The sequence below is a fragment of the Parambassis ranga genome, chromosome 20 (assembly GCF_900634625.1).
Source record: "Parambassis ranga chromosome 20, fParRan2.1, whole genome shotgun sequence".
In the NCBI taxonomy this organism is placed as follows: domain Eukaryota; kingdom Metazoa; phylum Chordata; class Actinopteri; family Ambassidae; genus Parambassis; species Parambassis ranga.
Window position 1 is genome coordinate 8,617,824 of NC_041040.1, and position 288,358 is coordinate 8,906,181.

A 288,358-nucleotide genomic window follows, 5' to 3' on the forward strand; every position below is an offset into this window, starting at 1 on the left:
TCACAGCAGCTACTTACAGATTGGGCTTTAGCACTATGTCAGTGATTATTCTCAAAGTGTGCCAAGTGCTGTGGAATAGACTGCAGTCAGAGTTTGCTGGCTTCCCTTCCAAAGCACTGTGGGTGGACGTAGCACAGGATTTCTGGAGAACTTGGAACAATTTCTAGCCAGGAGTTTAACGCCATCTGTGTGCTCTAATGATGAATTCTAAAAAGGTGTAGAGAATGGGGGAATCTCCTCCTCAACCATCGCTTGTCTTTTCCGGTCACATGTGCAATCTGTTAGGATCCTATGTAAGAGTGTACGAGTAAAATCTCTCAACAATGTGATTCTGCTTTTGGCAGGTTGTGAAGATTTTACTGCAACATGTAAGGTGTGGAGTTCATTTACATGCACATGCACACATCTGTTACTGGGTGTTAAGGGAGTATACAGAAGTTATCTGACTGCTATGTTGCCTGTTTTGTAGTCTCTAAACTTGCAAAGTCATTAGTAATAGTAAAACTTCAACCTAGTGATGTGCATTGTGATGTGATGTGGAGTTTTTCTTTTCTCTGTTTACACTTTGTTCTCCAAGAAACTGCACCAAAGGCTGGGTCCTTCTTCTTCGCTGTCAAAAACAGAGGCTTTGTCTGAGCTTTTCATGTGTTATCCAGGCCTGAACCAAATGAAATGTCAGGCCATCACCCCCCCCCCCCCACCCTCAGTTCAAAGGGAAGCTGCATACAACTCAAATCAGCCAGAATGCGTTGCAATTAAATGCGTCCCCAGAGCTACAAAAGCTGCCTGTAAGCTTGAGGTTCCTGTTACATTGTATCCTGCAGGATGTAACACATCTTTTCAATAGCAGCTCAGCTGTGCCTGCTGACAATAGCAGGAGAAAAATATTGGGGTGGCGGAGTATTGTGACATTTAATGGCAAATGTGTTGGAGCTGGGATTATCTCTGCAGCAGCCAATATACAGTGAGCCAATTTTGCAATTGTCTGAACGCGGCACATGCTGGACACCAATCACAAAGAGTCTCTGCCCCCTCTATACACGATCACTGGCAGACTATAATTGGTTCACAATGATGTGTATTGTTGTATTCAGTGCTGCCACTGTTGTACCCCCCCCCCCCCCTCGGCAATTCAGGTGAATCAGTCTTACAAAAAAAAGCACTTACAGTAATTCAATTCTGTCTTTGCTTTCATAATGTAATTGCTTGTATATGTCAGTCTCTTAAATATTGTGAGTATTGTATCAAAAAGCAGTGGTATAAGGAGGATTATGTGAGCTGTGTAATAAGGCACTATTCATCTCTGTCAGCACGACCATAATGAGTCCTTCCTCTTCATTTATTCAGGTTTAAACCGCGTAGACTTACAATAAAGGACACAGCCGTGGGTACAGACATTATTACTTGTCATAACAGGTGTAAGTAATAACAGCTGTATTTCATTTCTTGTGCCAGAGCGTTGTTATTATGCAGGCTGCTGGTGTACTGGTTTGACTTACTGGCAGAGCTGAATGGAATAAAGCCATACTAATAATAATGTTATTAGTCCCACCTGTGATTTTCCTGCCATGAAAAATAGACTATTGTGCCCATTTTGAAAATACAGTAGGCTTTAGTGTGACAGCCGTAACTGAATATAAACCAATGCAGCACAGAAGAAATGGCAGGCGTCCCCTTGTCAAATGATTTAGGGGGCACTTGTTCATAGGTTCATTCTGCTGTGGCAGTTCAGGTCTCCAGTTCAATGCCAGAGGTGTTTACTCAATAAAAACAACTGCGAGGGGTCCGCGAAGCAGACGAGGTGAGTCTTTCCTCTGCCCACTGATTTGCACGTTTGGCAGTCTCATTCAAGAGAAATGCGGCAGACAGCCAGCGCCTGTAATATGGTCTTTGCTGGGGTTCTAGTTGCTCAGGAGCCAAAGTCTGGTGACTCATCTTCACTCAGGAGGGGAGATGCCAGACACAGAAGTGGTGTTTGTCAGTGAGAGTGAAAATTACCATCTGCAGGCCATCTCACTAGCATCTTTTATTTACCGACACCACACTGTCTAGCCTGCTGTCTGTCTGCTGGCTTGCAGACTGGCTGATAGACTGACTGGATGTTTGAGTTGCAGACTGTCTGGATCCTCACTGACTCTCTGTCTGCGTGGCTTGTCTGGTGCTAATGGCTCACTTACAGTCAAAGCCTGCCTGATCAGCTCCCTCACACATACACATGACTGTAAATATTTGGTCTCATAAAACTGCTTAAAATTGTTTGTCTGTGCTGCAGAAGTGTGTGCGAAACGTTGAAAGTGAAGGAACGGAACTGGCAGCAGATTGTAAAGTAAGGCACTGTGATCAAACCCCCCCCTCCACACTCACTCAGTTCATTATTTAGTCTCTTACTGAAGTCGAGGCTTCTGTATTGACAAATCCTGGTCCCTGTGGTCTGCTCTCTCTAAATCTTGCAGCTAATTTCCTGATTTCTTTGGCTCTTAGGCTATTCTTGTCTCTCCCTCTGCATTCATAGCTCAGACAAGAAAGCAGGACAGATGTTGAAAAGAATGAAGAACATTTCTTAATATTGACATTTTCCTTCCATTTATTTAAACGGCTCGAACATTTCACTAACCTGCGCCCTTTGTATCGTACTCTTCATGGTTGCTGGGGGGCTGAAGTCTGTCACAGCTGTCAATGGGCGAAAGGGCGCCGTGCACTCTGGACAGACCGCCGGTCTATCACAGTGCATCAATTCAAGGAACATTAAATCACAAAATGACTCTAAAATGACTGAACAGTTGTTAGTCAGCTCTTCAGTTCTCTTTTTTTTTTGTAAAATAAAAGAAATGATCTGGGCATGAAGCAGAACATATAATTCTAGCAGCATGTCAGTGTTGCAGGATGGCAGTGTTTATAGCACTTTAAATATTGCTGCCTGCGGTGAACCATATTATAGATGGCTTAATTTAGAAGTGTCAAATGATGCATCTATTATCACTCCCCACACATCCGCACTGTATGATGAAGTGCAGCAAAAGGAAAAAGACAGATCTGATCTCCGTGCAGGGCTGGTGTTGTTTAATTTGTTACAGTTGGCAAGGTGGTATTTAATGAAGGTCAAAAACCTGAACCTTTTTTTTTCACCATAACAATTCATCTCTTTGGAACAACCTGTCAGTTCCAGACATCCATCACTTTCCTACAGTCAGTGATTAAAACTGCGATAAGTGGGGCATTACATTTTAACAAGTCTACTAGGACCTTTGTTTGTGTGGTAACATACAGCACTAGCAGAGGCACAGATGACAAAAGTAACGGTGTGTGTGTGTGTGTTGCAGACGAATTACTTTTTGTGAAAGAAAAATATATTAGGCACAGATTTTAGTATTCATGCCTGTGCCTGAGGTGATCCATGTGTCATCATATTCTGCATACTGTATTTCACCTGCTGCCTTTCATTCTCAGCTTAATCCCAATCAGGTTTGTGTCATTATGGGACAACTTTACTGCAGTTATTGCATGGTGTTGTGGTTATGTAGCTGGCTTTAAATGTAGTTACAGTCCTTATATCTTTAAATAAATTCTCATTTTTATGCTCTATGATCAGTCATTTTGTTAGGTTAAATTAGAAAGTCATGGCGTAGTTTCTTTGTTTTCTTCTTCTCTTGCCCAGCTCTGCCACCCATGTTTTGTAACACAGTATGATGAATGCTGTAATTTGCATCTAAATGTTGTATTGATGAATGAAATGTTGACTTTGAAATTCATGTTTTTTTCATACCAGAGGGGCAATCACTGAAGGAGTACACTTCTGTTTCCCTGATTGGAACTGATCATGTAAAGATGAGAGAGGTCACCTCCTTCCAAACACAGCCTAACAACCATGTTTTTTTCTCCCCCCCTCCCTCCTTATGTTAATATTAGCAATGCCAGTGCCGGAGCAGCCTGCAGAGCAGGAGAAGGGGGCCATGGTCCCTCCTGTGATGCCAGCCTCCAATGGAGACAGATCTGAGACGGAGACCACCTCCTCCATCCTTGCCTCTGTCAAAGAGCAGGTAGGAAGTCTCCTGTGTGTGTGTGTGTGTGTGTGTGTGTGTGTCTGTATCACTGCTGTTTTGGCTTTCTGTAAAAGAGGGACCTTTTTGTTTTAGATACCTCTTTCTCATGGTCCTATCTTTGCTTGTCTCATAGTCACTGAACAGTCTGTCATAATAAGGCAGGTCAGGAGGTTGTGCCTGGCATTCGCAGATAGAGGCAGTCTGCTGCTTTAAAGTGTAGGAGCAGAGATTGATTGGTGCCATGGGAAAGAGAGATTACAGGGCTAGTGCTGTAGCCAGTGTAGATATAATTGAAAAAGTCATTAAAATCAAGGCACTTACTTAACAAGGGTTAAAAAAAGAGTTTTATGGCTGTTGAGAGTACAGGCCAGGATGCTGCCATGCCTGGGTTTGGGTTAGAAAAGAAGCTGATGTATGGATGTAAGTAAGTCTGTTTGATGTGACGGAGAAAGGAGGTTGCTGATCAGAGAGAAAGTGGCTTTATGTGTGTCTGTTTCACACAGTTTAATGTGTTCAAGACATCATGTATAACAGACTGTGTTACCAGAGAGTGTGTTTATTATATATATGTATAGTTTATTGAACAAACAACAAACATTTGCAGAGTATTTCCTTTAAGACTGAAAGGCAGGCCTGTTGAAAAAGTAGCCTGTTGTGTAATAGAATACTGTTTTATTTGGATTTAGCTCATCAGCAAGTGCAATACACTGTAGATTTATCACTTCATCTGTCTGCATCGACTCTGAAGTTCTTCCTAATTTAATACCTGGAAATATTTTATTTGCCCTCACTGAGTGAAGGACAAGTGCTGATAGCAATTTAACTTTTCCCCCCATGTGTGTGTGTGTGTGTGTTTTTTATATACCTAGAGAACCTCACAGTGCTATTACATTACTGAGTCACTGAAGCGTGCAGTGTTTAGTCAGATCCAGGCACTAGACCAGATTTGAACTTGCATCCACCCTTCCCATTGGGAGAGCAAATGTAGTAGTTACCCAATACATCACAGAAATGTAGCCATTGTTGAAGGCTTATTTTCTTCTGCAGTGCGACAGCTCTAAAAGCTCTCTTGAGGAACGCATGAAAAATTCAAAATGAATTGTTCAGAAGGCAACAGGAAACAAGGAGTTTTACCCGGCTCTAATTAGCTCTGCATAGCAGCGTATTTCATTGTAGTGATACTAGAATACAGTATATATATATTTTTGCACTCATCAGTCTGTGTGCTCTGGCACTGCTAAGACATGTATAGATTAGTGAGAACTTTTTAGTCCTCCTGATCCACACCATCATGTAGCATCAATATAATTTAAACAAAAATGTATCAATAACTTTCTTAACTTAAATTTCACTGTTTTATTTTAAACTTTTTTCTATACTGTAAAGATTTGTACAAGACAGTTATTAATTAGGCGTAACATTAAGTGTCATTTGAACCGATGATTTTGTGCAGTTGTCACAGATGTGGAGAACAAATCTTGACCATAGGCCTTTATTTTCACTATGACTGCAGTAAAGTTGAGAATTTTAACTGACTCAGTTCAGGAACTGCAGTTTTTTTGCCTGTAGCATGCTCACTTGCTTACAGTGTGGTATGATATACTTCATTTTTCCTGATTTCTACCCCCCACTCCACAACTGAAGGCTTTTTTGTTGTTGTTGTGTGCCTGCATTTGCAAGTGCGTAACAGATGCATAATGTAAATGGTGATAAAAGGGTAAGTCTAAATTTAGCTCACAAGCTCTCTGTCTGCCTGTGCTGACATTCTCTGTCGAGGTGTGTATCCCTGTGTGTGTGTGTGTGCATTCCCTGCATACATATTACTCCCGGCTGCCCTGCTCCCATTGCGGCATATTGTCATGCCTTTCCACACCTCACAAGTAGTTTCCCTGTGAGGATACACGCCTGTGCTGGATACACATTTGGATGTCATGTAGTAGACACCATCTGTCTGCTTGTATGTTTGTTGTTGACCATAGTTTGCCCCCTGGGTTTAAAAGAAACACAGTTAGAAAAGTGAAGTAGCCTATATTGATGAAGTAATGTACTGTTGAGTAAGGGTAACAAAGGACATTTTGAGAGTTAGCTGTTGAGGCTATCATTGCAAAACAATGTGTTATTAATGTGACAACAGTGAAACACAATAATTTGGAGTGATGAAATGTGTAAAAAGACACATTCAGATAAAGCAAGATGGAATTCCTTTTCTTAATATGACTGTTAAGGTGTCTGTTTACACCAGGAAGGAACAAAACACAGTTTATTAAAAACACTAATGTAGTAATTGACTACATCACCTTCAGCCCAGACAAATTAAACTTCTGCTTTTGAAGATAGTTTCATTCATGTCATAGTTTACTGGATAATTTTTAGAATATATTAATAGGGTCAGAAAAACTACCAAATCTGCACAGTGCATTTGTCCACAGACAGTCCTCAGAAAGTGCTCGTTTCCCCGACGTGAGTGATCCTTTAAGGCATGATTGAGGGTAAAATGAGCCAATTTGCCGCTCTCAGTGAAACACTCAACATAAATACCAGTGACACATCTGAGAACAATTTGAAATGCAGCGTTTTTCTTTAAAAAGTAACTCACTGAAAAATCATACATATAAAATCTGATTTATGAGTCTGAGTCACTGTCATCTTTTTTTAATGGCCTCCCCCTCGGACAGTCTGTAGCATTGAATGTACATAAGAGTACATGAGGAAGTCCACCCTCTTAGATGAATGTCAGTCGGCTACCTCTCATTTTTAATGTCTGAGATTTAACTGCTCCTGTACTGCTGCAGTTGGAGCCATTTGAGTTTCTCAAGATATTTTGCAGTGTGTTGCATCATGTCCCAAAGTTGCCTCAGGAGAAGCTCCAGACACCAATTTAACCAGTGTGCTGATTTGCTCCACAATCTTTCTGTTTTCCTCTGTGTTTTCATTTAGCTGGAGTTAATGTCCTGCTCTGTTTCAGGAATAAGCCCCGACAATTCAACCTTATTTCTAGCTAAAATTTTTAATCAGCATGTTTTCTCATGTTTTGCTTTATCCTTGATGGATACCCCTGATTTAATGATCTCCCTAGTAATGAGTTTGTTGATATTTGCTGATCTAAACACCCAGCAGCAAGTTAATCTTTCCAGAAAAAAAGGCTTTTGTGTTCTTAATGGGTTGGTAAACAGTTATGTTCACAGCCAGAAAAGACACACAAAAAAAATCGAGATAACAAAAGCCACGGGGTAAGAATGATGTTAAGTGATTCAGCAGTCATAGAAAAATCTTTTGGAAGCTGTGAGGGTGGTTAAAAATTCTACTGTGTTATTTTCCTGATCCTAATATCTGGCTGACTAAAAGCATGTCTGAAGCTACTGCAAAAAAAAAAAGGTTTAATTATTAGCATCATTACCATGTTGTTGTGATATATGATGATGTGGCCTTTGTAAACATGGTGGCTACTTGTCAGCTTGAACTGTACTACCAGTGCCAAGATTTTCATTTTCTTTCGCATTATGCGAAGAATCAATATTACATTTGGAGTCATTGTCGTAGTTTTGGCTCTCATTGTCGTCTTTATCTCTTTATCTTGTGTCTCTGCCTTGTGCTCTCCCTTCATGTTGCTGAACTGCATTGGGTTCATCTTGCTTTGAGTTGCTGAATGTGAGCTGAAAGTATCCATAAACCACTTGAGTTATCAAGGGTTCACAACTGATGGAAGCAGTTTGTGTATTTGAAAGGAGCAAGGTCTCTTTCAGAGGCGAGAGGGTAATGTATTCCATCCTTGAGACCGCTGGTTATTCTCCCGACTCTCTTTCTTTGCAGGAGTTTGAGTGCACTTCATTGGCCTTTAGAGTAAGCTGAAAACTTTCCCTTTGCTAATGTGCTCTCACTAAGCTGAACTGCTGCTTTGGTGATTGACTATATATTCTCTGACACTCTCCAACACTTACAGAAGTTGCTTTTTAAAGTGATTTGTGTAGGTGTCTGTGTGCCATTTAAAACCCCCCTTTAAGGAGAATGCGTGTGTGTGTGTTTCATTTGTGCGTAATGACTTCTCTGCCTTCCCCTCCATCTCTGTCTCTCCTGTTCTCTCCCCTTATCGATACTTTGTCTGTTGCAGGAGTTGACAGCTGTGTTTTGCAGGTGGTATAAATTAACTCTGTCTCAGGGTCAGAATGATGGGAGTGAAATTAATCCTCCCACACTCCCACAACTATCTGCTGACGAAAGCCTCTGTGTCGCCTGATATTCTAATATGTCACAAACAGGGGGGGAAAAATCAGCCATTATGAAGTCAGGCTTACATTTGACCAGCACGAATATACTATTTCCATTAGATTCAGAGTGACCCTTTGAACTGACCTGCCGGACCCTCTGTCACTGGTTTTAAGTTTGGTGCTCCTTTCTACTTGTTCTGTGTCCTCAGTGTCTGTGTGTGTGTGTCTCCTTTACTGTGGGGACACATCATTTAGATGACACACATAGTTGTACATACAGCCTAAATAAATGGTGATCTAAGAGATGTTGTCTTTAAGGTAGAGGTATGAGAAGCACTCAGGCGGAAGGCACACCAACAATCTGCCTGTGAAGCCGAACATCTGTGAAGCTCTCTTGCCTCAGCGTTTGCCTACTTAGTCATTCATTCAGTGTTACTATCCATTCCTGTAGTTTTCTGCACCCTTCAATACGCATGATTCACTCAAAAAATGCCAGTTGCCGTTTTAATGTGAGAGGCCTATTTGCGCTGATGACTTGTAGCTTTTAGATGATGCTAAAAGCTGCCAGGGTGACTTGTAATGATTTTTATGCATGCTTGGGTGGGAGGCAAGTCACTGTAGCTGTATCCCCTTGCCATTTACTCACTGAAAGAGCGTTTTGTGGGAGACTGGGGCAGAAGAAGGTTGGTGTTCAGCTGCCTCGCTCTGGCTCAGAAGTACTGTGGCTGGGGAAGAATCATTAGTTAGCCCGAAGGCTGTTGTGCGTCTTGGCACTGTTAGTGTGTGTGTGTGTGTAGTTATGTGTGCGCTTGAGCTGGAGTTTTTCTCTGCCGGTGGTGCTGCTATGTTCCATTTAGTCAACATCACTCAGCCAACACAGTACTGTCACCATCATCATAACTGGCAGCTGGCAGGCTACATGCTACTGCAGCTGTCATGCTTTGGGCCAGAGAGAAAGAGCAAGAAGCAAATGAATGAGCAAGAGGAGAAAACATGGACGGTTTGTGTATGACACAGCTGTGTGGAAAAGCAGAGGGAATAAGAGCAGAGAAGACAGCAGCAGAAGATGCCAAGGTTGTTGGTTATGTACATGAGAAAGAGAGAGAAGATGAAGGGAGAGCATAAGACACACTGAAGGGAGGTAGGGCAGGGTTTTAGTGGCAGCCATCCAATATCCAACACCCCGAGACAGCAACCAAGCCAGACTTGCAAAATATTATTTGAAGGTCAATCAGTGAAAGTGGAAACAGAGTACCAGCTCTGTTTATACACTCTCTGTGGTGGGGATAAATGATCCAGTGCAAACAATCATAAGACTACTGGAACCTTTCAAACATGAAACAGAAACATGACGAGAACCGCAGAGATTGATACACCCATGAGGTGGTTGCCACTGGTTTGTGGACTACACTTTTAAAATTCTGAGTTTAGCATCACCAGACAAAAGAGTTGGAACTCCTTGGGTAATATTCGATTTAGCACATGAGACATCAAGATCTGGAGAAGACCAAAAAAGCCTTGGATAGGCCTGCAACCAACAGGAACAAATGAATGCTTGGTTGTTTACCAAAATCCTTCACTATGCTCCTCTCCACAGACACCCCATCAAACCTGCCCCACAACAGATAAAAGGGTTTGATCTGCCCAGCAGGGTCAGAGTCATGTGGAAATATGCCTGACCAGATGCATGCAGCTGGAACAAATCAGCTCTGTAGTTTACTACTGACCATTAGAAGAAAAAAAACAAGCTCAATCAGTCCCTCACTGCTAGCAGATCAACACAGTGGTCTTTCACTTAATGAGCAATTGTGCAGTCATCAGTCAGGATATATGCTTATGAAGTCAATAAAAACACTTTGTGTTGATTTCATACATACAAGCTTGATGTGTGACCATAATTTCTGCAATTACATGCAACAGGTTTACTTTGGTTGTAGCTGATTGTTGCTACCAGTGTACTATAAATATACTGTTCATTGTAGTGCTTAGTTTTTTAAGCGGACTGTAAGATTCTGCTTAGTATGAAAGCTAAGAAATGGAGCGATCTGGTCTGTGTTGCTCAGCTTCACCCGGCTCGCTCAGTTGTTATTGACATTTTCAGGGGATCACTTCAGTCATTGTACTGAAGGTAAAGTAAGTCAACAAACTTCTTTAGTACTGACGGTTTGTTTTAAAGGATTATGTTCCATGATGAGTCAATAGCTACTTTAACTGAAAACTGGGTCAAAAAGTCTACAACCAGCCAGCCTTTTTCTCTCGTGATGCTCCTATCAAGCCCAAACTCAATATTAATGTGTTCATTTGTCATGTGTCCACCGTCCCCTCCCAGAGTTACACATGGTCATTTCTGAACGATACAGAATCCTGTAGAACCAGGAAGAACAATGACATTGTTAGACAGGAAGTCTAATGAGGCGTGAAATCAATATGTACGATCCTGCCTCACCCGGGGCATGCTGGGTAATGGAGTGTCAGGAGTGCTTTGGAGCTATTTTAATCACAGAGACCTTGGAATATCCACTCGTAAACAGGCTACTTACTGCCAAAACACAACAAACCTCTGAGTGTGTGTGTGTGTGTGTGTGTGTGTGTGTGTGTGCATGCTCGCGCGTTAATGTGTATCTGTGATTACTTTTTACATAATTGAATTAAACTGTGTGTCCATATGCTCTCACCTGCATGAAACAAAAACAGAGCTGCTGTGTGTTTTGTGCGTGTTTGCATGCGTTTAGTGTGAGTGGGATTTCAGGACCCCGATTATAAGAGTGTGATCATGGCTCAGCTGTGAGGATCACAACGACCCACACCTCCACGCCGGCTCTACCTCCTCCCCTCTGCCGTTTCATTAGCTTTTAATGCTGCGACAGAGCCCAATGCTGATCCTGCATGTGAAGTATGAGCTCTTGCTGCTAATCACTTAGCCTGCACCCGACATCCCCACCACAAAGACCCACTGCCACCTGCATGCTAATGCTACCTGCGCGACTCAAATCTGGCTCAGGCTTCTATTTGCCTGCATGCTGATGAACCTGTTTGCAATATCTTGGATGCTAATAATGCAGTAGCCAAAGGGCTAATGTGGATCCTGACTGCTAATAATACATTCAGGTAGTGATGTAACAACTCATTTTGGTTAATTCTCATTTCTTAAGCAATAAGGGTCTGTTGGATAGCAGCCAGAATGAGGCAACAAACATGACTTTTCTGTAGGCTATGAGATTGACTACAAATCATCTTTTGTTATCACTCTGCTTGTCGGTGGTGTGAAGTGCTCGGCAGCGATCGACTGGTCTGGAGCAGTGCTGTCGTCACTGTGGTAATGCTTGAGTGAGCTTGCACTTAAGGGCTATAAGCAAGAGTGGTGAAACTCTAACAAAGATGAGTTAGAAAACCATTGATTAATTGAAGGTGTCTGTCAGGGCCCTTTGTTTACAGGCAAAGCTGAGCATTGGGGTCAGACACCAGGGGAAAGTCTGTTGAATAGAAGTGAAGAAACATTCTTGCTAAGACGTCAGTTCCTTCATTTTCCTCTCAGCCCATTACACAAACCCAGCGCAGACACAGCAGATGCTGCTGAGTGGGTGTTTGAAGGGTACCTTTCCCATACAGGCTCCACACTGTGTTCGCTTTGCAGGCTCCATTGTTTTTATGTAGCTGCTCTCTCTGTTGGCTGTCTCTCCTACTCTGCCTATAAATTTGCACTGTGCTAATGATTCGATGAGTTATTTTTTATCCTTAAACAACTACGACTCTTCTTTTTTTAGAACACTGGAATCATTTGAACTTTTGTCGTGTGTTCTACAGTTCAAAGATTTACTTGTGCTTTACACTTGGTGCCACGTCATCTGGTACTGTAGTCTGGCTGACATGATTAGAAAACATGAGACGGCCCTGTGTGTTAAGCTTTATCCCTATTTGAGAGGAAATAGGCCTTTCATTCTCCCCGAGTCCCTATCGATCTGAAAATGAGAAAATGGAAAGATTACTCTGTGATGGAAAGAGCCATTAAAGAGCTGGGGAGGCAAAGAGCTCAGAAAATACAAAGTATTTATCAACTCACTGCCTTTTTTAGACTTTATTTATCCAGAGAATGATTGCTCATTGTGCATGCTCTATAGTCCAGTTTGGTGCCAGGATTGTTTAAACTTTGCAGTTTCAGTTCTAAATGTATCATAATGACCTGCAAAGGTCCTGGAGATGCATTCTTATGTTTTTTTCTTCACTTTTTGCAGTGTGTGAACCAGTAGGCAACTGTCATATTTTCCATTTGCAGTCTGAACGTTATCAGTAACTGGTGAATATATCACTTGATTTAGGCCAATTAAAAAGCCACTGCAGGGTGTAAATAATGGCAGCCAGGCATAAATGTCACCGTTCTTGTTACCACCCTGGACAGGCTGTTAATCACAGGGCAGTCCATTGAAATGGAATTTACATGGATTCATTTACCATTAACCTTGTATACTTGTTTGTCACCTATCATCTGTTATAATGAAGCATTATAACTGATATTGCGGTCTGAGGTATCATTAATTCTGCCCACTTTCCCACTGCTATTTATACTTTGCTGGCCAAGGGTGACGTTGCATAAAGACTGAAATCTCTGACACGGCGAGGGGGCGAGATGTGTCTGAATGCACCATTTTTATGAGTGTTGGCCATCTCATTAAAGCCTGGGTTTTTAGGTCCTGTGAAGGTCCTAGTTAATGGGCCATGTCCTTCAGATGCAGAGGTGATGCAGAATTCTGCCTGTGAAATGGGACACAGAATCACACCTGGGAGCTCTACACCACAAACAGTACTCTACTGCTGGACACTGAGCAGCTCTGCTGGGTGGATAGGGGTCAAGTGTCTTGCTTAAGGGCACTTGTGTGATAATTGTTGAGGGACTGTAGAGTGTCAAATCTGTTTTTGGTAACCCTTTGCTGACTGCCCTGCTGGCTTTGAACTGACTGCTTCCTGTGGATCTGACGTTACCTACTGGCTGTTTAAACTGAGTCCTGTAACCCTAATTTATTCTATAGCCTGTAGGAGAAGTTGCTGTCAGTGTGCTGTTAATAACTGCATGCGACATGGCTACAATAGTATGACAATGAGAGGCCACAATAGGTTGTATTTTTCCTCACTTCAACTGAGCTATACTACACATACAAAAGTATGTGGACACCCAGCCACCAGATGTGTTTGATGGCCTCCATTTTTTTAGTTTATTTGTCCAGCCTTTTGTGCCATGTTGAAACAGGAAGCCAACAAACACGTAATATTATATATATATATACACTCAACAAAAATATAAACGCAACACTTTTGTTTTTGCTCCCATGTTTCATGAGATGGACTTGAAGATCTAAACTTCATTCCAGATACACAATATTACCATTCCTCTCAAACATTGTTCACAAATCTGTCTAAATGTGTGATAGTGAGCACTTCTGCTTTGCTGAGATAATCCATCCCACCTCACAGGTGTGCCACATCAAGATGCTGATCTGACATCATGATTAGTGCACAGGTGTACCTCAAACTGCCCACAATAAAAGGCCACCCTGAAATGTGCAGTTTTGTCTCACAGCAAAATGCCACAGATGCCACAAGCATTGAGGGAGCGTGCAATTGGCATGCTGACAGCAGGAATGTCAACCAGATCTGTTGCTCGTGTATTGAATGTTCATTTCTCCACCATAAGCCGTCTCCAAAGGCGTTTCAGAGAATATGGCAGTACATCCAACCAGCCTCACAACCGCAGACCACGAGTAACAACACCAGCCCAGGACCTCCACATCCAGCAGGTTCACCTCCGAGATCGTCTGAGACCAGCCACTCAGACAGCTGCTGAAACAATTGGTTTGCATAACCAAACAATTTCTGCACAAACTGTCAGAAACCGTCTCAGGGAAGCTCAACTGCATGCTCGTCGTCCTCATCGGGGTCACACATCACGCTTGTATGTATGAATTGGTCTGGAGCATTTTCAGAACTTCCGTCCATAAAATATCAGAACACATCTAATCAATTAATGATGGACAACCAATCAATAATGCAAACAACAATCAGCTATAGTCTAGTGAACCGCAGCATTAAGATTTCCCACCTTCAGAACCAAACACAAACCAGCAGTATGCTAAAGTTGCACAGGGTGTCCATTTATTTTTGGTCTCATAGTATTTTCTTATATATATATACTATATATACCCACTCCTCTCTTTTGAACCTTGCAATATCAACAGAAGATAGACTCCGCTGCCAGCAGCTGTTTTCACTCCGGGGTTATTTCTCTTGAACTGGTAGTGGTTGTTTTCACACACCCTCTCTGCTGGCATATTATATAGCATTATGTCCCCAGCACATGACGTATGGATTTGTGCATATAGTGTACGCAACATTACATCTCCATATGCTGTTCTGTGAAGTTGTGAATTCAGTTATCTCCACTGTCACATTCTGCATAATATGTCACTGCACAGCCCAGCAGGAAGCTCAGCTAAACAGCCTTGCATGGCGGCGTAGCCTTCTCCCCTTGGCATTCTAAATAGATAAATTATGATCGCACTCCTCTGCAGTTGTCTGGCCGCCAGGGTTGACATATACACTGTAAAGACACTGGTTAATGAAGAATGGCTCTGTCACAGGAGTTGTCTCAGAAAAAGGTAGATCACTCTCTCTCTCTCTTTCTCTCAGTCCTTCCTGTTGTTTTCTCACTCATTCTTTCTGTATTCTCTCCCTGCTCCATTGCTCCCCCACCCATCATTCATCCTTGTGTTGCATTCTCTCATTGCATTATGTGTGCAAGGAATAAATGAGATTTTGGGGTTGCAAATACATCATACTCTTGTATACACGCACACACACTCTCTCTTTCTCTCACACACACTCATACACAAATACCCATAGTGCTTTGCGGCACTTGGAGATGTGCATCTAACCATCTCTAATGAGCTTGCTTGTGTTCGTAGCCGTCGTTGTTGTTTACGCTGAAGTAATTTGTGGTTGCCATAGAATTCTTTCCAGCTAAATGTGCCCATCATTACTTTGTGCTTAAATCTATCATTGCCAGTAGCTCGGAGGCGGGCAGGCAAATAAAATTTGATTAATAAGATTTGATATCATTTTTTCATTAACTTCTTCATGAAGCTGGATGTTTGGGGTCTGTGTTGTTTTTGCTATCTTTAAACTCATTCTCTATAAAGTCCTCTAATGGCAGAAGATAGGCAATGATTAAAAGTTGCCCAGATGGATATTTGTTTTTTTTTTCAAAAGTGGGATTAATTTTACTCTTCTGTGTAAGATCAACTGGTTTTGACAAGCCATGTCATCACACAGGAATTCCCTTTGAACTGAGCACTGGTTCTTGAATATTTTAGTGAGGGTAGGAGTTGAAACCTCATTTGCTATTTTTTTCCCTCTCCTTTTCCACCACTTTGGGCTGGAAATGTCATATTGTCAGTGGGATATGAAGCAGCTCTGCCCAGTCTGGCCTAAATGTAAATGTCACTTGAGATGTTCTAAAAATGCACTTTTCTATTTCTCTCACTTCATTTTCTGTCTTTTTTTCTATTTTTCTTCTGCCTGATTATTAAACTTGTCACATCTGTTCATCCTTGATCCTTTATTGAATCTTTGGGTTTCTACCTACCACTGTCTAGACCCTCACACATTGTTGCGTCCATCTGCTTCTTGTCTCTGTGGTGCGACTTCTTGACTGGTAACTTGTCTGTCATCTGTCAGTTCTGTTATTTTATGTCTTTTAACCTATGTGTATTCAGCCTTATTTGCTTGATCTTGACTTCTTTAGCACTAACTAGCCTCCATCACTTTTACTTTCTAGCCTCTTTCATTTTAGTGGCTGTCTATCACCATTTTCAGTGTATTTTTTCCTCCCTTTTCTGCTCTGTACCTACCAGAGCACTTCTTTTGTGTAACCTCCTCCTGGTGCCTTGTACTTCCTCTCTCAGGTGGCATGGCTCAGGCCAACTTTGCCCTTTTGCCTCCATTGCAATATGGGGTGTTAAGGCTAACACAACCTTCCTGTCAGGGGAGATTTATTCCCTCACCCTTTGGATCTCTTGATCAGGGTCTGTGCGCATCTGTAATCTGCCTCTGAAAGGTGAAGCATTCACCTCCACACCAGCCTGCCTTGGGCCTCCCGGATGGCTGGCTGGGGACCGGGTCTGTCAACGTGGCATTAAACATTTAAAACTCTATAGTCTGTAGATCACATGAAGCATAGCAATGGAGCTAGCAGTGGGAACCACAGAGAGAAGTAGACAAGGCAATAAGAGAACAAGTTTGCATGAGAGAGAGCTAGACATGGTGATAAAACAGAAGTTCTCTCTCTGTCATTCTCTCTGAGACAGTAAGACTCAGTAACTGTCTTTGTTGAGGAGGTCTATAGAGTGGACACAATACCCTCTTCTGTTGCTCTGGGCTGTGCCGACACATTTGAAACAGTTGTGGCCACGTATTGTGCTTTTGTTTTACCATTTATTAATCTTCCTTTAATCCAGCAGGCCAGCCAATGGTCAGGCAATGCTGTGCTGAAGCAGAGAAGCCCTCCTGCTGAAGTCAATCACAGGGCAAGTCCATTTAAAATAAAAGCCAAATGAAATGAAATAAGGAATCAGAGCCACAGGGACAAATTAAAAACAAAGGCCATGAAAAAAAGGAAAACAGCAAGTCAATGGTTTTGAAAGTTCTTACATGTTACCATGCATTTTCAGTGAAAGTAATTTAAAACCAGTATTCCATGCTAAATATTTAATTCTTCCAAAAACACACGGACGGAAGTGTCCTGCAGCTTTGAATCCTGTTTATCTGATGATGTTAATTAGCTATCCTTGCCGCCCTCACTGCAGTTAAAACTGTAGTCTTATGCAGCTGGCTCTCAGGTCCAGATAGTTGTGGTCTGTAGGTGTGACTACATCAGACATTTTGTTACTCTTTTGCATAGAATAAAGGAGCTTTTTAGGCAGCTGTAATGGGAGGTCCGTCACTGATCTGTTAATGATGATTAACTCCAACCTAGAATTTTCACGACATTAGCTTGTTAGAACAGCACGATCATGGCACATTGAAGATGCAGAGTAAATGGCGGTACACATGACCACACGTGTAAAGACACACACGCATACACAAGGGCGAAAGTGTGAGCTGCGTGACCAACTTGACAGCTTCTGTTGATCCTAAAACAGGTAGAATGTGAGAACAGCGCTATAACACCCGTGCTCAGTGTCGGAACTCTTTGCCCCCTTACCTTTTCTCAAATCTTTTTTTATTACATTTCTTCACATTTGCACCTTACATGACTGCATGTAGTCTCCTTTCCTCTTTCTCATTTTCCTTTTACTGCACTCCATTTTTGTTCGCTCTGCTGTCATGCATCAACAAGAATTCCATGCTGTACATGCCATAAATACAGAGAGGGTCATAAAGCATTTTTTATTACAACCAGATTATTGCACTGCCACAGACTGCTGTAGGAAAAGGGAGACAGTAACATAGGGAGACAAAGCTAAGGCTCTTATCAGAATAGAGAGAGATAGATAAAAGAAGACAAGTTGAAACAAGCAGAATTCTAAAGAAAGTTTTGAGAACTATACAGAGAAGCATGTTGTGAGTTTGCTGGTCCGTAATGGCTTGGCACGATAAATGGATGATGAAGAAGAGGGAGAGCTCAAGAGAAAGCAGGAGAAAAATGAGTGTGACTCAGAAACAGAGACAGAAAGATGGGGTTATGGTACAGACTGAGTGTTTGCCCTGCGGGCCTGGCTAGCCAAAGGTAAACTAGCAGACAACACAATATGTCACTCTAGATTTTGTCAGCACCATAATAAGTTATTTCTGGAGGACGGGAGCTTCAGTCATAGCGGTTTGGGCGTCGTTTTTTTGTTGTTGTATGTGCCAGTGTGTGTTGACCATGAGTGCACGGTTGCACTCAGCTACACATAATACTCTGTTGAAATACATCTCCGTCTCCCACAGGGCACAGTTGACATTTCTTTCTGCCTTTCAATCCTCGGCGTCGGATTTGTTTGTGTAATAATGCATACGCATACTTTTGTCCAGCAGGGATCGTGCTGACATCTGTGTGTGTGTGAGAAAGAAAATATGTTTCATGTCATCTTCATCTCTTTCACTCTCAAATGAAAGCTCTAATGTTTTTAACACCCTCCTGAGAGTCCCAACAAACATGCACTAATGCACATGCACCAGCTCTCTCTTCCTCCTTCTCCTCCTCTCTCTTTCTGTCACACACACACAGACACCTAAACACACATTTTCTCTCTCTGTCTACAAGGCTTAGCCCCAGTGTTTATATTTGGATAATCCTCAACACAAACTGTGTGAGAAAACCCTTCCAGGGACAGAAATTCATCTACTGCAGGAGAGCAACATCTGGGCCCAAGCATATTTTATCATACTATAATTGGCCTCACAAAACAGTAGTAGCTCATTGTTTGAAGAAATGATAAGGAAACAATCTAATGGGAGTTCCCACTGAGCAAAAGCAAGCAAATGAAATAAGAAGCGTGAACCCAGAAGAAGTAGATCAAGAAAGAATCAGTGAAGGAATGGAGGAAAATAAGGATGGTCAGAAGGGAGGGTGTCATGAAGGTACCAAAAGAAGATGGAAAGAAAGGTGAAAGGGGTGTGACAGAAGGAGAAAAGCACCTCTGGAGAGAAGAAACTTCCTGAAAACAGGAGATAGAAGAGTTAATGGGATGTGAAGGGGGCAGGGACACATTCCAAAGCAAAAGACTGACAAAGGAGCGAACCAAGGGGGAGACAGAGGGCAAAAAGAGAGGAAGGGAACCAGGGTGGAAAATGAACAGCTGCATTGGTGGGCTACCTGATATATCTAAATCAGAATGCATTTGTATTTGGTACATAGATAAACATGTGTGCTCATGCTCAGATCCGTCTCCAGCCCTTTTTGTCTTCACCCATTATGGAGCAAATGCTGAAAGCTAAAGTGCTTTCCATCCATCCTCAATTCGATAAGCAGCCATAAGAGGCTGCTCTTTGCACCTAACACCACCTAACATGACATTAGGAACATATCAGGAACAGGAGTGTGGTTGGGCTTAATCACATCATTGAACTCCTTAATCAGTTTTTGTTCTTTAGAGGTTTCTGCATCTGTCTGTGAACTGTGGCTTTAACCTTTGACCCCCCATATACTGTTGGTAGCTTTTAATCTGGAACTGAGACCAGGAAATATGATGATATTGACATTTAATCTAAAATACAGTAAACACCAGATATTAAGTGGAATTTTGGATGCATTCTCAGAGCTTTAGCTTTAAATTAACCAGTTTGTACTTCGTGAACATCATCACACCCAACAAATACCACAAAAAACTACAGTTTTAAAGAAAACGGAGCAGCTAACACTCCATGACAGGTTTTACTTGCTATATAGTTTTCAAGAGATGTAAATTCATGGAGGATATTGTGATGCTTTTCCCTTGAGCAGAATAAACAACACTGTGATATTTCAAACCAGAAGAAACATGCCAGCAGTAGTAAGGTTGGTAGCAAATGTACAGTTACCTCGGCCCGCATTGTATTTCTTCCAGGGAGTATTCCCGTCATCTTGGAGTTTAAAATTACCTTTGAATAATGTGCACATTGTGTTTAACCTAGGCCTGACATCGACACCAAATAGGTATATATTACATACAAGAGCACGCAGACACACAGAATAAAGCTGAGTCACCCTGAAGCCCTCTTCAGGCTAGCGTGTGTACACACAACTCACAGTGACATTTCAATAAACCTATCAACGACCTCACTCCAACTATCTCCACCCATTCCATATATCAGCTGCATGTGTTTGCAAAGCAATAACCCAGCACAGAGCACCTGAGTCAACCATCCACTCAGAATAAAGCAGATTTATTGCATTGCCTTTTGTTTTCCTTTTTCTTTTTTCTTTTTCTTTTTTTTGCTGCAGCTTGCTTGAAGGTCATTTATTAGCTCATGAATGTTATATTGCATTTATGAGCTTTAGGAAATGACATTTTGAGAAGAAAAATATGGAAGTTAGTGAATTGAAAATGATAATAATAAAAAAATACCTCTCAGGGTGTGTGTGTGTGTGTGTGCACCTGTTTATCTGCTGTGTGTGTTTCCCAAGTATCTTTGTCTGTGGATTTGGCACTACAGTACATTCACTTGTTGGATTTGCATAAAGGTATGCAATTTAAAAAAAAAAAAATCACACTGTATACATTCTTGGTGTGTGTGTGTGTTTATTTTGCTGTCGGATTGTGTACACAGTAGTACAGTGGACTGTGTCTCAATTTCTTAAATATTGCTTATACTTTCCAAAGCCCACTCCTGTCCCTATTCACAGCCGGATTTACTGGCTGCCGTCAATACTCTCTCCTTCACGTTTTAATTTAGAGGGGATTTATGAAATTATATTTCTTCTCCTCACAGGCTGAACTGTTTGAACAAACTAGATTGCAAAGAGACTGCTGAAGAACTAGAGTGTATATGAAGTGGTTTTGAAGCTTACCTTCCACACATGAGGTTGACAATTGAAGTGTAATTTTCTTGTAGGTTTGTGGCAACTTTGATCAATAATGTTATAATCACTCTCCACACAGTCACACCACCAGTTTGTTACACTGTTCCTCAGCACAGTTACGGCTGATTTGTATGTAGAAGCTTTGACTTTAACAGATATAAAGTGTGTTGAGCATTTGTAGTGCTGTCCGAATGTGTAGTGAGAATCATTAAACCCCATATTGTGCGCTCAATATATTCCATTAACAACAACAACAACAAAAAATGGTCACAGCATTATCAGAATGTACCATCATGCACGACAACAATGCATCAGATTTTAATTGTGCAACAGCAAAGATATGATTAAATAATAGTGTCCAGAAGTTTTTTGTTTTGATTTTGTCGATGAGGTCACTGTAAGACCCTGATACAGTGAACTCTCCATTGAGTTGGCAGTACTGAGTGTCTTGTCTTGGTTGTTTTGGTTGCAGACCATCATCTTGTTTTGGCCCCTTTTAACAAAGATGGAGAGTGAGTACACTTTTCATGATGGTCAGCTAAGTGAATTTCAAGAAATTCTGCATCTTCATCAAAACAGCCTAACTTGAAAGTTTTGTTCAGCATTACAAAAAAATGCTACCTGTGCATTTGTATGTTTGTGTGTCTATTGTGCGGTGTGTATGTGGTCTCCCCGCCACTCGGTTGGAGGCACTCAGCAGTCCCTCTCCGCTAAAAGTGCTGAGTATGAAGGATGGTGTCAGATGACAAATCTAAGGGACAAACTGCATCTAAAGCAGACATTCTTTATAGTCTGTCCTTCACCCCTCAGACTCTCCCCCACCGTATTTCCCTCCATCTTCTCTCCTTTTCTTTTCTCCAACCCCCTCATGTCACAGTAATCTGTTTTTGCATGGTAAAATGCAAACAACCATTTTATAGTATATGTCTGGTCTTTCTTTCTTTACCTCTTCTCAGAATGATACAAAGACATATAAAAGCAATGCAAGAGATGACAGTGAGTCATCAACCCCTCCATGAATACTGACAGAGCGTTGCACCTCCGCTATGAGGTCTTCCACAGCAGGTGACAACATTACAGAAGGATGCACATGTACACACACATGTTGGTATATATGGGTTGTTTATTCCTGAGACATTGCAGCAGTTATTTTCAGTTCAGTTCATGTGTCAGCTCGAGCAGTTTTCTCCATATTAGGAAGTTAAAACCCAGCCATGGCACAACATTACAAATTAAAGAGTTTTAAATCAGAAATGAATTGCATGAATCAATCTCTCAGTTTGCTCCCTTGCTGTTTCTTTCTGACTCTGAGTTTATATCGCTCTCCCTTGTATCCTGCTGTCTTGCATCTCATCTATGTATATAACCCCCCTGCTGTCACCCACTGCAGTTTTTCCTCCCCTCTGTTTTCCTCTGTTTTAATCATTCTTTCCCTGTCGTCTTCCATTCCCCCCTCCGTCAGTCCCTCCTAGCCTTCATTTCGCTCAGAGGGGGGCCGGGAGCCATGTTTCTACCTAATGATGCTTTGCCAAGAGGAGAGAAATCTTGACACTTAACATCCTCCTCTTGCTCTCTCTCACTCTCTCACACACATACACACACACAATGATGTTTTAGATATCAGAGTGACACTCTTCCTTGTAATAGTTGAGACATCTACTTCAGTGCCTGCCATTCTCAAATCTGATTTTCGTGTGTCACATAAATTGAATTGGCCTTTGGAGGCTAAAGTACACATAAATACATGAGCAAACCAGCCGGGAGAGAGTTAAGAGTTAGACACTCTCTAACTTGTCGAGATCCACGGTTGTCAATTTAAAACCATTCAACCATTATTACCTCATCTTTTGTCTCCACAAATCTAGATTTGTGTGAATTCACTTGTGTGTGTCTGCAGTTGCAGAGGTGAAGCATGGTAGTTTGTTATAGTTTCTGTTATAAAGGACATCAAGAGATACAATTATTTTTTACAGCTTGTGTTTTCCAAACACAGATTTGGATTAAAGGCAAACTAGAGGACAGAAAAACAAGAGCACATGCCGATGATGATTTCCTTACAGTATATTTCAATGTCTGATTGACTCCTAACATATGCAAATGCAGTCATTGATTTACAGACTAATTATATTTTTATGTGCACAGCTTTTATGATTATACGTGCGCATGTATTCACACATTTGTGATTGTTTGTGCGCCTTTAATTTGCATGCGGATTTTCCTAGCTTTCATTTTAGCTTAACTAAACACCACCACCACACTCCCTCCCCCACTCTGTGCCAGGGTCTCTCTCTGTTTTACCCTCCTCCTCCTCCTCCTCGTATTTTCTCTCTCTTTCTAATGAGATGACATGGCTACAGTGTTCTTCTTCCACTCAGTGACAGCCTCTCTGTTGCCAATTAGTGGTGGAGTCACCAGCTTGAAGATTACATCTATGTTTGTGAGTGTAACCCGCAAATGAGACGGTCTGCTCGAAGGCCAAAGATCTAGTCAACAAATGCAACACATAGCGAGGTGTTAATGTTCATATATTATATATATACACTCTGCATATACTGTATAAAGAGACAGCAAGAAAGCAAGAACATTGTCCTTGTGGGTGTGTGTTCATCTGGTCAGTGGTTGTGTGTAAGCTTCAGATGCGTGTGTGTGTTGTCTTCACTGTTATAATAGTTTCTACTCCAGGAAATGCAAACAGAAAGAGCACTAAAAAACATTCCAGGGGTGAAAGCATTGCATACTGTGTACTTGTTAAAGTGCTTGAGTGCACCTGCGAAGGACATGTGTCAACACATCTCTGTGGACACCTTCATTTGATACTTTCAGCACTAGGAGGTTGAAGACATGCTAACACTCAAAGCTCATGGTCACCTCCGGCAAGAAGATGTCCTGATATGTCACCATTGACAAGACTGCAAACTCTTACACACCTACAAATGCACAAATACAGTTTCAGACCATGTACTGTTTGAATCTCAGTGAAATTAAAGGTTCACATACTGAGTGCATTTGAAACCACTTCTTTCCTGAGTTTTACTTTGCCTTTGTTTTGCATTTAGGTTTAACTGTCTAACTATATGGTGAATTCAGTCCTCGGTCTTCTGACCTTGTCATGGAAAAATGTTCATGTTAGATTTGGTTCACAGAATGTTAGATTTGGTACTTCCCAGAAGTAAGGAAATACTTAATTCAAAAGTTGAAGAGAGGTCAGAATGACCCAGCCCGTCTTCACCTGACCTGCCTACGTGCCTAAAAACAAGGCAGTTGATAGGAAACAGGTGGAGGGGGGGCTGTATCTGAATCTGCTGGTTGATACGTGTCGAACAATTGATCTTAATAAATTCCCGCTTAGGCTGTAACACCTCTGGCTCTACTGTTGTGATTCAATCTACTACAACCTTAGGACACAGTAGTGAGACACATGAATATCTAAGGGTGCATTTCTTTGAGTCACAGGATCAGCACCACGGACAGCTACCAAAGTTCCAGACCAGAAATTCTCCACATCTCTCGGCTTTCTGTTGTCTGTAAAACTTTTCCTAAATATTATTATTAGTACGCATGGTGCATTAGCTGTTCTCCTACTTTTTCCTACTTTTTGTTGTTTCTTCTAATACCCTTTTGTACAGCTGTAGTATTTCAGCATCTTTTTAAGCAACTTCCCCCTGGGATTAATAAAGTATTCTGATTCTGATACATTTTACAGTCGGTTAATAAAGTACAGTTGACAGGCATAGCCCTGCTTTGTAGGAGTTATGTTCCAGCGCTGTACTATAAGTGTAATTAATTCAATAAGAGCCTAAGTGACAGCTTGCCTACCCTTATAATGGTAACTCATGACTCTGTGCACACCTGTCACTGTTATTAAGGTCATCTTAGGTAGTTAAAAAACACAATAAGTCTCTTGGTGCATTTCATTTGTTTGATTTAGGAATGTGTTAGGGCAACAGCAGCCAGATTTATGACATCCTGCTCACGTGGTAGCAAATGGCAATCTGTTCAGCGTTGTGTCCCAGCAGAAAAATAACGCCTCTCACAGCAGTGAATCATCACAGCTTCCAATTCACTGAAAACAAGCAGTTAATCAGATTCCACTTTCAGTTTCTGTACAAATTTCATGGTAGCACTAATACGTGCACTGTGCCAGGGAAACACTGTGAAGTGTAAATATTAGAGGCTAGTTGTGCTAATTCAAATTCAGAGACAGAACTACTAAAACAAGAGTGACAGCCATTGAACTTCCAGCACCTGCAGACACAAACATGTGTTTATGACACATTTTAGGTCAGTTTTTCGAGGCTGGTATTTGTAGGGCATATATAAAAAAACAGTCTATGGTGAAGTTTGCTCCTTGACTTCATTGTTGATGTAGAAGCAATAAGATGGGCGATCAATGGGAGCAAAAGGAAACTCTAGATGGCATCTGTTAACATGACTGCCACCTCTAGATGAACAGGAACACCTTTTACTATGATAATCAGTAGCATGAGCAGTCTTCATGTTATCTACATGGTAAAAATAGGCATGTAAAGCAATACAAATCTTTCACCATACACACATAGAAGTGGATTTTTTTCCTACATCATGCCGGATGTCTGTGCTGATTCACGTCACATTAAACGGGCCACACACTTCTGCTTTGTTGGATTTGTGAATGCTTGATTTTTAACTGTGTGAATGAACTCCAAATGAAGGAGCTGGCAGAGAAGCTTGTTAAGCCCTTTATCCATCATTGAAAACTGAGCCGAAGGCCCTGTCTGTGATTTTATCATTGTCATGCCTGTCGCTCCAGTTTAGGCTTGAGGACATACATTATTGTATCTGTCATGCAAACACAGCCATTTAGACGGAAAATGTTCACATGTACCTGCACACACATTTACTGTACATGTTCATACACATGCATGCACATGTGCATAAACTAAACAAATCGTGTAGGCACACAAAGACAATTTAGCCCGACAAGGGAACTACAGGCAGTACACGGGATGATTGATAAGTCCATTGCCATGTAGAATGAGCCAATTTTAGAAGTTAGCACTGTAACTGTATAGTAGATTTGCACATATTTTCCCTGCATACTGTATTCCTTTTTACCTTTTTCAGTAGAAGAGGTCATTTGCTGTGTGTGTGTGTGTGTGTGTGTGCTTTAGTCTTGTTTGTTTGTTCTCTCAATGTGTGCTGATAAAAAGCTTGTTATTGGGCGCAGCCTGTTTTCCTCTTTTTTCCCATCTCTTCAAATCTATAAACTCAACTGCTGTCTGTCTGTTTTACAAGAGAGAGATGAATGTGTAAGCCTATTGGCTGTGGCTGCATTTTTGTCTGCAACACTTGCTGTCAGCAGGAATTTTTATACTTCTTGCATACTTGGAGTTAGAATGTCTTTTTGTTTTTTTTTTGGCTGTGTCTCTATAAACCTCCTTTTAAATGCCTTGTTTTCAAAGTCTTGATGTGCATACATGCTTGGTTGGATGTGTTGGAGCAAGGCCTGGCATCTGTGTCTGCCCAGGTTTGTGTAAGCATGCAAAGGTTTGCAAGAGGTTACATGTGCTTGCACAGGCTAATCTATCAAAACAAGTGTTTGTGATTGCCGGTGGATGGATGACCTTTGGGGGCCTCCCTGGAGTCCCCTGTCACATCATGTGGTGGAGACTGAGGACACAGGGGAAGAGAGCTGGCAAAGAATGCTGGGAGGACGTTCACTGGGTGAATAGCTGTGTTATTTTAATCCGTTGTTCATGGGAGACTTTTGCTGAGCTTGCTTGCTCTTTTTCAGAATCACTTCATATTCATGCACTTTGCACACAGTCTCACCTGGCAACCACCCAGAGCAGCCACAGTCTGCTGCTATACTTTATATCAATGAGCTGCTCCGCTGAAGCCAAAAGAGCACGAGTGCCCTGCTCAAGGGCACAATGCCAGTCAATGTTGAGAGAAGGCACAGTGTTTACACATTCACTTTACTTGCCCAGATTTTCCCAACTGGTCTGAGAAATTCTTTTTTCGGTCCTCTCCACCTTAGCTGAGTGAATAAATTCTGTCTCTTGAATATAAAATGAAATGGAATCTATTTTGCATACCTAATCACTGCCAGCATATCATTTTACTCATTTCTTTTTCATACTTACTTACCACAACTAATTTAACCTACTTTTTTGACTCCAAATGTTTCAAAGAGCATCTGTGGCAAGGGTAACTTCAACTAGACCATGCAATTCCTGGAGAAATTGCAGCAAGATTGCTGCAATTGCCAGTGTTTTTGTGATCTAAATATTGCCTGCTGCTGTCGTCTTTTATCTGTATTGTGCCTTAAAAAAGTTGGGATAAATGCTAAAACTGAATAGCATGCACTCACAGCACCTCTTTGACAGAAAGGCAGCCAATAGCTTGATAGGACCGGTTACTGTCGGTTGTGATAATTGCAATCTGCTTGTATTTTTCATGTGGGTGTTTTAACTTAGAGAGCTTTCAAAATCGTCAAAGAAATAATAACACACCTTCTATCTAACCGCTGTGCAGCAACCCTAAATATCAAGACGCTCAAAGAAGATGGACAACCGTTAGCCGCTAGTGTTAACAGCAGTGCAGGTTTAGTAGGTTTACAAAAACCACTTTAGGAAGTGCCACAAGATGCTGCTGACTGAGCAACCTCAAGTTTGTAAATAGTTTGTAGGCACACACACACACACACACATACGTGTGCTCACAGGCACGGAGAGCTGCAATGGCATTTAGGCAGTGACATTTACCAAATGACATTTTGTCTCTAGCCAGACCCATTCTCACTGAGCCTAAACCCAATCATGCCGTCTTCTACTTTCGAAGCCAGCAGCCAACACTTGCACATGATGCGTGTGATGTTGCACAGCTGTGACAGATTTGGTAAACTGGTTTTGGAATTTAAACTAACATATCACAAACACTTTTGGAGCTATCATCCCGGTTTCTTAGCCATTTATTTAGCCTTTTGCTTGCTAAGCACAGACTACACCCTTTGAAAACAGCAGCTCCTCCAAGCTGAAACTATTTATATGAAATCCACAATTAAAAAACTAATTAAAAAGGACAAGAAAGCATTGGTTATTAAGACTTTATTAGGGTTCAGTTTTCACTTTTATTGCTTAATCCTTCTTCCTGTAGAACCTCATCAGGGTTGCCGAGCTGGATAAAAAGAACCTGTCAGGAAAAATAAAAAATAAAAAATATTCTTTCCTGACTAACTTCCACCTACATCAAGCTGTTAGTGAGGCCAGCATAAAAAAATGTGGAAAAATGCTCAGTGGTTTTCTCTCTGGTGACTTTTATTCCATCTAACAATAAATGTGGTCTCAATAAATGTCACAGAAAGGGAAGAAGCGGTTTCTTCTTTTTTAATCGATGTATATTACCACACTATCAATCTATCGAATGACATCAGCATAAAGGAGTCTCCACATTAAATTGGTCCCATAGAAGACAAGAGAAATGCTGAAGTGTACAGTCTCACATGTTATGATGTTAAATGCTGCGGTTTTAGCACTCTGGAGACTAAATGAAATATGTTGCTCTGCTTCACTGCTCTGTAGAACTGCATGTGTGTATATGGTTCAGTATTTGTGTAGTGCATATATAGTCTTTGATCATGGCACTAAAAACAGTGTTTGTCCTTGTCTTCTTTTCTCTGTGGGTATTATTAAAATTACACACAGAGTGGAGTTTGTGAGCGTTCACAGTGTATAGTGTGTAATAAATAACCTCACTTTATAATGCACACTAATTTGACGATTCATTACAAGTTTAATGCTGCAAACTTTAACACAGTCTTCGTGTTGAAGTTGGAGATTAGTTTACCTAGGTCATTATTCAAGGAGCTACCAATTAAAAAGTACATTCCTGAGTCTGGTATTACAGAGGTTCAACAATGACCGTAGGACTTTTTAAAATAAGATGAACACACTTTCTATAAGTAAACTATTGTTCCCAGACAAGAGCTGTGCAAACCAGTTTCCAACCAAGTCCTGGATTTATTCGTACAGGCTGCAATCACACATCAGCTGTAAATAACCACAACCTGTTTGTGTTAACCAGGCTGACAGACAGTTCTCCTCATTCTGTTTTTTTAAATCCAAACCTCTATTGTGAGGCTGCTCGAGGTTGAAGCGCACATGTGGAAACTCACACACACACACTCTTCCACACACACACACACACACACACAGTAAGAAAAGAGACTGACAAGCTGAAACAAAGATGAGAGAGGGAAAGAGTGAGAAACTGAAGGCCGAGAGAGAGATGATTTCATTTCCTTTCCTGAGCCTTTAAATAATTTAATGAGGGAGAGATCTGTCAGACTATTGCTTGTGTTTGTGTGTTGAATATTTATAATGCATATAAAACTCTTATGGACCAGCTGTTGGCAGTCATACGTCTCGGGTCTGTGTGTGCGTGTTTTTTAAGAGACATTAGAATTTAAGATCCTAACACAAGCAGCTGCTTCTTCTGGTCATGACGAGTAGTTTACAATACCTGAGTACCTGAGATGTTTCTAGTGTTTTTTTTTATCAATGACATAAAGAGCTTACTTTCAACTGTTAAGTAATGTAGCTTTTTGTGATTTGGCCTTCTTTGTCTTGCCTATATTTGTCTAACAATTGAGAAAAAAGTTTGCAATGAGAGTTTGAGTAGAACTGAAATACTCCAAATCTACAACAGAACATCTGCTGATTCATGAGTCAGACGTTTTCTTTGGAATCTTTGATCAGTATTTTACAACACATCCTCACACAGAGTGATGGGGTTGATTGTCAATGACTGAAGATGACAAAAAAGCGTAAATGGAGGAGGAAAAGGAGGAGGAGGAGAAAGGCTGACAAAAATCCACAAAGTACTGTCCTCAGTACTTTTATAATGAGTCCCAAAATTCAGATGGAAAGAAGTGGCTCCAAAGTGGTCCACCCCAGACACCATTTAAATGAACATAAGTTACCTGAATGTGACAAAGGACCGTATTATATGGTTCCATGAACAGTGACAAAGTTTTCTTAAGGCTGTTTCTGAAATAATTAGGAAACATTCACCACAAAACAGAACTGATGGGAATTTCCTCTGTGATTTGAGCCGAGTCAGTACTAGTATACATCACTGATACATCCCTCCTCAGTGAAACAGAAAGCGGACTTCTTCTTCTTCTTCTTCTTAGTGGCAGAGAAAGTTTAATGTTGGATTTCTATTTAGCTCCAGTCTCTTTAAGGCAAGTGCTTTTCTCATAATTACATTAGAGAGCATCCCTTATGTATTCCTGCTAATGTAAACTGAATTTTTTTGTGAGAAGCAGGCTGATACTGAAAGGGCCAGTCATCACTGCAACAGGAAGGAGCGGTGTCCCTAGTGTACAACAATGATGAATCATGAGTTATGGAAAAAGATAGGTGTTAATGAGCAGAATGAAGAGCCAGCCTGAGCTGTGTGTTTTTTTTGTCTAGTATCACTGATATTTGCCAGATGGCTGGAGCACCTGCATGCACACACCTACACACAGATTCACACACATAAACAGACTCACCTTGTTCTCTCCCTCTCTCTCTGAGGATTCAACAGTACACAGATTGTAAATCCCTCCCAATACTAACTTTGGATGACAGTGTATTGTCATTACAGCCAGTCTTTTCCTCCATATTCAAATGACATGGACTGAATCAGTTCTCAACGTACAGCATTTCTGTAACCTCTGCTTTATCACATAACTATAACAATAACAATCTTTATCTTTATCGTTAGGTCCCAAGGGCGATGCATATACTAAATAGTAAAAAATAATGCACTGTTTTGTCATGACAAGCAAGAATAGACAAAACTCTGAGCCTGCCACTGTGTAATCTGAGTCACAATGAATGCGAATAATCCGTAAACTAAAGCTTAATCTGACTAAATCCACATTCACCAAGACTCTTCATTTACTCACATGCCCTGCAGCAGGTAATGGTGAGCCCTTCTCTGACAGTCAGACATACAATACCCACATTGTTTGAGAAGTAAAGTCATTAACGTGATCCATTCATGTAATCTGTTTTTCTTGTCTTCCTTTCTTTGCACACACATGTGCATACATTCTGTGCTTGCAGATCAGATCAGGTATCCCTTCCTTGGCTATCATCTCATGTACCCTGCATCAGCAAAGACGTGACGCTCTCACCCTTTCCTCCAGTCCTTACTCTCTACTCGGCGCTCCTCTCTCGGTGTTTCTTACTCATTAAAGTGACGGGCAAGACAGGCAAGAGGAAGAGCAGAGAGAAAAAAGTGAATCTCAGCTAAATTTGAACCATACTTGGGCTACATGAACCACAGCTGGAAGTTTGGAGAGGAGGAACAAGGGAATTTTAATATGCACTGGAGTGACAGAGGAGAGGAGGGTGACCTTTTGACGAGCATCCTTTCTCACGTTTCTCTCTCGCTCCTCTACTCCACTCTTCTCATATGGGTTTTTTTTCACTTTTTTTGTAGATTGAGGAAGAGGAGTAAACAAGGAAGCGAGAGAGTTACTTCTCAGTGAGAAGTCAAAACACTATTTGATAGTCTTTTGTCCTCTATCCAAAAACAGCACCCTTAATATCTGCCCATTGGTCACTTTATAATGATTAGGCCTTATCTCAAGGCCATGTGCACACACACACACACACGCACCTTTGTGCTGTCTGTGTGCGTGGCTTTCAAATTTAGATTAAACTGTGGGGAAAAAACAATGACATCCTTATCCTCACAACACTAAAGACAGCTCCTCTAAACACAACTTGGAGAACACAGATCCAGTTTACTAAGACATGGAGTTTATATTTCTCATAAAAAGGGAGAAATAAAAATGGAAATGACAAAGAGTAGTGTACGCTACTTACTGATGTAGACACACACATTCTGAAAACCGTAGTGGTTCCAAGTTAAAGTGGGTTTTTATTGCTTTTTATTTTGTTGATTTATTTTTATTGTTGGCTGTTTGGGTATGTTTTTTTTTATTATAGTAAAGCTCCCTTACTGGGTTTGCTATTGGACAATGTGATACTCTGTGATCCATGCAGGGGGATTTCCTTCTCTTCTACCATCCTCCACAGGGAGATCAGATATCAGCCCTGCATTGTGCCTCTGTAGCTATGCTTTGGAATGGATTTCATATGAACAAATGCATATACGTGTAGAGGTGCAAGTTTAGATCTAAATTTCAAATCAAAGAATGTAAATTTGAAGTTTTGCTGCTATGTATCAGGTGGTCACGCCCTGAGTGTCGGTTTGTTTGGTGACTTTAGCATCAAACAGGCCACGGCTAAACATTTATTTATGTTCTGTGTTTACACATGCTGTGGCTCGCTGTCTTCTTACTGAATGATCACACTGATGCTGGTACCATTCTGCTGCACCCTTGTGTAAATATTCACACATATTCTTCCTGTAACGAGTACTATGTGCTTACTATAACCAATCCCCAGCCTCTTGTTAGGAGAATAAATACAGAATACTCCTCTGTGAGATCAGTGCAGGTATGTGAAAGGGCAGGGACTGTATGTGGGAGGAGTCAGGACCTTATTTATAATGCTGAGGGGTGGTTGGGGGTTCTACAGTTGCCATAGAGACTTTTGTGGCTGACTGCGGCTGCTGCTTTCTGTCTCCTATTTATTCCTGAAAGGGAGGCGGCGACACACACACACACATCATAACGTAGTGGAATTCTACATCTTGTACGTTTTAGCAGAAATACTTCCAGCTGATGCGAGCCTGAAACACATAACTCAAGTTTTGGATGTGTTTAGCCGTGGTCCATGCACATATCAAGGTAATATAACTTTAATTAAAAACAGTATGCTGGTTATAACTTATGGAATCTGATGGGTATTAGTAGTTTTTAATTAATGAGACATGCAAAACAATAAAACAAAATTCAGATATGACATCTTGTATTTTGATAAGGTGTCAGTGAGGATGAGCTGCGTAATGATCCAGGCTCTGCAGTGTTTCATTATCCTTCTATAAACATTCTTCTGAAGTTGATGATGCATTTACTCCAGCTGAGAGACTAACTGTATGTATATTATGTCCAAGGTTTACAGTATATGTGCTTTGTTGCACAGATAAACCTTTTTAATCTTTGTGTGTTTAAATAGATACATAGACAGAGAGAGATAGATACTTTATTGATCTTCAGGGGGACATTCAGGTATCAGGTAAATATGTCCTATACCTGTCTCTGTATGTCTCTCTTTCTTTTTGTTATATTTTACCTCTGTGAGGTGTTTCACATCTTACTTATTCCACATAAAATTATTATTTTTTTGTCAGGTTAAATTGCAGCACTTCATGATTTGAAGAAGTTTGTTTTTGATTGAGTAAGCTTTTATGGAGTCAAATGTTACTGAGGTGGCAGATGTGTGCTATGATAAAGCATCATTCTAAAAAGAAAAAAAAAATCCACTTTCCAATGTTAAGCTGCTGATGATTAGATGTGAAGGATGGATAGATTACATTTAAATCCAGTCAAACTTTGCCTATGTCAAAGGTAAAGGGTATTTTTTCACAAAATATTTCAGAATTTTACACAGTTGCCAAGTGATGGCATATTGAAATGGTCATAGGTTATGTGCACTGTGATCTCCTGCTGTTCTGCACAAACACTGTTCAAACATGGAAAAGTTGACAGGTTATAGACAGAGCACTCGACATCTCTTATGCGTGTCAGCTCGTCAAAAGGCATAGCAACATATAACAAACTCTGTCCCTATCGTTTTGTCAGTTCACACATGTGAAAATCTTCGTCAGTGGCAATCCTTCCTCATTAAGGCATCATTAATCATGACATATCAATAACACACCAGTTCTTGGGCAAATTGATACAACTGAATGAAACCTATGATAAAGGTTCTGCATAATTTAACAAATTTCACCACTCAGGCATTACCGTGTTACCTTAGAAGGCACTTACGATACCATTGAGGCATTATATATCATCAATTAGCATAATGCTACTTAAGGTGCAGGGATTTGCATTTTTTACACCTTGAGGATTTAAACCGGTTGCAGCTGTGGCAAACAAGGTGACAAAGCAGTCCGCTGTAGGGAAAGCAGAGTGGAGCAGCTCTTTGAAGCGAGGCACTTCGCTGTAAAACAAAGCTGTAATTTAGAATTACGGGTCCAGAGGTTTAATAGACCCTGCTCAAATTCTCAGTGTTACCTCGCTTTGCAAATCATAGGGGTGGCTGAACCTGCTACTTTGTTGTTCACATGCATGAGATTTATCTTGTTGCAGTTAGGGAAGGAAAAAGCTGGACAGGAGTAGCTGACGGGATGTAAAGCAAAGAACAGAAGAAAGCAAGAGAGGATGGAGGGGAGACAGAGAGGAATGTGAATGAGACGAAGGCGGCTGGTGCTCTCACAAGTCTCATTAACAATGTCTATGTGAACTTAAAATGCATGAGCTGTGTGCTAATGAGATTAATATACCATTCAGTATGTGGTAATTCTTCACAGATAAAGGAATCTCCTAGTACTAGTAATACTACTACAAGGGGCTGGCTTTTGACACTTAAGTGAATGTGTATGAAGAAGAATGAGTGAGAAAGCAAGAACATTAACTGTGTGTACGAGGGGAAGACATGGGAAAGAGAGAGAGAGAGAGAGTGCATATTTATGAGTAAACCTTTGCTGGAAGCATGCATGAAAAGGGGGCGAGGGAGAGAGAGAGAGATGAATTACATTGTGCTCTGTGATGTTGGGGAGGAGATGGGATTGAGGTTGGAGACTTGAGATAGCAACTGGGGATCAACTCATTCAGAGCTTCAAATGGCTTTGAGAAAACCAATCAAACCAGCATACACTCCTTCTACATGTAGCTCTCGCACATACACACACACACACTTTTTCTCTCTCTGTCTCATACACACTCACAGAAGTCATACAAAATATCTGCGGTGTGCTGGAGTTCACTGCACTATTGATCTGTTTCCATGTGGCCGTGATTAACTTGAATGCAACGTGTACACACACACACACACAGGTTTTAAATCTCATCTGTCTGGCTCATAGTGAGGTGACTGATGGAACTTGAATTGTCACTAAGCCACTTAGATAGTTAATGCATCAGCACACACACACACATCCAGAAACAGGTTAACTGTGATGGATTCAGGGGAGGTTAGTTTCCCAATGTTTTTACAAGCAGCTCCTAAGAGTGACTGTCAGCATGGCTGTAACTTCTGTTAGTATTTTTCCTACGTTTGTAACATTGTGTCATAAACATGCAGTTATAAACATACAGTTGTTGAGCTCAGCAGGAAAGCAATGAATATATTTTATGAAGGAACTCTAGAAATATCTTTGTTAGACAGGACGACGGTTTGTAACCCAGTTTCAGGAATCCCCTTCAACTTCTCCACTGACAACCCTCATGTGCCGTACAGCGACTAGTAATAAAAGGCTGTTTTGCTCACATATTCAGATCACTGTCAACCACTCGCTCTGCATAATACCTTTCCTCACCTGTCAGTCATCATTTTAATGATAGCGTTTTAAACTGTTGAACAGCTGCCTTCCTAAGCTGCTGGCATGACCTCTCATACCAGCCCTACAGATTTATTTCTCTTTTGCTCTGTGTAACACACATTTTGTTTGTGTATGTCTCTTCAGGAGCTTCAGTTTGAACGTCTGACCAGAGAACTTGAGGTTGAGCGTCAGATTGTTGCCACCCAGCTGGAGAGATGCAAACTGGGATCGGAGGCAGGAAGCATGAGCAGCATCAGGTAACACAGAAACACGTAAATGTGTGTGTGTGTGTGTGTGTGTGTGCGTGTGCGTGTGTTTAATGGGGCTATCCAGTAACACTGTGTCCCCCATCTTGTGTGGTTCTTGTGCGGGTGGTAAATATTCAGTAGTATATCTGTCAAATGTGGGTGTTTGCATATAAATATGCATCTTTAGGTCAGTATGTGTGAGTGTGTGGTAGTATAAACGTCTGTTTTATGATGAAACAGGCTCTTGTTTCCCTATGACGTTAACATTGACTGCACAATTATATATCTACACACACACACGTACACACATACACACACACTCCAGCATGCACATTAAGTATGTTCTCTCCTCGGCTTCGTGGAGTGATGTTCTTGGGAAAGGACAGTGTTCCTCCTGCTGTGGGGTGCATTTATCAGCTGGATGGATTGGGACAACACCGAGGTTGCAGGCAAAATCACACACACACACACACACAGATGCATTCACACAAAAGTACACACATTGATGGTGTTGCAAGCATTGGCTAAACAACACTGTGGTTCTCTAGAGTTTGACAGAATGTGTAATATAATGATGTTAAAGTAAAGTACTCAAACAGTCGCTGAAGGCTCGATATCACAAACATCGCTGAGGGTGTTACAATACACACCTTACATGATCACGACAACACTCCCTGGAGCTTCTTTTTATGTTAGGTAAAAGGCTATGAAGGTACAAAGAGACAGAATGCATATCTAGAATTTATGTTAACGTCTCAGACTTTGAGTGTCTGCCCCTCTCCTCTGACTGACTGACTGTCCCTTCAGATTCTCTTTCACCCAGGCCTTAACTTTGTGGTAAACATAAAATCCAGAGTAAAAGTAAACTTTGGTGAAAAGTTGTGATGAATTATTCACTCGTTTTTGGATCTGTACGCCTGCTTGTGTGTATGTTTTTGTGTCTGCAATGAATTTTCCTGTCATGTCAAAGAGTCAGGTTCATATAAATTCAGCATCTCTCTGACTCCCTCAGGCAGCGTATTGCATAAGTACACAAACCTGAGGGTGGGGGGTGGTGGTAGCAGGGAAACACTGTGCACCAGGAAAAAAGACACTTTTGAGCTTTCCCATTTCCTTCTGTTGGCTCCAGCTGAGTCTCAAATGAGAATTGTTGGGGAATAAATTTGGAAGCTTCCTCCCTGTGTTTGTGCTGCAGTTCCATTATTTGTTAATATGTCTGGATTATCATTTAAGAATAAACAGAACACGAATATCAAATGATTAATTTTGTTAACCTTTACAGTACTCAGCCGACTGAGATGATGGAAAATGTTTCATTTTTAAGGTACTGCTGTAGATTAGTGTTATAAATAATCCTTCCACACAATGGTTTGAAATGATGCTTTAAATAAATTAATATGGGAATTAATTTATAGTAACTCCACAGATAGATGGCATAAAGTATAACATTTATTCAGTAAGGCACGATGGATTCTAACTGTTAACAAAGGTCAGATAAAGTCAGAAAGACAGTGCTACTATCTGAAATGTACTTCAACATGCTGGACTCTGACACTAGTAATGAGGTTCATACCTGATTTTTCCCTGATTGTACCAATACAATCCTAATGTAGGATGATGTGTTATGGATTAAATTAACAGGCCTTGAAATTAGTCATGTAACACATATTAGTTTGAACCAGCCTTCGATACATTCATGTATTTGCATTTATTAAGCTTTCTGCTCGTCTTCGCTTGTTACTTTGACTTTCTGATTTGTTTGGCATATTATATGAAGTCAGATCATTAAGGAAAAAAAATCTGATATGAATCATCATCACATGTATTTTTTTCTGGACAGGTTATTCAATATTTTTTGAAAAGAGCAAAGAGAGACTCTTGATGTGTTTGTGTATCTGTCCAGCCTGTCCACTATCAAGTCTCAGAGTTGTGTCATTATTATCACATCAGATATAGAGGATTGACTTTGTAAGTGTTTGTCTGTCTGTCCTCCTGTGAGCTCTAATTTGTCATTGCATGTTCATTTGTCTTCCCACATGTGACAGCTCACCTCTGAATCCTTCAATCTGACTGACTTTTATGTAGATTTTTTTTTGCATGTCAGTCTAAGTATAGATATTAGTGTCTGCAATATAACTGTGAATGATCAGAGAGTCTGATGCTATTCAAAGAGACAGCACTAACCTTTCCCATGGTCTCCAACATCACCCCTCATTTTCCTCTCCTTCATCAGGGTCTCAGTGACAGTCGGCAGCTAAATATAGAGTGTAGTTTCTGGCTCTGAATGAAGAGGTGTTATAATAAAGGAGGGAGGATTAGAAAGGAAGGAGTATTGTTATATTTTATATAATATTTTGTTATAAAAAACTACTTGTATTCTCATCCATCTAAAGCCACTAATGCTTTCATGACAGTCGAAATTCTCTTGTGAGCTTCAAGCTATGGCCACCATGTTCAGACAGCAGCAGGTCTATTACTGTGTCAGAAGCCTGTCGGGGTGAGTGTGAACCCTGAGCACTCGCTGCCCTGTAGAGCTGTGTGTGTCTGTTTGTATTATTATTACAAATATGTGTGTTTTTGTATCCCCTCTGTTTATGGGTTTGTATTGCACAGGCCTGGAGTGAGTGCTGTTTTTGTGTCTGTGTGTGTGTGTGTATTCTCCGCAGCTGCTGCGAGCCTGCGTGTCCTCAGTTGTGTTCTGCTCAATAAAGCAATTCAGGCATCTCCACGGACTCCTCCTCTGAGCTTAGGACCCACAAAAAATGCCTGACTGTGGTGCAGAAACCCAGGACATTACTGACTAACATCTGCTCACACTGTGAACTGTTGGCATGCAACACAACACTTTACAGGAAGGAAGCACACACACCAGCATACATGCAACACACAGACTCCGAACAGCATGCCGGGACTAATTTATCATTTTAGTAACATTAGTGGTAAGTGGCAGCCAGTGGGAAGCGTTTGCTCCTGCTGTCTTTTCTGCCTGACTTGCTGTGCAGCCCAAACTCTCGGTGCTCTTTTTAAACACATACTGCTAAATTTCTGCTTGATCTTTCAATTCACACCCATCTATTTTTCACCATTTTTGGTGATGCCAAAACCAAATGGTAATGGTGCACAAAATTAATTAACACTAAGTGATTTACATTATATATGGATCGAGATCATTTCCCCTAGCAAGATCTGTTGGAAAGCATTTGATCAAGAGTCAAAACAATAGAATTATTTTGTATTGTTTTGGCTCATGTGTAACATCATCATCATCATCATACATTAAACAATAACATAGTTTGATTGCTAACGACTGCAAAACAACCTTCATGACCACAGGAAGGCCCAGAGTCTCCGATCACCCTTAAAATCTTTTTTTTTTTTTAAATGGCGACCTCATGTGATGAGTCCATACAAATACCAAAACTTCTCTTATTCACAGTGCCACAACTGTGTGTTCACAAACAATTAAACATTGTTGTAGATTTCCTTCCTTCTTCATCCCCTAAGTGCAAGATAAGGGATGTCTGTGTTCTGTCACCGGTTTTGCAATTTAGCAAATAAATGTAGAATTCATTGACATATTCAGACCATTGAAGGACTCCCCAAGCCTTTGTCTGCCTTGCTATGACCTTGCCCGGGTATTCTAGTAAATAGTATTGGTTCATTAAAGCACTGCCCATGAACTGTTGAGGAAATAATGTGAAGCTGGCTACTAGGCTAATCGTGACTTGGGGCAGTAGATTATCAAGGCCACATATGAGATGTCACACAAGGTTATGGATTCACTGGCTAAATTAAATTATTTAGTTGTCATTTTCCACTGACTCCAAGCAAAAATAGTACCAGTAAAAAAACTGCTTTGTGACCAGTATGAAGGAGTGGTGCTGTGTGTGTGATGTGATAAATGCTAAATTGCTATGCCTAGGAACCAATAATGTACACTGCCACCATGGTGAAGGTGTGGGGTCAAAGACAAGGGGAGGAGCAGGTTCCCAATTATTTTAACAGAACAGAGAGGTGGTGCCAGATAAGAGGAATCCAAGTCGTGGTATGCAGGGGCTCGGTTGGTATGCAGATGACGAAGGAAGTTGAGTGAAACAAATGTGACCTCTAAATGAGTGTTTTGTTGTGCTTAATGGAATTGGTAGCATTTAGTGAAGAGGGATGGGGGTTATCACTGCTTTGGGCGGGGGAAGGCAGTGCTAAGAGAGTTACGGGGAGAGAGGCACAAAGTGGAAGGACAGAGAAGGAGAGAAATGGCTAATAAATAGCTTTCATTACTCTGTGGCAGCCATAGAATAGGTTCATTGATTTATTATTTTTCATTTTTTTTTCCTATTCTCACAGCGTCTGTCTTGTGCCTGTTTCCATTGTCTCATTTTCTCTCACGTTTGTCTGTCTCTTTCTCTGCACATCTATCTCCTATGTCCACTCTGGGTTTTGTCCTTATGTTTAAAAAATAATATTCCCTTCTTTACTGCGTGGATTGAGCTACGTACAGTGCAATCCTTCTCCCTGCTGGAGATACCTACTCTATGTACTGTAGATGTGATGAAGTCTGTTGAGGAGACGTGCCCTTTGGCTATATTATTAATACATAATGTTGTATTTGCTGCAGGACAAAGCGGGTCCGGGCGATGGATGGATGAGTGTTGTATTAGTTGATGTATTTATTATGCTCATGTGTTGAAGCAGACAGATCCTTGCTTCAGGCGCTGATAACTTACACAGGCCAGCAGGGGTCGTAGGTATGAAAATGATGACATTATTCAACAATAGTAAGCCCACACTTGAACTTAAATCCTGATGTACTGTTAACAAGTTCTCATGTAACATATGTGTGTGTTTGTGTGTGTGTGAATGAGGGGGATCAGGAAGGAGGGGGAGTGAGGTGTAAAGTTCATGTCCTGAGGCAGTAACAGCTTTCTGATTGTGTTGTTCAGACTTACACATCTGCCCAAAGACCCATCGGGTAGGTCAGAGAAAGGTAAAACCAGAGTGTCCATGAGAGTCCGTTTATGTGTGCGCACAGGAGAGACGGACTATAAGAGGAAAAGAGAGAGAAAGAAGTGGAACAAAAGCAGTGAGTCACCCCACACACACACACACACACACACACTTGCCCTGCTGTGCGTTGGTGCCCAGTCCCATAGCCTCTATAGGACTATTTATTCTAATCAAGCTGTGACATTTAGTTCCACATCAGCAGGGACCAGCTCCACTCTCTGTGCCACACATGAACACACCCACACATACGCACACATTTCCTCACCCTGTACCACTTTCCTCAGGGGGAAACACACTTCCCAAGCTATAAAGTTGTCCTACCCTGTGGAGGAAACGTTCACACAGTATGGGCTTAGTCTTCACACCCTTTAGAGTTGATCACAGCAACTTATAGATTGTAAACACACAGGCTTCTCTTCTCTTCTCTTCTCTTCTCTTCTCTTCTCTTCTCTTCTCTTCTCTTCTCTTCTCTTCTCTTCTCTTCTCTTCTCTTCTCTTCTCTTCTCTTCTCTTCTCTTCTCTTCTCTTCTCTTCAAAAATAAAAATACATATACCCATTCTTTACATTTTCTCTGCTTAAAAATTGCCCCCTGCATCTTTTTAATGACTCTCTTAAAGTATAATTTGATTAAAGTGCCCTTTAATATTTTATGAAGTTGTACTGAATGAGCTCAGTATCATTTTTCAACACATTGCATTAATTTAAATGCGTTTACACATGCACTAAGATCTACTCAGAGGTGGATTCCTTTTTATGTTTATTTTTAATTTATTGGACAGGGGACATCATACTCAGGCAGCTTTCAGACCTCATCATGCGGTTATCATTTTACAGGTTTTTTTTTCATGCTCTCGCTTTGTCCTGACCACCCTCCTGTTTTTGCCAGGGCTAAAATACTATCCAATTACATTCCTTTATCTCACTATACCCCACTCTCTTCTCCTGCGTTGGGTGATAATAGAGGGATCCATCACACCATTAGCAGCAGGCGGTTTTATAAGCTCAGCAAAATGCTGCATAGAGAGAACTCAAATTATATGCTGCTGCATTATACCTTAAAATACGCCTTGTGTTTGGGCTTCTCTGTGTGTGTGTGTCTGTGTGAGTGATGATGATACTGCAAGTCATGCTCCCCCCCTAATGACTGATGATGCATTTCCAAGAGGAGAGGAGAAAAATGGTGGCAGGTGGTGACATCTCTCACAGCGCTGTCGCCCCCACTGTCTATCTTTCTGTCTGCCTTTCTCTGTGTTGTTTCAGCTCCCCCCCCCCATCTATCTGTCTTTACTCTTAAATTACATCTTGGCTTTTACATTTCACTATGATGGAGAAACCTATACCCTTGGCTCTCAGTTTCCTTCAAATGCTATATGTTGTTAGCTGTAGTTCAAATGAGAATTCTTCAGCTAAAGACTAAATAAAATTAAAGGAGAGATGTTTTATATATGTTGCTGCAGAAAGTCAGAGGTCACTGTCAAGGACTGACTGTAAGGACCTGATTTTTTTCTTAGGGCTCTCAAGGCACAGGCAATGTATACAGAATACACTTGCAGCTCAAATATTTCTTTTTTTCAATAATCTTGAATAGAACTTTTTTTGCATTTACAGTTAACTTTTTGCGTTAATTTGTTACACCGCATTAACAATTGCTGGTTGATTTTGACAGGTGCTGCAGGGGTTTCAGAAAATCAGGATTGGATTTCACTCCTCGGGTGTCTTTATTTTGTCAAAATATGCATAACAAGTTTTGCACAGAAATAATAAGATCGTCTATCTCATTCTAATGATCAGTGAAGCCTCGCTGGGATTTGGTTTGATTGATTTGGTTATTTCTCGCCATTATAATTTGCTTGTGGGTTTGCAATGGTGTGATTTGGCAAAAGAAGGTCTCTCTGCTCTGCTGTTTGCTGTTCAGTATGTTTATTCCTAAAGGAGTCAGCAGCTGGTGACTCCATGTCAGCAGCAAGGAGACTGAGACCTGCAGGGCCAACAGAAGCGGTGCGCCTGTGTGTGTGTGTGTGCACCCGTGTGTGTGCGCGTCCTCACGCTGAGGGGAATCGGGGGTGTTTGGTTCATTAAACATGCAAATGCATGCTTATCTTCCCCCAACACCAGATAGTGGTGAGAATAGATAAGAACCAACCAAACCATGCCAGAGAGGCAGACACACAGAGAAAAACAGTGTGAGTGTGTGTGTGTTATGGAAAAGAAAAAGCAAAAGAGAGAGAAACACTGAGACAAAACAAGATAAAAAGCAAAAGTAAAGAGGACAGGAAGAGACAGAGAAGTTAGCTTTAATTACAAATGCTGCAGTGTAATGTCTTTCCAGCAGTGACATAATAGGACACCTGTTGGCTGTTTGTTCCTTTTAGATTTTTGACATCCTTTTCCTTGCCTCTACCTGCATTTTCATCCATGACATCACACAGCTCTGTTTGCATCCTAACATGACATGTGAAAATGATGCCTCTTGCTTTGGCTTTTGGCAATTACAACAATTGGCCCAGGGGAACACTGTAATCACAGGTCAAAACAAGGTGATAAATATGTTATACTGACTGGCCTTAGGGACACTGTATCATTCATATTTTGCATTGTATTTACTGTTGTCTTGTTAGTCAAAGGAACAATATGTTGTCTTGCTAGTCCCCATCTGCAGCGCTAGCCTTTTTATTTCTGATTATTGCTTAAGGGGCTACAGTCTGCTGAAGTTAGCCAGAACTCATTAGTACAAACTTTCCCTCTGTGTGTGTGTGTGTGTGTGTGAAATGGTTTGGTGCCCCTTTTGGTGCTTATTATTTTAAGTGTAAGTGTATATCATTGAAAGCAGTTATTAGTATGCATTTATGTTGGATTATGGATTTGCAGTTACACAGGGACAGCTTAAAAATGTGTTTGTGCAGTCAACCATACAGACATGATGATGTTTTGGTGACCACACAAAAACGTGGATCTAGTGTGTGTGTGTGTGTGTGTGTGAGGGATCACATGTATATGATGCCTTGCTTGCCTTTTTTCTTGTCTGTGGTGACACTGCAATCAGTGCTGGGGAGAAAAGATTTCCATTTAACAGGATTAAAGTAAGCTGGTTTCAAGAAATGCCAACTGTAATTCACCAGACGTATGGTAAAAAAAAAAACAAAAAAAAAACAGTGATCACGGTGGAGATGACTTAAAGAGAAAAACTTGATTACTTCTTATGCTACGCATAAATTTGCGCAGCGTAGCATAACGTAAGTATTACCTGGGAAATCTGATCATTCATGTAGCCTACTTAGCTGTGCTTTTAGGATCTCCAGAGATATACATGCACTCTTATTTCTAGTTAGACTGGTGGATACATCTTACAGAAGCTGTACAGCAGTAACTAATAAGATGCTGATCACGCCACAGGGGAGCTGTGATCAGCTGTACCAGTACGTATAGTGTGCGTAAATGTGGCAGTTCGTACAAAGACTCAAGAAACAGATGCAGCACAGAGGTGATCAAAAATTAAAAATACTGTCTTGCATGATTGAAAAGAAAAAGGGCTGCGTGACTTAGTCAAGAGGAAGAAAAATCTATCAATGGAAAAAGTAGACTTGGTGAGTCATGCCCTTCTTTTGTTGCTTCTGGTTTGGAATTGTTTTGCTGTTAAATCCAGCCTAGCTCATGTATGTATTCATATGCTTAAACAGTGTGTGTATATATGTATATATGACATGTATCCAGTGTATATGCACTATGTTGGTCTCTTAATGAGCTGTATAAGTGTTAGCTGCCCTGAACAGAGACAGTTTGAACAACAGCTGATAGATAGATATTGGTTCCACTGATTGTGCATAATACGTTTAAAACTCTTCTACGTTTAAACTTTTTCTACTTTCTTTTGCCCTTAAAGTTTCACTGCATGAAGACCTCTGAAAGATTACATCTGTGTGTGTGTGAGAACGAAAAAGACTGAGGCTGACCAAGAGAGTAAGAACATAAGTGAGTTTGTCCTCTTGAGGCTCCATACCCTGAGGCCAAATGAATCAGTGCCTGGAGCAGTTTAAAGAGAAGAATATTTACTTGTGTTAAGAAGGCTATGTGGGTAATAGGTCGTGTGCATGAGTTTGTGTGAGCGTGCATGGCAGGGACGGGGTGTTTTGGTGTCTGTCTTTGTGCCTGACCTCTACCTTTTTTCGCAGATTATAAAGGGCTCTTCGTTTCAACCTTGTGAACCTCACTCACACTGCTGTTTGTACCTACCAGTTGTGAAGAGGGAGAAAGTGCACAAAAACAAACTGCCTGTTTAGCCTTTATTCTTTATCATCACTTCTGCAGCGCACATGAATGCTAAAACTTTGAAAGACAGAAGGAGTGATGCATTGAATTTATTCATTGAAACATAAAGCAGCACGTACGCTATACTGCTGTATGTTGTGCATCACAAAGCATCATATTCCTACAAAGACTTCACAAAGGATTTAGATGAACACAATAAAACCAGCATGTTTATTTCATTTGGGCCAGGGGGTGGATGTAGGGGCCAGAGTCCTCCCAAGAGCCATAACGGAGCGCAATGATTACACTTTTCATTGTGACTTTTATCGCCTCTCCTGGATGCTCCCAAATCGATTTTTGTTTGCATTGTAACCCAGTGATTCAGAGACGGTGCCCCTGGATGGTGAGAATCGTTTGGTGACATAAAGCTGACATAATCTAGATGAATTTTTGTGGAGCAGTTTAAGCTTGGATATGGGCAATACGAAGAGTTAGGTGTGCAATTCCATATAGATTGTTCTTTTATTAAAGCAGCATAGGCATATTACCTCTATGTCCTAGAAACACATCTGCTTTCCTTTGGTCTTTTAACAGCCAAGTGTTTGCATTCTGCCGGTTAAATTTGTACAGACTTCTTCAGAGTCTTCAGAAATGTTTAAGATATTCAAGCCATAAAAATGGATTTGAAAAATTAGTATCAGTCAATCAGAATCACGTTTTTTTTTGGTCCTAATTATTTTTCTGCCTCAGTAAATTCAGTGTGCTAAGGTTGGCACATTCTTTGAGGTTCTCAGCCTCAGGTATCTCCGCTGGCTATTTTCTACACAAAAAGAGCCCGTTTCTATGCTGTCGTTTCTATATGACATGAATCATAATAAAAAACAACAATAACATGCTACAAGAAATTCCCCGGAAAGTTAAGTCATGATTAAACTCTTCCCATTCTCTGTCCTTCCATGTCACATCTTTCATAGTGACTAATTAAATTTGAACATATTTCTGTGTCTGTTGTGTCAAACTGTTAGATGTTGACTTTAACACATTAGGTGCAACCAGAATGATTAAAATGAATAACTTTGCAATGATAGCAGGCAAAAAGAGAGACACTTGGAAGTTATCTGCACTCTGCTATAGCCAGATGGCCTTGGTGTGTGTGTGTGTATGTGTGTGTGTGTGTGTGCTCTTTAGATCTTAGATGCTGTTGAGTCATTTACAGACCAGACATGGTGATATATTGTGATAGCCAGACCAGCCAGCCACCTCTCCTTCCAGTTAATTAAAACCCCGGCCCCCGGGGCCCCACTGCACGTCACATCACAGCGTTCTCATCAATCCATCACCTATATGCATGCATACCTTCCCACGTACTGTATGTATGCGTCGTTAATGTGGGCTATGTGTATAGCCTCATCACCCTCTACAACTACATGCACATTTACAGCATGTAATGGAGCATGGACATTTTCACTTTAAAGAGGCCATGTCATTCTCCAGTGGAACATTAGATATGTACAGTGAAATACAAACACACTTTGTGAGATTAAATCATTGTGTAGTTCCTGATTAACCAATGACTGAGCTACCTGAAGCTCCAGACCAGAGCTCCAGGACTCTGTAACAAGATTAGCGTCCTTTCCAATGTTAATAACTTATGAGATTGGTTAGTTTTTCACACTGACCTATTATAAGTTTACACAGCATTAGTGTCATCAAACCCTTCATAAGCAAACATTGTAGCTGCCTCCAATTTGACATGTTGTGCTTAATTGTAATTGCCTTTCAATTTTCTTTGTGCGATTGTTTTTTTTAATGAAATAACTATCCTTCTCTTCAAGTGGTCTCTACTGAATCATGAATATTGACAATATGAAGCTCATGTTGAGCCGTTATGCTGATCACACAGTCAAGCAGTGAGAGTTCCTGTGTGGTGTAAGATTACAAAATGTGTGCGTGTGTCTGTGTGTTTGTGCACATGTGGAGCCACCGAGAATTAGTAATTGGTCTCTTGGGGGGCGCAAAGAGAGAGACAGTGTAAGGTGAACAACCTCTCGCCCCTCACATGGCCACACACACACACACATCCCTCCACTAGGGTGGAAGCTATTGAGAGTGACTCGCTGACTCCCACTAAATCATTGGTAAGATTATCCTTTGGGGGAGATGAGTGATTTAGACCGTCAACTGTTTCATTCCCCAAAGCTCTGAGATGTCCTATCCAGCCATGACATTACACCACTGCCCTTGAGTGTCTCTGTGTGTGTCTGTGTCACATTAAAGTGTGTGTATGAGTTTCACAGAACCCAATGGGCTGCAGGAGGTTACAGTTTATTTATCAAACAGTACAGAGGCAGTGGGCTGATGATGATGATGATGTTAATTCTGTTTGTTTTAAGCATTGCATTGTTTAAGTCCAGCATTTATTTTAAGAGCCCTAAAACAGGTCATGTACCATATGTATCCTGAAAGCTACATACACCATGTCTGCGTACAGGAATGAACACAGTTCAAGTACAACAGGTTGTACCTTCTTTCATTCATCTTCAGGAATACAATTTTGTAGCGGTGAATGAGAAAATGTGGAAATGTTCCATCCATGAAAATGACCTGTCAGATAGAAGTGACATATTATCTAATATATGGCACACATTTCCCTCATCGTAACTTGTTGAACAAGACTCTGTGTGCAATTTCACAAAGCACATTCTACTTATTAATAATAACAATAAAATTCACAACTAGTTTTAAAAAGCTTAGATAAGGCCAAAGTGTTTCTGACTCTGAGCCAGCAACACAGTTAACAAATTATGGCTGCTGTTGTGGCCAAATGTTTTAACCTTCCACCTCATGAGATGCTCTGAAATGATCACCATGCTTATTGTGGCTGACATAACAAAGTTTTATTAGGTTTTATGTATGCATGTTTCCTCTTTTGACATTTGAAAAATATATTTGGAAATCCTGCTACATACAGATCTTTAATATCAGCCACTGTGCTGCTGTTACTAATACTGTTCTATTTAGTTTTGTTACATCATCTGACCTTTTAGCTTTAATATGTTGGTATACATAGTGGTGCTGACATCTGTATGTAAAAGGTAATATCATGGCCTCTTTGCTACTCATGATTATGTTTCAGTCAAAGAGGCGTTAATGGAGCCAGCAGTGCATGTCTTCCAATTAATATTACTAATGATTTAGTAAAAATGTTCTTTGTGTCATGCAGCCATACTGTAGAGATCTCACATACACAAGGCCATGTATGGACAATCTACATCATAATGTAAGTAAATACAGCATCTTGTTGTGTAGCTTCTGACATGCTCTCTCAGTGTAGTGCTCCCCAGCGCTTAGAATGCTTCCTACAGTGTATGTTCTTTATTTACTGGCCACATAGGTGTCTCCTGTGCACATGTATACAATACATGTTTCCGCTCGGTCTCTTGGGATTTTGTGTAGCCTGCAGTGGACACTGTAAACACTGTAAACACTGTAAACACTCCAATGTTGAGTAATACAAACAAAAACCACAAATCAGCCCTAATAGTGTCTCAAACTCAAAATGTGAGAATACTACGAAGTCTATGTTATAGCATTGACACTTTTTAATCTACTTAAAAGTTAAACTTTTAATTCACAATATAATACAGGTTTTAATCTCTTGTTCATGTAACATGTCATAAAAAAACCTTGCTGCAGTGATTCTTGTTAGATGAGTTTAACTATTAGACAGCCCCTGTCTGTCTGTGCAGAGCACAATAATACAGGGCACACCCAGTGTCAGGCCACCCGTCCCTAGTGAATTATTCATGGAGGTATTCTGTCATTATCTGTGCCGGTGCAAAATGGCGATAGCCCACGTATCATAATAACTATAATAGCTTGGTGATTTAGACACACACAGCAGATGTTCCTAAGCTAAAATAGTGCAACCAGCAGGTGGAAACCCACACAGACAGACACCTGCGCACATGTATGACACAAGTGTAAATGTGTGTTACAGCAGGCATGCAGATACACACGTGAGACAGTCGACTTATGTTCGATTGTCACACTGGTCGCTCTACACTCTTCTACAAACATGTGTAATGTGTGTATTTGAATGTGTTGTACTGTATTCGGTCAAAGTAAGTAAAGGAGCGCGAGTGTTCTTCTTCCAGTTAGCAGTTCCATTAGAATACACGTGGACATATACCAACACAGACACACACTTAAAAGTACAGTATTTTCCAGACTATAAGTCACACTTTTTTCATCCTTTGGCTGGGTATGCGACTTATACTCAGGTGCAACTTATATGTTAAAATATACAATTAGTTAGCCTTGTGTCCTGACGTCCCATTACAAATATAATGGCAGCTGTTCTGTCCCTCTCCTGACGGTTCTCTTCCACCTCCAGCTTGTCCACACTTTACATTCTGTGCATAGGTGACCCGCAGGTTCATGGAACGTGTGCTTGCAGCTGAGACTCAGACCTCACCTGGCAACAAGGAATTCTATTTTCTGATTGGTCGATTGGTTAATTCCAGACTCTGTCTGTAGCATTTTACTCATTTATAGGATAGTTAATAGGAATTTCTGTGCTTATCATTTTCCCTGTGAGACCTGAAAGCTCTGCAGCACTGAATGCAATGCTAAAAAACATAGTGATTTACATAGACCTGCCTCTCATGGCTGGCAAAAGAATAGACACTGCATTGTGTTTATTACTGACAGCGAACAAACACGCACTGCCACGTTTTGTGGCTTTAACCTGTGACCCAAAAACTGTCAATATTTCAGAGCTCCCCCTAAAGGTCTTAAAGTAGGCTTTCAGGGGAACTTGTGTCCTTTTTTTGGCTGGTGTGACTTATACTCCGGTGCGACTAATAGTCCGGAAAATATGGTACATGGAGGTGCTAATTCTTGTAGGCTAAAGATCAGCATGTGATTGTGTAGGACTTGAGAGGTTGAGTGGGAGAGGACAGAGTTTTGGAATATCTTTATTGGAGTTGTCAATACCAGGGTGCATTGTTTTCTTAGGTTTTTGTAGGAAGAGGGGTTTTGTTGCTGCTGTCAGTGCACAGGCATTAGAAGTTATTTCAGAACACTTTGACTAGACAATTCTCTTCCAGCTCCACTGTTGAACTGTCATTCAGCTGTCATATCCACAAAAGTTTGTCCTCCTGTCTTGTTGTGAGCACAATAGAATGCTTTCTGAATAGAATATCAGAAGGCTTGCACACGTCCATGCACACACACAAACACATCTATAGACACTAACATATGGTGAAAGTAGAAAAAGCATACATGCATCCTCATAAACAAATTCAGATTTAATGTTTTGACATCTTTTTGTGCTGAGTTTTATGTGTGATGCAGTTTCTGCTGAATTTATTCTTTTAATTCACAATACACACAAAAGGCATTTTCAAATATCTGTCTCTCACACACACACACACACATGCCGACACACAACACCCCCACGTCCTGTGCAGAGCATAAAAGCTCACTCCTCTGCCTTGACTGACAGATTATGGTGTCACACCGTCATGCTGACGATGATGAAGTACAACAACGTTGTTATGACAACCAACAGTGGGTAGATGTGTATCTACACAACAGACAGATCTACAGAAATGATAGAGTGGTTCTGCTCAATCTCCCTGTCTAAAAAGTGAGCGGGCAGAATTTCCCCAGCATTTCCTCATATTAAAGGATTAGTTTGTCTCATGGAAATTTCACACTGTGCTGCTTAATGCGGGTGCTGCAATACAGCAAGTCAGACATTTAAGTTGACACTGTCAGTGCAGTCAGTAGTTGGAAAGTGTTGCTTTTGATGTACAAAAAAAGAGTGATTTAGTTAAAAGTGTGAATGAACCTCTTGTGGGTTGGTTGTGAACAGTTGGCTGAACCCTACAGGAAAGATTTCACAAACAAGGCTTCAGTGCAAATTAGATGAGAAGTCGATCACAGGCTGAGATTCTCAGATTTTTCAGCTGTTCGCGAAAAAAGCAGCTTCTATGAAACATAATTTAGAGAAGAATGTTCACGTTTCATTCCTTAAAGGTGAGCTCTAAGTAACCGTGTATATTTTTTCATTAATATTTAATTTTGTGTTATGTTACTAGCTTCTGTTTAGTAAATCGATACAATACTGCATCCCCTTTTTATATATGCAGTCCTTATGATGTAACATGTATTGAGTCTGACCTGAATGCATCCCTCTGTTCATGTGACACTTGCGAGACCGCGGTTGACCAAGCGCTGTGATTGGTCAACTGCTATCACAAGCTGTCTGTGGCGGAAGCCGCGGGGAATCCGCGACAGGTGAGGCTGTCAAACAAACGTGTGGTTTTCGTCGCGTTGCCGTGGTGTATTGGATGTGAGAGGAATCGGTGAGTCTGTCTGTTTTGTGTGTGCTAATAGCATTGGCCTGTCAATGTTTTAATGCATTTTTATGGACTGGCTACATAGCACCATGACGCTCTGGTACAATTGTATTTTGTATATGGAGGTTACTTTGATATGAAATGACTGCTAATAATATTGAATGTATTTAATCAATGTGCTGTATTGTTAAAGGGATTATTTATGATTTGTTCATTCTATTAATGTCTGAATCTGAATTCAGTCTGAATGGTCTGAATTTAATATTGATTTATGGTGTACACAGGAACATAACTAGCTACTGAACCTGTAACTAAAATGGTCCTGTTTAATAAATACAGGCCAGGTTTACCAGTTGAGTGAGCTTCTGATTTGGCTTGGAAAACAGTTTCAGCTCACTTCCCCCCCACACCTTTTTGCTCACTCACACAGATGCACACATCAGGCTTTTAGCCTATGGATAATTAAAACTATCTTACCTGACGCCAGACTGTTAACTCCGTCCTGCCTGATGTGAACTGTTTGTGAAACCGTGTGTGAACTGTTACCGATCGTGTACTCATTTTGTGGATGCTACTCTCTGGGCTGCATTATTTTCCTTTGGGTGATTGCTGTTTTATTTTCCTTTGCTTATAACTGAATTCACACTGTAAAAAATGCATTTAGCCAACACAAAATCTGATAATATTGGGGTTTATTTTGTGTTGTGTGTTTTGTTTGTCATCTACTATCAATACATGGTGCCAACCAAACTAAACTAAGTACTGTGTGTGTGTGTGCACTCGTTTACTTAACCAACTCCTCCCTAAGCCGAACCAAACCTTCTGATTGCACTCGTCTATCACATCGAGCGTATGTTCTCTACTTAAGCTATACAAAACTTCAACCTTTTTTTTCTTTAAAAACACATGTTGAATAATTATGCAGCCCATTTGCACTGAATGCAAATGGGCTTCTGAATGTTTCTAGTCCAAATTATCTGAATATCCTTGAGATTCCAACATTTTGATTTTTCTGTCAGTCACATAAAATATATAAAATATATAGATTTCAGACTGGTAATGCATGCATATTCAAAATACTAATACATCATGTCAATCATTTTCTCTGGTGAACTCAAACTTTTTGTGCTAATGATTGTGAAAGATTTAATTTAGTTATCTTAGTTTTCTCTCTCTCTGCTGCTCACCTGGTCATATGTATTTAACAGAGAGATGTGATCATTGAACCTAATTTCCAGCTAGCCATCTGGGAGATTTGCTGCATAATGAGAAAAACTTATTAAAAAGACTTGACTGCTCTGTAATGACCAGCTTCTCCCTTGTTTGGCTTGAGTGATTTAGCATTCAGGTTTATTCTAGCTCCAGTGAACAGCAGTCACAGAGATGACAGACATTCTACAAGGGTGGTAAGAAAGCCATCTATTTTGCTTGTTCAGACGTCCTTGACTTTGACACTGGTTCCCTCCCAGTTGTACTGCAGCTTACCTTGACATCCGACCTCTTTGCATATCCTCATGGAGGTCAATGATTCATTCACCTGTCCCTGCCTCTATAAAGTATGAATCATTCTCCATGCTTATATGTCTGTGTGTAGGGGTTTTATGTGATTGATATTATCATTATAGCATTAAAACAACTGTCACTGTTAAATTAGGTTTGTCTGGTGTTCTTGGAGTATGCCTCTGTGTGTTTGGTAACGGTTAAACTGATAAACTCAGAGGGGTCTATTTCTTTCAGACAAATACCTTTACTCTCTTTTTCTCTTTTCTCTTCAGGATGTTGCTACCGTGTGTGTGCTGTTGGGGGCCAGGTGTCACTTTTTGTTAGAAGGACTTTTTTTTATGTTACTCTTCATCGGAATTGAAAAATAACTGCCATTCCACATTTCTTGATTTAAAAAAACTAACAAAATAAACATAGCTTAGCTGTGTATTTATGTGTGTAAAGATTGCTAGTTTTCAGAGAGCCTGGATGTTTTTCGGGCTAATTTCGTGCTGTGACATTAGTAAACGTCAGACAAGAGCATTATGGTCTATTAGGCTTCTGTTTTAATGCTGGCAGTAATGAAATGGCTTAAGATTGCACGCCAAGCCTGCCATTTATTCCTCTCTCCAGCACAACAGGAAAGCACTTATCAAAGATGTAAAGCGCTTTTAGTTTAATGTTGCTGTGAATTTGAATTTTTTGTATGTTTGTGCACATATGACAGTATGTAGCCAAACATCATGTCATCAGAAATAGTAGCTTTTTAACTTGTGTATATTCTTCTATGAAATCAAACTATGGGCCTGTGTGTTTGCTTGCTGGGGATGCATGCAAACATCCACCCTGACAGCCTTATCACGACGGGCAAGTGTTCTTAAGTGCTACTATCTGTGATGGGAGGCAGCTGGAGGATTTGAGCGGAACCTTGTGTGGCAGTGTGTAACTCTGTCGAAGTAATGTTGCTGTTGAGTAATGCAAGCTGAGGACTAATGACTCATAAAGGATGAGGCTGCTGGGATTCCTGTCTAGATGTGTTTCATCGGTTTCCATCAACACATTTACAAAATGTTTACTATGTTTGTTGTCAGTGTACTTCTGTGCCTTATTTAAGCAAATTTTCTCCAGCAGTCTTTCCACAGAGGGATAAACATGCATTTCAACCATGCACTGATGTGTGATTCTGAACATCAACACACGGCTTTGATATCACTACAAAGTAGTTGTAATAATTTCCGCTGGTTTTTATTTATTTTTCCTTGTCTTCATGACACAAATATTCACATCTCTGACTGTAAGAGTCAACCGTATTTGTCATTTAGACTACATGTTTGCGAAGGCTGGTTATGCACACATGTGGAACTTCCTGGGAACGGTAGAGGACGCTCTCTGTTGGTTTAAGCTGTGTGGCTGTGGCTGTTGAGAGTGGTGTAGTGAATTTAAAATGTCTCTTCAACACAGGCTCACTGTTAAAAGAGAGGCACTGCTTCGCTGGGTGTACTGCTGTGGCTCTGCAGCCGCGAGCGTGCAGTGTTGTGGAATAACACTGTGCTTATTAAATCCCTCTCCTGACTATCAGCTCTCTCACACTGTCTCATGCAAAGTTATTTCTCCTGCTCCCCCTTGTCCCTCTTTCTCTGTAACCAACTATACTTTAACACAGTGTCACAGTGTTTACTTCTGTTACCTTGCTGTATACCCTTCAGGCAAATGGAGGCATAGTTCTCCACTACCTGGTTGTCATTCTCCTAGGTTATGTACCTCCTGTAAGCTCTCCAGGTCTCTCTTACATTGTGTTTGGGTTTCAATAACTAGTTGATAACTGCCAAGACACATGCTTCTACTAATCATGGCCGTGTGTTCTGTTCTCTTGGTGCTTGGAATATCTGTTAAGACATTAGTGTAAGAGCACTCGCAGAGTTCATTTGACTAGATGACTCATTTTCTGCAGCGTAGTACGAAGATGGAGCATTTTCAATTTTATGTCACACTGTATCACATGCAGCTCTTACTAATGTTTGAAAAACAAATGAAAAACATGAAAACAAATGGTACATAAGGTGGAATAAATAAAGCAGATGCTATAAATTAACGTCTAACCACTGCCAAACTATAATATATATTATAATAATGATATTATAAGCTTAGATGTAGTAATTTAATTTTTTTATTCCACCAAATTCTCAATCAAGAATTAATTACCTTATTTTAATTATCTCTGGTTCATGCTGCTTGGAGACCCATGATTGTGTAGTTAAGGGTTTTGCTGCTGGCATAATGGCAGTGTTTCATTAACCTAGCAAACTACACACTTTTTTTTAGTTGACCTTTACATGTTGCTGATGCTGGGCAGTGTTTGTAACTTAGTTATTTGTTGATATATCATTACAAGAACATGTAGCATGAAAATGTTGCTGTTGAGGAAAGACAAAAACAAACACACAAAAAAGCAAATGAAACTGTATAATTTAGAGTACATTTTTAGTCCGGTTCAGGTCTACATGTCAAGATTTTCTCCCACATGGCTTTGATTGGCAATTAGCTGATTGCCTTTGTTTTTACATAATTTCTCACTGATCATACTTTTTTTTAGCATTCATGCACATTAACCTCTTTGGCATCATACCAGTGCATTACAATGATTACTTTCTACTTAAAGGAAACACAGGATGAACTGTGCCTAAGAAGTTCAGCAGAACTCCTGCAGGAAACAAACTGCACATAACTACTAGATATTAATATCACAATCATGGTATTACCTGTACATCCATGGACTTACATTCTTAGGTCAGTTATTGCTGTGTGATGGAGATTTCAAAACCAAATTTCTTTAACAACCTGTTCTACTAACCATCTCTCACCATCTCATAATGTGTCATGCTTTGTTACTTCTTCCAGGACCATCTGGAGAGTGGACATCTCACCATTCCACCCTGCAGTTAGTGTGCAACCAAACCTACTGCTTAAGCCACAGGCAGGAAGACACTAATGTAGTCAGCGTTGCTAATTTATGGCTATATGTGGAGTGCCGGCGCTTCCCCTACCATGTAACAAGTATCACAGCAGGAAGTCATTCTGCGTCCCTCCTGCTGATCCATTCTAGCACTAACCATGAAGGCTGGTGTTGCAAGGGCAGCAGCTGGTCAAACTGTGTTTAAAAGGAGTTGAAATCGCATCTCTTAGACACATTCTACTAACAAACTGCTTGAATTCAACACATTAGCATTTCTCCTCGTCTTCTCCATGCTTTATTTATGTTGAGTAAATGGTTAGCCTATTATAAACCCACGTAGCTATGATTCGCTTTTTGAAAAAAATCTCGACCTTTTGCCTGGTATTATGGCAGAACAGAAACCACTATAGCGCCAGTAATTATGATAAATATGAATAAATTATTTGCAATTATGCAGTTTGTTTACAATGATATTTTGAGCACGACTACTGTGAGTGGTGGCCATGTGAATAATTTCTGCCCGATGTAATGCTCAGACAGTTCACACAAACACACTGACTTTAATTACAAAGTTTGGTGATATGGAATACCAAACAGTCTAAATAGGACAAACGTGCACAAGTCAACTTGTCCAGACAGATGCTACTAATGGTGTAGATGAAGTCAGATGAAAGAATCTATATGTATCAGTTAGTCTGTCCATGTCTGCATTGATCACACAGCCGGCGGCTCAATACTCTTCTCTGACTTTCTTTCTTTGCCTGTCTGTTTCCTTCTGTCTCGCTTTGTCTTTTTCTCTCTCTTCAAACCACCATCAATCAATTGGCAGTCTTTAAGAGAATGGAAGGAGAGTCTTGTTTGTGTTTGTACGTAAACATGAAAGTGGATGTGTGCATGTAGTTGTGTCTACAACACAGCATTCGAGAATAAAGAAGGCTGTTATGGGAGCACATTGGACTTAATTCTGTCAAAGTTTTGAAAAGGGCAGGCTGAGGAGTGAGTTTTAGTGTTTTTGGAGTAGCTTTCAGAGTAAAGTATCGACATTCTGATTGCCTGTTGGAATCATGAGGTTACTAAGTCATGCAATTTTGTGCTACCTCCCCTTATGTTGTGTTTTGTGTCATGAAAGCTGTGCTGCAATGTGTTATTGATTAAAACATAATTTTGCTTTTTATTAGTCTTATCAATAACTAGCTCCTTCTTCTTTTGCAGTTCAACAGATGAGCAGTTTCGCTGGAACTCTCAAGGTATCATTTTATTCATGCTCCATTACTTTCAGACATACATGTAGGTAGGAATTGTTGCCTCAGGTGAAGCTGTTTTCTTTTAAACACAACTACTAGCCGAACTCATTTTAGACTGTATACTGTAGTTGCTGCCATATTCGTCACACACCTTAATTTGAAGGATGAGATTAATTGTGTAGGGCCTAGATTGATTTGTGTGAGTGTGAGTCTGTCAAGGGATATTTGAAATGTATATCTGCGGCCCTGTAATGTATAGGCAGGCAGAACACACCCACATGCTATATCCGAGGGATTAAAAGATGATAGCAGGCACACACAGATCCACATGCTCTCACACTGAAGTCTTGTCACACGTATCAGACTGTTATATTGTTACAGAAGGTCAGTGTTAATCTGCATAGTTAAAGACCACAAGCATACCTGTTTTTCTCACCCTGCTGCTTATACACACACACAAATTCCCAAATGTACTCAAACACACTTAACTTAACAGCTTCATTTCCGGCTAGGCAGCTCCTAGGGAAGACTTATCAAGGAATTTTCCGGCATATAATCAAAATGTCCTACAGCTCATAACCAAGTCATAATGTGCACGGCTTTACGGACTGTGAGAGGAGAGGATTGAGGTTACAGTCCAGAGAGATCTCATTCATCTCTCTGCCTTGTTCCCTCTCTTCCTGTCTTCTCTCTCTCTCTCTCTCCCTCTCTCTCTGTTAACTTTTATCTCTCTTCTCCTCCTCCACAGCGGATGGACAAAAGGATATTGAGGATGAGTTGACCACAGGTTTGGAGTTGGTGGATTCCTGCATTCGCTCCCTTCAGGAATCAGGAATACTTGACAGTGGAGAACGTAAGTTAACTTTATATACTAGCGTGTGTTTGGGAGAGTACGGGGGATATAATATAATGTACTATAAAGTTTATAATAAAAAAACTGACGAACCTAATAAAAAGTAGATCTATAGGTGGTTAAAGGAAGACATTGAAAGATGTTTCAGTTGAACGTTAGTGTTTCTCAGTGAGCACTGAGTAGATAAACTTTTATAGCTGTTTTGACAAGTAGCTTCTCCTTCATGAGAACCTTGGATTCTGATGAACAAATTCCAGGATTGATTAGGAGGCAGCCCATGTATGAGCTCAATCTGCTTGGCATTTTCTTTGCAGGTCATTGGTTTTGGAACACTGTTTTCCCATTTCACTTATTGTCCACTGACCTTTATTGATAGCTGATATTGCTGTAATGGATGGCATTTTAAGAACTTATATTGAGCGTGATGCTCAGTGTGCATTTCTATGTGTGCACATACGAATGTCACACAATATCCATGTAGATTTTTAGCACTAGTGGGATGGTGAGAGCCATGTAGGAGTTGCCTGATGTTGTTTTAAATGTGTGTGTGTATGATTTCTCCCAAAGAGGAACACTGCCAATGGCTAATCAGTAAATGTACACTATAGTAACATGTCACTGCTACTAGACTTCACAAACAGGGAGGCTTTTAGCTCATACAGTAACCAGTGAATTACTGTAACTGTTGGGCTTTATGCATATGTGTGCCATCGATGCCAGCATTCTTAAAAACGCTATTACCCTTGTGTGTCAGGCACATGCATGTGTAAGCAATTCATAGAGTGAGTGGTTCAGACTGAGAATATGATGCTCATAATTTAAATAAGCTTCTGAAATATTAATATTTTCCAGACTCAATACAGACTTGAAGGAACTTAAAGCTCGGCTGTGTTTTTCTGTTTCACCCTCTCGCACAGAAACACAGCTTCTACACGCACATATTGGGAGTGTGCACATTTAGTGTCACACATGCACAAACATCAAGTCCTTTATACTGTATGTATGTGAACTATTTCTCCATCAACCAGCCTATTAACTTTGATAGCGTCCAACCATCCAGTTCATGTCACATGCACAAACGCAGAAACAAGCACACACAATATAACAAACACCAAGGCTGAGCAATGATGAGTTCGGGAGCTCCCACTCGCTCTGCGTAACACAAAGTGCTGTTTAATAATTCATAAAAAGCAAGGGATGAATCAAGATGAGAAAAGACAAGTCTTTTGTGAAGGCGAGAAGCAGAGGAGTTGATCTTGGTTCAGAGCACACAGACTCACAGGGAGAAAAGGATTCTGGGGGAAGAGGGGGAGAGAGATAGAGGGAGCAAGCAAATGGATATGGGAGAAGAATGATAACAGACTTTTGTTCTTTTGAGTGGAAAAAGAAGCTAACGAGTCAGTGAGCTAAAAGAAAAACACTTATTGTATACTGAATAGGGACATATTCATGATAGTTAAACTTGAAATTGGGAGGGTTGGAAAAAAAAAAGAAAGATCGATCCTAGTTGGGTATCCTTAACTTACAAAGTTCAATACCACATGCTGTATATTTGAAATTTGTATTCAGAGAGTAGGGGGACTAAAAACAGTTGCATGATAAAATATTTATACACCACTGAGTGAACAGGTCACAGACCTACCTATTCTTCAATACACACAGCCTATATAAGCTCTTCCATGCATTCACTTGTGGACTAAGTGGATTCTAAGAGTTCCCTTTGGTTCACTTCGTACACAGTTTAGAAGATAGTCCATCTTAAAAACTGCCTCATGATGTTCTTTTTCTCAATCAATATAAGCCCCATGGGCCTAGCATGGGAATCAGAGAGAGGGGATTATTATTTGATGACACAGCGGTGACAGCATCAGGTGGTAGAAGCTCTGAAGCTGGAATTATCATGTGTGTGTTTGTTGAATGAGGCAGATTTGGTTCAAATAGTCATGCATTAACCCTTAAGTGGTGCTTAGACTGAATTTCAAATGGTCCAGTTGGCTGTGCCATAGAAGCCATATTCTATTATAGTTTAAAAGATACATTAACATCCAAAGAAATAATGTTAAATTCACTTATTGCAGTGGACCATCTTAGTCTGTTAGGCACATTAAGTCAAGACAAGTTTTGTTTGAGCCAATAAGTAAATATTAATATGTTTAGGGAGGTAATGTTTAAGTTGTTAGGTCTTCCATCTATTACAACTTTCTGCTTTTCAGCCCTCCTCCTCACATCCTCTCCATCTCCCTGCTCCTCCTCCTCCCCCTATTCTCTCTGTTCCTGTTTCTCCCTTCCTCTGCTAATAAATTATGTATGCCATCTCCAACTCACAGAGTACTGCACTGCTGCACTATCTGCTCTAAATTGCTTCTCTCTCTCTCTCTCTCTCTTCCCCATTTCACTCGGTGCCTCTCAATCTCTCCCTTTTACGCCCCCTCTCTTTCTCACTCTTAATCTCTCTCTTTCTCACACACAAACTCAACTCAACCCCCTTCCCACCCAACCATACAACATTCCTGTCTCAATTGGTAGGACCGGCTCTTCTTTCCCAGAGTTCCTTGCAGCTCAACTCCACCCCGGAGGCTTCGCTCCAGTACTCTGCCAGCTACCATAGCAACCAGACCCTCGCCCTTAGCGACAGCATCTCTGCAGCAACTCCTCAGCGCAGCGGGCAGGTTGGAGGAGCTGTGCACAGCTACAACCAGGTAGGAAATACTACTGTTCAAAGATAATTAGTAGCATGGAAGCACCGATGATGAAGAGGATGAAAATGTCAGATGAAAATTCAGACGCTGCCCAGTTGTGTGAACTAGTTCCTAGAAACTTTCATGTTGTTTCGTAGTCATCAGAGGATTTTGGCTGTGAAGGTAACTCACCTGAATTGAGTTCTCTGCAGTTTGTATGTGCAGCTGCATCATGCTCATTTCTTCATGCAGGAATGGAAGGACTCGTGTAGTGCTGTTAATATGGCGTATATGCTAATTTTCAGATTCCTTGTTGCTCCATTTTTCAGACTGAGCGAACATCTTTTCCCCTACAGCTTTTATTTCCATGTAACTCTCAGTGCTCTCACTGATTTCGAACTTGCTTGACATCACAGTTGGGTCTGTTTGATAAGTGTATAAGTATATATTTAGACAGAATCCTTTTTCATTAGCTCTGCCAAAGTGGTTTATCTACAACTGGCTTTTCAAGCAATCCTCTGCTTTTTGTCTAGAAGGGTTGAAAGGCAGAGACTGATTCCTTAAAGCTGTTTAGAAGAAGACAGGTAATCGGATACTCATGGACCAAAATGAGGAGATGATTAAATACACACAGAGAAATCTCAGCGAGTGTCTTGTTTGTAAGCACTTGAGAAATAAAGCTAGACAAAAAGTAACATATTAATCACAGTAGTGTGCCGATGGAGAGAAACTCCACCAAATTACTTTACAGCCCACAGCAGCCAAATTTCCGATGCTCACGTCCTTAACATTATCAGTGGTAATACCCCTACTGCACACACATGCACCCACACATCTGCTTAATCAGTGAGCAGCTGCAGTACTTCATTAGAAGATATTGCCAGTGTCTGGGACAATTGTTCTGTTTATAATAGATAAATAATATTTTGGATCATTAATCATATACGTGGTTAATTTTTAACAAGGCATAAGCCTCATTTCGCATATCTCTTTAAGTGCATTTTTAGAAAGCGTTTCATATTAAAAGTGAAAATGTGTTTTCTGTCGTGTTAGTCTCTCAACTGATGCATGTGTCTTTTGAAAGAGGGAGGTGAAGGAGGCGTTATCTGTCTTTGTAAACATGTTTCTTCATTTCCCCCTACAGTGACACAGAGGCTCATTTCAGAGCTGGTTTCAGATAAAGCTTGGATTCATTGCCTTAATAAATAAGGAACATGGGAGGAAAAGACAGACAGACAGAAAAACTGATAGACAGGGATGGAGATGGATGGATAAGGATGATATTCTTTCTGCAGAGTTTCTGTCGTCTTTTCCTTCTTCCTGTCCTCTTCTCTGTCCTCTCTGCTCACCATCTCTGTCCATGTGAGCGTGTGTGTGTGTGTGTATTCTCCTCTCTGATGTTTTTGGCTTGTCAGTGTAATGGGGCTAGTGCTGTCAGCAAGGCTTGTTGCTCATGCATAGCTTTATGCATGCCAGAGCTGCTGGATAGACAGGTGCTGCTTGCATGCATGCTCAGTACACACATGTTATTGTTTGCACATGTCCATAAATATGTAGGGGCTGTTTTTAAACACACACTTGTTCAACCATATGTTGACATGGATGTATTTATTTAAAGTTAGCATAAGTGTTTTGAGGAGAGTGAGAAAGAAATTGAAAGGTCTCTGGGATGTTGCTGCTCTTTTGTAGGATATTTATAACCCTGAGAGGCCATGCTTTAATAATGCATGGATACATGGCACCTCAAACATCCCAGTGTTTTACTGGAGGAGAAAAGAAGCAGCACTGCAAGATGACACAGAGTGGGATCGAGAAAGTGCTCTCCCTCACAGAGCGTGTCAGGCTTTCTGTCTCTTAGTGAACTCAGCCAACAATTCATCTTTCACTCATCATTTATTAACCCCCCCCCATCTATATATCTTTTCATTAATCTATTCATAACTCACTCAACAGTCTTCTGGTCTCACTCATTTCATCAGTTCTGCAGTCTGGTGATAAAACACAATCGAGCTACTTTAGAAGGGTTTGTAACCTCAGCTTTGTGGTCTTTGTCTTACCAGCTATAGATCTCCCAATTGGCCCACTAAACTCATATAGAGGAATAGCTTCTCTCTCCTTCATTCTAACAAACAAATCCTGTGTGTATAATGTACACATGTATAAATGTGTACTTAATTTCCTTCACACTTAAAAAAACTCATTTTATTGACTAATTGCACTATTTATCAGAAACCTGCATGCTATTATATTTGAATATATTTACAGTCTGCAAATATAGAAACAGAGCTTGGTACTGTGTGTTTTATGACACCATATTTTAGAGGATAAATGGAAACGAATGCTGCCACAGAAGACATGAATGTTTTTGGCAGTTTGGAAAGAGATGACATGTACATAAATAATGACTTACAGTATTTATAGAGGATGTCAGAAAGAGAAATGCACTGTGCAACAGAGGTTTCTGGTGAGATTTCTGAGTAGATCATACCATATAGAGGCCAAATCAAACTCATTAAAGTTGTTTGTATGTACATGTCTGACTGTCATCTAAAATGTTTGGTTGAAAAAGGTCTCCTGGCAGAATGTTAGCTGCTCTGACAGTGGCAAACTGTTGGGGGCAGGGGGACTTCTAAAGGTGTGAAGCCACAGATTCCAATTATGACTTGACTCTGAGCCAGTTGCTTAGTTTAGCTTCTGCTCTGACTTTGTGGCAGATTTTTATTTTGCAAATTTTACAAGTAATTTATCACCCTAACAAGATTGGTTCAAAAGTAAAATTCTTTGTAGTTGGTTAAGTCCCAGCTTCCAGGATATCTCTTCTCTGTAGAGATCAGGGCGGATAAAGCAACTCCGTGCTTTACTGCTCTCCACACATGCACAGCAAACAGCACATCCTTTGTCATAATGCTACTTTGTCACAAACCTGCAAGATGTATCTATTTTTCAGTTTTTCATTTCACACATTTTCCATTCTTTTGGTCCTTATCGGTGTACCATTTCGGCTTCTCTGCCTGTTTGCTTCTGTGAACTGCATGTCATATTTTTTGTAGAAAGAGACTGTTAATCCACTCAGCCAGGGATAAATCACTTTCCATGACCCCTCTCCAAACAAAACAGTGCTGGAATCACCAGCCTGTTGTCTTCAATAGAGACATTCTAGCTCTTCGCAAAGGCAGGAAATATAACCAGGGAGAGCCATTAGAAACATAATGGGCGATTGTGTGCTGGTGCATACTGCTATATTTATCTAGGGAAGGTTTGCTGAGCAGGCATGATTTCTTTTTTTTTCTACCTGGGACTTTGGGCACAGTTGTACAGCTGCAAATATTCACACCTGGAATCTGTTACAAACACAGACTTCTAACACCATTGTGTGTGCTTGCATGTTTTGACCTACTGATATGTGTGTTTGTGTGGCATAAAGTCAGCTAGAATAACACAGTATGTGTAGATAAACATTCAAATGTTGTGTTTTCATGTCACTAATAATGGTTTGAGTGTTATTCTAATTGTCTGAGTTTGATAGCTACGTATATATAGGCTGTAATGACAATGCTCCAAGGTGACTCAGTGACTGTGTGCTGGCATAATGCGGGCTTGTGCAGGTGCAGTCATGTCAGGCCATAGTAATAATGTATTTGAATCACCTTTACAGCTCACACATCAGCATAAGGCTATATGAGGCTCACTGGAGCTTTGACATATGCTCCCCCTGGAGAGTAAGAGGAATATATTTAGGTAGAGCTTTATGTGATGTGTGGTAGAAAGGCTTCTCACGCTCTCCCTCACATGCTGGCACACAAATTTGTGTCTGCATATTGCAGGCAGGGCTGTAGGTAGTGAGGCAGTGGGGGAGTTAAAATATGCAGTTTTTTCCCCCTCTCAAATGAAAACAAGACGGCTGACTTGCACTCTAGTTTTTTCACCATATAAAATCAATTTGAGTAATTTGCCAGCACATAACATTGTTTTACATTATAGTTGTGTCTGATTTTAATGATAGACTCAGGTATACAGCTATAAATATTGGGGTTCATGTAATAAAAGATTTAAAAACAAGTATTGTAACCTTTCCTAGTGTGACAAGGCTTTTTAAAGAAATTATTTCAGTCATAGAGCAGCTCAGATAACTTCATGCTCTGCCTCTATGAGTCTGTTTGAATCACCTCCCTCTGTTTTCTGTGGGGATTTCATTACTAGCTCCTCTAGGTTCAACCAAGATTTCTCAAAGGCTTCCCTGAATTCATTGTGCATACAAGTTTTGGAGGGCCACTACTCTTTATTCTCTTTTGTACTATTTTTTTAACCCTGCTTCCCCTCTTCCTGTCTTCTATTTTCTCCTCTACCTTATCTGCTCCTCCCTGTCATGGCTGCTCCTCTCTCACTCACAGGTGACATCTGGTCGTGCAGCCCAACAACAACAGTCACAGTCTGGGGCAGGGTCAGGTAAGCTCTCACCTCTTTGTCTTCTTCTTTTCTGCCTTCATTCCAGGACTGACATTTTAAATAAATACAGAGCATAAAGCACTCTTTATACCACGAAACTGGCAAACCTGTACATTATATATTGTATATTCCCATAGGCTATATTTAAACTATGGTATATCACCTGCTGTCTATCTTTTATTTGGGTTAGATATGCATTATTATGGAGAATGGTCTTTATTGACTTTTTATACACTCAACACACTCAAAGGCTTTGCTTCAGTATAATGTATTATGGTAAATCTCAGTCAAGTCTAAATGCTGCATACATACAACAGAGGGACTTGATGATCTTCAACTCGAACTTGTCTTTTCTATTTACCTGGAATGCTTTGAATGATGTGTGTTTGTTAGGTATCTACTACTCCAGCTCCACCTTGCCTGCACAGCGTGTCAGCTCCCCTCTGTCTGGAGGAGGAGGAGGATCAGGGTCTGGTTCCCCTAGCAAACTCCAACGCCTTGGATCATCTTCTGAGACGCCAGGCTACGCCACCACTCAACGCCTGCCTTCGTCTTCCTCCTCTCCCAGCAAACAGTCTCCTGCTAATCGGCTAGCCAAGTCATACAGGTAGAGAGCCATACTGACTGTGATGTTTGATTTATAATGGATTCATCCACAGGTTTTATAAATGACTTAAGGTGAGAAACGATAGGCTGAAATGGAATTAGAATACAATAACTTTGTTCTTGCAAGTTGGGTTCTCAAATATCAACCAAACATTCAGTGAATATATAATAGCCTTATATATCACACATGACAGAAGACACATATGACTATAAATTATTTTTTTCCCAAACAAATTATGTTACTATGTCCATTTTTCTTTTAGCACTACAGTTGCTGTAACAACAGCAGGAGGGGGCGGGTCTCCCCTGAGGGTGGCATCTCCACCCAATTCTACAGCAGCAGGGGGAGGGGCCAGTTCATCATCGTCCCCTCTTCACCAGGTACACAATGTTGTAATAATTATTATCACTGTCAATATTTGATAAGCAACAGTTCATTTGTTGAATAGACATGTGATGTATAGCTGTACCATTCTATGTAATCACAATTTATTGATTACCTGTTTTTAAAGGCTAAATTATCATCATTTGAATCCAGTATCCAAGATTTATTGGATGTTATTGTAAGAAGTTTTGTTGATGTTTTTGACTGGGTGTTCTTAGTATAAAATACATTCTTGACACTTGAAGTGGATTGGACATGGTTCACACATAGTGGCAATTACCATTAAACGCACATTTCTAAAAGTTTGTTATTTGGATATAGATACAAAACTAATTTGGCAAAGTGAAGCGAAAATGATGCAGCTATAAACACTTTGTACTGTATCTGGAAAAACCCAAATCAGAACATCAACCATGTCAGTTGTTGCATATGGTTGCCAGCACACAGTTATCCAAGAGGAATTACTCGAGTATAAACATCATGCTGTTCATTCCCTGAATTTATTTACAGGGAGGAAAAAAATTAATAAAAATGTTGTTTTTTTGCAGATGAGTTCAGGCATAGGGAGTTATGCCACTCTGTCTCCCAAACGGCTGGCAGCTCACCACGCTTCTGACCAGTACAAGATCTCTCACGATCTCTACGCCACTGCTACACTGCAGAGACCTGGAAGTCTGGCAGGTGGGACTTCAGATCTGTAACTTTTCTTAAGCTGCCATCAATATATCATGATCATGTGTGTTTCTGTTCTGTTGATGGGTCATATTCTCGCAACAGTTGTTACAATTTGAACTCATTGCTACTACAAGAAATGTCAAGTGTTATAGTGAAGTCAGATTACTCAGGGTTAGAATAAGCATGGCAATGTATTGTGGATGGTTATATAGGTCTACATCACAGGCACTGCACACACTTCAAGACAGCTAACAGTGTCACTGAGGCTGCCCTTTGTGAAGTAGAAAATTTATATTCAGTGTAGTATCTTTTTAGCAGTTAGGTCTTTGAAATGTGAGCTGTGTGTGGACAGGTCTGCTGTGTGTACCAGACACTTTAAGAAGACTCAAATAATTCTATTTTATAGCTGTCTGCAAATAAGATTTGTTTTCTGTGTCCCTGATACCCAGGCACTACTTTTATTTGCTCCTGTAGTAGCAAATGGCTTACATTCCTGACTTTTCAGAATAGACTTGGCTACATGTCAACCCACAAAAATGACAGTATGTTGGGACAGCTGCTTGGTGATGTGCAGTAATGTAGCGTACAATTTTATTTGAGCCTGTCTTATTGTGTCAGCAGTTTTAAAGATTTTGGAAAACTGGTGAAGATCTTTCTGCCTTTTTCATCATCCCTTCTGCTCTTTTTCTTCTTCGCTTTGTGTAGATATTGTGCAAGCTAATTGTTGCTGTGAGTTTTAATGGTAAAGATTTCTTTCACTTTTGATGCTGATGAGTGGACCATGTACATAGCTGTCTCTGTCACAGCATCATTTGCCACAGGCTGACTGTTTCATGCAACAGAAAAGAAATAGATTAATATTGATTAAACCAGACTGTGGTGTTTGAAGCTGTGGAATTTTAATTGATCTTTTTTTTTTTAACTTGGAGCTATATTGATGAAGAATATGACCTCCATACTTCACCCTGGGGGCATAGCTGTGATCTTGAATCACTGCCTGGGGTTTAATCTCTCTTGAAGACTTTAAACGAAGTCGAAAAGAAATGAGTGTTGATGGAAAAGAGATTGCACAGTGTCACTATAATTAGCATACCAAGGATATATACAGTGTAATTATAAGTACTGTCTATGGCGTGCCACGCTGTGGTTGATTGTATCAGGGCAATTTAAAGTGAATTATTTGTAGATACTGTTAGTCGGAGCACTGCGTATTCACAGTGGGTGACGTCCTTCTGGAAAAAGCACATCTGTGAGTAGCAGGTTTGGAGAGGTACTTCACAGCTCTACAGCACCTACTCTACAGTGGAGTTAAGCTGCGTAAAACAGAAATTGCCTAAAAAAAGAAATGTTCTGTCTGTGCTTTTTTACATGAAGGGCCTGAGTGATATTGTTCACGGTGTTACTGACATGGTGCCACAGTAACATGGTAAAGAAAAGGAAAGATTAATAGCGGTTATCAGGAGATCAAGTTGAGATGTGGTCTAATATGAGATTACATTTCTTTGACACTGACTGCTGGGTTTCAATGTATAGTCATGCTCCATTTTTATCTGGCCCAGATTTTATTTTATATATGTAACTATCATTTATATATGTTTAAGTTATACCACTCTTTGTGGTTGTATTACAGCAGGCATTGTCAGATGTGAAGAAAGATGTTAATATATTCTTTTTTTACTCATCTAAGAATAGGTGATATTTAGTTTGTTTTCTTTGTAATTACACAAATAGGACTGTGAGGTATCAAGGGACCAGAGTTAGTTTTTACATGTTATGTTTTTTAAAAATATTTTATTGAATGAAACATCGTGGGAGGGTACATTTCTCTTTCTCTGTCTCTACATCATATCTTTTTCTTCTTTAACTTCCCTTTTCCTTTTGAAAGAAAGAGGTCAGTACTTTCATGAGTGAGCCCTTGTAAGTCCCCCCCCCTTTCAAAAAAAATAAATGAATAACGAAATAAAACCAACTCACCAAGACTTCAAAGATGAAAGGCATGAGAGGAAGAGAAAGAGCTGGGATGAGTCATGCCGTTAATGGGTGTGTCCGTGACTGTAATTAGCACTCCTTCATACATATTCTGACCATCTCTGTCTCTTTCTGGCTCCTGATTTTTCCTGATCTGTCTTCCCATTCACTTCATTTCAAGCAAGGTCAGTTGTTGTTGCACTATAATGTCCAAACTCACTCTCACTCCATTTCTGTCATGTCCTCTCCATCTCTCTTGTCCCCCCCTTTTTGTTCTCCTCCCTTATTCTGACTTTGTGTTCTCTATCTGGCCACTGCTAGCCAGTAGAGTGTGAAGTGATGCAGCCCACCCTTTGTTGGCTTGTGAGGCTAGCAGGCACGTCAGTTAACCATTGTGGGAGTGTGTAGTTGCGTGAAATTCTGCAACCTCGTTGCCATAATCATAGTCAAAGCAGGCATAATGAGGCAAACCCAGTATAGTCCATTTACTGTTGTATAGTGAAGGCAGACTTTTCTTCACACTTGATGCTGCTTGTACTGTTTAACAGTATAACAATTTCAGTTAAAGGTTTAGGATAATCATGGCTCTTTATGTCACTTCGAGTGTCCACGGTGATTCATCTTTAAAAGCTTCTGTATGTGCTTGATCCTTCTGAGAAGTGCCTGATAGGCATTGATTTATGATACGACCTGACAGGTTGAGAGGTGTTATGTTGATGCTGGATACACACTTAAATGTGAATCTTGAAGCACTGCCTCTTCTTCCCCTGGAAAATCCTTGGCACGTGACATAGAATCCACTAATATGATATGATATGACATTGCCTCCACTGGACCATCTCAGCCACTCATATCTTTCTTAGTGTATGTATATGAGTATGTGTGCATCCTCTTATTTCATCCTCTGCCATTTCACCTAAGCCCTTCTGACTCGGCTTTATATTCCCTCATTTCCCCCGCTTGCTTGATTTTAATTTTGGTCTCTGTGTTTTCAGAGGGAGGACCCTGACTTACATTTGTTCTGCTGTGTAATGAACAAATGCCTGCTGTCAATGTCTTTCTTGCCCTGTGTCTGTGGGATTCCTGCCAAACACAGAGCAAGCAGGGGGACACTGCATCTCATTATTTTATAGCTGACAAGCGGCAATGTGTTCTATGGAGATTAAAAAAGTGAAATACAGAGGCATCACTATTTTTTTTTTATTCCGTCTGTTTAAATCTCTGTCTATTTGGCCCTATCTCATTTGTTGCTGTGCATGTCTATATTTTTCTCCACTAATCATACAAGCACGCACACACACACACACACACACACCTCAGCCTTCCATTATATCAGGAAAAAAGGTGCAGTATGAAAATGGACAATGCATGTTCTTGCTAACAGCATCAGGTTTTTGGAGGGAAACATTTTGTGTCTGCATTTAGGCTGCATTTACCTGAAAACTGAAATGTTGTGACTGTTAGGAAGTCATACACTGTTACAGCCCTGTGTAGGTCTGCTACTTGTCATTAACATCTATAATATCCATTCTGTTGTGTCTCTTTTCCATCATCTGCCACAGTCGCTCCTTTCTGTTGCTTTGTCCTCTGTCTCCTCTGTTTTTTACACCTCTTTTGATCTCCCTCTCTCTCTCTTTTCTCCAGGCTCTCGTGGCTCCTATAGTAGTCAGCACAGTCAAGAGCCTCTTCGGCCCCTGGGGTCCCCTGAGCACCACATAGACCCCATCTATGAAGAACGTGTCTATCACAACAAGGGCCCCATGAGGAGCCTCAGCCAGAGCCAGGGGCCAGACACAGGCCCTTACCGCAACAACACCGGTAAAGCTCTTCTTCTATAATCAGTTACAGCTATTTTTTAACCCTTCAAATGCCACAGGTGTTTTCCTAAACCTAAAATGTATCTTTTAACTCATCTGTTTCTTTGACATTTAAGACTTTGCCCTTGAATATTTTTACATTAGTTGTGGCAAGAGTGTCTGGATTCATCCTCCAGACACTGCAGCAAGAAAAGATGATGGATTATGGATATGATCCCACATGAATCTGTGTTAATATAAACTTTAAAATAGAACTGGGATAAACCTTTATGAGCAGACAAAGGTTGTCCTTTAGGAACTGAATTTACATCACTTTATTCCACCAAGCACACATTTACATTACTCAGAATTGTGTTGCCTTACCTATTAAGTGGATATAAGGGATATGTAATTGTTTGCAGCCACACTGACCCACTCAGTGTTCCTGTCAGGGCTTCAGCTTTGTCCTGGATTCAGCACAACATGGAGAGAATATTCAATAAAATAAGATGTGTAGAAAAGACCAGACCTTTTATTATTTAAGTCCCTTTTTTTCGTTTTTTAATTGGCAGTGAAGCAAATTTTCTATCAAACTTGCACAGTCGGACACACTCATTCTCACTGCTAGCTCTATAACTTCATTGTTGCCAGCAGTATATTTTTAATGGAGACTCATTGAGCTTATCTCAATGTGGGTTTAGGTATGCCATGTTAATCCCATTACGGTATCATATTCACATGAAAACACCCAAGTCGGTCACGCCACATTCACAGCTCCCTCTGTGTCATTAACCATCCCAGCCTTAATAGCTATCATTAGCATTTGGGTCAGAATCATGGCAGTAAATATGCCACCCTGGACCAGCGTTTGAGTCGATCAGTTTTACTCACTTGAAAGGAGGCAGAATTGCCTTTAAGCGCTGAACACAGCTTTTGAAGCATATTTTAGAGTTAGGTCATTGGGTTTTCTCATACTCCTACAGCTTTGATTACTGTCAGTGAAAATTCTTAGCAATTCACACAGAGATACTATTGTCTTTGCAGCTAGAAAATAATTAAATAAGTGCGCTTCAGAAGTGTACACAGAAGATCCACTGTTATCTATAATTTACCATGCCTTGTATGTGTAGATTCAATAGATGGGTATAAGAAAACTCACAAAGGAAATTTGCACTGCAGCTACAAAAATCAATAGACTGTGGATTAGACCATGTGCATTTAATTGCAACGCTTGAGGTTTACAATGCACTTCTCATCTGGTACAGTATTTTAATAGATTGTCTTATGTCGGTGTAGCTAAATCCTCCATCAGAGTTTCACCTCATATGCTTTTTTTTTCTCAAAGCGTGCTTGGGTGTATAACCACAGCGGTAAATCAACTCACAAAAGATTAACAGCACCTTGAACTCACCGGAATATTGGATTTAGGCTTGCAGAATGTTTTTCAAGTCGTGTGAACAGCATGTGCAGTGAATAGGAGGTTGTCTAATAAGTATTCATAATGCACAGACTGATGGCACATAATGAACTGATAAGGGTCGTGCTGACATAGTGAGCGGTAAGTCATTAATTATGTCATAGTGCCTTTTCTTGGCAATGGCAAGCTCACATTATTGGTTCATTAAGCTGGCATGGATCAATGTAATTAATGTTATAAGTCATTCCTTTGCTAGAAAGAAAAGGGAGACGTTTGTGTGGGCGTTAGACTTCAAAAATTGCAAAGTTGTACTCAGTGGGTCTATGTATATGAGCTGCACAGTGTCAGTCTAATTTAGGGCCAATTTAAACAAAGCAGTCAAATGAAGCTTACAGTATTCATGAAGAGCGTGGGGCATCACCTTACTTAACTGGACACTTGACTATGAAGACGAGCTGCATGATAAATCAAAAGCAATTCAAGCGTGTATAATTGTACATGCGCTTATTTTTTATTTATTTTTTTTATAGTAGCTGACCCAGTTTAGGACTGAGAGACAGGTTGAAGGAAATAGGGACAGGGAGCAAACAGAACATGAAGAAGAAGCAAGTAAAAGCAGGCTCCTTGTAGGGTCAGGGCTTCACTCTAGATGAAATCAAATGATTTGATTATTGATGACAGCACTGCGCTTGGCTGAAGATATAGGAGGAAATCTCACTGTGGCTTTCAACCACTGCCATCTAAGCAAATAGACCTGTGCTCTCAGGAAGGGGTTTTACTTGCAGCACAGCGGACAGCAGTTTGACAACACACACTGACAGTTCAGTCAGGACGAGTTTAGTTTAATGCAGGTATTTGCTAAACCTGTCTGCTCAGCTTTTGTTGCCTCCAGCACGTCTTAGGTCACTATCACATTAATTCTTATATTAACAGCATCTTCAGAGCATTTAAACACAGAAGTGAGATCTGAAAAAAAGTTTCTGCTAAACTGCTGCATGTGTACATCTATAAGGAAACATCAGTCTCACATCGACTTGTGATGCCTTGACTTGTTCAGGTTGAGATATCGCACAAAATGTTAGTTGTGAGTGTGTATGAGTGGGGTTTTGCTGTATGCGTGTGTGTAAGCAGTGATGCGTGGCGTTTCGTTCTTGGATTAAACCAGGCCAGCGCCCCGGAGGACTGCAGGTTAATTTGGCCTATTTTAGGCGGTTATTCCTGCATGGCCACAGTGTCTCTAATGCACACATCCATGCATTCTGGCAGAAGTACAAATTTCTCCAACAGGACATCATAATACATTTTTAAATCAACCTACAGCTCTTTCAATTACTCTGCTTTCACTTCTTGTGTTACAGTCTTGGTTTCTATCATGAGTCACTCACTCTCCAGTCTTTTAAGTGATCTTTCTTATTATCTCTGTTGATTTTCTCTCTTTTTTTACATACATTCCTACAATTCATTTCATTTTCCAATGCTTTATCTCATCTGGAAGAGCCTCCATTAAATCATATGACAGTGTGTGTCCTTGAAGTTTCATGTTCTTATTCTGGTTTCTTCTCTCTGAGCCCTCCTTGTTTGCTGCCTTTTTACTCTAACATTTTTTGCCTTTGTTCACCCCTCCTTATGTCATGAAAGCTATCTTGGCTTGTATTAATGACTCTGACCGCTGGGAATAACAGCAGCTCTGAATGGATGTGGCTCTTTTTGTCTTTAATAGCCTAACATTAGGCCTGCACGTAGCTCAGGTGGCGACGGTGAGAATGGTTAGATTCAGTGCAGCTGCTATTTGTCAGGTGCTCCCAGTGACAAGGTTGAGCTATTGTTGTTGATAAGGGGTGTTATATATTTTGACATCACCGCTGCCAGTATCTTTAAAGGAGACAGATACAAATTCTTTGACAATCAGTTGTCACTAAGCCACAGTAAAAACAAGGTTTTGTTTTCTCAACCATTAACACAACCAGATAACGACTTGATGCCGAGCTGTATAGAAGAATGTAAATAAACAACGTTACATATGTGTATAACACGTTCTTCTTTTGAAGAATCCAAACACATTATCATAGGCTCTGCTTTCTATAGCATTGTTTTGTCTTCTGAATGGTATGATGGACTGACTTATAGACTGAGGTGTTATAAAAGTAACAAAATATTTCATATTTCCTCCACTTCCTCATTAGGTTTCAAAGCTGAAATGTATGCAGTTCCCAGGGCAAGAGATCAACTCTGTTACATAAGTGTGTGTGTGTTTTGATGTTTCTCCAAAGCAGGATTATTTTTGCTTGAATTTGCAGCTCTGTGGCACTCCTTTCACCAGTGTGAATGTACACACACACACACACACACACACACACACTAAGTGATAAAAAAGAGAAAGAAATACAGGGAAGGATTTGCATCAAACCATCAGACCAATCTGCTCTCCCCTTTGTTTGTTTTCTTTCTGTAATGAGATCTGACATCCTAATGAGGGGGGCAGAATAGAGAGAGTGATAGAGATGAGGGAGAGAAAACAAGCCCAAGAGAGGAGGGAAGAATGGATAAAGACAAAGGGGACTGAAGAGAGGGTGCAGTTATCATGCGTCTTCTTACCAAGAGGCGAGGAAAGTTCAGGACTGCTCTTAGATAGCAGTTACTAAAGAAAAGAAAAGGCTTACTTTTATCTTGCACGTCCTCCACTATGTGGTTTGTAATGCTAGTTGGATTGTGTGAGTGTTTGTTTTATGCAGCTGTAGTTGATGGACATTTTAAAGATGAAAGAATTTACCCCGAGTAAATGTAAATTTGAAGAATGAAGAAAGAATGTAAATGAGAGGCTCATTTATATATTCACCAACAGCTATGCACATTTGGAGCCACTACTCCACTTTTTGGCACTAAGATTGTGCCAATCCAGGCTGAACAGATCGGCTGTCCAAAATCTGATCCTTTTGTTGCCGTACTGTACAGTAATCCACCTCAGCCTGCTGGAGTTGCTGTGCTACTGCAAGCATACACAGTGTGTAGTGAGAGTGTGAAAATCATAGTGTATGAAGGTAATTTGTTGTTGTGTTTGATACCTTGGCATGATTCGTTTGGGCAGGTGTGAACATTGTAATCGCACCAAAACTAGTGAAAGTGGTCTTGGTCTGATATAAACAAGGTATTGAGTGGTTTGATTGTGGCTTCCCCAACTACCACTTTTACTTAAAAGTTAAACTCTTGTTTCCTCTTATCTCTCTTCCCTCTAAATATGTCAGTTAAAAGAGTGATATTCTGTATTTATTGAAAATTTCCATATAAAACTATGGTTTCTTGACTCTCACAATTGACCTGAATCACCAGTTATTTTTCAGGCACTGTTGAGTAAACCCTAAAACGCTGCAGCACTGTCGACCCTTTTGTCCAAAGCATCTCCCCAGTCACTTTATTGTGTCACTCACCAGTCTGCGTCCCATCGCCAGGTTAGATTAAGGTTAGATTTGTTTGGCCAGGATCAATTTCTGCTTGGCCTCTTGGTCCTGCTAGTCTATTAATGGACGTACTGTCTTTGGAACACCAGTAAAGTAAGACTGATGTTTACCTAATTGTAAAAACATTTGTGGCGATGAAATGCCCAGACAGACATGAAGGAGCCAGCTTTTACACAAATAACAACATTGAATCACAGTTTAATGAAAGAAGGACACTAAGAAGGAGGTGAGGAAGGATGTAAAAATGATCTAAACCTTACATCCAGGTTACTTGCACAGACTACAGTACAGTATTTACAGTGAGATTTTGCTGAAATCTCAGAAAGCTTTAATTACCATCACAGAGCACCTGACTTCCTCAACAGTTCAGCACAAAATCTTTCTCTCGGGAAAACATATGGCATTTCCTAAACAGAAATTTAATTTAGCCACCCCAACGTTACATGTCTGTGGAAAAAAAGTGTGTCTTCATAAAGACTCAGACACACAAGAGACAGAAAACATGCGCAGATACACACATGCTACTTTCCCCTGATATCTAGTTTACATGATTAGCATATTATTTGTTCTAGCATCAGTAATAAATTCGTAGCTGCAGAATGAAACATTTATTTTTGTCCTCTTAGATACACAGATTTTCAATATTACTGTCATTAAATCAAAAGAAATGTTATCTGCTCTTAGTATTGATTCAGTTGTTTACATTGTAAATTAGCTCTATATTAGAGAAACCATCACCGTGGGTTTTTTAATATTAAGGGAACTACAGAGCTAAACTATTTACCTCAGAATACTGTGAGTAATTTGAATCCTTTTAAGAGTGTGTCATGTAGTGGGCGTTGTATATAAATGGTAAACCACAGTGAAAAGAAATTTTTTATGACTTTTGCTATTGTTTCTTTCACAGCATGAACATTTAGCTGTAGCCACTGGCGTGCTACCCCTGCAATGTATAAGTGGCACGATTAGAGAAAGACATGGCACCTTGACTCACAGAAACAAGTGTCCTGCAGCTTCCACACTATGAGACCTTGTACTTGATGCTGAAAGTGCAAAGGGGGATGTGGGGTGAGTTGTGTGTGTGGAGGGGTCTTTCAGTGCTTCCAGCTCAAGAACATCAAGAGCTGTGTGTTGGCCAGGAGGCTCTCCTAGGGATAAACAGAGGCAGAAACTAATCCTTACTCTCCTCCTCATCCAGGCAGTGTGTGCGTGTATATGTGCTTAATCCATAGCTGCTGAAGGAAAGGTTGGGTGTGCATGTTGTTGCATGACCTTAAAGCATTATGGTGAAAGATGTGTTACAGACATGCATGTTTAGTCTATGTCAATCACTTGCATATTTAGAAATCCGTGTTTGTGTGCTGGTGATTTCTGTGTGAGTGTGTGTGTATGTAGAGAGATAGAGACTGTACTGAGGGGTTTTGTGTAATCGTGCTGAGCACTGAAGCGTGTCGAGAGAAAGGACATGTCCTCAGCTCTGATCACATAGTCTACTACAACCACAATAGAAGGGGAGAGGGAGTGAGACGGAGAGACAGAAGGGTGTTAGGGAAGAAAGAGAGACGAAAACATGAAATGAATGGATGATGGAGAGAGGATGACAAGCAAAAAAATGGAAGCAGAGAAGGGAGCAAGCTACAGTAAAAGAGGGAGGGCAGTAATTCAAAGGTGGGGGGTTTCAGAAGAGATGCGTGAGAAAAAGAGATGGATGGAAGTGAAGACTGAAAGGGACAGGAATGCAGGAAGAGGAAAAGGAAGAGAAAAGGGCAAGGGAGTGATGGAGAAAAAGAGGGTGACAGAGACGAAGTAGGGCTGAAAGAAATGGAGGCAGAGATGAAAGAACGAGGAGTGAGGATGGACATGGAAAGCTTGAAGGATTGGTTTGATCCCTCACTACTTTTTTCTCTCTGACTCCGTCCCTCCCGCCCGCCCTGTTTCCTCTATCTCTTGTACATTCAGCGAGGGCTCCACACTCACAGCAGCCTGCTGGAAAAAAAGTCTGCCCTGTTCTAAGCGAGGCGGCCCCTCAGCCGACTGGCTAATTGCAGAGGTATCACTGTGTCAAATGACTAATAGAGTTTCCTTCCCGTTGCTAATCTGCCAGCAGGAGCACAGCCGCGATTTGTTTACTCTATGCCGAAGCAGGGGAATACAAAGACACACTCGCCTTTTTATTTCCTCTCAAACACAATTTCACGCTGCCGGAGCGTTAGGTGTGAGAGGTGAGTGGTACATGTGTGTGTTTTGTGTCTGTTGGTACACACATTTCATGATTTGTTAAATATTTCATGAAACAGCACGGTGAGTTCGCCTTCTGCTAGCTTTCAAATTTATGAAAGGCACTCTCACACATATGTTTTACTCTTAAGAACCCCTGTGTTCATTCTAAAAGTTTAAACCCTTAAATTGGAAAATCAGACCCAAAATCAGACATAATGTTTGAATTTACAAATGAAATATTTGACTTGTATCAAATTCATCTTCTTTCTTCTTCTTCCAATTTGCTTTGCTATTTTGGCTCCAAAGATCTAGCCCTAGGCCAGTGCACACCATGACAACATTTATTTAAAGAATGGGAGGAATATCTGGAGAGCAGAGTCAGATTTAGTGAAGCAAAAAATTCATAAAGAGGCAGGGGAAGCTGAATACAAAGTAACAGAATGCGAAAACAAAAGGATGAGCTAAAGCAATGATTTGGCAGAAGATTGTGGATCCTCTCTCTCATGTCTTTACTGTGGTCATAGCAAAAGCTGTAAAAAAAATAATTTGACAGGCCTTTTTCCTCTCTCTTCTTTCCCACCCTCTTCTTTTCGCTTCTCTTTTTGCTCTAACATTCATCCTGTTTGGGTGTCATGTCTCTTGTTGAGTGCGCACGGACTCTGGTGGGGTTAGCCTAAAGCCCCAACTACTAATGAGACGTTCAAAAAGACGGACACACCACAGACACCATTTAAAGACTACAGAAAAGACCGGGATTTGCTTCTGATGGGAGTAACTCTGCTTCATTACCCTCCTATACCCCCTGTTCATTGCAGCTCTGCTGTCGCTCCCTCCACTGCTTCTTGTTTCTTCTGTTGGCTGACTCTCTCTCTCTCTCTCTGTCTTTTTTTCCTTCTCAAAATTGCAGCTCTATCCCTCACTTCTCATCTGTTTCTTTTCCCAGGCTTTCTCACTGTTTCTCTTTCCCTGCCTAATTCTTTGGATCTTTGTCAAATTTGGGGCGTCAGTAGCAGAGCTCACACAGCCTTCAGCCTCATGGGCATTGCATGGAAGAATCTGAAACTTTTTCCACTTTTTCCACAGTCTGGCTGGCAAAGGATTTTTGTTAACCTGATTTTAGAGTCAGGAAATAAAAATATGCTAATTTGGTTACATCATCAGAAATGTTCATTGTGCTACTTATGGACTAACTTATAGAGTTTATCAGACTTGTTGAAAAGAATTAAAGTAAGAGATTTGGAAAGTGATTGTCAGGGAGTTCTTCAGCCGGCCTCATGTACTAAACTAAAGGTTTGGCAGATCAGGTGTTTGTCTGTGTGTGTCTGTGTGTGTGACAAAGAGAGCAATGAGGGTGAAGGTCAAGTAAATGCCAGCACTCAAGACAGCGCTAAAGAGCAAGTTTGTTGATCACATAACAATGAGACACTTAACACACACTCTCATTCACACAACCTGCACTCCTTTGTTAAGTTTTTACCCAGTACATAACTGTGTTCCATGCTTATGTATGAAATACATACGTGTTGAGTATGTGAATGAGTGTGTGTGTTGCCATCCAGACATGTTTTACAGCCTAATTCTCTTTGTGAGACAAGGCTCATTGGCCTGTTTTAAAACGTAAGTCCATCACATGGCCACATATTGATTTCAAAGCTCTGTGATTTATCACTTACCCACTGAAGAACACATTTATGGTGTATTTGCATGTTTGTGTGTGTGTGTGTGTTTTATCGTGCACAAACCTTGACAGATGAGATGGATCCCCGCTCTCACAGTCTGTCTCAGTGTTTTTACAGCCAGAGAAACGAGGCCCCCAGACTCATATTAACACCTTGATATATCACCGATCCACAGCTCGGGTGCAACAGGGAGGGGAGGTGACAGCTACTGTGCCTCCGCAGGCTGCTTACATCCCCGAGCAAATCCCCATTCAATTTCCAAGTCACTCTAAAGAGAGATAGCTTGAAGTTTTATTTATTTATTTTGTATTTTATGTATTTTTTAGTCCTTATTACTCACTAGGCAGATGTCTCATTGTGCAGAAAAAGTTTCCTCCAGCTACCCACAAATAAACTCAGAACCTAAGCTTACATCTTTCATCACACGGGGATGACAGTCTGATGAGACATTTGAGTGACAAATCTAACATTGTGTGCAGTATAAAAACAAATAAAGTTTTTAGTAGGCTATGCTTCACGTTGGAGTAGTAATGTTTCAGAATAGTCTGATTTTATGGCTTCAACAACAATTCAGAATCATCTTCACATTGCAACAATTTATTGCTATCAGTATAATTAATGCTTAGTTGGTGCCTGAACTTATATTATAAGTTATAGTAGTATAGTAGTTATATTATATTATATTATAACTATATTGTGTGTCACACATTTATGTACTACATTAATGGATATGAGAAGATGTCTACAAAAACTTGCTTCCAACAACTTGTTCTTGTCTGTTTGCCTTTCTGCCTCTTCTTGTTTCCTCGACCCTTCTCTCCTCCTGTCCTTTTCTCCCTTCCTTTGCTCTCCTCTATAGACCTTACCATGCGTGTCCATGACCTAAGTTATGTCCTCTGTCCCTACTTTCCTACCATAGCACCCTCCTCCCCTGGTGTCGACTCAACCCCTTTGCAGCGCACAGGCAGTCACGGCACAGGGACCGGAAACTACGGCCGTGGTGGGACCAACAACTATGCCACAGTGGGGCCAGGCTACACCTCGAGTGGAGGTGGTGGAGGCGGAGATGTGTATGGCTCAGATCCCTATGTGGCGGACCCTTACCGCACCCTGCAATACTGCCCCTCGGTGGTGGAATCGCCCTACAGCAAGTCTGGACCAGCCCTGCCGCCCGAGGGCAGCCTGCAGCGCTCCCCTTCAATCGACTCCATTCAGAAAGACCCCAGGTAGGAAGAAAGTGGTGAGGTGTGGTGTTTGTGTGCATGAGCATGTGAAGAATGTGGCTGCAGCAAAGAGCCTTAATGCCAGCTTTAAAGAGGCCAAAGGCTCCTCTGTCCCTACTCTGTCCCATTAGTACTATAGATGTGATTGGATCAGCTGCCTGTGTCATAGTAAGTTTGTGTTTTCTTGTGGTTTTTTGCCTCAGGGTCATTGAATTGGAATGATTTATGTCTGACCTTCCTTGAGTCATGGAAATGTGACTGTACTGTGCACATAGACAAACCATCTGGTCACATTTAGTTACTACAGAATGTTCTAAGTTATACCTCATTATGAGATGAAAACCACAAACTGTTTTGTAAAGTTTTGGTTGACAACCTGTGATAAAAGCTACATGTATCACTGAGCTGTTACCACACCCAAGGCTCTCTCACAGCTGGTGTTCAGGGTTAAAATGGTATAGTCTATAAAAGCAGGTGTGTGAGGTACCAGTGCGAGGCAGTGTCAAGGTTTTACCAAATACCAGTCCAAGAGATTTATAGTTCTGTAAAACAAGACTTTTGAGATTCTAAGTCAGTGAAGATAGTTTTATCTCTACTCCAAACCTGAGCCAGATGTGTTATCTTAGGCATGTTAAAAACAAATGGAAACACAGGGCTGCACACACTGGTTGCTTCAGAGGCTCTTTTTTGCCTCCCTTAGTGTCATGCTGTGTGTAAAAGAGTCCTACTGGGCTGTGATCACTTCCATCCTCTTGTCTCTGCAATTAAGCAAAGCTCAGTCTCCTCTCTTTATTTATACATATTTCACAGGACTCTTGATGTATAATTCCTTTAATTACTGAGCGAAAGGGACCGAGGCATGTGGATCAAGTCTCAGCAGCAGCTGTCAATCACAGGAAGTAAGAAAGGGTGGTAGAGCATTATTTAAAAACAATGGCAAAGAAAGTGAAGAATGACACATACACAGTCAAGTGAAGGTGAAATCCCAGGCCACATTCTTCAGCACTGTGAAGATGTATAAAGTCTGTAATGAGGCCATGACGTTTCATTATTAATGTTAGCGGACTGACTGGCTAAAGTCCGTGGTTTTGTTTAATAAATACTTATGGCTTTACTCAGTAAAGGTTAGATTTAATTTTGCAAACAAAATTCCCAAAATGGATATTTCATTTGGTCACTTATTGACTTTGTAAAACAAACAAAACACCACAGACCTGGGGGAGAACATACTGTCTGTTTGCTTTCTAAAAGGCTGAATTGTTTTTCATTTCCAAATTACCATAAAGTTTGTTAACCAGTTGTTTGCACTCTGGAGCTTTTTGCACTGCACTTTATGCTGATGTACAGAGAAAGTCCTCCCTGAGTGCTGCAAGAGGCAAAGTAGTAGTACTGTACTGCATATAATTTGTATACCATAAGGTATACAGACGGCTTTATATTTGTCACACAGCAATAAAAAAGTTGAAACAATGGGTAAGAATGAGTCTTACTGATTGCCTTACCTAATATATCATGTAAATATTTTGTTAATTGAAAAGCTAATGCACCCCAGAGTCTAAATATGCTGATCGACTGTTTAGTATTGACAACAGACAAAGACAATGGAAGCTTTTAACAATTAAATGTTCATCAAAACATTAAGCCAAATCATTAGTCAGCGTATTTTTAACTCATGAAATAGAAACAGACAACAGTATTTGATGTACTTTTTAAAACTTATAAAGATAAACTGGGGTAATGCAGGTGTTGGCTACGGCTTATACAAACTGTCATCCTTACTGTATTCACAAAACACCCTACTATTGGTTCACTGTTGTCTTTAGCAAACTAGCTAATGTGCACAAATACAAACGCACTGCTCACACACTATATGCACAGACCGATGTCATATTTTATTTTTTTTGTCCACATTTTAGATGAAACGACAAAAACTGTTCTCTATGCAGCCCCAATTCAACATAAAAGAGCCCTTTATTGTGTTGAGTGCCCCCTGCAGATTTCAATAAGTTTTTATTTAATTAAAAGTTGCCTAGTTATTCATTTAGACTTCACCAGCTTGAGCGTAGTGTGTGGAAATGCTTCAGATTCCAATTGTTGTTTGTTTTAATTCATTTAGGCCAGTCGGGACTCCACAGGTAGCTAAAGTGAAAACTTCAAAAGCACAATGAATGGATTTTTTACGGCAGCCTTTGTATCTGAGTCCTAAACACTGTTCTGTTCCGACTACAACAAATTTAATTAAACATGAGCAAAATCTGTTTTAATGAAATCCTGTCCACTTTTCTTAGATGTATTAAAATACTGCACAGAATGAAGACAAGGCCTAAAAATGTGTTTAACTGAATATATAGAACAAATCGCAGAATGACTGTGATGCCCGATAAATCATCTGCTTTTTAAGTTTTTAAATCATCTGACTGTACTTTATTGAATTGCTGTTACATTTCTCTTTGTCGGGAGGTTAAATAGCCTCCTACTCAAACTTCTGTCTCTCTCTCTCTCGTTGTAATTGGATCTAGTTGAGCTAACATGAAGTGCTAAATGAGTTAGCAGCTATTAGAGACAAGGACAATCTGAGTGAGGGCAGAGGTTATGTCTGCAAGTGTGTGTGTGTGAAAATCTATGCTGATATTGCCATGGGAATTTAGAGGGAGACCGTGTTTTCATATAATTCATCAGCATATATTGTTTATCCCAAAATCCTGCATAAACATGTATATGTGTGTGTGTATGCTTGTCAGTTTGGGGCTATTACAGTTGCAGAAGTGTAAGCTTGATAGGGGAGAGGCAATGACAGCGACACAAAGAGAAAACTCAATAACCGCTAATGGATGGCAGTGAGGAAAGGAGGGGTGGAAGAGGGGAGATAAGATGGATAAGGGGAGAGTAGAGGGAATTAGAGGAAGCTGAGAGGAAGGAGGCAGATGAAGTAGGAGAAAGAGACACAGAAAAAGACCAGAAGTACAGCAAATAAAGGAAGAGGCTGGGAAGTGAAGGGATCAGGAGAGGGAAATAGAAAAATGGAGAAATGGAGGACAACAGATATGGGAGATAGAGATCAAAATGGAGGAATAAACAATAGAGAAGAAGTGCAGAGAGGAGCCAGGCGTAATGCAGACTAAGTGTCTCCCTTTATTGTTTATGTTTCCCTTTAAGCTCTCTTCATGAAAAGGCTTTCGCACCCCCACTGGGTTTCCTTCTTAAAATGCATATTAAAAACAATGTAGGGAGTGAGATGATGAGGAAAAATGTCAAGCTCAGACAGGGATGGTAAAAATAAAGAAAAATAAAAACAATAATGAGAGAAAGAAAAGGGGATCTGGAGAATCTTTAGAAAGCACAGATAGACATTTGTTGAGGGAGTAACATGTGTGTTGAGATGTTTAGACAGAAGCAAAAAGAACGGAGGGAGGGGGTGATGAAAGAGGGAGAGACAGAATAACATTAACTCAAGGCAGATGGGAGTTGGGGCCAGTGCTTATTGTTTCAAAGCTTAGGAGGCATGTAATATGGCGAAACACATCATAAACAGAGGTGGACTGACGGCAAGAAAAACTCAGTAATATGATCAAAAACAAGAAGATGTAGCACTTCAAGATATATTAAAAATTCCTAATTAAAATGTCATTTTATTACATATACAAATACGTCCATCCCTCAATAACAGTTACACACACATTTAAAAAGCACCATAATAATCTAAGGGCTAAATCAAAAGGTGTGCAACATATAGGTGCCCCCATTACTTTTGATATAATTGAGCTGCTGACATGAAATTGCCATTTACAGCACCTTGATATGATGTGATCTGCTGTGACATGTCATTGTCACTGCTTGCTATTTATTGTCCATGTGTGTTGGCTCACAGCCTGAGCACATCACTCTATTTATGGAAAATCTGCGGTGGTCAGCGGTGACTCTCTGCATGTTTGTGAGTGTGTGTGTGTGTGTGTGTGTGTGTGTGTGTGTGTGCTCGCAAATGAATGGGTAGTGTCCAAGGCTGTGTCAAAAAAAGCAATGTGTGTATTTGAGTGTGTGTGTGTAAGAGAGAGATTCATGTGATAGCACAGGGCTGATGCAGTGCAATGTGTCACAGTCTAAAGGACAATGACATGTCAGTGTGTGTGTGTGTGCACTTAAGAAATGGAGAGGGGGATAGTTATTATGCTGTGATTGCTCTTGTTGACACTTGGGCATGGTGTGTTTATCAAGTGCATATGTGTGAGTCAGAGAAACAGTAGCTGTATTTCCTGTCTGTTTGTGTAAGTGTGTTGCTCTGTGTGTTGGATACCTATGGTTTATGTATGACTCTTCAGCCAGGATTCCTGCTTTAGATGGAAATTGAAGCACCGGCTGCCTCTGGTAGGTCTTGACCATGGCTTTATATTCAGACAGGGTAGCCCATAGTCACTTAAGTGAAAGTAAGACCCATTCACATCAACAGTTTCACATATGATGCACTTGGGGATTTCTATTGTGTAAAGTGGAAACAGATTATGTTTACTTGGGGTAGTGGAGTAGATTCCTGAATCAATACACTGTTTTCCATTTTCAGTAGCGTAGATAAAAGGTCCTTCCTCTTCTCTCTTGTTTTGTGAGTTATTTCTCCCACATTTTTTTACACCACTTGCATGCACTTGCACTTTGTTTACTTGCACTTGCGGCACAACATTTACACCCTTACCCTACTGACACAACCAATGCATTTTTTAGACCAAGTCATTCATAGGGAAGACTGTTCATACTTAAACTCTATGGCCACAGAAACACTCCCCATCCTTCATTTCTCCCACTGACATATCCCAAATGTTCAGGACATTATACACAGAACTGCCCAATCTGTCTGACACTTATTTGGCATATGCTGTTGTGGTCACTTCAAAGAAAAGTTACACTTTTGATCTGGAAAGAGAAAGTTTTGAGCAGTGCATGACTAGATTGTTCCACTTCAGCACTTTGGACAGAGACACAAAGATGGGCTTCAAAGTTTCAGCACCATGGACAGAGACAAACCAATATGAACAAATGTAATCTATGACCACAGCATCAGCCAAGCTAGTAATAACATGTAAAATACTTAAATAACAAATGGATGACTTTAATTATAAAACACAACCCATACGATTTTATACGTTTACTGTTTTACAAAAGATGCTGCTTACTAATCTAGCCTTTTATGGTAGTATTGAATGTCAGTGGTCATAGCTTTATGACCCATGTTGATATGCAGATCTTTTGTTTATTACAACAGGGGAATCAATTTAGGATTTACAAGGGAAGTGGAGTAAAAGTCAGAGATGACAGAAGGGAGGAGACAATAGAGGCTATTAGTACCTCCTTGTCCTTTGTCCTACATCAGACATGATGTAATGAAAAAGGTGTCAATAAGAGAAAGACACAAAGAATGAATGTGTAACTGGGTGGCTCAGGGAGCAAGAGCAAGGAATGGAGGACAGTAAGGTTTTAGGAGCACAGTCACAGGAGCAAAGGATTTAAGGAAAGAGAAGGGGGGGGGAGACAGATATAGGGAAGACACACTCTATTGGCTCTCAGCACGGCCCAGGGGTAATTTCCCCTCCACATGAGAAATGCATGCTGGGATATGGAATCACCTCCAAGGGAGGGTAATGATGCATTGCCAGAACCTTGGCCCTGAGGCACAGCTGTGTGTATGTGTGTGTGTTTGTGTGCGTGCATCTGTGTCCTGGCCGTCATCCCTGCCTGTTCTGGGTAAATTGCCCATTGTAGTTATTTTCCTTTTCTGAGGTGGCCTATCTGTTTGTGTGTGTGTGTGTGTGACCTTGGGATGATAACAACCCTGTGTGTCTGCCTTCTTCACTGCTAACGGTGAGCTTCATCCTAAATCTTAAGGCCTGGAAAATGGATCACCAAAGTGAGAAATGCTGATAGTTGTTGATGGATACACTCCAACACTCTCATTAGGTGTTTAGATGGATTAGAAAATGGCATACACACAGAGGCGTCATATTTAGATGGAATTTGGATCTTAAGAAGTGAGAAGTCAGAACAGTAAGCTTGGGCTTGTTCTGTTTCTGCGAGTTCATTCTCTCAGTGTTTAGGTGTGTGTGTGTGTTTGTGTGTGCATTGACACACTTGGTAATGAATGTGTCATGTTATTTTGATTTAATCACAACGTTATTGTATTTTGTGGTAATTACTGCCAGTAACATTTCTTCGATTAACTTCCATCAACCTTTTGCATGCACGCACAGGAACAGGACACACATTCAATATAATATAGGCTAAGAAAACAGCGCTTGTATTAGATTTTTCAGCTGCTTCAACAAAAGTATGGCATTGGAGACTTTTCATTTCTCTCCCTCCTCCTCCTCCTCTCACCATCTTTCTGCTGCTCTGTCTCCTGACACTGGTGGCATTTGGGAGGGATTATGGGAAAATGTCACACCAGCAGAATTACTGTATATCTTCTCTCCTCACCACGCCTCACTTCACCTCACCTCTTCTCTAGCTTATACTTGAGAGCAGCACAGCCCAACCATACCCAACATTTTTCGACCTGATGGTATGCTGGTAGGAACAATAACAATAAATGGCAATTTTAACAGACTTTTAACATTTGTGTGCAATCAGCAGTCATTTTAATCTTTTTTTTAATCTTTTTTTCAGTGATGTATCTAAAAGATCTTTATTCGTGTACCTGTAAAAGTTCTTTTGAAAACATTTTAGGCTTCAGACAACATATTTCTTAGCTGGACATGTGTGGTACAATAGCTCAGTTTGGCATTTTGTTCAATTTGTTCCATTTTGTGTCCCAGTGTTCCAGTTGTGGACCACTTTGTTCATATGATCACTTGAACTTATTGATGTATTGATTATACTTGATAATCTCATGTCTATCCATACATGTGAAAGCATGTAGGGATGCCTGAAGGGAAAACCACTTGGTAATATTTACATAACACATTTTTGGACATTGACACAAATGTCTAAAGGGTTTCTAGGATGAGTATGGTCTCTATAAGTATAAAAAAGTTCCCAACTAGAGCTCTTTTAGTGTTACTTAAAAGAAAAGAGTGTTGTCTTTAATTACCTTTCCCTAATGTTTAGTCTGGACTGCACGGTCAAGAAGCTATTGCTTTCTTTGCACAAGACTCAGTCTTCCATGGCGCTGCAGATGTTAAGGTCAGCAAGTTGTATATTTTTTGTGCAGGAGAGGGATCTTGACCTTTTAGCTGAGTTGCTTGCAAGAAATCAAGCACTGAGACCTTGTTATTAGACCCAGTGGGACCCAGTAAAGAGCAACTAAAATAAAGCTGAATTTGGGTTGAGCAGAGGTCCAGAAGCAGCTGTAAGCATTGTTAAAACTGCAATAGTTTCTGGTCGTAGGTGATCACATTTTGCTATCATGCTGCACCAGTATGCCGCAGCTGCAGCCGGCACCTGTGTACCACAATCATCTCATAATACATCCCTGTGGAAGTGCGCTTACTAAAATAAAACACTTTAAAAGCCCACTCGCACTCACACACAAATGCCCACAGAACTCAAAGCACTGTTGCTCTTCATCTAAATTTTTATTTGGCATGCTAATTAAAGGAGAGTAGCTTACAGGTATGTTGCCAAATAGCGAACACAGGGATAAAGCAGAACAGGACGAAAGAGGATTAAAACTACATTTTAATTAGCAGGCTATTTTCTTAATCTAAAAGGGCTAAGTGCTGTTTGACCTTTTTACATCAATTCAAGTTGCTGCTTTGTGATTTCCTATTGAGATACATAACAAACATGTTTATATGGAAATTTTAGGAACTAGAGTCACTCTAGTACACCCCTTGCAATATCACAAGTGCAATAAGCTACATACTGTTCATTGGCAGTCATGCAGCATGATGAACTCAATGCACAGGATGATCTGGAAAAGCGGTCATCTTCCCTGAATGAATTCCAATTAGTAGAGCAAAAAATGGCTTTGATGACAAAATAGTGATGGTATTCATTGTCAAACCAATGTTATGTATCTGTTGAGAAACACTTCAAAATAGGTATGTTTTAATTTAATTATTTATTTTAGTTCTGAAAGAGTTCCCTACACCTTTACCTACAATCTGCAGAGTCAATCCAATTTTTTTTTCACTGAGTCATGATAAAATAACACTGATGCGTCCTAGGGGGCTGACTCAATTTAGAACCGTGCATCTACCACTCCATCCCTCTTTTCCTCCCTGCACCTCTGCAGGTAGGAATGGCTCGACACTGATGATGGGTTGGGAGCCGCAGGCATTCATCCAGCACCCAAAGTGTTTTTTCTCCTTTGATTTCAGTCTCATACACCTTCTCTTTTTGTTTTACGTTATTATTATTTCTGTGCACTCTCTCTGCTTTTCCTTGACTTGTCTCCTTTTTCAGTCTTTTGCCGTTTACCATGTTAATTGTCTGCATGTTAGCATCTGAATACATCTTCATCTTTTCACTTCATAATATCAATGAATGTTGTTTTTATGACTGAGGCTAAGCAGTAGTCTTAATAAAGTAATGACGGGGGTAGAGTGAAAGATAGGGAAGGAGAAGAAGAGAGGCACTGGTGAATTGAGAAATTGATGCAAACCCAGCCTTTACATGAGTCATTGCACAGTGATGTCGGGGTTGCTGTACCCCTCTTAGTGTGTGTGAAGGCTGTGTGTTTCTGTAGGCATACTGCAATAAGTAACATGTGAATTCATGCGTGATAGTGTTTGCTTTTTCCCCCAGTGCAGATTCGGTAGCTTTTGTGCATTTACCTTATTTACTTCACTGATTTAGCACTCCTTAAATGCCATTTGTCAAGCTCCTGTGGATCTTACAGAATTGTGTCTTCATAAGTACATCAATATGGAGTTATACTGTAGGCTAAAATGTCATTTCTGTTGCATTTCATTCTGTATGAATTAAAAAAGGCATACTAATTGGTTTCTTTGCTGTGCTCCTAATGCAAGTGCAACATAACAAGTTGAGTATTAACCACAGATAAAATATGCAGTCTTCTGCTTTTAAAAACCACAACCACACAAATAGATCAGTAAAAATGATTATATGCATTTTTCAGCTGCGAGCCTTTGTTTTATTGTTTTATAGCTGTCAGGGCTGTCAAACAAGGATTGCTAGGTAATAATTTCATTCCTATTCCACCATGGGTTTTATTTTCACCCCAACAATCACTTTGCAAGGATGGGTGAACGTGTAGAAAATAAAAAGTTTTCTTACCAAATTATACCACTTCAGAAGATGCAGTCATCTGTGTCATTGAAATGTTGTTCACTGAATATCAGGCAGCAAATAAACCCCAAACCCTCTGAATGAAAAAGGTAAAAAAAAAATAAAATAGAATAGCATTGCTGTCATCTGGATTCTTCTCAGGAAGGAGCCATTGTTTTTATAGTTGTGTGCACACTGCTATGAAATCTGTCATTTTACTGTTTGTGAGGTTGAACCCAGTGTGTATATAGAAAGCACTCTGTCATATTGTGTGTGACCCCAACCATGTTGGAGCTCCAGCATATGACGTTTCAATTGCTCAACTCTGTTCTTCATTCTTATCCTTCCTCCATTCCCATTTTATTTGAAGTGGATGACTGCTTTTACTCTCTCATAATCCGCTTTGAAAGGTGAGTGAGTGAGTGAGTGAGTGAGTGAGTGAGTGAGTGAGTGAGTGAGTGAGTGAGTGAGTGAGTGAGTGAGTGAGTGAGTGAGAGTGACTTTTTGTGTTAGAGAAATTACACAAACATCGGTATAATGCTCACATTGTTTTATTCCACCTTTTATATTATCAGCACAGTGGTGCATCTCCATCATACACTTCTGATGTCTTGTATATAGCAACATAAGAGGTTGACTGATACGTTTGTGGCTAGTCCAGTGGCATATACATGTACTGTCCCTCCTGAAGCTCTGATGAAAGAGCTCTCCTCATATAAGGGTCTGATACTGAATCTTCTTGAGAGATCAGAACGGTTTGTCCATGTGATACTGTAATTCTTTGCCCGATAGTTCACCAGCAGCACTTTGTTTTCATCTATGACAATGGAGGTTCTCATCTTGCCAATCAACTTCATTGATTGGTATTCAGAGCTGGACTACTCTTTCAATTGTTCTTTTAACTCTGGTTAGTGGATCCAAGTCTTATCGGTGATCACTACATTCTTAAGATACCTCTTGATCTGCTCCAAATAGTGTCCTTGTGTCATCACCTGACTCTTCTTCACATCATGTCTGATGAGTTTCTTCACCTTTGTTTGGAGTTTATTTTGTATTGTTATATTCTGTGTAACTGCATGACCTTCCAGGATGGAGGTTAGCCCACTTCCTCACCATGCTGCAAGAAGGGGCACCCCTCTTTTGGTTTTATCACATCACTTTTGTCAACTATCACCCTTAGTTAAAGTATTATATTGCCTTATAATTCTTAAGTTTCAGTCATTGCTTTTCAGTGCTTTTTACCTTACTTATATTTTATCACTGCTGACTTTGTGTTATCATCTCCATACCATTATTATCAACATGTTGTCTGGGATAGCTTTTTAAACAAACACTGATCTTCAACTGTGCTGCATTACGGCTCCATTGTGAGATGGCGAGCGTAGCAGGTGCAAAAGCTAATTACAGTTTTATTAGTTTTTCTTTGCAGATTGCACTTTCCCTCTTTTCATACACACACACACACACACAAACATCCTGCACCCAAAGCAACACTGAAACATTAATATTCCTGCACCAAAACCCACAAGGAGAGGAAAGCTTAGTCACCTCAAGGTGAAGTGCAAGCTAAGTTGAGAGTGACCCTGTAATGCTTGGGCAGAGGCAAATCAAAATGAATTATGGTGCAGTTTTGAATTTGATATATAAGAGCCTGCCTAACCTTAGTCTGCAGGGAAGTTGTTTGGAAAGTAGGTGCCAAAAAACGTCTCCAACAGCAGACTGAACTAGGGAATTTTACTATGTCAATGTAAAAAAACAATATAATGCTGCTTTCAGCTGCTTAAATATCTATTCTACAGTACAATAGATTAATGTGAATGAGAAACCACATTTTTTTAAAGGTGAGGGTTGAATAAAGTAAGATTTCTTTATAGACATTATTAGCGTGCATGTTTCTAATGGATTTCTGTGTAGCAGCAAAATGCATTTTATGAACTTTTCCTATTTGCCAACACGCCTCAGAAAGACCTGGTTTTCAGCCATCAATCTCATAGGAATGTGTGAATGTGTTGTACCAAATATGCTTTTAAAGTGAGTGTTTATGCCTTCGATCTGTTTTTGCCGGTATTTGCACAGTGGAGCTCTAAACTCGATGCTTAGCCTGAACACACAGACATACTGAAGCTGCTGCTGCTTCACTAACACGCTGTAATTGTCAGCGTCCTTCAGCTTTCCTCTTCATCTTTTATCCATCCATTGCTTTTATATTAGAGCTGTGCAACCTGTCACTGTGGCCTTCGCTCACTTATCTTGCTCCCTGGTGTTTTAGTTGTGGTTTAACTTTCCCTATACACCATCTCTCTTATTGACAGCGACTGCAAAGAGGACAGAATGATTGAATGATTAAAAGAACAATAAAGGAAAAGAGAGAAAATACAAAGTACCATAAGTGTAGGGGTGTGTGTGTGTGTAGCAAGTGTGTGTTTCACGCACATGGTACAGGCATGTATACATGTGTAAGTGAAAGAGAACATGGAAAGGTATACAAAGGGGAGAACATGCATGTTTATGAGTTCTTCTGAGTGCTCATGTGTTTGGCAAGTCATCTCTCTGGTGTAATGTCAGGGCAGGTCTCTGACCTCTAATATAGTAAATGTCTCTGTAATGTCAAACTGGCAATAGATGAATGAACGAGCATACACACACATACATGTAAACACACATACAGACAGGGCCATTAACTCGCTTGACCTTATCAGTGTGATATTCACATGGCAGAAATATTCAGGATAATTTGTGGTTACCCGATTCACATGGGCACACAAACTGACAGTGTGGCACCTTCATTAGGGAAAAGGGATGAAGGTGCATTTATTGGTCATGCACACACACAGACACACACACACGTCTGCATAGGCTAGCGTCCTCATTAGCATCATCATAGTAAAAATAGCTCACCTTTCTTGTTTGTCATTCAGAGGCGAGAGCGGACTCGTTCACCTGATTGCATCAGCTTGCAAATCAACAGACAATGGGGCTGTAATTTTTTTTAGCAGGCTCTTGTTCATCCGCGGGCTTAATCTTGTGTCTGCACTTTGATTGGCTGAGTGAAGTGGATGGGGATTTGATTGGTCAATTTGTTCACTTTTGTTGTATCATGGCTGAACTTAGAATGGTTGTTCTCAGATATTATGGCAGTGAATCCTGCTGATGGCTGTTCACTGATATCAGTTATCTCATCAGTCTGTGGAAAAAAACATTGCAAGCTGAAGAAATCTTCATGTACTCACCTTGAAATGGTGTATACTTACATAGATTCTTTGATCAGCTTTAATTGTGTGTAATGGTGGAGCTGTTGAGGGCTTGGCCTTTAAAGGGGCAGACAGAAAAAAATGCTAAACTAAACTAGTGATATCATATATAATATCCACATATTTTCTATACCCAGTGACTGGGTATTTTACAGTACTACTTTTATACCTAAGGATATATAATATAATATGAAATTGCATAACGCTGCATCTCTGTGGCCACATTGTTGTTTGAGGGTGCTTTTGTTTTAGATACAGTAGAATTCACAGCTCAATGTTAATGAATGGTGTATATGTGATACAGTATAATGGTCTAGGTCACCTCAGCTTCTATTGGCCCATCTAATGAATGTTTGACTGAGAGTATGTTTCACTGGTCTATTGTTTGGCAGTGTAAACATCCAGTAATTGCACTATGCAACAGGGGAATAGTGCCACCAGGCTGAAAATTACTGATCAGCAAATGCTAGATAATGGCTGTGTGAATATGTGTGTATCTCTTTGTTGATATGATAGGGTATGTTTTGTGTGTCTTCAATGTGTACATGAAGGCCTGTATGAACGTGTATTGCTGAGTTTTTGATGTGCAGGCTTTTGCGTAGCCGCAGTATGTGTATAAATTCAATAGGCTGTGTATGAGCATGTGTGCACACCTTTCCCTGTGTGTGTGTGTGAGTGTGTGTATAAATGAACACCTGTCTGTCAGCTTAATGCCCGATTCGATTAGGCCTCCGATTCTGTGTGTTCAGCTAATTGCAAGGACTAGTGCCTGCGTTTGTGTTTTCTTTACTCTGGCAAATCTCTCCATGGCCCTGCACACTAATGTTCCCCTTCACCAGCCCCACCCACCCACACCAGCCTCACAAACACATACCTGCACAGATGCTCATATCACACTCTCTTGGATGACATTTTCTGCTCTTTAATTTTCAAGTAGTAACACTTATCCATACTGAATTACCAAAAGAGCAAAGTGAGGGAAAACCTAGCGACCATAAACTGCTGTAAATAGGTGATTTACTTGGCAGGTAGAGCAGGTATAGTGACACAGTGGAAACACAGAGCAAATCCAGACACTGACAAAAGTCTTATTAAAGAACAAGAAATATTCTTCTTTAGCATTAATCATTAATAATGGTAACATTGCTTAGTTAATTGATCAGTGCAAAGTAGGGCTGCAACAATTAGTCCAGTGTGGTGGTGGTCGTGGATGAAGCAATGAAAAATTAGCGGTCCTAAATAGTCATCTACTATTGAAAGTCATTAGTTGCAGCCGTACCTATGCGAAAATTTGTAAAATGACATTTACGTGTGATCTGATTGCTCGAATAATCGCAAATATAATCGGTGACTATTCGGTTATCAAAATAGTCGTTTGTGGCAGCCCTAGCGCAAAGATCAATTACTGTAACTGTATTATTATCTGATAATACATCGTAACATTAATCTATCTTTGTTTTTTTTTTCGAAAGGCACATAGATCAGTAGCTCTTTTCCGACCATCATCTGTCCATTCAATGTCAGTCAGCACCTCTCATTCTTCTCACTCAGTCCTTTGTTCACTTTTATTCAACCTCCTGAGCCTCTATTCCCAGCTGGAAGATGCCATAGAGAAAGTGTATTGATTTTTCTCTTCGTCTGTGTGGTTGCAGCATGGAACAATGAAAAAAAAAATCGCCAGACAGGGGAGAGAGCAAGAGTGACAAACAGGGCTGGTGGTATGGGCAGACAAAAGGAAAGAAAAAGAGGAAGAGAAAGTCACATGTTGCTTCTTGTAGTGAAAAGATGAGGTGGAATAGAAAGGTGATCTAATTGTCTTCCTCATTTCTCTCCTTTGCTCTCTTTGCAACACATTTTGTTGTTTTTATTCATGACTTTCTAATTATCTTCTCTCCTCCGATTTCCTCCACTTCCTTTCTTTTTTGATTTACCTTCAGAGGGAAATTAACAGCTCACTTTTCTATTTCCATAGAGAGAGGTGAGCTGTGATTACCATAGTCATTTCCATTTGCCCATCAGTAACTGAGGAGCAGTAGGTAAGGAGGGGGATAGTGACAGAAGATGAGGTGCTTTCATTGTCGCTGACTCACCACAGTTTTTTTTTCCTGTTTATTTCTGGATGGATTTCATCCCAGGCTTCATCCACCCATCTCTATCTGTCCATTTGTCTGCCCTGCTATTACGAGCATCCTCCTCCCTCTTCCCCACCTTTCATTGATCCCCTTTACTGTGGCTGTGCTTTTTGTTTGGTTCGTCCAGCTGCAGCAGAGCAAAGAGGAGAGGAGCATGGGCAAATCATGCAGTATTGCTAAGGGCCATAAGGGCCAAGACAACAAAGAAAATCCAATACAGTAGATAGTGTAGTCATTTGTTAGCTTCCTTGTCAAATATGAATCTAAAACCACGATCACTTGATCCTAAAGCTAATATCTCTAATTTATTTAGCATTGATGTACCAAATATAATACCAGCACTGTTGGTCCTGGTTATATTTAAGTAACCTTAACAATGCCAAGAGGAAACTTAAATTAACTTCTTAAGCATGTGTCTGGCTGTTTATACCTGGATAGCGTCTTAATTAAGTTGCACTTTTAATTAGGGAGATGTGACACACTTAGTGTTACCAACATCCTGATCTGGTTGCTGTTTATCTCTGGAATTGCTTTATAACTTTATTGACTTTACATTCACCAGTGCACTCTACCTAAGAATGCATAGAGCATCATCTGTGAGTGGTGGAGTACCTGATGTGTGAAAACAGGTGCTTTGTTTTAAGATTTACTCATAGTTAAAGAATAAGATGGCAAAATCTTAGAAGATATATGAATGGATGACTAAATTTAGTGAGGTTATAGGTACATCTTGTGACAAATAAAGGTGTGTGTGTTTGCTAGACACCTCCTCTTTAACCCTCTTATATATATTAGCAATAGCCACTATTGTTTTACTGTTTTAATGGCTCCTTCACAATGGCACTATGAGCGACAAAAGCTTCGATTTATCAGTATCATATCACATAGTCTGATCCTGGGATATAAATACTATTGTGTAGTAAAAACCTTACAAATTGTGCCTTTAAATAAGAAAGTGGAAGAGAGGAAGAGAAAAATTTGCCTAAACTAGTGAAAATAATGTAGGTTTTTTGTACACAACACCCCTTGCACTCTCTTTTAAAGTCAACCCTATGTGCTGTGCTGTTTCTGTTTTTTGGCTCAGTACTCTCTCCAACAGTCTCTCATCTCACTATCACTCTGCCCTCCCTCTGTCTTAACACAGTGATGAAGATTGATGCTCAGATCTTAATTAGCATCTGCTTTGGTATGCACACTGCCAGACTGTCCATTCCTGACCCTCCAATCAGTTAACAGACATGACAGGCCTTGTCCAATCAGATTAGGGCCAGGGGGACAGGCTTCCTGTGTGGAGGTGTCATTCCAGAGTCTTTGTGGGCAAGGGTGATGGATGTGGTTTGGGCAACGTAGATGCAAGTCATTTTGTTTTCAAAACTGTGTCACGCACTGTATTAGGTTGTGAAGACAAGGATATCAGACACAACACAGCAGGGTGTGGTTAATGTTTATAAACACAGGATAGAAGGGCTGACTTGATGTGATGCATTCTAAATCTAGTTAAAAACCCATATGTTTCAGTTGTGGTAACAGGAGGATGCAATGAATGTGTTAGTATGAACTTTGTTCGTGGCTGTCTCTCCCTCTCCGTTCTGCTAACAAGTGACCAGAATTGTTTAAAGTAACAATCAACACATCTGTCTCCAATTTAGCGTTATTACAACACAGAGCTTCATGATTGCTTGTGTGTATCCAATCGATTATTTTAGCTTTGTTTTGTGTGTGTGTTTGTTTGTTTGTGTGCAATTAGTGGTCATGATGGGGTTGAAAAAATAAGTGCCTCATGAGACCTGGACATGAAACGAGATGAGGAGATGTTTTATAAAAAGAAAGAAATCCTTTGATAATTTCTGTATTTTCATGTGTTGTACTCTTCTATCACATCTTTGCTACCCTGCTATGAATGTGTGTGTCTGCATCAAAGCCCCATCATCACACAGCAGCCTTTTCCTCTGTCCCAGTTATATCACTCTGTCTCTGTGCCCCCCACCAACTCTCCCACCCCCTTCTTTCCCCACACCAACCTGTTTGCCACCTGCCTTTTTTCGCAGTATGTCAGACTGCTCTCCTGACATACCCAGTGTTTCCATTTAAAGTGTATTGCTGCATCACGCCTCCGCATGCCTCAAGTAAACCCCGTCTAACCAGGAACACGGTGTGCTGTGCTGCAACGGTGCCACCTAATTTATTCACATACCCACTGGTCTGAGGACATGTGGCTCAGCACTAAGTCAACATGATGTTCATTTACTACCACCCAAAGCATAAAATAATACAGTAACATCAATAATATGGCACACTAGTGGCAGCATATTGTGGTTCCAATACTGTAGAAGTGAGTGAGTGGTGTGAATCCTACAGTTTTGTTGGCATGGCCTCTTTGATCATTTCTCCCTTTTGCAGGCTGCGTTCCTCTCTATTTGCACCCCACTGTTTCACATCATTGGCATGTCGCTTGGTGCCACGTCTACCAGGGCTATAGCACTCATTAGCACCTATGTTGACATGACTGGCATCTCATCTAAGGGTTGTTTTCCACTTTCTCCGTCCCTATTTTTCCTAATATTTTTCCTCTCCTGTCAACATCTGTACCCACAGTTACCCCATGAATGCTTTGGTTTTTGGCGTAACCTTCCATCCTGATTCTCATTCTCCCTCTGTGTTTCTCTGTCTCCCCCTGTCTCTCTTCAGCACCATCTCTCTCCCTACCAGGGCTTTTTAATTAATGGCGAGCCATGATGCTTATCTTATCAGCAGATCACTCTGCTTTCTATTAACTACACTGACAGAGCTTGGAGGCTGTACGGGATGGATCACACACACGCACACACACACACATACACGCTAATGCTCATGACTACATCATTAGATACACTAAGACACAGATTAATATATGAATACACTAGCAAGTGCACACAAACACACACACACTGACAGATACTAACAGGCACATAGGCAATTGTGTCCACATAAACACACATCATGATCCTATCTTAATCTTACCACACACCCATACACACACATAAACAAACAAACTGCCGCGATGGTATCTGACTGTGTGATTTAAGGAACGTTGTTTGAGGGTCTCTCCTCCTAAATCCCCTAAATGCCTTGGGAATCCCTCCCTCTTCCTCCCTCTCTCTATCTCTCTACTACCTCCCTCCTTCTGCCCTGCTTTCTGGCTGAATGAACACTTATCATTCGGCAGATAAAGAGCCGTCCACGCTGGAGCTTGCTTTATCTTTGAGAGCCATGTTTACTCCCCGTGAATGCTCCGCTTTTCACAGATGTTTCATAGACCGCGTTCGCTTGATCCGACAGAGATGAGAGTGCTGTGTCGAGGCTTCATTTTCTGCTGCAACAAACTTCACATGTACACACACTTACACACAATCCTCTACCCCATCAATTTTAACTCCACAGGCAGGTCAATTGTGCCATATTTACCACATTTTCATGTTTGGGCTGGCTGAGTAAGGAGGCAAAATAAATCAGTCATTTTCACAATAGTTTGATGGGGATAACATTGAGCCGAATTTTGCCACAGCACAGTAAGCTTGAAGGCAGAATAGCACAAAGAACTCAATCCTGAAACACAGTGATCGATGAGAGCAGCAGAATTTCATCGTAGGTTTTTGTGAGACCACTCTGATGACAGTTTTCTGAAAGTACAGAGGGAAAGAGAGAGAGAGGGACGATTTAACAGAGAAGCAGTTTAGAGAAAGAGAGAGAGAGAGGGGGAGTAATTGGAGAAAATATTACAGTAGATGTGGCCATACAAACCCGTGTACGTGTGTGCAGTCGCCCACAATTTCTTGCACGCTCATAATTTCCTCATTTGGGGGACTGTAGAAAAACAATTATCAGCAAGGCATAATACAATAAAGGAGACCATTTCCTGGGTATTACCAAGGGACAAACATTTATTTCACTTTGTCCAGTGTGTTCACAGAAGTGTAAACTTCCACTGGCAGAAAGTGTAACTCACAGCTCCCACAGACTGCAGGCATGAGGTAGCAATGCTGTGCTGTGCAATTCTCTAAACTGTTTACCTGTTTCTCTAATCACCTTGTTTCTAGACATCAAGATACATTTACAAATAGGCTGTTGTCCTTCAGCTTGCCCTTCATAGAATCCTCTTACATTCTTGTATTTGCCAGCTGTTTGAACTTGTTTTAACTGTCTTTGTTTTGATGTTGTTACTACTATTGTCACGCATATGGACAGGGTTGTAAAGTTTTTTTTTAATCAAACCATCTGCCTGTACAATTGAAAGATCTACATAAAAAGCCCAACTCAGTCTATGCTAAAACACTGTTTCATTCCATTTATGGGTAAGGGTGTTCATGGATGGCACTTGATTAACCTGTTGGCCTTATGTTTACCTGCTCACATTTCCTGTGCCTGTGATGGATGGAGAGTACAATGTTTTGGCAAATTGGGCATTCAATCAGTGTGATCAGCATTCTGTCCTGTCTCCCAAAAGAAGAGAAAGCACAAACAACTGGATTCTGACATTTAGAGCTCTCTCTTCATTCATACTTTCATCTTTTTACCAGGGTTTCTTTGTGTCTTGTGTGTAACCATGGAAGTGAATGTGGATATATGTAGCTGTGTGGGTATACTGGGTAGAGAGTCTCTGATTTTATTCAAATACTTTCAAGTAGTCTCTTGAGTTTCAGCAAGATGCTTTGTAAACGTGCTGAAGAAATCAAAGTATCTCTGTCTGTGTGTCCCTGCAGAGAGTTTGGGTGGAGAGATCCGGAGCTGCCAGAGGTGATCCAGATGTTACAGCATCAGTTCCCATCAGTGCAGTCCAATGCTGCAGCCTACCTACAGCATCTCTGCTTCGGAGACAACAAGATCAAAGCTGAGGTTTGTGTCTATTGACTGTGTGTGTGTGTGCTGTAGTGTGACTCTTTGATTAAAATCATTGTTGCACAAAAGGGAATTATTGTAAGTTGGATAATAGAAGCCATCAGAGTGTTTGCATATTGAACCAATATTTTCCTAACAGTAATTGTTAGAACTATTCATCGGAAAGCGTTTGAAAAATAGTGCATTAAGCTTACAGTTCTGCACTGATGTTCTGCATGATAAAGCTTTCCACAATCTCAATTCTTCAGCTGTGCCTTCCACTGAGTTGTATCTATACAGGCAATAAAGTTCAATTAGTCCCAACGCAGCAAGTTTGAATCTCAAAAGCAATTTTGCAGCCCTATTGAAACACTCTAATAAAACCTTTAATAAAGCTAGTGGCATTCTAAGACAATGGCAGTGGCATATGAGGATGTGTTCGCATCCACACCCATAAATCCCCATCTCCTTTTTCTCTTTCTTCAATTGCCCCTCACACAACCCTCCCCACAGACATTACCTCAGAATCAATTTAGCCGTACATGCCGGCAAGGGCATTGACATTTTTTTTCCATATGAAATTAATTTCAGTTGAGACAGTCAATAGCTGCTGCTGCTGCAGCCTCATTGAAAAGTGATGCCACTTGCTGAAATGCTCATTCAAACACAAACACAGAGAAATGCAAGCCATTATGGTCAATGCTCACGTGTAGACAATCCTGACAACTCAATATGCAAAATGGGAAAAAAAAACAATACAGAAAAATTAATATTAACTATCTGCAAATGAAAGGCAATTAAATATGTAAACACAAAGACAAAGCTAATTTTCATTCACATCAACCCACTTACCCGCCCACGCAAAGACACACATATACTGATAGAAAAATGCAATCACACTTACATACAAAAACATCACACTTCATTCCACTCCCACTCTCTCATCCACACAGGCCTGGAAGTGTGTGTCTTTTGTAATGGATGTAATTACTGCCTGAATGGAGGTGCCCAACAATGGTGAAAATAACAACTGTGTGTTGACAGTGGATGCTTTGGCCAGCCTTCATCAGTTGGTTTGATTGTCTTGCTAAGGCCCCGAGGCACTGCTAAACACTATTTACGCAAAAAGAGTTATCAGCTGGCCAAATGGAACGATTCAGATCACATATCAAATAAAGGTACACATATTCACAAATGCCAACAGTGCAGGATGAGTATGATAATGGAATGAGACACACAGAAATGTGCATTTGGTGGTATTTCTCAGATAGTCTCAAATGAAAAACAAACTTGATGGGTGATCACTAAGCTGGATATGGGATATTAATCTGGTTAAAGATCTGTTTTCTATAATGAAGCAAGACAATGTAAAGCTCTTTTATACTTTGAAAACAAATGTGTTTTGTTATGGTAAATAAGAATATCATTTATTCTGAACCCTTTCTGGAAAAAAGCACTTGAAGAGCAAGATGAGCCCCTGCTGTTAAACACTTACCAGTGTGTGCATTGTTATAAGTATGCATGAGATGCCACTTGCTATCCTAATGATGTTACATTTTGCAGAATCAAGTGGTGCATAGATGCCAAGTTCTATCTGAGTAGTAGTATTAAAGCATATGTTTGTGATGGAGGTCATCTCAGGCCTTCTGCTCCTTCTGGTGTACATCAGTAAAGACATCCATAAGCACTTCTTGTAATCTTGAGGAAGAAGTAGTACACAGAGAGATAGGATAAATTCAATCTCACATTCCTGAATGGCAGCCATCGACACAGTGGAGGTTGCTGCGGGATCTTCCCCATCCCAGAAAATGGACATCACCTTACTTACAGATTTCACTCTTTGGTTTCCATGACAGCTGGAAATTTAGGGTGTTTCCACAGTTACAGTTGTTCATTTGTCCCTTGTTGAAGTGGTGGAGCCCGGTCTCTTGTCATGGATCTGGTCTGTGGTTTCATGTGCGGTGACTATCTGGCAGGCTCCTGTTTAAGCCTTACAGCCCACTGCTTTACCATTCTGTAAGAAGGAGCATCTTCCCATACAACTGCCACCTTGTCCTCGAGTGATAAGCCCCCTGAGACTGAGGTAGCAGACAACTACATGAAGGCTAAGTGATAACTTTTAATGTTCAATTATCCAAATCCCACAAAAGGTATTGACTTCAAACATGGCTGTAACAAGAGCTGTATAATACTTTAGAACAGTCACCTCTGCTATGTGTGTATCTGTAGAACTCCCTATTTAACAAAAACTGACAGCAGTAGTTGAATATGCATTTCACTGACAGCTGGTGACACCTTTATTACCCTGGGATTTATAACTAAGCAGACATCATGGAAGATTATAAAAAACGAATCACTTTTTTTTGCATTTTGCCTAAACCTAGCAGCCTAAAGGACAAGGAGCTCCTCTGTGTCCTGATTACTTTTAGGGGTGACATGTCTTAGTTTTTGTGGTGCTGCATCTCTGTTCCTCATTTGAGTAGCACAGCTGTGTCTTGAGCAAATGCCTTGGCTTCTGTAGGCACCCACTGATCACAGAGAGGCACAGCTTTTAATGGTTATTCATATATATATATTTATATTCATCATTTGCTAACCAGTGCCCCTGCTTCCAAATTCAGAGATGCAGTTGAGAATGTGACAGCCGCTCTTTCAGAAATAATAATTACCGCAAGTCAAACTAAATGATGGCAATTGTGAAAGCATGGCAGGTAATTTAACCTGACATTAGTGAAGCTACGTTTTCAACACATTGAATAGTCAGTTTCTGATTTGTCTTTATTCACATCGAATAGGTTCCTGTAATAAATAATCATTTTGTCTTGTGTCAGAGCAGCTTCTTTGTGAGTCACAGATTTAATTGGTGTATTGCTTTCATAAAACATTAAGTTGGGTCATTATATTGCATATGTTAGGAATGTAGGTGACTATTTGTTATGAGCGCTGATCAAAACATCTTTCTCATATTTTCAGTCAAGACAGACAGACAGACACAGATGGCAGGGGACACACTGAACAGCTAAAAACAGCCACAGCATGGCTGCTATTCATCGCTAAAGAGATGAGGGAGAGAGCAGAATAGAAACAAATGAGAGACAGAGGGAAAGAGAGACACAGCAAAAGAAGGAGGAGAGAAAATTTTAAAGAAAAAAAACAGTAGTATATTGTTTTTGGATCAGGTAACAAGAATGATGTGATTGTGGGGAGTTTTGTGGGATCATTAGGGCAACAATTTATCTGTGGTGGATGGATGACATCCATGGTGTGGACTTTAGAAGTACACATGTAGTTGGTTGAGTGTGAGAACTTTAAGGTCATGTGTTTTCTGCTTTCACATATGCTCCTGTCCAATCACATATACAGAGAGAGAGAGAGAGGGGTGTGTGTGTGTGTCTGTGTGTATCAGGGCAGATGGAGACCTGGCTGTGGCTTTGACCTCAGAGACAGCCTGGCAGACGGCATCATTTATAGCTAGTTGAGACACGCACACACACACACACACACACACACTGTCGTTTCCTCCATATACACACATGCCTGCCTGCATTAACTCATACATACCGCACACACACAACAGCTTATGCATCCCCCTTAGGTAGTAAAGTTCAGTTACATCCAGGAATTCATTTTGTGTCAATAACCATTTATTCAGCATGCCCCCCAGCTTCGTGTTCGTTCAAACTCTCAAACCCACACCCCACCTCCTCACTTTCAGTTAAACATATCAGTTACTTTAATTTCCCAGTTTTTTTCTTTCCTATTTCCACATAAGTTACAAAATATGAGGACTAGAAGAGAGGCGAATGTTTAGGAATGCTATAAAAACAGTAACTGCTCAAAAGTTAGTATGTAAGATGCAGCAAAAATGGAAAGATTGATAGCTAGATAGAGATAATTAATCAGATTTTATAAAATTATTTTAACACAGCAGCCACAGTGTGTGCTTCTGTACCTCTTCACATGGTGCATACTGTGCTTTGTAATGTAATGTAATGTATATAATTTTCAACACTGATGATCACCTAATAAACGTTTGAGTATTGCAGAATTTTTCCCCACTGTCAACCATGTAAATGTTGCACCATCTACTGGCAGCAACATGCTGAGCGAATGTTGACCCACCCATAGGTTTATGATAATTTTTGCATCCAATATAAACTTTCACTGCTGAGGGTCTTCGTTCTCCTGACCAATCAGGACAGAGGGGAATTTACAGGTGATATGTGGCCTGTTTCCACATATATATGTTGGTATTGTTGAGCAAATCTTGCTATGAAGGGCATTGGGCTTTGTTTTTCTTTATTTATGAAGGCAGGTTTGTCACAGCTGTGCATCTTACTGTTAATAGTTTTGCCAGAATTAGCTGTGTCCCATCCTTAGAACAGTTTTAGGTAGCCATAGGTTAATGCCTTGTTCGCCCCAGTTTTGAATACTCAGGAGGAAGACGTTAGCCTAGGGCCAAGAACTCAATTAGCCGAAGGTTGAACAGCTCTAAAATGCAGTTAGCCCCAGGCTAAGTGTCAGGCAAAAACAAAAGCCCTTGCATGTGCGCTTGGATGGTTGTGTGTGTGTACATTTACAGAAGGCTGAAAGGTGAGACACATCTTGACTCTGTCGCCACACTCGTATGTAAGCAGTAAACTGTCCGCAGTGTGCTGCTGATTAGTGTTGATGTTCCATATGTGGTGACTCATACCCACTTGTTAAGCTTCACATGCCATCATCCCAGGTATGTGTCACCCGTATATCCTGCTGCCAGCTTTTATGCCAGCAGCACCTCTGATTCCCACAATCCCTGCTGTCACCACTGCTAACTGTTACCACGGCAATACTGTCGCTATGGGTTACCAATAGCCGTGGCCGCCACGGAACAGTAGGAGACAAAGACAAATCAATCTGCGCTTCTAATCTTTTTTACATGGAATAGAGGAATAGGTGCAGAGGTATTGGCAAGCCTTGTAGGTAGCTTAGAGGCAATACAAAGTAATAGCACCACGGCTTTCATAGAATAACAGATTAACTGTGACACAAACGCACAGAGAGAGCTGGGTGAGGTGCAGAGATCAGTACCAGGGAGAAGGGAAGGGTGAGGAGGAGGATGAGGAGAGGAGCAGAGGTGAGGACAGGAGGGCATGAGGGGGGAGGAAATCAGGCTGAGGAAATTGTGTGGCCAATCAAGCAAGGTTAGTTTGCCATTCATTGCATTCCTTAATCCATTTTAATTGAATAGATAAGCAAAGTCATTTTGCTCGATAAACTCCTGCTGTGTCATGAAACACCCTGCATCCTTTTCCTGTCCTCCATCACTTTCTTAAGCTTTTTCTCTTCTCTCTCACTCTGTCTCTCTTCCTTGTTCTTTCTCCTTTTGCATTTGCAAACTTTACCTGCAACTGTGTTCTTGCCAAAAGGTGGAGGATTCAACAGAGGACTGAACAATGAGTGCCAGAGATAATCACAGGAAAAAGTCTTGAAAGTTTGTTTCTGGAGCTTTAGTTTGTCAACTTCATCTGTGTCCATCCATCTGTTGCTGCACAGTGAGAAAAACAGACAGAAAGATTTGTTTTCTATACAGAGGGAGAACACGTAGAGAAAAAATAAGAGGGTTTCGAGACGTCTGATTACTCAGTTAACTGTGAAAAACCTGAGTTATCTGGCTGAGTAAGTCTGTGCTGAACTCAAGAGATTAAATAAAAGTGGAGGTGTGAAAGACAGTCTCTCTTCCTCTCTCTCTCTCTGCCTGTCTCTGTGTTTCTGTCTCAGATGCTCTATCCATGTTCATACTAGTCTCCTGTTGATCACAGCGGCCTGTGTCTAGTGATTAGTGCTACACCCCTGTTGACTGGACCAAACACAGGCTGATTTAAGCTCTTTGCCCCCCTAAGGCCGATGAAGATCCCTGCAGAGGAGAAGCAATGTGGGAGGGTTCAAACGGCACCAGCAGTATAGTAGTGTAGCACCATAGGGAAAAGGCAATATGTGCAGCACCATGGGGGGAAGGCATTACATGAAACGCCAGAATGCCCTCATTGTGATCCCTACTGGGCTAATAGGTCTGACTGCTTCGTCCTCTCACAGAATCAGGATATAATCATAAATCTGCACTGATTGGCTTGTTTATTTCCCTCTCTTTTGTGCATGCATGAGTTTATAACCAGCTGCACTCAGTAGCTGGTTTCTGGTTGACTCAGCTTAAGTTTGAGGTTAGATGAAAACCTCTTTGAGGGTGAATACAGTTGGGAACTCGGTGTTGACGTATAGACTGCGGAATATGGAATGAGGTTTATTAATTGATTTCATAAAGAAAAACTACTACTTGCTAGACTTCAAAGATCCTCATCTTGCTTGACTTGTTCTTCTTCTGTGATGTATTGGTTTGAGTTAGCTGGAAATAAATGGTGACCAGGAGATGGGTCATCCAATTACTTGCTACCCTTTAAAAGTGCTGTGTAACACGCAGTTTGGTGTGTCATGTAAATCACTTTCTAGCCTGCCGATACTATTTTGAGATATGGATGATGAGACCACAGACCTATTTCCTACTTGTTCTCATGAAAGCCCTTTTCAAAGCTTTAGGTACAGTGCATCATTATCCTGCATTAAATGGTAAAATTAGGTACATGTGAATTGTGATGGTCTACAATTTTCCACTTATTGTTACATTATTATGTATTTTAAGAATCAGTTGTGTCCTCCCACCCATTCTAGCAAAAGCTAGAAATTTCAGCTGTAAAGAGATAATCCAGTAGTGAGCTGTTTAACTGGAGTCAGATAATTAGGAAGCAGATATATAAAAATAGGCAATATTTAGAAGCACTGAGGGAGACAGACAGTACAGCAGGAGGACATGCAGGCTGGAAAATGTTGTATTTTTGTGTGAGTATAAGCTCTTTCTCTTCTTTCATCAGTGTAATTAAGTGTCATTTTTTGCAAAAGCACATTCATTAGCTGTGTCATAGTATTTTAATTAGCCCACATTGGGTTGTTAATCTGATTGGCATAACTGGCAGATACTGGAGGCTGCACACATCTCCACACACTATATACTGTACACACATTGCAGTGACTACCTGCATTGACAAATACAACAGTTATTGACCAGCTCCAATGTTTCTGATGGCACCTTCCTCCTTTCTGTTTCAGAGAGGAAAGTCTGCACAAGTGTGCATCAGTGTGAATATGTGATACCTATTACATATTGATGAAAGGACACTTTCTTGTTTGTAACACTGAATAAGTGCTTTTTGATTGATTCAGTTTCATTGAATCTCAGATCCGTAGACAGGGAGGCATCCAGCTGCTGGTTGACCTACTGGACCACAGGATGAGCGAGGTGCACCGCAGCGCCTGCGGAGCCTTAAGGAACCTGGTGTATGGCAAGGCCAACGATGAGAACAAAGTGACCCTGAAGAACTGCGGGGGGATTCCTGCATTAGTCCGCCTGCTGAGGAAGACCGGAGATGTGGAAATCAGAGAGCTGGTCACAGGTAGATTATCTATTTTACCTTCTAGCACCGTTATCTTCCAGCATGACTCTTAAGTCTGTGGCCTCGGGAGAGGTTATAATAGTGTGTGTAATGTGTATGTGAATGTGTGGATGGAATTTGATATGTGGGGATGCAAGGATCTGTTAAGTTGTTCTCGTTCTATAAGCAACTACACCAAATCAGGTAAATATTTCAGAGAGATCACTTCCTGGCAACTAGAAAAATTGTAATCTTTTTCACCTCATTTTGTTTATTTTAATGTTGGTTTCTCTTCTTTTTATGCAACTTTTCTATCTTTAAAGAGTCAGATGAACCTTCTGACTTTTCATTTAAATTTTGCAGATTTGGTAAATTCCAAACATTTTGAGTCTGTAGCACCTATTCACATGCACACACACACACACACACAAACCAATATAGGCACAGGCAAAAAACAATTCAGCCCTAGTTTTGGCTATTCCTTAGAAAATGTTACTATTCGCACAGCACAAACCAAGGCTGTTCATCTTAAGCTGCTTTAGATGCCGAACAATTTAACATTCCACCTGAATTGTATTATTCTATTTAATAATCAATCACAGTTCTCCTCAATAGACTAATATGACTCTAAGGCATGGCATGGAGAAAGAATGCAGAGGAGGCAGTGAGTCAGCTAACAATGTTTCATTTATCCTTTGGTGTTTTGTTACGGGTCCTCTCTCTTATAATTGTAATACTGTTTTTTCTGCGTTTTTTTTTTTGTTAGTGTGCAGTTACAAAAAAGTGTCCAATTTATAAACCACTTCCCACCATAAAGTGTAGTGTTGTACAGTTGTTGGTCAATCTTGTTTAAACCTTGAGGGCATAAACGATAAAGTTGAACCAGTGTAGCTGAGACACATACACACACATTGCATCAGTGCACACACGCACACATCTTAGGCAAAGGACGTATACTGTAGATTAAATTTGAACACCCACACGCTGCAATGTAAGCTCGCACTTTACAAGGGCTTGATAGAATTTGATCTCCTGAAGTATTTTTGCAATATGCCTATATTAAATATTCTAAAAGAGAGTTTGCAAATGCAAACACATCACTGCATCCCTCTCTGCCCAACAAGGACATACAGATACTCACAGTAACACACAAACACCATTGCAAGCATATATGTAATGTCAGTGTGGAGCAGGACATTAGTGTTGCAGACTCAGGACATTATTGATGCACCATGGTGGGCATGTCTCTGTGTGAGAATTTTTTTATGTGCATATGTGCCACAGGATTGAGTCTGTAAAGGTTCAAATCTCTGTTGCTTATTAAATTCAGCAATTAATAATCAGTGTCTCATGCACAGTAAAAGCAAATAAGAGCTAGTAATGATTTATATTAATAAACGTGTGAGCTGTGAACTGCGATAAGTGAATTCTAGCTGAAGTTCCAATCAGCCTTTCTCCCCGACAGGTGTGAGCCATTCACTTTCTCCCTTTTTCTCTGAGTTCTTTTGTTTTCTCTCCTCTGTCTTTTTTATTTCTGTTATCCATGTATCCAGGTTTTCAGCGTCTTGCATCACATTGAGCAGTATCAGCACTTGTATCACCGTTGTTTCTCTGTCTTTGCCCTCTTTGCTACACCAGGTTAGCAGTGAGATAAGAGAGACATGTGCAAGCTCATACAAATGAATTGGACATTTTCAAAGATAAAGTACACTCATTCACTTATAGACACACACACATACATTCTAGCAAAAATACACAAAACCACACAAAGCACCTCGCTGAATACTGAGATAAAGTCAGTGGGCCCCCACTCATGCTCAATTTGACCTCTGACCCCATTGTTCCTCAGCGGGATAAGGCTCATCTTGAAGCACACGCACATCCATCCTCGCATGCATTCCCATAGGTCACTTGCTCTCTGAGGGGGACTTGCTGGATCACAACAATGACAGCCAGCGAGCAAGCCACTGCTGACTTTTGTCTAGCCCTTTACATACCCCTCGTATATTGATAACATCCCATTGGAGAGTGATGGAGACAGAGCAGAGGAACATGCAGAGATGAAGACATGTTGAGGAGAGGGCGCTGCTTTTTAAATTATTGGTATTATGGATGGTGCAACACAAGCAGCAGAAAGTTTGGAGGGAAAGGTTTAACAACAAATGGGAGACTGATGATCAGGAAAATGGGAATGAAAAACAGCGAGGAAGGATAAATTACTAAATGGATGGTTAGGTTCCAACAATGGGTGGTGTTGTTATTTCCATCATCACTGTCCATTTAAAAAAAAACAGTCTTATAGCAGTAGCAGTAGTCATTGCAGTTTACTCAAGTGTATCTTTATGGCCTCAACTCAGATGACATCAGGGCAGTGCTGCAGTTGGCCGTTGTGGCTGCCTGTTCTCTAATGTGGGTTTGGTGTGTCTTCACCTCAACGTATACATGTCAGTGATCACAGCTGTCACACTTTTCCTTTAAAAACAGCAGCTAAACTGCAGCAGGCAATCGTCAATCTTTTACACGGGGGCGTGTGCAAAACAGAAGCTCAGTCCTCCCACAGAAACACTTTGACTGGTACTTTTATCTGAATTAAACTCAGTAGCACTAGGATTTTCCTGGCTGTGTCAGTGGCAGTAGGTAAACAGGAAGGAACCTCCTCATGTCAAAAATTAGCAACAAACTGTCAGAACGATGACAGAATACCCCTAACTACAGACTAAAACTGATGACGTTCCTGGGCATGTAAGTATAGACAGTGGATCTCTGCAGAGCATGACTCATGACCATTGCCTACCACCAACTGACAGTCTGGCATGGACTGAAGAAGGATTGAGCAGTTCCCATCTTCTCCATTACTCTACGTCAGTGGAGAATTTTCACCACCAGACAGCCTGGCACCTTGAAGAATATCTCTAAAGTGTTGGAAAGACTAAGAGATCAAAAAATACAGCCTGGAGATGGAGTCTGTGTGTGTGTGTGTGGTCTGTAAGCAGATTAACAAATGAATTAAAATCACCGCAAGTCATACTGCATCATATTTTGAGCTATGAGTTTTATAAATAGTCATCTCACACAAACCAGACACGCACTGTGAAATTCTATCTCCCCCTCTCTCTTTCCCCGACTCTTCCTGTCTTTGCCCTTCTCTGGCTCTCCCCCTGCTGCTGGCAGCATGATTCAGTGTCATGCATGACTCTACGTTGTTGTCTGTTTACTCTACATTGAACTCTACATTTAGAATGCTTCCATTTGCCTGGTGGAACACCCTGCTGGTGCTGTAATTCACCACTGTTCCATAATTACTCAGTTATTCAATTAGGTCTGTGTTTTAAGTGTTCCCACAGAGAGGATGAGTACAATCAGTTATTTCTGAAAATTCTGCCAATTCAATGAAGTTTTAAATCAAAATGTCCAATTTACTGCAGCGATTCCATTCCCATGTGGTGAGATTATTTCTTTGTTATGTTGCTATGATGAGGTGCTACCAGATGACTCTGTGTAAATGAGTTCGAACCCCTTTCTGAGACCAGTATTACAGACACCATAACAATAGGCTAATGTGTGTTATAAATACACATTGTTAGCTATTTGCCCTGTTGTAGCTGCAAGGTATCGGATCTATTGCCCTGCCAAATTACAGCCACAACATTAAAGCCATTGACAGATGTACTAAATAACATGGATTATCTTGGTACAATGGCAGCGGTCGCAGGGATGTGTTTGGCCCAAAGTGAAACATTGATGTGTTACAAGCAGGAAAAATGAGTAGTATCTGTGTGACTTTGGCAAGGGCCTTATTGTGATGACTTATTGACTGGATCATTTCCTTGTGAAGGGATGGCAACAGGACGAGGCAGCATCACGCTGTGGGCAATGTTTTGCTTGGGTTCTGTCATTTAGTGTGGATGTGCACGTTGTTGTGGTGTATTTCTTAATGCTTGTAACGTCTCTGGGCCTGATATAACACTGGACACAGTTTTGTTCAAGTTAAAGGGGCTTTGTCACATTTTGATGACACCAGTGGACACAGCTATCAAAAAAGTGGCTGTACTGGAGTCCTTACAAATCAGCCTCCTCATTACTGTGTCTGTGTTGTCAGCTTCATCAAAGCACTTTCTTCTCTGTGATTAAAGAATATGTGCAGGTTTGAGGAAATGAGGCAGGGCGTATTTTTTTTTCCTCTCTTTTTCTTCTGGTGACCGGAAAAACCTTGCCTTAACAATATACCCTCTATCTCCCTATTGGTTCTGAAGTTTAAATTTAGACAAGCTTTATTGGTTTCCCAGGTCTCACCATGAGGTAGATAGAATGAAGTGAAGGCTTCCGGGCCTGTCAGTCAAAGTCTGGTCGATGCAGAGGCTTTGAGTGTCAATGGGAGATGCTATCCTTACTCACGGACTCACCTTGGTGCAGTGGACCATGTCTGCAGTTGATCTAAAATGGTTGCTAAGCTGATGTGTAGTTGCTAAAGAAACCTCTATTCACAAAATTCCTTATCATTTTAAAATAAACTCTGCCAATTATTTGACATTCAATCTTCACAGACAGTCCTTCATTTCCTAGCACGTCAAAGCATGAAACACTGTGGGGTTGTCCGAATCTTCATGCCCCACATATGGCTGTAAAATTGGTAGTGTCCTGCAGAAATGTCATTGCAGCATTTTCACTGTGGGAGGTCCTGCTGCTGTGGAATGAAACCTGCACTACTGGCAGTGGCAGTTTATCCACTGCACAGGATGCTACCTTGTGCTGACAAATGTCTTCCAACAACCTACTGCCAGAGCAAAAGCTGTGTGACCCAAGGGTTGAGTCAGTAATTGTTAACCTGCTGTCACCTGAAATGTTATCCAGAATCAGTGTGTGTATATATATAGTAAAATTTTCTCATTTACAGATTTTTGTAGACATTGCTTGTGTAATTTGTCATCTCTGGCTTTACTCATCACTAGGTTCTGACCCGATGGCTAACTAATTCACAGTGAGCTGCACAGATGAAGGCTGTTTAATAAAACATCGCCACTTGAGGCCTAACAGGTCTCACTCTCCCCTTACAAGTCACAAGCTCATTTATTCATGAATTCATGCAATCATCTCCCCGTTTCCCCCAAACCACCCAGCTCCTAGGGAAACTGTCCATCACAGCGTCTGAAGGGAACCAGTCAGAGAAGGGAAACAAAGAGATAAAGACAAGGCAATGGAAAGCATGGACACACAGAGGCTCCAAAATGATGTCATAGTCTGTTGGTCACCTGATGTTATTCCCATAAGGAGCCTGGGTTTAGCCAAGCATTACAGATCTATGTTTCTAGAGCAGGCAAGTGTGTGTGTCGGTTCATGTGTGTCAGTCTTGATTCTGCAGAATATTGGACAACAGCAGACACAATGTCCTTGCCCCAGAAAGACTAAGCAGTCTGTCCCTTTTATATGTTTTTTCTTTCTTCTGTTCAGTCTTTTTTTCCATTATTGTCTTAAAAAAGACACAAGCATCATAACCTCATTGTCTACGTTCGGTGTACATGTGTTTACGTTTATCTTTGTTGATATTTATTGGCCTTAGCACAGATAAAGAAAGGCAGCTGAGTGGCTATTGTGTTGCAAGCCAGCAGACTGTCAGCTCATCAGACAACACGGTTTTAACATGATTGCAATCATATACTGTCAACGGTCACCACTGGAGAGGCAGACGAGAGGAGACTGAGATTTAGGAGTTAATTCCTGATATGTATGTGGATCTTTTGGCTTTAAGTGTGGTTCTTCAGTTTGAAAAGAATGAGCACAAAGACACAGAAAGCAAAGTGAGACTGCATGTGAAACAAGAGGCTGATTAGAGAACGTGAAGGCGAATGTTGCCATGCTCACACACAGCCTCAGTGCAAGCACTTGATTGCTGCCAAGCAGCATACAAGGTCATGGCGTTATTATCACCCTCCTCTTCTTGTCCTATAAAACTCTCTCTCACACACATTGCTGTCCTTGTTCATCCTCTTTCTCTCACCTTCATTTTATTTTTCAACTTCTCACACATTTTTACATTAGTTTTGTTGTTTTTTAAAAAAATCAATATTTCTCTTTTTTCATATAATTAATTGTTAGTTGTTTTTCTCCGGGAACAGTCTTGAATATTAATAAATAAATATAAGTTTAATTACCAGAATTAGCCCTTTTTTCTTCAGTCTGCCAGTTTCTGTTTTTATCCTCCTTCTGTGACTTCCTCTGATCATTAATGTTATTCTGTTTCCCCCTGTCCTTCCTTTTTCTTGGCTTGCTTTCCTGCCCATCCTTTTGTCTGGGAAATGACTGACAATAGTGCAGTGTACTGTTAGACATCAATAGTGGCATTGCTTTTGGCATCGCACAACTGGCTGCTAGTCAACACCCAGTGCCTCCAGTAGTGTTTTTAGTAAAGTGAGACTTAATCCAAATCCATTGCTTCTGTTTCTGTGAGGGTTTGGCATCTGGAAAGATATATCACAAATTCTGCTCATATTGTGTTAATTTCATTTTCTGTCCCCCCCGAGACTTTTATTAATCCCAGCATTTTATCAAAAAAACTGCCCAAATGAATCACATCTGTCACCTCAGACTGACAACATCTGGAGCTGACATCAAATACATAAGGGATGGTGACCATCAGCACTGCAGAATTCTAATAGTTTGTCCTCTTTATTGCTTCAGTGTGTTCCTACCTCTTTAAATTGGGTATTCCAGCTCTAATTTCTTCTTATTTTATCCTGTGTCTTTCATCTCTGTTTCATATATCCGTACTGTATTATTTGTTGCTATATTTGTTTTGTGTTTCCTGCCCTCTGGGTAAGGATGATTAGCGGAAGCAGCAGGGACTAACAAACATATTTAGAATGCAAAAATGCTGACGAACCCTGTTCGCATGTGCATGAGCGTGTCATAGCTGACCAACAAGGCTAGTGCTGTCACCCGTCTGGGAAGAGGCATCTGGTATTCCATCTGACAAGAAGAAAGAAAATGCCTGTTTGTGTGCGATTGTGTGTGTGGGTGTGTACATGTGAACGCATACTGTATGTGATTAAGCTTTACAGTAGCATGAATTTGAATATGTGTCCTTGCAGGTGTCTCAGTGCATCCTTGCATAGTATAGGAGCTGCATATATAGACTGTATATCTCAGCATAATGTATATACGGATGGTGTGTTTGTGCACCCTGAACAACAGCAGTTCAACGGTCAGCCCATTTTCTTTTTCCGTGTGGGAGTAATTTGTTACTTTACTTTCAGCAACAGTCTTGGTTGAAGTTGAATCCTAGATGGCTCATTTTACACTACTGTACATTTACCAACCTGCAGGGGAGCTACAGTTTAAAGCCTTTTAAGCTACTGCTGTTATTTTCCTGGTGATGACTGACTGGGAACCCCACAGGGATCTACTGTTGGTCCACTTCTTTTTAAATTTATCTATAATTGACTTATGTATTATTTAATTAAAATAACAACCAATTCATTATTATTTACAGGATAATTTAATCCATTTTACTTTCTGTGCATTACAACCAAGGACAACATGCAGCACAACCTAAAATTGTTTCTGTCCCTATCTCACTTAGAGACAGGTTTAACCACTGTGTTTATTAATACTCCTTTTATTATTTTAATAATCTACCTTTTTAGTTAGATAAAGTTTGAATGTGATATATATTTTAAAAAAATCTCTCTCATCCTTATCTGCAGGTGTGCTTTGGAACCTGTCGTCATGTGATGCACTGAAGATGCCAATCATTCAGGATGCATTGGCCGTTCTCACCAATAGTGTCATCATACCGCACTCCAATTGGGACTCCTCCCCCAACCACCATGATGACCGCAAGCTACACCTTCATACATCCCAGGTGCTGCGCAATGCTACAGGCTGTCTCAGGTAAAAACAGCGTACACACACACTCCAACAAGGCAAAGGCACTTTTTACTTCCTCTTTCCTAACTCCCATTTATGAGCATATAACAACATGCTGCTTATACATATTATATGCGTTTCCTTTTTTATCCCGCTTAAGTATGGTGTTTACAGAAGTGTTATGCATAATTCAAAATGATTATATTAAGCTTCACAGTATGTGTGTGTGTGTGATTGTATGTTAGCCAAAGCACAATTCATATAATATTATCTACTGAGATAAATGTAAGGACGGATTTGTGTGTGAAAATGAGTCTTGTCACCACTATGTGATTATACAGTAGGTGCTATACTCTCAACTATAAACAATGCTCTGAGCAAAGTTGCTTCTCCCATCTCCTATCATTCTCTGCAGCTTATTCTCACTAACTTGTGATAGTCACCATAGCAACAACTCCTCCACTTGTATGAGTCTTTTGTGTGTTGACTTTAGCGGATTGTGGCGATAAAATATTTCTTGCTTGGATGATAATGAAGGACAGACGACTTTTGTGTGTGCTCTGAGACGCTCAGTCATTCAGTCTGTTTCATATGCGTCAACTTACCGTGCATTTATTAAGCTGATTTGTGTTGTGTAAGAGTTGTCTAAACCGATTCGAAGTGTGTGTATTTACATGATATTTGTCCTTCAGATAACACAGAGAAATTTACTCATTAATTAAAAATATGCACCAAAAGCAACATAATTGGCCACATTTTAAGCTCTTTGATTAAACAAAACCAAACAAAAAAGGAGTGGTCAGATCTTTTGATGAACATAAAATCCAACCTTTATACATAAACACAGACGATAACACACTACTTCAGCTGTACTTTTTAATTCAGCTGTCTGTTGTGTGATAGTATGCTGTTGGTACAGAACACGAGCTCTGCTTCCTGATCCCATAAACAACATTTGTTCATCTATGTACACACAGTCTCACACCAGCTCCACAGAGGACAGAGTCGGTTGAGAAAGAAAAGAAAAACTCCATGTCCTCTTGGCTGTCTCTCTTTGAGCTGTGTACTCAATCAACCACCAGCAGCCTGTGGATTAAACCTCACCCCACTTGCTGTGCAGGGCTCCTTTCAAGCTGTTTGGAATGGTTATCTCCAGCTATTCAATGTCTCTCAAAAGCATTTCAAAGCCATTCGTAAGATGTCACAAACAGGTTTTTGTACATTTGCAGAATTCTGAGCGTAAGGTGCTGCTTTGTGTGTACTTGCATCCGTACGCTACATACAATTAACATACCAATGCAAAAGCTCATGATGTTCGGGTCTGCTATCGCTTTAATGCTTACTTGTATAATCATGGTCACTCCCAATATCTTGCATTACTAAGAATATTTAGCTGCTGAATATTTGAAGATCTAGTTGTCAAGATGACCTGTAAATCTCCTGCTAGTCTGTTTAAAAAACAAATTCACCAATGACCCTGTTTGCTATTTTCTGCTGTAATCGAATATCTTAAACCTAATAGCATCATATCAGGCATAGCTTGATGTGTTCCAGCTGCTACATTATTTTTGCTCCTCTCTTTCAACTTCCCATCTATGCCTTTTGATCACTTTCTCCTTTAAATTTTTAACCACAGCTTATAGCATCAGGTGTTTCTCTTTGATGCATATAGAGGCATAAATAAACATTGGGAAGTTCAAATCTAGTTGCAGCTCTCTGCCTGTTCTCGTCAGTTATGGGGCGCCTGCATGACAAGATGATTACACACAGTATCGCAGTATCACAAACACCTGAACTAATCTAATTCAGTCCACTAACAGCTTCGTGTTTGCAATAAATATTACATTAGGAAATGCGGTTCTTGGAGTTGAGATGAGCCACAGTCGTGCGTTTTTCAGGCTGGTTTGCATGAGGACATTTACATTTGGACTGCATTATACTGTTAACTGTAACAGAAAGGGGATTTGATAGTGATGATATCACTTTTTGGGGTTATTCCAGTATATTTACAGCTTCTTTTATTATTATTACATGTTTACATTATTAATTACAGAAGCAGATCAGCATACTTGCAGCTGGCTGTGATTATGAAGTTATTCTTTTGCATAACAATTATAAAATTTGTTCTCATTTGCAGTAAGGAGATGTAGCCGCTTATGCACCCCAGATAATGAGTTTTGTATCTTAAATGGGCTATGTGTCGTGGGAGCTACGGTTTATAAACATCTAAAATAAACAAATTAATTAAAATTTCTTCTGTGATTTTTTTTTTTTTTTTTTTTTTTTTTTTAAGGCCAAGTGGAGCTGAAACGGTTTTTCATCGCAGTGTATATCATGCTTGCCATTTACCTCCCACACTGTGTTGAAAATTTGTCATTTTTTGTGTTTAATTTTGAGGGAAATGCTTTTAAAAGGTTAGATCATCTGATGTCTTTTAAAACATAAAAAAAGAGTTTGATGCTGATTTCAAAGGTCATTATTCAGTTTTGGAATAGGCTATCACACACCTCATTTCGGACATCCAACACAATAAATTGAAAAATAATAAGTGACTTTTTAAATACAGTAATTTATTTTGCCATTTCCTTTTTGTTGAGATAAACTTTCAAGACATTTAACTTATCAGTTAAGTGACATCTGTAGACGTCCAACTTTTTGTCAAGTTTATTTTTTCCAAGCTCAGTAAGCTGTTTATAGGATTTTAGTGCATGTGTGTGTAGGTACCTAAAGATGCGGGGGAAGATAAATGATGCTGTCACTGCAGTGTTCCACACTGTGAAGTTACAGATCAAATTGTAAAAAGCTGGTAGAAGAGAGGGAGGACCGCAGAGCAGGAGGGAAGAAGTTGGAATGATTAGAACTGGGAAACTGTAGAACAGTAGTGAACAATGAGAGGGAGCGACTAACGCAGAGTAATGAAGGTGTTTCTGCAGCTCTCCAGCGTTGTTTACTATCTCGCCATCGTTCCAGAGGGTTAAAGTGACACAAGACCACGGTGTTCGGGTCCCGGTGTACCTCAGCTCAATTTTAGCCCTCTCACCTCTCTGATTATCTCTCGGCTGTGTGTGCTTGCCTGGCTGTGTATTGCATGAGTGTGTGTTTCCCATTTTGGTTCATTTCTGTGGTTATGCAGGTTTGTGTGTGTGTGTGTATGTGCATGTGTGTTTTAACATGTTTTTCCTATATATTAAATTACTATTACTACTTATGGAGTGACGATATATATATAGATATCCATATAATATAATCACTGTTTCATCTTGCTTGTCATGTTTGCTCTGTACTGTATCATGTTTGCTGCTCTCTCTCTCTCTCTTTGTCTCTCTCCTTCATCTTCTCTGTCCTGTCTCCCTCTTCTCCTCCTCTACCCGGCCGACTGGCAGCAGGAATGGTTCCTCCTTAAGTAGACGGGTGCTGCTCAAGGTTTCTTCCTCTTAAAGGGAGTTTATCTTTGCCACAGTGCTCTTAAGGGGGTTCAGGCTCTGGGTCTCACGCTCTGGGTTTATGTGAAGCGCTTTGAGACAATTTCTGATTGTAAAATGCGCTATATAAATAAAACTGAATTGAATTGAATATAAGCTTGTAAATACTCTCTATACATACAGTATCAATGGAGAGATACAGGAAGTGTATAGAGCGTTAATACAAGAGTATTGTATGCCTGTGTACAGACACACATTTGTGCCTACTGGCAAGCGAAGGTGTTGAATCAAATCACAGCCAGTAAATGGGGGAGTCGATGATAATGAGAATGAACTGGTGTCAGGGCATCAGGTGTTTCCATTATTGGTGTGTGCTGGTGTGTAAATGTGTATTTTCTTGTTTGTTTATGTGTTCATTTGTGCATAGATTACACATGGGCCAAGCAGCTAATGATGCTGATGGACCCATATGTTGTCTAATCAGGTTGTGGGCACTAAAGGCACCTTCCTATTCGCACATATGACCATGCATGCATACACACAAACAGTATAAGGATATATCAAAAGGATGGTCCATCGTCAGTGTATATTGATATTCAGTAAACTTCCTAAAGTAGATGATAGTTTGCATGCCTTAACTTTAAAGAAGTTGGCAGAGGTACCAGCACAGAAGCCAATGAACTGTGTTGGATTGGGTCAACAGCAAAGTGTCTTTTAAATGAAGGCACACAAGAATCTATCATCTTGTTTGTATACTTAGTGATTTATTTATTTAACCACTGTTCCTTTAAGGAGAACTGAATACCACATTCTAAGATGGCACCACTATGGACTCCATCCAAACTTAATGTGAGTGTCTTAAATGTTTTCTTTGTAGAAGTTGTAGTCCCATGGTTTGACCACTATGCCAAAACTCATTGCACAGTCTAGTGCTGTTATCAGGCCAGACACAAGGTCCTCTGCTGAGGGGTTTCCATATCCTCCATTCAGAGGCTGTTTAGCTCCCTACAGGTTGTTGGTTTGCAGCCAAGCAAGAGAGGAAAAGCTACCTGCTGCCTCAGAGCTACACACACACCCACACACTCCCAGATGCATCTGTGCAGTAGGATTAATTTTTGGATGAATTCAGAATGAAATGTGTGATCACACTTTAGTTTGTTTCCATATTTATTCCATTGATATTAATAGCTTTGCATGAATGTGTGGTGGTGACCTTTTCCTGCCCAGTCACACACACACGGTCAGAGCCACCACACACCAGCTGTTTGAGGCAAAGTCACTCAGTAGTCATTTGTTCCTTGAGCAATATTAGAGAGCCATCTGTCTGAGACACACTCATGTGCACATCTTTCCTGTGGAAGTTGCACAAGTCAACTAAAACTGTAGGAAAACAGTAACATCTGATTTTCTTAGTGACTCTGCACATTACCTGAATTGGAATTATATCAGTTGCAAATGAAAACTGTCTAATGAGTGAAAATGTGTTTATACCTTAATGGCTGCTATACTAGTAAACTTTGCTTAACATAAGAACATAAAGGTTTATAGGCTGTAGGTTGTAACACTTTTTGAATACAAGGTATTATTTTGCATGACTATTGATGGATGACAACCAATATTTACCAAGTCACCTCTTTTTTTTATTACACTTTTTAATTTCATTAAATCCCTCATTTTGAATGTCATTTGTTCCAAATAGAGGGACACTTCTTAGATTAACCTGTAATGATTTTTGGCCCAGCACATATAGTTTATAATTTGTTTTTAATTTGCTTCCCAGGAACTGGGCTCAGGCCAACAGGGAATGGGCTAAATATTGACAGACGTTACTCAGTATTGCCATTTAATGGAAATATTATCATCAGTAGGATGCACCCACACAATGAATTCTTTTAAACATTATGAACTTCAGTTGGTAAATGACTTGCGCTATAGCACTGGCAGCAGTGGCACTTCCCTGTTACTGAACTGCAGCTAAAATAACAACTTAAATTCTGAATGGGATGCTTAATCAACTTCTGTGTCTTCTTGCTCAGTAGGTAATTATTTAACAATGCAGGCTAATGAGTTCGACTGAATTAATGAGGAGTGACATCAGATAGGATGAAGTGGAAGCCTGTAATGGACTCGTTAAATAGTAGAGATTACCAGTTAAATTTAAGGAGATTCATGGACACCTTTATTCACGCACACATACACACAAAGTAATTGAAAACCCTCCTGATCTCAACAGTACCTCACTGAAAGAGTTCAGCAAACTGTTTTCCAGAGCTTATCTGCACAGACATTGCTTAAAGATGTCACCAAAGTCCTTTTGGATAAGGCTCACCACTTGACAGCTATGTTGGCAGTGACCCCAGGCAGTTATTTTGGGCTAACGAGGCTAGGCTCACGGCTAAATGAATTGAGGGGTAGCCATAACTGCAATGGTCTCAGTGGTTTTAGGTGAAGAAGCACTGATGTGAAGTACATCTTCAAACATCCATCAGGCATTACAGACTTTTGATTCTCTTCAGATTTTTAAGCTCTCTCTCTCTCTCTCCTTCTGAATGACGGCCTTATTCACAGTATATGTTATGAGGGTCTGTGAATCCTGTAGTGTGAAGCTGACTAATATTCTCTAGATGTGAACGTGAGAGTGCCTGGGGGCACATCACACCTGGAAAAAAAAATGTTAGCAGGTTTTTTTTTATTGCATTAAAAATTCTAGCCTCTCTTTCTTTGTCGCACTAAATAGCACAGAAGGAAACGTATGGTGCAGAAAGACACAATATGTCATGTTTCATTGCAGACCCAGTAGACATGTGTAACAATACATATATACAATCAGAAATACAGCCAGATATGCAGGGAAGCTGTGCACAGTCATTTACAGATACACACAAGCTATTAGAAATGTGAATGTAATCTCTATTCATGTCAACAAATGCTGTGTTTTTACAATAACTGAACACTGGGTAGTTTTCTTGGAAGTCCTGAAACTACCCTACTGTGTCTTATCTTTATCTACAGAGAGTGAAAGTAAAGAATGCACACTTTAGTTAAGGCTCTGTCTGTGAGGTAGCTGTCAAGAGAGAGGTTTTGCCATACAAAAACATGAGCATACCACCAATTTAAGGTCTTCCACTGGAATGTTTTCCCACAGAATATCCTCAAGATTGATCCATGTATCCGAGTTTTGCTGTCAGCGTGTGTAATATGATGAATCCCACTTACATCTATATAGTGTTCTGTATAAATCTGCAGCCGAACAACACACTTCTCTGAAAGTTCTCTCAGCTAAACTTTTATGCTGCACACCAAGTGCCTTCTCCTCTTGCCATGATAAGGCATCAGATAAAAAAAAAATGTGACGGAAATCTCAGTAGAAGTCGGCATATTCAAGGCTGAGCATTAAAGCAGTAAATAATTCACCCTCTCTTTTTCATCCACCCACGTCCTGTCTTCAGTGTTTAAACATTAGTCAAGGTGAAGTGTTTTCACTGTTGTGTAGGTTTATATCAACTTGAGGGAGAATGTTGTCTCTGCTAAGCGGCATTTCCATCGTGAGCTTGTTTGCCCATTAGCATTCAAAGCGGGTGAAAATGACTTGACCTTCTCTTGGAAGCGGGGAGCCGTGAACGTGAAGTTTTAATTGAGTTCTTTTGTCTTCCCCTTTCTTTCTTTTCTCTCTGTATCATCAGAACAATTTATGAATGACCTGATCTTATAGAATGGGGAAACAGCTGTAATTTCTTTATTATGCCAATGTGATAGATGAAGTTATTCATTAATACCATCACGTTTTGTGCATCTTATCTGTTTTCTAACATTTAGTCATAAGAGGATATTTGAACAAACTTAGTCTGTTCCTTCCTTCATTGTTTTCTCTCTCATTCGCCAGTTTAAATATTGAGATTACTCAGTGAGGTACTTCAGCCATCTCCAACAAGCTTGTCTGTCTCGGCTAACATGGTGACGAGTCCCACCCCATCTGCCAGATATCACCATCAGCTCCTCCTGTTTTTTTTTTGTTTTTTTCCCTGGAGTTGGTTGGCTGACAACGGCGATAAATATAGAGACATAAAACTGTGACACAGTTACAGGCCATCATGTAATAGCATGATGACACTGACATTTTTGCAGCCTTGACTTAATGTGTCGCCATTATACTATAGTAGACATTATCTAAATGCAGCCAGGTTGGCCTCTAAGTGATAAATTGAACCATTGTCAAGAAAAAGCAGCACAGAAATGAATGCTGGGACAGTTGAGCCTGTTCATGGTCATGTACCGACCCTTCCAATATAATCCAACGGGGATGCGCTATAATAAATACACTCAACAATTCCATATATTTATCCACCTGAATACCTTCATTTTGGATTTAGAGGACAACATTGTACTCTCTGCCCCTGTTCAGCTGAATTGGCAAGAATTGCTAAACATGCCTATTCTGAGGAAATGCACTGTGTGGTTGTAACAATGAGGTTTTAACGCCGCATGTTGAGTAGACAATTGTCTCCTGGGTACTTACACACCTACAACCGTAAACATGCTCCACTGTGCTTATTATGCTTCGTAACACTGATATCCCTAAAGGCTGTCTACAACATGATGCACAGGCAGACACTCTCTGCACTCATTTAGGCATGATGTTTTTTTTTGCTTTTATATTTTGGCAAGTACTATTTCTGTGCAGCAGATTGACAGAGAGAATGTTGCAAGCTTTCCTTAGAAAATGTATTTTCACACCCAAATCTGTGTGTAAAGTTGTTTCTATTTGAATACAAACTTGCCAGTAGCACAGTGATTTTTACATTATTAGCAAAACAAGAAACATTTTCACTAAAAGAAAATGTCATTGTACAAAGCAGTGTTCCCAAAAGCTCTCATAGACCAAAAAAAAGAAGCTCAATAGAAGCTCAAGCTGTGCTTAAACATCAGCATGCAGAATGAAGCAGTCAATAACATCGAGTAGTGTCATCGTTAACCAGCTTAAAATGGAGTCTTGAGGATGAAAGTTATGTGCTTTCACCTAAAAGAAGGCAAATATAAAAGAGCTGGACAACAGGAAATGAGAGCAAGGAGAGAGGAGCAAGATAATTTAAATTACCTCTAACTACCTGCCTTCAATGTGGAAGAGTTCAAAGCCAAAATCTGGACTAAAAAGCCACTTTAAACCCATTAATAGTTAACAGAAAAAAACCCATAATCCTCACTTTTGTATTTTATTGACACAGTGAAATGAGTCACTGTCTGGTACTGTGTTGATCCGTAGCACAGGAAGTTCCATGTAAAATCCAAACAAATCCAACCTGATGCCACCCACCTACCTCCAATTCAATCAAATTTCAGTTCATTATTTCTCAGCATCACACTGGCAGAGAAGCTAATAATAAATGGAACAATATTGTCAAATTATCAAAGCAGCGTTGGTGTGAGTGCTGGCTCTAAAGTTCAGACACCAACTGTCTGACTAAAGAGGCTTTTTTTTCCTCCCTTTCCTTTTTTTTTGGACTGAAGTCAAGTGCTTTAAATTGGAGTGAGCCTTCAGGGCATAGATTGAGATGTATCCAGAATTTTAATGCTGCCTTTTCAATTGTTTAGTTTAGGGAGAGCTGCCAGGTTCCCTGTATCTATTTCTCACTTTCCCTCTCCCTCTCTCTCTGTCTCTGGACACCTCTTATTACCAGCTTTCGTTTTTCCTTTCATCTGTCTTCCCGTCTTATCTTCCCTCCTCAACCAGCTCTCATTCCTTCACCATTTGTTGTACTCTTTCTATTTGGCAAACACACACACACACACACACACACACACACACACACACTATCCAACTAGTGTTTGTGTTTGTGTTACAGGAATGTTAGCTCAGCAGGTGAGGAGGCGAGACGACGGATGAGGGAGTGTGATGGCCTGACAGATGCTCTGCTCTACGTTATCCAGACCTCTCTGGGCAGCAGTGAGATCGACAGCAAGGTGTGACTGAGCATGTTTCTCCTGTTTACTTATTTGATGTGCGCATTTTTTAAATTATTTAACCTTATTCACATGAGGTGTGTATTACCAGGGGACCTCGTGTGATTTCGAAATCCCGGCTCCCATGTATGTGTTTTGTGTGGCACGTTCACACACACACAAAAGTCAGTGTGTTACCAGAATTTACACTGACAGTGTCAATGGAGATGATGTAAAAGCTCTGCTACCTGGCTGTATGGGATATAACCATATCAACCAACAGCAACACTACCTGATGAACATATAATATATGGTCATATTTTTGGGTTCAGGTCAAATTTGATGCAAATTGGGCTGCAAGAGAGCTCAGATAAACAAAAAGAAAAAGGAAAATAGCTCAACATTTCAAAGCTCAACAACAGCAAAGTCTTTTATGCCGGTTTACGGTTATTTTCTCATTTTTCTGAGGACATGTTTAATATCGGCTCGCAGTCTGTGTTGTATGTCAGTATGTGTATGTCAGTATGTGTGTTGACATCTCCCAGTACGTGTGGGCCAGTCAATACTACATAAACAGTGCTGTGGATGGCTGACTTCTCAAGGTCTCCCTGTCTCCTAGCCTTTCTAAATGGCTATCCTTAATCACTGTTAAACCGCCCGCCCCTCTTCACCGTTCGACTGCAGACACCAGGGGAGCACCGCCACAGTAACAAAGACTGATTGGCAGACGAACCTCCAAGTGGTCACCATTTCAGTTAGTGATTCACAATAACCATTTGCTCGTTCTGTCTGGCTTTTCCTCCTCTGCTCATTTTGGCTGTTTAGTTGGCAGATTTTTGTCTGATCTGTCATTAACGAGACGGCAAGAAACGGTTAATAACATCCTGTAGCGTCACCTGTATTTTGTTCAATTAAAAAGAAAATATTGCTCCTCAGGCATGTCTGCCAAAACGAGCGTAGGTAGTTAAAGTAGCATTATAGCTAATTATCTGCTGGCCATTGACTCCTTTCATGTTTACAAATCTCAACAGAAATGCATCAGACCTGAGGAATAGTCACCATAGCATGTATTCAACTTAATATTACAGATAAAACGTTAAGCATATCCTACAGATCACTGCTTATATGCTGTGGAGAGAGCATTACAAAGATTTAAACAAGGATCCAGTGTATTATAGCAGTTAAGAGTCAATGAACTTTAATAGATAGTATAATAAAAATTGATGGCATAAGCAGATGCACCACCAAGTTATACAATATTGATATTTAACAGTTTGCATTAAGTGTAGCTACAAGTCCGTTAATGTATGCAGTGTTCTGAATTGATTCTAAAATCTCACAGCAGAAAGCAGCACAAGGTCATAAACACAACACACACACACTTTTTTTTTCCACGCAGGCGTTGGGCCTCTGTTCTGTTACTGACCCTGACCTTTGACCTCCTCAAACTGACTAGACGTATCTCAGAATCATTCACAACCAGGATCGAGTAATCTCTGTATTCTCTGAACCATGCAGCTTGGAAATAAAAGGGTACTGAATGAACGTGAAATAACAGATCGAAATATGAAATGTCACAGTATATTGTAAATAATGTAACTTTTGCCTACATGGGTCTATAATAGCATGTGAATAGTATTTCAGACATGAATGCGGCTCACTGAAGTGAGACATTGTTTTGTTTGTTGAATCTCTTGAGGCTGTTCAATTACGCTCCTTAGTTGTTTTTGTGTAAACCAACGGTCAGACTGAGAGAAGATTGATGATTTGTCTTTGTTAATTTCCACTTGGTTGACTCGATGTCTCCCCTTTCTTAGGGATACACACACACAATCAGTGAAAGGACACACTTAAAGAATAGACAACACTGTAAGACATTGTTTGCTGCTCACACTGAGGTGCACTCACGTGTTCTGTGGCTGCTGGGTTTGCCTCCAAACTTTGTGTTTAATGGGCCGTGTCAAACTGTATTGAGTTTGTCATTTTTCCTCATTTAGCCAAGTTTCTTGTATTCTCAAGTCAGAGCTAACTTAATGCTGAGGTGCATTCCCTGTGAGATTATTGCTGTTCTTTCTTTTTCCTCTCTCTCTCTCTTTCTCTCTCATCATCTCTCTCTTGCTCCATCTGTCTGGCTCATGAGTGCGGGCGGAAGGCCGATAGCGTAAATCTGAGAGTGGGCGGCTTTTATTAGCATGCTTTGACTTTGAGCTCTCTGTGTTTTCAAGCGAGATGTTTCATTAAATCAAAAACACAAATCTCCTATTTTGATGTTCTCACTTTTTTCATTCATGTCTGTTTTACACTGTCCTCTCTGCGGATCTCCAGACTGTGGAAAACTGTGTTTGCATCTTGAGGAACCTGTCGTACCGACTTGCTGCAGAGACGTCCCACGGCCAGCAGGGAGGGTTGGAGGAGCTGGACGGTCTTCTTTGTGACGCCAACGGCCGTGATGGTGAGAGCTCTGGCTGCTGGGGCAAGAAGAAGAAGAAAAAGAAGGGAGCTGAGCAGGTAAGGATGAAGTCGTTGAAATAAATTGTCATAAAACCTGTTGAATAATTGCATCTTAGCATTATATACAGTCCCAAACAAAATGACTCTTTTTACCATAATTGATCCATTCTGTCATTCATCAGCCCTTTCATCTGTGCAGGGAGCCAACTGTAAGTCAGCTCATTCAACAGCAGGATTCTCATTTGTATGCTCTCTGCGGGCTTAAAAGAGAGAGGACGCAAATGCACATGCTCTATGAGCTCAAAACTACAGAGGCGTGTGGAACATTGAGGTACCATCTTGTAATCTAGCTCCCAGTCGTCCTCGATTTTCCCATGAAATGCAGAGCGGAGTACAGTTTGGTCCCTTAATTTACATGTTTTGCTGTAAAACTAAGGAGGGAAAGGGTGTTTTTTTAGAAATCTGCAAACACCAGATACTGAGTGTTTCATCATCTGGGTTAGATCAGGTTAAGGAAAGGCCATGGCACACGATTTGCATGAATAATAAATGATCCTATGTGCTGCATGGGAGCATCTGCACCAATTATGTTCATCCAACTCCCTCTATATAGGTGTGTATACTGTATATACACATGTGTGGAAAAAGTAAAAGCAGGCAGGAGCGATTGAGGCAGCTTTGCACGCCCTTAACAGGGATGTGTGGTAAATAATGGAAAACAGGGATGAAACGCACAGATCACAGAGAACTCAACAAGCAAAAGTTGAAAAGCATTGGCTTCTTTTATAATGCATTGGCGCATCAGCCAGCTTTTTTTTTGCTGTTTTTTTAATCACATTTCATATAATTGAAACTTTTTAACCCACTTTTTTCATTACAAGCTTCATCATTCTCAGTTCTCTCTCTGGTTCCCGCTGTGGCTGTACTTCAATTTTGTCACCTTGATTGTCTATATTATTTATCTGCTTTCTTTTTAGACATCATCCATTTTATCTATCCTTAGTTGCCCCTTCTTCCACTTTTTTAATTTAAAAGATTTCAAGACTTTTCTCTTGATCGAATTCACATTATTGGAATTTTGTATAGGCCTACAACAAGTGAGTTGTTTTTAGGATCCAAAGCACTGGCTACATGTTACATGCTACAAGTAAAGTTCCTAATAAATTACCTAACTTCTAACCTGTGCATACTTCCAGGATATACAATTTAGTATAGATATGGAAGCCTGGTGTTTGCAGTTTTTTGTACACAGGAGGGCGATTCAGGCAGAGATCCCAGGGATATACATTTGCCCGAAATGAGAATGGGGAAGTAATTAGTAAAAGACAGACAGAAAATAAAGGAGTAGGAGCCAAGAGACTGGCTCGGAGAGAGAGATGGAGGGTGATCTACAGAGACACATGCAGTCAAACTGTAATGTAGTCTCCTTAATCATTTATTAGAGGTTAGGATAGCATGTCCAGGGAGCAGTGTGAGAGGTTCAACCCGGCTCAAACATTTCTAATGGACTACTACTGAAACACACTGTAAACAGCACAGTTTTGCTTACTGCCCCCGACTTTTCTTTGGAATTCGGTTTTGTTAGATGTTCAGCAGTCTTGTGAAAACTCTATAAGCAAGCAGTTGCAGGGTGTTTTAAAGCTGAGTTTCTGTGTTTAACACATGCAGTGACTGGATATAAAATGTATAAACACCACTTCCAATGACAATATGTACGTCACAATAATGCAAGAAAATGTTTGATATAGTGAAAAATATACACTAAGAGAATATTAGTTACACAAATGAACATTATACGTTGATATTAAATATGTAGAATGTCTCCAGGCAACAGAGCATACCATGATCGAGTTGATGCCTCTTGTCATAGTGCCTCTGCACACTTCAAACTATAAGAAGCCTTTGATTTTTATGATCAGAGAATCTATGTATAGATACATGCACACTTGCTCACACAGTCACACACACACACACACACACACACACACACACACACACTACACAGCACCTCTCTGAAGACACACACTAGCCTAGTTTACCTTGAGACAATAGGGAGGAGGGAAGGCAGTAGAGCAAAACCGAGAAGGTCGATGGGGAGAGGAAAAACTCTCCCCATCTGGAGAGAGAAGGATGGAAATAGAATAAGAAAAGAGGGAAGGGGGAGTTGAACAAAAAGAGAGAGAGAGAGAGAAAAGGAATCAACAGAAGAGAAAAGCGAGGTGTGCGGTAAATAAACAACAAGCGGGATTGGAAAAAAAAACAATAAAGAAATATAAGTAAAACGGCATAGAGGAAGAGAGATAGTTGTGGGTTCATCCCTATATGAAAGAGGTGTGGGCATGTCAGTCAACAAAGAGGCTCAAACATCAAGAGACTCACTGTAGTGGCAAGGGAAGAGAAGTAAAGTGAAAAAGAGGTGTGCAGCTGGAGGTTCCAGTAGGAGTGAAATATATAGCCTCCCTCTCATCTCTTTTGATTTTTTTAGTATTCCTCACCTCTCTCCACATCCACTGTTCTCTCCCTAACAGGTTAATGGGTTGTGTTATTTTCTTTGTCTTCTTAATATGTCTGGGTGCACTCGGTGGAGATGTCAGTCAAAACAACATGGATACAAAAGAATAACCGAAAGATGCACCGATTTCTGTGGGCAGGTTTACAAGCAAATCTATTATTGTAAATCATATAAGCTGACTTGTAACTGAAGTGGTCATTGTTTTTATCAGTGGTGGGACTAATTGCATTTAAAGTCTCCTGGTCGGCAGTCATCACGATGGTATAATTGGAAAAGTTAAGGTGATGAGAAGGTTTTGATGTGAAGTGACAGAATGAAAGTAGTTATCAAAAATGGAACAAAAAAAGTGGTGAAAGTCCTGCACCTTTGCCAAGCCATTGGAAAGCAGCATAAGATGTATTAAGTGAAGTACAAAGTAATATGAATGCCAGTGTAAATATAATATGTTACTGCAGGAGCAGAGTTGACAGCATTCATTCATTCATCTCATCTTTTTCATCTCCTTGTGAACAAAAGTGAACATAAAAGAAATCTGTCTCCTGTTTTCACAGTGGGATGGCGTGGGCCCCTTTCCAGATACGGCGGAGCCCCCCAAAGGGGTTCAGATGCTGTGGCACCCCACCATCGTCAAACCCTACCTCACCCTGCTGTCTGAATGCTCAAATCCCGACACCCTGGAGGGTGCAGCTGGGGCTCTGCAAAACCTAGCTGCAGGCAGCTGGAAGGTACCGGCGGGGCGTTTGAATGTTTGACGTCTCACATTTTCTTAACTTGTAACTTTGTAACACCTTCGCACATAACTAATGGGAAATCAAACTGCGAAGGTAAATTTATTAGACCTGTCCTCGCTTAGCTGTGTTACAAATGCAGAGACATACAGTGTACACAGATTACTGCCTCCATACCCTTCTAATCCCAAAAACAAAGGAGTAAACAACACAATGCTGGTTTGTCTTCTGTTTATTTAAAGGTAATGTGATAATAGCAGATTATCAGTAAAGGATAAGTTTACCATTTTTTAATCTGAATTAGAGCAGCCTTGCCGAGTAATGAATGCATTTTCATGGCAGGCGGACACTGAATTGTTACAAAGGGATTAAGTATCAACAAGGACACTGAGGCAGGTTATGTGTGTTATTAACATTCAACAGCTTATCTGCTTCTAATAAATTCCACACAGCAAAAGGACAAACAACTCAATCGAGATACAGTCAGCTGAAATCGTGTTCTATTTGCTCACTACAGCATCCTGCTGACTTTAAAATGTTTCCAGCTCAATGTCGCAATTCCTGTAATAATGTAACGCTTCCAAACCTGAACACACCGGGGAGCAGAGCCAGGGTTCAGCAGCAGCAGCCCGACTGATGCAGCTACATGGTAATAATATATCATGCTGCCATATTGCAGAGTACTGTGTAAGGGCTGCTTTAGCCTTGAGGGGTGGGTTTATATGAGGGTAAAAGGTAGAAAGTTTGTGGGTGCAACCTTGAAGTCATGGAAGTGTTTACGTGATTAGAAATCCATACTCAAATCAATGATAGTTTTACTGTGTGAGAACATTTGACGGCGCGTGCCATGGGTGAGAGTGTCTCAGTGGTCCTGTGGTGTTTGTAAGTAATTTTAATTTGGTTGACAGTAGTCCCCTGAAGCTGCGTCTCAATTCAATGACTGCTTCCTTTGACAAGGTCTGTGAAAGCACGGCCCTTGTAGAGTTTGAAAGTCAAACCGCTCCTTGGTAAATGAGACTGTTTCAGCAGGGAAAAGAAGGTCACATTTGAGGTGAGAGAATCTTGTCACGCCGCTGTGACACAGCCAGTCTTCACATTTTGAAGGAAGCAGCCCCTGAATTGAGACACACCCAGAGAGTCTGTCTAATACAGGAGAGAGATGGAAGAATGGCTGCAGAAACATCAAGGGAAAAGGTGGAAAGAGTGGGAGCAGGTGGTCTCCAGGAAATCACATTTTCTGTTGTGGGGTGTTGCCGCATGCTTGCAGTCTTCTCCAAGCAGGTTCCCTCTCCAACAGCTGTTGTATTTCCTCTCATGGGTAAATTAATTCTGTCTCTAAAAGATTATAAAAACCTTATTCATGTCTATAAGATAAACATTACTGTAGTTTTTTAAATCATTCAGCTTTGTGCTTGTGCTTCTGTTCCCTCCCCAGTCTTCAGTAATTGACCCATAAGGTGACACCGTTTGAGCTGCTCAGGGTCAAGTGGTCCATTTTAGCGGACCTTGATAGTTATTGAGGGAGGATAGAGTGGTCTCCAAGCTCTAAACTCTTCTCTTTGGCTCATATAATTTTCCCTCTCACAGTATATCACTTGTGAGTCATATTGGCCCCTGAATGTAACATCTCCCATTTGACCTCCGTCTACCTCTTTTTTCCCCACAAACCATTGTACTCAAAAAACATCTGTGGAGTAAATAACCTGCTGCACAATGCACTGATATAACCAGTGTTTTCAGTCAAGGGCAATTCATATGCAAATCGTCACGTAACGCTCCCTTAATCTTATTATTGTGAAGGACTTTGGAATCGCAAATTTGCACAAATGCAGTTTGTAGCAGTTGTGACTGTAAATATACCTTACTGCTCCCCTGTTGATGTTAAAGCTCAGACCTTCCTCTCTTTTCAGTGGTCAGTGTACATCCGGGTTGCCGTGCGTAAGGAGAAAGGCCTTCCCATACTGGTGGAGTTACTGAGGATAGACAACGACAAGGTGGTGTGTGCTGTTGCCACCGCTCTCAGAAACATGGCCCTGGACATCAGGAACAAGGAGCTGATTGGTGAGTTGATTTTCTGTCCAATAGATGAGCAGAGCTGCAGTCATCTTCATCTCTAATTCTGCTGTGGCCCATTAAATATTCTGTAATTTGTCACTCTGGTATCACCTCCGGCTCGCCTGGTTTGGGTGTGATTTAGATTCAGTGAAAAGTTTGGTAATCACAGGTCAGGATCAAGAAGGCTTATGCGATTGGAAATTATAGAGCTCTTCAGCTATCGTGTATATCAGGTGCACCATTATGTTGAAGTGCCACGGTCCGGGTTTAGGGTTAGATTGCTTTACGTGATTATAGAAGCCAGCTAGCTAGCGAGAATTAGCCTAATAAAGAAAGTGCAGTGCAGAGTTTGGGTATTTGAGTGAGAAAGGCTGGAAAAAGCAGGAGAGTGGGAGAGGGCTACTGTAGCAGAAGAGACGAACAGATCAAAGGCTTGCATTAGGCTTTGAAAAGTACACTTAATGAGTGAGCCTCAGTCAGTCTGGTAGCACCAACACGTCTCAGGACCAGGGATCACTAGTTAACTTTGCTCACTTATGTGTGTGTGTGTGTGTGTGTTTACTTGCCTTAATTGAAATCACACATGTACATATGATGGTACATTCATGAGGATGTTCAGCATTTACATGTGTGTGACATCACTCTCCCTAGGTCTGATATTGCTAATAATCTCAGCTTCATGGCAGGCTGACTGGTTTCTATAGCAACCATACTCTAGTTAGTTTCAGGCGATGGGCTTCTGGGGCCTGTCTGGGTTTTTTTCTGAGTGAGTGAACAACAAGAACTAAAAAGGGATGCCACCAGCACCGCTCAACACGCCCCCTGCTGTGATGGTCTGGCTGGCGCACGCCGGCGGATTACAAGAATAATTGAAGTCTTTGCACAGAGACGCTTGAATGGATTTGAATTATTTTTGTTTCACGGTTGATTTTATTGTTGTTGTTTTTCTTCAATACACCTGCAAATGTATATGGCAATCCAGATAAATAGAAAGTTAAGTGGTGTAAAATCCGTACCAATACATTAATTAATTAATTGTGTGTGTGTGTGTCATAATAAAATGCAAGGACTGCCGCATGCTAGTTTTTTTTCATGTTTTCAGTTGTGCAGGGCGGGTAAATTCACTATTAAAACTGTGTGAATTGTGAGAGCAACAGCTTTGCAAGTAACCTATAAAATAAATAGTAAAAGTTTACATCCCAAAAAGATTTAATCTGCTGTTCAAGTTGACCTTTTACCATAAGACCAGTGTGTGTTTTTCTCATAAAATAATAAAAACTATATACTAATTGGAAATATTAGAGGTAATAGATGTGGAGTTTGACTTTTGTAGCCATTAGCTCGCTAAACAAAGAAAGGAGAGTCCCAGTCACTGTAATGAATTTGCACTTCTGAGAGTGAGAGAGAGAGGCAAAACACAGGCTGATTGAATAATATAATTACTTTTAAATTCAAAAGGAAAATAAATTCAAATTTGTTTGCCATTTTCATTTTACCACACGGTTCACTTATTCAGTTGCAGAATGACATGGTTTAAATCCTGTGTGTGATTAGCTTTCCCTGTCTCATTTCTGAGACGTAAAGAGACAGAAAATAAGGCAGAGACACGGTGACAGAGGCAAATGAAAACATTTAATGCAGATAAAGGAATTTACATGCATTTTAGGTCCTCATTTTCTCACTTCATTTGCTGGGGTCGTACCATGGTAGATGAGCAGATTCACATAAAAATATATAAAAGCCTGAGCAAGGAAACTGTGATCTTGATGAGATGTGTAGTTTTGATGGTCATTTAGTTATTTTTGCCCTCTTAAGTTCTTTTTTTAAAAGATGCTGGTTTGCTTAATATATTGTGCTGTAAACCACAGACAGCTGCAGTGTGTGGGTTGGTGATTCTTAGTGGGATTGGCTTAAATGTCAGGAACCTTCTAAAGGTCGCATTAAGTTCTTACTACATAAAGTGACTTTTAAATAGTCCGAAAATGGATCATTGTCAGCTCACAATTCATGTCTTTTTGAAACTGCTAAATCTTGTCAGTGGCACCTAATGACACGAAGACTGAAAGAGAAGAGTGGACTGGAGAAGTGAGAGAGGTCAGTCAGGGTCGGGCCTTCGCTCTTGGCAAGGTGTGATTTGATACATGTCGACAGAAAAGAGGCAAAGGCCAGGCGGTCCTAAGAGAGAAGCCCCATTTGGCTTCATGCTCGCAAGCTTTATTCAGCCTCTGATTCAAACACCACCTTTTTATACATCATGCTCCTGCATGTTTAACCTGAAGCGATTTGACAAGGTGTTTGTGTGTGTGTCTTTGTAAAGTCCACCTAATTTTGATAGCATTTTGCAAGGCTAATCACCTCTGTCTGAACCAAACCTTTGTCTCTTAAAACTTGTGCATGTCATAAACTGTTAGTGCCAGTAAGTTTGGCAGCATCACTGTGGGGAAATAGTAGTTTGCATGAGAGCTCAGTAGAGTGAGCGGGAGATGAGAGTCATCTTTCGCGCACAATAACCTCAGTGTCAAATCCTCTGGAAAGCACTGTATGACTGGATAGCAGAGAGACAAGCAAAGGGGGAAGAGGGATCAAGAGATGCGCAAGACTAGAAAAGAATAGAGGAGAAAAAAGCAGAGCGAGGCCAAGTCAGGCTGAGGAGGCTCGGGTAGAGAGAGGGGATAGAAGATGAAAAGGAAGAGCGAGCAGTGACAGCTAAGAGCTAACCGCATATGTATGCTTATATTCCAATCCCTCCGTAATGTGATTTAGTGGCATATTGATGTCGCCGAGAATCATACTTCTCATCTGTCAACGTTTTTGTCTCTCTCCTGATTTCACCTCCTTCATAGTTTTAGATTTGCATAATGTACTGTACGCCTGTATAGCAATAAACCAGTCCTATTCACTGCTGCACTGTCTGTCAGCACAATTCCTCCCCATTTACTTACAGATGGTAATTTGACACACATGAATTGGAAACAGCACATGAATGCCAAAAAGAAAAAAAACTGTATTATTGTTGCGTTTTTCCAAACACAGCAGCCATTTACACACACATGCTGTGCAACGCACCAAATCCAAACCAGGGTTAGTGTTAATGAGAAACTTATTAATGAACACAATCTACAATGAAATAAGACATTTAATGAATTAATGTGTTTTTGTAACTGCTAAGCTAATTGAATTTCTGTGGTAAGGGTTAATTCAGTTTCATTACAAACACATTCATAATTTAATTCACTATAACTGGGATTTTAATAAATAAATATGTAACTTAACAAAGTTGCATTGTTGGATGTAAACTTTTCAAAAAATGATGATTCATACTTCAGTCCTTCCTGCTTTCCTGACTGTCTTTCCTGCACCTGGACAACAGTAATTGACCTCCAACACCAAACAAAACTCTCCAATTAAAAATGGCTCAGCACCACCTTTTTTTATTAGAATCACAGGGCGCTTGTTTTGGTGCACACCCTTGTTTAATCAGGATGTTCTCTTGTGTGATAGATGATCCTCGCTTCCATCTGAATCGCACCTTCAGAACACTGATTTCCTGATTGCTTACTGATTTTGATTGCGGTAATAAATTCAGTCCATGAAGGGATGAATCATGTTTTTGTTGTATTTGTGTGTGTGTTAGTGTGTGAGAAAGTCAAAAGCAAAATGTTGTGACTTCTTTCTTTCCATGTATCCCACCACACCTCTTATAAGTCTCTCCTCCCACTCTTCCTCCTCTTGTTTCCAGCGTTGTGCCCACCTTCTTCAACATGAATATTACACCCTGTTTTCTCCATCTCAATCTGCTCCTGCCTTCCTCTTCCTTCCCTCTTCTCCTCCCCCTTATTAGCTGATCCCACTCCCCCCCTCTTTGTCCTCCTTTCTGTGTTGTTACAGACATGATCTCATAATGCCTCACCTTCCCTCTGTTGCAGTCTCTGGCTCTTTGTGTCTTGTGTTGATGACATCAGCGCTGTGTTACTGTGGAAACCAAAGTAGTGCATCATGGGGATGTCACTAATTGCATGATTGTGTGTGTGAGAGAGAGAGAGAGAGAGAGAGTGTGTTCATCAGAGGTCAGTTGCTGTGATGTGGAAACCTGCTGGTTTCAAGCCTTTGATCTAAACATTTTATTTGCACACACACACACACATTATAATATGTGGCTAGATTGCATTCGAAGTGGGCAATAAAAATTACATTACATGCTTCCTTCCACTTTGTGAATTCGCAGCCAAACCAAATATTTTTAGATCACCAAAGAATGACCATTTTGTGTTTTCCTCACTCATGCCAGTTTTTACATATTCTTGCCATCCTTGCTGTCAGACTGCACAATGGTAAGCAACTTAGCAAGGCTAGCAGACTGGAAGACAGCGTGTCCACTGACTCACACAAAGTTGACACACACTCCTCTGTCCCTGTTGCAGTAGTACTTTATGAATTTTCTCTCTCGCCTTCAGGATGACTCTCTCTCTCTCTCTCTCTTGTGTGTGTGTGTGTGTGTGTGTGAGGGTTTGGCATGTCTTTTATCAGCACTCTTTGTTCTCTCTGGCATTCTTCGTCCTCTGCTCCTCTGTGCCAGACTGGGAGCACGACAGACAGAGAAATAGAACAATAAAGAGAAATAGACAGAGGGAAAGAAAGTGCAGGCGATTATGAGATTTTCTTGGTCTTACAGCTGTTCCTCCAGGATCTGCCTCATGTGTAGGTGATCTGCTGAGCAGCAGTGATACAATCGGTTCAGTGTGACATTTTTCAAGTTATATGCTGATGATTTTATCCAAATAGTTTGCTTTGACCCCGTAATAGTTCTTCAGTCTTGTGTGTGTGTGTGCATAATAAACAGTATGTTTTGTGTACATCTTCCCAAGCATGCATCTTTTTCATGTGTATAGAATGGCATTAAAGAAGCCACAGGTTCCTCTCATCCCCACCTTTCCTCCATCTGTCCTCCTCCTCCTCCCACTCCCTCTCCTCTCTTCTGCAGTTTAGTAAACTCGTCACCTGCAGACATCAAAGACAGGCACAGAGGTTGAGTTATAACTGGTGTGAAAAGCAGCAAACATAGAAAGGCAGAATATTTTATAACTGGGAAGCGACCGCATGCCACCTTCCAATTTACCTTCTTTTCTGACCTCTTTAAACCTGCTGCGTTTCATGTCTGTGCTCCCCTCTGCATGTTGCTTATTTATTTATAAGTTGAAAGGAATATACCTCATGCTGCAGACTGTCTTTGGAGGAAACGTATTTCTCCTTGATGAGGAGGTTGATAATTTTGTACGTGTGTGTGTGTGTGTGTGTGCACTTCTCAAGTTGTATGTGGCTGCTTTCCAAATGAGCCCATTATCCAGAACTAATTAGAATGCCATTTTTTTATGAGTTAGACTGTAACTGGTGGGAAATAAGTGCTTTTGCTGTCAATAAAATAACCCCCTCCCCCTTGTCCTTCCTGGATGACAATATTAATGTAGCGTCTCCAGGGTTTGTGTGTTGGGCTGTAGTCTTTTATTGGAGTTTGAAATCTCCTACAGAGAGTGCTGACATGAAAGCATGTCACTTATATTACGTCCATGCTTTATTAAAAGAATATTCCTTCCATGTAGAACTCAGCACCTTGTAGCTTTGAATCTGGCGCCCCCTGTCGGTAATGCGATGCACTTCTGTTTACATGACAGTTACCTGTTAACCTAGGCTACAGTGTCTGTGATGGAAACACGAACCCTTATTTGTAATTATGAATAAATCTGTAATTTAGTCAAACAGTCCTCACATTAGGGCTTTTAAGACAGCAGTAATCACATTCTCAGTATTTAAAACAGTTGTCACAGCTGCAGGCTAATGATTCTCTCTTATTTTGTGGGAATCTTCCCTATTGTGTTCATCCCTGAGAACCCCGAGGAGCTTTAAAGAGTTTTGATACCAGTTAAGCATACAACAGCCAGCAGGGACCCCCACCCAGTCACTGATAACTGCGTATTAACCATCCTTTATTCCCAGACAGTCGGACGCCACAACCAATCAAGCCGTTTCATCTTTTCCCACATCTCCCTGAGACAATTACCTCCAATTTTACTTCAATAACACTCTCCCTTCTCCGTCAGTAAACAATCAAATCGCTCTATTGTTGAGGGTAATTGGATCTCTTTAAATCAAATCAGCCATTATGGCCCTGATGAAGCACGCCCCACTCAGCGGGAGTTAGCGACACATGAGGGAATGCAGCACCAGGAATACATTACCGACTCTGCCTCCCAGGTGAAGATAGGTATATTGGAGGAGTTGTGTAATACAGGTTTATTAGACAGTGCAATGATCAGCACAGGGCTTGTTTCTGTCCTTGAGGACATGTTCCAGGTGTAGCTCACATTTCAGTGACAGAGAAAGTGGATGTAAAAGGAAAGGGAAGATTGCACTCCAGCATGTTGAGGTGCCGTCTGTGTCACTGTAGTAAAATGAGTCGCCACCTACTCATAAAATATCCATCTTAATTTGCTCTTCAGCTCTTGTCTTTCCTGTAGTGATCACTGTGAACTAAAAGGGATCCTTTTTACACAAGGTTTTTGGCAGCTGGTGGCATGAAGTAGTACAATATGATGAGTGATTTGTTTGTATCTGTACTCCAACACATGCAGTCATTTGTCAGTTAAGATTTCTGAGGGATATATTGTACACTTAGAACTAATTCAATCCCAGCATTTTAAGTAGTGTCTGTGGCAGGGTAATAAGCACATCAAAAGATTGAGCTATAAAATGTGTCAAATTTTGTACTGACATCGGAAAAGTGCAGCAACTCCCTCTCATTTATATTAATCTATAATTCATCAATAGGCTCCTTGCAGGCTGTGGATATCAAGGAGTCTGGATGTAGAAAAGAGGCCAGATTTTTTTTTTTTTTTTTGGCGAAAGTGTCTGAGCACAGCCGTGCTTTAGTTTAGTTTTAGTCTTTGGTATTTATTTCCATACGGAGTATTAATATTAGATCAATGATGAAAAATACAATGAAGCCCCCCTCAGAGACAAAACCAAAACGACATTGTGATGATGGTAAAAGTGCGGATAAAATGTGAAAAACATCCCATAAACGGAGGCTGCAAACAAACTGCTGAATGGCAGATAATGGATAATGAGATGTCTCTGATGAGGACAGGATGTATGCTGTGCATGTATGTGTGTATTATCAAGGTGTGTGTATGAGGCTTCCAGTCATTCTTTATAGAATACAGCAGCTTACTCTAACAAGACTCTTATTGAAAGAGTTGGAGATAATGAGGACCTTTCTGCTTGATTCTTAAGCTATTAAGACATTTTACACACATTTACCATGTCGGCCAAACATTGTTACTTCTCTGAGTTTCTCTCTTGTTAGTCCTCTTGTGCATAGATTTGCATGGACACATGTATACACACACTCACACACACCTGTGTAAGCAAATTGTAGGTATATTCTGCAGCTTCTTAAAAATAATTTACATTTAAAGGTAGGGTCGGGTATTCCATTCTGATGCACTTTTTGTTAAATTAGTGTAACTTCTCTTTTCAATTCGATAGCAACCAATTAGTGCGGCAGTTTCGCGTTAAAACAAAGAATATTAATCATCTGTGGAAGCTATAAAACACTAAAAACATCAGCCAATCCTCTGGGTGGACCCTGCGTGGAGTATTGGCTGGTTGTCACTCCCTTCCTGCTCTGCACACACCAGAGAGGTACGTGCATGATGGCCGAAGTCACAGATCGCAGCTCATCTTCAGGTAATGCGCGTCCTTGTGATTGGGAGGCGTGGCTTCGGGGTGAGCTCCGAGAGAAAGGGGCGTGTGTTTACATTCGAAATCTGGCTAAATTTTCAAAATCTCCTACCCTACCTTTAATACAATTTGTCCTGTCTTTTTCTGTATCCTCTTCTTTTGTTTTTGCTGTTGTTACCTGCATTCACTCACATGATAAATGAGTCCCTCACTTTATCAGTCAGTCATTCATGGAGCAAATTATCTGTCAGTCAGGCAGTCAGTAAATAAGTCATGCAGTCAATCAGTAAATAATTCAGTCACTCACTGAAAAAATTAGTCAGATCACTAAATAAAGCAAGTCATCTAATCTCTTTATACATTAATCAGCCATCAGTTGGTAAATTAGTGAGGAAATTAGCCTGATTCAACTCAGTCAAATAGACTCTTTGGATGCAACTTGATGTTGTCATCACAGCCGAAAAAACAATGACCACTTAACCTCTGTTCAGCCTGGCTGCCTGTTCGACACTTAACCAATTAACACCAGCCTCATAGATGGAGTGAGGATGTGTGTCTGCTTTTTTGAATTCACAAAAAACAACACTGTGGTAGAGTAATTAATAATATATATATATATATATATAGATATGTGTGTGTGTGTGTGTGTGTGTGATCGTTTACTAAGGTCTATAGTTTGACGTCTTGTCCCTTTTCTCTGTGTTGCTTTGCTGTATTCACTCCCTCTCAGATCACACAGACTTTATTAGACATAATATGAGTAAGGGATTTATCGCCAGGCTGCAAGGGCTCCTCAGATATCACAGTGATGGATCGGTCTGGAAAAATATCGAGCGTGATATAGAAGTGGGGAACTTTTGAAAAGCATTTTATAAAGAATAGAAGAAAGATAGGAAAGAGAGATATTAGACTCAGACTTGGTTAAAGCAGAGGAATCTATACACCACGGAGATGCTTTATTCTTATTCTCCACTCAGACTTAATAAATTCAAAGTAGCACCATGGGCTGAGGAAGATTGGACCTCTGATGCAATGTGGCATTTGGTAGTTTTGTACTGTACAGTGAAAATGAGATGTTTAGAAGCAAAAAAAAAGAAAAAAACACTCATGTGCTTTTATATTGCCAATTGAGTTTTTTGGCCTCTGTTTTCTTTGCTGCCAGAGAGGATGTAATGGTTTGCCTTATGATAATGCAGCAGTGTATTTAACCCATTATAGTAACACTTCCTGTTTTGAAGAGCCCTTCTCTATTGTATGCACACAAAAACATGTCACAGAGAGGGTGCACGAAGATGCTCGCTTGATTGATCTTTTGTTTTTTTGACAATGGCAGCAAAAGGTGCACGCTGTGGTTTTCTATTGAGCACCTTTAAAAAAAAAAAAATAACCACATGTCAGCTGTGGTTCATTATTCACCATTCACCTCTGTGTCCAAATTGATTGTCCTTTACCTGGAACAGGACCTGTGGGTTTTGTCCCAGAAGCGCAGGGCGATGTAAGCATAATTGACAGGTTTCATGATGGTCAAGCCATTTCTTACCCTTTGACTATACTGCTCATGTTTGATTCATCTGCACACACCACCTTAGTCAGCACAGTCACCTCTTTCCTCCCCCGGATATTCAGTCCCTCTATTGTCAACCACTCTCATCCCCTGTTTGCTCTCTCTGTTATAGGCCCTTATCCTCAGTTATCCTCATGTCTCATTCTCACAGGAAAGTCCCCAGTGAGTTTCTCGGTCAATGACTCACACACACACACCTCTGAAAATAACTTGTCACTTGTTGCCTGATTACAGACCATATGCCCCAGGTAATTTGATAATTAAAAGTGTTATTATTGTAACAGATTATTATGAGAAAATTATTTTACTAAATATACACAAATGTGATGTACAATCAGAGGAAAATGATGAATTCCACTAAGCATGCTGTCTTTAAAAAGTTCTCCTACTTGCACAGCTGTTGCTGCATTCCTGCATATATACCATTGTGTGCAAGAACTTGCTGATCAATCCCCAGACATTTCCAGATACCCAGATCAAGCTCGTGTTGTAATGAGAAATCATGCAAATAGCTCAGATGTTTTCACAAAACCACCTGTTCATCATTGCCTGTTCACCTCAGCCTGTAGCTGTACATCTGTTACCAAAACTATCTGTCAAAGGGAGGAGGAAAAACTTTGTGCACTGTAAAGCTTCCGCAGGCTCCCTCTTGTGTCAGTGACTGTCCCATAGAAACAGAGCATGATGTGGGCAAACAGTGGCTGCTCTTATTAGCTCAACTTCTGAAGGGGGTCATTGCTATGTCTTGGTATTCTCTTGCAAAGTCAAGCCATGGTCTGACTCAAGCCTGCAGCCGCCCTCTGCACGCATTAGTGCAACACAACAGTTGTTTAATAGGAGAATGGCTCTCTGGCTCCCCCTACATTTAAGCGGAACAATGCTGCTGTCATAATGTTATGCGCACTTTATATGTGTGTTACTCATTCATTTGCCTCGAGCACAGACACACTGCTTTACTTTACAGGCCACTTGTTTCATCCACGCATGTCCATCTTTAACTTTCCCTCATTCAGTTCATCTCCATACATTTATACCCACACTCACTTGTGGCATGCACACCTATAACTTGATGTAATTATATAAGGGCTTACATTTACAGGCGTGCTGGCTCTGAGTGACAGCCGGGTGCCGTGTCACAGCAACTACCCGCTTGCCTCCACCTTTGCTGGACTGTGTGTGTCTTATGACATCTACAGAGCATGCTCCCTTGTATGACAGAATGTGAAGATTAAGACTAAAGATTCAAAAACTTGCTATATGTTTTATTCCTACAAAGGAATCCTTTAACTTGTGTCTTGAGCTAACTACTGACAGCATGGTTCTGATGGCCTAACAGTGTGAGTTCGCTCACATTACACGTATTGTAGGTGGCTTTGTCCTCAGCCTCCATCATCGCCTCTTTGAAATACATACACCACTTTTCTTCCCTTCACTTCCTCCCTCTGCTTACACCCTCTCACTGAGCTCGTGGGCTTCCTATCTGACAGCCTCTCCTGCACTTCTTAATTACTCCCTCTTTCTGTTGCTTCGATCTCTCAAACAACCCATTCTTTGAATGTCAATTTTTTTCTCATATGCCAGCCTTTTCAGCGCAATACCAGGAGTCGCCTCTTTTATTGGATTCTCAGCATGTCTGCATTAGAGTGTGTGCGTCAGAGGATTTGCAGTATGGACTTTTTTTTTTTTCAAACGATTCACTAGCTGTACAAACTGTTTGCTTTAAAAATAGGAAAAGGGCAGTGTTCACATTATTACTTACAGACGTGTTGAGTGTTCAGTATATTATAGAGATGGTCTAATTTTTGTATCGGGCCTGTCATCTTTAATCATGCTCAGCATACTTAATCATACAGTAATTTGCAGGTATGGTTAAAATAAAACCCTCACTTCTCACTCAGATGTCTGCTCTTCACAAATATCCATCCATGTGCCATCCTGCAGACTTCCTTTCAAGATGTAATCAGCAAAATCAGCAATACCTCCAATATCTGTGTCCTTTTCTTTCCAGGTAAATACGCCATGAGAGATTTGATCCATCGGTTACCAGGCAGCAGCAGCTCCAACAATAATGCCACCAGCAGTGGGACCTCCGGGACCACAGGCCCTCCCAGCAAGGCCATGTCAGATGATACAGTAACTGCCATCTGCTGTGCACTACATGAGGTCATCACCAAGAACATGGAGAACGCAAAAGCTCTACGTGACGCCGGTGGCATCGAAAAACTCATCGGCATCGCCCGCAGCAAAGGAGACAAGTGAGTGGGCGGAAGTTCAAAACTAAGTATTGTGATTAGGTTAATATTTGAGTATTGTGACTGTGATAGAATGATTCAATGAAAAGATGATCTGTATTTTGGTACCATCACAATTTCCTGAAGTTTCCTAAAATCCATTATTTTTTTATGTTTTATTAACAAAGAAGCCAGCTGCTGTCAAACTGTAAATTGGCAACACATTAGCCTAAATTATCTCTCAGTCAATCTGTGTAAACTTTGGTGGTGGATATTGAGTTATTTTGTAGTAAGGTTTTGATTTTTGTAAACACAAGAAAGACAACATGAAAACAAAAGATGGTTTTAGACCAATTTAGTTCGACTTTGGTAGCTAGAATCTAAAATGGCATCCAGTACACCACGTGAGAATAAAAACTATTCTGCTTCATACAATCAGAGCTTCTCAAATGCAATTGAAGTAGTTACAGGATGGTTACAGCCAAAAATCCTCAGTGGATGATATTTATGCTTTTTAGAAAATCAGAGGGTGATGGTATATGATAACAGTTTATGGAAAAACATGCCTTTTGTGCACAAGTGGAGTTTCCCTTTAGATTGAAATGATGCTATAATGTCTCCTGAGCACTGATGTCAGATGGAGTAAAAGAAGTATATAAAAAGTGAACTTAATGTAGCATCCCCATTTTTGTTTGTTTGAGTCTTCCAAACATCTCTCAGAGAGAGAGAATGTCACCAAATAAGCAAACAAGGAAAAAGGAGCTCCCTAATGACTTGCAGATGTGTGCTTCTGTGTGCTCAAGCACAACCAGCTGAAAATTGTATTTTGTGTTACATATCAAGGCATCCTTCAGTCCACACTTTACTGTCAGTACTGACCGGTGCCCCTAATGCAGCCACACATCCATCATTCATAAATGCATCTGCCTTCCTTGTGACCATTCAACTGTAAAAGACAGCTGGAGAACAACAGGGAAGACGCAGCCGAAATATAAGTCCTGTCACCATGGGAGACCGAGCAGGGTGTTCTGCCTAGCTGCTATGGCAACCAGCAGGTCAGGGGTTGCCATGACACCAGAGCTTTATCAGGCGGAGGTCAAACGTTGATTTATTGTTATGGAGAGAGACTCAGTCTATTTAGGGAACTGCGCTCAAGGGCACCATTACAAGCGAGAGATGAGGTGCTAGAAGAAACCTCCATAAATGCAAATTTCACAGTCAGTGTAGTTATCAGCTAATAGCCCACACAGCTTCATTTTCTTAGGTTAGGTACACTGAGGGTGACGGCGCATTATCACAGTACCATTCTACATCCACACAATTACATACTTTTAAGATTGTAAAAATGCACATTTCAGTACCGCTCTATCACTATAACTACTGAGGCACAAAAAGCTGAAAAATGCTTTGAAACGAATAATGTAAATATTGGGTCATAGCTGACAGCTTTGAAAGAGTAAATGCCAAAGCTGTCATACAAACAGCAACATGATTTGGCAGACGTAGAAATGTTGCTTCATTTTGCAAAGATTTTACATGCCAACTGGAGTCTACTGCAGCGCGCAACCACAAACATTTTGCAGGAAAAAGCACGTGTGGAATTTATATTATTTATAATATCGGAGGTATTTTGCAGTATAATGACACGGTCAAGTCCAGCTGCATAAAGTAAGCGTAGTGTAGCAGAGACTTTAGCAGAAGGTGTGAATGTGTGTGTGTGTGCAAGGATCCGGTGTGAGTGTCTGTAGGGAGGAGGTGTGTGTGTGTGTATGTGTGAGCAGGGGGAGTGATAGAGTTCACATGTTTTTGTAGATAGCAGTGAATTTTAACATTCTTGTCCAGGGCCGGTTTGAATTTTTTGTGAGCACTGGGGAGTAATTAAACTTAAGGATTTTCTGTTGCAGTCAAATGGAAAATGAGTATCCCTTCTGCTTCCCTTAGCTGCTGTTAAAGGGCAAGACTTGAGAACTGACTCCTTCTAGAGTAATTTTTCAGCTGAGTGGCAGGAATGGGACCATTAGCATGGCAGAGTGGGTCATTTTAAACTCATCTGAAAACTCACAGTTTTTGTACATGGAAAATGATTCTCTGTTGAAAAGAGATATGGCCGTCTTACTCTTACAGAAATCAAAAGCGCCGCTGGCCTCCACACATCTTGTGTAGACAGAATAACAGCAACATTATCCAGAACAATGGGGTCAAGGAAAAATACCTCTCTCTCTCTCTCTCTCTCTCTCTCTCTCTCTCTGCAGACATTCAGCAAAGGTGGTAAAAGCAGCCTCTCAAGTCCTCAGCAGTATGTGGCAGTACAGAGACCTGCGCTCCCTCTACAAGAAGGTAGGTGTGCAGGTACTTGCATTTGTCTTCTGTTTGCACAACACAATCACTGTCGAAATAAACTTTGCAAAACAGGCACCAGGCTCTCAAAGTTGGGATTTTTAATTTACCTTTCCATTGTAACATGGGACCTACCAATAATCAAGTATGGCGGCTGCCTGGAAAATGTTCTCTGTGTGGCAGTCAGTCTCATTCAGTAACACTGTTCACAGGCCACTCCTCCTTTGAAGAATGTGGCTCCTGAACTCAGACACACCTATGAGTTCACCTCACACAGCCTGTTCTGTTCCGAGCGGTGGAGCATTTTGTTGAACCTCTCAGCTGGCAGTAGGGGTAGTAACAGTACCAAATCAGCTGCTGTGTGAGAAGACGAGCCAAGAAAAAGGACATAGGGTACACCGCTCACTGTGCAATGCTGGTATGAGCCTTGAAAGTGTGTCTTCAGAGTGTCACGAAGTGAAATTATAGCATCTCTCTGCAAGGACAAAGTCTTTATGCAACAGATGACGTATGTGCATGTTGTATAATGGATAACATGATTTTACTTAGTTACCACAGAAAAAAAATCACATGGCAAGTTACATTGGATTATCTGTGGCCCACTACACTCTGTGTGGTCTGTGTCATTATAGCATGTAGGCGTGACTTAATAATGTATATCGAGTTTAGTTTGTGACTTTTATGGCTTTGATTGTGTCTTGACTTATGGATAGACCTTTCCGTGGTATGTGTGGTTTGTGTATATATATGTGTGTGTGTGTGTGTGAGTGTATGTGCTTTCCCTGAGGTCAGTCATAACTGCATCCAAACAAAAGAATAATGGGGTTCTGCAGGGCACCATCACAACTGAGCAACAGTGTTTACAGAGGCAGGAGGATCAATAACCTTGTGTTAGTCTCTAGCCTATTTCTTTGTGCTCACACACACACACACAATTACGTGCAACATCAATGCTAACGGTTATTTAGCCAATCGTGAGGACTAAATGGTGTTAATGCTGCCGGCTAGGAAACTCTGTACCTCAGTAATACAGCAGTAGATGTCTGTGCCATAAAAGAGATCCACAAACAAACCAAACAATAAAGGAAGGCTGTAGAGGAATGATGTTGTGTTTGTATTCTGTTTGTGACAAACACTATTCAAACCAACTTTCTCCGGCTTGTTTTGTTTCTTTTCAAATGACAAATTCCTGCTCGCACTTGAAACTTGATTAAAAGTTATAACAGATGTTCTGTTCCTTTCACTCCTCGGTAATGACTGTTGCTGAGTGAATATCTGCCACCAAGGTTATCTGCCATTCAGCGCGCTAAAACTTCAGACACACAATCAACAAGATTCAGTGCACTTTTTTAAGTTATACAATTCAGGAAAATGTCCTTGGCTTTGGATGTGTCTTTTTCATCTTAACATAGAGAGGAGTTAAACAAAAGCAACTGCAAAAGCAATCTGAGGTGCATGTCTCTACATAATTGTACATGTGCTGTGTTTGGACAGGTTAACAGGGACGTACACATAGTGTGATACCATGAAACAGCCCAGCATAAACACAGAGACAACCCGCAGACTTTATAGGAAGAAGGCAAGCAGACACAGGCTGTGAGGCTCATTCCGAAAGCCTTAGTCTGTACAGTAAATTGTGCCTTAATTCAGTGTTTTACAGACTAACATTTATATTCAGGGCCTTGATCTTTTAGTGTGAAGACATCATCACACTGTTGACTTTTCATCTTGTATTGTTTTTCCCTGTAGTTAAAGTACCTGCAATTTAATGGTAAAAAAAAATAAAACCCCAGCCTGGTATTGTGGTTTTTAGGTTGTCCATCATACTCATAACCCATGACTATTTTGCCAACTGTTGCTACAGTCACTTCAGGACAGGCCGCCCTATGGCATCAGTGCATCCTCGCCTCTTCCTGACGACTGTTTCGCTCTCCTCATTCGTCATCCCCGTAATATTACACAGAGCACTATCCCAGTGAGGCTCATTGGAGCCTGATCTGCCTTCACACTTCTCTAATCATTGCCACCGGATAGCACTGCAGTCGACCGGATGGCATAACAATCCAATGAACAGATATGAAGGACACTGGTTTTACAGCCTGCCCTTACAAAGGTCGCTTCATTTATTCTGGTCTGTTATTCTGGCTGTCTTAATAGAAATACATGAACAGAGATGATTTGTTCATCTGATTCATAAACATTAATTAAATAGATAAAATGACTAAAAGACTTTTCTTTTTCTCTCATTAAGTTGAAACAAGATATCTCCATCTCCTGCTGTAACATCTTCATCTGACATTTCAAATCTTTGATCATCTGTTTTAATGTGAATATTCTATCTACATCATGCAGTGCAACCAGTCTCAGTTCTCCTAACTTTCACTTTCTAAGTAGTTCAGTTAGTTAAGCTGCTGCATTTGGCTATATGCAGTCACTCTAAAAACGACTTCTAAATGGTGATAGATGCCATACCTTACTCTTTACTTTCTAAATTCCATGGTTAGTGACAAAGCAGCCTAATTTTGTAACTGTGGAAATTGTTGCGTTAAAGGATGCACACTTTGACTTTATCACCAGAGTCCAGAGCTCCAAATAAGTGACTCCACCGCTAGTATCCCTTCATGACACATTAGGTCATGGGTGTTAGATGCAGCAAAAATCCTGTTAGCCTCCAATCCAAACATGGATTAGCATACAATTTAGACGAGAGTGGATTGGGGGGTGTCTCTGCAAAGTGTTTGTGGCCAAAAAAGACGGTGAGGTGAGGGAAGAAAGTGAAGTAAATTTATCAAATATATTTGTTGTTCAAAAATAAACACGGCTGAGTTTGTGTGCTTGGAAAGAGAAGGAAAGTGTAGGGTCAATAATGAGTCAGTGTGAGCTGTTTTGGCAAAGAGTTGTTTGCTTTGAAGTCTTGAAGTAATGAGAGCATTTTGAAACACACTTTTCAGCTGTGTAAAAGTTATGGGTGTGGGTCCACGTGTGTGTGTTTGTTTCTCTGCGAGTGTGCGTCTTTGAAATTGTGTGTTTTTTGTCAAACTGCGGTAAAAAATAGTTAATCACTTCCTACAGCAGTGCCATGGGAACAGTCTAGGCTGAAAGAGAAGAGGAAAGGGAGGAGGGTGAGAAGGAAAAGAGAACTGCAGCAGAACAGGGAGGCTCTTCTGCCCGCTAGTTTTTGTGCACACTAAAACGAAACATTGCTAAAACCTTAACTCTATGAAAATAGCATCTGAGATGAGTTGAAATATCTGTGACGCAGCAGTCATTAATAAACCAAAGACAAAATCTTTTGTACCAACTCTAGCGCTGACTTGAGGATGAATCATGTATAACAGTCTCTCCAGAGTGCAGTAAAACTCTACTTTTACAGTTTATCTGGACTGTTTGACAGGATGTGTCCTTATTCACTGTGTGTGTGTGTGTGTGTCGGTGTTTCATCTGCCGTTCCGTGCAGGGGAATTCTATAAACACTTAACTAAAACATGGCCATTGTGTAGCTTTATCTATTCTTAATAGGACCAGAACGACCAAATTCAAAGACTAAACAAACACACACACCTTCTGTCGCTCCCTCACAAGCTACACACTGAGTTTCATATTCACGCGGTTACACTTTGTCATGTCTGTTCAGTGCATAACTTCTGTAGAACTGCTATGCCTCATTTCATGATAAATGATCTGTCGTGGGCTCTTCATCAGACACATTCTCTCTCTCACACACACACATCTATCACAAACAAGCACAAATCACCAAAACAGACACACATACATATGACAGATGGAGTTCAGGGTCAGAGAGATGCTGTGTTTGTCACACATATGACAGATTTACAATATGTTGCAGGGATGTGTAATTCACAATGTGGGTGTGTTTGTGTCATGTGATGTGAGTGAGAAATTTGTGTGTGGGGTCATTGATTGCACAGCGTTACCAGGATCACTCAGAGTGCACGGGCTGTGAATAAATCTCCAAGGATACATTTTACACAATAAATGTCATAATTAAATCATGAGCGTGCAGATACATTGGCGCAGGCATTACGTTAAGGTTGATGTACAAATGTGTGTTTTAACGCCAGACTGGAGACCATATCTGTGCTGAGGTTTGTGTATCTCATGTGCTGCAGCTGCTCTACCACACCTTAGTAATGAAGAGAGAGCGAGGTTCTCCACTAGTCTCTTACTAGTTGATCCCGGCCTCTCACCTGTGGTCATGAACTCTGGGTAATAGCCAAAGAACGAGATTGCACATACAAGCACCTGTAATGTTTTTCTCTCTACATGGGATTTGATGTCTGAGATCAAGTTCAAAAATCTGAAGTTTCACTGCTCCTTCAGTTGAGGTGTGATAAGGATGCCCTCGTGGTACCTTTCCTTAAGAGATCTGCCGGTCAGCTGTGCAAAATCCCTGTGGTCGACCGCAGAAACACTGGAAAGATTACCTCCCAGCAGACATGAGAGCTGCTAGAGATCCAGCAGAAGGAGTTGGAGCAAGATACAGGGATGTCTTATGTTCCCAGTGGACTAAAATGGTTTTAAGATCTCATCATCTCCCCCATACTGTATGTTACAGTTTGACATTTCGATGTCACTGTACCCTTAAAGGATGAGTCCGTTATTATTTCCCAGGTTTTTTAACAATCAATCAAACAGATTTTCATGCAGTGATACAATAATTTCTCAGAGACCACGAAAATGAATCCATCATCCACTGCTGTACAACATGTGTTATATAAGACTGTGAGATGGAGATGCACACTTGGAAAACTTCAGTAGACATCAAACCAACCTGAAGCCTCAGCAGGTGTCTCTCTCTTTCTCTCTGATGTTCACCTGTGTTAGGCAGAGACACACACAGATGGGGGTTTGTTGAGATAGCCCATCTATTTCAAGTAGCAGCAGAGGCAGAGCTTCAGCACACACATAGAGTATTATGGGCTGTTTGCAATAAATGCAACATTAGTCTAAAGGTCAATTTCTAATTCAGCAGAACCACAAGCATCCAAAATAAAGGAAGCAAAGGTCAGAGGCGCATTGTTCCTGCGAGGACAGATGGGTCACGTGTGAGTGAAGCGCTCGCAACTGTAAATATCAAAAACTGAGTGTGAAATGAATGAGAATGGATTGAAGGGCTGAAAAAAATGACAGTGCTCAGTGGTCGGTGAGGCCCAGAGGGGACCCACCACTCATCATGTGTAACCTTTTACAATTTGTGCCATAATTGCTGCTTGGCGTGAGTCCAGCAGACTCACACATGCACCTCATTTGTTGGGGCAGTAATCACTTTTTACCTCGCGGTCCTGTGACCTTCAGCTAGCCATCCAACGGTGGTGAGAGCAACAGACAGACTGGTCACCTAGCAACCAGTTCTCATTTTACCTTACTTGCTCTCATTCTATGGGTATTAGCTTAAAAAGTGAGTAAAAGAAAGAGAAAGACGAGGAGAAGAGGTGAAGAGGGATAAGTACTGTAGACGATAAGGTGTTTTGCCTAAAGTTTCACCAAACAAACAGAACACTACAAATAGTGGAAAAGATTGATCGTTTTCAGACCCTGAACCACAGTGTGTAACCTGATATTAAATTTATATGTTTATTAAATATTTATTTGACTCATTAAACCCACAGACTGGGTGCTGGGCCACACATTACAAACTGAGGCTGTGCAGCCAGCCTGTGTTCAAACACATTGGTGTATATTTTGGGTATATTTAGTGGATCTGAGTTTTACAAAAAATTGTTTGTCAAGCTGAATAATGGAGAATCGTGGTTTTTAATATTTTATATTGTAAACATCACAAAATCAATGAAAAGCTGGGACCAACGAATATAAAGAATATAGTAGTACAATGTGGAATATAATGATTTGTCCATTTTTTAACCGTAAGAGAACTATTGCTCATTTTTTGCTCGGGGAGGCCCTTAAGGAACCCTGCGGATCATGCCCGGCCACCATTTGTGAGCTACACCTCACATACCGTATGTATCACTGTGCAAATGCATTTATCGTTCAATATTCAGTGACCATGTTCATCTGAGCAGCTTGACAGCTTGTCAGTGCCTACTTGCACAGCGGTCCAGTGCACCCATAAGGAGGTTGCTTTTTTAATAATGAGATTTGTTAGAGGGGGAGAGAAGAAGGAGGCAGCATGTGACACAGGGTGAGTGAGAAGACTGAAGGAGTGTTGGATAAATAGATGAAGTGAAAATGAGGGAGGGAGGTAGAGGATGGTGGATACCTGACGTGAGCTCCCTTTGAACTACTGTGTGTCAGGATCCAGCTTTCTATTAATTCTCTGTGCTGTACCAGGAAATGAGTCAGGGGAGGCTGTTCACTCCACCCTCTCTGCGTCTTTACCTTTCTGTACCTCTCTCCTCCTCCTGCTTTCTTTACTCTCTCCCTCCTCCTCTCATTACTTTCTGTCATCTTTCTCAGCTACTACTCCGTCTGTCACACCTCCCTCTCTGTCTGCCTCATCTCCTCCTCCTCCTCTTCTTCCTCCTCCAGCCTCATTGTACTGAAGTGATTCTCCTCTCCCATGGTCACCCCTCTCCAACCTGTTTTCCACTTGCGCAGCTGAGGCCCCTAGACAGTAAAGCTATGATGGAGCATGTCTCCATTATCTCTCATCATCTGCTGGTGCTTTGCTTTCAGAGGTACCCAATTATCTTAATGCTAAATTGAATTTGGTTCCAGCTCTGTGATTGTTGTTGACTCTCATAATCCTTTTTTTATGAAAAGGGCTTTGCTCCAATCACTGCTAAACTAATGCAGATACAAAGTCATTGGCTTGGCAGTAATTAGACTTGTAGAGCTGTTAGTTGTATTAATTTTTTGTACAAGGACAGTGGGATATTTACTTTAAGCTGAGAGCTGACGTGCTAATGTGTTCATGTGTGTGCACATGCGTAACCTTGTTAGTGTCTAGAAAGGAATCAAATCACATCACAGGATGAAAAAACACCAAAGAAATCTATCATTGAAATTCAAAAAGCGTTTTACATAAGGTTTTATATAATCATTTCATGTCAAGTCAATCCTGAAGTTCTCACACAACAAAGTTTTTTGTGATTGTGAAATTCTTAAAGAGAAAATGTTTGTCCTTGCTCTTCTTGGCAGTCACTGTGATCTTTCCGGAGTATTTTGAATAAATAAATGAATCTGCCTTCAAAGAATTCTAAAAAAACATTGATTCATTATTTCTCGTGCAATAAAAAATATGTTATCTGCCGTCCACAAACAGTTGCCCTGATGCCCTTAAGATTTCTGTGATTCACCAGTGATGTAAATATTGCAGAAGGGCTAATTCATATCTTCCTTCTTGTTGGTATATTGCTGTGCTCACTAACAATTCATCAGAAGTGTTTTTAATAATTTATTATGATAATATTTAAAAAGTATGACATTCTGTTTGTGCAGTAAATTGTCACAGGCGGTAACCAGTTTCCTCCCTGTTTGCTGTGTGCCTTTCTTACAGGATGGTTACTCCCAGTATCACTTTGTGGGCTCAGCCTCAACAATAGAAAGGGACAGACAGAGGCCCTACTCCAACTCACGAACTCCCTCTGTCTCTCCTGTCAGGACATCCCCAAATAACCGCTCTGGTGAGTAACCCTGCTCTTGGGGATTGTACTGTTTTGACATGTTTGGATATAAGAGGTAATTACAACAGTGTCATATCACTGGATCACTGCAAGTTAAATAACAAAAGTGTTTCGGAGATCGGACTAAAGAATCAATGCAGCAGTACTTTGCTACGGAGCCCCTCTGATGACATGGTAAAAAAATAAATAAATCGTGGCCACGAAATATGTATAACGTGCACACGAAATACTATACAGGGAGCAATGATCGCCCCTATCCCTGTCCATCGTGTTGCTTTAATTCCTCTAATTGCTCTCGATCATTGCTCCCGTGAATAACAATACTAATTCATGGCATGAAGTAGTATTTCGTGGCCACGAAATTGTATTTTGTGTGCACGTTATCCATATTTTTCATGGCCACGATTTATTGATTTTTTTACCATGTCATCAGAGGGGCTCCGTACTTTGCAGTGTTATAGTGATGTGAGATAAGAAGGCAGTTGGACTAAAGCTAAGCCTTACATTTTAGGCCAGACATCAGGTTGAGTCCTAAAGTTTTGGTTCAGCTGCAAAAGTTGAGGTTGAAAATGTTGCAGAGAAATTCCTCTTTGGTCTGTTGGTCTTCTTTCACAATCATTTAGCTGGTCGTGGCCACCAGGACAGAGGTCATAATTAATATAACTCTACTGACTGTGTGTACAATTAGAAATGTTCACATTAGCCAGTAGCACCAACATTTACCAGTCTATCAGTCTTTACGCCAGGGCTAAATAGCTCTTAGCATCAATGCTCTCCGCCTACAGGCTTTCATGCTGTAAAGTATGATTATCATTAGCCTTTAGCCTAAGCCCATTGGCCTTCATGCTTTGCAAAGGGCGCATTAGCATTAGCTGTTAGCATGAGTAGTAGAAGAGCCTTTAGCTTTTCTTTCTCCACACTGGGCTTAGCAAGCTGATGAGGCAGAAAAGTACTTTTCCTTCCTCACAGCTTAGAGAGGTCTTCAAGGACCCAGCTAAAAGAGAGAGAGACAGACAGAGAGAGTGAGGGAGAGAAAAAGTGTGTGTTTATGTGTGTGTGTGTGTGTGTGAGGAGGCAGAGAGAGAGGGAGGGATGAGATAAACAAGGAGGCAGATAAAGAGGAGGAGGGAAGAAGAATTAGGGATTGAGGGATGGTTAATGCAAGGAGGAGGAAGTGAAGGCTGAGGATTTGACTTTGGCCAGGGACATTGAAAGTAAGGAGTTTTGTGGTCACAGTGCGTAGAGAAATTTGTGGATGTTAGTAGTACAGTGGAGGGGAGGAGTAGAGTGGGAGCTGGCTGGAAATGACTCTCCTGCTCTGCCCCTCTCTGCACACCATGCCTCCACCTTTTGCCTTTGTGTGTTGGTCTACACCTTCTCATGCACCCAGTCCTTTCTCTGCTTTCTCTTTTCCACTGTAAACATTCTAAACTCTTAAGAGGCCACCACACACACACACACACACCCGCATGCATCTGTATCTCCTCTCTGCATACGCACCAGACTGCAATCCGGCTCCTTAGAGATGGATCAAAGCAAGAAGGAGTAATGATGGCGTGCACGCACACCGGGAACGAAGGCGTTGGTGTTAGGAGTGAATGTAAAACTGTGAAATAGCACAGGAGGTTAGAGGCTGCAAGTGAGACGGGAGAGAGCATTACAGAGGGAAAGAGAGACCTTTTCATCCATCACGGCACCCATGGGGTCCTGCAGTGTTTTGCGCTGATAGAATGAGTCTCCCAGGCTGTCATATCCAGCCGTTACAAGCCAGGTCCCTGCGGTAACTATAACCAGCAGTGATGGCACCATCGCCCGCAGTATTTGTGACAGGTTTAAGCTTCTGCCTTAATGGAATCTGCTGTAGAGGTGTCAAATGATAAAATTAGATGTCAGATGTGTAAAAACATTATTAAAGCCTTGCTCACCACAGACAAATAGTAATTATATTTTCATTTCCATTTGTGCTTGTGTGTTAATACAGTGTTTGTAAAACCAGTGCTTCTTTGCTTTTAAAGTGTGAATAAAAAAAACATCTGTATTCAAAGAATGGTGCTCAGCACTATGCGTGTGAGCGTGTGTGTGTTGTGTATTCACACACATTGATGCAGTAGCTTTAGTCCTACAGCTATCTGCAATTTTCAAAGTTGGGTTAAGTAGGTCCAAAGAGCTTATTTTTAGAATGTCCTTCACTTCTGAGTTTATAGATTATATATACTGTATAATGCAGTATGTATGGTGGTGAGTTACAAGAATGTTTAGCTAAGCAGACTGTAGGGGCTGATACACAGGTAGGCAGGATTCTGGGAATTCAATGTGTTAAGATAAGAGGGACTGAGTAAGCACTTAAAGTTTGGTGTAAGGGGATTACACTGTGACACACTCACAGTGTGTGGGTGTGTGTATGTGTGTGTCTATAAAAGAGAGAGAGAGAGTGTGTGTAAAATGTACAGTGTATATACAGTATGTGTTCCGGGACTGTCATCGCCTGTCGACTGAACTATGCTTGGCAATAATGATTTGTATAACAAAATGTTATAGTTACCTTTATGCAGACTGTGTAGCAGAGCGACGCAGTGTACCCAACAAGAATACACCAACTTTTGGGACAGCAGATCAGAATTGCCAGCTCGTGTCACTCTGGTGTAATTGGTTGCAGGACAGGATACCGCTTCACTGCATTTATGTCTCTCAAAGACAAATTAAAGCTGCTGCAGACATGACATCATTATCACTGTCAAAACGGTGAGCACCGAGCTCCATCGTCATCCTGGTTGTACTTTTGAGGGTGACAACCTGACGAATTAGGGAAAGGGGGTTGGTGTTGGATGAGATTGAATTCAGGTTCCAGGATGGAAGCAATCACCACAGTGAGTTGGTGAATGTGATTTAAGGTTTAGTGGCCAGTATAAATACTGTTAGTTAAGGCAACAAAGGGCGTGTGTGGCCAGTATTTAATTGTGCACCTCCAGCAGAGTCGAGCTGACTGCTGCTAAATCTGTTTTTGTAGCTTGCCAGTTTCAAACCTGGATATTTTCCATATCTAAAAACAAAAGCAGTAAAATGAGTACAGTGTCTGAAGTGAGAAAACTGTATGTAAACCTTTGTATATTCAAATAATGTGTCCAGAAACTGGCATATATGTGTGCATGTGAATTCCCAGAAGTCCTTTAACATGCTGGAGGTGACCCTTTCTGCTGACAAGCTAAATGATGAATAATGACTGTGCACCTTGAAAGACCAAGACACACAAATATAAGCATGCAGGATGTGAAGGCTCATGCTGCTCTGGGCTTATTGCTCATTATTATTTTGTGTGTGTGTGTGTGTGTGTGTGTGCGCGCGCGTGTGTGTAGCGAGCGCTCCTGCCTCCCCCAGAGAGATGATGAGTCTGAAGGAACGCAAGATGGACTACGATTCCACGGCAACCAACGCTGGTTTCCATAGCAACAAAGGAGAGCACACATCCAGGAAAGACGGCATGGCAGGTGTGTCTGCGATAGAAAGACAGAGAAGAATTAAATGATTATATTTTATCCCTCTATTTATCTTTATTTCTCCTCTATTTTCATTCCCCATTTCCTCTTTCTCATCTTTTTTTGCCCTCATAATGTTTTTTTTCTCTTCACTCAGATTTTTCTCCAGTTTTTTAAAGACTTAGTGTTTCTGCCTTAAACAATTTGCTTTTTTTATTTCTTTCATATAGTTCAAGTGTCCTGTGGGACGTCTACGTTGTTCCGCAACTCCTACTTGACCGGCAGCGATGATATCAAGCAAATCCAGGTGAGTTATTAGTAACACACCCACACACACGTGTGTCATCAGGGCTCCCACAATTTGGCATACGCTGTCATGACAAGGTTGTTATTATGAGACATAGCAGCATGATGGAAGAAGCACACATGCATACACACAAAAAGGTGTCCCACTGTGATAAGAGATGAGCTGGCAGAGTCACACCCTCAGCTCAGGCAGCATCAGACTGCTGCATACTGAAGCCACACCCGACTGGCAATTAAAACCATCCTCATCATGCCTCAGTTGATTGCGCTAATTTTTTTTTTTTTCACCTCTGTTTAACGATTCCACTGGTGAAGAGGAGCAGTGAACAGAACGCATCACACACGTCTTAAACTATCAAGTTTAAAAAATGTTTTCTCCATCTGTTTTAAATGCATAAATCACCACACTGCCAGTTTAGGTTTTTACATATGTGCCTACATTTTTACCACACCTGCACACAGACTCGCAACCAATCTGTGAGAGGTGAAGCGTTAGGGATGAATTGCCCCCTTCAGTGTCTGCATGCAATAAAGGATTCACAGCATGACCCCCCCTCCCCAGCTGATTTCTGTCTGAGCTTTTCTCCCTGTACTGCCAGCCTTTCAAAACCTTCTGCCCTGTGTGTTCACTCTCCACCTGTCACTCTCCTCTCCATCTTTATTCCCCCCACTTTTCACTTCGCTCCCTGTATCCACATTTCTGTCACTCTCCTTTTGGTTGCTGCACCTCATTCACCTTCCCCCACCAGGGTCCGGCCCAGCCCTGCGTCGTGCCCCCGCAACCCCAGCAGGATAGTCCATCAGCAGCAGCCGTGCTAAAAGACTACGACCCCTACCCTCCCCCTCCTTCCTTTCCCCAGCCTCAGCCGCCACAGCCTCCGCCGCACAGCCAAAGCCGGAGCTTTGACGAGGTCTACTACGAGGACCAGGGACCGCCACCTCCACAATCCCAGCCGCAGCCACAAATCCAGGCACAGGCCCAGCCTCAGGCTCCTCCCCAGCAGCCACCGAGCTCCGCTGGGCCTCCCCGAGATCCGCGAGAAGATCTACGCATGCATCTGGGCCTCAAGTCCACCGGCAACTACGTAGACTTCTACTCGGCCTCTCGGCCATACAGCGAACTGAACTACGAGACCAGCCACTACCCGGCCTCACCTGATTCCTGGGTCTAGCTAGACGATCATGATGGGGGGGTCAAGAAAGAGTCTGTGTGTGCTTGTGTGAAAGGGATTATTTTTGCAAAAGGTTTAACGGCAGATTAAGGTGATTAAAAGCGGCATTTCGAACTGGGGTCTTGTAGTCAGTGGCAGGTCATTTGTGTTCTCTAAACTAAGCAGAAAGCTAGATGAGGGTAAGAAGTAAAGTCAGGCTGAGTGATAAAGAGAGACTGTGCATGTGCATGCAAACATTTTCCTTTTTTTCCAGACCATTTTATTATTTCAAAGTCAGCTCCATTTCACCAGTGAGTGGAGCCAGTGGGAGTAGATATGGAGTGTGTTTGACAGGGTGAGCAAGGAGTGGGAAAGTGAATATTAAAAGGGAGAAAATGACCACACGGAGAGAGTATGCAGATGTCTAGAGAGGAGGAGAGCAATCGGATGGGGAGATAATGGGGAGCACATGAGGGAGAGCTCTTACTCTGAAGGAGCAGGAAGTGGCCTGACCTTCTCTGGGAGACAGGCAGAGGAGGAGATGAGAGACAAAGATGCCATGAGGGTTCTTGAGGAGGTCAGAAAGAATAAAAGCACAGAAAGATGAAAGCACATGAGGCACAAGGCAAGAAGTGGATGTTTACCATTTCACCCAAGTGACAAACGTAGCACTGCTTTATCCCCCTTTTTTCGTTTTGCGATGGCCTCGCTGCCTCCAGGAGCGCCTGAGTTTGTTTTTAAAGAATGTCGTCTTCAGGAGACTTTTTGTCATCATTCTTTTACATCTTTTTTTATTTGTACTTTTGTAAATTTTCACTTTCACAAAAAAGCCTTTTTATTTTCAGTGTACAGTCCAGAGGTGATATAGTGTGTATATTACACGTTTTTGATGGGCCACTTATAAATATATGATTTATTTTCCATGACTGACTACTGACTGAAACAACAAAAGCAACAAGACTAAAAACACACAAGAATCAGAAAAGACAGACATCACCAGGATGGATACAGGAGACTACTTTTGTTTGTACCCCCTTTTCCCAACCAGAGAGGCGTCCTGCAATATTTGTGTTTTTCTCTCTTCATGAAGTGAAATATCAATGTGGACACAAAGAGCCGTCAAAAGCAGTTCGAGGCTGCCAGAGCATCAGATTGGCAGAGGAGACTCCTGACAACAAAAGTGCTTTTTCACTGCCTAAAGAATATCTGTGTATGTTTAAAGCACACTCTCTGTCTTTGGAAAGGATCGTCTTTTCACTCTTGGGCATCTGATATGTTTGACAATGTCAACTTTCAGTGGTTTCTCATCATCACTCGTGCATAAGTACTGGTCCGTTCAGCAGCAGCCACCATGAATATTGTACCTATCGGTGTACAGTATCGATTTGAACAAAAAAAAAAAAAAGGGGGGGGACATGACATTGTGCCAAACGTTGACACATCGTGGACCAGTCCTAGAGGACTTTAAAGGGAAATTTTGTTGAAGTTTACAGACAATGACTGGATGACTCTCCTGTTGTTTGTAACTTTTATTTTCTTGTGTTTTGATCTGGTGAAGCCGTACTAATTTCTGGGGATCATGGGTAACGTCTCTCTCCCATAGTTGTACAGACCTGCCTCTCTGTTGGCTGAGCATGTGTGAGTGTGGACGTGTGTTTGCGTGTGTGTGTGTACATGTGCATGGATGTGACAGAATGTGCGGCCTGTGTGTGTGTGTGTGTACTTGTAAACCTGAGAGAGCGCGTATCTATGCATGCATGTGTGTAGTAGTGTGCGTGTATGTGTGTGAGCGTTCCTGTATAAATCAATGTCCAAACAAGGCATTCCTACCGACAGTTTGTCCAGTTTTACAACATGAAAAACCAAGGTTAAAATCATTAGAATGAATTGCTGATATAGAATGACAAATCTATAAATATATGAATATAAATATGAATATAAATATAAATACATACATATATATATATATATATAATTTTTATGTGCTGATGTCAGTGTCACTAAATGCAACAAATGTTCGCAGAGAAAAAAAATGATTATGTGGTGTGCAACAGGACTCTAGTTCACTTGACCTAAACATGGAAACCGCTGATTGGGCCCCCCCCCCATCCCACCTTCAATCAAGACAAACATAATGAAAAATCCCACCTGAAGATGCTCAGGCTCTGGTGCGAGTTTGTGTGTAATTGTGTGTCCATGCTTCTTAGATGACCCTGCTGAGAGAGGACCGTACTTGAACACAAGGAAAAATAAAAAGACTCTTTGCAATCAAACCGTGTGGTCTCCACTACTCTTGATCATTACAAAAGATTAAATATTTCACACACAGACGTCCACTTCTCTCCTCACTGCAGGTGCTCTTCTCTCTCACATCCTTTTCCTCACAAGACAAAATTGATCTTGCGATGTGTGATGTGGGTTAATCGGACATGCTTTGATGTGTTTTTTGAATAACTCAGGCAATTTTTTTTATTTTTATTTTATTTTATTTCAGGCTGGTTTGTTCAAAAGGTCTCCAGGTGCCTTTGAAGATCTAACAGAGGTAACAGCATAACGCAGGGGCAGTTTTCTTCATTGTTTTTTTGAGCCACACTTCAGGTGAATAGTGTTATTGAAATTTAGTTACTGTCAGAATAAAAAAAAATAAACACCAATATTCCAGACAATAAGAAGGTAATATTTAATTAATCACAGATATTTGTTAAATGTTTGAAGGACCTTTTAAATGCAGCCCAAAAATGGGACCACTTCTGTGATTTTGAAGGATCAACCTTTATTCACGGGACACGGAAGACTACTTCCCAACAGACTATGTAGACTCCAGACACAGAACTAGTGCCAAAGAGTTCACGTTTTATATGTAAGAACCTAAAAATAGAATAGTATATACTTTATTAATCCCTTTGGAAAGGTCCTTAAGGGAAATTCGGGATGGAACCCCTAAATAAGGACACAGCTTTACTTATCATTACTTCATAATGGGTGTAAATGGTCTCATTTAAGCTTTAATAACAGTGTCCTTTACAAGGCTATTAAAGTGGATTGTATTTTAATTGATGGATATATAACTAGACATGGCATGGTGGAGCAGTTGGCACTGTTGACTGGGGTTCCTGGTTCAATGCTGACTGGGGCCTTTCTGTGTGGAGTGAAATTTCCCGTGAGTGTGAATGGTCTGTTTGTATGTTGCCCTGTGACGGAGGCATAATTTTATCCTGGCTTGTTTTCTGGTGACATGGCTGTCATGGCTCTTTATAATCCTGCAGTCATTCATTACAAATTTTGATCAAAAATAATAAAGCATTCACTGCCTTTTTATATTACCTCATGAATGCATGAATTACTAGATGGAAAAGATAATCATAGTCACTGATACAGAAATAAAGAGGGTCCTTCTGACAGTGCATAGAAAGAACCTGATGTTTCAAACCACACTTCAGCTAAATTTAGAATCGGTGTTATTCAGCAGTCTGCATTTGCATATCTGTTCATTTGCATGTGTTAGAAATGAACAGTACCAAGTTCGGAACGCATACTGAGTTGTGTGCTGTTTCATAACCTACAGTATTGTGGGAAGTACAAACAGTAACAGCACAATTGTAAATAAATCTACGTTGCTTTTACACACTACTTAGCACTATCACCTCTGACGAGCAGCAACGTTAACATCTTGATAGCATCATCTGTTTCATGTAAACATATTGGCTGTGGAAGTGACTGACGGGTGTGTGGGACATGTTGTGTAATAATGATGTGGATATCAATCCTATTCACACCTCTGCTGATAATGACCGCTTTTAGATGGCGTGTAGTTAATGTACTTACGCAGTGTAGGGTGATAGGCCTGACGGGGGCCTCAATATGTCACTGTGATGTTGCCTCATAGTGACAGCAGTGGGATGTGGTGAGAATGATGTTGATAATGGAGAGATGTGAAGATGGAATAGGCTCCCACAAACACCAGCCTCTATTGTCAAGTTTTGACAGTGGACAGACATCAAAGATGCAGTAATGGAAACTCTCTTTCTTTTGTCATTTTTTTTCCCCATCCTCATACAATTTTGATCCCATTCATCCAGGTATCCATTTGGATTTGAACCATATAACATGAATGAGGCTGAGCTAGAAGTAGCAGCATTTGTAACAATCCCCTGGAATCCATGCCTCATCCTCATCTTCCTCTCTTCTCCCCCCTTTTTTATGCTGTCCAGGTTATGTGAAATGCAGTGTTGGGTAATATCTCAATTGCGTTGATTATTAGCCTTCAAAATAGTGACAAGCCTTCTCTGTCTGAGCATAGTCCTATAGTAGAAGGCTGGTGTAACTTAATGCGGCATGAAAATAGCTTCTCAATTTTCCTACACACAGCCTTTGTAGAAGCTGCCCCGCTCCACCCTTCACATGCCTCCGGCCTTCACTGTTTCACCACCTCTCTCTCAGTGTTCTTTCCATTCTCTCTGAGCATCCCTGCCCATTCAGTCATGACGCACCTCAGGCTCAGTGGTGTGTGTGTGTGTGTGTGTGTGTGTGTGTGTGTGTGCATGCGATGTGTGTGTACAGGTGCAAGGAGATGCTGGGGAGGATGTGAGGGGAGGGAAGGAGGTGGGGCTGGGGTAACCAGAGGAAGACAGGGACATGGTGGGGAGCAGGTGGAGGGTCTGTGATTTATACTTTGAGGATTTAAGCGTGAAATCAAATTGTGTTTAAAAGGGGGGGAAGCTACACAGAGCCACTGTGAGCCACAGATAGACCTTGAGAAATTAATGTTCTCATCTGAAAGGGAAGGGTGGAGCCTCAAGGAGACACAAGGTGGTTGGATGGACATTGGACAGGAAGATAGAGAGGGGTAGGGAATAATGGGGAAGGACAAGTCGGTACAGTAGAAGTTCTTGAAAACATTAGAAAACTAGCAAAGTTCAGACTTATGTGACTTTTGTATCACAAAATATTAGGCTGCAAAGGCAAATCATACAAACAGGTGGCTTCATCATATGGCTGTTAAAAGCTCTGAACATGTCACAAGTTAAGAGTTTTGTGTTGTTTTTTATAATATGAATGTGCCCTCAGACACCTAAATACACAAAAAGACAAAGAGCAGTTTATTTATTTCTCCTGTTGTGTTACTCAGGGGCAACAACACTGATGTATTACAACCTTTTTTAAATTGATATGATGGATTTTTCAAAATGCAGCAACAGGAAAACATTAGCATTCATTTGGAGTGCTGCCTCTGGCCACTTAATGAATGTATAATTCCTGTATTCACTTTTCCCAGCGTTCTTTTCTTCTTTCTGCCAAACCTTAAGGGACAGTCTGGCTTCCCCCATTACTAAATCCTGCACTATGCTCACTAGTTAGTTGCTGACGTTGCCTTTTTTGCTGCTTTTTTTTAGAAAACAAGGAGAGTGAACCCAAACAATGACCCAAAATATGTTATGAAGCTGCAGAGTCAGGTGATAGTCACTACCCGTGACCCTTTTCTGCTATAATTCATGCACAGCTGATATACAAAGGTCAGCATTGTTAAGAATTAACCATCTACAAATAACCTTTTATATGCTTCATTACAGTGTAAGAATGCTGAAATGTTGTGTTTTGGAGGTTTTATACATGTGACCGAATGCTGTGCAGGTGATAAAGAGAAGAACTAAGTGTTCTTAGGGGGGGCTCAGCTGAATACAGCGCAGACAGGGAGAAGGCAGATAAACCAGGCTTTTGCAGACAAACATGACTGAAAAGCAGTTTTTCTAAATCCCCACTTATTTGAATCAAGTAGTATGTGTGCGCCTCTCATTTTTCATTTGCTGTCATAAATCCTGCTGCATACCAGCTTCGCAGCAGAAATAAAAAAAACATGTCAGAGAGCCTCCCCACCTCGAGGCGCTCAATGCAGGGGTTTGACATGGGTTCATTTACACCTGCAGGAAGTGGCAGAATGTTTCAATTTGATCCTTGTCAAGAATTCTTTCATGGGGTGAACAAGTGCTGATTAGCTGCAGAATATCCGTATTGATGGATGGACAAACATTTGGCAAGAAAACACAAAAATAATTGATGAGGTTTTGCTTTGTTCTGTTTGTGTTGGTGCTTTATTCACAGGTCTGTGTATAGTTGCCTTGCTGTAGAAGCTATCAGGAGCAAAATGAGTTTGATATCACAGTATTGCTTATCAATCATATTGCACCCTCTCTTTTCTGACTTTTCACCCTGTTTTTGTTAAATATTGACTCACATGGCGCTCACCATTTTCACCTGCAGTGGCTGCAGTCCGAGCCGTGGTACTTTCCTCCCTGGATTTATTCAATGAAAAAATGTTACAATAAAACATGACCATCGTGGGATGGTGCTCTCTCTCTCTCTCTCTCTCTCTCTCTCTCTCACACACACACACACACACACACACCCCATAAGGCACCCTGTCAGGTATTGAATAACCAATGCTGCAGAGCAGAGCTGAAGTCTTGGTTATTCATGTGTGATAGGGCTGCTGCAGAGGACCCAGCTGGCTTCCACTGAGCTACGTCAGAGGAGTGTGTGTGTGTGTGTGTGTGTGTGTGTGCATAGGACAGAGCAAGAGAGAATATATGTTAGAGACATGATTGCATGTGTGTAAGAGAGAATGTGTGTGTGTGTGTATGGGTGTACACCTGTCAGTTTGAACAAATTCACTCACCTGTGACGTCCTCATTCTGTCTCTCTGTAAGCCGTCACTGAGAGTGCTCCTCTCAAAGGCCCAGGCAACACACACACACACACAGTCATATCTTCCGTGGGCAGGTGTTGAGATCACTGACTTCTGAAGAGGATTTCACCTATGGCAGTTTGAATGTGTGCCATGTATTTTCACCCTAAGTAATGAATCCTGGTTCTCAGTCTTGTGTGCGTGGAGAAAAGAAAAAATACTCCAGGAACAGAAAGAAGGGTGGAGGGGAGGAGGAGAGGGAGAGTGACACAAAAGTGTGAAATGATCTAGATGCGGAGCTCTCTATTTGTCTAGTGCTTCAGAGTTGTGCAGGTTGTTTCGGTGACTCTTCAGTTTTTCTGGGACATCACAGACAGAGCTTTGGTGGAGTGACAGCGATGATGAATCCTGCAGGATGCCAACTCCCACATGCATAACAGGAGACACTTCTCTGATGTAGAGAAGCTGCATTCTTCCATCTAGTGGCCACATATGTGCACACATGCTCGTATACACACACACACACACACACACAGGGCAGGGCTGCACGAAGAGCTGCAGTATAAGCAGTATCAGCTAGACATCAGCCATGTAATTTCACTTTGGGCCAGCTTTAACTAATATCACGTCATCACAAAAACAGTTCAGTGAAAGACAGTTTACCTTTCTTTCTATTCCAATATTATTTATAGTTGTATGCACATTTATAAATCTGAGCATTAAGCCTTCTAGTTTCCCCTGCTGGTGCTCTGTGGTACTGCCTGCAGCTTTGTGCTTCAATCAGGATTGTCTCTCTACCCTGTTTCCCATTTTTTGAAGAATCAGAGTTTATATGTAGAACTCAAGTACCTTCATTTGGTGCATGAAACTTGTGTTATAAAAACTTTAATAAAGTATCTAAGTTTAAAATGAATAATTTTCATTCATTTAATTAATTATTAAATGAAACACTAGGCTTACTTAGGCTATTCAGGCAGACCTAATTGGTGTGCAGTATACATATATGTGTGTATGAAGGACAAAAATTCAGTCAGTCAGACATTAAAATTAATAGAAAATCTGCTCTAGGCTGCAACTGTTAATGAGGACAACATGTTGTGTTAAATAAGTCCCAATATTTTAATTTCACATCACAATTCAGCAGACTGCATCCTGACCTGCCAGTGAACTCCCCAGATTTCTGATTGGCTGTCAACACCCTCCTCAGGGAGCCATGTCCTGGCAACAGATTCCTTCACTTTGAGGACAATGTGATGCTGACCACCCCACAAAAACCCACAGCTCATCAGCAATGTCTGTGTACAGCATGCACTGTAACAACAGGACCCCGAAACAAAACCCAGTTTCTGTGCACGTGTGTGTGTGTATTCTCATGAATAATTCAAATTAGCATGTGTATGAAATGTTAGTGTACATCACTGGAGTGAAGAACGCAGCTGCCACTTAACACAGCAATTATGCTATTACAGAGTTGACAATTGGCTGGCATGCATTACAGTGACCACTCACACACACACACACACACACACACACACACACACACACACACAATTATCGCACCACACATAACAATAAGCATAATTAGAATTACTCTTTAAATTGAAAACATTCCATCTTAACTTTATATTCCACCACACACAGCTTCTCTCTTGGTGAGTTTTAACACTATCAGTGCTCACACTGTCATGTCAGTCAGTTAATGAGCACCAGTGCCTGTGGTGTGAAAACAGAAAGTAACACATGTCATGGCTGTCTCACACACACACACACACACACACACACACACACACACCTTTTTTGCTCCTAGTCTCCTGCTGCTTTACTTTGGCACCACAGTCGACTTTAATATGGCTACTTCATTTGAAGACATCACTGTGACCTGAGGTGTTGTTGCTATGGATACCAATTTATTTTAAATATATAATTATGCGTTATATCATTCATATATCTGTTTTTTAATAACTAGGGTAATTACATTGTTTATGTTAGAAGTAACAAAGCATTCGTGATTGCAACAGAAAAGCTGTACGACCGACGTCATCGCGCTTCGTTACGCTCCCAGTAGACGTCATCACGCATCGTTCCCAAACAATACTCAGGAAAAAGCCACGTTGACGATCTAGAGCGATCTAGACTGAAGTGTAGAGCCCAGTTTGAGGCAGGATAAAGCAGGATTTTTAGTTTGTTAGGCGCTCCGGGTCCTTCTGGCAGCAGACTCCACATCAGAGCAGCCATGTCGTCTCCGCCGAAGGAGAAAGTGGAAACCAAAGGCGGACATCTCCCTGCAGGTAAAGCCTCCTTCGTGCTGGTGTGTTGTTTTTGAAAGCTTCCTCTAAAAGCGAAGGCCTTTGTTCATGCAGGATCAATTCAAATCATACGACGATGATTGATGCTTATGTAATGGTTGAACTGGCACATGTCAGCAGCAGTAACGCCATCCGTGTAGTGTAATCTGCCATTTTACTCGCAGATTTCGTTACTTCCTGATTGACCGTGAGATCTTGCAGCCTCATAAGATCTTGTGACATGGTAGAGATCTGTAAACACTGTAAAGGTCCTGTTCAGTTACAGTGTTAACTGTAGTAAATAGCTGCAGGATGACGTGGAGGTCACAGTGGATGTAGGCTGAAGGAAAAAAAAGCAGATAAGGTGTACGTGGACATGAGCAGCGTGACAGGGCAGTGGGCCACAGCAGCTGCAGCACTGATAGCACGGTCAGATAACAAATGCACCTCGCACCCAACGTGTGATCAGTGAGAGGCCCCACAGCACATACACAGTCTTTAACAACCATGCAAGTACGCTAAAGTGAGCTTTAAGAAGCTCTGACATGTCTGTATGAGAAATGCAGTGAAGTCAGAGGTCATGGCTGGCTGTCAAACAGCTGTCCTGCAGCTGCCAAGAGCTCCTATGCTGTCATTGTATCCTTGGTCCCTTACTTGAGGGACAGACAACCTACGGTGCATGATGTGTGCAAAGTTAATAAATCCATTAGATAATTATTTATAGAAATGTCCCACATAAGCAGCATGACAGTGAAGATAGAAGTGTTTTCTAATCATTTGGCAGTTTGTCAGGTCAGAATCGTGTTTATTGCCATGAAAATAAGAAGCATGCAGGGGTTAAAAAATAAAATAAGATAAATCTCATCGATTGAGCTGATCTCTGTGTGTTTCAGTAAAGGCAGGCGGCATGAGGATAGTGCAGAAGCACCAGGCTGCAGCAGTCCCAGAGCCCCTACAGGACGAAGACAACGAGGAGTACGTCAGCAGAAGGTAACACACACACATACATGTGCATTTTCATGGAAGGGCCTGTTGACAAGCCTACAGTTCAAATTATACAGTTTCAAAAACTCTCTAAACAGCAACACAGAGATGTAAATGCCAGCATGTAGAAGCTTAATGATTACAAGAACACATAACTATCACAAAGCCAACATATGCATAACAACAAGAAAGAAAATGAACTGAGTCACCAAATGATAGCAAATTCTGCATAAAGAGAAATGTGTAACACTGGGTGTTCCAGTGTTTGAGGGTTGTAAGAGATGGGGGGTGCTTGTTATATATTCTTTTTATAGGACATAAACACACTGACACTGAGAATCCATCTGTGCAGAGTACAGCTGTGGTGATTTGTAAGTCTGTAATCACAAACACACACCCTGCAAAATGCCAAGTCAGCACTTTTATGGCTTTCTCTTTCCTATAAGTCTATACAGCAGGCAGTTTTGCAGAGGACTTTTTTGTGTACTGTTGCCAACTAATTCAGTAAACAACATAATTACTGTATAATTACAGCATTAACTTGAACAGACTGTTGAGCAGTCACTATTGTTTTCAATAAGCAGCCTTGGTTTTGCATGTTTTACATCACGCCGGCTCCATTTCCGAGCAACAATAATTGTTCCGTTTCCACATTAGCATGTTCGGCTTTTGTTGCTTGAATGCATTGTTTATGCTAAGGTCGGTCCATTTTGCAATATGGCAGTGCAAGTTGTTGCCTTGTTTTAAATATAATTATGCGTGTGTACGCTTCTACGCCCACATATGTCTGCTCAATATTCATGAGGACCCGTCAGCTACGTGCATATCAATACAGGTGGCACATTCACACCAGATATCAGTCAGTCTGTGTGTGTGTGTGTGTGTGTGTTAATGAGAGGTGATAAATGGGAAGTGACAAGCAGTACGCAGCAGTGAGCAGGGTTCAAGAGCATTGCCAACTGTCAGGACATTTTCTGTGTGTATTTTATACACACACAACCCTACACACAAACTAAATTATACATTGCATGTTCTTCGTCCGGCATGCTCGCTGTTTGAGCAGTTTCCCTTAATCCAGAGTAAGAATTGTACCCAACCTGTCAGTCGCAATAAATCATTCCCTTTTGTTCCTTTTGTTCGCCTGTCCTTTGTACCATGATGAGTGGTAGTAATAGACAGAATATTAAAGGAAAAAGTGGGGTCGAGAAGATAACGGAAGTACAAAAACCACAGACTCAGTTTTACTCTTTAAGGCTGAAGACTGCTTGCGAAAGGCGCAGATTAGGGTGTGCCTGCCATTCACGTCTTTCTGAATATGTACTTCCTTAATCTACAAATGTGATCAGAGGATATGCTGTTGTACTCTTAACTTTTTAAAATGATATGAGCACACTATATCATATGAAACATTTGGCAAAGTGAAAACGAAGTACACACCTGCATAGCTTGCATTTAATAAAAAAGATATAGAGGCTTCATACTGAGCAGAAGGAGCTGCTGTATATCAGAGAATATATTAAAATTGGTCATCATGCCAGCTCAGGTTACTAAATCTGACTTGTGCCTGTGATCGCTTTTGAAGCCAGTGGAGTAAGGAATAAAGAACGCCCTAGTGATTCAGATTCTGGATTAGGTTCAGATGTGTCATAAAAACAAAAACGGCCAGGACGCATCATGAAAAGGGACGAAGTCCAGAAAAGCAGGTCCAGACAATAGCTGGAGTTTCACTTTCACACATGTAATACTGACAAGCTGTACTTGCATCAACAAGAGTGAAGACCAATAACAGTCATTTAGAAAGGACTGTTGGGCTAATCCACTAATTAGCGACCTATCAATTCTTCATTATTATTATTATTCTTCATCATTTTGCACCAGTTACTCCTCTCGTTATTGCAACATTTCAAAGAACTGTTTTAAGCAGTACAGGTAGAAATACCTGCGACTCTTTTCCATTATGTGTACACCGGCTCACGAGGGTCACCCAGAGTTTAATAGTTCCTATAATATTTATGTCCCTTTCTTTCTTCCATATATATTACAGGTAGCGGGCCAGGAAGAGTAATGGTTAGCTGTGCTGTGTAAATAAATTAGACAAATAGTGGATCTTAATCACAGAGAAGACCCACTTTGAATCTGCCTTCTGCTTGATAAACTCCTCTTAGCTCTGCTGTGTAAATGCAGGTTCACCCCCACCCCCTGTGAAATGTTTATCTCTAACTAAAAATGACCTGTCAGCACAGTGAAAAAGAGAGGCTGAGCTCTCCATCAGTAAATACAGTCAGTGAAAGTCTCTCACTCACACAGGCTCTGTCTGTCCCTCTCTGTGTCACGCTGATGGACGTCTAGCAGGTGGCTACTGGGTAAATTTCACATTAGTAGCAGCCAGTGAAGCGTTGTAGTCAGGGGAACACCTGCCGTAGCCAATCTAGCCGAGATGGACAGATGGGGCAAAAAAAAAAAAAAGGGAGCGAGATAGGTGTTTGGGATTATGAGAAGAGAAGAGGGAGGAGAGGATTATAATGGTATGGGAAGCAAGGGGTGCCATGGCGGTAGGAAGATAGTGATGGAGAGGGTGGCAAAGAGTGAGATACAGGTAAGAAGTGAGGCTTAAGCCAGAGCAAACTGGTGACCCAGCAGAGGCTTATGCCCACTAACTGTTAGGTGAATCTGCTTTCCAAATCATGAGTGCATCTGCAGAGCAGAAAGATGAGGCACCAAGGATGGAAACAGACAAACATGGATTTATGACGGCTCTACAGTTCATCAAAGTGAATACACACTTTATGAACTGTGCACTCATGTTGCCTAAACTACATGCAAAAAGGGTCTTGTACTATTTCTGCATATTTTTGTGAGAGAAATGGTGCATATGATTCAGAGAAAAAGAGCAGATAGGGCTGTGTGTGTGTGTTGGCTTGAATAAATCGCCTGCACACATACACCTTACGTAGGAAACATGGTGAAATGTGCACTAAGCTGACAGCTCATGGTGAAAAGTTGAGAGGAGAGAGAGAGCGAGAAAGGGGGAGGAGGAGGAAAAACAGGCAACAGGCATCAGTTTCTATAGCAACCACCACCACCTCGCCCACGGCAACAAACTTCCTGCTCTGTTGAAGTACAAAGAGAGAGAGAGAGAGAGAGAGAGAGAGAGAGAGATGGGTGGGGAGCTATAAAGCCAAAGACAGAGAAACAGGGAAACGCCACACAAAATAGATTAATTCACATTTTGCCATTTGACTTGTTAGTTAAAATTTGCTTTCTGTATCTCTTTCTCCTCCTCCTCCTCCTCCTTTCTGTATCTCTTCCCCTCTCCTGGCACAAAGTGAATCCTCACCACAATTTCATGCGGCTCTCTACTGCCCCCTGCAGACTGCTTCTGCCTCTAAACACAGCCTCACAAAACTACACAGTGTTTCTCTGTTTGCCTTTTTTCTCTGTATCTCTCTTCTTTTCCCTGCACAGATAGAACACATGAAGAAGAGGTGTCAGTAGCATAATCTGCTAATAGTGGTGTTTTTTTGCTAATCCATGATTAAAAGGTCTTAAGCTGAGTGTTTGTTGATCAAACCTGTCATTAATGTTGCACCTGGGGTATATAGAGTATTCTGCCAGTCAGGGAAAAAGCTTCCATTCTCATTTTACTCTCTGACAGACACAAGACTATTTTTACACTTCTGGAGGAGTCTAATACGCGCCTGCCTGACAGGCATAAACCCCTCACACTGTCTTGACAATTCCTTCTGTCTCTGACCTTAATGCCCAGTCTGTGTCGGCAAAGCTCGATGCTAACATGCTTCACATGCATGCACTTACTTTTTCCATTATTCTTATCGTTTCAGAGAATATACCTTTTCTCCCTTGTAGTCTGCTTTCAATATTTCAGGGTTTATCCGCAGATGGAGATGCACAATGGAGATGGGCAGTCAATAGAATACAGACATGTGAGGACCCAGCATGTGGCACATAGCAGCCCACGCTGTCTCAGTATGTGAATACATATCTAGCCAAGCAACCCTAGCCACCCCAATCGTGCTGTGTTGCACCTGATGGGAGTTTCAATTCAAACTAAAACAGCTACTGTACATACATGTAATATGTCTGTGGCATTGTGTAAAACTCGAGTATACATTTTTAGGTCGTATCCTTGCATAGTTCACTCATCGTTCAAATGACCATACAGCATAAGGTTCCCAGCTCTGTGGATGTAACGCTGTCAAGCGCTGATTAATGTGCCACAATCTGCAGTTCCTTAAGTGGTCACTCGAGGCTGGTTTCAAAAGTGAGTCAGTCCCCATAGACAACTTGCAACGTTATTGCAGAAATAAAAATAATGAAACTTTGGTCTCTACACATTAAGTGTTGTGTGTGCGGTGGTGTATCTTTCTTTTTCTGATGCCTTCACATCATATTAGGTTTAGATTTATGCATAATGAATCGTGAGGATGAACATTTGTTTTCCTGGTATGACCTTTAAATATTTGTATCGCTCCTTTAAAGGTTTACGACTAGCAGCATTCATTTAAATGAGGAACACTTGCGGTGCTAATACGCCTTATTTTTGCTAATTGAGCTGCTAATAGAGAACTTCTCAACCCCACATTTTGACATAGTGTCTAGTGAGGTATAATCTGTGAAATTCAACATATCCGAGCATTCATTTAATAGCACGGTGTAAATATTCTCATTAAGATGAGTAGCGGCGGCTCAGTGTCAAGATTTTGACTGCTGGTTCGACAGATGTGTTGAAAATTCATAACGGTTAATGAACATAATTAAAAAGATGAACACGGACAGTAAAATATTCAAAAGCGAGTACAGCAGATGTTTCATATGTTATGAAATCCTAGGTGTTCTGTTTCTGAGATTGCAGTGTGTGAGAAACTTCCCATCTTTTCAACTCAAATATTTAGGTTGTTAATGAGGTGAGCTTTAAGTTGGATACGCCTGCTTCTATAGCTAATGTCTTTGAGTGGAGTTTTGAAGGTGGCTAACACAACTGTACACTTTGCCGGGGGTGACGGTGCCGTAAAATTAGACGGCACTCGTTTGTCATGTCAAGGTCGACACTCGCCTTAGGTTCCGCATTCCACCTCCTCATCTTTTTCTCTGCCTCCGTCCCTTAACTTGCCTGCCTCTCTCCTTCATCCTCTTTTACTCTCCTCTAACAGTCTGTTATTATAGAGGTATTTGGCTCCCACAGCTCATTCTCCCCTCCCCTCCACCTCACCCTTCTCTATCCACCCTGACCTGCCTTTACCCCTCGTCTCCCTTCTTTTCCCCGCATGTCCGCACTTCTTTCTTCTCCTTCTTCATAAACCTTTACCTTTCTCATCATCATTATCTTCATCCCTCTCTTCAACCATCCTTTTTTCCTGATAATTTCTCACCCACCTACCTCTCCCTCTCTCTTCATGCTTTCATCCTGAAGCTGTGAGCCCCACTGTTGGCCAGAATGAATGGGAGCTATTTAAGCTGCTGGCAGGTCCATCCGCTGTGTGTGTGTGTATGTGTATGTGTGCTGCTGCTGCTGCTGCTAGTAAGAGAGAGACTGTGGGTGTTATGTGTTTTGATAACTTGGGACGTCCGTATTTTGGCACAGTGTCGGTTTTGGGGGATTTGATGTAGCAAGGTGGGTAAACTTGTGTAACTGTGAGATGTACCATTGACCTCCGCACTGCACACACACACACACACACACACACACACACACACACACACACACACACACTCTCTCTCTCTCTCTCATGTGATTGCATTTATGATTTTTCTCTTTCTCTTTTTTTAGTCCACCAAAGGCCCCTGTGGTCGTGTCTGGAGTGATTACAAAGGTAAGGCATGAACATTCACTCATACACATGCACAGACCGCCAATGGTGTTCAGATAGGCATAACAAGGTGGTTTATATCTGGGACAGGAGCGATAACTCAGTGCTAATAAAGCAACTAGACAGAGATTGGAGAAAAAGCAGCAGGTTTTAAAAGTCAAATTAAGAAAAACGGGTTGGGATTATTTATCTGTTATGTAAATGGGTTCTGTAAATTTGTCATTGTAAAACATCAGAAAATTATCAATCCAGTCTTTGAGAACAAAATGCTGGATTAGTTTTTGTTGTGCATGTGTTTCTGTAAGTGCATTGACCCTGTGTGTGTGTGTTGAGGCTTTTACAGCCTGTTAATGTGAAAAGTGGGTCAAAGTCTGTGAATAGCTGTTTTTGTTTAGTCCTTTTTGGCTGTAATGTCTGTGTGTGTTAAAAAAAATGTCCTTGACTCCTTTAACTCTGTGTGTGTGTGTGTGCGCACGCGTCAGACCAGCCAGATTGTTTGCGGAAGATTGCAGTGATATCAGAAGGTGGCAGCCATCCCATTTATCCACCAATCCTCTTCTAGCCTTTCCCTTCGCCCCCTATCACTGCCATCAAACCCAGCGGCTGGCAGTACACAAAGCCTCAAAAAAGCCTTTTAGGAGCTAAGTGAAACACTTCAGTGTGTGTGTGTGTGTGTGGCCTGGGATTTTTTTTAACATAGCTACATGCTTTCATTCTACAACTGGGTTTACTGGATCTTCTGGTCAGATTCATATATAAGAGGTGATAATTCAACAAAGCAGGACTTTGACAGGACATCATACAAAATAAAATACATGTTAGAAAGTGCATCCTGGTTTTTGAAATGTGAGTATTTTTGGATGAAACTTCATCCTGATGAAATTGTGTCAATGTTGTCAGTCATATGGCTAAAACATAATAATAGTAAAAAATAAAAAAGCTTGCAGGGAACACATTAATCAGCCTGGCTTGTTTTCTCAGTGTATCGCTGTAATGCTGTTAATTGGTTCTATATCCTCGTATAGCACAGTAAGACAGAGATAGTCAGGCCTTTTAGCTTCTGGAGTGAGAGAGGAAGGGCAACTGGAGGTCAGTTCCATCCACATTCATTCCAGGTAGATGTGAAATTGGCTTTAAGTAAATAAAAACACACACATCCCTATGCTCACTGTACGTGTTTGGTTCCCACCTACAAAAGCCGCATATACAACACACACAGGGGATTAGGGTCAAGCGAGGATGGGCGAGTAAAGTTCAGCAAGAGGCTGTGTGTGTGTTTGTAAAGTGTTGATTAAAGAGGTTATATAACTTCATCCTTGGAGACATCTGGAAAAATGAAAATATCAGGGGGCCACATATGGCAACATCTGGCATCAGCAAAACTTCATTAAACACTGAAATCAAATATAAAAATTATGATGTTCAGGAATCCACTCAGTATACGAAGAGTGTGACGTGCTTTGCATAGTGTCTGTAAGCACACCCTCCACCGTGTATGTAAAAACGTGTGTGTGTGTGTGTGCTTACTTTACCTGTGAAAAATCCAGCAAGACTCAAAAAAGGGTGGCAAGAAAAAGCACGAAAAAGTTAGGTGAGAATGTCTAAAGGAGTAAGAAACAGTAAACCAAACAAAGTGAAAGCTGGCAGGTAAAGACAGAAAGTAAGAAGGAAGGAATCCAGTTATGTTTGTAGCAAGCCTCTGATTAAAATTCCATGAATGATGAAACTCCTGCTTTGATCCGATTTAGAGGCTGTTTGCAGGCATTTTTCTAGGAATTATAGATTGCTGTTGCAGAGCAGATGAGCAGGCGCAGATGACTGCTCCATACTGTACCCTTCATGCACTTTGGGGATTTCCTCATTGTTGTTATTATGATTATCAGAGTGGAAGGATTTAAAATGAGCCATAAAGTGCAGCGATGCAGGCGTGGAAACAAAACTGCAAAACAACTATTTACAGTAGTGTTCTCACTCGGTGTTAAGTAATGATGTGTTGCTATCAGTAACCTTAAGAACTTGTTTGCTGTGAGTCAAATATGAAGTAAACACCAGCTTTGTGTGAGTGATGGTGTGTGTTTTAAAAGCTGAAGTAGTTCTGTGTGATGTTTGAGGATTTCTTGTTGATCATCATGAAAGAAACATCCTCTCAGAATGCAGCCTGTGAATGCTTTTATCTTCATGTGTGCCTCCACTGCTCTAAAGTTCAGCATCACTGGAATTTTTTTCAGCATTATTGTGTTTCTATTTAGGGTGATAAGGACTTCACCCCGGCAGCTGCTCAAGTGGCCCATCAGAAGCCTCAGCCTTGTGTCCCCAAGCTGCCCCCTGTCCAACATATCAACCAGCACATCCACCAGCCTCGCAAGTGAGCCAGGCGGCAGGCTACAACGGCTACGCTAATTCCACCAGCTGGCCTTCCCAATGGAACACATAGGATGAAGACGGTTCCCCAACAGGCACAGATCTTGTCTAAGCAATCAGAGTAATTTATGTTAGCCTTTCATGTTATACATGTTCGAGAAGTTCGTCAGCAACAGACATTCCATGTTAATCAAGCTCTTGTAGAAGTGCCGCTCTTTATACCTCTGCTGCGCTGGTGCTGCACTGTCAGTCCTGCACTTTCTGGTCCTCTCTGTCAGAGGGATTGTTTAGCAGTTGTACAGTGATATAAACAAGCGGGCGGTCTACTAAAAGTGTTCTGTTTCAGGGGTTAATTTTTAGGAGATAAACTGATCTCAGATCTGAGTCTGTTGGGGAAAGTCTCACCACAACCAGCCAATCACAGCAACCTATCAACCCGGGCCAACTAACCAACCTATCACCTGACGGTGATGGGTCGGCTCCAGCCTTCTACCTATGATCTATACACAGACCAAAAAAAAAAGAAAAATCAATCAGCAAATCTTGAGGGTGGACACCAGTTCAACACTAACCAAGTTAACCTCAGTGTGACACAAGTACGTCACAGAGGCCACAACACGAAGACGGTAAAACGAACCAGTTACACAGCAGCATTGACCAATCAGAAGTGCTGAGGTTAGCAGCAGCTTTGACAAGCATTCCACGTGATTATGTCCCCGTGTTAAGAAGAGAAATGTGCGCCTGAATCAGTGATGTCGTGTTTTTTGGGCTCTTAATTAAATTTTCTAAATGTATCCACCCCAAAGAAGAAAAGGCACATTGTTGATGTTATAGATGATGCAGATAGATGCCCTGTTCCTGTGTAATGATGGCTGCCATTCCCCAAATTAGCTACTTATTGCATGTTGCTTGTGTCAGAACAGAATGAAGAAGCTATAATACCATCTGGGCCATAGCAGCAACCCACAAAACCTTTTACCTCCGGTGTTGGTTTTTTTTACTTATTTTGATTGATCAGAGAGGAGAACCAACTGTTCTCTGAAACACAGTTGCAGTATGCTATGTGTTAGCATTAGCATGTGCCTCATTAATAATTACAAGGCATCTCAGAGAATGAGATCCAAGTGAGGCGCTCACCTGTGAGATGAAAGTAAAACAACAGCCACACATTGGTTTCCACATTCCACACAAAGATGTCAGCCATGCTGACGGTTTAACGGTCACATCAGATTGTGCTTTTTTTTATGCCTCATTGCATATCAGAAGTCAGCGTGAGCAACCCACGCTAGCATTTCCCTAGAAATGAAGCATATCGATTCACACATCACCCTTTTCCTTAATCACCTAGCCCCTTACACTAAAGTCGTCTGCTGCAACACTAATGTTCAGGTTTCCAGGAAAGAGACAAAGAAATTTCTTGCCAAGAAGTAATGACTTCCTGTGTTAATTTAAGTTTAAAAGAGCTTTATTTTTTGTTTTTCACAGTTCTGTTTTTTTGAGTTAATTGCTCAAATTGTAAAAAAAATCTTTAGTCATTAAGTGGACTTAGGTATTAGGTGTGGTTGTCATAGTAAATAAAGATATTGACTATCTTGAAAAATTTGTTTTTATGTGAATGAATGGGTAAAAAAAGGTTTCCACCTTGAAACTTGTGAAGTTGAGTGACAAAGTTTGCACTCTGATAAAGTTCAATGTAGTCTTCTCTAATGGATCAGGTCCTGTAGCTCACCTGGAGCATTTGAGCATCCCATGGTGAATCAGTGCCCTGCGCTGAGGGATTAGGGCTCAGGTGGTGTTTTGAAATGAAACTGAAGCATATCTCCAAGAGCTGTCTGCTGTTTTCTCTTCAGCACGCACACAAAACATGCGCACATGCACCAGGTGTTAGCGCATGTAATCCATCTTTACACAAGCATCTGCAACCAGGTGTTCTGTCAGCTTATGTTAGCCCAATAAAGCAGCCAGTGCAGGCTTAAGGTGGTGCGAACCTCTGTCAGCAAGCTGGAACTCCCCATTAAAGCGGACACAATCTCCTCCGCTCTCCATGGTTGTATATGGTTCTCTCAGTGTGGCGGACCTCTCATCATCTGCCATGCCCTATTAGACTGAGTGGAAGAACAGAATGAGAGTGAGGCGCTGCTGAAGAAAAAAAAAAGTATTATATGCAGCTCAGGAGTCTCCAGCTGTAGGGGTTTAAAGTAGAGGTGGTAAATTGGATCAAAATTAATGTTAGGTTAAAGTGTTTCATTCAGTAATCATAAGTCTGATGTTAGAAGATAATACAGCAAAGGTAAGCTCCTGGAAAAAGCTTTAAAATGATTATATTTGAATCATGTCTTTAAATGTATTGTATGGATTATGGATTGTCTCATGTCTGTTAAAAAGAGGCTGAATAACACTTCTGCTGTTGCCCACACAGGATTATCAATAACAGTGTCGGATTTAAGGGGTTCCTAGTCTGCCTAAGGACGATCGATAAGTGTGCAATTTCAGAAAACCTATCACTATTACATTTTTAACATAATCAACACCACAGACCTCCAGGAAGTCCTCCAACCGTGGCCTATTCATTGTCAAAATGGCGACAACCAGCCTGCTTCTCCTGGGACCCTGACCGTGCATAATCCCTTAAAAAGCGGAACTCAATGTGTAAGTACTGTGTGATGCATCTTCTTCTTCTTCTACCGTGGGCCACAGACATTTCAATCACCCCTCCCTCTCATGTCAGCCGCTTTTAACTTCCTTCCGACGCTATAAAAACGTATGAACATGCTGTGGTTTGAGGCACATTAACCTCGGCATCAAGTCAGTCTCATTTAAAGGGACTTTATTACACACGCCACCAGCTGTTGGCCATGAGCTCCTCGGGGACTTTTAAACTGGCTTCAGCTAGCTGAGGCTGGTCAGTTCTGTGAAAAACTTCCACCACAGCCGGTCAGGTCAGGACCTTTCTGGATTTGCTCGTGGTCATTCTGATAAAGCAACAGGGATAAAGTGACATTTTTACAAAAGGCCAGCTGTTCGCTGGTACACTTAGATTCCAGGGGTGGTATCCTTCAAACAGGATGCTGTGTAAAACGAATCTATTTTTGGTAGTACTGCTGTTGGAAATGTTTTAGCAGGTGTCATGACAAACTCATATTTGTGTGTGTGTGTGTGTGTGTGTGTGTGTGTGTGTGTAGGAGAGCTACTCTCTGGCAGGTTTTCCTCACATTTTAGCAGCGAGGGTGCTGCCACTTTCATCAGTTCATTTTCAGTTCATGCTTTTTTAGAGATAATTCTGGTGCTGATTTAATTGTGTGATATCATTTATTCATAGTTTTCAGCTTTTCAGAGTGGAATTCATTAAGAAGGGCCTACTTTACACTTGATTGCATCTCAGTATCATTTCAGAATAAGGCTATTCTCATACCTTAAGCTCGATGAGGAACACTTAAATCTGCAACAAAGGAAACATTTAAGGGAAATTCAATTTACATATTTAAGATTTACCTATTTAAGTGCAGTAGTGAGATTAATCATCATATCCTTAGTGATTATTGAGGGACAAATTCAAAAAGTAATAGCTATGAAAATTATGTAATGTAATAATAAATACAGTTGGCAGCTGTAATTCACCTGAGTGGAGACTGCATAAAAGAAAAAGTACATGCAATTTGATTCTTTGCATTATGATTTTCATCCAGTTAGTGAAAATCTCTTCATTGCTAGTAAACAATAAGGTCTGTTTTAGCCATTAAACCTTCAGTGTAATATCAGCACCGACCAGCAGAGGGCACCAGCTGAGGAATTTCCCCCTTAAAGTTCATAGGTTTGTCAGAGACGCTCAGTTTAGTGCTGATGTAGAATCAGGTCATCCTTCCCAAACCCCAGCCTGTCACAGCATGACATAACGGCCTATCAGTGGATGGTGCCCCTGCTGAATTTCTGTGAGGGATTGGGAGCATGGTGGAGGAGGAGGAGGAGGAGGAGGAGGAGGAGGAGGAGGACGACGACAGTAGGGGAACTGCTGACCAAGCCCTCTCTGTGACACTTCATAATCTCAGGTTACAATCTAAGCCAACAGCTGTTTGAGCTATAACGATGACCTAAATATTATCTGATGCATTCAGGGATAATAGGCTTTGTCTTGCCCACATACACACATGCACAAACAACACAAATGGCAGTTTCCCTATACAGTAAATAGTAAATATATTAATCCTGCAGCCATGTTCAGGAGCCTAATGTGCCATTTGCCAAATCTCATCTTCTGTCACATTCAAATGATTTCCCCTCAGCAGATCCAGCCCCTCTGAACCCAATGAAGTTTATTTGAAGGAACGACTTGGCTGTGCAGCACCCTTGTAACCCCTTAGCAACTCATCACCATGTATATTAGACACACACTCTTGGATAGCACTTAAGCTGCATTTGCCATGAGAAGTTAGGACCGTGAAATTGCGCTCGCTCCAAATTCCCGAACACATTATATCGCCTCTCTCCCCGTGGCTCTGCGTGTTTAAATCATGCCCCATTATTTTCACTGTTTTAATGTTAGAACGGAAAACTGACCTCATGCTCTATAATGGAGCTTTTTTTTTTTTTATCAGAGGGGTCCATATGTTACGGATTATCACTTCAGCACTGTCACACTGACTGAGGCTCATCCTGCTATCTCAGAACTTACATTAATACTGAAGGTTGAAACACATTAATGTTAATGTGTAGAAGAAAAACAGTGATTTTTAACTTTTTTTCCAGCACATCATGGCTGAGGAATTTAAAATTATAATACCATCAATATACATGAGGGCTTAATCACATCCACACACACTGTTAGCAGAAGTGTTTATTTCATCAGTCATACCCTGTGTCCACCAACACTCGCACATCCCAGTCATTGCATGATAGCTTATCGCTAACATAACCAGTGTTAATGTGATGCTGGAATGTAAACATTTGGGAAATAATTTGAACTTTTCCCCCCCTCCGCCCTCTAACTCTACATTTGAGTGTTGGTCCCAAATATTAAGACACCTACAAATAAGTAAGTGGGGGAAAAAATCCATATTGAATTTAAAAAAATGAAGTTTGTCATCAAAAAGCTTTAAAATCACTAATATAAAATATTTATATAAATGCAAAATACATTCAGGATTTGTCCATTTAAAGCAAAAACAGCATCTAAAAATATTGCTGGCAATGTAAATTTTATACCAAACTTTAAGTTAAGCTTCCTCAGTCTCATCTGTGTTCTTTACAGACCTTGTATTTTATTTTATAACAACGTTTTTCCATAAACTGCCCCCTCGTGTTACTCTGCTCCAGTGCATTGTAACACGCTACAAAAACACTACTGTAAGGAGCACCCAAAAAAGCGTAACAAAACACACACCTGGCCAACTTTTAAAAAGCAATAAATATCTATGAAAAATAAATTAGCTAAAATCATTTCAAGTATCAAATCCCCTGGGTATCTGCTCTTTGACATCACAAAGGACACTGAGCATTGTGTGCACATGCTGTGGAAACAGTGGCAGCCATTTTTTAAAGAGGCCAGTCAGCTACGTGGCTCAAACTGAGCAGACACAAAGCAACCTTCAGTCCTCGTTCAGGAACACTGCTGGTAATTCCAGGCTCACCCTGAGCACATTTAAATCTGTCTAGTTTCATGGCCTGTCCGGTTTGTGTACACAACATCCTCTGAGGTAATGATATTATTTCCTTTTCCCAGCAGCAATGTGTCTCTTGGTTACAGATTCCAGTCTCCTCCTCTCAGCTTCCTCTGCTTTCCTCCTTTCCTCTTTCAGCTCCTTGTATCGCCACTTTGGGATCTGCAGCAGGTTCCCCCCTCCGTCTTTGGCGCTGCTCCTCCTATGAATCTTTTCTGGTTCATAAGTGGGCGTGGGGGCCTTAGACACCCTCACCTTGGGAATGCTGAAGCCCGGCCTGACGCTGCTCCTCCTCAGTACCATGTGCATGGGCAGGAGGCTAGTCCTCCGTAGTTCTAGGGCTTCATTATAAGCCACCATGCCCAGACTGGAGCTTCTGGGTCGAGGCACCAAGCTCTGGACCTGAAGGCTGGCCCGGCGGTCTGCTGAGTTCTTGGCCACCAGCGTGACCCGAGAGTTCTGAAAAAGCTTAAGGTGGGTCTCCACCCTGTCAGGGTTGATGGAGCGTAGCTCCTTGGCACGCTGCTGGCGGACAATCTCGGGGACCGCGCTGCTCCGTTTGCCCACACATGGGGGACTGGTAGGACACACCTGAGGCAAAACCGGCAGCTCGTGATTAGCAGTGACAGGATCAGTAATATAACACAACATTAGCCGCACTGCTGTAGCAATACTGATAAATCTGTCTCTTTTCTAAGAGCTAAATCACCCCTTTGTTTTCAGTGTTGCAGCACTGTTAATCTTGCATGAATAACCTGCTTATTGGATAAGGCTGGCGTTAATTATGTCTTTTAATTAGTGTGAACTAATCCTAAGAAGAGACAATTTGATGATAAAATAAACAAGATAAATTAGTGCCACATTTATTCTTTACAGTGTATTATCATTAGTTTATTTAGGTTCTATAATATAGTAAGGGAGAAGTACAGTATCAGCTAAGAGAAGTAGCAGCAATGATGCTAATTTAAATATTACATCTGTGGAAGGTGATTTTTCATATTGTACACAAATGCCTATTTTATCTGAAAATAAGTAAATGAGTTCTGATATCTCCAGCTATGTTCAGTACAGCTGCAGACTGCGTCAGAAATAATGCATGCATGATGCTTCCCTATCACACAGAGTAGCTATAATCACTGCCCTGCCTTATCGCTGCTTATGAATGAGGAAGAAAATGCTTGTTGTTGTGAGAAACCTAAGTGAAGGACATGCAGATGTGCTGATTGCTAAATGCTGAATAAACAAATAATGGAGAATAAACAAAAGCTCATTACTCACTGAGTGGCACGCCAGTGCAATAAAAGGACTTCTCATGGCAGTCGTCACAGAAACCATGTGGTCAATAACACCTTCGTCCTCCGGGTTGGTGACATTTGCGATGTTGAAGACGTTCCGCACGGTGTCTGACAGGCGCTTCAGACAGCCACGGGGCTCCTGGGCTTTGGCCACCAGGGAGGCCAGCGGAGGCCACTCTAGACTAGGAGACAAACGTTTGATATGAGTTCATTGCAGATGCACTGATGAAGCCACAGCATAGTAAAACAGCTGGTCAGGATTAGTTTTTTCTACAGTCAGCTGGTGAGACCGATGAAGTGACAAAACTACCACAATGAGTTAACAAAGTGTGGATAGTCAGTTACATTCATACGGCAAGAATGATGTAGACTAAAGTGCACTGTTGACCAGGGGCGCCGATTTATGTTTCTGCTGGTGGGTGCTCGCCGTGCTTGCATGACTCCTTGCTATTTTGATGGACGCGTCTACACACCGTCCGTGCCAAAAAAATGATTATGATTCAAACGCACAGAGACATACAGCTTTACCTGTATTCTTCAGTGAACTGTTGTGGACGGGGTCGTTCCATCAGGCGTGTCATCACCCAGGCAGTTTCATAACGACCTGTGAACAAGGCCCACTCCCTGGCAGTCAGGTGGCGGCCAAAGTCCTTCGCATTCAGAGAAGCTCCTGTTAAGACACACAGATGTAGGAGAATCTGTGAAACCCATGCTTCACACCAGTAAATGGTGCCATTCCTAACATTTATGTTAAAGTCTAACAGCTTCTTTACCGGCCATCATGAGTGAGCGCACACATTCCACCCTGCCCTGCATGCAAGCTTTCATTAGAGCAGTGAAGCCGTGGCAGTTTCTTCTCTCTATGTCCAGCCCCGAGTAGTAGTTCAACAGATAGTTGGTGATTGTTATGTGGCCTTGAAAAACAGATTAACAGACAAAGATTATGCATTCGCACTTGTCCATAATATTGGACAGTAGAGACGACAACAATACGGATGGCCAGGCACCATCACTTCTGTTTTTGAATGTAGAGCTAGTGCAGTAGTCTGTGTGTTCATCTGTGTCAGCATTAGTGCCAAAGAGTCCATGTGTGTGTGTGTACTAGCCTGTCAGCAGTGTCTTTCTGTGTCTGTGATAAAAACTTGTCAACGTTCGTGCGTGTGTGTGTGTGTTACCTGCTTGTGCAGCAGTGATGAGAGGCGTGTTTCCCTCACTGTCCTGCCAGTTGACATCCAGAAACGGACACTGAGACAGCGCTATGACGACGTCCACGTAACCTTGGTAACATGCAACCAACAGCCCTGTCTGAGACAAAGAAGTGAAAGGACAGGAATTAGAGTTGAAGAAGTTAAAAGTAGAGAATCAGCAAAATGTTGAAGTAACAAAAAAGTGAAGGTGAAGCAAAACTACAGGCAAGTGCTGACATGTAGAGAGCTGTGTGCAGAAAAATGTGATCAAAGCGGTGTCAATATAAACCTCTGTGATTCTTCCAGAGCTAATATCTCTGATTAAACATGACAGCTGTTGTGTTTTCACTGAGAAGTCAGTGGAAAAAGCTCTGATGTTGTTCTTTAGGTACTTTTGTGCGGCTGTGTTATTGCACCAGAAAAAGGTACTCTTGTGTGTGTGTGTGTGTGTGTGGACAAATGTGTAAATGTTAGTCTGCGAGTGTGAATTTATGAGACCTTGAGACTGTGCAAGCCTGGAAAACTCCTATAAAAGTTGTGTACTTTCCGGAAGGTGCACACTACCTCAAGCCAAAACAAACAAGACCAAAAACCACCAGAGCAAGAGGCAGCAGTTAGTTCTCAACTAACACATTACATGGCAGCATGTTCATACATGTATACATGCAGTATTTTTATCAAAGTTTTGACTACATTTGCTACATTTGTAAATTTACACCAAGAAAGTTTGTATTCCTTAAGTGTGTGTACTATATTTTTTTCCTTCTGACTAGAAACATGCACATAAAGGACCCCTGTGTTCACTCTATGCAATGTAAAGCAGCCATAGAGCGGGGAAATAGCTGAACGGTATCGTTAGGTCACAAACTCTGAAGTGTGTCCTGTGAAGCTGTAGTTCCACAGCGTAAAGCTGCTTGAGAGCACGTCTGTTCATTTAAAAGGCTGGCAGACCTTACTGAGGCTTTAAATGAATGCTTTTATTTTTTGCCGGGGCAGAAGTCAAACCCACTTCATGAGAAAAAAACCCACACATCAGCTGCACGCTCTGCTGAGCGTATTGTAAACAGTGAAGTCAGAACTCGTGGGTTAAACTATGTGATGACAACAATCATCTCTTTTTAGCACCATGTTAGCATTATATAAACAAACAGTTTTTCATCTTGTCGGATCATTTATTCTATGAAATTTCATCCAACATAAGATGATGAAGTGATCGATAAACTACCTCTGATTTGCGGAACATAAAGATGTAGAGGGTCTTTGTGCAGCGTGAACATTATGTCAATATTAAATCCAGAGTTCAGAATTTTCCTGCAGATCGTTAGAGTGTTTAGGAAAGTCGTCACAGCGTGTTCTGCCTTGACTACTCCTAGAGAAGATGTGAGTTATGAGTTTCTGTGACACGGTGTTCTCTCTACTTGATGCTTTGCATGTCTCAGCACGATGCGCTTTTAGTCTTAGTTTCCAAGTACACCGTGTTACTCCACCAAACTCTTCCTTGAAACTCTTGTATGAATATAATCTGAGTGAAAAGTGAGTGTGTTATATAACATTTTAGTATGTTAAAGGTTAAAGAGCTACATTAAGTCATTTATTTACATCACTCTGTATAATGTACACTTGGTGAGACTGCTAACCAATCAGAGCAGGCTGGGCTTTTTGCATAGTAAACAGACAGACAGGAGCTAATGTGAGCATAGACAGAGGGTGAAAAAGATGCTGCATAAATGTACAGTTTAAGATAAATATGTGTATTTTTGAACATCATATCAAGACTAGCATTGTGTTTCGTAACATCTCAGAGGTGGTGGTAAGGTTAAGTATTTTGCATGTGTAAATCTGACCACAGTTCCTTATTGAATATAAACACTGCGTGTTTGTTTTTTTGCACAGTCAGTTAAACTACGCCGCACACTGATTTACAGGACATGAGCGTTAGTCATGCTGTCATCCAGCTGGAGATGCAGTCACTTGAATGTTGTCAGCCCTGAGGGAAAAGCTGGACGAGGCTTGTGTGCAGTAAGTGCACGACTGTCTGGGAGAAGTTCACTTAAACTGGCGTGACTTGAGTTTGTTCTATCTGCTTAGACACTCTCATGTAGACCTCGTCTACTGTATGTCTCACACACACATGCTTGGCATCCTTCCAGCCTTGCTGTGATGCACTATAGCAGCGTGCCCTGCAGCATGTCTTGAGCAATCTCATCCGTCTAATGACAGTATGTCCTGTTTTCCCTGTGAATCTTTCCTTCCAGCACACACACACACTTAACTTGGCAGTGCTGACAGTAAGTTGCGTGTGTAGTAAAAAAACACACGCACGTAATCATGTGCTACAAAATACCTAGAATCAAATAAAACTGATAAAAACAACATCATGCAGCTCATCAATCATAGAGAGGTGCCTCCAACGATGGAGTACAGTGTGTCCAGTGTGTGTGTGTGTGTGTGTGTGAAGACACTCTTTACACTGGAGTGTACAAGTTAATGCAGATGTGCAGTGCTTGACCTTTCATACATATATGTATACATATATATATTCTCCTGAATGTCAACACTGAAAGATGTTTTGCTGACTTGGCATGAATCAGATGTGATCTAGGAAGATGGTATTAGACTTAAAGTGCAAAGTTCTTCTTATAATGCTATAATATCAGATGTTCATGTTCATGTAACAAGTTGAAGGTTAAAGTAACCCCTCTGATCCAAAGGCTTTGGCTTCAGTCAGCTCTACATTTTCAACAGTTTTTTATACTTTTCACGATGAGCTGTCACCAGCTTGTCACAGATTTTTTAATATGGTCATCTGCTACAGTGACAGCACACCCACCGAGTACAGGCAGCACATCTCACAAGCCCTGGAAACTGGAAACTGGGCAATTAAGAGCTAGGAGTGGGATTTTAGGGATGAAGAGAAAACAGAAGCTGAAATGCTTGTTTGATGAGGTGAAGAGCAGCAGTAAGTGGTCAGTATAAGATCAATCATTTATAATTGAAAAGCAAGCAACTAACAAACGGTGATGGAGTTTTAGAAAAAAAATAGAGCTTGAAATGAGCTTAATATTTTAATACTTTTTACTGTAAGTAAAACTTTTTATATCTATACTGTGTTTTATATTTTCTGTTTAAATATATTTTGTACTGCAATACTTTATTTTACTGATTTTTTTGTATTCTGTATTTTATGGTAATAATATATATTTATAGTAATACTGCATTTTTAAAACAGTACAAGTTACTTAAATACCTAAATCTTTACTTTTGTTTTTGAATACATTTTGACCTTCAAACTAGCAGCTTGTTTGCCATAATGATAATAACCTCCTACATTACAGGGCTTGGACTCTTATTAACATTTTATTATTATGTAATCAATTCAGCGGCCTTGTCATAATAAACTAATGCACATCATTTTTCAGCAAAACAGAATTCTAATTCAATTTGAGTAAAATGTGCACTTTTATTCAAGGTCAGTGGGTTATAATAAAAACAAATACACACAAACTTTGGTCTGGACTCATACAGACACAAAGGCACACACACACACACACACACACACACACACACACACACACACTAAGTAATCTGGGGAATATCCAGAGCTAGGAATAGAACAGCTTAGCCTTATCAGTCAGAAAGACACAAAGGGGGGAGGGAGAGACGTAACTGTATCTACAGTTTTGTAGAAACTAACTACAAAAAAACTAGCTACAGAGAGGATGACACAACACCCCAGTGTAACCCTTAAAATTCCTTGACATCCATTAAATACATGTCTCCAGGCCTGTTAAAAAAAAAGTTCATCCTTACATGAGAGAGGCCCAGAGGCTGCTGCAGGTTCCGCTTTTACCAGCTTGCTTTTTGTTTCCAAAATAACACCGTTTTTTTTACATTTTTCAAATTAAGAACTGAAGTCAAAATCCCACCTGCATGCACTGTTACATTCACTGTGCACACGCATGCATGCAAACACACTCTGGGTCACCCTCAATCACGTACTGTATATGAGAAGCTGGGATGGCACAGGCACGCTCTGCCACGTTTCTGTCAATAGCCTCCCTGTTGAATGTCTCTGTCTGCAGCGCAGCGTTCACATGGCTGTATCAAATCAAATGCGTATGACTGTCGCTTTGATTTTTCCACTCATCTGTATTTGCTAGCAGCATCATGCCTGCTACCATCTGCGGTGCCAAATTTCTGTCTCTACCCGCCTCTGCCTCATTGAGTCTATCTGTCTGTGGGCCTGTTGGTCGATGCGTGTGTCGGTCAGTTGTTCTCTCTGTTTGTCGGGACATGCTGTGGCAGCGTACTGTTGCTACCCTGGTTTGTCATCTGATCTGAACATATCTGGAAAATTTGATTGTGTTTAAAGGAGGCGACTTTGTGCAGAGAGAGAGAGGTAACAGTCAGGCTTTGTGGCCTGATTTAAGCTGATTGGATTCTGTGTGTGTTTGTGTGTGCATCTATTGAGTTTTCATGTGAGCATGACAACTTATCAGATTGGGGGAACACACACTGTGCTAAACAGGGTCAGATGTGCCTGAGGACATTGATATTTTAGTTTGATACATGACATTAACACAGAAATCCTAACTATGGAAGAGCAAGCCTGGTGCTTATTGACTGACACTCATCGTTCAGAACACCAATTCCATCCACCACAGGAAAAACATAGGCACTCTGACAGTGACTGTAAATATAATTACCACGCTTTGATCATATACTTGGGGAATTAAATACACACGCTTGCCTGTGACCTATATAATGGCTTGTTATTACAGGCTGTGTTAAGTTGAAACATGGACTCCTGTCTTCTGAGTGCAATGGAGGCAGACTGTCTGTTTACAGCAATGCCAAGTATGCACACACGTCGACACTTGATCAACTGGAATCACAGTGTCAATAAAATATGCTAAATAGAGCTTATTATATTGACATTATAACTCCAGTGAATCAAGTGTCAACACTCACACTTGGCGGTGGAACAGAGCTGAGACAATCCTAAACAGAATATTTGTATCGAAAGTTAAGTCAGAGAGAATCTTGAAGTGTTCAGCGATGGTTGTGTATATATTAAATTTAATTCCTAAAGATCTTTTTCAATCCTTTCTGCCAGCAAACATCTTTGCTTCAGTGCTTTTGTGCAAAAACATAGAATCAGCTCTCTCAGCTCTGCAGCTGACCCTGACCTCTAGCTGCCCTGTTGAATGGGACTACAGAAGACATGATGTGAATTACATGACTTTCTGCCTCCACAGAGCACGTTTAATTCCCCCTCACAGTCGAGAAAATGCTCATATTTTCAAATATGTATCTGTACTCTGCACAGCCAGACGACTGTGCCTTAATCTCACTGTTAATATACAGAATTCTGTTACACAGGATTAACAAACAACTATTAAAGTGCTGATGAGCCAAAGGGGAAACAGAGTGCATGCAGTCAAACCGAAGCCTCGGATGTAACACCCCTCTTTGTCTTACATACCACACTGTCAGGCTGTCTGCTATATCGGGATGTTGACATCTGGATCAGGATGTGTTACCTAACCTGTATTGTGTCTGTACATATGTGCACGTCCCCGAGGTCACAGGGCGTTCCAGGGTAAATAGTGAATGCACAGGCACACATCCTTATCATCTACACAAACGCCTGTGGGTTTCTTCACTTCTCAGACCTACACACACACACACATACACAATATGCAAGCATGCATCCTCTTGGTGTTTCAAGTTCAGTGCCTTAAATGACACTTGACCTCACCATGTGTCCACGTTTGTAGTTAAGACTCCCAAGGTGATGTCATTAATCAAAATATCTCTGGTGTAATAACGGGCTTTGTCATGGGTCTTTCCTCACTTTTCCTCTACACCTCCTCTGCCTTTGTTCCACTGTCATCTTTTATTTAAGCTGAAGATATTGAGTTTAACCAACCTGTACGTTTTTCTCCCACCTAAACAGCCTTAAATAGAGCTCCTGTAGGGGAAATAGCAACCGACAGAGCAGCGCTCCCTTTAGTTCCTGCAGTACCAAGACGTTTAGACACAATAATAATCAAGTATGGTAGATGCCATCTTCTCCACAGGAACTCTACTATATAGCCTCTTCTTGTCAAAGTAAAGTTACAGTATGGCAATGTGTGCTATTTAATACACATGATTCCTGTCCAGATCAAACCCCATTGCCAGGCAGCTCAATTACTATCAGCAAGTTGTCAAGATGAATGAAAACTAATCTAGAGCTCCAATATTATGGATTGACGCCTGTCCCTTTAGCATAAGGAGATAGCAAAATGTCAGCAGAATACAAAATGCAGTCTTTTCTGGCATCATATTTTGATTATGTGATAAGATGTGAAGATTTAGCCTGATTTAATAAAATAGTGGAATTTATGGCTTTAAAATGCATTATGTGTCGATAAAGCCACACACTCTAAGTAACAGAGAGTGAGGCCTGTCATCACACACATTGAAAATATGGATGGTAAAGGTGTAAGCCGATTTAAACACATCTCAGGGAAAACATGTAGATGTTGAATTTTCATCTTTTAGATGAAGAGCCTGTTTGTTCAGCAGCTCCTTTTGAAAAGCATTCTAAGAAAAAAGCATCACAGACTTGACATGCATCAGTTACTGGAGGTCACAGATGCTTTCCAAAGGCCTGGAAGTAGGGAAGTAAGTCCGTGCAGTGAACTGAGCTGAACTTGTTGCACTGAATGTCATGAGGGTGATGCTGCCTGCCTGCAGCTGGGCTCCTGATCACCTCCAGAACTTTCCCATGAATTATAAACAACTAACACGTGTTTAAATTATGACTGCAGCAAAGCTGGCCATTTTTACAGTGTGTGTGTGTGTGTGTGTGTGTGTGTGTGTAGTTCATACTCTGTTATTCCTGTCGTTCTCGTTCACCTCCTCCGCGTTCACACCGTGCCGAATCATCAGCCGGACGATAGCTGCGTTGTTGGTGCAGCAAGCCTGGAAGAAGGACAGAGGCTCCGGGCTTTCCGGGGACGGAGTGCGCTCCGAGTCCGCGAACACATCATCCGGAGGATAGAAGGAGTCGTCCGAAGCGATGCTCCGACAGTCATCCAAGTCCTCAAAGTCCACTACTTCAAATTCTTCGTTGTCATCTTCGCTCCCATCGTCCTCCTCTTCGTCCTCCTCGCACGAGCCCAGGTAGTCCTCGTCGTCATAGTGGGACAGAGGCTCCTCAGGTATGGTCGGGTGGACCTGCCCGACTTTTTGCTGCTTTTGGAGTTGTTTAACCCGGACCGACGAGGCGCCTCCTCCATCCCTGTCGTCCGTGATCAGCACCATCTAACCCCCCGAGCCTAGGGCACCGTCCGCGGGGTAGAGCGCAGCCTGGCGCGGGGGCGCGATCATGGGACAGGCTGTCTCTCCACGACACAAACAATTCTTAGGTGCCAAATTTAAAAACAAAAAAGTTACATCTCATGCGACTTCCTAAATCACACACACACTCCTTAATCTGTGATGGCCTACCAGTTACCAGTTGAACGTGTTGCGCGTTTAAACATCCGTCATCCGTGGAGAGTTGTTGATGTTATGTCCATCTGAGCCGTGAACGTCCCACGGAGTGAACGTTTGCTTTCTCGCGTCTGTCAAAAGGAAACCACGCTGAGCTCGAGTTAAAGTTAGAACACGTGTGGGACAGACACGAAGTGGATGCTTGGGAAAAAGTGGAGAGAGAGTGGGAAACAGCGCGCTGCACGCACAGCGCTGTCGTCCCATGTAGATCGGAGAGACAGCAGCCTGTTAACCTACAGTGTAGTCTCCTAATCCGATTAGCCGCGCCTGGGACCTCTCTCTCTCTCTCTCTCTCTCTCTCTCTCTCTCTGTGTGTGTGTGTGTGTGTGTGTGTGTGTGTAAAAGGAGATTAATTCTTCTGCTGGATGCAGCCATATACTGTAGTGACACATTAATATTCTTGGAACACTCACACAGGGATTAAAACTATTCCCTTTTCTGTTAGTCTAGGATTATTATTGCTTTGCTATTTAATGGTAATTTAAATGAACAGGCTACTTGCAATGTTTCCTGGAAGCACATACAACAAATCTACCTACTCCATCTCTTCATAGGAAGTTTTATTATACTCGTACTTTATTTGTTATTTCCTCCACATTCAGTCGCCCCAAGTCACAGAGCCCGAAACTGAAAATGAAATTCTTCTTTGTGGTCGCTTTAAAAGAAAATCCCCTTTGTTCATGAATTTTGGTCTACATCTGCATCATGACACAGAAAAGGGGGAAAACCAGCCTTAAAGTGCCGCCTGTGATGAGTCATTTGATGTGAATGTCAACAAAAAAAAACATCACCAAATCCACCAGGAAGAGCCACATTTGATAAAGCAGATTAGGCTCAGAAGGAGTCATTGTTAAACTGTTATTTATTTGATATGATTTTACTTTGATATCAGCGCTCGGACTCTGTTTAGCCGCCCCTCTTCTCTTTCTCTCTCTCGTGTTGTTGGCCACCTTCCAGTTCAGATAATGGAGCCATTGATCGGGCTTTATTACTTGGGACTGGCTTCTGTGTAACTGCTTTCATCTCATGGAAAAAGACATTTTTTTATGTGGATCATCCTCTTCTAATTTGGGGTAGTGTCCTTATGGGTCTGTTTTCTTACACCAGACTTTTTGTTGAGTTTTATTTTATTTTATTCTCATATCTACTTGTATACATGTTTTTGTGTGTTTTTTTGAATCACTGATCACACATTGCTCCTTCACTTTATCATACTAAATTAGAGTATGGATTTTTTTTGGTCCATTTTTTAAAGTAAAGTTTCTCTGAATGTGACCAAAAACATTATTTTACACATCTGTTTACACTGTGTGCTGCTGGTAAACTGACTCCACACACATTTTCAGTTTTACTCAAAGTTTGTGGATTCCAAACACAAGAGTATTCTGACAGAAATCTAATTAATAGCATCAGTTTGCTGACAACACCTGCTGTGGAAAAACTAAGTGCATAACAGTCCCAGTGTGTACCCATTATTATTATACCTTCATCTGCAGCCAGCTGAGAGCTCTGCTCTCCTGCGGCTCTGCATCTCTATGGAATCAGTCAACATGGGTGATGTTCAGTGGTTGTATTTCCACAGACATACAGTATATCTGTAAAACTGCACATTCTGGACACAAAAAGGCAACTGAGGACTAAAGGAAGTAAGGTCAAAGATGAAAAATTGATTGATTTATTTGTGTTAATTTACCAATGCAAACAATTAGTAAGAGAGAGCTGAATGCAAAATTGTAAAAAAAGTGAAATATCAAGCATACAGATAAAGAAAAACACCACCCCTTAATACTTATTTAACTAATTCTCAATTATTTATATTAAAAAGTGATGGAAAAATATAATTTTAATAAAATGCATTTCAAGGAAACCACAAAAACTTCTTTAAAAGGATTTCATTTCACAAAAGAGAATAACTTCAAAACTTCAAAACAACAAGCTGTTGAAAGCTTTGAGACATTGCTGTATGAATGTAATATGTGGTTTTATTGGAAGGAAAACAGAAAAAAATATGAAAACTATCAACAGAGAAGTGTCTATAATATCCCCCAATCGTCCGCTGTTACATTCGGATCCAGCAGCAGCTTTATTGCTATTCGGCGAAATGTTCAGCAGAATGAAGCTGCCGTGAAAGCAACAATTTGCTTCCAGTAAAAAGGAAATTGGCTAATACTGCTTGGCAATAAACTGCTCTTTGAGGGGATAAAACGGAATAACTAGAGTCCTAATAAATTGCATGTATTCTAGATGCCTTAGTATTTGCAAGTTGTTACAAAAAACACTGCAGAAAGTGTGTAAACAGTGGATTTTCTGTCATGTTATTTAACATGCAGGAGCTGTATTGTGAATTTAAATAAACTGGGATTGCTCAGTGGTTAATGACACCAGTGGGTCCCATTTGGCCCTGGTAAAATGGAAGCATATGATTAATACCAATTAGGACTGGAGGTTGATTTAGCAGAAGAACTCTTTAGCTCTTTTAAAGGTTTATTTTAGCACAGAGGCCTGAGGGTTCTGCAACACAGCTGTCAGGAAATTTATGTTTCAGTCAAGGACACTTGAAGTGTGCTGACATGAAGCCTTGAATCCAGATCCCCTGCTACATATATACATTATTTCACATTATCTCACAATGCACCTGCTCCAGCTGTGCACAAATACTGTAATGTATATCAAAGAGTACAGCGGTAAAGCCACTTGAGAATCAGATTTGTGGTGTTCTCCTCTGTGATGTAAATATATTCATATTCTGGGATGTGCACTTGCAGTCATGTGAGACTTAGACATGCTGTAAATAGCACATTAGCAACGCCATCCTTTGCATAGCCAATTGCATTAGCTCAACCTGTGCTCAGAAGAAATATCTAAATCCCTTGAAGAGATAATCATAGTGAGCTGAGTAGAGACCTCGTGCAAATGTGTGTGTGTGTGTGTGAGATGTAAGTACCCAGGTTCATCCTGGGCCTGCTACATATTCAATACAAACTCCAACATGAGATGGAAGTTTTGTGGAAATTACAGCGTCACAGCTCCACTTAAACTGCACCTGCTTCTTTAACCACACTGGATGCACAAGCAACAATCGCTCTCACATGTAGCCTCAGTCACTCAAAAAATGGATATCCATGTTTTGAAACTACTGCAGCATGAAATGTTATTTTTTTTATTTTTTTTAAAAAGGACCGTTGCTGTTCAGAATGACATCTCAGTGGATCTTATACGTGCCTGCTCAAACACAGCATGACCTTGCTGCTGGTAAGCTTCTGTATACCTTCCCTCCCTTCAGTCATTCATTTAGTCCCCCTGAAACCACAAACAGCCTAAACACCCACACACCGTGCTCTCTTCTGTGGCACATTTTTGCTGTACAAAGATCTCCTATGAGTCTCCTCTGGACACAAGTGCTGAACTGTTTGGGTTGTATATATGTGTCTCTGATGAAGTGAAAATGCAACCAATATGAAGTGGGGTTTTTAATGGTGCTGCTTGGAAATGATGTTTTTCCTCTTCAACAGTAATGTGCTGATTATTAATAGCTTGATTAGAAACTCTTGATATTACTGCTTAATCAGTTAAAGAGGCCAGGATGGACAATGGGACATCACTTCAAGTCTTGTCTTAGCAGCTGAATAGAAGAAATTTAACAGTCTATAAGTGGTAATTAACTCATTTTAATCAGCCAGCAATCACCCTTAATTATTTTTTTTTGTGATGAGTGTTCATGTGTATGAAAACAACTCAGAAAGCAGCAAGGATAAATGAGCTTCATTTATTAGTAGCATGTTCCACACTTGCTGCCAGACCAAAGAAGACACAATATTAATTAACCATCAAGCAAATATATCACTTCCCAAAACAGCACATACAGCACCATAGGGTAATGTGTGTAGAACTCCCTTAACTTCTGTCTTAATAAACATATTTATATACATATTTTCCAAGTAGTTCAAGTCTAAATAATTAATCTTCCAGCTGCTCATGCGACTCGCAGTGGGGATTATAAGATCATTGTTCTGTTAAGAAGATAATGAGGCTTAAAGAGGAAAATGCTTTGGGGGTGTTTGCTAGATTGACAGGTTGTCATACCTCAGCTTTGACATGGGGCTGAGTGTTCAACAAAGATCGACAGGATTGAGAAAGTATGGCTGGTGGTTAACTGCATGATTTTTATTCACGGTTTCAGTGACGCCTACATATTACCTCACTGTATGTCTGTCTTATTCAGATCTGGAGGTTGCTCTACCTAAACTGGGTGAATCAGAAGTGGCTGAGTTCATGTCGTCTCTGTGGATGAAGTCCAGAGGCTTTATCATCCCGTGTTGAAGCTTCCTGGAACACATGTATGTTCAAAGATTTAGACATGCATGACATACATTTAACACACAATCATCAGCTGTTGCAAATGTCCTATTTATCACAGATGGATTACTTAAAGAGAGTCTTTGATGTGGAGTTGTATGAGGCTCCTGACCATGTGTTGCCCTCATTAGAGGGTAAAAGGCTTGGAAGGAGCACTTAAATATTTTACCTTGCAAAACACTGGAGTTGCTTATCTACTGCTGTTTCTGTTGCTTCTGACCTAACACCAAAGTCACACAATGACACAAACAAATGACTGAGGAAACAGTTGGCCAGCAAATCCTGTGTTCTGCAAGGTCAAATTATGGTTCCCTGAGAGTTGCCTGACGGCACTGTAAAGTGGTGGTCATATTCTCAATATAGGTGGCTGAAATGAATTTACTTGCTAACCCAATCCACAACAGCCCTTTGCATGGCATTCATGCTTGTGTACTACTGACCACCATCCACTGTGGTTGATACTGACTGTGATTTCTTGATAGTCCAACCCACCCATTAATATTTCAAACCAGCATTGCTCCTAATGAAGCAGAGTAGATCTACACTCTGCAGAATAGCACATGAATCATGTTTTCCCTCCCTAAAAAGTGTTATACAACCACTACACAGCTAAAAGAGAGCCTCTGTGTCCAGCCTCCCTGCTTCTGTCTCTTTCACACTGCTCTGCAACATTTGTCATGTCCCTGTAGATGTGATGTTATGAGTGAAGCTTGCAGAAACTGTAAAAGAGGTCCACCCTGAGAGCTGGAATTCATACACCACTGACATCTTTTACAGTGACATCATGTTATCTGCATGTTCCAAAATCCTTAAACAATGGGGCACACAGCAGTCTGACCATTGTAATAAGGCGGAGGAGGTGCAGCAGTGAGTTTTGAGTGAGAAAGTATGACAACAGTAAGAAACAGTGGTTATTTTGAAGGTCGGTAAATACAATAATCCACCACAGACTCCATAGTGTTTGTTACAGGCTGTCATTTTATGTCACTAAAAAAATCAACCAGGTCAGGTGTGACCAGAGAAGGGGACAAAACAAGTGTTATTGTCTCCAAACATACACATTTGTCAGTGAATTTAGTGTTACATGACAAATGTCTGCTATTTTAATTGATTATTAAAAGTCTCTCAAACAGTGAGGATGTCTGTTTCACTGTCTGTATCCCAGTCAACAACAAAAATGTGGTAAAAACAAAAGCAAAAATAAATAAATAAATAAAAAAATTCCACCATAAGTCCCTTTTGCTGATACTAACCACAGATGATGCTTGCTTACAGTCTGCAGTATTTAGCTCCCCATTAATAAAACAGTATAATTCCCAGCTAACTGGAAAGTACCAGTACACTGGTAACTACAGAGAAGAAACACAAGAACAAAAACTAACTGAGTTCCTTTAAATGGTTCCTGGCTCTCCAGAAAAGTTTCCTGCAGTCAAAAAATGGCCAATGTCTGTTTCCATTTGGCAGTTTACATTTTTAGCCCTGTTATTGAAGTTGGAATGTCAATATCCTTACACTTGATCTCTGAAGGTGTTGTGTTGCTTAAACACATCATTGCTGACACCACCTAAATGGACACTGTGTTACAAACACAAATGTATTCTCAGTTGATAATAGTGAATGTTGAATTTTTTTTTAACATATTGTTGTGCTTTGGGGTCCACAGAGTGATCGCTGTTTCAAGCCCTGGCAAGATTCCTTTTCAAATGTGTCATACGGGTGGAGAGCCTGCAGGTTATCAAGAATTCTATCTGTCCTCCAATCCCCCTTAACTTGGCCACAGCTGCAATCCTGTAGGGCTAAGCTTCAGTATGTGTGTGTATCCTCCACCCCTAAACCTTACTGCCAACTGTGCTTGCAATGTGAATTCCCACTGATCCTGTTTCCTGTCATGGCTGATGTAATGCACCAAAATTGTGTGGGTAAGAAAGAAACACATGTCAATAAGAGAGTTGTGTTGTGCCTCTCTGACCTATCACAGTCTAAACTTTTAACACATGATGCTGTATCTTATTTTAACATGTCTGTATAAAGGTGCGTTTTGGACACTCAGATGAAGAGAGGGGCTGAGCTGTCAACTGATCACCACCTGGTGGTGAGTTGGATCCGTTGGCGGAGGAGGAAGTTGGACAGACCTGCATTGTGCGGTCTGTTGGGAACATTTGGCCGAACCCTCTGCCAGAGAGATATTCAACTCCCACCTCCAGGAGAGCTTCAACCAGATTCTGAGGGAGGTCGGCGACACTGAGTCTGAGTGGACCATGTTGTCTGCCTTCATTGTCAATGCGGCTGTTCGAAGCTGGGGCCTCAAAGTCTCCGGTGCCTGTTGTGGCGCCAACCCCTGAACCCAGTGAATTCAGGGAGGCCGTCAAGCTGAAGAAGGAGTCCTATCGAGCCTGGTTGGCTTATAGAACTCCTGAAGCAGCTGATAGGTATTGGCAGGATAAGGCTAGGGCAGTTGCGGAGACATAAACTCCGGCCTGAGAAGAGTTTGGAAAGGCCATGTGGGAGGACTGACTATCGGTCAGTCTTAAAGAGATTCTGGCAACCCGTTTTACAGCTCAGAAGAGAAAACAGTACCTCGCCAACACTGTTTACAGTGGAGGTGGGGACCTGCTGACCTCGACTGGGAATGTTGTCTAGCACAGTCCAATAAGTCCAATAACAAAACACCACTCAGGTTCATATCGGGGAGGCCGTTCCTCCCAATCGTGCCTCTCCAGGTATTACTGTCATCATGATTATCCCAGCAAGAGTCCCTATTCAGAGCACCTTCCAGTAACCCTGCCAGGGACCTCTCCCTGACCCAAAGGCGCAGGAAGGTAACCCTATCCAACACAGGGCAGCTGAGCTGGAGAGCTATAAGCAAGCCCACACCAGTCCGCCGCCTTTCACTGTGGACAACCCCAAAGAATTGGGATCCGGCACCCACACTGTGTGCTCAAGCTCGAGTCTAAGCTCAGGCTCTTTCCCCCCAGTGAGGTGACATTTCATGTCCACTTCGCACCAGCCCCTTGCGGTTCCTCCTGCAGGTGGTGAGCCCACAGGAGCTTAGCCTCCATGTCGCTCCTTTGCGCTGTGCCCGGCCGGGCCCCATGGGGAAAGGCTCAGCTACTAGGCGCTGGCATTTGAGCCCCAAACCCAGGCTTTGCTCCAGGGTGGGGCCCCGGCTGTGCAATGCCGTGCAGCTCAACGGACCTTGTTTTATGCATGTTGGACTGTGTCAGGAAAAGACCTCGGGTGAGGACCATTGACAGTAAAAACTATGGACAGAGCTTCTGTGACGTCACCCGTTTGTTTCTGAAGAGCGGTTTTGAGTCTCAGTGGGAGGTTCCGGGACGTGATGACCGCCGCCATGTTGGCAGCGTCACGTCAACTAAAACTCCGATTATGGACAAAGAGGGGGAGCACGAGCGGGGTTTAGGGGGGCGGGCGATCGTGGGAGCAGGAAACTCACGCTGTGATACGTCAACTGTCTGTCACTCAAGCGGCAACGCCCATAATTAGGCGTAATTTTAAGTCCGAATACAATTGAAACGAGTGAGTTGTAAAAAAATTCACCCCCCTACGATTGACACTAGAAGAGAACCTATCATCTGAGACCAGAGCGATTTTTTGTACCAGGCTGTAAACATGTTCTTTTCTGCTGTGAAATCGGCCATTTTAACATGGGAGTCTATGGGAAATTACTCGCTTTTGGAGCCAACCCCCAGCTGTTGCAGCATGAATTACAAGTTTTGACACTTCCGCATGGGCTTCCACTTTGAGCCCCGAAGGTTGCCGCTTGGTGAGGACCCAGGATGTGGTGGGGAGACTATTCTCTCTCGGCTGGCCTGGGAATGCCTCAGGATTCCCTTGCAACAGCTGGAAGAAGTGTCCAGGGAGAGGAAAGTCTGGGTGTCTCTGCTTAGACTGCTGCCCCCACAACCCGGCCCCAGAAAAGCAGTTAGAAGATGGATGGATGTATAAAAGCGCGTGTGCACCTCTGAGAGTTTATGTCCTTTTGTGTGCTTTCTGACTAGTGTAATAAACCTGTCTTAATGTGCTTTCTCAGTTGCCCATTTACAATATTGCACGGAGGAGTGAACAAAACACAAGTCTCTAATTCAAGCTGAAAATCATGCTCTTGTGCCCTCAGTGGTTATCTCCTTACAGTGCCTCTCCTTACTTGTCTGCTGGGAAAAATGAATATACTGCAGCAGAGGCCAAATGTGGTGAGGCTGCGAGCTGATAGGCTGTAGGCATGATAAAGGAACTTTAGCTCACCCAGACATAAAGCATCTGGAAATAAAAAAGCATATACTCATACTCCAACTGACAGTTTGTGTAGGGCAGCTTTGTGCTGCTGCTCATTTACATGGCAGCTTCATTCAGCCGGACAATGACGAATTATATGCCACTGTGCCTGATGCTAGCAATTAATGGGACCAATTTCTTAGTAATGAAACAACAGCTGTGCTTGGAGGAGCATTATTGAGTCCATTTATTAATTGAACACCATCCCTGTGTTGCTTCCATTCCTTCCTTCCTTCTTCTTATGCTTTATGTTTGTACCTCTCTAGATTACTGCTGATGTAGAAGTTGGAAACCTGAATCAAACCGTTCTGTTTGTTGCTGTTAGACAGAGAAACCACTGCATCAGCATGACATCACAACATTACACAACATCATCTGAGACTACGGAGGACCTGGCTTAGTCCCTGTGCTTCCTAGCCACCTGACTGGTAGACATGTTGGACTGCAGCAGGTCTGGATGCATTTTTTTCTATCTTTTATAGACTGAAGTGAAAGTTTTGAAGTGTAAATCCACTCTTCGTATTGTAAGACTAACAGCTATGTATCTGAGGAGAATGCACACACACACACAAATACTTACACTTGTGGCTGCAGACTGTTGAGGAACTCGTCAATGTGGTCTTGAGGGATATCACCATCTAGGTGAGCCAAATAAGTGTAAAGTTGGACAAAAATTCCAAATGGTATCCTCGCAGCCCCTCCCTCCTCATCCTGTGTCAGGATCTCACAGGCAAACTTTAGAGCACTCACAAGGGTCTGAGAAAGTGTATTCAGAGAAATGGATTATCAGTCAGACTTTGAAAATAATACACATATGCACAAATACAAAAAAAACATGCATTTAGCTTTCAGGGATAATCACATCCCATTGCACTGCAAATACACTTTCATGCACAGGCCAATCAATATAGAACAAGACTGCCACCGTGTGGTTACAGTGTTTAACAACTTTGTACACAGCAACATCCTATCCAGAACTACCCACGCTGAGCCCATAATGATAATGCTTAAATACATTTGCTTTCACAGACACTAAATCAGCTTCTGTCAACTTCTCTTTGATCTGTCTCTACTGCTCTATCTGCACCTTTGAAGAAAAACCATCAGCACTCCAGAGTTTCACATAGAACAGGATTTATCCAGTCATTCTTTCTCAACCCTGGGGGAGCTGTTAGTTGAGGATTCCAGATCAGGGTTGTCTGGATATACTAGTAGACCAGACAGTGAGATCAACAAGCATGGTTCTGCTTGTGGATCTCCAGCTGTGCTTGGTCTCACAGTAGGTTTTAAAGCTCAAAGAGAGCAGTATAAAGTGGTATTAGCATTTATATCTGGCCTTATGTAACATCTCACCCCTCCTAGAGCGCTGCAGCCCAGGGCGAAAAACTCCATCCAGTTGATATCTGTGCCAAAGCTGTCCAATGACAGCAGGGTGTCCAGCTGATCCACGGGTAGACACAGGCCCTTCCATTTTTTCTGCAGCTCGTCCTTGGTGCATGTTTTCTTATGAGACAGCTATGAAAATATAGAGTAAGGAGACTAGAAGAGGAAAATATCCACTGTAGCAGATGTCTGTATAAAATCAGTATTATTTGCTAAAATAAACAGCAGTGTTGTGTCTGAAGACGCTGGCAGCTGTGCAAAACTCTATAAACCATACTGCAATAAAACAGACTTAGTGTTGTGAACTCACAGGCATTAATGTGGCCCACTTTTTTTATACGAAAAAGTTTTGCACTACAGCTTTTCCTTCTAACCTTTCTATGTAAACACAGTTTAAAATTAAAACACTCAAGATAGACAGAGAGCAGCATTATCACAAAGTAATACAATTTGACCTTTAAAGTAAAATAAATTATTCATTCTTTTAATAAATCTACCACACCAGTATGCCAGTGAATGCCTCAGGTGAGATAAACTAGGTTTGCAATAATATGCAACTTTAATGATCCACATGGGGAAACAGCATCATTACAATATGCAGAAACACACATACACACACACAAAGTGCAAGTGTGCATATTAAACTCATGGTAACTGCATTTTTGCATCTATATAAGGTCAATAATTACAGAATGTGACATATACAGGAAATAAAAATTAAAAAACATAAATATATCTAAAGTATTTTTAGTTCTGTTGTAAGTGATACTGCTGTTGATAAAATACCTGTTTGTGGAGGGTCTTCAGAAGAAGTGGAGTCAGCCCAGTGTCTGTTTTCTGGGTGGCCACATTCATTTCTAGTCTGTCTTTAACAGGTAGACATTCTCCTTCAGCCAGTGCATGGAAGTATCTGAGAGGATATAAACATTATTAGCATACATACAGTATATGATTAAAACACTAGGCTCAGCTTTAGTCGCTAATTGTCATTAATCTCATCTGCTATGTGTAATTCAAATAAAGCGATACAATCAGACCATTAGGCCAGTTTAAAGAAACCATCAGTTCATTAAATAATTAGTGTTCTCGTTTTGTTTATGAGAGGTTTCCCAACCACATTTTCACCTTTTTACATTATTTACTTGTACCCCAGGAGACACTGTTGCTGCACTGGATGACTGACTTTGTTGTCTTTTGTTGTAAACCCTGTCCGTTGAAGAGGATGTGATATTTCACATAGGTTTTTTTGCAATATTTTTATTACATCCAGCAGTTTAATCATGTTTTCTTTGTTGAAGAAAGTCAGCTTATTTAACCTGCCGTGACACTGATGCCCCTGGGATCTAATTACAGACAGTCAATGCACAGATTAGATATGCACAGGTAAAAAGAGCCTCTGTCTCCACACACTGGTGTATGTGATTAGAATACAGCAAATCATGTGTATCCCTGCCCTTTACCCACATTAGACATGACATGTTAGTGGAGACTTACGCTGCACACCATTGCAGCACGTCCTTGGGCTGTGTTCGGATGGCTGCTTTGGTGAAGTTTTTGAGGATGTCTGGCAGCTCTGGAGGGATGTTGATTTGCTGGGAGCAATACAATGTGTCTGGAGGAGGCATGGCTGTAATATAAATAATTCAATGTAGTCCAATTAGCAGATGAAATACAGCAGAAAGCAGATCAGAGACACAATAAGACTTTTACCAAAATCCAGAAACAACCCATGTTTTTCTTATGGAAGTCTGAGAGCAATATGTAGGCTACACTATGTTTCAAAAGCTCAAACAGCTGCGGGTAAAGTTATTAATTATGTGTTAGTCATAGTGCTACTTCACAGCAAATTAGGTCTGAGTTATGAGTGGATGACAGTCAAAGAAATAAATTGCTTTCTGCATGTCTGTCTATATAAATAATAATAAAGGACATTATATTTTTCTGACAACTAATTAACTGATCATCGAAGTTAAAGGTTAAGTCTCACATATTTATATAGGTTAGCATTCATACGTAGCCTACCAATCGGTTGTTAATAGTCACGTTTACCAACCTTAAGCAGACAAGTATTATTATTACGATACCTGAATATATGATACTTGAACTGGTGAATACCGAATATGGGCAGAAAACCGCTGCAGTCCTGAAATATAGTTCAATAAACAGCGTAATGTTAGCGAATGTTTAGCACTTGGTGTGGTAGAGTAACATCGCTGTCGCATAGCAACAGTGTTTGGTCTTCTTCTTGTGACGCAAGAAAGCATTCTGAAGCATACTGACAGCGCCCCCTTTGTTTAAGCGGAATAGAACGAGGCCTTTCCGTAACACTTTAAAAAATACCAATATATTATAAAAAAAGAAAATTTATGACACACTAAAAATAAAAATATACAGGAATTTTTTTTGTTACAGTCTGAAATTATTAATAAAAAACTGAATATTTCTAAATAATAAAAAAGGCTTAAAGAATAACATTAGACTGAACACAAACACAACATGAAAATTTTTAATCAACTAATCTTTATCACGGGAGAAACAAAAGCCAATTTAATATTTTTTGTTCTTTTTTAAGAATGAGTATTTGACACCTTTGTGGATAGTGTCGATTCAGAGAATGTCACAGAACTCCTGTGATTTATTAATAAAGGCTCATGCAATTCCTGCAAAAATTTATAGTCGATGTTTTATGTTATTCTGCTATGCTAGTGGTAAACATCAGTGCAAGCCTGTTTCTTGTCAAATAAAAAAGAAAAACATGTGACATACAAACAAAAAGGCCAAAATAATTCTGTGTCAACACACATTTATTGAAGTGATGCCAGAATCAGGCATAACATCATATTCAAGATTTTATTATTAAACAGCTTCTTGAAAATACAGGCTTCCACAGACTGGGATTAGAAAATAATAGTACAACTACCAGTATTTGGTGACATGGACAAATAAAAAAACAAAAACAAAGAAAAGCAGAATATCCCACTCAACCATCCCCCAACCCAACACACAAAAGATGTATGAGACAGACCAGAGAGACAAATTCATACTTGTGCGATCGGCACACATGCACATTCACACAATCACTGTCAGGTCACATACACCAGCAAGTGCAAATTTGTTCTAGCACATGTACAGACTTGGGTAGAATAGGCAGAATACGCTTGTGAAATCCCTTTCAGATTCAGCTAACTTAACATCTAATGTTGGGAGCAGGAAATACAAAAAGACCAGCAGTTCCTATCCCACGTTCTTACAATAGTATACAGTAGCAAACAAAAGGTATCAAAGTCATTTATTTAAACAATGATTAGGATGGACTGTAGCACAAACAACACAGGTTATATGGACTAGATATGGCGTTATCCCGAAAAGCTAGTCCCCTCTCCCCACCTAGTCTCTCTCTCTCTCTCTCTGCTTGATACAAAAATAAAACTGTGCTTCTCCAAAAACCCACCTGGACACTCCTGTGCCTATAAAACCATCTACAACTGGATAATACTTTGCTCTTCAGACAGGGACTATGCTGTTCCCAGCCAACCATTAACCCTATACGCTTCTTTCCCTTTACCTCATCTTATCCTTTTGTGGACAAGACTTTCGCCAAGTCATTATCTGATTGACAAGTTTGTGTTAACATAAAGGAACCAACTACCTCATAGCCCAAAAGCATGTTTATCATGTACAAATTCATACTAAAGCAAACAGAAGGATTTGATAGTAACCCAACTCTGTCCATGGCAGCAGACCACGGTGTACAGGAAATGTTTTCAGGGCTAACTTAATGTCAATTTAGCTTAGTGGAGGGCAATAATGACCGCTGCTAACTGAAGTTAGCCACACAGTTAGAAGGAGGAGTCCTTCCTAGAGAACCTAAATAAGAACCAAGTGATCTAATATTATAGTTGATCAAAGAAAAAAACTGAAACATGGGCGGATGCAATGGAATCTTATTAAAACCGAACAGTGGGCAATACAGATCAGTGTGTTCAGAGTTACTGAGCATACACCTCCTAAAAAGACCTCTAAAAGGCGTAGCTGTTCAATAGTGGGTTCAATCACATCCCTGACTTTTCATCTACATTTGCTCTGTTCTTTTACTGGATAATGATCATTTTCAGCACTGCTTATATGCTTTTTCGGAGATCAAGCCTCACTTGCTACAAAACCCTAAGCTGCTTAGTCGAGAAGTTGTGTTCGTTTTCTATCTCTTTCCTCTCTTATTACCAGCAGGAGGTTTCTTCAGCTGGAGCAGGGGTGCTCCTGTGCCAAAGCCTGGAGCAGGCTGGTTAGATACGCCAAAGGTTAAGCCTGCCGACGGGTTGATGCCAGGGTTACTGAAGTTAAAGCCTGAGCTGCTGCTGCTACCAAAACCTGGGAAAACAAAACAAAGGACACAGAATGTCAGGATGAGGACACCTCTTAGAAGAATTAAAGGTTAGAAATCTGAAACAAAGATGCTAATATTTGGTAATATGTATAGCAATTTTGTATATAGAAGCTGGAAATGCCGCCTGCATCTGTAACACACAATTTCCTCTTGCTGTCATATGTGATGGCCAGGTATGAAGATGGTATATAATGTATGTATGTACCTGCACTCAGACTGCCTCCTGTGGGCTTATTGGTGGAAGAGAAGGCAAAAGAAGACCCCCCAGTCCCCACCCCACCAAATCCTGGCCCAGCACCAAAACCTGTGGGAGAGAGTGACACTGCAGTCAGACCGAGCTAAACATACAGCCGCCACTGGAAACAAACACAAGGAGCAGGGCCTCGGGAGAACACACAGGTAAATATATGCAAAACAAACGCCACACCCTAACCCACAGAACACAGGGTAACTTGTGACTGAGCACAGCAGACTAGAACAGGACTCACAGTGCAAAGCAAAGGGCCAAAGAGGAAAAATTACTTTACCAAACACACTAACTACAAATAACCACAACAACTTTGTATGCGTTCAGACCACTTGTTGCCACACTGTCAGGTGGATTTGCTGTAAGCAGTGCAAAGCTGCTTCAGCAACGCATTTTTAATATGACAAACTGGTGAAATGTTTTTTGGCCAAATTTCACCTCCCCAAGTAGAAAAGGTTAAATCCAACTTGTCACATGCCAAAATAAATAGTTCTCTGGTGGTGTGAACGCACTTGACCTCTCACACACAAAAGAACAGGGGAAAAACTGCCAAGCACTGACTGCCCACTCTCTCAAGACACATACACACCCACTATCATTCAGAGAGACTCAAAAGCCTCAAACAAAAAGGGGCTGCTGGGGGTATCAGGGAAATGGCTAACTATGCAGGTTCAAAGCAAAAAAAAAGGAATATTTGTTTAAGAGGCAGAGGTTATACCTCCAAGTGTAGAGGAGCCCAAGCTAGTGCCCACTGCTGAGGCAAAGGGGTTTCCAAACCCTGCCCCCAAGGGTGCCTGGGTCCCTGAGATACAGAAAGAGAGAGCATAGGCTTTACTCTTCTGAATGTTTTTTCCTATGGCAGGTAAAAAGAAGAGTAATTTAATTTGTTGACTTACTGCAACACTCAAAATACTTTCGATTCGTTCGATACGAAAGTAAAATAATTGAATATTTCAAGACTTAAGCTTTGAGGGAAATCCACAAAATGTCAGCATACACACAAGTTAACAGTACATGTGTTTTTTATCGTAATGAAGGTTTTAAACTATAGCACTTGTTACTGATAAAACTTAAAAATATTGCTAGTTCTTTCACTCAGAAACTTGTCTTTTTTTGTCTTTGCTGTACTAAATTTTGAAGGCTTTCAATTGGTCTACACTGTTAAAACAACTTCAGTCAAAAAGAAACAAGGACAAACGTTTCTTTGTTTAAAAACTGATTTATTGTCAATTTAATATGCAATTCCACTTACATAAAACACAAACAAACAGTTTAGAACAGAATTAGCTGTTAATTGCTAAGTGCTACTGCATTTGACAAGTTTCCAAATTTTCAAAATTTCTGAGAGTGAATGAACTAGCATAGGCCAAAAAGAAAATAAATGCATCACACAATTATTGAATATAGCTTAAAAGGCACACCATATTATATATTAAATATACTGTATCAACAGGCATTGGATATATATGTTCAAAACACACTCTGTTACAAGTAAAAGCACTCGAGAAGAAAGGTAAAATTGGCATTGTATGGCTGCCTTCAGTGTAAACTGGTCAAAATAAAGGAAAGTCAGTGATATGGTACAGTCTGCCTGCTTCCATGTTTGTTTCAACAACTTTCACCAGTGTATTCTTAGAAATACTTACACTTAGAATTTTGGTGATTAATGATAAAACACACACGCCTCATCTTGAATAAATCTACACTACAGACTGCAAACTGTTTTCGCTGTTGGATGGAGTTTGAGGTGAAGATATTTAACAATCAGCAAATCCCGCGCGCTCCAAAACACCACTTGCATTAGTATAACACTTCCTAAAGGTTGCAACCAGAAAAAAACACTGTAAAAAGGATCTAAGTAAAGCAAATGATCATGATGTAAAGGAAATGTTTTAGTAGCATGAGAACATTCGAAATAGTCTATAACAGCCAAACACTCAAAAAAACCAGCCTCAGATTTTTTGACAAATCCGACCCATTGTTGGGCTGAAAAATCAGACGCTAACAGGAATCATTATTGAGTATTGTAGGCAAACTACTGGAGCTAGAAGCGTGCCTAACATGAAAGAAAAAAAAAATTATTCCTTCACTTGTTTAAAAAAATAAGAGGTAATGGAATCACTCCTCTAATAGCGTTCAAAAATACAGCATTTGCATACACGTATCTAACAGATACCTAAGAGTAATACTGTGACTTATCGACTACCATCTATCAAAGGCTCAAACAGCCCTGAAAGACCATTTCCTAGTGAATCATTTATAGTCATTATTGTGCCAACTATGACTGTAGAGATGTGGAAGACGATATGTTTAAGTGAAACTGCACAAAAGTTACAATTCTGGTCAATTCCTCCCACTAATCCTACAAAAAAAATGTCACGTGTTTTAACAGTGGAACGTCGAAAGCAGCAGGGTTTCTTAACAACAAAGAATGAGTCAGACTGGATTCACCAAGCACTGCTGTGACCAGCAGCAATACATAGATGAGTGTTATTGGATGTCCTGGTGAATCAATTGAATACCAGTTTATATTTGAAAAAGCAATACTGCCAAGCTTTAGCTAGTGTGTACATACAAGCAATAATATATCACTACATTATAAAACGGCTTGAGAAAACAATCAAAACATGTGGATGCACAATGTGACCACATTGACCTGTCTGCTTCATTTGGCACCTATGTATCTGACTGGTACCTAACGGACCAGTGTGAGCAGCAAAAGTTCTTCTTCTCTTGTTAGTCTCAAACAAATTGGCCTCAACTAACCATCAAGTCAGACCAACAAGAAAGTTTTTCACACATCTCTTGGCAAAGGTCCATACAAAGTACCATCACCTTTGGGTAAAACACCTGAAATAACTTGTGAACAGCACTTTCTACTCTGCATTTTCAATTAGCTGAATGTGAATTGATCCAGCCCTGTTCCAGGCTGACAGTAGCCCTTAGGTAAAAATAGCTTTCATCAAGTAACAGTGGTATGGCCTCATTACAACCAAACCAACCAACTGCATTTATGTACTCAACAGTAAGATAATGCACACTATGTTCGCCACTGCTGACATTCTATAATGTAAATGAACCTTCCACATAAATGATCGACTTCAGCTCTTTGTTCACAACACTTTTATACCATATACAAACACACTGCTTCATTTAGGCCAGACCAATTTTTACAAAGTTATCATCCGACAGCTTCAATACGAAGTCAGTACGACAACCGAGACAAATTCTTAGATCAAATTTACATTTAAGGTAATTAAATAGTGTACAGTTTCAGTCCTGAGTCTTGGCACCTTTCACCGAATGTCCACAGAGGCACATATATCAACAGTGTAGGGCCTACACAATCCATCACCACACTGACAAGTGTACGGGTCAAACAAGTTAAGTTAAGTGCCAGCCAGCTTTATGGTTAGTGTTGTGTATGTGCTGTGATACTGGCCACTCTCCAACACGCCATTCCAGGTAAGTTACACTTACAAAATACAATAGAAATAAATAGGCAAATAAATACATCCACCTGTGATTAGGTTAAGTCAAATCAAATAAATTGACTTTAACAGAGATGGAATTTTAAATATTACTGGTGACAGAAAAAACAAAACACCAGAAACTAATCACCTAGCCTTGTACCCTATTCTGATGTTAATAGACAAGCACTATGAGTCAGAAATAATCTGCTTGCTGCTTCACAGAAAGCAACAGGGTTACAATAAACAAAATGGATTTGGAATTATGTCAAATCAAAAAGTCTTTAGCAGGCACCAAAGTGGTCTGTACTTCTACCACATAAGTGCATCGTACCAAATGTGGCAACGGGGCTGTATGTTAAGTGCTTTGTTCTGTCAACTGTGGTGTGGCAATGGACTGGTAAAATAGTGCTATCGCTTAATGGCACATGTTTAATGGGTTAGGTGTACACTGTCCTGCTAAGTGATCAAATATATGTGATTTTTAATTTAAATAAAATGACACTGTAAAGCCACATTCAATGTCTGTAACAATCAGGGCAGACCTGATAACAGTCTAAGAACATATGATGATCTTTGTGAAAAGGAAGCAGCAGGCATGTGCAATCGAAAACCAAACCTAAGCTTTCTGTGAGTCTTTGTTGCCTTTACAGACAAATCCAATTTAAATATTGCTGTTTTGAATTAAGAATTGACTACAAAAAAAGGAAGGCAGAAACATGCTAACATACATAGTAGCTTAGTTTGTTCACTGTATGTTGGTGCCCTGATATGCCAGTATAAAGGTCTACAAACAAAAGCCTACAAAAAAGGCTGAAACTTTAACACCTCTGAGATGTGGCAACAAGAAAAATGGATACTGTTCTACATTACTTTTGTTTTGAGATGTTTAATAAGTCTGAATCTATGTGCGCTTGAGTGCTCAAACAGATAACATTAGTGTATCAGGCTCATACAAATGTTTTTGGGTATCACCAAGTCCTACAAAACACCAGTCTAGTCATAATAGAATGTGATCAGTTATTCGTCGGCCTGCTTACACTGGATATTGATCCTGTGTAGCATGATAGCATTACCTATAAATTAATATTTATTCTCATATAATAATGATTCGGACTGGCTTTTGTTCAAATTAAGGTTTCCCAAAATACTGTAGGTCTTGGCCTAAACTAGGCTCACTATCAGTTAGACATCGAACAAGAGAAGCCACATGCTTCAATGAACAATGTTGTCTCTATATTCATTCAGTTCTGAAAACGTGTCAAAGTCTTCACTGTTTTCAGTGAACGAAGCTGATGCTATTTGGCATCTGGTTAAATGGAGCCCACTTCCATGAAAGGAGAAGCTACATCATAATAAATGTACATATTCTACGCCAACTGATCATCTAGACCCGATCTTTAAAAAACTATAGATGCACCGTATCAGGACTAATTATTATGAGAATATTTTTGCTAGTTATATCTAAAAATCACACAGCAAGTGCCTAATGATCCTAACTCCATTACACAACAACTCTCCATTGAGCAGATTGGTTTTAAACATTCTTTGAGTACAATGGAGTCCTTATTCAGTTTGATTCAGTTTCTGAATAAGAGAGCAGACTTTTTCCTACCACTACATAATTTCTCCAGTGATTTCAGCCACGTAACTGCTGTACAGCCCATTGGAGAGGGCACAGAGAGAAAGAGAGAAATCAGATGAAGGAATTTATTATAGGCTTCGTACCAACACTACCAGAGTCTGGTGTTTTTGCACTGAGCCATCCATTAAATGTCTGTACTGTATCTGTACTATTGTAAGGCGCAGAAGACACATGTCTCAAACCTTGAACTGAAAGTCAGAGACAAGATGGTAAGGCAACAGATTATTCTTATCCCTCTCTTTCTCCCTCTGTTCTTCTTCTAGTGAAAGTAAAGATAGCTTAGCACCAGCTAAGGTTGTTTCTCTTTACATTTTTTTCCTCTGTCATCATTTAACCTTTTCGCTACCAATCTATTTTCCTTTTAAGAAGCACAAAGGCGTTTACTCATCCTGTCCTCTCCAGTTTCTCTCCTTTATTCTCTAAAAGGGTAAAGAGGAGGAGATGAGGAGAAGTTTCTAGAACTTGTACACAGTCAGACCTGGAGTTGGCTGCTGTTGTTGGGTCAACGTGGCTGCCATGGCAACAGCTGCAGCATTGGGCACACTGGAGAACGGGGCGGGGCCAGTCGTTACTCGCGGCGCACTCTGCCATTTTCTGTTAGACGCCCGTTTGGACTCAAAAACATCCGTGGAGTCTTCCAGGAAGGCTCTGCGGTAGGAAAGGTACTGGTGCTTCAAAATCTGACATATACAATATTAAAAAAAGAAGGGAAAAACAAAATAATTAGTATGTGATTTTCACAGAAAAACAGCATGATTATCCTTATTTTAAATAATTGCTTACAGCAGTTTGCAAAAAAGAACTCATCACAACAGAGATAAACATTTTCAGATAATGAAAAGTTGATAAGAAAACAACCGACCTTGACATTTTCATGGACAGACTGGAGCTGGGCAGCCTGTGCAACAAATGTTTGGTACAACTTTTGCATTGCCATGGTCAGATCTGGAAAAACACAACAAAAATTAAACTAAAAAAGTAAATAAAAAAAGGGAGATTTTGGACATGCCCAGAGTTGTGTTGGAAGTTAGACATTTTTTTTACCCTGAGGAGTGATGTGGGAGCCAGCGCTTTGTGTTGTGAGGTGGTTCTCCAGCTCTTCAATCTGTTGCCTGTACTGCTGTAACTGCACCTCAAACTGCTCTACCAAGCTACGGAAATAACTAAAAGAAAACAAACACACATGATTTGGTATATTTCTATCAATTAAATGATAAGACAATAATGCAAAAGACAAAGCAATTCACAAAATCTGAGTTAAAAAATTGCTTACAGACTGTAATCCACTCGTTTACTTACTCTGATGGTGCCGTGTTTTCATGCTGAAGTCCAGGAGGTGTCTTTTGTGTGCGCAGTGCTATATCAGCATTTTTCAGCTCCTTAGGAAGGACAGAAAAAGTGCTTCAGAAATATAAAGACTTCAAAACCTGAGACCAAACATGACCTCACACCCTGTGTGTAAGTATACTGTGTTTACCTGTGCCGTCTCCAGTTTTAATTTGTCAATGGCCAATGCTTGGCGCTGCAACCCGCTGGCGCTAACAGAAAGAAGCTGCTTAAGGCTCTTGATGTCATCTTGGACCTTAGAAATAGCCTTTGACGACATCCTGCTGATGTCCTCCTGAACTTGCTTCTGCTCTTTCACAAATTTCCTAAAAAGACAGCAGCAAGAAGGATGTCATTGTGCTTAAAAAGGTAGTGCTGCTATTCATCCTACTAATCCTATAATCAAATACACATATATAAACAATACTTACTGAAAATTCTCAACATCCTGGCAAATGACTGGGGGAAGGTTCTCATCTTTTAAAGCTTTACTGTCCCTGAGGCATGGAAAGAGTTACAGTTATTGTGTGCTTTACTAATTAAGGAACTATGCCTATGTTTTTTTCTGTAGGTCATACTGTGCATTTGCTCCAGATGATGTGTCACTTTTATTTTCAGATGATGTGCTGAAGTCGACACCACCCAAGCCAAGACTTGGTGCAGGGGCTGCTGGTGCTGCTGTGGAGGTAGCCAAAAGAGAACCAAACGCTAACCCGCCTCCTCCTCCAAGTGTGGTCTGACCCAAACCTGCAACACCAAGAAAACATAGGGGTTGCAACATTGTGATTTATAATTTGGATTAAAAAAGCCAACAGTACATATCAAACGTCTGTGTGTCACAACTGTTACGCTTACTGAACTGGCTGCGTTTGCATCTCACCTGTGGAAGCAGTGCTGGAGAAGAGACTTCCACCCAGTGATGGACCTGTTGAGGCCGCTGTGGTGGTTGTTGTGCCACCGAGACCTAGAGTGAAGCCTGTTGCTGCAGGCTGCTGTGGAGCTGTAGATGTCAGGACAGAGCCAAACGTTAAACCTGCCCCAGCAGGGGCTGTTGAGGAGGTGGTAGTGGTGGTGAGGGAGAAGGGTGTTGCTGAGGCAGTGGGCTTGTTGAAGGCAAAGCTAAAGCCAGTGTTGGCAGCTGTAGTAGCTGGGGCACCTGAAAGAGACAGAGACATGCCAAAGAACTAAGTTTCTAACATGTTTTTATTTTTTAAACATTTTACTTGCATATCCCTGAAAGACATATATATGCATGTACCTAAAGTGAGCCCTGAAGTAGGCGCAGCAGCACCTGAATAAGAAAAAAAAACACAAGACATGATTTATAGATGCCGTTTGCAGACATGTTAAAGAATTTTATGTTACTGTTTGTATTTTTGTGATAATATTACTTGAGGCAGGTGTATTTAAAGAGAATCCTCCAGCGGATTTTTGACCAAAAAGACTGCCAAGAGACTGGGTGGTGCTGGTGGTGGAGCCAGTGGCGGCGGCTGCTGCTGCTGCTGCAGCACCCAAGGCTGACCCGAAAGAGAAGCCACCTGTGTTGGCTGCAGGTGCACTAAAGAGGGGGAAAAAAAGACACTTCTGTCACATCGTCACAGGAGAAGTATTATGCCATTGATTGGTAAGTCACATAAGAACATTGCCATGGTTACTCGTCTTAAGAGACAAGCCAGCAGAACACAATGCTGTCTCCAAGAGTTACATGTGTTGGATAAAAATTATAGTTTTGATAACAAGAATGCAAAAATCATGTGTAGCACTTGTCAGAGTACAAACAACCTACAAAGTCTGCTAATATTATCGAGCCACGATGTTTCACTACTTGCTTAAGACAGATTTATCCATCGCTATGCTAACGTTAGCTATTCAAAATGTGTCATTACCTGGTTCCGGGTCCAAATGCGAAACCTCCACCCGTATTGGTGGAGCCAAGAGTGCCTGATCCAAAGTTAAAGCCCGACATTTTCTCTTAAGAGTTACACAGTTACCATAAATTGGCTATTTTGGAGCAGCCCAGCATCTCGGCTAACACATCAGTTAGCTTTGTATCCCGCGTGTGGGCCAAGTCCGCGGTCTCATGTGTTTAAAACATATTAAAAATATGCTCACTGTTCTGAATTTACGCGGATATATTCAACTGCAGATCGTAGTGTCCTACGTTATGTTCGAGGTCTATTCTCTTGTTTTTAGTTCTCTAAGCTGATCAAATACAGCAGAAGGGTTTCTCGCATGGTATCACTTTTCCTATTGCCCGCCTGGTGTTTCCCGAATGCTAGTGCATTTTGGGTAATCTGTCTTTTACTAAACTACGTTTCCCGTCGTCCCCCGAAAACGTCGCATGATGCTACACGCAGGCGCATTGTACCAAATTAGACACTGTTACTATGGTTGCACCAGGAATTAATTCCGTTGTTGCTTTCAAAATAAAAGGGTGAAAATAGTGTTTTGTTTTGTTTTTTTAAATCAAGTGGAAATTTTCAACTCTTTCATGATTTCATGTAATCGTTTTAAGGTATCAACTAAAGTAACAGCTAAAGCCTTTGATGCACGAGGAGAATGTCACAAGCTCAAAATTAATGTGTGGCACTGGCAATTAATTTTTTTTTCGTTATCGTATGCAGCCGAATTAATTTACCTTTAAAGCGATACCAACAATACGTACAAATAAGACCCCCCCCCCCCCACCAAGATTTTGGACACATCGCATCTAAACAAAAGTAATTACAGATTTACAGGCTTCATAATTGAAAGACAGGCGTTTCATTTCTGAATGCTGAAATCACGCTGTATTTTATTTTGAAAAAACCCAATACTTCCTGTGTTTGTGTGACCACCGTTGGCTTTACGCGGATGAAAGGCTAAAATAATTGACAATAAACACATATCGTATGCCAGCGAAGAAAGCAAAGGCGGTTTGTGCGGCAGTTTAAACCATTATATTATCAATGATACAGTTCTCGCTGAGAGGCCTCGTTTAAAGCTTTGCAGTCGCTGACAGCTGTTTGGTCCCGGAGAAATGGAGCATATCCGAACGCCAAAGGTAGCTAACATGTCTTGCTAATTCCAAATGGATGAAGATACAGTCAGCAATTCGGCCTTGCCTGTTTTTTTGGAAGATTTTTGTGATGCTTGAATGTGGTTGGGTTTAGTAGATATTAGTATCTAGACTTAACGTGTGTGGATCAATCAGTTAGCATTAGAGCTAGCAGGTGTCGCTAACAGCTCCAAGTGTCAGACGTGACGTGAGCATCAATGAGTTGTTTGTTTTTTTTCTTTCGGGCTTACTCTAATGTTATCACTTCTGTCCGCAATTATTAGTTAGTTGGAGGTTACATTACCATGCTAGTGGTTTAATCTATAATGATAATAAGAGAAATCAAGCTAAGTTTAAAGGTAATAGCAGGTAGACGGATCTATCTGCCACCAGAACTGACTGTGCATTAGATATGGTCAGGGCAGTCACCGTATCACTGGCAGCTCTATTTTGTAGTAATGTTATTATCTGGCTATTTATCCCAAACATGCATGGCCAAACAGCGGAATGCTTGACCTGAAAATCAGACGTCAAACAAGCGTGGATAGAGAAGCACTGCATTAACTAGCAGATCTGCTAAGCCTACATCTCTTGGAGTCATGGAGTTCAGAAATTATATATTAAAAGTCCCACAGCTGATAAACTGCACAGGGAGGTGTGCACCCTGTGATTAAATCTATAGACAAGTCAGACAGCTCCTTAGTCTTAGAGTTTATTTTAAATCAAACATACTAATAAGGGATGTTGACGTGTGCAAATGTGTATTGTTTGTGGCTTTTAATTGCCACCTAACTGGAATCCTCTTTAGCACACAAGGAGGGGACTAATTAGGCCTTGTCTTTGGGGGGTGTGAACGTTTAAAGCGTAGTTTTCTTTTATTGTGTTAAGCCGCAGCGTGACCCAATTTCTACAGATAATCATATGTCACAACATGCTGGGATCAGTTGGGTGTGAATGCACTCAGACTGGGTGTGTCCCCACTGTCTCAAGTAGGCTCAGTTGTTTGTTTGTGTAACTGCAATGAGGAGGACGTTGTTGCTTTCTAGAGATGGGAAATGCAGGCTTTCATCATTTGGAAGCAGATGCTGCTGTGAAAAGATTTACTTTGGATTTTTGGACAGTGTTTTGGATGCTGTATATGATGAACTTTGAAGAATTGCATAAAATGCATCACTTAGTTTAAGAGAAAAGCACAAACAAACCCATTATTTACTGTCTAATGAGACAACATGACATTCTCACTATTACTCTCTTACTAACACACTTCCTGTATATCCTAAGAAATGTACTTATAACAGAGCTGTGTCCCTGCGGTTGCTGAGAGACAGGCACAGGCTCTATCATTTCATCATATCCGAGAGCAACAGGAAAAGGAAACAAAAGAAGAGGATGTCTGTGTCAACACGAGAGCAGCAAGTGTGATGAATCATGCATTTGGACAGTTAGCAGCCACAGCAGCAGCAAACGATCCAAAAACAACAATTCACTGGCTTTTTGGCACTACACATACAAAACCCTTCAGCAATTAATGTCCTGCAGTGTCTTAGAATACAGGTGTTGGCTCATACAGATGTTTAATATTCAATAGGTTTATGTAGAAGTTAGAGTAAAGGGCAGGGTGCATATATTTATTTTTTCCCTGAAAGGAAAACCTCATTTTGTGAGGTGAAAACTTGTGACTTGAGTAAATGTTCTACCCTCAGTATCTACTGTGTATGTGCTGTTGAACGAGTTGTGTACAGGAACTGCATCATCTCATAATGCATCACTGTGAAATTAAGGGTGTTTTATTGATAACGACTGTGACGTTCTTCTGTCACAGCCATCATGGTACTGTTTTTGCTTGTGTTAGCCTTTATTATGGTAGAACTGGCAACCTATAGTGAGAGCCAGGTGGTCAGGATTAGGTTCTGTGCCAGCTGGAACCAGTGTTTCACTCACAGGAGGTAAAGTCAGTTGTCATGTCTGTAAGCAGGATCCTATCTCTTTCCCTAAGAGGAAAACTTTAGCGCTAACCTTTGATATTTTATTATTGATTACTTATTACTGTTATGCACACGTTTCCTTGCAGGTGGAGCAGGTGCGGCTGTTGGATCGCTTCAGCAACAAATCCACGAATGGCACACTGTATCTCACAGCCACACATCTCATCTTTGTGGAGAGCAGCTCCAACAGCTCAGCCTCTGCTGGACAGGAGATCTGGGTGAGTAGTTCTGCTGGTGTCTGGTGGATGTGATCCACATATTAGCAAATAATAGGAAAGGAGGGTTATGTAGGATAAATTCAACCTGGAGGTGTCAATTTCACAAAATATGTGTCAGTTTGAAGCAAGCTAATTGCAGTTAATAAGGACGCTCATTTCATAATACGCTCCTGAATTTAGCCTACTAATTAACTTCCCCCATTGTGGGACAAATAAAGGGTTTCCTAATCTTAACTTTTGTTTCTTTCTGCAATGTATTATCTATGCACTGCCTCACTAGAAAGACTGATGCAGTGTTGGCAGTAGCTTCTAGCTAAAACCATTCCTTTGGCTGCCAGAAACTGACCAGCAGTCACTCTTATATCTTCTGAATAAAACTGATTGAAGTTCTAACTGTTGAAGCTTCAGTGTAATGCTGCTGCTGCCTCTCCCCAATCACACAAGATGATATGAGCATGAGCATAAAGGAAGTCTGCAATCTGATTGCGTGTTTGTGTTGAGGGAGAGAAAGATAATATGCAAGCATGAATGTGGCAAGAGGAAGCTGGGTAGAATTTCATAACTCTCAATAAACTAGCGAGGAGACCAGTGTAGTGTGGGCTTTCCGACATAGGATAGCCACTGTAGCACGGTGAGAACTGGGCTAATAATGTCAGGGCCTGCATTCTGATTTGCTGATGGTCTGCTGTTTTGTTATAACACAATGGTGGAACGGTTGTATTAGGCCTAAAGCAGTCATCTGAGATAGGAGATTAGTGTGACTTTATTCCTTGGAATTTAGGCATACAGATAAAAGTTTGAGTCTTATGTAATGCAATTTAACACCAGATTTACTTTTGAATTGTGATTTTTATTTTAATTCTTCTAAACATTTGGATGAACTATGTACTGGGTGTATTTTTTTCTAGCAGCTCTGCTTTTTAAATACAGACTGCTTTGCACTGGGGTCAGGTTAGTGTGGTTTAAAGTGCTTTGTGCAGCAGAACCTGGGCTACGACCTCTTCCCCACCATCCTTCCTGCATCATGTGCTGAGACAAGGAAACTTTTTTTTATTCTTCTTGTTTTTGTGTGCTTGTGCTTTTCTGACAGCGCAAGCAGTATTTTCTCCTGTTGTTTTGCCCTTTCTATCTATAGGTTCCATAGCATTGTCACAGCAGATGTAATAAATCACTTATAAAGAAAATGAAAGTTTGTCAGAAATAATTTAATACCTCATAAATTATGGAGCAGCTGATAAGCTACTGTGCAGCTCCAACAGCTGGTAAGATCAACGTTTATATTGTGTGTTCTGACTCATTACCGATGCTGATTAATGTGCATCTTTATGATTTCCCGTAGTTGTGGGACCACAGTGCACTCATGAATATGAAAATTACTGCTTTTGACCTCCTTGTCCTTTATACTTTACAACACAAAAACACTTCATGATTATGTGGTAATGTGGTGCATGTTGGAGCAACATATACTCATGTGAGTTCTTCTGTACAGAGTTTTTCAAAATGTTAGACACTTGCGTGTCTTTTCTCCTCACTTGAAACAGCTAAAACATCACCTTTTATTTTTAGCAACATTGTACTTTAGTAGGTTTTTTTTCTAGAGAATTAACCAGCCATCCACTGAAAATTCATTAAATTCATTTTTCCCCTCATTTTGTTCTCCTCTGCAGATTTTGCACCACCATATAGCCTCTGTGGAGAAGCTCTCCCTGACCACCACAGGCTGTCCTCTGGTCATTCAGTGTCGCAACTTCAGGGTGGTTCATTTTGTGTTACAGAGAGAAAGAGACTGTCACGACATCTATAGCTCGCTCCTTCGTCTTCTACGTCCAGGTGGGTTTTCACTGTGTGTCTACTGTAACCAACACTCATTCAGATTCCACCAATCCCTCGCTGGTTTTCCTTTTCTGTGCAGTATGCTATGAGGAGCTCTATGCGTTCTCCTACAACCCCAAACAAAATGATCAGCAGAGGGAGGAAGGATGGCAGCTCATTGATCTCGGGGCGGAGTTTGAGAGGATGGGGGTCCCCTGTGATCAATGGCAGCTTACCGACGTCAACAGAGACTACAAGGTAAGTAAAAAGGGGTCTTGAACTTATGCAGGAAACACATTTCTGTACGGCAGATCTGATACAGCAGCCATAAGTACTACAAAAACCAATCTGGGAAGGAGTATATTTTATATTGTGTGTCATAGTTTATCTAAGCACTGCACCCAAAAGCTGGATTTACTTTAGTCTGTGAACTTTGGAACCATCTCTGTGTCATAAACTCCATGAATAAAAAAGAGAAAAAAAAGGATTTGGCATTTGTTACTGAGGCATAAAATCATTTAGGGCTGCCTGCCAAAATGTGAACCGCACAACATGGCCACATTACACATGCTAGATAGCATTTTTAATTAAATAAAAGCTTTTTTATGGGGTTTTGTGTAATCATAGTCCAGACTTCACTTAGGTTTACTGAGGGCGCAGCTGTATCATATTGGACAAACTCTCAGACATTGCCACGTATTATGAAATTATTGAAAGTATGGACAGTGGACCAGAAGAGGGCTCTCAAGCTTCACCTGAAGCTCTAGTATGACAGCCAGCGCCTTGAGTTCAAAATATATTCAAAAACTAGACCTAAACAAAATTCAAGTAATGTCGTAAAAAATTGTGCACATTTTGTTTTACAGGTGTGTGAGACATATCCACGGGACCTGTATGTTCCCATCACCGCCAGTAAGCCTATCATTGTGGGCAGTTCAAAGTTCAGAAGCAAAGGACGCTTTCCTGTACTCACATATTTCTATCAAGAGAAGAAGGTAGGTTACTGTAATATCTGACGTCACCTATGAGTATGGTGTTACAGTTATTATAAGTTTGATAACCTGATGTTTAAAACTGGCCAAATGTTGTAGTTTTGATCATTTTCCCGTATGTGTAACTGCTTATTCTGGCCTGCGTTCACCCCTGATAGGCAGCAGTGTGTCGATGCAGTCAACCTCTTTCTGGATTCAGTGCAAGATGCCTAGAGGATGAAAGCATGCTGCAGGCCATCAGCAAAGCCAATCACAACAGCCGATTTGTTTATGTCATGGACACGAGGCCGAAGGTAAGGTGGTGACAGCCAAAGGAAAAAACATTCAAATGAGCAATGAAATGTGTATTTATCCAGTTTTATCACACAGTTGAACGCTCTAGCTAACCGAGCAGCAGGCAAAGGCTACGAGAACGAGGACAACTATTCAAACATCCGCTTCCAGTTCGTTGGCATTGAAAACATCCATGTGATGAGGTCCAGCCTGCAGAAATTGCTAGAAGGTTTGTGCTGCACACAATTGCATATCATACATGATAGTAGGTAATCTGTGAACCTAAAGTGACTTTCTGTCTGTCAGTGATTGGATCCAAGTCCCTTTCTATGAGTGACTACCTGGTGGGACTAGAAAGCAGTGGGTGGCTGCGACATATCAAGGCTGTAGTAGACGCAGCTGTCGTTCTTACAAAGGTATGTTATGCCTTTAATGCTCCTTGAACTGTGATGTCAATAACTGCCCACTTACAGTAGTCTCACCACATTTTCTTTAGGCGGTGACAGTGGAAGGAGCCAGTGTGTTGGTTCATTGTTCAGATGGATGGGACAGAACCGCTCAAGTGTGCGCCCTGGGCACGTTGCTTATGGACCCCTACTACCGTACCATCAAGGGCTTCATGGTACCAGCTATAGACAGACACAGACAGTCACCCTTAAGATTAACCTGACTTTTTTTAGCTGTATCTTTGTGTTATTAATTTACACACTTTTTCTTCACATTTGTTTTCTAGGTACTGATAGAGAAAGACTGGATCTCATTCGGTCACAAGTTTGCAGACAGGTGAGGTTTCATGTTTACTAGAGTTGTACTGCATAATTACATAACATACATTATTGCTCAGGAATTGTGTACATCCAGGTGTGACCAGTTGGATGGGGATCCAAAGGAGGTGTCTCCTATCTTCACACAGTTCTTGGAATGTGTCTGGCAGCTGTCAGAGCAGTTCCCACAGGTTTGTAGAAGCTATGTATCTCCACATATTTGTGCATATGTGTCAGCATTGCATCTGTCAATGTATGTATTTCATAATAACCCTCTCTTTAGGCTTTTGAGTTCAGTGAGTGGTTCCTGCTGCAGATCCATGAACATGTCCACTCCTGCCAATATGGAAACTTCCTTGGCAACAATCAGAGGCAGAGGGAGGATTTGCAGTAAGTCCAGTGTGCATTTGCACAGCAGTATATAAAGACATCGCAATCGAAAAATTGTAAACTGAGAAGAAAAATGCCTTAGTCATAATGAAAGGAAGTCATCAAGATTTGCTTTGTGATATGTTTCAAATCTGAACACACACAGACTGATAATGCAAATTACTGCTGGGCTCACCACCACATAAAATCTTCCTGGTTTCAAGATTTTCACACACACACACACCAACCTAGCACCTTCAGAGAGAGCTGATATTGAAAAGAACATGTATAAAACACACACAAAAGAGAGGGACGGATGAGGTAATACATGAACAGTATATAAATAATTTCTTCTCTGTGACAGAAATCTAAATACACAGACAAAAGCAGAGGCTATATAAGATTCAATTCAGTACATAACAGCACAAAACTACGTTCATCAGGTCAAATGCATCATACATAGATTGTACAAGTATGGTCAGACATGTCTTAATATTTTAACAATAAGTAGAAGTAAAAACAATGTTCAGCCACTTACACTGATTTTACTTCTTTTACCCAAAGCATGACTATAAGTGTAAAGAACACATGATAGAAATTATACCTGAATAAGTGTTGGCTGTTCCAGGTTGAGGGAGCGGACTCACTCTCTTTGGGCATTTCTAATGAGTGAAAAGCAGAACTACCTGAATCCATTCTACAGTCCTGCGTACTCTGAAGAGCATCCTGTACTGGAGCCCTCCACCTTGCCCTACAATTTCAAGTCAGTCACAACCTTTATACGTCCTTTTGTCTCTACACTGCTTTATGAAGAATCTCACCTTATCTGCACATTTTTTTTTGCCTCCCAGGTTCTGGAGGAACATGTACCACCAGTTTGATCGATCCATGCACCCGCGTCAGTCTATCCTTAAAGCCATTCTTACCCTAAAGGAAAACAGCCGCAAGGCAGAGAGCACACTGCAAGCACTGGAGGCTGTGAGTTGATTCTCTTTATCTACACAACTTTAGGAAGCGTATACTTATATTTTCAGAACATGCCATGACAACAGTTATGTTTGTTTCTCATTATCGCATGGTCACAAGTTAATTATTTTGTGAGTTGCTTTGCTCATGATTTTGAGGAAAAAAACAATGTAATTATCTTATTAAGATCAATGTTAAGATTATTCATACTTCCATAAAACGTCGTTTTACAAAAAACTTACATTTAATTCAACATTCAAATAAGAATATTCACCTGAAATAATCACTTTTTATCTTGCCTTTCTCTCTGCATTCAGAGGCTTCAACAGCTTGGTGTGACCCCTGTTGTGACCTCTGATCCCCCTGCACCTCCACCCACCAGAGATCAGCTCTCCAGCTCAAACGCCCTGCCGCTGCGCCCTGACTCCCTCATTCTGGGGGCACCCATCAGCCACAAAGAAGTGCAACGTCACGGGGAGGAGGATGACGAGCAGGAAGAAGTGGGAGAGGAGGCCACGGAGAGCACAGACACAGAGCGGACAGTAGAGGGCAGCAGCGGCACCGAGAGCAGGAAGCAGAGCTACGGGGAACTGGAAGGGACATACAACAGTGATCTGGCCAAAGAGGAGCCAGGGGTTGTGAGTCTGGAGTTCGGCGTGGCACGTATGACCTGCTGAAATCCAACTCATGGACTGTGCGATATTGACAGGCACGACTGAATGAGAGATCTTACAAAGAGAGAGTGTGTGTGTATTAAGGGGAAGCTGTCATTCTGTATGTGATTATGTGCTGATTACAAAATGGCCCTCAATGGGCCGGGTGGATGAAATTGTATCTGTATAGTCTAAATCTCTATGGAAAGCCTCATTATTATGTCATATACTGCACCTATAGTGAAAAAGTTTGTTTTTTTATGAATGTTGCAAGGCACTATAGAAATATTGATGGGAGTAAGACAATAAACTCATCCAGAAATAGTGAATCTTTGAATCTGTCCACTTGATGATGGATTTTAAAAATGCATGGCCCTATTTTTTTTTTATTATTATGCGCAGAAAATCACTTTTTTTGGCACCAGAAATGTTTAATTTCAGCCAAAGATTGGAATCCATCTTAATCTAATGTTGCCGTTGAGCTGATTTTGCTCTGATCTGACAGATTGAAAAATAAAACATCACAGTATACATCGTAAAAGATAATGCTGAAAGCAGTGGAACTAAATTTAGTACAGCAGCTGTTTACAGCACCAGACAAATTCAAATTCTGACCTACAGCATATTCAAATAGAATTTAAATGATGGGCAACTCTAATTTGCATCAATATAATAGTAAGAGACCAGCAAACAACCACATCATTTTTTTGGCATTGGTTTCTTGTTTACAACAAATAACACACAGTAACTTCACAACCCTCCTTCAGTGGAAGCTTTTCAAATAGCTGTGGATGAAGTCCCACGGCCAGACACACAAAACGGATGAGAGGCCTCATGGATCATCCAATCCTATTTTCCTTCTCACATTGAACAGGTAATCAGACTTACTAATGCACATTGATCCCCAAATCCCATTGATGGTATCTGTGTGCCATGACACTGACTCATTATTTCTGACAGGTAACCCTGGTCAGGGAGCAACGGCTGCAACCAATCAGCTGGACGAAGAAACAGATTGTTAAGGAGCAGGTAAGTTAGCATGTTGGTGGACAGTTTTTATCATCTTTGTAGGGAAAATAAAAAATGAGTACATGTGAAGTGACAAAAGAACACAGTCTTACTTTATCTGGGTTAGGTAAAAAGGCCCCGAGGATATGACATGAGAATTTAGGCCAGAAGTTCACATTTATTTTTAAAACCAGACTGTGTGTTTTGGCTCTGTTCATTCGGCGCTTCACTTGTCACGGCTTTAATATTTCTGTGTTAATTCCAGGCTAAAGTTGTAACTTTGCTTGGTATCAGGGCTCAGGGAGGATTTGGCCGATTAGATTCATACAAGTAAACGTCTTCATCAGTTTGCTGCAGCAAGATGAGATGTAAAACCTGGAGGCTGAGGGGCGATGTGTGCATGTCTCTGCTTTGCAAATGCTAAACTGTGTTCATACTGATGTGTTTCATGCAGCCTTTTAAATACTTTATGGCAGTGCAAGCTGGCAGTGAGCTAGCTCACCCTCTTTAAATGCCGCTCTCTGTACCAACTTTTCATTCTGTAGTAATAAATGGAGTTTTGTGCACATTTACCACAGCAACCAGACAAAGGGGCCATTGGCATTAGACAAACCGGTGTCTGCGATGGAATAAATTAGTCATTATTGATCTGAAACTACTAATGGCAAATAAGCTGTACTGTGTGTGTGTGTTTAACTATTGTCAGCTCTTTTCAAAGCTTCCTACTGTTTAAAGAACAGGATCTAAATGACACATGTCTTTATGCAAAATGTTGGTTGCTTTAAATCTGCTGACACTGCTCTCTGTTAGCAGGGTCTTTCTGTACACTACTTGTGCATATTACCCCACATTAAACATTGAGAAGTTTCTTCCAGAGACAAGCTGCCGAGAGCTCTCCCAAGGCTCTGAATCATTCAGATGAGTACTGCACGCCATGCTAGTAGAACACTCCACAGGATAAGCAGGAAACACTGTACTACCACTCAACATAAGTAGCATCTACTACACTTGCAAAACGTACACATAAATCCATGTGCACACTATACATAGATGAGCGTAGCTTTTTAAATGTGTTTTTTGTGTGTGTATCAGACTAATTGGATGTTGTAGTATTTTGGACCACGTGTATGTCAGCAGCATTGTTATTAACAAATTGGCAGCAGCACTTCTTTATTAACTTATTACTGCTGCCCTCTATCACATGAATCATATTGCAATCATTAATATGTTTCATGTACATGGAGCCAGTCTAGATGCTTGCTATGAATGAAATTTAATTCTGATTGTTTTGAAGTAGGCTACTAGTGAGCACCCCATTCACACTCTGATTCGTTAACCCCATGATGCACATGAGTCAGAACATGTAGGCAACATATAGGATCCGGGAACATGTATGTCTGAATGGAACTGAGCCATTAGTAGCTTAGCTTAGCTTGACACCTATCGAATTGCCTGTGATGCAAGAATATAAACTGAGATTAAAGATTTTTTGATATATAGAAATAGACATTATTATTATTAATATTGTTTATTATTTCATTTATTTAAACAATATATTTGCACAGACATTACAGTGTGACATGTAAAGGTGTTTGCTTGGCTGGCTTTGTAACAGTTTGTACCAGGCTCTCTGTTGATTACTGAAGTAACAAAAGACCACAGGCTGTAATCCAGGAGGGTTTAATTGTACACACAATTGTGAACATATGTTCACATACACAAACACAGTATAGCTTAGTTTAATCCAGAGCTTGAAGACCCTCTGTCCTGACATAATCTGGCCAACAGGACCCCTGGTGATGATAAAGACGAGTGTGTGAGTGTGTGTGTGATCTGTTCTTATACAGCATTACTAGAACAGGCTGAGAGTGTTTGCACAGTTTTATGTGACGTCTCAGCCACACCTGCAATTTATTTGAGTTATGCTTGGCTAAACTGCGCACACTGAGATAAGCAGATAAGCAAACAATGTGTGTAATATAAAGTTAGGGAAACTGTTATATGCAAAACTAGAATGGCAGTTCCTGAAGAAACTGCGAGTGTGATTGCACGGCTGTTTGCTGCAGCTGATGATTCATATTCTTCGTTTTAATGCGGAACTGCCTAACTAATCGGATTGTAAAGAGAAGTTACACTAATTTAACAAAAAGTGCATTAGAATTAAATCTCCTACCCTACCTTTAAAATTAAAATTGACTCTGTGTAGTTAATTTAGTAAAGAAATCTTTAAAATGTACCCAGAAGCAGCTATGGACAGGTCTGTGTGTCATGAGGCAGGCTGTGGGCATCAAGTGAACAGAGAAGCTGGTAATAAAAAACAGGCATTCACCATTTTTACTGTGTCAGTATTCCTACTGTAGATTAATGTTATGATAATCGATGGATTTGTGTTAGCAGACAGTAGCTAACCAGTTATAACTGAGCCAGAGCGCCGGCATCATGATTAAGGCTCATTATAGAAACACAGCTCGCAGCATGACACCATCTTCATGTCTGACCTCACATCAGTCCAGCAGCACAGTCCAGCACAGCTGTATGAACACAACTGTATTCATAAATGTACTTGTAACTACAGACATTTTAAAATTTGTAGTGGAGTAGAAAGTACAGATAATAGCTGCAAAATGTAGTGGAGTAAAAGTATAAAGTATGCACTATTATTTTTACTTAAGTAAAGTATAAATACATAAAAAGTTACTTAAGTACAGTAATGAAGTACAAATACTTGGTTACATTCTACCACTGAGTGTGCATGAGTTATAGTACATTAAGAAGATCAGAAGATTCTGAAGAACTGCAGAGCAATCACACTAATAAGCCACTTGAAGAGGATATGTAAGATGATATGGACATGGCACTAGAATGTTTACTTTTGTCTCTCTTTGTAGACACAGTCTACGATTTCTCTTTTTGTAAAAAAAAAAAAAAAAAATTACAAATAAGATGACACAAGAGGAAATCTCATGATATTCATATAATTTAAATTGGATGATGAGGACGTGCTTTAATAAATGGAGGTAATTCTATCATGATTTGAATGACAGTGGAATATTTTAGAGACGGAGCTGCCACCAGCCGCTCCCTGCTTCGAAGAGAAAACATAGACAAATGGATTTCCAGTAAATTATTTGCATCTGTAAACATTTTTGGGGACTGTGTGATTTTATTTCATTTGCAAGTAGGAGGCCACCTACAGTATATATTTTTTAAATTCCTTCCTTTTTACATTAAACATTATATAAAGAAACATCCACCCATCCATACAAACTTTAATGTTTTTCCATACTCACTTATGTGCCATAAAAAACACATCATTATTTGCATCCTGAGGCTCATTTGTTGAGCAGCAGAAAATCAAGAGTTAAAAAAAATATGTTTGGCAAATACATTCAGAGATAGTGTGCACACACGCCTACACAAGCCTAGCCATATTAACAAAAGAGTGAAATACACAGAGAGAGAGAAAATGTCCTCTAACTGTCCCACTTAGTGCTGAGCTTCACTCAGGGGGCTGAAATGGGAACCCCATTTAGACAGGGAGGTGGGGGATATTAGGGTGTGTGCTTATTCTGTTGCATGTGTCTGTCGCCTTTTTCACAGTAGAAATGAACAATTAGATTGTGAGGAGAGCAAATGTTGCTGCTTCACATCCAGAAAAAAACAACTGTGGTTCACAGCTCTTGCTGCAAAGCAGGCTGCCGCCTTCGTTTAATGTTATCATCACAAATCCATTCAAATTCAGCACCGTAAATTCAATGACAGTGATATATTAATACTGTCATAGTGTGTTTATTTTCCTTGATCATTTATTCTTGTTTAAAAGGCTTCTACAGTGTAGTGATTTACATTTCCTCTGCAACAGATAAGCAAAATCCTTTTGTCTCATAATTCATCAGCCTCCACTCAATCAATCCACCAGCCATCTGCCGCTCAGAGTCAGTTTCAAGTCCAGCCAGCAGCCAGCTGACCTGCTAGCATGGCTGTAGGGCACTACGCCTGAGTATCTAGTGCACCTGAAAACCTGCATACTGAGTAACTGGCAAGCTAAATGGCTTGATGACTGGTTGGTGGGGTGAGCAGACAGATTATCTTTCTTATTAGGGGAAAGCATCAGGAAGATTTACTTCAGTGCTCCACTCTGGGGAAGCCCTCCAAATGTGTTTGTGTGGGTGTGAGCAATGTCAGTGTGTGTGTGTGTGTGTGTGTGTGTGTGTTGCTTTAGGCTCATGAATGCAGACATTGTTTGATAGCAGTGGGCTGGAAGAGGAGAGCCTGTGCCCACAAGGTGGAGGAGGAGGAGGAGGAGAAGAAGAAGGAGGAGGAGGAGGTAGAGGAGAGAGAAAAACAGAAGGGGAGGGAAGGAAGGAGGGGAGAGGAGGTTTGTAAGTGGGTCGGGGTATCAGGGAGATTCATGGGGGGTTGGGATGGAGAAAATGGGCAGTTAAGTGAGCACCCACAGTGGATCCCACTCAGCATCTACAGCAATTAAAGATGATGTGTACATTGAGAAAGATACATACAAGTATCAACAGTGTGCATTAAAACATCCATAAAATAACCCACATCACGTCATTTTTCATACAAATTTGTATATGTGAGGAGTTAAGAAGACAAAAGAGGAGAGAACACACACTGCTTTTTCTTCCAGGTGGTGAACAATTAATTATTCCACATGCTCACAGAAACTGTGCTGGTTGCCAAGGTATGTGCTAACTGTATAGCTAATGTGAGAAGATAAGGTGTACGGTTGGCTGGTAACCCACAGTAACGTACACAAACAAACTTAGTAAGGCAGGTCTATGTGTTGTCATAGCTCTCAGACACCTGGCCCCATGCATCCATATGGAGGAGATCTCAGGGCCATATGGCCTATATGTCTGGCCCAAACTTGTTGTGGGGACGTTAATCTGTTCACACCACACAGTCATTTTGTGGACACACAGTGGATTTTCATGTAATTCCTTTTTATTTTAAATGTTTGGAGTAAAACTCCTAGAAATAGTCCATGTCCTGTGAAGTATAGTGGCAACATGTTGGTATGTGTGAAATGTTTATTGTAAATCCATATCCCAGCTTAAACCCACTCATACTGTTGATCAGCAGGTCTTGTATTTGAGTCCCTTAATTCAGGCTTCTTATGGGCTTATTTTAATTTACTTTGAGCTTTTTCACGCTCACACACACATAGAGCTGCACACAAATGGATAAAGTGAGTAATACTAAAGCATTTATAATGTCAAGCAACTGTTTGCCCAAAGACTGGCATGCCTTACCTCACCGGGTCATGTAGAAACACACAAAAAAGTTCATATACAAAAAGTTGAGTTGTTCAGAGGTCAGCTGTCACTTTACAGATTTTCCCCGCATTCAAGCCCATGACATGTGCATAAAGATCAAATCCAAACAAGTATGCGAGCTGTCTATATAACAGCCGTTCCATCCTGTCTCATGACCCATTGAGAAAATGCACATAAACATAGTGAACTCATGTCTAATCCATCACAATGCATCAGTGGGTGTTGACTTATTTGCTGAACACCCTGGAGCACACACCGCACAAAACACACAGGAACAGGGATTGGAGCAGTGAACCTTTGGATTTTCAACCGATAAACAGAAGAAAGAGGGAACAGTGCATCAGTGACAGGCAAGGTGGAGAAAGAGAGAAGGAAGAGGATGGGGGAGGGACTGGAGGACAGACACTGGCGCCCCGCCAACGTTGACGAAAGCTGCTTAGCCCACCCAGTTGCCATGGATACAGTGAGGAGCAGCACCCAGCATGCGTGTGTTTGCCTGTGTGAGAGAGAGAGAGAAAGAAAGAGAGGGAGGGGAGAGAGGCAGACAGAGAAAACCAGCAGGCAGGCATTAGAGCAAGTCAGAGTGGGAGTGAAAGAGCACCAGGCAGCAGGGTGGAGGGAGAGCGAGAGAGAGAGAGAAAGGGTAAGGGTGAGTGTATGTGTGGCCAGAAAGAGAAGGGACAGAAAGGCAGCTAGAGAGCTCAAGTGAGACGGTAGAGTGGGAGCAAAAGAGTGCTAGATAATGGAGGTGCAATCGGAGTGTGTGGAGCCTCCTGTGGCCCCTCAGTGTGACCCCCAGCCTACGGGGAAGATCAACAAAGCTGCCTTCAAACTCTTCGGAAAGCGACGCACTGGCTCTGGGATGGCCAGCTTCTTCTCCTTCAGGAACAAAGGGGCCACAAACAGCGGAAACAACGGGAATTCAGACAATGGGAATTCTTTGAATGGAAACAGCTCAGCAGCATCGGTGGAGCTTGTGAGGAGCAAAACGCACGATGGACTAACAAGCTCCAACAACGATGCTGATGGACAGAGAGGGGAGGGACTTGGAGGCCTGGAGGCAGGACCGGTGAGGTCTCTAAGCAAATCGCTGAGTTTCTTCTCTCTTCTTCGACGTGGGAGTTTTAGGTCGAGTGAAAATGGAGGGGCGGGGCTTGTCAGAAGAGGGAGGGGCCTGAAGGGATTTTTTAGCAGCATGCGATGGAGACGTAAAGAGAAAACAAATGAGGAAGCTGAAGATGTGGAAGGTAAGAAGGAAAAGGATGGGGATAATGCTGAGTCTGATAAGGTTAAGGATATTACGCTCACCCTTGAACCACCTCCGCATCATCACCAAGAAGACTGTGGGAATGCCGAAGCAGCATCTAACCTTCAAGCACCAGAGACTCCCACCACTAGTGTTACCATGACACCTCCACACTGTGTTGCCATGTCAGGACTATCTGGTGAGCCAGATTCCCCCTTTCCTTACACACCCACAGACTCTCCATTACATCCTGCCATTCAGAAAGCCAAAGCCTCCATTTCCAGCCTTACCCCTTCCCTTGCTACGCCCCCTTTGGATCGCTGCAGCACAGGTGACCCACCCTCAGAGCCTTCAGTGGACCGACTCTGCTCTCTCCTCTTCACTGACGTCACATCGCTTAAGAGCTTTGATTCACTCACAGGCTGTGGTGACATTATTGCTGACGCTGATGAAGAGGGGCCAGCGGGTAATGGGGGCAGTGGCACCAGCAGCAGCAGCAGTGGGGGAGGTGGGGGGAGTGTGGGAGCAAGTATTGGTAGAGCTGTTGGCATCACATCTCGTGGCTCCCCAACAAAACCCCCTGTGCCCTCTCAGCCTATGTTTTCCCCAACCTCAGCATCTGCCTCCCTTCCAGCCCGAACACGGGCACCTCCTCCCCCGCAGCAGCACCCTGCTGGTAGTGGTGTGGTGGCCTACATGGGTGGAGGTGAAGAAATGGCAAGTCCAGAAGGAGTGGATGATGCTGATATGCAGGGACTATGGCACATGTTACCTTCCACAGGAGACAACTCGCCTGCACTGCCCCGGTCACATCAACCTTCCTCCAATGCCCCCACTTCCACTTATCCCCCTCGTGCTACACCTGCCAGCAGCCACCATCCTTTAGCCTCCAGGAGCTCAGACAAAAAGGTACCCCAGGTGAAGGCATTAGGACTCAGTAAAATTCCAGTGGTTGGTGGAGCAGGAGGCCGGGCAGCTAAACCCCCCCTTCCTCACTCACATGGCCGCCATCCTACATCACCTGGTGAAAAAGAGCCACTAAGTGATGAGGGTTACTGGGACACACCCTCAGCAACACCCACAGCAACACCTGACGAGAGTGGGCTTCAGCGTAACGAGTCGATGGCCCTGTCACGTGACAGTTGCTCTGGAGACCACCTGTACGACCTCTACAATGATCCTGAAGAGGAAGGAGACCACGGGAGGGATGGGGATCTAAACAGCACTCCTTCTCCAACAACTGAATACAAATTGAGCCCCACCTCCCAAACAACTCCTCCTTCCTCCTCCTCCTCTTCCTCCTTCAGATCAATGAAAGGCAGCACCAGCCTTCCTCGAGAATCCAAGATCCCAGTAAGCACCAGACAAACCCCACCTTCTCCTCCTCACTCTGTAAGCCAGTCAGCCCTGTCTTCTGTTCTAGAGGCTGAGACTCCTCCACCAAAGACCCAAGCGCCTGCTCCGGCTCGCACCAGAATCCCTGTATCCAGAGTGCCTGTTCGTCGCTCTGGAAACAAACCTGGTAACACAACAAGGGTGACTGCCCAAAAGAAGTAGTTTTCATCATGGATGACTTTCTTTAACTTCTTTTTAGACTTTATTACTACAGTGCTGTTTCAGCAGAGCCAAAAACATTTTCCAGACCAAGAAAAATGTTGAGCTGAAGAGTTAACAGCCTATAAATTCCTCTCAGATCTTTAAAGCTCTCATTCCTTTTTGGCTTACGATGGGCTAGACTAGAATAAGTGGTTTGTTCACATGGAAGTCACAAGGAGACTCTAAAAAGCTGGGTTAAAATTTCACAGCCTTCACTGAAATGTCGGAGGTGGACTATTGACAATCCATAGACACATTACGTCGCCTTGTCATTTCCTGGAAAAGCTTACAGCAACTTTGACTGAAAGAAAAACACGTAGAGCACCTTTTTATCTTTAACTTTGTTCTTATGGAATTCCACATGGCATAACTCAATTTGCTCAAAAGGACCTAACCTAATCCAACTTTATGATGATGATGATTATTATTATTATTATTATTATTATTATTATTATTATTATTATTATTATTATTATTTTGTCATCTTGCCTAATCTGTAACAAATTACCTCCTAATCCTTTGATTTTAGAGCCAAAGTCTTGGTTTCACAGTCTCTAATATTCTGGATAAGACCCACCATTTTTAGCCTGGCTGTTTTTGAAAATGGTCCTCTTTGACCACACACTGTATGTGCAAATGAACACTGAGATTTGAGTCACTTTTATTACCTATTTTGTATCTGTGAGCTATCAAGCAAAAGGCCATGCGATATCAATTTCTTTTTCACCTCCTCCTTTATTGACTGGTTGATTTTTTTTTAAATTGTGGATGGACTTCAGTTTGACTTCAGCCTGCTTCATCACTGGAAGTACATTCATAGGATCTCTGGGATTTACAACTATTTAATTATTTAACAGCTAAAACCTGCAAAACTGTCGCAATACGAGGAAGGATCCCTTGCACTGATGCTTCAAACACACATACACACACACACATGCACACACACACACACACACACACACACACACACACTGTCTCTCACTCTCTGCATGCAGTGCCACACATCTAAGGCACAAAGGTCAGGGAACATCATCTAATGCTGAAGGATCTTACACACACTGTTCAACATTTGACACTTTCTTTGTAGCTACACTGGATAACTTTCTTCTCAAAGGACACCTGTGCAAACATTTTTTTCTAGTTATTAGATTCACTGGATTTCCTATTGTTTTCATATAAGCCCCCTCTTCCTTTCTATATAGCACTGCACGGATCTTAAACTGTGATCATACCAGCTTCTCACCACTCTCCTTTTTGTTCTTCTCTGCTACCATACTGTACATTTGTGGCAGTACTGTGATTTTAGAGAACCAGTTTTAGAGCACCAGGATATACTGTAATGCAAAGCAAAAAAAAAATAAAAATTGGGGGGACAAAGTCCAATTCAGCTGACCAATAAGGACTAGTAAACATTGTATAACCTAATTCCAGGATCCACCGCAGCTGCGTGAGAAAGTGAATGTAGCTCAGCATGTACAGCATGTACAGCATTGTACACTGTAGATCATCATTCAGCATTTATTTTCTGCCTTGGTCTGTTTTTTTCTCTTTGTCCCTGTTTTGTGGTGACAAAGACAAATGGTGGTTTTTACTGTTTTACAACTGCCTCATGCTCTAAAAAAAAAATGAAGACAAACTACTGCACAGTCTGTATGAATCCTCGAAAAGCACCACTTGTTCAAAAATGAGGGTGTGTGTTCCAGCCCTGAAAGGCCTTTGTCTGTGACTCAGTCAGACATACAGTGGTTACAGGGAGTAGATTGTTCACTGATGGGGGTTTTGATAAAGAAAAGACACAAGAGGAGGACGTGAATTTTCTCCTGATCTTGTAACCACAATGACGCTTGAGGGTCAATCTAGTTCATGATAGCCTTTCATCTCATTTAGAATGTAATGATTGATCCATGACACTGCTCCGGGTTCAGATGTCATGCAGCCTCTTGGGGCAGACCATGGAAGTAACCTGATTCCAGGTCTGCAATATGAACGGTGTTAGCCATAAAGAGCAGACTAAAGGTCACAAGGGTCTCTGCCTCTGTTGTATTTTTTGCGCTGACGATTAAATGGTGACAGGGTGATTCAAATGGGCAACAATCAAACTTTTAAATGATTTCCGCTAAAACCAAGAATTTATTGTAGATTATTGCGAGAGTCCAAAAATAATGGAAAACCAATTTATTTTGGTTTGTTTAGCACTATAAACTGGACAACAAATGATTGTGCATCATATGTCTTGATTAGCATCTTTCTGAGTCGATGTCCTTCTAGTTTGCATTTCATTTCTTCCCCTCTTCATAGGATTACATGGTATAAATGAAATTTAAACCTTCATGGCCTTTTATCCATTGCACTGGCATATTCACAGCACCCACCATCATATTACCCCCATCTTGACTTCTCTTTTTCTTTCATATGACACATTTTGGGGCTTTCATGTGATCGTTTGATATGACAAAAAGCATTTTATGTTTTCCTTCTTTATGTTGCCTGTTTGTTTACAGTGTGAAATCCTTCCACCTTTCATTTTTAATGAATAAAGCTGTATTTGCTCTGATAGATGATGAGCTCCTGACTCTTTGTAACCACATTCACCCCAAAATACATACACAAACTGACAGAGCTCTTCTCTCTTGTTGTTCTACCCCCACATGCTGGTGGCTTAAATCCCCTAAGGAGCAGGTTATATGAAAAACAGAGATGCTGCTTTTGTTGTGCAGATGGTGGTGTTTATGTTGTGCTATCGCACTTATTGAGAGAGGTTAGCTTGGCTTGGGAGTTATAGGTTGTCAATACAATGTATTGATTGCTGAGCTGAAAGCACGATGGATGTGTCATTGTCTGCTGTTGGTCTCTTGTGGGAAAAGGGAAAAGCTACATAGAGACAGGGACAGACAACTAATCTGATGGTGCAGCTGATGCATGGGGAATATCGGAGACACATGGAGACACATGTTGCTGGCTTATATATGTTGTGGATGTATGTGCACGGGGAGGAGGATTTGGTGCAGTGCGAATCCCCTTTGTAATGGTGCAGCAGTTCCCCCTCCCTCTTTACCCAGCTCTCCCTCTGTTTCTGCTCGCTGAGGTTTATATAAAAGCCTTACGTAAGACCATAACACTCACTCGCACCAGCCCTGTACATCAAAGCCGGGGATGCTGACAGTGAGGATGGTGGATGCGGGTGTGCCTGTGTGCCTGTATCAGCTGATCTCATCGTTAATCTGCTGCTTGGGTCTTGGATGTGGACCGCCGCGTTTGTTTTGATGCATAAATCTGGTGGAAATGCATGCAGGATTTAGCTCACGTGGTAAACAACAAGCTTATGTGTAGTGGAAAGGAGGACATGGGTGGGAGCCATGGTGAAATGCAAAGTGGGTGAATAAGCTTTCTTGCGAGTGTGAGTAAGGGATTGTTTCGCTTAGACATCAGTTTTATTCTTCCTGGCAGCATCCATGTGGTAATAGGTAGTAATTACAGTGGATGTTTTTCAAGAAGGCAATCTACCAGCTGAGGCTTGGTCAGAAAATTTCAAACGTGCTTGTATGAGGAAGCATTCTTCACAATCCTAAATATGGCCCAACAGGGCAAAGGCAGGACCGTTTCTATGGTGTACTTCTGCTATGACGATTTACCAGGAAGCAGTTTTGCGTTGTGTGAAAAAACTGACTGGGTGATCACACAATCACTAACTGTGAGCAGCCTGGGATTTTTGTGCAGGCACTTTAGCACAGACCTGTTAACTGAAACTGGAAAATACAGACAAAGGTAAACAGTGCTGGTGGAAAGATGCTTGCACAGAAAGAGAAAACTGAAGGTCATACTGATGCTGTTACTTAAAATATATCTCAATGGTAGGTAGGGTTTCCTGGCCTCGATAAATGTGTGTGTGTGTGTGGATGATGGAGCACCATTCACACGCTGTACCCCACATTCTGCATGGCAGCCTCTCTACAGTCGTTCCCATAGTAACTCCACTAGGTCAACCAATGAAAAGAGGGGGCTGGGCAGGAAGGAGGATGGAAGAGTGTTTGGGGGTGGTGGGGGTTGCTGACACAGTGTGAGAGATGTGATGGTTGTTGTTGAACCGGTGCAGGAAAGCAGCAACATGCAAATACACAAACATACAAGGACATCTCAAATGCTGATATGGACAAGCAAATACAGCCTGATGTCAGACAGAAGTTCAATTATTGTTGCCTCACACTCGACTTCTGTGCCAAAAACACAGTGACAGAGAAAATAGAGAAGTAAAAATACAATGACTGATATGCTGTTCTCTAAACTGACCTTTACACACATTTCTAGATTTTATTTCTGAAATCTCAGGGGACCCGCCACCACCACCACCACCACCACACACACACACAACATTTTCTGTTTCACTGGGTGCTGCTCTTTCCTCTGTTATGCTTCACAGGTTTCACTCCGCCACGTTTTCTCGGGGCAATATTGTGTAATCCTACCACTTGTCAATAATTCACCAGCAGGCTTTTGACTGTGTGAATGGGTGTGTCTTGCTTTTTCATAATGGGAAGACAGTGCAGTGTGATGCTAAAAGAACCTCCTCAGAACTTGTAATTCTGTTTTTTTTATCTTGAACAGATAACGACAGAGACATTCCAAAAATGCAACATGTCTAACAGGGGGAAAATCAAACCCAAAGCAAAACTTAACTGGATTATAAATCACAAGATGAGGGATCAGATTATTATTTAACTCAATTATTCTGGTCAGAATAATTGAGTTATCGGTCTGATACAGAGAACAATAAACTGAAATTAGAACCCGATGTTAAATTAACAATGACTAGTTTGTGCTGAGACTATTGTGAGATGCACCAGTGGTATCAGCTTTCCAAAATGAATTCCCCAATTGAACATTATAACTTTAAACTTTAAAAAGTCAGTAACATCACTAACATCATAAAGTGTAACAGAATTTAATGGGTCAATATTGGGTAATTACTCTTTCCAAGGTGTCATTTTTTTGACTGGGCACTCAGATCAGGTCATATTTCTCTGACCCCCTTTCTGATATTCAGATATGCCTGTTACCATGTACTTGCAAAACCAGTCAGACAATCTGTAGGCTTAGAATTCTGTAGAATGTTTTCAGGCGATACAGCCTCTTAGAAACCCAAATAAACAAGACTTCAACAATTAAAATGGGTAACATTGACCATTGAAAATGAAGTTTTAGTTAACAATGAACAGCGTCAGCGTCTAAATTATTATTTAGTTATTTATTTTATTTATATTTAATTATTATTATTTAGTGTCAACAAATTGTGGCTTTAAGCTCATGTTACCTGATATCATCATCCAAGGCAATATAGTGGAAGCCTGCTGGGAGAAGGGTACAGTGATATCAAAGACAGTGTGTTTGTCACTTTGGGTTGTTTATTGAACCGCAGAAGTCAGAAACTTCACAAAACAGCAACACAGAATGTAACTTTTACATTGCAACAGGTTGTAACTGAGAGCAGCCAAGATACATGCAGCATACATGATTCATTACTACCACCGAAAATAATTGTCCTATTACCATTTGTAACCCAAGACAATCAAAACACTAAGTATCACATTGATAAAAATGGAAGCTTTTAAATAGGATACATTGTAAAAGAAAAACTAAATAAACTATAAACACCTCACCATTTAATGACAGGGATGGACTCTGGCTTTGATCCATAGTAACATTTACAGTAGATTGCTCAATGCTCAGCATTGTTTTCTTGTATTTGTCATTAGCATCCCTGAGGATAGTTTTTTTTTTGGCATGAAAAAGTCAGCTTGCTCTAAGACAAAGATCTTCACACCTAGCATACCTTCATCTGAAGAGGAAACCAAAGAAATAGTAACTACCTCAAAGGCAAGTAATTCAGCAGGCATCTTGGTACCAGACAGTAATTTTTGATTAAATAAATCAGGCCCCTTTGGTCAGCAGGTCAAAAAAAGTCCCACCAGAGACAGGAGACAGACAGACATCATGACATATTCACACATACATCTCAGATTTGTGCTTGCATCAGTGGCAGTAATAGTTTCTATTTTCCATGTTTGCAGTCAAAAGGCAGACATTCTGTGGGTGAGGCCATTGTAATCTGTAAACTTGAACATACAGTTCTTTCCTGGTTTGACCATAAAACAATCCCTAAAGAGTAACAGCCTCCTTCAACGCGTTCTCTGAACAACAACTAGGCCACATGCAAAAACACCATATCTGGTGAACTAAAAAAAAAGCTAAGTTATAAAGTTATTACAGACAGTCCAAATACAATAGCAAAGTGCATCACACACACTCACTCTCTCTCTCTCTCTCTCTCTCTCTCTCATGCATGGCACAGCAAATTAATAAAACTGAAATGAATTCCAGTACGGCACATTGGTAAAGTTCACCTGGAAAAACATACATGACCCCACACTCCAAACAGACACAGAGACAGAATGGTTATGGCTCCCTTCCTCTCAGGCTCTGACAACAGTGAATCAATCATAAACAGCAGTCCAAGCCTCTCGGTTTGTATCCTCCTTCAGCTTGGTGGAGCTTCAATATCCACAGTGATAAAGGTGTACAATAAGTCCTTCTTGATATCTTTGACTGTGTATTTCAGAGTATTAATCCCATCTTGATCCATGGTTGATTGGGTGTGGCTCAGTTTGCCAGGATTCTTTGGATTAGGGTCGTTGTGCTTGTCTCGATTGTGTTTAATCATCTTGTACTTTCCAGTCACAGAGTCAGGCCGAGAAATGGACATTCCACGAAAGATGACGCGTCTGTAGATATCGTCGTCCTCGCCACCCCAGCCCCAGTAAGTGTTTGGGAAGCCATTAATTTTCAAGTACTGCTCCTTAGACAATGAAGACACCCCACCAAAATAGGTGTTGTAAGGTAAGTGGTAGTTAAACTTGTCCATAGCCACAGCCAAATGTCGTGGATTGTTAAAGCATCTGTAGAGGTTACGGTCGTCTAGAGGAACCAGGTCGATGTCAGAGAAGACGAAGCACTCATAGTCGTATTCTTTGAGTGCCTCCATATAGCCTGCATTCATCAGTTTAGCCCGGTTGAACACTCCTTCTCCATCCTGGTTGATAACATACACGCAGTAGTCCAATTGCTGCCTCATCAGTATAGGATGAAGGTAATAAAGCCAGTGGATCAGGTGCTCATGTCGATTACGGAACGGGATGATGATTGCAACCTGAACAAAAAAAGTGAATGAATTAAATACAACATAATGTGTTAAGCTCTTTCCACACTGCCACAGAAGTGGTGCAATTAACAACATTCATAAAGCAATGAACTGTTGTGCAGTATGTGTCTGCCATTTGACTGAAGCACTGCATGCATGATGGGTAAATTCTAATCTCTAAGGTTCTTTGACAAGTTGAACAGGAAAGGCAGGCCTTATAGGACCAATTGTTTTACATATCAACATGGCACCATCATGCGACAATTTTAACTTCATCAGATTATTCATACTTGATAAAAAATTTGAAAGTGAAATAAAAGAAAAAAAAGCCATACTAAACAAGGCAGGAAGTTCCACCAGGACATGGATTTGTTAAGAGGTTACACTTTCAATTAAAGGGCCAAATTGAAAATAAAAGCAAGATTTTTCTTTGAGTAAAATATTTTATCAAATTGTGTCTCAACTGATTCACCTACCTTCTGCTGAGCGATACATTCTTTCGGCTTGTACCTTCCTCCCTGTTGAATAAAAGAATTGGCCGCCTTTCTGGCGTGTTCCATAGTCCGGTCAACATTAAACTCCACAAGAAGAGGACCCACAAGGTTTGGAGGGGTGTCAGGGCAGCGCTCCAAAGCCTTGGTTGTTGGGTTTGTCTTCTCTGTCACTTTTTGGGTGACATTTCTTACCCTCACGTTTCCCCACAGCTGCTCAACATGTTGCTTTAGCACCCAGTAAGTTCCATTTTTACTTTCCACAGAATGTTGCATGGTGGGAAAAGAGAAACTTGCATATTTGTTGTAGAATAAAAAAAGAGCAAAACACGCCAGGCTGAGGAGAGCAAAAACTGCCACGAAGCTGAAAAGTTTCTTCAACATGTTTCCTGCTGTTAATGTTGAGTGTTCTCCACTCAGGTCTCTCACAACAATGCTACCTGCATTTCTCTTTGCAAGTCAAAGGTGTTCCAAAGACAACAGCAACCAGACCGGTTTTTATTTTCTTTGAGCCGCTTCCCTGTTTCGTGTCAGCTGATCTGGATGGGCCTCTCACCTAGGATGAATTATTAATCAGCATTTCTTTCATTTACTTTAATAAATGAGTCTAGTTGGTTGTTTAAAGTAGCTTGATGTGGTTTTGAGCAGGTCTACAACACCATTCTCAGTTCCCTACTTTAGTTCCTTTAATGTGTACTTTCAGGTAATTTAATAAAAAATGCATATATGAATGTTATACTTGCTTAATTATCAAAAAAAAAAAAAACTTTTTCATTTAAATTCACTACATAAAAATAAAACTACAGCAATGTTAAAACTTGCATAAATAGAAGACCAGTGACTATATCTTGTTAAACTGGGCCCTCTACTGGCCTGTGTTTGTCAAGGCCCTGGTGAAACTTTGCACGTTACCTATATAACAAGTCAGGAAGTCCTCTTAGAGCCCAAAAGAAGCTGTCAGCCCTCGAAGATGTCCTCTGCCAGATCCTTTAGTTCAAACGTGTCCACACTTGGTCCTTGAAACAGTCTAAGATTCTTTCTGTTACCGCCACTCTCATGCCGTCTTACAGTAAGTCATAAAAAAAAACAGGGCTTAGTAAGTGGAAAAAGACTAAGGGTATTTCCGCCTCCAGTAAATATTTTTTCTGGAATGTCACTGATAAGTATTCTACACTTCAGCTGACTTCCTATTCATGCGCACACTAACCAAGGTCTGTAAGGGGAGTGCCACTAAAAATGAGGAAACTGGTCATACGTAAATGCTGACAAATGAGAATGGTGTCAGTTACAGTGATCACGCCCATGTTTGCTTTGCTTCCTCTACTTCAGAGCTCTGAGAAGTGTCTTACGTATGCTTCCTGTCAAGATTTGCAGATTTCACACACTGCTGTACCTGAGATTCACCTGGAGTTAGTGGAGTGATGTGGGAACAGTTTATAGTTCCAATAAAAGCTTATTCATTTTTTAGTGCAAATTAAAAATACAAAATTACCTTCATCATTTTAACTGAGTGCAACACAGAATGTAAAGTTCACTGTTTAACGGGGCTACGGAGGAACACAGCACACAATATACGACACATCTGCTGACAACAAAGCAGCTAGTGTTTAAAGTCGCATGACTAAAAAAAGTTTTTTATTTTGAACCAAGCTAATATTCACACTGGTGATCAAATGCAAACAAATGAAGCGTGTTTCTAGAATGCAACTTGAGAAGAAAGAGGAACAGCCAGAGATATTGGTCACGTTACCTAAAGCAAGAAAAAACAAGACACTGACACTTAATAATGGAAGTTTGTTTCTTGCCACTGTTTAAATTCTATCTTAAATACCTCTGTGTCCTGTTCAGACATCAATACATCCTTATGGGGAGTTCATGCATTTTATGTAAACCAAACTGGAGTTCTAAAATGCACTTCTAAGATTTGCATTGCCAGCATATCATGTGAGAAATAAGCAAATAAGCGTAGGTGTCATTTAACTAGGCTCTGCTGCCATTGCTCACCGTAGTTTAACAGCACAGTGTCATGAAAAACAGTCTCCAAGACATGGGACACATGGTCCCAGTCATAATCTTGTGGTTTTGCCCATATGCATTTCAAAGTACTCATAAAGACTGGCCCAGCTGAACTACTAGTATGAATTTAAATCCAGGAGCTCCAACAGCAGCAGGTGTTGTTTTTTTCTTACACCACATCAACAGTGACCTCTAGAGACACAAACACAGGCAGCACCACATAATTCATGCTCCAAGGTATCAGGTTGTCTGAGTCACACTGGACAAGTTGTCTCATTCTTCAGGCCGCTGTGAACAGCCAAGATGCTCTGGCCTGTAATGAGTTCAGATGGCACTCGCACAGAAAGAGTTCAAGAAAATGTTTATCCAAACTGGATCCTTGCTAAGAAAGACCGAGATCAGAGAAAGAGGACAATCACAAAAGCAGCATAATTCTTTACTGAGGAGGATCTTTGACACATACTGCACGCCTGTCCCATCCCTTCAGACGGCTTTGCCAGCATTAATGAGACCTTTAGTCATGCCAGTTTTATGTTTCACTGATTACTGTGAACATTGTATTAACCACCAGTTTGTTTTCAGACCTAGTCTAAAAAGTTATTAGCATACTAAACTCCTAAACCCCAGTTTGCCTCTGGTTGCCTCCTCTTCTCTTACCCGTGACATTAACAATGCTTGTTGTTGTTGTGCAAACAGTACTTGCTCTATGAAAGAAGAGGTCTAATTTTAGAAAGCCTGCCACATTTACTTCCCTTCTACATTACTTAGTACTTAATCCAGCAGTTGAGGAGCACACAAGCCCTTTAGAAGTCTGCATCAGGTGAATGGGGTCTGTGCTGCACAAGTTCAAATCAACATTCCTGGGTTGCAGTCATCTTCACTGTGGACTTGTGGGGTCAGAGAGTTTTCCCCGTGGAAAAGCACTTCTTTTGTCATGGATCTTGTCAGTAGTCTCCAGGACAGGGGTCATCTTCCACGTCTTCCTCTGCCATGTTTGAATTCAGCATCCAACTTCTTCACTATGTTAAAAGAATGAGCACCGCCTCCTCATGGACTTCTTTAGGTGATAAATCAAATGGTTGGTGTTCATTTTTGACAGTGCAACTTGGAATTTTCTCTAAACCGTCTACAGAGTGTTTGCCATATCCACCCGCTGAGTGTGTCTGTAAGTATTGATACTAACATTTCTGTAAGGGAAGGGTTAAAAAAAAAGAATTTTCCGAGGGCTTCATTTGAAATATTCCTTTCCCTGCTGGTTAAACCATTTACTGTGGTTGACCATGTTCACGTGGGAGATTCCATGTTATTTTCATTACTGCTTCACTTATGTGTAATACATGGTTAATGTGTTGATGCTGGCACGAGTTAACATGAGTGCTGGAAAATGACCAGAAGTGCCAACAAAGATGATACATGTTTGCTTAAATCATAATTCTCTGTAAAAGTGCTCTGGTATCAATTATAAATGTCAAAAGCATTTTAATACTTAACCAGCAAGAATAGTTTCCTCTACTGACATTATTATTTTATAATTTAAGAACCACCGATTTTAAGTAAACATGTCAAAGGTTTTAGAACACCCATATTTTTCCAGTTAAATGTCTCATTGACCTCTGAAATGAAAGTATATAACAAACAACTGAGGAAGTCATGAAATAAATTAATAAACCATTTTTGACCTATAGGCACCTTTCAGGGATGTAACAGCTGAACACACTCAGGGCATTCTTTCTTTCTTTGTTGATTTCCCGCCTCTCTGTCCTCACCTGTGTCTTGTCTTGTGCTCCCCATTGTCTTTGTCAGTTCATCTGCGTTGATTTGTGTGTTCCTTCCACTGTCTCCAGTATTGGTTTGTTCATGTGTTTCCATTCATTTATCTTTTGGCACTTTGTTAGTTTTGTTCCTCTCGTGGTTTTTGTTTGTTTAGTCTTATGGAGTGTTTGGGTTTTAAGTTTGGACTTAGCTTTGGCTTTATGTTAATAGGGCTCATCTTTTGTTGAACTTTGATTGGTTTTTGTTTTGGTCTGCATTTGGTGCCCCCTGCTTGTTTGAATACAACACAACACTTTCACTCTTCTGTCTAATTCATCCCAAACCAGCTTGATTGAGTTTAAGTCTGGAGATTGTGCTGGTCATCTTCTTCTTTATTTCTAAGGTAGTTCATAGGTTATGGCTTGGATGTATGATTTGGGTCATTATCTTGTTTTGGATTAACCCTCTAACCAACTAGGCACATACCAGGGGCTGCTACATAGTGCTCAGGATGCTGTGGAAGCCATTTTGGTTCAGTGTGCCTCTCACTCTGTACAAGTTACTGACCCTGGATCTAGCAAAACACCCCCAGAGCCTCACGCTTCCTCCTCCATGTTTGATAGTTAATGTCATACAAAAATCAAGCATGATGAACTGAAGACTTAAAATACCGATTCATCAGTCTCTAAAACCTTCTTCCAGTGTTCAGTAGTGCACTGGTGGGGTTTCATGATCCAGACAAGCCTCTTTTTCTTAATCTGTAGAAACTAAGACTAGCTCAGTACGACCACTGTTCAGCTTCCTGTCCTGTGAGCCGCCTATGACACATGCTGTTGACGCTCAGAAACTTCTTGTCTGATTCTGTTGTGGCTTTCCGTCTGCCAGCCCTCTTCCTGTCAAGAGTTTCCTCCAGTTTCTAAATCCCCTTTGAAAGTGCAGTAAACTGTAACTCACTGACACCTTGACTTTCTTCACAATTCCTCTGTAGTAAAGACCTACATGTTTAAATGTGTCTCTTCCTTTGTTAATTGCCTTTTCCCCACCATTTTTATAGCAATGCCCACGAGGGTATGGTAGTGTGTCCCAAGACTACTACACAGTCCAAGAAAGGTTTGAACATCTGTATGGATGGGTAGCACCAACTTTCATCACCTTTAAGTTGTGTTGACCTACTTTCTGTTCCCTGCAATGTATATTATTTTTCCATTTTATCTAACACTACCTTGTCCTTTTCAACCTCAGTGTTATGTGAGGTAGCTTAAAATGCAGACTCAAGGCAAAAAGTTAAACAGAAGGTGAGCGTTTATTAAAAAAAGCCAAAGTCCAAAAGGTATAAACAAAGACAAAAGGAAGATGAGCAAAAACTAACCAAAGAATAAGGATAATCCACATGGAAGGGCAGGAGGACTGTAAGACACAGGAGGAATCAGGAACATGGGGGAAACATGGAGGACATGACACCAAGGTAAGCAGGCAAACGTTCTGACAAGGACAAATGGGAGCACAGGACTTAAGTAGACAATGTGACAAGACACAGGTGAACACAATCAGGGCGGAGCAGGTAATCACAAAAGGCGAGAAACCACAGGAAGTAAAACACAACGGAATACCGGTACACAAGGAGGACAGGACTTTCAAAATAAAACAGGAAACACAAGACAACACCTCGAACACATGAGGGAGGTCAGGAGACAACAACAAACAAGAGAGGTCAGGGCAGGAAGGAGAACTAATACAAAGGACCAGGATGTCAAAATAAACAGAGATCAAGCATAAAACAAGAAAAACAGAATACAAGATGACATCCACAACACTCAGGCAGGTCACCATTTACCTTTGTACCATTTCAAGCTACACAGTGGACTTAACCTGCTTGAATGTCAGTAAAAACTTGGAAAAACTAGGGCGTTCTAAAACAGTATAACGCTTCCTGTTTCAGCAGATGGAAAAACAGCCTTTTAGTTTTAAACTGTGCATTGAAAGTATTCTGCACAGTAAAGCTATGTTAATAAAAATATGGCTTGACTTTAATGCAAAAATCCCTCTTTTGTCTAAATTTGTGCAAGCATGTTTATTACCACTAGATGGTGTTAATGCATCAGCAATAAGAGCGGCATTGCTTTGGAATTAAAGGCTGTTACACACACACACAATGTTTCTTTCATTATAAAACATGGACATCGTGTTGGCCATGATCTTATACTAGGTGGTCTTACTAAAATTTAAGGATTTTGCTCAAGGTGATGTGTAACCTGTAGTTCCCGCACTGTCTTGAATACCTTGAAATAACACTCATATGTACAGATACAGTATCGCACATTTATACATGTGTGTGTCTGTGTGTGTTATGGCTCGTGTGCTTCTTTCAACCACAGCTCTGCTTTCTGTTTTGAAACACACTTATGGATAAATGGGCTGCTGTTCTCTGAGTAACGTGATCCCGAGGCCTTTATAGATGGAATCCAGCTTTGGTTTGAACATTTTAATAGATTTTTTTTTACATCCCCCTTACTGCTTATTTTTGCTGTTCCCACCACCTTGAGTTTGAGAACAGGAATGATGCTTAGCGAGACAGATTTTGAGTTTGTATCCAGAGAAGCAGGTTTGTTGGAAGGAGAGCCAACGCAAACTGAGCTAGCAACCCTGGTAAACCCCTGCTGATTTAGCCACACAAGCCTTTGCTGGCAGTGCAGCATCACTCTGGAGGTGGGCGGATCTGCTTTTTTTGGACTCATGGTTCCATATTTTACTTAGTGTGCATGCTTGTGGTGTCAGTGGGACATTTTTTTTATGCAAGACCTGTATAATTTCTTAATTAAATAGACAGAAAAAGTGCTCTGACATTTTATACTTGGCCTGCAGTGACAGTAAAGAATTACTTTTGTGTTTTCGATGAGCAAAACTGCTGTTTAGCACCATATAACTGTGATTTAGCCGATCACATGCTTATTACTTTAAAAAAGAAGGAATATCTTACATACATCTGAGGAGAAAACAACACAAAACAGACTCACACGGTTTGGATTTGTGAGTTTGTGTAGCTTTAAAGTTCCTAGTGCAGCCCTTTTACAGGATGTAAGAGGCATTACAAAATATCCATACGCCCCCACCACCTGAAAAATTTGAATATATTGCATACACGCATTTTTCTGAAGCCCTATAGACAGATGTGAACGCACACACATGCACATTTACACTCAACCACAGCTCTTAAAACAGCCCTGGTTACAGCCTGGAGAACTCAGCAGTTTAGTGAAACATGATGCCCAGACCATAAAAGTGTGTATGTGTTTGTGTGTGTGTGTGGTTTTGAGTGGTCTCAGCTGTGTGGGACACACTGCAATGACAGCCAATCAGAGCTAATTCAAAATCAGAGTGGTTTTGACGGCTCCATGGTCTACCCGGGGGAACAAAGCGCTTTGTGTGTGTGTGTGTGTTGTACTGTATGTGGGGGGTGTGAGTGTGCTTGCATACACACCTCTTCAACTTTACTCTGCACTCCACCTGCTTCTCATTGCCCAAATGGCCTGACAAAATCTGTTTTTTCATATATATATTTGCATTCCACAGCTTTTACTCCATAGATGCAAAATGATGAAAAATGGGTGGAAGAATTCATCAATATTCTGGTTTTGTCTCTTTTTATTAAAGTTTTTTTCGTATATTTACAGTTTTAGCTACCAGTTAATTGTGAAATTTGCATACAATTTTGTGAACGTTACACATTTCATGACACTAATCTGGATCAATATGGTGCCACCCGGACCATACGCTGTTGCTGCTCTATATCATGGTCTATAGAGACTACAAATGCTAAATTATATAATGTGAGAGTTAAGTGAAGACTTCCTTTGCTGTCAGAGCCTCTCTGACCACAGAGGGGAAAGTCAAAATAAAGTCTATTTTAGTGACCTTAAAAATGTCATGCTGCATTACTCTGCTCAAAGGTGGTATTTATCTTTACTGGTGGTCTAACCAGAGAAAGAACTAACTAAGACATGTTTGGACATGAACCTTCATCTCTAATAATAACAAAAGTAGCCACTTGAAATGCAAGAAGACATTACACATCATATTGAGGTTGAATCGGACGTCACTAGAAGCAGCTGGTGCTAATTTTTATTGATTTATTTGTTTTGTGGGAAATTAATCTGCATTTTTTTTAGCGGAGAAAACATCAATGTATAGTTGGCTGCATATATGGAAGCCAACCTGGACACTAGAGACAGTTTTGTGGTCACACACACACACACCACTCTCACCTTCAGTCTACAGCCATTTGCAGTGTTTAAGAGGAAGCTGAGTTGGCAACTTGAGTTCTTCAAAAGTTAGAGAAACATGAGCCTCACAGTGAGTCACAAGGGCTGGGGGCGAGAACCCGGGGAAGGAAAAATGACAAGCGCCATCCTCTGCTCGCCTTATCATCCATCGCTCTCGCTTTCTATGTGACGGGAAGCTGGTGTTCCCCCCAATAGGCCCTAGGGCAATGTGTCAGCAGCAAGTGGGGGATGAAGGAGAAGAGCTCAATTAGGGCCCGGTGACGTATGGTCTTCACTCCTAACTACAGTATTTTCTTCACCCATTCCTGATTGGTAGCTCAGCTGAGCTTCACTCTCCCTCACTTGTTTGCTCAGTTTCACACTGGCTTCCTCAAACACACACTCACACACTTGCACGCTCTCTCCCTCTTCGTTAACCCTCTTCCTTTCAATCTTAGGTGGATCGACCTCCGTGTTCATGTGTTTGCCTGCATGGCTGTTCTGTCTTGCAGAGTGAGAACAGCAATATACGTGAAAGTGAGTTTGGTGTGACAGCTGCAAACAATATGAGAACTCCTCAAATATTCATACAAACCCTTTTTTAATTCAAATGTGTAAATGAATAATAATTAAAATTCACATCTAAAGACAGCGAGCTGTTTCCATTTATTTCTTCCTATGTGATGCAATTAAAAGCGGCCTGCTTAATTACACAGTTTATAGTTAAAAACTCTTGTTATTAAAATGAAGTGTACACGGTATAGGATGGAGGCGGTCACATGGTCTTGTCTAGTAAACATGGTAACTCTGTATGAAATGACCACAATGGAAAGTTCAACAATAATTTACGTGCATGCTTACGTCTCACACAGACGTCATGACGTATCAGAAAACGCACAGGTGTCAAGTAAAATGGTAGTTTTCGAGTTTTCTCTTCAAAGTTTATTTATTTATTTTTTTCCCCCGTGAGGTCGAAGGTTAACAGGAGGTCAGAGTTCAGGCGTCTTTCCACGCTGCTCGCTGCCATGGAGGGTTACAACAGGACACGAAAACAACGCAAGGTAGTAAAAAGAAAGACCGAAGAACACTACCTGGCTGGAGTTTTTACATCGCGTGCTACAAACAAAAAGTTGGACTACAGCTGCAAACAAAATGTTTTAGGATACAACAACGCCTCGAAAAGGTAAGAAGCTGCCTGTTTTATTTAACTTCCAGCGTTGTGTTCTTTATCCACTGATGCACTTGTTTGGTTATATAGCATATATGTTTGTCGCCTAAACTGTCATATAGTAGTTTGATAAATGTTCTTAAATAGTGTTGTAGGGTTGAACAGAGCCAGGCCTTCTTTAAGTGACCCAGCTTGATAAAGCCTAAGCTCACAGTCAGAGATAATTGGTATCACAATAGTGGTTATAAACTGTCAATTTATGCGTTATGCTGCTGTTCACATTATTTAGTTTGAGAGCGTTTTGTTTGCTTTATCCAGGAAGAAACGGCGGTTATAATTGAGAGGTTATCTATCATTATAACACTGTAAATAGGACGAGAGAGAGCCATGATGGAAGGAAACACACGCTTGTTGATAATAGTGCATTAGTTGAGTTTCACCAGTGGCTGTAATGGCACACATACTGTGCATATAAACAACATGTGACCCTTATGGGAATACATTTATTTTAGCATCACACTCATATAATATCTTTACTCAAAGAGAGTACACAAAACTCGACCTAATGGATTTTGTGTACCTTTCCAGTGATGGTGTGTTAAAGTCAATGGTCAGTGAATGGGCAGCCTTTTGTGTCTGGGTTAGGCTAAAAAAAATGACATTCATTTTCTTTCCTGTGGTATGTTCCTGTATACATGCACATGCACCTTCATAGTGCATCTCTGAGGAGAAACTGGGTTTCTGTCTTCCCTTTGTTTTTTACTGTGCTAAAATAATTTCTAATAATTAGTACGAACTGCACATGTGGAATCACTGACAACCTTTGGATCATCTCAGAACAGAAGAAACACTCTCCTACCTCCTCTTCTCCCCCCCTTCTTGCACTTGTTCTTTTCTCTCCTTTCCTTCCTCTTTCCTCTTGACATGTGTCACATTTTGGGCTTCTGCTCTCGAGGGATAAATGCCAGATTACATGGTGTAGTATTTTTATCCGTAGTACATTAACCGGCGGAGCTTACAGCATCAAAGCTTGGAGGAGATCATCACACAACCACACACACACACTTGCATAAACACGCATGCAGACAGGCAGGCATGCACACAGACACACACACACATCAGAACTGAAACGGAGGGTGTAAAGTGGCTCCTTTGATCTCTCCCTCCCTCCTATTCCTAATTACCCCAGTGACACACATACTGTACATACACACACACAATGTACAGATGTCCTAGCATGTGCTCATACACCCTCACAAAGAAATCTCAGAAAGCCATGAAATCCATAAAAACTGTGAATTAGATGTTGAATGTTCATCTGGTAAAATCTGAACAAAAGCAGTTTGTGGGTCATGTGATTATGCACGTTATTCAGAAATTGTATATTATAATAATGCAGAAATTCATGGTGTGTGAGCTGTAGGACCTCATTCACATACAAAAACACAAAATAAGGTGGTGTATAAATGTGGCTCGCCTGGAATCCCACTGTGAGTTTCAGATTGTTTTAAAGATATGATATGATAACTCTATCATAATGATGGATGATCTACCTACAACTGGTTGGTTCACCTGCCACAAACCTGCATAAGAGCAAGGTTTAATGTGACAGTGCTGTATAGTTGCAAAGACAAAGACAGTGGGATGTGGGGGATGTGAGCTGTATGTTGTGGGAGGAGAGGTGTGCAATGAGATGAGGTGGTATTTTGGTGAAAAATGTCCATGCCAAAGACCAAGTGGCTCCTTCCAGGGGTAAAAAAAGATCTAGTCTTGTGTCACAGCCTTTAGCTATTGCTTATGTTTAATACAGTCTCACAAAGGATTGATGTGTTTACCTTTGGAAATCAATGTGCATAGAAAACAATGGTAGTAAAGTAAGTATCAATGTTTGTCTGTAACTGGTAAAAAAAGCAAATTGTGTGAGGTTTATATGATTAATAATCTCACAATAAAGTGCACCATACAACAGCCAAAATAATGTCTCATGGATGTATCACAAAAATAAAATCGACTTAGTGAAGCAGATCAGACTACAGCTTATCAAACAAACGGAACACGAGTCAGACAAAATGGAATAAAAGGTAAAGACTCTCCATGCTTGAAATTGCCCACCAGCTTTTAACTCATCTAATTCAAGTACTCACGAGTTTCTCACTGGCGGATCGGCTGCCAACAGGGCCTGATGTGGACCATTCAGCCTTCTGAGAACACTGCCTTGTTGACCTTTGGGTGCTGTCAACCGATCAATGAGGGGGTATTTTGCTCTGTTTCCACCACTGTTGGTAGATGTGTGAAGAGCCTCACCCTACTTCATGAGGTCATTTAGGAGAGCTTGTAGTGTTGGGGAGTGGCGGTGTGTGCTTTCTGTGTGTGTGTGTGTGTGCATGGTAGGGGTTAGTTGCTTGTAGGGGCGCTGTAGCATGAGTGAGTTGTTGAGAGGCCCTACAGTACATGCCATTTAGGTGAAATCAATAAGGATCTATTCATTGAGTGTCTCACCCCAGGCTTTTGTGACTTGTCCAATAACAGGTGGAGAGAAGCTCTTTTGTGTGTGTGCCACTGTGTACTTGTGTGTCTGATAAGATTATAACCCTTGGGAGAGAACTTTGATCTTCTACTTTGACCTTTCACCCTTTGGGGGTTGACTACTGTATGACCTAAGGCCTCACTGGTTGGCTCTAATAAAACACAGGGCATGGTTTGCTAAATGCTAAAGTGATTCATTGAAGTCTACACTTAAGAGCAGTACAGCTAAGAGAGTTCAGTCATCAGGATGGTTTGATTCATTATTGATTAATGTGTTGAGTAAAATCATTTTCACAAATGTGAGAATATGCTGTAGCTATAAATCCACAATCAGAAACCTGCAGGTTCACACTGCTGCTTATTTTTGCATGACTGTTTTGATAGAATACACAAGGACCAAGTGTTAGTTTACTGTTGTTAACCGTAGTTTTTTTTTCTTTGCATAAATGAATGTCATTTGAGGTTGAGTGGAGTGTTAATGTCTGTCTCTGTTTCTCTGTGTGGGGTACATACTCCCACCAGGGGTGGCTGACAAGAGATGACTGTGGCTTACCTCTCACTGCGGGCGCTGCTCTTCTTTAATCTCCCTCCTTCTTTTTCCTCTCTGTGTTTCTCTCTCCCCCCCCATCTTATTTTCTCTCAACTGACATGTAAAAAGCCTTCCCTCCCATCTTAACCACATCGCTAATCCTTCAGCAGGTTTTTTGGGGGGTATCGTGCTGTTTTGGGGCCCTTCTACTGACACAACGGTTTAGTATCATAATGGCTTGCAAACACCTGTCCAATTAGGCTGATTGTGATGCACCTCAAACTACTAGACGGATCCTGTGGGGTGGCACAGCGATTTAGCAAAACACACTAAACACGTCTGCTCCGAGAGGGATGTTTTTGCAGTTTTGTGACAAATGTCTTTCTGTAAATCCAGGTTTAGTGAAGAGTAATTGAGGGGACTTCAAGAGTCAGTTGTCAGAAAAGGACAAAAGTCTTTCCACTAAATTTAAGTTGCAATGTCAGTTTGCTCTGTGTCACAAGAGTGGAGAAAATTATAGGTTGTCCAAGAGTTATGGGAGGATTTTAAAATAAGAGTTGCATTCAAAACATAGAAACTTAAAAGAGTTTCTATTAAAAAAGTAGCTAAAGGAGAAGTGACAAGATAACAGCCTGACTAGACAGTTTATGCATTGCCGATGATGACTCAATTTAGAGTACAGAACATCCCAAAAGTTTGTATCCATATTAAATCTATATTGTGGTTTTGCTCTTTTAAGCACCTAGGACAATAATAATAATAATAATAATAATAAAAAACATGCTCTCTGTGATGGTTACCTTTTTCATCTTTGCTTTAATAACAGGAACAGAACAATACAAAGGAGCCGTTATTTGTTCAAGGCCAAGTTGCCATGGTGCACAGAAAGGGGATGTTGAGTGACACTGGAAGACTTTGCTTCTAGGCAGTGATTCCTTTGTGTCCCATAACACAGGGAAGAGCACAGGGCAGCTCAGAGGGGGGGGAGGAAAGGGTCACTGAAAGTATCAAAAATCCACATTGTATGGGTAACATCAGACAGCCTAAGTGCTGTCTGATAACTAAACAAAGCTAAACAACAACTTTTCACAACAACAGAACAACATTTGTTTATATTAGCCAGGCAACATAGGTTTGAGCTGAATATTAAGCACAGACAAACAAGCAACACTGCTGCTTTCAGTTGTTTTTTTTTTGTTTTACTCTTTATTCTTAGTCTTAGATTAATAATTTCTGTGATTGGTTGCAAACCATCCAATGTGTGTGTGTGTGTGTGTAAGAGAGAGACTTTTCACATTAAGAGTATAATTAATGGGAAAAACCTGGTTTTAGAAATACGCCTCACCTGTTTCAAATTAGAGTACACAGTGTCATTTGCCATTTGACTCTTGTTGATCCTGTCTCCATGCTAGTGATTTTTGTTTTGAAGAAGACACCACTGTTGGTCCATGTGCATTCAACATTCAAGTTTGAACAGAACTTTTTTGTTTCATTTATAGACATTTTGTTGCTGTATGGCTAAGTTAATGTTGGTCACAAATAAGGTGTTGTATAATTTTTGCTGGGAATTAGGGTCATATACAGTAGCCACACTTATTAAAAAAATAAATCTCGATTCGGAGGCTTTGATTATAGTCTCAAACCATTGCCTTTAGATAATACAGATTTTTAGTTTGTATGCATTCATATATTCAGGCCTTTCCTTGGTTTGTGTGTGAATTTAAAGTCCTGGTGTATGGTGCAATAAGTGTGAAGGCGGTAGTGGCAGGCCGTTGGCTCTGGTGCTGGTTTAGGAAGACATCACTCTCCAGGCTAGACAGATAATGAAGCACAGTTGTACAGGCACACACAGAAAAGATGACTTAGGAACATCTCTTTCCTGTCTCTCACTTGCTCACTTGGTCACTCTCTCTCAACCTTGCTCCTACAATGTCTCTCATCACACACGCGTACAGTCTGTTTCTCCCTTCAGCCAAACACACTCTCGTTTTCTTCCTGAGCATGATTAGAAGAAAATAGTTGTCAGGGAAAAAGAGAGAGAGGGAGAGGGAAATGGAGTAAGAGAGAGAGATGAATGGAGACATGAAGGGACATGTCATACTATTCAGAGCAATGGGTCTGACAGGAACCCTCAGGACATGGCACTTGTTTCAAGTGGGGACCAAATGGAGGTGGCACCAAGCTGTCAGTGCTCTCTAGTTAATTAGAAGACATTGCTGTTCTGCCTCAGAGAGGGCAGTTGGAAATCACAGTCAATTACATCCAGGTTAGAACATGAGTTTGGCACCTCAAGTCAGCTTGTCACAGCTTATCTGATGCTGACCATAATGGCTTCATACTATACATTCACAGTCAATGATGCCATGTCGCCACATATTCTGGGGTCTACTGTACTGTAATACAAAAGGCCTCTTGGTTGGCATTCTAGCAAAAATAAACACATACAGGCCTTCAATGTCTTTAAAGTTTTTTGTGAACATCTAGAAATAAATTTCAAGTTACAACTGGATGGTGTCAATTGCTAGCTGTCTTTTTTAGGGTGATATTTGCCATTTTAAATATTTAACTTGTAAAATGTAATTACCATTCGTTTGGACATTCTGGCTGCACTAATTTTTGTCTTTTACCAAGAAATGTTTGTGTTTAAATGGTTGGTTCTGACAAGCAATGATGTTTAAGTTATATATAATATACCAGCATTTTTTGTGCAGATGTGCAGCCTGCAGTTTTTTGGCACTTGTGTGTACACTTCATTTTTCAGGGCTGTAGATATGGTTAAATATATATTTAACCATATTGTCCAACTGCAGTAATGTGTTTTTCACAAATGTACATTTTGGAGAAACAGAAATACTGCAATCACATGAAATATTTTATATAGTCTACTGTTCAATAAGAATACTCCCTAAAACGAACAAAATCAAGACCACACTGCTGAGTGAAAGACAGTATTTCAGTGGCTTTTACTGTCTTTGTTTGGAACATGTGGAAATATACATGTACAAGCCTCACATTTGGCCTTTTCAAACAAGTTCAGAGAAAATGCTTCTACTCTGTATGCAGAATCTTTCAACAAAACACTCAGGGCCTGATCCTCATCTCTAAACACAAAGGAAAATGCCTGTCAAGTCTTGAAAGAAATCGTGTACCTGCATTTGAAAATCCATTAGGCAAGGCGTGGAAGCTGGAGTAACTGAGAGCAGTGGAAGCAGATGAAAGGGGTGACTCATTTGATGGTGCTACTGTGTGTTTTGAAGATGGAATATGGTCTCTAACTTGGGCACATGGGTGAAAACAGAAAAGTTTTGACACACGGTCACGCTTCACTGTAAGCATGCGCAAGCGTGAGTGCATGCATATGTTCTTGATTGTAGAACCACAGGTGCATGCACATTGCCCTCTGTGTCCTAGACCCCCTGGTGTTGAAACCAAAAAGCTGCAGGAATGCACACAAATGACTGCTTGTAGGCAGGAAGAGAAGTGGAGGAGGGCAGGAGGGGTAATCAAACAAGAGAGCACTTGAGGAGAAAACGGTAGGCTGTTGTTTTTGTGCTGCTGTCCCCATCTTCAGTAAAATAAAGGACTGTTCTGTTCTTTCTATCATCTTTGCTCCTGTCTTCAATCTACTCATCTTTTAGGCAAACCCAATTACCAGAAAACCGCTACCTCAGACTGAAAGGAAAGTGCTTATTGTTTTCATGTACTGGATTTGCCTCTCTCCTCGTCTCTTGCTCTCTTTTTTCATTCTTTGTGTAAAACAGAAATATAAGCTCCAGCTTTTTGCTATTTGCAATGGCTTAGAAGAGGCTCACTTGTTTGAGATCACTACACTTAATATCCATAAGAGGGACACGAAATTCAGAGAAACCTGGTTTTTAAGTTGGTCTCATCTGGTGTTATTCTGCTCTTAAAACCACTCAGAGCCAAATGAAATCACTCAGCGGAAGATAAGTGAAGCTTGCAAATGACCAGAGAGAAGGGAAAGATCATAGACCTTGCATCCACTTAATTTCAGGCTGGAACCGGGACACAAGAATGAATAGGATGCTTCATTTAGTATCAACAACCTGCAATTCTCCGCTCCTTTTTTTGTTGTGTCTGTTTAATGGATTTTCTGCCTTTTTCACAAGTTAGGTCAGATTACTATGCTTTTTGCATTGCTGTCCTTGTAACGTGACTATTGGTCGTGCAACAGCTTAGATTGGCATATTAGCTAAGTTATAGGGGTACACACCAATCCATGTCATGTTGTGGAAGCCACATCATGACCATAATGTTGGTTAATGTAATGACAGTATCCTATTTCTTTACCTACAGACCAACTACTAATAGGATTGTAAATTCTAATTCGTCGTTTTTAACATTGTTGAAGGAATTAGTCATTTCTACAAAGGAGCTTGATTTTTGCCCTCGCAGACAGCAGGGATCCAGTGTTTATTTTAAAGACTACACAGTAATGCTGATACCTGCTGACATGAGGCAGTTCATTCTGCTGATGAGCTGTCTGCTGCATTTATTAAAAATGAAGATATGTCCATTGCCTTTGGCAGTTCATCAAACATATACTGAAAACATGGTTGGAACTTTCTTTTTTTTTTAGTGGTTGATTAGTCTACAGGATGGTCTGCTGGCAAAATAAACACAAGCACACACATGCATATCATTGCCTTGACTATCTTGTCTCGTCCCAGTGATTCGATCACATTTACATATTTTTCCCCAACCTCATCCACCACAGAAGTCAAATATGATTGCGAATGTCAGTGTAACTGACCAAAATCTAAGAAATTGTAAACATAGAACATATAGATACTTAATGAGGCTTAAAATAATATTAAAATGTATTTTTATTTAGACATATTTAGGCCACATTAACTGCCTATGCAGCACTCTCCAATGTAAATGCACATTAGCATATATTATGACTTGGTGGGCTATGCAAATAAGCTGCATTAATTAGGGATAAAAAGTAATCTTTCCCTCTCAAGGAAGTTTTCTCCAGGCAAGTGGAGCACTGGGCTGTCAACAGGGAATTAACCAAACAAAACCTCTGCGCAAAAGCACAACTTTCCTCATCTGACTAATTCCCAATGTTTTCTCAGTTAACAGTGTCATGATTAGTGCCTCACTCAGTGGTCTCAAAGCTCTGCTGCTGTGGACTCCGGCTTTGAGCGGCTTCAAACCCCAACTGAAACAGTAAATGTGATTGGACATTTCTGGGTTGGCTAGATGGCATGTTGGATTAGTTGCTGTATTAATTATGCTCTTAGACAATCAACAACTAAGACTAAGGCTCTGCTTTGATACTTAGTTCCATTTCTACACTGCAGAATGTATAAGTCCTGCTTGGATATGCGCTGAGCCAGAAATATTTGAAGGTTTTTTAAATATAGTACATCTTTTTTGCATACCAAAGAGACACATAAACCTTGTCAAATTAGTAATATTGGCTTATATGACTTACTTCCTCCTGTTTTTCTGGTAGCACATCCCATCACACACGATTTAGCACACATCTGCTCTCAGTTATGATTTGTTTTTAGGTCACGCTGAACCTCTGGAAGGTGTTCTTAAAGAAAACCACCTTTTTTTTAACGGTGTTGATTTTATAGTCTGTTCCATATGTGCTACTATATCAAGTGTCAGCGGAAAACAAGACAACATGAATGATTTTTCTTTGGTGCACACATTTCATTTCCCATCTCACTTCCAGGTTTCCCAGTGTTCAGTCTGTAATTATTTATTTAGCAAATGAACTCACCACCAAGCAGACATTCACACAAAATCCCCCAAAAAAGAGGAAATGTTACTTACTATGCCGTGCTAGATGACTTAACCCTTGATGGGCTTCATAACAATATATGGTTGTTTTAATGATTAACTAAATCATCATTGCAATAAATTCTTTGAAATATCAAATTAACAAGAGTTAACACAAGTTTTCAGCCAGGATTATCTGAAACCCCAGCACAATTTAAAGTCTGTGTGTATATATCAAGACCCAAATTAATATTTTAAGAGATTTTCTAGTCTCATGTATTGATTTGAAAAGTAAGCTGCAGGCAAATTGATTCAAAGACAGACAGATGTCTGACTACTGACAGAGAAGATTGTTTTCATACTTGACCATTTTGTTAAAGCATTTCCTGGTTTGTCACATGGTCTTTATTGATTTTTTTTTTTTTTGGTTGTTGGTTTTTTGTGATGCCACTGGCTACGAGGCTTCACCTGGGAATAAGGAGTTGTGTGTTTGATTTCATGGAGTTATTATAGAGACACAGGGGGCTGGGGGTAGTTTGAGGAGCCTATAGCACACAGCCACACAAACATACGTACACACAAACACATACACACTTCTGCTTGGTAGGGGCCGATTGTTTCAGATGATGGATGTCACACTTTCACCCGTCAACACAGTGCCCCTGCTGCCTTTAATTGCCCAATCAGAAAGCTGGAACATTTGTTATTGTAGGGCAGTTAGGGCCAGATGGCAAACACACACACACACACAGACATGCATACACACAGCATCTACTTTTCTTTAATCATCGTTTGTTTGATTGGGGGTGAACAATGCTGCCTAAAAGAATATGAGGTGTCTGTACTCTCCGTATGCACGGTGTTGACGACAGTGCCTTGCTGTTGTCACAACACATTAAAACGCTGTGACACCTGCAAGTACATGCTCTTTTTATAACAGTCCACTTTAATCTCAGGAACAACAATCACAATTTGGCAATGAAATATTACAGAGGGGCTGCTGTGCTGACATGACTTCATGACAAAATGCTGCATTTTAAGACAGATAAAAAGGAAAGAAGAAGAGAGGAAAAATAAAATCCATTCAAATTTGCTTTAGCTTCACACATTTTTACTCCATGATGACTCCGTCATCGCTGTTGAGCTCTCTGCCAAGATCTTCCCTTTGGGAAGTCAATAAATGTAACCAAATCAAGTTTATTCTGTCAAACTGTGAACTCATATCAAAGTTATACATGTTGTCTTGAAGCAATGTTCTTGTTTAGTTTCTGTGAATGGCGTTTGTTGAAAAGATGTGGGACAGAAGGTCTCATCACAAAACATAGTGAGTGACCATGACTGTTGTTCTGCTCATGAACAAAAGAGGGCAGTATAATACCAGTTAAAAATAGATTGAATACAGTCTATGGCTTCATATTTCTGTCTCTCATTTTACCCCCTTCCCTCAGTTCTCCTCACTTTATCAACGTTTTCAGCTTCATCTCTTTCTCTTTGTATGTCTGTCTTTTCTCTGACTGCACACACATACACACAAAATAATGCATGCACACACACACACATGCATACAGAGACACACACAGAGCAACACATACACAAGTGTGAAGTAATCTCAAGTCTGATACACCCCGCTCAATTATGAGCTACAATGCGTGTAATTAGAAAAGAATAAAATGCATTTCAGTTTTCATTAATGAATTTCATTGATTGGCTGTGTCTCTTTGTTCCTTGTTTTGATGAAGTTAACTTTGAGGGGAATAAACACAACACTTCCAGCACAATCAGACCAACTGCGGACGTGCTTGTGTGTTCATTGTGTGTGGTGTTGGCTCTGTGTGTGTGTGTGTGTGTGTGTGTGTGTTGTCTTTGGCCGATTTGTGGTGGTGTGTCTTTTTAATCTGTCCAACTGGAGAAAATAGAAATAGGCCCTACCACAAAGCATACAATTGTAACAGGAGAGAAAGAGAGGGAAAGAGAGAGAATTAAAATCAGAAGAAAGAAGTAATAAATCATGGCACAAGATTGGGGGGAAAAAGCAAGAGACAGTGTTAAAAAAAGGAATGAGTGGTGGTGAGGAGGCTAGAATAGATGAGGTGAGGGGAAAAGACATAATTGGTACTGTGTTTGGGGACATCTTGCTGTAACACAGTAAAATAAACCGCAAAAATATGAGTTGGAATGAGACGGATGGAACCAGATTGAGAGCACTCATGTATATTTCAGACTGTAGAGTACGGTATGTGTACATCAGTGGCTTACAAGTGTGTTTATTGGCAGTAGTGCATGCCCAACTTTCTTCATGTATGTGTGCCTGTGACCGTGTCTGAATAGGTGGGTGCACATAATGCCCACACCTTTTGTTTTCATGCGTTTTGTGTGTATGTTTTGCCACAAGTTTGTATGTGTGTCTGCCTCCAGAGGTTTCCCCAGTGTGTGTGTGTGTGTGTGTGTGCGCACGGTGGAACAGAGGCTCTGTGTCAGCAGTGGTGTGCCCTCAGTGAGCCTGTCTCTAATTACAGTCTAGGGTTTCAGCGTTTCAGCCCGTCCATCTCCCTGTTTAAACCCAGCTAAGGCAGCCAGGCCCCACTGAGCCAAGGTAAACCATACAGCTAATTAGACAGACTAGCTTCCATCTCTGAACCAACAGGGGGAGGTGGGTGGGGGTGGTGGTGGAGGGGGTAGGAGAAGGAGGAGTGTGAATGGAGAGAGAGAGTTGGAAAAGGAAGGAAAGTGAGAGGGAAAGAGGGATAGAGATTTTGGGAAAAAAAGGATGGTGACTGGAAAAAAGAAGAAAGACAAGTGAAATTCTTGTGTCGTTGTAGAGTGTAAACTCTGTGTCAGAAGTTAAGAGGAAAACCGTGAGTTATTAATAGGTGTTCATTGGGCAAAATGCCCCAAACACTTCATCAAACACTTCATCAAACAAAATCTCCTGCTATGTTGTTTCTGTTTCATTTGCACATGTTCACTCGCATGTGTGAGCATGGGGGAGCTTGCAGGGGAGGGAGAGGCAGTGTTGAGGCATTACAATGTTAGTCTAAAAGGTGTTTTGACACCCTCTAGCGCGTTTGTGAACCCAGGGGTAATTTGCATATTGTAAACAAATGTAAACGGGGGGGGGGAGAAGGTCATTGGTCAACCTGGGGCAAGCTAATCTGCATAATTGGCTCCGGTGGTTCAAATTATAGCGTGCTGCTGCTCTGCTGAGAGAGGGAAACAGAGGGGGAGAAAAAGGAAAGGGGTGCAATTATGGTCATATGCAGCCAATGAAAAAAAATGGTCCTTTTTCTTTTTTTTTTCCTCCAGCCTTCGCCTCTCCTCCCTGGCTTATTCTGACCAATAAGAGTGCTCTGTGCTGCCGGACAGCAATCAGAAATTCATCTCGCTCCATGACAGCTAAACCCCACCCCCCCCCACCCCCTCTTACAAAGACAGAGAGAGAGAGAGAGAGAGATGGAGAGAGAGGGAAAGTGAGGAAGACAGAAAAGGAATGAATGAGAGACAAAAATGAAAAGGAAGGAAAGACTGAAACAGAGAGAGTGAAAGTGGGAGATGGCATCTAGACTCGACAGTCTACACAGTACAAAATGTGTGAGGTGAAGATGCAGGGAGGGCGTGGATGGGAATGTAAGGGTGAGAGGCAGACACTGGCTCTGGAGAAGGAGCTAAAATGAGAAGAGGACAGAGAGAGCAGAGAAATGGAGAGGAAAATAAGATGCTACTGCAGTGTGAGATAGGGTGACAGATCTGTTCTCTTCGTACCAAACACCATTTTCTCCTGCCTGTCCTGTCCCGAGTGAAAAAAGCCACATTTGCAGATTCTACCTTATCACTGAAATACTAGAAATCATGTGTCCGTATGTGTGCAGGGAGAGGTTGGATAAGGGCACAGTAAATAAATCATGGGGGGGCTCATTGGAAGAAGGTCACCGGCTGGACCCTGTCTACACACACTCACATGCACACACACACACACACAGACACACACAGGCACACACAGTCATGTGTGTTGACAGGCCCCTGCCCCTCATTTCGGGGTGCTCTGGGTGATTCTCCCAGCGTAATGGCTTCTACCCCATTTCCAGTCTCCTGTCTGAAAGAAATCACACACAGACCCTCCAACAGTAGCTCACACACTGACATACACACACCTGGCCAGTCGGGCTTTGGGGAAAGGGAACGGATGGAAACAGTCGGGTAAATACATTCTTTTGTAGATATTTGGTGTTTGTCTGCTCCGGCATGCCATTATACTGTGTAAGCTTCTCATTTTTTCAGTCTACATTGTCCACAGCATTGTACTGTATATGTCCAATCTCAGCTATGTGCTCACGTTAGTGTCTGAATGTAAACTTCCTCTCAATTGTGTGTGTTTTTTAAAGAGGCCACTGTGTTGAGTTTGGCCCTCTTGAATGTGGGTCTTGTCTCTTCATAGCTAGCTGCTTTGTCAGGACAGAGCGCAGTAAGTGCATGCACAGGTACAATGGAGAGATGCAGTTAAATTTAATGCACTGAACGGTGAGGTGAGTTGTGCTGTCAATCGGGATGTTGCAGAAGCAGCTAGATGGGTTTTTCAGCACTTACTTGTCACACGTTAAGATGTGGAGGAAAGTTGACACCTTGAGGGATTTAAAATGGCTGCAGTGACTTATTGAAAACTCTCATGGTCCATTGAGTTGATTTATTCATGTATACTGGTCATGTCCCGTAGTCTGCAGAGTTGACGTTCAACTTCTCTGGAAGCTAGTCTTCAAAAAATATCTTGGATAGCTCTGGCAGCTTCTGTCATGAACTGGGATGGTGACAATGTTATTATAATGTACTAATTATAGTAAACACTTTTCGGGGGCCAGTTGAGGCCTGCTGTGCATTAGACCTGAAGTGTGAGGTTGTTAATACCTAGTGTTAAATTAAAAGCCATTAAAGATTCAGAAAGTGTTGCTAATTAGCATGTTTTAGGTGTGAGTGGATTAAAGAGTGGGTGAGACGGTAAGAGAGACGGTGAAAAATGTAAGTAAGGAGTAAGAGAGATGCATATGTCTCCCTGGATTTCTATCTGTCTGTGGAGGGTGGCGAGTGGGAGGGTCTATCAATCATTCCCAATCATTTATATTCAGCCGTTCATATCACTTCACCACGATTGGGAGTGGGAGAGAGTCAGCTGATTTGCATAGCCATGAGTAAGTGTTGAAAAACTGTCAGGGCCAACAAAATATATAGATGTATTGATGTATACATTTGGTGTCTCTGTTCAACGTTGAGGGGCTGAGAATAAATACACATTGGTGTTGTGTGATCCACACTTTCATAAAATAGGGCCTTTTTGACACCCTTTGCGCTGCTTTGCCCTCTGACTGTTTTCACAGGCCGCAGTCAGATTTCTTAGTTGACTAAATTTTATGAAAGAAGTCTAGAATAGTTTTCTCTCTGATATTTTGAGATTTCTAGGAAAGTAGTGGGAAATGAAGCAGTGTAAATATATCACCTGTTTTTTTGAACTAATTTGAGTTTAAAGCAGAAATGGAACATTTTTGTGAAATGAATGATATGCATAATAATTACAAATCTCCTTACTGCATGATATTTGACTTGAAAATAAACACAGCAATGTTGTAACTCAGTGCCATTTATATAATAACTGATTATTATTATTGTTATATGATATATCTTTTAAATATTATGTCAATAAACCATTCATACATATGAATATATATTAATGCATGTGTTTGATTAATCCATTTATTTAAAAATACAGCACTGTATTACTCTGAGGCAGAAAAATGAACCTGTAAATCAGAACAATATTTATGCTACAGGTTAATTATAATTTTATATGGTATTATTGCTCACACTTATGAAACATATCTAAAGTAGTTCCAAATCATGTTTTATTAATAATTATTCAGGTAACAGTACTATGGAAAATTCTAACTTTCACAAAATTATTTTTTAAATTAGGTTGTCTAATTGTTTTATTCATATTTACAGTAAGAAAAATGACATGGTTCTCTCTTAAATCTGTAAGTTCTATATACTACCTTGGAGAAAAGAGACTGTGATCTCTCCCTTCATGTTTGACACATCATTACTTACATCTGCTGCATTATCAGTTAGGAATTTTGTAAGAAAGGCTTTTACCTGGTCTCTTTCAAAAAGTTGTAACAAAAATGTGGTCATCATTCTGCGCCTTCCATGTGTGTTAATTTCTTCATCTCTGACTCTGTCCTCCATTTCTGCTGGTTCCTCGCTGACTCTCTCACAGTGTGTGTGACCTTGTGTTCCTTCTGTGTGTTCGTGTGTGGAAATTGGGCACACCTAACTACAGGGGCTTAAGTATAATCATGCATTTAGCTGCAAAAATGTACTGACACACTGTTCCTCCCTGGAAAAAGAGAACTCCCAACATTAATTGAGGGATATTACTGTTGAGATCAATTTCCATGTTTCTGACGGTGATATTCATTCCCTCAGACCTGAACAAATATTTATGTCTGGGTACAAAAAAAAGAGAAAATGACAGTATGAGAAAAAGAATCATTATGAAACCGTGCCATCATTTTTTGCAGGTTTTAAAATACATGTACGTTAAATAAATATGCTGTATTCAATACCTTGCAGTGCAGTTATTCAGGCACGATATTTTATATTTGAGATGAATTTTTTTGTTCTTCAAGAATGGTAATGTAAAAGAAAAAGCAATTACACTGCATTGCAGATATTACATTACGTTTCAGGGCAACATTCATATGAGATAAATAAATAAATAAACAAATATAGCTTGACCATGTGCATAAGTGCAATTCTACCTATTTTGCATGCATGACATAGATTTGTCCAAGACTGCCAATAGGGGCCAGTGTGTAACCAAGTATAGGGCCGTGCTGAGGCCGGCATTCATTGGTTGAAGAGAGCGACAGGCTAGGGGGAGCAGGTGGGGAAGACAAAGGGGGGGGGGGCTATTGTTAGAGTGGTTATTGTGAAATAGGAAACGGCAAACAAGGCGGTCTTTAACTCTGCTTATAGAATATGTTAAAGTGATGTCTGTGATGCGCTGTGTGAATTATTTTCCTTATCATAAAGTGCATTTATGACGCACAGTCATAAATATGCATCAGTACGAGTGTTTTCAAAATTGAACCTCTCTCTTCTTCCCCTCCCTCCTCCCTTTCTCCATTCTGTCCTCCCTTCTTTTTTTTTGGGTGCTAACAACAGAAAAACATTTTTAAAATGCAACCCACCAGTGCATGTTTTGGAAACATTTCCTCTTTCCTTCCCTCTCCTCTATTGTAGATGTTCTTTCCTCCCTCTGTCTCCTCCTTTCTTGCGGTAAATCTGCTTATTGTATTATAATGTGGGATGATTTAAAAATGTTTTGAAGTCACAAAGTAATTAGAAAATTCCACGAATTGGTACGATTGTCCTTATAAAGGTGGTACTACAAGTACACACACTAACTGCTCTCTCTCTCTCTCTCTCTCTCTCTCTCCCTCCCTCCCTCTGTCTCTCTCGCTCATCCTCTCTGTTCCAGTCTCATCTTCATCATCAAAATCCTGTTTCTAATTTCTATGGATTTCCTGCCAAGAGCAGCAATGGCACTGACCCCCTTAACTTGAACATATAATGTTCTTAATATCCAGATTAAAATTTTTTCTTTAAGCCCTTTTCTACAACATGTGAAATTATTTCTGCAATCAACCACAAAGCCAACCCCGCCCACACCCTTTTCCCCTCAATTGTGGCCTGGCCTCTACAAACACAACTTCTTATGCAGATGCTCTGAATGCATCCAACCACCCACCCAGCCTCCCGCCACAGCTCACACACACACACACACACACCTCCCCCTGCTCTTGTCTCTTTGCAATTAGAAAGTGAAAGACTGCAATAAAGGTGGCGCTGTATAGGAGGGCAGTTAATGAAAGAAAGGATTATGGGTAAAGGCAGCATCAAGGGGAGATTAGGAAAGGACGAACAGGCTTGCTGAGACAAAAGACGAGCTGCTTACAGCACATATATCTCAAAACATGCACACAAATACACACAGCAACACACTTTTACAAATGTGCGTCAAGAGAGCTGTATATAAAACTCATACATCAAAGTGCACTCTGATGTATAGACAGGTACAAAAAACAGTGGAGTGTGTCTCCGAATTTGAACATTGCTGTCATATGGAAAACTGCAGTTCCGGTGTCGACGAAGAGATCCTACAGTAAAGGATTTAGCCAAGATGTTGTCATATAATCCTTGTGAGGTCGGAATTAAAAGACCCCCCCTGAGTTCAGAGGAGTCTTGAGATACTAAGTATTAAAGTTTTCACATCCAGAGGGCAATAGTTGTAGGTGGGGCAGTGAAATCAATGGGAAAAATTAGGTTTAATGTACAAAACCAAAATCTCAAAACCATGCAAAGTGAGCCATGAGAGGACATAATTATCTTTTGTTCCAGTCTGTAAAATTCCACATGATGTATACCATTTTACAAAAATAGAATGCGTAATTGTGTCAAGCTGTCCAGAATGCAACCCGTGCCTGTCCAGCAGTACTGCCCCACTGCCAGACAGAAGACAGGCATACGGTCTCTTTAAGTAGAGTGATAAGCACTTCGGCCTCAATGCTGAACAGGGAGCAAATTGAAAGTGAAGATTGCCTTCCCATAGACTTTATCTTTTCCCACTAAAACAGGGAGCGGGCGGCTACGACTACACCTATTGATTTTGCAATTTCAGCAAATTAAGAAGGAGACAGCCAGGCCTATTAGAGATCTGTCTGTGGCTAGGCCTAGCATGGCAGTTGTGGTCTGTGATGGTGATGCTGAAAGAGAGAAGGAATGAATCCACTTTGGAGTTGTTGTCTAATTACGTTTTTAACCTTGGCATTAGAGGAATGTATACATATATAAGTAAGCATATGCCACTCATCTCCTGATTTCATGCTATATGAGTTGTTATCAGCAGCTGCCACAGCAGGCTGGCTGATGTGTAAATATAACACAAGCAATCAGGGCGAATGAATTACCCACGCATGTGGCCAGCCTCAGGATTTCAGTAATAAAAGAAGCTAAAGGCCAATCTGTACTGCTCTAATATCCACAGCAATATGAAGAGTAATGAGAGGAATAACGTTTCTATAAGGGTGAGAGAAAGAGGTGCAATTCAATTATATTCATCTAAATGTGCAAGTTCCTATCACTGTGTGGTTTGCTTATATATATAGGGCTGAGTCTTTTTAGTTAAACTGTTACTGCTCGATTGGGCTTGGATGCAACAAGAAAAAGCACAAGGTGTGCTCACCTTCCAAGAGGTCAACAAATTCTGTTTTTGTTTTTTCTTCCTTAGGAAGCAACCATCCAAGTACTCTAATCCGTGATATACATTTATCGGCAGGAGGTGAATTTTTCTCAATTTCCAATCTGATTGTGTTATCAGCCTATATGACTTCCATATTGGAGTTTTAATATGGGAAATTCAATAGGAGCAGTGATGGATGATTTCTCTGGTAAAGGGTGCACATTTTTCATACTGATAGGTTTTTGGTTCCTCTAAAAATGATGAAATATGAGTTTTTTTTATTGATCATTAGTCTCAGGACTGCACCTGCTTCACCAATTTGTTTCCAATCAGAATTGGCATTAAGATTCATATTTGGCATCACAGCGGCAAAATTTTCTCATTATTCATTCGATAACGAGCAGGAATTACAAAGACAAAGAGCAATACAAGACACCCAATTTGTTCAATTTCCGCTGTTGTGATTATTTTTGTTACATTTATTTTCTTAGCCTGTTTTACATTGAATTTTAAACTGTTGCCCTAAGGCATTAGGCGCGTATAGAGAGGGAAAAATGAAATTCTTGACCACTTTGCTTACTAAAGGTGCAAAATGGTTTTTACAGTTCGCCCTGAGATATAAAATAAGCTAATTGGGCAATGTGTGAATTAATTCCTATTTTCTGTGCTATGTAGGGGCTTCTTCCATATGTATCAAGACACTTTTTCTGCACATGGATACTGTACCTGTCTGAGAATAAGTGGGCAAAGTGAAGAGAGTGTGAATAGGGGGCTTGGCTGGCAACTCGACATTGGAATCACAAGCTAATTCATTGATTGCCCCTTGGAAGAAACGGCTGCTAATTGTTGGGTAATTAACATGGCAAGCTGTAATTATGTTCGCCTAAGGACCCGATTAGTGTTTCTGCATGTCTTATGGGCGCTGAGGGGCTGTATCTGTGTGTGCGTGTGTCTAAGCCTATCTGTTGGCTCGAGGACAGATGGCACATTGTCAAAAGCTGACATGTTTTGTTTTCCCTGATGTGTGTGTGTGTGTGTGTGGAGAGAGAGAGAGAGAGAGAGAGAGAGAGCAGTGTACAGAAAGACAGAGAGAGGAGACGAGCTACACCCAGGGACTTGTCCTTTTGTTTCAGCATCGTTAATTAAGTGCTAATTGAGTGTAATTATTTACATCATCACACACAGCGAATGGAGATGTCAAGTGGCAGAGGCACAAAGGCAGTTGGTAAGAGGCTGGCAGCTGAGAGCCTCCAATCTGTTGATGCCTGCATGGTAACAGCCTACTGGCAGCTGAATAGGAGCAATTAGCAACAAGCTGAAATCTTATCACAAAAAATGTGCCCAAAAATGTACCAGTGTACACAGTGTGTGGTTTTTTTATATATATATATATATATATATATATATATATATATATATATATATATATATATATATATAAGACTGATTGATTTGAGTCACTCTAAAAAACAAAACAAAAAGTGGATTAATGTATTAAATGCAATCTTTGAAAAGAAGAGTGGAGAGACTGATGAAGAGGAAAAGGAAGCAAGACAGAGAGTGACATTGATCAGTCAGGAAGAGGATGAGATGAGGCAGTATCTAGTGTGTTAACACCTACAGCTAATCATCATGACAGAGTTTAGACTTGCCCTAGAAACAACACACACACACACATTGGGGGGGGGGGGGGGGACGACACATGTCTGTGTTATAATATGCACATGTGCACAACATGACTTTTGTCACACATATTCCTGAATCATGCTTCTCAACAATATAATGTATTGTGTTGGTAGTTGTCTGTATATAAATAAATAGGCTATAGATCTATGTTTATAGAGCAAGTTTGAATCTTAAAAATCACCCCACACCACTCACATATCTTAATCAAAAAATCACTGAACCCTGAATCAAACTGTGCAGCAGCTGGACTTCCTTCCTCTGGTTTTGTTAAGACAAATGAGCAGCAATGAATCTTGATCATTTGCCACACCTGTCTGCACATAAACATTTTAAAGGCCGCAGAAGGCAGAGCCTCCGTTGGTTTGATGATTGTGCGAAGCATGAAGAACACAGAAAGTTGAGTAGCTGCAAGCCTTGGTAACAAAGACAAAGTGTGCCCCGAGACAGGAGAGTGAATGTCACTTAAAGAGGAGTTAACAAAAGGTCACTTTACACAAACCACGGTAAAAACAAAACTCAAGCATCTTAACAAAAACATGCTCTGTTTTTAGAACATTGTGTTTATTTTGAATAATCGCAGTCAAGTAGCTGTGACATATTGCTGTTTTTAGAGTTTAAATGTATTAAGTGGGAGCCAGCCTATATTGATGTTGTAGATCGATATTGCTGTAGAGGTGGGCTAATGCTTTGGTATCAAGTGTTCAGAACTTAGACGTTTTAACAGGCTTTGTGCGGAACAGAAACAGAATGCCTTTACTTTACCTGTACGTTTTGGTCGAGGTAATTGTTTTGTTGATGCATATGTGTTATGTTAGATTAGTGGTCAAAACAAGGAAAACAAGATGCTTTGTTTCTATAAACAACAGTTTACTCAAATATTGCAGCTTAGGGTTTGCTGACAGCTTTGTGATCAAGACTGAATAGTGAGCAGTGAGAGCAAATAAGGACTACTCCATATTCAGTATGTGTGCATGTGTGTATCAGCCTGCGTGTGCATGAGTGTGTGTCTGCGTGTGTTTTTCTGTGTGCATGTGCTTGAGCATGTAAGAGCTGAAAGTGTGTGTGTGTTTATGGGTGTGTGAGAGTGTAGAGGGGGTTAAGCAGTAGGGTATTCTCGCCTCTGGTCAGAGGTGGAATTAATTTTAGCTGGCAGTCCCACGCTGTGGTCATTTGGTTTAAAGGGAGGTGTTATTATCCTGATTTGGCCGTAACGGCTGGGGATTGGATCCCTGAATGGCAGCTAGACACTCTTTTAAAGACAAAGGGTCTGGAGTCTGTGTGTTCTTTTATGACTGAGGGATAAATAAAAGAATGAAAAACCAGCTCGATGGGAGAGTATCACTTGCCATGAGGCTGGGAAAAACATCATTCACATCAATCTACTGCACCTTGGTTTAATGTCCATAAAAATGTATTTTAATAGTTGAAAGCATGTTCTACAAATCATTTTGAAAGTTACTGCTGTGTTGCTTTTTTTATCAGATAAACAATAAATTGCAACCAACACTGCAGTAGTAATTAGGAATGAATGAACAACATGCAATAATAAATGCAATCAGATACTGAGCAATTTTTGATTAAATACGTGTAGGTCATCAAGTGTTAAATTAAGTCTGGTGTTCACACAAGACCACTGCAGCCACACAGATGCACACACACCAACAATATACTTAATCAGAGATGGTGGTTATAAAGTAATTGTATTGTATATTCTTCAGAGCCTAAGCCTCTATTTCATTACATCAAAGATCTATCTCCCGACAAAAATACCCAAATGACCACATTCCCCATTTTAAATACCAGCCATCTGCCAAGGAGGGCCTTTTCAGCGGTCCAATCATTTGCATAACCAAAAGATTATTATTTTTCCCCTATGAAAGTCGAAATGACTGAATAATTATAATGTAGTGGATTAGAATGAGGGAAAAAACATGCCTTGATGTCAGAGAAGATTGCTGAGTAGTCACTATAATCGCTGCTTAGGTTTTTAATCAGAGTGAAATATGGGCCATAAATTATTGCCTTTCATGCAAACTTGTGTTTATGCACCGGCGCATCACAAATCTAATTTTTCAGCATTTTAAGAGGCTTAAAAGATAGTTATTTTTGTTCAGGAACTCTGAATTAAAAATCATCCGGGTATACTTTCACTCGTGGGGATTATGTTCCATACTGTAAGGTTTTTTTCCCTGAATTACATTACAAACATGAAATAACCTGCCCTTGCTTCAGCACAACTGCCTGTGTTTCATACATGCCAGCCAACTGAGATACAAACATAAAATACATGACATGGATCTTTAACTTGCAGCTCACATTGTGTAATACCTGGAAACCTCCATCTTAATATCCTAAAGGAGTGCACTTTGCCAGACCGAACGTGTTGCATCACTGTGGAATCTACAACTCATAAAAGTATGTGCTGTTAAACCTTACCAGTGATGTACAACAGTGTAGTGCCAGAAGTAGAACTCATACATTTATTTAAAATACCTTTCAGCCAGAAAGTGAAAGATAGTTTTAATATTACAAAACACCTCAGGATTCTGCTGCTAAGATAAGATGCTCTGAGCCTTGAACGGAAAAATCGGTTTATCTATGAGCTCCATTCTTGCTGCCACACGCTAAACACAGCAAAGTCTATGATGCCTGCACACCCCTTATCCTTAACAAAGCAGCAAAGCCAATCCATTGTGCTGGATCCTTCTGTAACAAATTCATACATCCATATCGACACACTAGGAAACAAGACACCCAAGGAGAGAGGGATAGAGTGATGGACAGAGAGATGGAGGGATATATTTCTACTCCTCTTTTTGTTTCGTTGGGGGTATTAGTAATCAGAGCCCCCCCTCAGTCTTTACAGCTGCAAATTGCTTTGCCACCTCTTCCCCCAGCAGTCTGTCCTGCCAAATCCGCCCATGATGTATCATTATCGCAACTTTGGGTGGAAATCCATAGAATCAATAGGTTTGTCAGGGAAACTCACGCCTGGGATTGCTTACACGCTGCGAAGCTTGTTCATCCACTAGTCAGGCCTATCCTGCCACAGGCAACAAAAAAGGAAAAAAAAACAATGTGCACGTCTGTATATACCGTTTGTCTCGCTTGACATAGTCACATAGACATATGCAGATATACAGGCCTGTCTATCTATCTATCTATCTATCTATCTATCTATCTATCTATCTATCTATCTATCTATCTATCTATCTATCTATGTGTGTCTGCCTGTCTTACTGTCCTCCCATCTGCCCTTATCTTTGCCTATCTGCCCGTGTTTTACTTCATTAGTTGGGCTGGTCAGCAGAAGCTGGATGGACGTCTCTTCCCATGTAATTACTGTCCGGTAAACAGGTCAGAAGGCTAGAGTCCAGCCACAGCTGCTGCAGCTTTCAGCAAGTCACACACATATACACACAAGCACATGCACGCATGCGCGCACATCCACACACACTGACTGTGAATCCTGAGCTTTCAGAGTGGTATTGATTGGTTGGGCTGTGACATCTCCTAAGCCATGTCACCCCTGTGAAAGAAGCCTCCAAATTGACCAATAATAAAGTGGTGGAAGTTGTAGTGGCACTCTCCTGGGAGCTGTCCATGCGGACTGTGTCACTGTGTTTGTGGGTGAGGAGCATGTGTGTGTATGTTGTGGAAATATGTGTGTGCGCCCTCTTTCCTTGCTGTCCACGTCAACACCACAGTGACCAGGCCTGTTGGAACGCATTTGCACTTTTTGTATTTTTTGTTATTACAGCAAATAAAAATGACAGTAAGTCCTCCAATACATTTTTCTTTTACAACAGTTTTAAAATATTAAAGAGAATTATCTGCCTTTAATCTTTAGACTGTAAAAGAAGTTTTGTTTGAAAACAGCATTTCAGTCAACTTGGAATCTGGTACTGTAACTACGGCTTAGACTCCACTCTTAACAGAGTTACATACATACGTCATACAAATGAAACACTTTACATTTTGATCCCTGAAACAAACATTTATTTTTAAGCACATCTGGTTATTGCACTGCCAAGTGCTTAAATGGCTCCAGCATTGGACAGCTCACATTATGATGATGTACTTGGCTATACTTGAATGTGTTCCTATTAAAATGACATGCTCACTTGAACATGTAGATGTACTGTGTCTGAAACGGAGCTTATATAATTATATGGCATGTGCCGTTTACTTTAAATATGTTATGCTATAAATACGTTTTATTCAGAAATAAGCTTCGCAGTCTAAACTCTCGACCAATTGGTATTTAACAGTTTATGTTGCTAGTAGTTTTTTGTCTCAGTTGAGCAAGTATAGAATGAAGATATATAACAAATATAAGTTTCTGAAACAACGGTCTTGTTTTTTTTCCAGACCATCAAACTGTTTAAAATAGTTCAATTTACAAATAGACTTCAAAATTTTCGTGAACACACTTTCATATTGACCCTTCACTTACTGACTCATTAATCTTCACTTTGAGAGTGGGAGAGATCAACCTTCACACAAAAAAAAACAAGTGTTTGTGTGTGTGTGTGTATGTGTGTGTCTGTGTGTACAGGCGTTCCAACACCAACTTCATTATAGCACCGCTTTATGCACAAAGACTGAGGGGTCACATTGATTTGACTCCCTGGAGTATTAGCATGGGATTATAGCAGTCAACAGGCCTTCATTAATGTGTGTGTGTGTGAGGGAGTGAGTGAGTGAGTAAGAGAGATGAGAGAGATGAGAGAGATGAACCAAGGGTAATTAGTACATAGAATAGTCCGACATGCAGCGTCTCTGCAGTAGAGAGTGTGCTTGAGTGCATGTGGGTGTGTGTGTGTGAGCGAGAGGGGGTGAGTGTATTTGTGTGCCCTCATTAATTCTTTGTACTAATACAACCACCACCCTGCTTGAAGTGTTGGACTCTTAGAGAGCTTCTCATCTTCATGATTTAACACTTTGATCTGAGAGTTTTGATTGTGTGTGTGTGGGCGGGTGCAAGTTGGTTAGATTTGGTGTGTAAAGTCCCTTTTGTGTTAAGTTGTCTGTGTGTGTGTGGTATTATACTCGTTTTCAATAACAGCATGAATATGTAAGGCATCTTCACCTGTGTGTTTGTGTGTTCCCATCAGAGGAAACATATCCACCAATTCACACTCAGCCTTGTGTGTGTGTGTGTGTGTGTGTGTGCATGTGTATGTAATGACAGCCATTTCAAACACTTCATGGATTACTCATCATTGCAATTTGCATAACTTTGATGTATTCATAGCATTAGCGAGGCAATTACAATAATTAACATGGGAATCCATGTCAATGGGCCACAGGCACGAGGCAAGTGCAATTACAGCTATGCTAATTAGGGTTTGATTAAGCTTTTAAAGAACAATCAGCTTATTTAACTGAACATATTCAAGAGGCTGTAGAGACACCGAACTCCCCAACCTCCCTCCGCCTCCTCCTCATACACTCATGTACAATCCTACCTGGAGTATTCTTCATAACACCTGATAGTTTAAAACTAGCAACAAGCCAACGCAAACACACAACGTGTTTATGTAGAAGCACTGGGTTTACACATAGAGATGTATACACATAAAGGAGAGAGCCAATCATATACACTCACACAAATTACAAATCCATGCCCCCATGCACTCACACACACATGACTGCACACTCACTGTCCCCCCCCCCCCCCCCCACTCCCTCCTCCTCCTTTTGTTTTGTCCGCCAGTCTTTCTGCCCAGACAAGAAGACAGGATGTGTGTGTTTTTTTTCATTGAACAAGAACAATTTGCTGTCTGATGTTGGAAGCCTCATTGTAGTGACGGGACCTAAATTAAAGTGTTGGCTTATTAAAGCCTGTGTGTGTGTGTGCGTGCGCATGAGTGTGTGCCTGTGTGTGTGTGTGGTGTTTGTGCATGTGCTCCTGACACTGATCCGCCCAATAAACTCACTGTCCGTGACTAAGAGTGTGCTCGCAGCAAGACAGACACAATTGCCTGTTAAGTCAGTGTAGCTTTTATTGGGCCTCCCTGAACAATGCCTTGATGTGTGTCACGGCTCAAACCAACATCAAGACAAACTGGAATTATCTTAATGAATTAACATACCCTTGTGTTTGCTGTGAGGGATATTTTCTGAATGGTGCACACCTTTCGCACGTTGCAAATATGTTTTTTAAAGCAGATTATCGGTATGTCTTCATTTTTCCTCCGTTTTTTTGAAGTACTGTTTTCAAAAATAATATTTAAGGCTTGTTTTAACCTAAATGGAAAAGTGTTTTGGATTGATTCTCACTGGATAGTGCCAGGAGCTTTGGTCTTTTTAGTTCAGTGCGCCAAGTAGAATAAAAACTCAATTCTATTTGACCCAAGACTGAGCAGAGGTCTCTAAACTTTTTTTTTTTTCAGAGCACAAATGAGTAACTTAATCTTTTATCACGGGTCTGGGGCTCATTAAAATATATTGCTTCTTTTGTCCAGTGGGGACCTGCCAGATACAGACCCGTGACCCAATTTTTTTGTCCATTCTCATAGTTGAAGCCAACTGTCTTAAATGAAGTCTTAAAAGCATGATTTTTTCACTTTGGGAGATTCAATTGTCACAATTGCATGGGAAGTAAATCAATCAGAAGTGAATGATGGGAGTCAAATCGTCCGTCTTATGGTCTGAGTCAGTCTGGGTCAGCTAGTCGATGAATGTCACTCACTGCCATGTCAGGGTCACTATAGAGCAAATAAAGAGTTGCCTCGGAAAGTCTATAATAACCATTGACAAGAAGAGTGCTGTTTATTTGTTATAACACACACATACAAGCACTTGTAGCGTACCTGTACGTGCACATCACAAACATGCACGATAAGCACCTCCATTCAGCTTACATCCATCTCTGCTTCCAAGTTACCTTTTGAGATCAGTTTGGTAGGATTACATATGTGTGTATTTGTGTGAGGCAATCTGAAGGATGTGCGTGTAAATATTGTATTTCCATATGTGTGTGTGTGTGTGTGGCTGGGTGGTTGTGCAGCTATCATCATTACCCTAGTCAATACCCACACGTCCACATATTGATCACTCTATCGATGAGCGATGAAGGATCTCAGGCTGCAGAGAGCTTTGTGGATCTGTTTAGACTTTTACTGAGACCACACATTGAGATCAGCTCAAGTTCAGTTAAAGATCACCTCCAGGGCAAGATTATTGGCTCTTAGTCGGTTTTACAAGCAGTATTGAATACACATCTGATTAGTGTTTCAAAGAAAAATTGCACATTATTGCATGCACACTTTTCTACCCCCCACTCACCCCCATTTTTTAAAAAAAATAACTATTTGTTAGATTTAACCTCAGGACAGAGATACTTGGACACATTTCTAATCATTATGTGTAATGTTTGTAAGCTAGAGGGTTTAATCCCCCTCTAAAGGCATGCTCATCAAAAGTTTGTTGCAGCTGAAAGTGTAAATTATAAATCAGTTTCATGCATTTGCTTATTTTGTTTTGCTATTGAATCATCTTTATGGATCCTCAAAACTGCAGTCAGGGACAGTAAATTTAACTTTTTGTAGAAAGACAAAGGAAGGAATTTTAACATCATTTTTTTACATGCAGAGCTCAATAGATGAATCCATTTTTTTTAATGATTGGACTTTATTGAGACCTGTCTAAAGTGTACCCTGCCTCTCACCTGTGGATAGCAGGGATAGGTTCCAGCTCCCTGTGACCCTGTAGTGTAGGACAAAGCGGGTTCAGATGATGAATGGATGATACTTTATTGACTATAATAACAATTATAACTTCTTGTGCTATATATGTATATTATAAAGAAGTAAATTCTTAGTCAAATGCTACGTAGTAAATTTGAAGTTTGAAGGCCACTCTGACATGCAAGGATTTTTTTCAGCAGAGGTTCTTCATCTTTTTAAGCCCATGCCAGAATTAGAAGTTTAGTCTCTCACGTTGAGAAGAAGCCTCATTAAAACATATTACTGCCCTTGACATGTAGGTATTCACCAATGGCCCATTTAGCTCCAAAGCCAGAGTTCAGGGAACTGATGGACAGTTTCTATGCATAATTAACATACTGAGCACACTCTCTTGCTCTGTAAATCTGTTTCCTGGTATGTTTTATTAGGTATTATCATGTGTTTGTATGGATTGTACTGTGTACTGGCACTAAAACAGAGCTGTCATGCATACTTTACCCTATTTTTGTGTTGTAATTGGCTTTGCTTTGATTTATCGCTTTTTTTAACACTGTCATTATGTGGTTGTAGTTTCTTTGTTAAGATTTACAATTTAGACAAGGCAACAAGCAATAATTAATGTGAAAGTGGGCTCAGTTTGAATCTAAAATTAAAAGATGTGTACAAAGGGCAAGGTCAAACCAGTAAAATTTTAACAGGATTAGGTGTGAGAACATAAGTGGGGTGTGAAAGTATATGTTTAAAGGAATGCTGCTAAAGAAAAACAGAATTTTTTTTTAGCAACTCTTCTAATAGTAGCAGGCTAAGAAAGAAGGAGCTAACTTTGACAGAAACATGGTTGAAATTTGAATTTGAACTTGCAAAAAGGGCTATACACTTACTGTTTACATACATATTTATGATTACATTTAGTCAAACACTCGCCATGGTAAATACAGTACGCTCAGGCCTGCAAGCACACAGTTTTTTTGTGAACAGTTTATGCAGAATTATGTGATGTCTGATGTTAACAAAACATCACGGCGAGTACATTTCCATGACAGTTTTGTAGCATAATGTGTGTCAACATAGTCAGTTTGTCTGGGAAAAAAAAGCCTGCAGGCCTCTTACATTTTCTTCCTCTCCACCTTTCAATTTGTGCCCCCCTTAGTCTCCTGCACCATCACTCTCTCTTCTCCCTCCTCCACCCCTGCCCAGGCCCTTCCTCCTCCATACCCCCAGGGTGTCCTGAGACCCTTCATTACTGTCGCCATGGTAACACCTCAACCATTTGACAGTGGTCCCGGACTCTCCTCCCCACCCACCCATCTTCTTTTCCCGAGTCTTTCTTTCCCTCTGTCCTTGTCTTCCTCCCCTCCTTTTCCCTTCAGCCCGTTCAGCCCCTCTCCCTTCTCCAAGTCCCTCCTGCTCCTCTCAAAACATGGCTTCCGGACAAAAATCACCAAATCACAGCGGCAAGTGGGGCATATGATGATGGGACGACCCCCTGAGGTTTTCCTCTTTCCCCAACCACTCCTTAAATGGCTGCAGCAATCATAACGTCCTAACACTTTGAAGTCAAGTCTCAATTCCACTCTTTTCACTTTTTCCATCTGTCTATCCGTCTGCCTGTCTGTCTGTCTCCCTTTTTCTTACATGCTTCCCTCAAGAGTCAAATTGGCTGACTTGTGGGCTCATATTGCCGTGACAGAGGGATGTCGTGCTGACTATTCCTCAACCAAATCAGTCGGCATCCAATTAAACATGGGAATATTGATCTCACGCCTCATTTCTGAGGATTAGTATTCCCTTTGAAACATGCGCTGTTTGAAACATGGCCATGATGAAAACGCACATGGACACACACGCATATACACATAATATACATGCTGAGAGACATGGCTGTCTGCCCTCCAGGTGTGACATGATGATCAGCTGTCATTATGGCTCGCCTTCACATTGATGATGTCAACATGAGATTCAAGGCCCCTGTTGCTTCTGCAATGTCAAACTCATGCTCACACATGCTGTAGGTACATGTGCATACAAACACAAACACACACTCACACACAGGGCCAGATCAGTTCTCCCTGGCCACCTCTGTGCTTTGTAGCAATGTTTTAATCATGATCGGGTTTGTTTGTAATTATAAACACTCTGAGACGCCCATATCAAAGAGCTTCATAGAATTCAGGCCTATGGGTATCCTTGGTTGCTTTTGAAAAATGCACACACACACACACACACACACACACACACACACACACACACACACACACACACACACAAACACACACACACAAACACACACACACTTCACTTCAAAAGCAGGCCCTTCTTTCTGAGATGTCTGTGCAGCTTTTGCATACACCTTGAAGGCCTTTTGCCCAGAGCCCCAAGGTCAACACAAGTTGTTTGTGCATGTCGTGTCGAGCCGTCCCCTGGGCTCAGCTGCTTCAGAGGCCAGACCCCACTTTTTTTTTACACAAAAAAATGCCCATTCTTCAAAGTCAACCCCCCACATCTGAAACAAGACTTTGAAACCATAAGTTAGAATCAGTGAAAATTAACAGGCTTCATATTAAAAGGTAAAGGTTCATTTTTATTAACAGAAAGTTGGCACCGTATGTGTGGCTGTTTCAATTAAATCTCCTAAAAAGAACCTTAACACAGTTTTATAACCCTGTTGTTTACATCACTGACACCCTAACAGGAAGAGAAACATGTGTTCATGATTATCTGTCACCATTAAACTCATCAGCTGAATGCTGCTAAATTTAACATGTCAAGAGGCAGATTTTAATTATCAATCCAAATTAAAGTAATCGTCTTTTACTAGTCAGACATAACAATTTCAGTTTCACGCAGTGCACAAATCCAGTCATGACACTTGGTACAAGGCAAATGCAACCAAATAAGGCTTTTTTTTGTTTATAGCAGCTATTTAAAGACAGGGTGTTAATGAATGATTTTATATAAATTATAAATAACATCATCAGGGCTTACAGTATGTTATGAGACTTGGTTATATTGATTTCCAAAAGCCTGTGATTGTTGCAGGATTTTCTTAACCTAACCTTGAGACTGTGCTGTTTGTGTTTTATTTGTATCCTCTGGTAAATGTGGAGACACAACACGCACTAAAATAAATGCATAATGATGCTAAAGGCATTGATTCAGATGTTGATGGAATCCAAGAAAAATGCATGATGTTGAATTAAGTGAAAGTTTATTGAAGTTTTTAAAGTATTCATGTTATGAAATAGATAAATGAGAACATGAAAAAACAGGCTGCTGCAGGCTGCCATTTTTAAGTTTCAGAGAGGATGTTATTGACATAAAATGGATTGTGTGTGTGTGGATTATGCAACATACATTGAGACTGATCACTGGTGGGCTATGGTGAATGTGTGCAGTGTGGTGCGTGGGTTTTAACAGCAATAAAATTGACTGTTGCATAAGGGATGTTGTGCTTCTGTACTGAAGAAAGTTGCCTGTTTATCTGCTGATTAGTTTGATTATTGTACTATTATGAATCGAAAACTGTGTTTCCTATTGGAGGGGGGGCCCCAAGATATGAACTGTTTGACCAATAAATGTAAATAAAACATTTGGTGTGGCCCCTGGTTCGAGTTGAAGACCCGCATCTAACTTCAGCATGAATTATAAAACCGATGTCTTTGAAAACGACCTTGTACTTTCACTTTACTTTTTTCCCACTCTCTGTAAAGACCATGAAATGAAAGAAATATGTGTTGTTGTTGGGGCAAAGGAGTGCATGGTGTCTCCAGAGTCATTTTCATTCACAGATAAACACACGGCAGCATCGGTAAACAAGATTCACAGGGAAAGAGTGAGACACATTTGATAGTCATAAAGGATTTTTTCCCCTCAACAAGCAGAGATCAAATAAACTCTGTGTGTCTGAGGTGCCGCGTAGCCTCAAGCAGTGAAGCATAAATTTAGAACAAATCTTGTTTCTCTTACAGGGGTATTACTTTAATTTCTATGCCTGGGTAAAAAAAGGGAAATGCGAGAGGCAAATGATAAAAATAAATAAATAAGAACACACAGAAGAATGTAACGTGTCGTCCATCTAACCTTCCTGTCTATCAGAAAATATGCTGTATCCCAGTTCAAGTTGTCACCTCATATACCACCTGACCCTGTGGCTTCCGTCTAAAATCAGTTTTGTTTCAAAATGAAAAAGCAATTTTCCTTGGGTTTATAATCCTTAGTAATAGTCAACCATCATTTTTAATCTTTAGATGCATTTTAAATCCAAGCTGTAATGTCTTAACTCTCTGCCAAGGTCAAATATCTTAGCAAATAAGGCTTAAGCTTTGTTTTATATGAAAGAATTACATGATTAATACCGAAGAATTAATCACGTACTCTTCAGATCTCCCAGATTGGGTTTGTGCTAAAGGATTATGCTGTCCTACTTTTTCACATGGCATAAATTGACATGGAGGTTTGTTTAGCAAAGTACTGCTAAATACTTTGTTTTTAACTCTTCAGTTACACAGCCTTGAGCCTTGATTGCAGGCTGCAGCGTTCAGTGATGTTGGGAGTTTTTATCACAGTCTTGGCAGAATATAGATTTAACTTGTTAATGACGAAAGTGTCAGTGTATGTTCCATGCACACTAGTGTCCTGGAAACAAGCATTTAAAAAAAACAGGATAAGATCTTACCCAGTTTGAAGATACCTGGATATAATATCTAGAGTGTAGAAACCAGGATTTTGTGGCAAGTAGTCATATACTATATCTGCGCTTCTCAACATTTTTTTGCTGTAACATAATGACAATAACTGCACAGAAATCAGGATACTGTTAAGATGATTTATAAGGTTTCTTGTGTCCATGTAAGAACCCCTATTCAGAATATTACAAATGCTGATGTAAAGGCACTGGAAATAGAGGACGCTTGCACTGACAAGAGCAAACTGTCCTGATAGTAAACTGGCAGAATATCAATGTGACTCTTAAAAAGAATAACCATGCTAGACACGTCATGTGACCTTGTGGTTTATGTCTCTCAGAACACAGCTTGACTTAACAATAAACGAGTCCAATAAGTCAGTTCGTTCTTTCCTCCCCCCCCTCTCCACTTCTTGCAGTACAGCTTGGTGAAAGAGCAGTTCCAGGCATCAAGTGTTGTCGTGCCAGTAGGAGAACCTTGAGCAGCCCTTCTTGCTGCAGAATTCGTCATCATTTGAAACTCCAAACCCAAATCATCAGCTGCCACCTCATGTTTCTGTATTTACGACCACCCAGGAGGGCATCACTTATTAATGCACACTTTTATAAACTGGACAGCAGTTTCACTCCTCAGCCCCCCCTCCTGTACGTCCAAACAAACCGTGATTTATAATTCACATGATTTATGATCTATTGGAGTGCTGAAGCATCGCCGTCTACTCAAGCCATTCGTTTATACATGCACCCTCTACAGATAAAGTAAAACTAGATGTAGATGCATTGGATGATTTCATTCAAAACCTGCTCATGTGTTTATTATGCACAATAAATCTAAAACCACTTGGAGTGTCAAAGCAATCTGTTGCCTCTGCTGCACTTTTATTGCTGGGCAAAATGACAAGTTGCTTTGTAAATTGCAGGGATAGCGACACATGCATATTAATGGGAGATTTCGGATGTCCCTGCATTTTGATCAATGCAAAATGAATAATTGCTAAATGTTTTGTGGCAAAAACTTGTATCGCTGAGAGGATATGGATATTTTACTTTAGGGACAGAAACAGACAGATATATTTGAGCCATTGTATTCCAGCAAGGTTTTGTATTTATGTATGAGTCAGTTATGAGTTGGTCCTTCCTATCTTTCCTTGAAACGTAAAAGTACTCTCTTTATCAAACTGTCTGATCCTGTATCCTTTGTTATTTTCATTTTACATTTTTATGAAACATCTGAGGTAAATTTTTACGTAGCTGGTGTGAGTGCATGTGATTATCATATAAAAGGTTATATTTGACCCTCCTGAGTCAGTTACATTTAGCATCCATTTTGAGTGGCTCTCCCCTTTTGTCTTGGATTACCTTGCATATCACCTGGCTGCTACTGTGAGTCTAATGAATGTTGATGTCTCTATATGTGACAGATATTACACAATAAAAATGTTTCAGTAAAACTCACTATGTGGGGTAATTGGCGCTGTTTAAAAATGCATCAGGTTTCAGCGTGGCATGTGCATACACACAAGGATGCACGTACACACACATGCACGCAGTTGCACACCAGGCACTTTCTGATCTGACCCGTCAAAACTCATTAAGGCTTAAAACATATTTCCAACTGACACCCGAAGTCTCCATTAGAAAACCGCCAATTACCGCTGAAAGATATCCCCCCACCTGCCTGCCACATTTGCATATGATTGGAGCGATCAGTTAAAATGAGAGCATTTTGGCGCTGCTCAAAAATTCACAGTACGCCGCCAGATCAAGGGAGGGGGGGGGGGGGGGGGGCATAGTAATGTGAAGTCAGCGCTTTAACTGCAGGTTTAAAAGTTGCTTGGACTGCGGGGGTGAGAGGGAGGTTACGTCCTCAAAATCGTGGTTATGGATACAAGTTGGGCGGCAGTGCCCCATCTTTGCGCAGCTCTCAGCAATAGGCTGTTTTGCAGAGTGGATCTAAACATCTCTCATTTAAATACATTTGAATACAAGGACAAGAAATAATAGGCACTGAACATGTAGCTCTATTGTCGTGGGAGTAAAGAGTGCAAGCAGTGCAGTTTTGCGCAATTATGATTGTTTTAATGGCAAAGTTCTGCTCATAGAGTTTTTAGGAACATGTGAGGTTTTGTCAGAGTGTGTGTTTGTGAGAGGGAATCAGGATGAGGCAGAGAGAGAGAGAGAGCGGGAGATTTAGGGTCTTTCCATCATGGAAAAAAGAAAAACAGCACTTACAGCCATTACAATCATGATCATTCATGTTCAGCTTGTCCTTTCTGTGTCTCTGTCTCTCTCTCTCCTCTTTATTCTTTTGTCTCTCATCTGTCAGTCTGATTGTCTGACCATTACTGCCTTGATAAAGTTGTCTGGAGATGAGAAGTCAAGTCTTCAATCAGTGCAGAAGTAGGCCAATAGATGTGAATCCAAACATATGTCAATCAGAGACATAATCACCAAGCCTCTGGCTGAGGTGGGAACTGTAACAGTGAACCCTATGGATGCCCATTCATATAAGCTATCGTGTGCATATATGGGTCAGAGGGCTTAATGCATAATAATACATTTCTGGTTACTTGAACTTTGTATTTAAATGGTACACTGTTATGGTATAGTAACTATATCCATAAGTCATGTAGCTAATGACAGTATTACAGTTAGATTTGGTGGTTTAAACTTTCTAATGTGATGTGCTATATGACTGTGTACATGTGTGTGCTCCTGCTGCACGCAGGTTTTAAGGAGAAAGTTTAAAGTTAAATGTACAGGCAGATATGAATGAAGATTTTAAAAGAAGCTGCTGGCAGCTGCTGGGTGGACATCTTGTGAAGACAGCTTAAATTGCATTGGATGAGGTTGTCAGACTTTGCTAAATGTGAAAAAATTAAAATATAAATATGATACGTTGCAATAATGTGAATTGGGTTATTACCCTCCTGTTGAGAAAAAAAAATGGTGATGACATTGATTGTAAGGTGTGACACATTTTCTTTATATGCAACAGACAGTAATGACTGTGCTGATGGCAGGACGATCATTATCACCATAATCATCATTGGTATAATCAGTACTGTTTTCAGTGGGAGATTGCTTTGAGTCTCCTATTGGTTGTTCTGAGTGTGATAGGGAGATGGAGTGACACACACACACACACACACACACACGTATACACACTCAGATAAACCCAGCGGCTCTAAACGAGGCTCTTCATTGTTTCCCATGTGATTAAAACTGAGTGCCGCTGAGTCTCTTATATTGTCATCAGCCTGCTTTTGTGATGTGTGCTGTATATGTGTGTGTGTGTGTGTGTGTGTGTGAGTTTGCTTTCCCTGCAGTGGCCCTGCTCTAAATGAATGTCAGCTTGCCTTAGTCCAAGCATGGGCCCCAATGCGGCGGATCGATACTTCATTAGGCCTGGATTGTCTTGTGTCCATACAACCTTGAAGCTGTTCCTTAATTACCCCAGCATTAAGGCCCTGGACGGCGCTACAGACCACGCTACACAGAGGATGGCCAGACCCAACAAAGAACTGACCCTCACACACCCTCCCCACTCCAGCCCCGACCCCTAACCCTCACACCCCCTGCCTTCTTGCATTAGATGCAGAAATACTTACATATAGGCATACACATACACATGCATGCACCCAAGTCTACATGTATTCATGCATGCATGTATGCGCCTTCTTTCTCTGTTTCTTTCTCACTCACATACACAGATACACTGCACCTTGAGGCTAAAGTGGAAGTAAAGGGGGATGTTCGGGAGGAGGCAGGAATGGTAGGAGGAGAGGGTGAATTGAGGGCAATGAGGGGCACAAAGAAACAGTCAGGAGTAAAAATAAAGATGAAAGGTTGAAACAAATGAAACTGGCACCCCTTGTGATCCTCAAAGTTTTAGTTTAATTAGCACATATGAATTTTTTGTGTTTTTGCACAGCTTTAAAAACTAAAGTATATGTTTATGGCAGAGCTTATATTAATTAACCTCTTTTTTAACATCCATCTGAAACAGGCAGCACCTGAGATGAAATGGTTAAATGTCTTGACATTTTGACCGTGTGTTTGTATGTATGTAAGGTGCATGCATCTGTGCACTGTATTTGTGTGTCTGCTCTGAATGCCAGTCTAATCCTTTCCATTTACTGAGATTTCTTAGAGGAGGGATGAGTAGAGGAAGAAGTGGGAGGAGCAAGGAAAAGATGATGGAGAAGAAAAACATAAATAAATGTCTTTCTTCTCATGTGCTGAGTCATAAATTGGTTAAAAAATAAAATCTTACAATCTTAGAAATACTGTACAGCTATAAATGTAAGCAGAAAAAAAGTGATATCGGGGTGAGTCGGGGAAGTGAGGGTGCATGAGAGGGAGGATGAAGAAGGATGAGAGGCAGTAGAAGGTGTTCAAAAAGATCATTACAATGAAAAGAGAAAGGACGGGAGAGACGGGCAGACAACGAAGGAGGTAGAAGAGGAGGAAGTTGAGGAGTGGCGGGGGAGCGAGAGAGAGGGGAGAAAGGGGTGAGATGTGGAAGAGGAGGCAGATGGGAGGGAGAGGGAGGGAGGAGGTGGGGTGCAGTCAAATGGCACTCATGACAAATGACATCCCCTGTCTCCCAGTCCCCTCTCCTCAGCACCATGATTTGTCATCTCCACTTCTGACATTTTTCATCGCACTATCAAATCACCCTGACAGAATGATATTTTCTAATTCTCCCAGCCTTGGAGCACGCCAAAAATAATGGCCTCCACATGCTATGCACACTCTTTCTCTGTTTCCCTACCTCTCTCTTTATTTTCCATCCTCTGTCTCGCATAAACATCCGGTGATTCTTTGATAATGAAAACGCAGCATCGCAGATATATTGTAGGCAGACTTGACTGGAAGCAATCTGCTGCTCAGAGTCATTTAAGTTGTCTTATTTAAGAGGTGGCACGTGTTACTGTCATTTTCAAAAGGTGTACAGCTAACTTTTTGGATGTGTGGGTTTGCATGTGAGGAGGAACAATAAATATAAAAAAGGAACCGTTTCTTTTACAGACATAATTCCACATTTTCTAAAATGTACACATTGAATAGCATGATGTCTGCATTATTTATTCAATCTTTTTTTTTTGTAGTGAACATAGTAATAATCACCATAGTAATCCTTTATCTTTTTTACAGTGCTAACAGAAGTTAGATGGGTCCCCACCTGCTGAGCCTTTGAATTCCCAGCGTATCGCCCTCCATTGTTTTATTGAATATTAATAAGGACAATGCCATATCTTCCATGACCCACCTTTCCTATAATCCGGGTCATGGCACTGCAAATGAGTTTATGGCTAATTCCATCTCAGCAGGAGATCACTATCACTCTAGCCCAAAGGCATACAAAGGAAAAAAGGATCATTTTAAGGCTTTGCATGACTGCTGGCTTTAGATCTTTGTGATAACAAACAATGTTTACCACTCAGAAACATGCAGATCCTGCTACATCTTAAAAGCTGCTTTTTTTAGGATGAATTCAGAGAGGTAGAAAGTAAATAGACAAAAAAAAGCAACATTTTCTTGCTAATTATATTTTCAAGAAATTCTACAAATCTTAGTTGTGGAAAAAGTGGCATAAAGAAGAATTTCCATTTGGGTTCATAATTAATACATTTTTTTATATTAAAGATTAAATGGACAATTCATC

The 288,358-nt window shown here is 40.9% G+C and overlaps 8 protein-coding genes and 1 long non-coding RNA gene across 13 annotated transcripts; 5 read left to right on the forward strand and 4 right to left on the reverse strand.

Annotated features, from left to right (window-relative positions):
* The first annotated feature begins 3,908 nt into the window (after positions 1 to 3,908).
* ctnnd2a (catenin (cadherin-associated protein), delta 2a) lies at positions 3,909 to 160,096 on the forward strand. Its single transcript, XM_028432856.1, has 22 exons — positions 3,909 to 4,037; positions 35,415 to 35,527; positions 56,784 to 56,818; positions 57,564 to 57,668; positions 58,943 to 58,957; positions 70,068 to 70,244; positions 79,913 to 79,993; positions 80,060 to 80,219; positions 99,552 to 99,684; positions 106,937 to 107,150; positions 114,830 to 115,016; positions 124,255 to 124,372; positions 126,677 to 126,859; positions 129,866 to 130,039; positions 131,953 to 132,103; positions 143,407 to 143,653; positions 145,882 to 145,966; positions 153,447 to 153,573; positions 156,927 to 157,058; positions 157,277 to 157,357; positions 158,175 to 158,286; positions 158,365 to 160,096. The coding sequence occupies exons 1-22, from the start codon at positions 3,909 to 3,911 to the stop codon at positions 158,522 to 158,524; spliced, it is 2,919 nt and encodes a 972-aa protein (XP_028288657.1). The 3' UTR covers positions 158,525 to 160,096.
* A 7,146-nt stretch (positions 160,097 to 167,242) lies between these two features.
* On the forward strand, positions 167,243 to 177,228 carry dap (death-associated protein). Its single transcript, XM_028432986.1, has 4 exons — positions 167,243 to 167,473; positions 168,364 to 168,460; positions 174,243 to 174,285; positions 176,532 to 177,228. Exons 1-4 carry the CDS (start codon positions 167,419 to 167,421, stop codon positions 176,649 to 176,651), a joined length of 315 nt encoding a protein of 104 aa, XP_028288787.1. The 5' UTR covers positions 167,243 to 167,418; the 3' UTR covers positions 176,652 to 177,228.
* Positions 177,229 to 181,456: 4,228 nt separating this feature from the next.
* ankrd33ba (ankyrin repeat domain 33ba) lies at positions 181,457 to 192,576 on the reverse strand. 2 transcript variants are annotated; one of them, XM_028433588.1, is made up of 7 exons: positions 192,287 to 192,576; positions 191,659 to 192,192; positions 184,768 to 184,897; positions 184,366 to 184,506; positions 184,121 to 184,262; positions 183,576 to 183,774; positions 181,457 to 182,888 (listed from the first exon to the last, which is right to left on the reverse strand). In XM_028433588.1, exons 2-7 carry the CDS (start codon positions 192,091 to 192,093, stop codon positions 182,343 to 182,345), a joined length of 1,593 nt encoding a protein of 530 aa, XP_028289389.1. In that variant the 5' UTR covers positions 192,094 to 192,192; positions 192,287 to 192,576; the 3' UTR covers positions 181,457 to 182,342. The 2 variants fall into 2 exon arrangements, with proteins under 2 accessions (XP_028289389.1, XP_028289388.1); XM_028433587.1 differs by having other exon boundaries at positions 192,280 to 192,576.
* On the forward strand, positions 191,827 to 198,445 carry LOC114453633 (uncharacterized). Its single transcript, XR_003672460.1, has 4 exons — positions 191,827 to 191,952; positions 195,502 to 195,576; positions 196,547 to 196,661; positions 198,344 to 198,445. It is a non-coding gene; the product is annotated as an uncharacterized LOC114453633 (long non-coding RNA).
* On the reverse strand, positions 196,223 to 204,576 carry ropn1l (rhophilin associated tail protein 1-like). The gene is made up of 6 exons (XM_028433590.1): positions 204,441 to 204,576; positions 203,851 to 203,983; positions 203,143 to 203,266; positions 202,327 to 202,488; positions 201,554 to 201,729; positions 196,223 to 196,650 (listed from the first exon to the last, which is right to left on the reverse strand). Exons 2-6 carry the CDS (start codon positions 203,979 to 203,981, stop codon positions 196,539 to 196,541), a joined length of 705 nt encoding a protein of 234 aa, XP_028289391.1. The 5' UTR covers positions 203,982 to 203,983; positions 204,441 to 204,576; the 3' UTR covers positions 196,223 to 196,538.
* A 616-nt stretch (positions 204,577 to 205,192) lies between these two features.
* Positions 205,193 to 215,692, reverse strand: nup58 (nucleoporin 58). 3 transcript variants are annotated; one of them, XM_028432909.1, is made up of 14 exons: positions 215,315 to 215,692; positions 214,820 to 214,986; positions 214,687 to 214,719; positions 214,309 to 214,584; positions 214,007 to 214,175; positions 213,860 to 213,925; positions 213,580 to 213,754; positions 213,402 to 213,481; positions 213,147 to 213,265; positions 212,965 to 213,047; positions 212,581 to 212,782; positions 207,706 to 207,789; positions 206,946 to 207,044; positions 205,193 to 206,724 (listed from the first exon to the last, which is right to left on the reverse strand). In XM_028432909.1, the coding sequence occupies exons 1-14, from the start codon at positions 215,392 to 215,394 to the stop codon at positions 206,555 to 206,557; spliced, it is 1,803 nt and encodes a 600-aa protein (XP_028288710.1). In that variant the 5' UTR covers positions 215,395 to 215,692; the 3' UTR covers positions 205,193 to 206,554. The 3 variants fall into 3 exon arrangements, with proteins under 3 accessions (XP_028288710.1, XP_028288711.1, XP_028288712.1); XM_028432910.1 differs by lacking the exon at positions 207,706 to 207,789; XM_028432911.1 differs by lacking the exons at positions 206,946 to 207,044; positions 207,706 to 207,789.
* Positions 215,693 to 216,263: 571 nt separating this feature from the next.
* On the forward strand, positions 216,264 to 224,826 carry mtmr6 (myotubularin related protein 6). Its single transcript, XM_028433368.1, has 15 exons — positions 216,264 to 216,471; positions 218,537 to 218,668; positions 220,336 to 220,498; positions 220,581 to 220,738; positions 221,347 to 221,475; positions 221,631 to 221,765; positions 221,842 to 221,974; positions 222,052 to 222,161; positions 222,242 to 222,367; positions 222,479 to 222,528; positions 222,607 to 222,700; positions 222,793 to 222,899; positions 223,507 to 223,641; positions 223,730 to 223,856; positions 224,162 to 224,826. Exons 1-15 carry the CDS (start codon positions 216,448 to 216,450, stop codon positions 224,519 to 224,521), a joined length of 1,983 nt encoding a protein of 660 aa, XP_028289169.1. The 5' UTR covers positions 216,264 to 216,447; the 3' UTR covers positions 224,522 to 224,826.
* A 6,501-nt stretch (positions 224,827 to 231,327) lies between these two features.
* On the forward strand, positions 231,328 to 236,200 carry amer2 (APC membrane recruitment protein 2). The gene has a single exon (XM_028433481.1). The coding sequence runs from the start codon at positions 231,545 to 231,547 to the stop codon at positions 233,603 to 233,605; it is 2,061 nt and encodes a 686-aa protein (XP_028289282.1). The 5' UTR covers positions 231,328 to 231,544; the 3' UTR covers positions 233,606 to 236,200.
* Positions 236,201 to 239,042: 2,842 nt separating this feature from the next.
* Positions 239,043 to 242,537, reverse strand: LOC114453488 (beta-1,4-galactosyltransferase 1-like). 2 transcript variants are annotated; one of them, XM_028433405.1, is made up of 3 exons: positions 242,240 to 242,537; positions 241,313 to 241,883; positions 239,043 to 240,845 (listed from the first exon to the last, which is right to left on the reverse strand). In XM_028433405.1, the coding sequence occupies exons 2-3, from the start codon at positions 241,709 to 241,711 to the stop codon at positions 240,177 to 240,179; spliced, it is 1,068 nt and encodes a 355-aa protein (XP_028289206.1). In that variant the 5' UTR covers positions 241,712 to 241,883; positions 242,240 to 242,537; the 3' UTR covers positions 239,043 to 240,176. The 2 variants fall into 2 exon arrangements, with proteins under 2 accessions (XP_028289206.1, XP_028289205.1); XM_028433404.1 differs by having other exon boundaries at positions 241,313 to 242,537.
* Between the last annotated feature and the right edge of the window lie 45,821 nt (positions 242,538 to 288,358).

Bases quoted from the DNA above. Each gene is read 5' to 3' on its own strand.
- ctnnd2a (XM_028432856.1), top strand. From the start codon at position 3,909: ATGCCAGTGCCGGAGCAGCCTGCAGAGCAGGAGAAGGGGGCCATGGTC. The intron at 143,654-145,881 runs GTGAGTGGGCGG...CTCTCTCTGCAG, and splicing joins GCCCGCAGCAAAGGAGACAA to ACATTCAGCAAAGGTGGTAA. The intron at 157,358-158,174 runs GTTATTAGTAAC...CCGTGCTAAAAG, and splicing joins TATCAAGCAAATCCAGGTGA to ACTACGACCCCTACCCTCCC.
- dap (XM_028432986.1), top strand. From the start codon at position 167,419: ATGTCGTCTCCGCCGAAGGAGAAAGTGGAAACCAAAGGCGGACATCTC. The intron at 167,474-168,363 runs GTAAAGCCTCCT...TGTGTGTTTCAG, and splicing joins AGGCGGACATCTCCCTGCAG to TAAAGGCAGGCGGCATGAGG. The intron at 174,286-176,531 runs GTAAGGCATGAA...GTTTCTATTTAG, and splicing joins TGTCTGGAGTGATTACAAAG to GGTGATAAGGACTTCACCCC.
- ankrd33ba (XM_028433588.1), bottom strand. From the start codon at position 192,093: ATGGTGCTGATCACGGACGACAGGGATGGAGGAGGCGCCTCGTCGGTC. The intron at 184,507-184,767 runs GTAACACACACA...CTGTTTTTCAAG, and splicing joins CATCACTGCTGCACAAGCAG to GCCACATAACAATCACCAAC. The intron at 182,889-183,575 runs GTGAGTAATGAG...GTTTTGCCTCAG, and splicing joins TTGCACTGGCGTGCCACTCA to GTGTGTCCTACCAGTCCCCC.
- ropn1l (XM_028433590.1), bottom strand. From the start codon at position 203,981: ATGCCTCCTCCAGACACATTGTATTGCTCCCAGCAAATCAACATCCCT. The intron at 201,730-202,326 runs GTGAGATGTTAC...ACACTTTCTCAG, and splicing joins GCTGCAGCGCTCTAGGAGGG to ACCCTTGTGAGTGCTCTAAA. The intron at 196,651-201,553 runs GTAAGTATTTGT...CATGTGTTCCAG, and splicing joins AACAGTCTGCAGCCACAAGT to GAAGCTTCAACACGGGATGA.
- nup58 (XM_028432909.1), bottom strand. From the start codon at position 215,394: ATGTCGGGCTTTAACTTTGGATCAGGCACTCTTGGCTCCACCAATACG. The intron at 213,926-214,006 runs GTATGACCTACA...TCCATGCCTCAG, and splicing joins TCATCTGGAGCAAATGCACA to GGACAGTAAAGCTTTAAAAG. The intron at 207,790-212,580 runs GTCTGACTGTGT...TCTGTATCTCAG, and splicing joins ACAACAGCAGCCAACTCCAG to GGACCCAGGCACCCTTGGGG.
- mtmr6 (XM_028433368.1), top strand. From the start codon at position 216,448: ATGGAGCATATCCGAACGCCAAAG. The intron at 220,739-221,346 runs GTAAGTAAAAAG...TTTGTTTTACAG, and splicing joins ACGTCAACAGAGACTACAAG to GTGTGTGAGACATATCCACG. The intron at 222,529-222,606 runs GTGAGGTTTCAT...GTGTACATCCAG, and splicing joins GGTCACAAGTTTGCAGACAG to GTGTGACCAGTTGGATGGGG.
- amer2 (XM_028433481.1), top strand. From the start codon at position 231,545: ATGGAGGTGCAATCGGAGTGTGTGGAGCCTCCTGTGGCCCCTCAGTGT.
- LOC114453488 (XM_028433405.1), bottom strand. From the start codon at position 241,711: ATGTTGAAGAAACTTTTCAGCTTCGTGGCAGTTTTTGCTCTCCTCAGC. The intron at 240,846-241,312 runs GTAGGTGAATCA...TTTTTTGTTCAG, and splicing joins AATGTATCGCTCAGCAGAAG to GTTGCAATCATCATCCCGTT.